This window comes from Magallana gigas, chromosome 9 (genome assembly GCF_963853765.1).
Source record: "Magallana gigas chromosome 9, xbMagGiga1.1, whole genome shotgun sequence".
Lineage (NCBI taxonomy): Eukaryota > Metazoa > Mollusca > Bivalvia > Ostreida > Ostreidae > Magallana > Magallana gigas.
Window position 1 is genome coordinate 17,519,528 of NC_088861.1, and position 232,735 is coordinate 17,752,262.

The 232,735-nt window shown below is 33.5% G+C and overlaps 9 protein-coding genes and 5 long non-coding RNA genes across 30 annotated transcripts; 11 read left to right on the forward strand and 3 right to left on the reverse strand.

Annotated features, from left to right (window-relative positions):
- Positions 1–663: 663 nt before the first annotated feature.
- Positions 664–4,154, reverse strand: LOC117691821 (uncharacterized). The gene is made up of 3 exons (XR_004603440.2): positions 3,979–4,154; positions 3,706–3,896; positions 664–1,081 (listed from the first exon to the last, which is right to left on the reverse strand). It is a non-coding gene; the product is annotated as an uncharacterized lncRNA (long non-coding RNA).
- A 2,929-nt stretch (positions 4,155–7,083) lies between these two features.
- Positions 7,084–53,567, reverse strand: LOC105318839 (RING finger protein 17). Of its 9 annotated transcripts, none has more exons than XM_066072105.1 (46): positions 53,418–53,567; positions 51,840–51,958; positions 51,186–51,289; positions 50,968–51,038; positions 50,747–50,835; positions 50,448–50,509; positions 43,671–43,818; positions 43,412–43,492; positions 42,293–42,393; positions 41,975–42,041; positions 41,752–41,800; positions 41,222–41,354; positions 40,753–40,824; positions 40,380–40,519; positions 39,492–39,629; positions 36,941–37,099; positions 35,068–35,215; positions 34,650–34,734; positions 34,086–34,305; positions 33,288–33,400; positions 32,578–32,595; positions 32,417–32,431; positions 31,163–31,268; positions 30,532–30,707; positions 26,733–26,792; positions 26,247–26,304; positions 25,976–26,093; positions 25,551–25,629; positions 25,251–25,440; positions 24,877–24,985; positions 24,444–24,594; positions 19,474–19,683; positions 18,521–18,663; positions 17,936–18,093; positions 17,627–17,641; positions 17,076–17,248; positions 16,794–16,897; positions 16,473–16,492; positions 16,161–16,246; positions 15,900–16,052; positions 12,978–13,064; positions 12,500–12,647; positions 12,117–12,252; positions 11,236–11,398; positions 10,052–10,167; positions 7,084–7,913 (listed from the first exon to the last, which is right to left on the reverse strand). In XM_066072105.1, exons 1-46 carry the CDS (start codon positions 53,500–53,502, stop codon positions 7,718–7,720), a joined length of 5,172 nt encoding a protein of 1,723 aa, XP_065928177.1. In that variant the 5' UTR covers positions 53,503–53,567; the 3' UTR covers positions 7,084–7,717. The 9 variants fall into 9 exon arrangements, with proteins under 9 accessions (XP_065928177.1, XP_065928180.1, XP_065928176.1 ...); XM_066072112.1 differs by lacking the exon at positions 16,473–16,492 and adding an exon at positions 9,082–9,104 and having other exon boundaries at positions 7,776–7,913; positions 16,161–16,247; positions 16,775–16,897; XM_066072108.1 differs by lacking the exon at positions 16,473–16,492 and having other exon boundaries at positions 16,161–16,247; positions 16,775–16,897; positions 39,492–39,611.
- LOC117691809 (uncharacterized) lies at positions 20,544–23,334 on the forward strand. The gene is made up of 2 exons (XM_034478590.2): positions 20,544–20,939; positions 21,604–23,334. The coding sequence occupies exons 1-2, from the start codon at positions 20,627–20,629 to the stop codon at positions 22,809–22,811; spliced, it is 1,521 nt and encodes a 506-aa protein (XP_034334481.2). The 5' UTR covers positions 20,544–20,626; the 3' UTR covers positions 22,812–23,334.
- Positions 53,568–53,745: 178 nt separating the features above from the next.
- Positions 53,746–60,881, forward strand: LOC105318837 (putative inhibitor of apoptosis). 3 transcript variants are annotated; one of them, XM_066072115.1, is made up of 7 exons: positions 53,746–53,902; positions 55,364–55,755; positions 56,444–56,592; positions 57,953–58,001; positions 58,677–58,769; positions 59,348–59,446; positions 59,639–60,881. In XM_066072115.1, exons 2-7 carry the CDS (start codon positions 55,374–55,376, stop codon positions 59,827–59,829), a joined length of 963 nt encoding a protein of 320 aa, XP_065928187.1. In that variant the 5' UTR covers positions 53,746–53,902; positions 55,364–55,373; the 3' UTR covers positions 59,830–60,881. The 3 variants fall into 3 exon arrangements, with proteins under 3 accessions (XP_065928187.1, XP_065928188.1, XP_065928186.1); XM_066072116.1 differs by having other exon boundaries at positions 53,746–53,859; XM_066072114.1 differs by having other exon boundaries at positions 53,747–53,824.
- Positions 60,875–66,761, reverse strand: LOC105318848 (uncharacterized). 2 transcript variants are annotated; one of them, XM_011416142.4, is made up of 5 exons: positions 66,461–66,761; positions 64,535–65,112; positions 63,926–64,295; positions 62,823–63,328; positions 60,875–62,651 (listed from the first exon to the last, which is right to left on the reverse strand). In XM_011416142.4, the coding sequence occupies exons 1-5, from the start codon at positions 66,741–66,743 to the stop codon at positions 61,806–61,808; spliced, it is 2,583 nt and encodes an 860-aa protein (XP_011414444.4). In that variant the 5' UTR covers positions 66,744–66,761; the 3' UTR covers positions 60,875–61,805. The 2 variants fall into 2 exon arrangements, with proteins under 2 accessions (XP_011414444.4, XP_019919099.3); XM_020063540.3 differs by lacking the exon at positions 66,461–66,761 and adding an exon at positions 65,860–66,127.
- Positions 66,762–68,070: 1,309 nt separating this feature from the next.
- On the forward strand, positions 68,071–74,413 carry LOC117691810 (protein TFG-like). Its single transcript, XM_034478592.2, has 8 exons — positions 68,071–68,182; positions 68,643–68,832; positions 69,285–69,368; positions 69,707–69,877; positions 70,389–70,550; positions 70,860–71,108; positions 71,394–71,806; positions 72,433–74,413. The coding sequence occupies exons 2-8, from the start codon at positions 68,661–68,663 to the stop codon at positions 72,601–72,603; spliced, it is 1,422 nt and encodes a 473-aa protein (XP_034334483.2). The 5' UTR covers positions 68,071–68,182; positions 68,643–68,660; the 3' UTR covers positions 72,604–74,413.
- A 2,221-nt stretch (positions 74,414–76,634) lies between these two features.
- On the forward strand, positions 76,635–119,152 carry LOC117691814 (cell adhesion molecule DSCAM-like). 5 transcript variants are annotated; one of them, XM_066072144.1, is made up of 12 exons: positions 76,635–76,732; positions 84,913–85,239; positions 90,569–90,877; positions 91,677–91,946; positions 93,252–93,569; positions 93,708–93,814; positions 94,122–94,146; positions 94,237–94,317; positions 117,954–118,034; positions 118,147–118,168; positions 118,525–118,586; positions 119,048–119,152. In XM_066072144.1, the coding sequence occupies exons 1-11, from the start codon at positions 76,684–76,686 to the stop codon at positions 118,577–118,579; spliced, it is 1,644 nt and encodes a 547-aa protein (XP_065928216.1). In that variant the 5' UTR covers positions 76,635–76,683; the 3' UTR covers positions 118,580–118,586; positions 119,048–119,152. The 5 variants fall into 5 exon arrangements, 3 of the variants coding, with proteins under 3 accessions (XP_065928216.1, XP_065928218.1, XP_065928217.1); XM_066072146.1 differs by lacking the exon at positions 117,954–118,034; XM_066072145.1 differs by lacking the exon at positions 118,147–118,168 and having other exon boundaries at positions 119,048–119,125.
- Positions 106,995–113,840, forward strand: LOC136271590 (uncharacterized). Its single transcript, XR_010709530.1, has 3 exons — positions 106,995–107,062; positions 112,547–112,876; positions 113,535–113,840. It is a non-coding gene; the product is annotated as an uncharacterized lncRNA (long non-coding RNA).
- On the forward strand, positions 115,780–117,043 carry LOC136271711 (uncharacterized). Its single transcript, XR_010709659.1, has 2 exons — positions 115,780–116,532; positions 116,713–117,043. It is a non-coding gene; the product is annotated as an uncharacterized lncRNA (long non-coding RNA).
- A 2,197-nt stretch (positions 119,153–121,349) lies between the features above and the next one.
- Positions 121,350–127,009, forward strand: LOC117691820 (uncharacterized). The gene is made up of 10 exons (XM_034478621.2): positions 121,350–121,684; positions 121,801–122,106; positions 123,071–123,391; positions 123,582–123,694; positions 124,072–124,096; positions 124,180–124,263; positions 124,362–124,442; positions 124,595–124,616; positions 124,862–124,927; positions 126,310–127,009. The coding sequence occupies exons 3-10, from the start codon at positions 123,319–123,321 to the stop codon at positions 126,311–126,313; spliced, it is 468 nt and encodes a 155-aa protein (XP_034334512.2). The 5' UTR covers positions 121,350–121,684; positions 121,801–122,106; positions 123,071–123,318; the 3' UTR covers positions 126,314–127,009.
- A 915-nt stretch (positions 127,010–127,924) lies between these two features.
- On the forward strand, positions 127,925–142,940 carry LOC105330086 (cell adhesion molecule Dscam2). Its single transcript, XM_066071566.1, has 9 exons — positions 127,925–128,312; positions 128,518–128,844; positions 132,749–133,048; positions 133,225–133,530; positions 133,654–133,923; positions 134,322–134,636; positions 134,735–134,844; positions 142,298–142,360; positions 142,884–142,940. Exons 1-9 carry the CDS (start codon positions 128,258–128,260, stop codon positions 142,938–142,940), a joined length of 1,803 nt encoding a protein of 600 aa, XP_065927638.1. The 5' UTR covers positions 127,925–128,257.
- On the forward strand, positions 137,615–140,264 carry LOC136271535 (uncharacterized). The gene is made up of 3 exons (XR_010709445.1): positions 137,615–137,851; positions 138,244–138,343; positions 138,743–140,264. It is a non-coding gene; the product is annotated as an uncharacterized lncRNA (long non-coding RNA).
- A 2,739-nt stretch (positions 142,941–145,679) lies between the features above and the next one.
- On the forward strand, positions 145,680–149,558 carry LOC117691823 (uncharacterized). Of its 2 annotated transcripts, none has more exons than XR_004603444.2 (3): positions 145,680–145,831; positions 148,771–148,971; positions 149,141–149,558. It is a non-coding gene; the product is annotated as an uncharacterized lncRNA (long non-coding RNA). The 2 variants fall into 2 exon arrangements; XR_010709308.1 differs by having other exon boundaries at positions 145,750–145,886.
- Positions 149,559–161,028: 11,470 nt separating this feature from the next.
- LOC136271483 (uncharacterized) lies at positions 161,029–226,204 on the forward strand. The gene is made up of 7 exons (XM_066071586.1): positions 161,029–161,110; positions 175,533–175,722; positions 175,994–176,104; positions 223,817–223,874; positions 224,026–224,186; positions 224,573–224,898; positions 226,121–226,204. The coding sequence occupies exons 1-7, from the start codon at positions 161,045–161,047 to the stop codon at positions 226,202–226,204; spliced, it is 996 nt and encodes a 331-aa protein (XP_065927658.1). The 5' UTR covers positions 161,029–161,044.
- The last annotated feature ends 6,531 nt before the right edge of the window (positions 226,205–232,735 follow it).

The following is a 232,735-nucleotide window of genomic DNA, read 5'->3' on the forward strand; positions in this document are numbered from 1 at the left end:
TGAAATGTCGCTAGGTTTGTAGTTTACTAGTAACCAACAAGCCAAGCCACTGCCTATATATATATATATATATATATATATATATATATATATATATATATATATATATATATATATATATATATATATATACACACACACACACACACACTTTTTCCATACACATCAAAACCTTGCCTCGTGCAGATATAAGGAGCTACAGTTGTCCGGCATTATATATTATTCCCATTTATCTCTTATGATTTTATCTAATAAATACATGTATATAGTTACTTATACTGCATACATATTTTCTTGAAAAATTAGAATTAAAAAAAATAACATTTGGATGTAGATTTTTAACATAACAATTAACTTAAGTGATAAAATTTGTAAGGGTTACCTACCTTACCATTCTAACATTAATTTACAATATCATAAGGAAATTCATGTCTAATTTAATGAAAATTGCAGGTGCACATATTCAGATGGTGTTCAATATTTGTACAATTTTTTTTTAGATAAATTCATTCTGCAGTTTCCAAGTTCAAGCTTGGACAAAAAAATTGTTTGCAGACAGACGGATATACAGACGGATGTGCCGAGTGATTCCAGTATATCATCCCTTGTAACTTCGTTTTCTGGGTGGTAATATAAAGGGGTATCAAAGAATAGTATAAGAGAAAGAGCAGGTATGATTTATTCTAAATTAACATGTCACATGTCAAGACAAATTTTAAACAAAGCGTGAACACAAGTTTACATATATAGCGACCCTCTAGCCATGTTTGGTCACGTGATGCCCATGATTGGTGTGTTCAGCTTCCGTCGTACCGGCTTCTTCCGTCGTCATGCCAACCGGTTTACATCTACCATAAATAGTAACAAAGGACGAGCCCTGGACTGTGGGCACGCACGTGAGGCCAGGCTCGCACGGGCAGTCCGCGTCGCTGGCTACCGTCGAACAGGATTCGTTGATGGCGCCCAGTTTCTTGCAGTAGTAGATGATGCGGAAGAATTCGTCGTAGGCGCAGCAATATCCCGTGGGGCAACTCGTGTCACGTGCGGCCATTGAACATTTGTTCTCCATGTAATATTGATCCTGTGAACAATGATTAAGGAATCAGGAGTCATTCTAATACATGAACACAGAATTAGCTAACCTTGCAACACAATATACTGTGGAAATCGGTCATTACTTGAATAACATCAGTACATTGAGTAAATTTTACGTATTATTTAAATTGAATACATAACATCTAATAAGTATTTTATCTCCTCTTTCTTATAAAATCCGATTGTGTTCATACAGGTACTGACAAAACCAAATATAACGAGTTTGTTGTTATACTTCACTCTTTCCATGTTAAATCATGTTTCATATCTACAAAGTATAATTTCCTCGATTTCTTACGGAAGGTTATAGTTAATTCATAACTCTATAGAAACAGCCAGACTGAAATCTACACGCCCAATTTATCGATTGGTCGAAATATACAGCGGCTGAAAGTGACAGGACTGAAATTGACACGCCCTGTTTATCGATTGGTCTGAACCTACAGCGACTTAAGTAAAAACACGGACTGCATGAAATAATCACGATGATGCCAGACTCAAAGTATCACAGGAGACAATTTGGCTGTTTCTTTTAGCTAACGTACTTGTGTACGTTATCAGTAATTTAGTGAATTTTACTAACTTTTCATAATCAATTTATTAATCAGTTAAAGAAAGATGTTAATATAAACAATAAAATGCTTTCTTTGATGATTCATGCAGGTTATGAAGGTAGCGATCGTTGCAGGAAAAATTTACAAAACCCGCTAACGCGCAATGTCGCTATCTTCATAACCTGCATGAATCATCAAAGAAAGCATTTTATTGTTTAAATCATTGTGAGGTATGATATGGACTAATGTTGAATTTGTAGATAAAAAGACTGAAGGATGAAGTGATCTTTATAAATACACATGTACTTATTGTCTTGAACAGAGAAAACATGAAGTTTGAAGATACTATGAAATTCATATGTACATGTGGTAATGTCAAAAACAGAGAAAATATTGGTCGTTTTTCATCCCACTAATGCATGTTCATGTAAGAAACAGATTACTAGTACTAATACTATATACAGATGATGAAGTTTTCAAATTCAATCATATTATAAAATCAGCTTGTACCATATAATATATATAGCTTTATCTCTCCACTGCTATAGCCGTGACAATAACGGCCCTCGTTTTTTATGTTCTTATCCAAAAGACCATGAACTTTGTCCAAATACTGTCGAACGCTTAGCTATGTACATGTACTTGTACGATAGTAGGAGAAAGAACGATTTTTGTCTTGTCTTTTTTGCCGTTTTAAATCAGATTTGTGTGGATGTGTTTTTAAAATTGCTATAGTGTTGTATTTCCTTTTTGGGAATTTATAAAGGGTGCAAATACTTCATTTTCTTACATTTCTGGTGGCAGGTTTGTTCATAAGATGTAAATTGGATAAATAGTATACTTTCAGTAAATAACATCAACAGTTTGTTCATTCCCCCCCCCCCTCCCATAGCACTATTTTAATTTGCGGATTCTTTACCCAATAAGTAGAGCACAGGTTCACACCAAATCCAATTTGGATTTGGATATGCGATTGCATATAGAATCACCCCACTCCCTAAAAATAATTATGTGTGAAATTATCCGCCTTAAAGAGACATTCTCTCTTTACATTACATACTGCAATCGTGGGCGTTTACATACTAGTATACAGACAATGCATCTAAGAATAGTAGTTGTCGTTCGTACATGTATGTAAAGTACATTTTATGAACGATGCATAAACATACGTGTACTTTAAATTGCTTATTGTTTTACTTGGACTACTTTCTTTTGTACATGTACATTGATAAAGTCTTAACTGAAAGCTTTTTTAGAGTTAAGAACCCTCACTGATGCGTAAAAATAGAATCCGATATTAAAAGAATGCCCTGTGTGTTAAACATAAGGAAAAAATACATGTGTAACGTTAGGTATCAGAGCCATACAGTATTATTGATTGATTATAATTAATATTAATAAATAATCAAATGCAAACCCTATGAATTTTACCGCAGGCTATAGTTATATTTATCTGGATATGTGAAAAACAAACTTTATTGTTTATTAAGAAAAATAATAAGCACCCGATCTATCATTTTGTTGCTCAGCAGTAACTTAATATACATAGAGAGTCTAGAATGTTCGGTACCTTAGTAAGTAAACAATGCCAAATTATAACTTATTGTTCTAAATCATATAGTCCAAGATTGGTATATTGAAATTACAAATACAACACCCCCCCCCCCCCAAAAAAAAAAAAACAAAAACAAAAAAACTACTATTAATTATCACCGCTTGATTTGGACAGACGATCTCAAGTCAAAGCCTCAACCCCTTCTCATCCGTCCCTTAAAAACTTGTATAATCTGAATTAAAGTAGGGCATGTAAGGCCACCCGAGGTCAAGCCTTTAGGTGAAGTGGTATTTTGATGATTTTTTTAATTATCAGATAATTAAAAAGTAAAGCTCATGCTATAGTTCGACATTTTATGAAATTAAACTCATATATATACATTCTGTACCAAGAGGAACGGATACACGATCTTTTCTAATGAAAAGACGGCCAAAATAAGAAAAAAAAATCCGAAATTTTTGAGAAAAAAGTCAAGGTATATTTGTTCATTAAAATTTTTACCTGTCTTTTTACTCTTGGCAAAGCCGCCACCAAAGTACATAGTCCGAGGATGGTCAAAAAATACATGCTGCGCTCTGTTGTCCTATAAATTGAGTAAGTACTGTGCAGTGCAGTGGGTTTTCTTATCTCAGTGGTGAATCCACGGTCTATGACATGGGACCCTCTGATGTCTTTAGGTCATATTCCAGTTTCTATTGACATAAAATGTGACATTGGCAAGAAAGTTAACGTCCCGAGGTATATGTATACAAGAAATAGGAGCTAGCTACGAACCCATTTTGGTGACAAAGTCCCAAATTAAAAGTCCGGCGTCTGAGGGGGTGAAAACCTTCAATACACAGAGACTAGTGTTCGTAATCGGAATGTCGGCCCTGAAATGCAACCAAAATATCCCCCCCGAACGAATTGACTCTATCACGTTCTATAAATGTTTTGATATATAAATGAGGTATCCTTTTATACGTGTGGTGTCCCCCTACCTACCGAGGGGTCTGTCACCTGGTGAATGGCTTATATAAGGTGTATGTCCGACCCTTCCCCCTCTGAGCTTTGGAGGATCGGTTGTTTACCCACCTCAGGAAAACAATATGTCCCCCCTAATATATAAAGATAACCTTAAGGATTCCCCAGACCAAATACCCAGCCCATAAAGACAGATACTCAAGAAAGATTTGTTTATCTGTAACACTTTTGGGGGAAAATAGATCACATTTTTAGATCTCTAAAACAAATTTGAAATCATACATAATACCCGTAGTTCAGTTTAATTTGAAATGATAGGGTCTTTGAAGATGAGCTAAATGATCGGGTATATGTACATATGTATATTTCATCAGTAACTAGTAATTAAGCCTTTACTTTTTCGTGATATAGGATATGGGGAAGTTTCAAGAAATTTATTCATTTCTACATGTTAGGTAAAAAAATAAGATCTCATAATTTTATTTGATACATGTACAGACTACTCTCAAATAATATATTTTAAAATCAATTTGTTCAGGATGATTTTTAAATTTCTATTTTTTATCACTAACTATGTAATGAATATAATAAATACCCTTTTCCCATATCACAGCCTGTTTCAGCCCTCGACCAGTATCATTCTTCGGGCTGATATTGGGGTCTCGGGCTGATACTGGCTGTGATATGGAAAAGGGTATGTATTATTCTCTATATACATATACAATACCCGAAAAAAATTAGGATTCTTTTTTTATTTTTGTTTTATCAATTAGGTTCTTAAAAGTATTATTAAAAACCACCACTTCGCTTTAGCGACAGCGGTAACCTACCATCTAAGAGAGGAAATGGGATATTAAGACAAACGTATAAAAGGAAAATTATATCATATTTAACTGTTTAAAAATCCATAAAATTCCTTATATATTATTCAAAGAAAGGTATAAAATGGTGGACGGGGTGTCGTACGTACCATATTTTTGTGCGTATATATATTAAGAGGCTACAAGCAAGTAGCTTCAGCTCCCCCCCCCCTTTTCTCGCTGATGTAAGAAATAGAAGCGCCGAGGTAAAAAATAGAAGTGAAAATATTAACAGTGAAATTGAAGTATGAAATTTCCTTTGCTACATGCCTTGGTTAATTACCAAGTCAAGAAATAAATGATAAATGTGTATAATTGAGTCACAAAAATTTCTCCTTCCAATTGGATCACCTACATGTTCTATATAGACGAGACAGCGTGGCCACAGAGAGCAGACGATTACCTTACAATATAATACATGCATCACGCGACGTCTTTATATCTTTATATGATATTGCCACACCACAATGATATGACTTTTATTCCCCTTTATCTTAACTTTTGAAACAAATAAGTCAATAGTATAATTATGTGACGTGTTTGATATCCTAAAACCCAGAAACGGATGAGGGAGAAAACATGGTTGGCGAAGGGGGGGGGGCACAGCCAGTAATTCCCCGGGGTGTTTTCCTTGAAAAAAAGGAAATTTTTGCCTTCGCTCTTTAAGTGTCGTTTTAATTTGTTTCCTTCAGCTTAAACGATTGGACGATACAGTTAGCTAGCGATTACCGAGATTTCAATTTTAAGACAGCTTCTAAAAAAATTACCCATGGATTAAAAAAACAATTATATTTCATATTTACCATATATTAAATAGATTATATATTTAACATTTAAATGTATAATTCCACCATAATTATTTTTTTAGAACGAACATTTTTCCCTACCAGAATATTCTATTAATGTATTTTGAACAAACATATACTCCCTCCCCCCCCCCCCCCCCCCCCCATCCCCTATTTTATTTTAAACAGAGAGAAAATTCTACTCAACACATAAAGATCATAAAAAATCGACTATTCCCACACCCTTCAAGAAGATTGGTGAGGTAAGGTTTTTTTTTGAAAATTATGTTTATCAAAATTTTGGGACCCACCCCCCCCCCCCTTTTTCAGAAGGATGCTACGTGCCTGCTCAAGGGCACTGATTAGGGACAAAAATCAAATGGTTGACGTCACACTTCCTATCAAAGTGCACTACATGTGGAGAGCCATGTCTATCCTCAAATTACGCAATGTGCACTGGTCTGCCAGTTCGTGGCATTGATAATTTGAAAGAAAAAACCCACCATGTTACCGGTTTCATGAATAGTTTCTAGTGCTTATGGTCAATGTTAATACATGTACTATAGGGATACTAACTCACTATTTAAGGTGGCATGGAACACTTCTATTACGTGACGTACTTCCTATCGAAATAAACAGTAAAATCAAGTACACTAATCTTATATTTCTATTTTTTCTTTCCTGTTAGTGATACCAGCGTAGCGGAGCCCAATGGGTTAGAGCGTTACCTACGAATCAGTTAGTCATCGGTTCGAATCCTGCTGGTTCTTGTATAAAATTTTACCTTTCCAAAAAAAAATTTTAAAACATATTTGTGGTCAAATTTGAAAATTCTAAACATTGACTGGTGTCCTATACCACCTGAATCATTTGCAAGTCCAAAACAATATTTGCGGCATGTTTTAAATAATCACCGTGGACTTTATTTACAAAGTCTTTATTTTCTATCTTTACTATAAACATTTACTCAAACCAATAATTATTCCATCTTCTGTTCCATTTCCCATTTCTCCTTATTGATCATATTCCTATACAAGTATTAAAATTCTGTAACTATGGTTTGAGGTATTATTGAATAAAATTGCAAAAAACAAACCCATACCTTTACAAACTCAATTCACCTTTGTAACATACAGTGAAATAATTTTAATACCCCCCCCCCCCCCCCAATATCAGTAAATGTACATTGAATTTGATAATGTTCCAGTAAACCTCGATGGATGACCTATAACAACTCTTTCTGATCTTGAATAAAGATATCATATAACACATTTTTTGTTGTTATTCTTTTTATTGTCAATTATTCAAAAAACGAAACAATCTTCAGTAAAAGGGAAATAAGATGGAATATCTTTCCACCACTATACAGTAAACCACCTTCGCTAGCCAAGAGATTTCTTGATCCACTCCTCTCCGAGAGCGGATCCTAAACCCTTGACTAGCGAAGATGACAGTACACACAATGAAGAGAGAAACTATTAACAACATACAAGTCCTAATTGGTCAACAACAGTCCTAGAAAAAAAAAAGGAAAAAATTATTTCACGTAATGATTGTACATATACATTTGCTATATGGTAACCCTGAATGAAATTAAAACAAAATTTTGTCGTATGATAAAAAGAGATAAAAGATCATTTATCTACAACAAAAGAGGAAAAAAAAAAGTTTTTCTTGAATATTTTGCACATATGGTTCAATACACATACAGTTACATGTAATAATAAACAGAGTCAACATCAAGCTTAATGAGATCCACATCCAATTGAAATTTCTAACTTTCCTTCCATTCAATAAACTATCTTCTTTTTCTTTAATCTCAAACATGTTTTTCGTTATACAAGGAAATTGGTCTTCCCTATCTTAATAACAAACTTCAACATGAAAATTTGATTTCTTGTTTTTCTACAACTCGGCTTCAGTTATGATGAGACCACATGAGACATTCTCGTTATCTGATTGGCTGGTTTCCTCCTCTTCCTCCTCAAAGTCCAGGTCCTCCATATCTCCCATATCTTCCATATCTCCCATCTCCTCTATCTCCTCGATGAGGACATCTTCGGACCCTAGGCGAGTCCTGGAGGGCTCTTCATCATTACATCTGTCAAGTAAAATGTTGTACATGTAATTAATTAAGTGACGTCTAAAATATTCTTTAAAAAAATTCTCATTTTCCTTTAAAAATAAATTCCCATTATTTTTGCAGTAGTTTTTCAATTTTTTTTTTTTAATAGTATACTCCTAAAAATCTAGATACATATAATTATAACGATAATCTACTTTGTGATTCAGTTGTAAAATAAATCCAATTTTTTGTTAATGACCCATTTATGCTATGCTTTATATACATTAAATGGAAAGTTAAGATACAGTGTTACACAGATGGGAGAATACCCGTTTACCAGTAAGTACATATTTACAGTCACATACATATACATGTGTACCAGTAATTTCTAGATATATTTAAATTTATACAGATTTTAAAAAATTAGTCATGATGGAATGGAGAGAACAAACAAGCAGTACATGTATAAATTAGGTAAATCGTGTTTGTGGTAATTTAAAAAAAACAAACCAAAAACACATGGTGTTATCAGAAATGCAAAAAGTCACATTACATATTAAGCAGACTCTGATGACAGTGTGTAGATATGAATGACAAGTGTAGTTGTTTGGATTTTCTTAAAGCACATAGTGTTATCAGTAATGAAATAGACCGCTTTCTATACCGGTACATCGCAGTAAACTAGATAATTATGATTGGCAAGGTGTTAACAAAAGGTCAAGCGGTAAGAAAGCCAGCAACAAACATAGACAAGGGATCATGTTTACATATCCATTTACTGCACCTGATGACCCAGACCATCACATGTACTCCTAAAAAGTCCCCCCACCCAAAAAATGTTTTGCTTTCAAAGCCACATCTAAGGCCAGCTAGTTCAGCAGAATCAAAAAATGTGAGACATTGTGGTGACTCTGTTGACATGCACTTTAAGACAGAGAACTTTGTACCCAGTCTTGAAATTCATTGAAAATATGTTCCAAACCCACTCTCCCTGATATCCTAGATACTGAACTGTGTTATAAGCAACAACCAAGTTAACATTGATTTGGAATATAATATCCCTGGTACCTGTAGAAAGAAGTCACAAGCAGACAGCAAGCAACATGGAAAAAAGAGTGAATAAAAAGAAAAAAAGTATCGCTGACAATAGAAGGAAAAAGCACAATCCACATAAATACATGTGTTACTGTCCACGTGCACTTACCTGTTCAACCAGGGTAGAAAGAACTTTAATCAAAACATACAATTCACTATTACATGTATTCATTTCAGACTCTCACCCTTTCCACCTTTTCTTTAGTTAATAATTAAAAATTACAATCGAAAAATTACACATCAAAAATTACACACCCAAAATGTTTATGTACATGTATTAAAAAGATTCTATAGAATCATTAACCAATTCACTGTGAATATTTTTACTCAGGTGACCTTATAAAACATACTGTTGTTTCATAAATATTCATGAGCATCAACCTGGGTTTTTTTTCAGTTTCAGGGCACGTGCATTTGTTTCTGTAACAAAAGTTCTTTCTATAACACAAAGTATATAACTTCAAATTCTGTGAGGAATCTCAGTCCCTTATGTGAATTGCAGTCATTTTTGCTTTCAGACGATTCACAATGATTTTTGCTTTCAGACGGATCGCAATGGGATAGTGGTTACCAACATACCGGTATCTATTTTACAATTATTTAATAATTTATCTATAAAATCATATACGGCAAGCTTGCCTTTATTTATTTCTATCTGCAAAAACAGCATCCAACCTGGCATTGCTCGCCATCTGGAAATTCAAGTTGTTGCACAGCATAAACATTGGTTTGCTTCTTTTCTGTTGAAAGCAAAAATGAACAGGGGTACTCCATGTAAGTTGGAGTTAGACACCTTGTGTTGTGGGTTAAACTTTACTGCAGATACAATTGCCTGTGTTTCAGGGACATGTTAATTACAGTGTATTATAAATGGTCCTGCCAAAAAAAATGACACATTTTTTCTCCAGATGGTGTACCCACGGAATCCCAGGTAATTGGTGATCAAAGAATATTGATGAAACCACAGTACGTACACAAACAACAGAAAGTTAAACATGCCACTTGTAGGCAAACTTCATGCTGTGGAATAATGCATGTATAAAGTGTATTTTAAAACATGTTATGGAGACTATACTTACAAATCTGATTCCTCGCTATACTGTAGCAGGCCTGAGTCTATCAACTCCTGATATAGCAGAGTCATGTTACTCCAGTCCTCCGCCCCGAACAGCTCGCCTTGTAGAGGGTCCAGCTTCTGGTAATATTCAACAAATTTTAATATTATCGAGTAGAGTGTAGATCTATTAAACCTTTAAGTTAGTAAATGTAGTTGTCTTTTAAGGAGGCTGACTTGCATTTTTTTTTTTTCGTTTTTTTTTACATGGATTCATCAAAAATTTAGAAAAAGAATACCAAGAATAGTACCGGAATATATTCATGTGTTGATTTTTAAGATGTTCAATTTTTAACTTTTCCTTTTATGTCAATTCTAAAAATCTAATCCTTTAATGCTTCATTTTAACATAACATCATAATAGCAATATGGCCATGCTCTACTACAACATTAAATAAATAAAATTTTCTAAAAATAAATGTACAATGAAAGCTAAAGTCAGCCATCTTAAATCAAGACTGTCAAAGATTTACTTTTGGATTTAACCTTTATTCATTTATGTAACAAAATAAACTGATATAAAAACAGGATTTTAAATTGATTGTATTCCAACAGTTTTGTTTGCAAAGAAGAGTTAAAGGTAAGTGGTGAAACAAAGAAAATTAAAATATTTTGTGAAGGTTTGACTTTATCACAAACAAACTCAATAATCACTTGAGCCATGCAAATTGAATCAGAAACATGATTTGATTTACAGAATAAAATCAATTGCAAGTGAAAAGCAAGTGAAGCTTTAACAAAGTTAAATCATGAACAAGAGGCCCAAGGGCCCCAATGGTCACCTGAGCAATTATGCACAAATTCAATTCAGCCTGACACCTCACTCATGATTCATAAATGTTTCCAATTCCTTGCTTGTTTTGTAAAGTATCCCAATGAAAATATAAAAAACACAAATATTTACTATTTTCACAATGTATGGTGAAATACTTGTCAGAGTCATATTTGTTTATTTGCCGATACAAATCTCTCAATTTTGGTTGAGGGCTCATTGTTCCCCCCCCCCCCCCCCCCTTAAATTCCCATATGAAGTTTAAGATAATAAAAGTTATCAAGCCAAAACCTACGATAGGTCACTACGTCATTTATATAACTTTGGAAACAAAATAGTTTGCAGCCATTCCTTTATCAATGTTGTGGAAGACTGACCTTCAGACAGCACTTTGAGACTTTGGCACCAGCACACTGCAGCATCCGCTCCTGTGCCTGGACGTTCCAGGAGGCCTGGGGGGTAGGGATCTGTATTCCTGAAAGCACCAGTCTCCTCGCCTGGGCGGGCAGCGACTGAAACTGTGGGGGCAGAGTCCTCACCCTGGAACAATTTGGTTGATTACTTAGTGACTGTGTGAACACAATAATATGAATTTTTTTATATCATCTCATTATGATTATACATGTACATATTATGCATATTGTAAAGAGGAATCCTTTAATGTCTTTAATTTTAGCTGGACAAAACCTGTCCTTACCTCTTTAGAAGTGCAATCTCTTATGGACAAAACCTGTCCTAACTTCTCTAGAAGTACAATCTCTAATGGGGCAAAAACTGTCCTAACCTCTCTAGTGGTACAATCTCTAATGGACACACCCTGCTCCTACCTCTCTAGTGGTACAATCTCTAATGGACAAAACCTGTCCTTACCTCTCTAGTGGTACAATCTCTAATGGGGCAAAAACTGTCCTAACCTCTCTAGTGGTACAATCTCTAATGGACACACCCTGCTCCTACCTCTCTAGTGGTACAATCGCTAATGGACAAAACCTGCCCCTACCTCTCTAGTGGTACAATCTCTCATGGACAAAACCTGCCCCTACCTCTCTAGAAGTACAATCTCTTATGGACAAAACCTGTCCTAACTTCTCTAGAAGTACAATCTCTAATGGACAAACCCTGCCCCTACCTCTCTAGTGGTACAATCTCTAATGGACAAAACCTGCCCCTACCTCTCTAATGGAACAATCTCTAATGGACACACCCTGTCCCTACCTCTCTAGTGGTACAATCTCTAATGGACAAAACCTGTCCCTACCTCTCTAGTGGTACAATCTCTGATGTTCCAAAGTCAACATATAGCACCAGGACCTGGTTTTGGTGATCTGGTGCTGTGATGACCAGGCCCCGGTACCAACACTGGTCAAAGCCGTACTGGGCACAGCACATCTTGCCTGCAACACAATTATTCAGTTGACAAACGAAAGATCAAGCAGCACTTGTTCATCAACTGTATCAAATAAGGCTTATCTGTTCCAGTAAATATAATATTTTTCACATGAACATGATTATCTAAGTCATGGTTTCATGAAGAAGTGATCCAAGATGAACCTAACCAAGCCCTTGGTAAGGCCAAGGATTCAAATTGACTGATCATATTTCTTTCGGGTCAAGGATTTTCTGAGACTTTTCCTAATTTACCTGGCTTGGGTCTCATCAGGGGTGGGGATACAGGCCCTGCCTCATTGAGCTCCACCCACATCTGTTCCAGTTTGGTCAGCTGATGGTTGATTTCATCTGTTCTCTCATCGGCCTCGTCCCCGCTGTATCGAGTGTGTTGATAGTATATCTACAAGTAAGGTCACAGACAGGTGAAAATAGATTCTTCTCTGGATTAGCAAATATATGTTGGGTGGGCGCATGGTTGGACGAGTGGATTTTAATACACCTTCAAAATATCTATTTCTCATTTATGTAAATAACAATTTTTCTAATCTTAATTAACATTTGAATATAAACAAAGAATTAATTGCCAAGTAAAACAGGTTCGATACTCAGAATCTTATATGTGTTCATAGTGCATTTTTGATAATAACAATTATTAAACTGTGATGTAAAATATTACATTAATCTCATTTGATAGTAACATAATGTACATGTACTTCCAAAATTCACTTACCACATTGGGTATTTCTACATGTGTGATGAGAACATCAAAGAATTCCCCAACAGTATACAAAGGCATACTTTTGTATGGGTTCTTGGTCTGAGGTAGGAAAAAAAATCATGAAATACAAAATAATAAGTTTAAACTGTACAAAAGAAAATTATTAATTCTATATGTGTCTATATTTGCTTTGTTTGACATTTAAAAGACAATTTTTTTTTAGAAGTTTCTATCGATTTATCATTTCTAAAAGGTTTGAATACTGTAGATTCCAAATTAAATGCGAGGAATTAATATCCGCGTAAAATCGCGAGGAGCACCCTTCGCGAATTTAAAATTTTGCCATTATTTTTTGAGAGTTGAGAACTATGAGAAATACAGTACCGATCAGACCCAACCTAACAGAAAGTAAACCCCAACTAAACCCTGGGTTTACTTCGGGTTTACTAGAGTGGACCCAGAGTAAACCTAGAGTAAACCCAGAGTGGACACAGAGAGTAAACCCGGTCAGAAGTATATCCCTGAAAACAGACACTAACTGTGTATTCGGAATATACAAGGGGCAGAAATTACAGGCAGTAGTATGGTAAGATAAAAGATGGGTCTGCTTCACACTTCAGTGTGTACTGTTGACCTCAAAAGCAATATCCAAGTAAACCCAAAGTAATACCTGAGTGGACCCCAATTTTCAAAAGTAAACCCAGAGTAAACCAAAAGTAAACCCAAAGTAAACCCAGAGTAAACCCAAAGTAAACCAAACAAGAGGCCCATGGGCCACAAATCGCTCACCTGAACAATAGTCCTTGTATCATTTTATTTCGAAAGGGTTTATTATGAAGTGAACTCTGAATAAATATTGTAAAACTCATATATATTTCAAGATTTTGCCATATATTAAACAATACATAAAAAGAAACAATTTTATCTTTGGCATGTTTTTATTCATAGTTATTTTACACATCAACTGAGACTGAATTTTAAGCTCTAAAATACCCATTTGCAGTAAAAAAAAAAAAAAATCCAATTTCACTGAAAAAATTGAATTATATTCGTTAAATAATTAAAAGATGATATTGGCATCTGTTTTGTATTTCAATCATTAAAAGCTTCTTTATTGATTCATCAAATAAAAATATTGCAGGTGTGATGAGGACATTAGGCATGTTAGATTTTGCATTCTCATCGATCATCTGTCTTATAGACTAAACTCAAAAAACATGGAAAGTCTAAATATAGTTGTTAAAGTCTATCAATGATTCCTACTTTTTTTCCATAACAATTTCTTATCTTTTGTTCCTTTATCTTTCCTAACTGTGTGTTTGTGAATCAAAACTTCGTAAAAACTAAGATCCACACCTTTTTGAAGTTGTTTGAATTTATGATCTTTGAACCCGATCACTTGGATCCCGATATGTGAGTAATTGATGTCGGGATTGAAATTCCAAAAAAACAAAAAACTAGTCGATAAACATACACATGTATTTCCATATAATTTAACTATGATAAACTTATCATGGAAATTTCTTTTTTCTTTTTTTTTTTAATACTTCTTTTAATAAAACATGATTTAAACAATTTAGAATCTGCACTATCTTAGAATGATTGCACAGTAATCTCACAAACTGTAGCATTGTAATTCTTAAAAAGAAGAGTTTAAAACACTTTCCCATTGTATAATTCTATCTTAAACTTTGAACATATTTTGGAGCCGTACGTAGTATTAGTCCGGGGATCACGGTTTTCACAATTTAGGATCTACACTATCTTAGGGTACTTGTATATTAATCTCACTATTTTTAGCACTGTAGTCCTTGAGAATACATTTTTAAAAACATTTTCCCCCATATATTTCTATGTTAAATTTGTCGTTTTTAATCAACTTTGAACCCCTCTTGGGACCCCAGTATTGACCCGGGGATCGCGATTTTAACAATTTAGAATCTTCACTATATATACAAGCTTTGGTGTAAATATTGGCATATCTGGTGTAGTGGTTCTTAAGAAGAAAATTTTTTAAGACACCCACCCAATTTTCGCAGTTTCGCAATTATCTCCCTTTTAAAAAGGGTTGTGACCTTTATTTTAACAATTTAGAATCCCCTTCTCATAAGGATGCTTTGTACCAAGTTTGGTTAAATTTGGCTCAGCGGTTCTAGAGAAGAAGTCAAAAATGTGAAAAGTTTACAGACGGACGGACAGACAGACGGACGGACGACGGACAACAGGTGATCAGAAAAGCTCACTTGAACCTTCGGTTCAGGTGAGCTAAAAAGTAAACCCGGGGTTTAGTTGGGGTTTACTCTGGTGTTAGGTTGGGTATGATCGGTACTGTAAGGATAAAAGTTCCGCGTTCGTGATTTTATATTCTCGCAATTTGATACAAAGTAGCAGGATTGCGGAATTAAGAACTCGAGTAATATAAGGAATTTACAGTATAATATCATTACTGAACTAATTTACAAAACGGTTCAAGAAAGACCCTTACCAAAGTCAAAACTTTGTATCTTTTCTAAATTTGAACATGCTCTCTCCATGTTATGGGTATCTTGAATCTTGTAATCTTGTAATAGGTTTACTTTTCAATAGAGCAGAAAGATAACTTAAATTTGTTGACGGTAATTGAAATGTAGTTGCATCATATACTCCATCTGTCCAAGTCTAGATGTACCGGAAGTTTTAGTTGTAGGAAGTTTCTATCTCCAACCACCAAGTCAGATTTTACACAATACTAAGTACCTTGAAATCAGTTTCCAACTCCCCACTATAAAGAGTAAGTTCTTACTCAGTACCTTTAGACAATTTTTATCTACACACTCTAAAGAGGCAGCATTGACTTGCTCCTATCTCTACAGACTCTGAAGAGTCAGTTTTTACTCCGTAACTTGTGAGCAGTTTCTATCTCCTGACTCTGAAGAGTTGGTTTTAACACAGTACCTTGAGAACTGCCTCTATCTCCTGACTCTGTAGCATTAGTTCCAGCAGACTATCCTCCTGTATAGCATACCCCTCACTCTCCAGGACGCTGGACAGATCCTGACGGTCAGGCAGCATGACCTTAATCTTTAAAGGTTCTCCATCTATTCTTTCCTGTGGCCAAGAAATGAATTTATCATCAATATTGACAAATGTTTATATCAGTGCATCATTTCAATAAAACATCATAATTTGAAGAGTTCAGTTACTAAGAACACTGACCAGAACTTCTATAACGCAGGCTTTTGTCACACAAGATTTATGCATGAAATCCAGAGCAGGTTTGGACCATTTCCCACTTTCTGTATTCTGAAGAAAAAAATATCCCAATGGATCAATTAAAATGACAATTACTTGTATAGTCAGTTAAAATAGTATGTATTAGACTTATAGACAATACAATGCATAAACATACTGTCAATGTGTTGTACAGACTTACAGGTATTGTATTATACAGATTTACTTGATATGTGTTGAACAAATTTACAGATACATGTAATATATTCCACAGATATAATATGTTGTACAGACTTATAGGCAATGTGTTGTATAGACTTACAGGTAATGTATTGTACAGATTAACAGGCAATGGGTTGTGCAGACTCAAAGGCAATGTGTTGTAGAGACTTGACGTAATGTGTTCTACAAACTTACATGCAGTGTTTGTACACACTTTTAGTCAGTGTTGTAGAAACTTACAGGCAATGTGTTGTTCAGGCTTACAGGCAATATTGACTTACAGGTAATGTCTTGTACAAACCAATAGACATTTTGTTGTACAGACTTAAAGGTAATATGTTGTACAAACTTACTGGTAATATGCTGTACACACTTACAGGCAATACGTTGTATAGTGCACACTCAAAGCACTGAGGAGGGAGATACATAAAGTCCTCTACATCCGCCCGGATCTTGTCATATGAAACATTCTCACAGTTCCCAAAATCCACAAATTTGACCTTTAATAAAAGAAAAGTAAATTAGTTACACAGATCATAATCTTTACTTCTGGTAGCTGCAACTACAAATAATGTAATGAATAATGTAATTCTTTAATGGTTTTCCATAAATAGTAACATTTTCTTATGATATTTCACCTACCGGTAATGCAAAAATGACCTTAAGCTTTGACCTTACCTTCACCCTGTGGGGTTCAAGGGAGATAATCTTGGCTCTATACCACTGCTGATCCAGGTGGAAGAAGGCGATGCAGGCCTGGTTCAGCTGCCACTTGGTCTCTTCAAACTTGTGAGGTTCACTCTCTCTGAACCGCTGCTGTATCAGTTCACTCAGCTCCTTGAACTCCTCATCTGCACATCGTATGAAACAGTATTTTTTCAGCAACACATACATGCTATCTTTTCTTATAAGTCAAAGGGATGGGAATTCATGAAAACTAGAAAATTGAACAAACTCGACAACAAGGTATAATTGGTAAAACAAACATACTCAGTTAATCTTTTTTGGGGGTCTTAGGGTAGAAAACATTTGAGTTGTAAAGTTAAAAAGGTGACCTTTTGACCCCAAAATTAAAAGGTTGCCTACTTGACTAGACCAACCCTTGTCATAAGTTTGGTCAAGTTTAGTAAATGCTCTAAAGATATAAACCTAAAATCATTCAACAAATGCAGATAAAACAATTTCTAACAAAGGCAGAACACACAACATGAAAGTTCAAACTTGCCTACCTTTGACATTTTGACCTAAAATTCAAAAGGGGGTCAATATTCAATGACGCTTAGCAAAACTCGCAATATATTTCCCCGGCTATATTCAATATTGGCATAGCAGTTACCCTGCTGTCTTGACTAATTTGACCTAAAAATCAAAAGTATTTTTTGGCAATTGTCAAGCAAGCAGCTGACTCAACATTGTAACTATATCATACATTCATTTACCAAACAACCATCCAAAATAAAACTGAAATGCTGTATATCTTAAAATTCTGATCAAGCCTTCATTATTTTCTTCATATGAAGCCATTACTATTTAATTACCTCCCCTAAGTTCCTGTACATAGATGACAGCATCAAAGTTGACGTAGACAGGGATGCCGATAAACGAGTTGTCCTCGGGTAGAGTGGGTGGGTCAAAGAACATGATGGGGTAAGTCTTCGGCTGTACTTTGACTGGGGTCTTCTTCCTAGAAAGTGCTCTGAAAAAGTCACAAATGTGTAACTATAATTACATTTACTTTTCCAAAAAATTGAACTTTGTATAATGAAAATTAAACAATAAGAATATCTGCAAATATTTTTTTTGTAATTTTCTTCCTTCCAAATTATTTTTTTTAGATATATCTGTGTTTGTAGTTAAGACGAAAGACTTACTATACTTTTGACTTATAACGTAAAGAAATCTATATCAAATACCACTTATATTTCTTATATTTAAACTCCCCAACAATAAATCTTAATCATCTGCACCGTACAATATACCAACAGCACTTTCAAGTTATGCCAACAAAAAACATCCCCTCCCTTTACCCCCCCCCCCCTTTCCAAAAAAAAACAAAAAAACGTGCCCTAGTCCAAAAGCTGGTATGGCTAGTCATGGTCCTTCATCATCTCTATCATACTTACCCCGGTGCTGGTATGACTAGTCCCCGGTCCTTCATCATATCTATCAGACTTGTGTAGGACCTCCGGGCCGGCTCCAGGGCACTCTCTGGGACATAGGTCTCCAGAATCAGATCAACTGGCAAAGAGGTCTTTATATTGTCACCCTGCACGGAAAGAAAGTTAAATCTATGTCTTATCCATTGGTCAGGAGAATATTTGTGGTCCAACACTGGAACTGTATAGGGACAAAGTTGAAATTATATATACATAACATTTCTGGATTTTAAAGGGTATGCTATGACCTTCACATTTGACATTGAAACTTGCGTTTAAGGTCGCTGCATACCCTGTACCCAAAACCTCTTTTTATGTGAAGTAGGAGCCAGATAGGGCTAAGGAGAGAGTAAATATGCTCAGATTTTTTTTGGTGAGGTCTGATAAGACCTTGACCCTTAAATGCCATTCAAGGTCACTTTTACCAAAGCACTTTAAAAACAGCTAAGACCAAGGGGAGATATACATTACTTGGACAAAGATTTTTCAGATAATTCAGCTTTGACCTTAATCTTAGTTGGGTTCAAGGTCAATACACATTTAACCTAAATACACTCTGCAGGTGAAGCATGAGCCAGATTGGACCAAGGGGAGAGAAGATATGCCCAGACAAGTAATCTCCAACAGACAGACCAAAGGATGGACAGAAGGACAGACCGATCACTATAAACCCTAACTTTCCAAGACCAAAGTTTAAAAACAATTTTAAATTACTTCTGAAATTCTCTCTTCCTCTCATGGCCCTAATACACATTAATGACACATTCTCTCTTCCTCCCCCAAGCCTAACATTGATTGGAATTAACATAACAATTCAGACTTTCTTCACTCCCTGGTCCCTTCCCCTTCTGTGCTGGGTCCTCACCTTTCAAACTTCTCCATCACTAGTACTTAATTTACAGCAAACAACCTACTCTCACCTTTTTTTTGATGTACAGCTTCTTGTTATGCGTTTCCTCCACCATGAATTCACAGGCGGTGCGGGACCACATACTCTGGTCACCCGCTGGAACCACCTCGGCCAGGTGACACAAGAAGGAGAATGCACCACTCTGGGATAAATGCTTTTTCAGGTTCCGTAACTCTGAGGTCTGAATGGTTTCTGAGTACCCAAAGTCCACCATAAATACCTGATATTATCATAATAAAAATACACATACCTGATATTATTATAATAAAAATACACTGTTTTTTTAAATGATAGTTGATTCATTAATATCAACAAAATGAATCATCAGAAATAATTTAAATTAATTTAAATTCGAAATAACCTTTGAATCATCTAATAAAATATAGGATGGTATGGGACGTACACCACCATATTAATTATGACATAATTCCTAGTATCAAAATAAACAATAAAATCAAGCAAATACTTTTCTTTCCAAAAATTGTTACCTAACAGCATAGCACAACAAGTCGAATCATTATCTACCAATCTATAAATCATAAGTTCAAATCTTACTGGGGATTTTATGTATGAATTCTTAACTTTTAGACATTTTTTGAAACATATATTTTGGTTTAATATTGTAAAATTTTTAAAGCTATAACAGGTATAATGATGTATTATCCACATTAATATTGACAGATAAATTATCCCATACCACCTTAATAAAGCCTGTCATGTAATTAAACTGACCTGGATGCTAATTAATCATAGTCTGATCAATAACCAAGTTAACATAATATATAAACAGCATAAAACATTCCTTCTGAAATCTATCTTCAATTTTGTTTACATACATTGCAACTGAAATATTAGCTTTGTTTATACAAAAAATAAATACAGATATTCTAGAACACTGATTTTCTTTAAAATCTAATGATTCATAATTGTATACTGCTACAAAAAACCCCCCAAATGATGAACCCTATTTACTGTATATAAATACAAATATTATTCACAGAACCACTTCAGATACAACTTTTGCACAGCACTGTATGACTCAGCCAGGTGAACTTTAGAACACACCCTGTATAAACTTTGTTTACATCCACAGACCGCATGCTTTGCTGCTAGCCATATCGTATTTCTCAGACACCACACTGGAAAAAACCCCAAAAACCAAAATGGCAGCTGCAGTGATGGAGGGGAACAATTCTGGAGAAGGGAGATGTAAAAAACATTGTGAGACCATCCAAGGCTTGTGTGACACATGTGATGAGCTGGTGTGTGTTAAATGTATGATGGGGCATCACAATGGCCACACTTTCACGGACCTGGAGGCCAGAGTTGGGGAGAAGATGGAGTTGTTACAGGGTCGAGTTCAGGAGATGAGGGGGAGGGTCCCAGTGTTACAACAAAGGGTGACTGAGCTCAGCATCCAGGACGACAAAAACCAGAGGGACACGGAGGCTGTCATAGCCAGCATCACACAGAAAGGTAGACTGATCTCTCTCTCTCTCTCTCTCAGGAAAAATACAGGATTGGTTTGTGGATTTTTTATTTATAAACACTGCCAATTAATCTTGATATCTCTCGATCTCTCCCTTCTCTTCTGAAGAAAATGGGAGTGGTTTTTTTTCTTCCAATGATAAACAAGCTAAAAATTTCATGAATCATGGTTCTTGATTCAATTTGAATGATTCACTTGTTGGAAAATTTTACATTTAACTTTGTAACATGTTTAATAAAAAAAAAATCTTTCTCTATATCTCCTACCTAGGTTTCATTCTTTTTATAATAATTTATTCTCATTGCATAGTAAAGGGAAAGGTAATTGTTCGAGAAAAACATATTAATACATAATCTAGCTAGCTTTCATGTTTCTCTCAATCTAAGTATAATTTTAAACATGTAAAAAAATATTGCAGTTTTTTAAAATCAAAAACATCTTAAACATAAAAATATTCATTTGACATGAAGAACCATTATCATAGGATATATAAATAACCCAAAAATGAAATCTAAAATCACTCTAAGCTTATATAATTCTTGCTTGTTTATTGTATACTAGAATTAAATTTAGAGGTTAAAATTTAATCAAAACTAATCGAACTGAATGACCAAAAATTCAGGTTAATTAAATTTTTTTTTAATGATACAGGTGAAAGCATCCGCAACAAACTGGAAAATATAATATCTAACCTTATTGCCAACGCGGAGAATCAACGAAAAGAAACAGGACGTCAACTGAGCGGAACGAAGGAAGTGACAGAAGACCTGATAGCAAGGGGGACATCATTCCTCGAGAATGTTGACTCTCGACTCAAGCTCGGCTCCAATCTCGAGATCATTCACTTAGAAAGGGAATGTTCCAAGCTGCTGATGAAAATGTCCGAGGATCATCTAATACACCACATACCATCGCCACGATTTGTTGGCGGGGAGGAAAGTGTGGAAAAATTACAAGCCATGGTAGGCGACTTCTACTCGGACCTTGCGAGCTCGCTCAAACTCATGAGTTACGTTCGAATAGACGCCACCCTTACGGGTTGTGAATCTGACATTTTCATCACCAAAATCTGCAGAGTCAGTGATACAGAAGCCTGGATCAAAGGTTTTAAAGAGGACGAGATCAAACTGTTCAACAAGCGGGGAAAACTCCTTAAGACATTGGCCATCAGGCCCACATGCCATGATTTCAGCACCACCAAGAGTGGTTCTTTGCTGACAGTTGATCCTAAGTTACGATGGGTCCAATGTCTCAGTTCCGATAATGAACCGACCACCCTAGTTGATTTTCAAGAGGGACAATTGCCCATCAGTATTTACGTGAACAAGACAACAGGAAACTTTCTAGTAGGTCTTGTGGACAGTCTGAAGCATTCTTCCTCATTCCTGAGCACGAGACTCATCAAAAAGTTCTCTTACGACGGCCAAGAACTTCAGACCATTCAATACCAGACCAAAAAGTCATTTTTCGGCAGACAGTCAACAAGCAACATATTCACCTACCCACATCGCATTGCCGAAAATGAACAAACTGGCGACATCGCGGTCATCAACTGGACGGGAGATTTCACAGGAGAGCTGGTGGTCCTTAACAAAGATGGGGAGGTGATCTTCAGACATTCAAACAGTGCGGAGGAGGACACTTTCAGCCCCTGGGACGTGGCTTTTGACGTCCTGGGTAATGTCGTGGTCAGCGACCGCTACAGCAGAAACATCCAGCTGTTCAAGGCCTCGGGGAGGGCCAAGTGTGTCCTCCACAAGTGTAGCTTCACCCCCCACGCTATCGAGGCTTTCTCTGACGGCAAGCTGTGGATTGGTCACTCTAACGGAAAGGTCAGCATCATTCAGTACATGGAGTGACCACCCACTTATCACGATGAACAAGAACCAGCATCTGGGATAAGGAATATGTCAAAGGATTTATTCCATCACCATGATTTTCTGTGATTTGTTACTGTGTTTTTTATTTGACATGAACACTTAGAGCATCATAATGGGATTGATAGCTGTATTATTTCTCAATGATGAGAAGCTTCAAAGTTATTATCCAGAGGTAAAGTGTTTCAAAGAGTGAACCAGGATAATGGATCATTTCTGTACTTTTCTGTGATGAAACAATTAGCATCATCAAGGAAATTGGCCAGATAATGGACGAGTCCTCATTTTTCAAAGAAAGGGACTTCCAAATAAATGTTCAGCATGAGAGAGAGTAGCAAATATACATGTGTCTGCTGTATAACCTTAAGCTTGAGACGAGGATGCGGTAGGCCTGGATATATAGATATTTCCTGATCAATACAAGAACAAGACTTCATATGTGGAGCTGCTGCTGTAAAAGGATGTAAACGAATTTCAAGTGTAAACTTTACATAGTGTAAACTTTACATCTACTGACTATTTTTGTTGTTGATATTGTTGAGTTTTAATTCTTTTCATTGGTTTTCTATTAGTAAGTTACTCCAATAAAAGTAGTTAAAGATTCTTGGAAACTTTTTTTTTTTTTTTATTATTATTATTATCAACAACAAATGTCTGAACATTCCAAAAATACATTGTAACACAGATTGATCTGTGCAGCAGAGCATGCACTAAAATTTGTGTAATATGGGTTATAAATTCTGGCAAGCACTTGCATGTACTTATCAGGCACATTGTAGATTGAACTAATTTTTAAAATTCGTAAAATTCAATAGCATTCCCACGAAATTGGAAAATGAAATTTAAAGTAAAGATTTAATACTGGATAGCTACAATGTACAGAAAAATAATACCATAAACCGACTTTTATTCATGACAAATTTATTTCGCCAATTACCTGAAATGAACTGGTTTGCAGCAACATATTTTCGCGACAAGACCTTATCAAAACAAGTGTTGTTATAAAAAAAATGACAACAACTGGTTCACAGCAAGAAATATTCGCGATGACGAGTCTATCAGAATTCTTGAAAAATTTCTTGCACGCAAATAATAGTTGGTTTACAGTAATTAATAGTACCCGGTAATCCTTAACATTTAATATTTTACAGCTTGATTGGATTTTTAATTGCTAAATGGGATTGTTTGATGTAAACACTTCCTCACTGTGTTCTTATCTAAAACTTATATTGTACAATGTGGTATGTTTCCTACACGAAAAGCTTCTAATATACAAAATGATTTGCTTTCTTAATATTACACAACTAATACACTCTGAAAGTGATAAGATGTGTTGCAATATCTGTTGTGTATATGCAAACTATTACATACTAGTATGTGTCTTAAACACATGCTTGCACTTTTAAAAAAGTTAAAACATTTTTTAGAATTTGTAATTCAAGTTAATGAGGTGTTTTGCTGCATCTTTAAAACTCTCACCTAGTATTTTATTTTTTCTTGAAAACATGCATTAAAAATTCCTTTTCAAAACTTACCAATAAATATTCAAACATTTATCCATACCTGCAAGCCTGAATGAAAACGTATCTGAAGAATATATCTGGGTAAACATACCTCTGCCAGGTTTTTGTGGATGATCCGCTGGATCTTTGCTCTATACCACTTTCCGTCCGCTGGCCTGCGTGCAGCACAGAATGTATCCGCCTCCAAGTTAATCCACTCATACTCGGAATCTGAGTACTCCTCATCCATTTCCGCCATCAGCCTGCAAGAATGTGAAAACACACATTTTTTAGAATCTTATTAAAGATAAACAATGGGGCTAAACCTTGCATGTAAATATATAATCTTTAAAGGAAGTACAAGTCTTCCTTTACTAATTATGTGAACTTATTGGAAGATAATGGCTTATATCAAAGCATAAATATTGTTCCCAGTTTGTGTATGCATTTGTGAATCTGTTTTTACTTGACAAGACAGGATTATGTTGAATGTTGGTAAACACAGTATTCGTGTACAACTAACACTATTGTCAATCAACGATTACCTGTCTAAGTTTTCATCCACTATGTACACATAGAAGCAGGAGGGGTCGGTGAACTGACCAATCTTAACCTCCACGTGTGGGTCTTCATCCCCTGTGGCCTGGGACTTCACTGAAACACAACCTCCTCCATAAAATCTAGAGCAAATATTGCATGACAAAAACTCAAATATGTAAGAGCATAAATTGGTTCTACCCAGAATATACAAGAATGAATTGAGAAGCTATAATGTTCATTCCTGAAATTATCATTAGTGTTAAGAAAACGTCCACTTTGGAAATTATGTAATCCATGAACTAATATCTAACACAACTACAAAAACTTGCTTTAAATATGTTTCCACAGTATGCATACGCAATGTAGATATTGCGACTACCTTTTTTCTTCTGTTTGGTGGCCTGTGGGGTCTTTCTCCTGGCCCCCGTGGAAGAATCAGACATGCCTCCCTCCTGTGCTGGAGAGCTCAGTTTCCGTGGAGATGTACCTGAGGTCAAGGACAACGCAGAAGAGGCCAGGGACTCTGTGGAAGCTGAGCAACTTTCTCTTCCCAACACCATAGAGGAGCTCTGTATGTAAATCATACAGTGATGTAATTCTTTTTCTGCTTTTTCATTTTTGCAAAGAACAACATCTTCGGAGTTAGACACAGTTATAATCTTCGTTTATGAAAACTAACCCTTGTGGATGTATCAGTCAAGCTTTCCTGTGACCCTGCAGCGAGGTATTGCAGCTGCTCTTCAGAAAGAGGCCGAGACCTGTAAAATACATGTCAAAACTGAAATCTTAAAAATCATAAATCTATAAATGATACACATGTTCAATCAGCACATTATCTGCAATAACATCATATATTGTCCTCATTTTCAAATACCAATTTACATCAAAATTCCTCAGGAACATGAAGTACCTGAATTATCAGTACACTGTATTTGCAATTACAACCCTACACTAATTGTACAATATGCATATTCTCCTGTCATCTGAAAAGGCCACAACAAATAAAAGTATGTCTGTGACATTATACATCTCCTGATCCCTTCGTAATTAGTGTTTCACAAAAAAATAAAAATTCTTTTTTTTGCAAACTATATATCAACATACCTGCTACCTGTACTGTTAGCATAGCCCTTGCTGACCAGTTCACTGTTGAGGCAAATCATTGGTCGGTCATCATCAAAATCATTCAACACAACAGAATACACCTTGTTCTCAGCCACCCCTGAAAGAAAAAAAAAAGATTTGTGGTCTATCTTTGCTATAAAATCCTTCTAAATGAGTTAACTGTTTCATTATTTTTATCAACCTTTACAAAATCTGCTAGTATTTTTGCAGAACTCTATTTGACAATCCTCAGTATATCAGTGTGCCTCACCTGTTACTTGTACCGAAAATTTACACAGATTCACTTTCTTTGTCCACCACTGTCTGGCCTGCAAGAAGTGATATCAGATTACAATCAAAGTACTGTACTGAAATGATTACTGATAGGTCCATGGTAGAGGTAAGTTTAGTTTTTGGTAAGACTGAATGGAAATTGAGTCAACAGGAATTTGATGAATTGATCGTTTAACAAATTTGAAATTATTTTGGCCAAAACAATAAATACCAAAACAAATTCTTCTGGTTGGAAACAAATTGTATTTTAATACATGTAATTATTATTTCTTGATCATATATAAAATGTGCACTGGTAAATCCACAAAAATTAAACCTTACAAAAAATTGACAATCCACGATAATCGGTACCATGAATTTAGATGAATGAAAGTATTTTCTTTTAAGTATTTAAGGTATAAAATATTTCTGAAATATTGATCATACTGTATATGCTAACAACTATAAAATATAGTAGTCTTACACTTTCACTCCAAGTTTTAGAGTCCTTTGGCTCCACATCAGCAAGCCGACACTTCACTGCCTGTTAAGGAAAGTTTAAACAGTTAACTCCAGCTTCCTCAGGCATATACTTTCTTTTTTTAACAAAAACAATGGAACAAGGAATGGCCAACACTCAAAACTTGGATGATTTTATATAAAAATCAAAACATTCCATAACTTCACATTGTAGGTCCATGAATACAAGTAGAGAACGATTCAATCTATCAAACCTTAAAGTAAATTTTCTCTAATGTATAAAAGCCTTACTACAGATCCAAGATGGACAACTCTTTGTACATGTGCATGTGTATTTCAAAAAAAGAACAGAAATATACTGTAGTAGCAGAAATCTTTGTTGCGATAAAAGTTGAGGGGATTCAATTTTCCAGTTTAAAAAGTAACATCATGAAGTATATATATCCAGTTATTAGTAAAACATAGGTAATCATAGATTACTAAGCTCACCGAGACGGAGCATCACCCTTATGATACATCACCTTCATAAGACCACCTTTATCATTTTATATGAAAATCATACTTTATGATCTTGGATATTCATGGATTCTGTTTTGACAAAATATCGTATATCATCTGATAAATTTTTTTATGATAATCATATGTTCATATGTTAATCAATACAATGATATAAAATTAAATATTGCATCATGTCATATTTCTAATATAATATATATCATATAATAAATAAAATACCGTAATAAACAATAATGAGATTTGATATTGTAACGTATGATATGACATTGTATTGTGTTATACCTTATTGAATTTGATCACATAATACAATATCCTAAAATATAATACAATATAGTATCATATTACAATATCATATAACATAATACATCATAACACTGAAACATGATATTATATTGTATAATATAGAATGATATTGTATTGAATGACACTGAAACATATTTGATACATTATATGATATTATATCATATAATACAATATAATTTGATTCCAACATTGTATCTTATCAAATGATACAATATTATGTGATATGGTAAAATATTATAAAATACATTATTATATTATACATATTGCATCATATGACACAATAAAATATATTACAATATCATATAATACAATTTCATGTGATATGATAATATATCATATAAACCAATATCATATCATACAATATTGTATGATACAATATTATATAATATTACAATATCATATAATACAATTTCATGTGATATAATTCTATATTACTGAAACCAATATCATATTATACAATATTGTATCATACAATATTATAGAATATACAATATTGTATCATAGGATACAATATAATATTTTGCAATATCTTATGTAATTGTATCATGTGATAAAATAATAAATTAAAAATACAATATAATATTATACAATATTGTATCATAATATACAATACTATACATAACAATATCATGATACATAATCATATCATAAAATATCAAAAAAAATGATACAATATCATATCGTATCGTATAACTTTTTATAATATAACATATGATATCATATTGTATCATATCAAACAATATTGTTTCATATCATACAAAACTTTATCATAGGAATCATGTTATATCATTTATCAACAAACACATCTATTTATCGAGCTGGTTTGAGTGAGGTAGGAGATTTCTTTAGCATCCTTGATAATGGAGATCAGGCTCTGCTTCTGAAGCAACCTCTGCATTTAATTTATAATAAAGTTAAATCAACTATGCAAGCTATCATCTATAAAACATGTGACCTGTTCCAAAAAACTAAACCTCATCCAGCATCCGAAACCTATGGCTCAGATTCAGCATTCAAGCTTGTCAGGTGCATCAGTATCATAAGACGCACCATCCATACAAGTTTGGTGAAGTTAGGACCAGTAGTAACTAAGATATCATCATCAGAGGGCACTAGCAATTAAAACCTTAACTTCCTCCCGCATCCGCAACCTATGGCTCAGATTCAGCATCCATGCCTGTCAGGTGCATCTGTATCATAAGACACACCATCCATTCAAGTTTGGTGAAGTTAGGACCAGTAATAACTAAGATTTATTTTTTAGCATCCTTGATAATGGAGATCAAGCTCTGCATCTGAAGCTACCTCTGCGATTCATTCATATTACAGTTAAATCAACTATGCAAGTTTGAAATAGTACTATCATCTATTAAACATGTGACCTGTTCCTAAAAACTTAACTTTATCCAGCATCCGAAACCAGACTATGCATTCAAGCCTGTCAGGTGCATCAGTATCATAAGACACACCATCCATGGAAGTCTGGTGAAGTAAGGACAAGTAATAACTAAGATATCATCATCAGAGGGCACCTGTTTCAAAAACTTTATCTAACCAGCTCTTAAAACCTTAACCTCCTCCAGCATCCGAAACCTATTGCTCAGATTCAGCATTCAAGCTTGTCAGGTGCATCAGTATCATAAGACGCACCATCCATACAAGTTTGGTGAAGTTAGGACCAGTAGTAACTAAGATATAATCATCAGAGGGCACCTGCAACAAAAACTTAACCAGCTCTAAAAACCTTAACCTCTTCCAGCATCCGAAACCTATTGCTCAGATTCAGCATTCAAGCTTGTCAGGTGCATCAGTATCATAAGACGCACCATCCATACAAGTTTGGTGAAGTTAGGACCAGTAGTAACTAAGATTAATCATCAGAGGGCACCTGCAACAAAAACTTTAACCAGCTCTAAAAACCTTAACCTCTTCCAGCATCCGAAACCTATTGCTCAGATTCAGCATTCAAGCTTGTCAGGTGCATCAGTATCATAAGACGCACCATCAATACAAGTTTGGTGAAGTTAGGACCAATAGTAACTAAGATATAATCATCAGAGGGCACCTGCAACAAAAACTTAACCAGCTCTAAAAACCTTAACCTCTTCCAGCATCCGAAACCTATTGCTCAGATTCAGCATTCAAGCTTGTCAGGTGCATCAGTATCATAAGACGCACCATCCATACAAGTTTGGTGAAGTTAGGACCAGTAGTAACTAAGATTAATCATCAGAGGGCACCTGCAACAAAAACTTTAACCAGCTCTAAAAACCTTAACCTCTTCCAGCATCCGAAACCTATTGCTCAGATTCAGCATTCAAGCTTGTCAGGTGCATCAGTATCATAAGACGCATCATCCATACAAGTTTGGTGAAGTTAGGACCAGTAGTAACTTAGATATTGCTATCAATGGGCACCCGCAACAAAAACTTTAACCTGCTCCAAAAACCTTAACCTCCTCCAGCATCCGAAACCTATAGCTCAGATTCAGACTGTCTGGTGCATCAGTATCATAAGGCACACCATCCATGCAAGTTTGGTGAAGTACAGACCAGCAGTAACTAAGATACTGCTATCAAAGGGCACCTGCAACAAAAACTTTAACCGGGTCCAACAACCTTAACCGCCTCCAGCATCTGAAATTTAGGACCCAGATTCAGCATCCAAGTCTTTCAAATCCATAAGTAGGTCCAGATGCATCATCCATGCAAGTTTGGTGAAGATAGGACAAGTAATAGCTTAGATACAGGACCTGCAACAAAAACTTTAACCAGGTCCGGACGCCGACGCCGACGCCACCGCCGACGCCGAGGGTATAGCATAAGCTCTCCTTGACTTCGTCTCGGTGAGCTAAAAAAAGTTTTAAGGATTTAATTTTGCTGATAAATATTTTTCAAGATGGATATGAAATTTAATTCCTCAACAAATATTTCTGCTTTTAACAGTATGCATTACAAACAAACACAGCCTCTCTCTGATCTGACCTGAGCTGGCAGGATAAGAAACTCGTCCAGCAGGACTCGGAGTTGACTGTAGTGGACTCGCTCTTTGTTCCCAAAGTCAACGTAGAACACGTCGACCAGTTTACGGCCGGGCAGGTTGGTGATGACCGCGCGGTAAAAGAGGTTATCCGCGGTGAACTGACAGCTACAAACCATGTCTGTCACACAAAAATAATAGGGAAATGTAGAAATCTTTATACAGAACTTGAATCATTAACTCAAAACTGAATAGATATAAATTTACAATTTTCCTTCAAGTTATGAAACAACATACACCTTTTCCAGCAAATTATAAATCCAAAGATAGGCTTTTTTATCAATACCTAACTCGTGTATAAACAAGATGCATTTGCCTTTGCCCAAAGCTTTCAATGAATTCATTCTTTGTGCGCTTCTTAATTTTGTAAAGTGAACACCTAATTTAAAACATACTGTATGTAAATATTTGATAATAAAACATAGCTTAATTTGGCTGAACATGATTAAAGCAGATCATTGCTACATGTAAAAAGATAACCAAGTGCACTATACACATTAAATCTCACATTGGTCCAAATACAACATGTATATGGCCTACCAAAACCATGAAAAAGAAACTTGTATCAAACCTGACCTTTTTTGGGGCAGTAGATGGTCCAGAGGTCCATGTTGTCCTCCCTGGCATACACCCTTTGCATTTTGTTCATCATTTCAGCAAAATAAGTGGACACATCTCCCAACTACATAAAGACAAAAACACTTTATGTTATTGTTATAAAGATGTAAAACAATTATTAATAATAATAAAAGTTTTCCTGCAATCAAAAAAGATAAAATCTATCCGATTAATCATTTAATTAACAACAAGACAGAATAAATCCATAAACACATTTTTTAAAGCTTTTTAATCTTTAAAAAAAAAGAAGATATATGGGTCTATACTTAATCATTTTACAATACTGTGGTTTCTTCTTTTTTTTTTTTTACGATGTTAACACCAATTTTTGAGGATTTTTTTGTTAATCCATAAATTTAAATCAGAGTTCAGCAAAGTTCAGCAAAAATATGATACTAATGGTTCGACCAGTGTAAAAACAGCTGTAAAAACCAGGATATTTTTTGCAGGTTCACATCTTGCAATTATCTATTATAAACATGTTAATTTTTTGCAGAAAAAAAGCTAAAATGAATTGTGTCATTCATAGTGTAAGGCAGAAACTGTTAAAAACGTTTGTGTGGTGATCACTTTGGTTAAACATAAGCCATTTCAACATTTGCTTAAAACTGTTAATTTTTATCAAATTTTAAAAAATTGAAACCTACAAATATGTATCAACAGTATAAAAACATTTTTTGAGACCAAAACAGTTAACCTTTAGTTTCTCAGGCACATCAACATCAGGTCAAAGGCTGAAGCATTGAGTTATTTTATTACTTGATATATTAAAAAGAAGGATTTACTCAGTACCAAAGCCAACTGTGCCTCACATGAAAAGAGCTTACGTGAATTTCACATAAAGCGTCATGTAAAATTCACATGAAATTCATGTGAAATTTGTGTGAAGTGAAATTTGTGTGAAATTGTTTACATGATTTTCACACAACTATAACATAAGAAATATTTCAATGAAATTCACATAAGGCACAATTGCCTGTGTATTAAAAAAGTTTAGGTAAATAAAAAAGTAAATTGTGGTATTGCAAGTCCTGCAGAAGATATAAAAGTAAAATACCTGCCTCATTCATTTTTGCCTAAGAAATAAAGATTCATTTTTTTGGCCTCACTTTGATGCAATTGATAAGTACATGGAACAGTAATGAATCATACCTGTTACGGTAAAAAAAAATGATCAAATGAAAATAAAATGCAAAACATAAAAATACATACTGATCCGTATTTTCTCTAAAACAAAATCCAAACAAAAGTGAGGTAAATGCAGATGCACTGATCAAACATAAATTGGGAGTTAGAGGATTCTTGAGAAAGATAAATAAGGCAAAATCAATATACATCCATGTGTAACTAAACATGCTAATCATTTTTCTCACCTTCCCAGGCGACATGCACTGAAAAATCACAAACAGCAAGGCGAAAATGACAAGAGAAATTCACACATCCACAAAAATTCTAAGCAAGATACATATTATATAAAATTCGTCCCGCAACAAGAGTTATTTGCAAGTTTTTTTTGTAGGAATTGTTACAAGGGGAAAACTGCTAGAAGAAAACTACAAAAGTTTAGGAGTACATGTATGTTGAAAAACTATTACATGTATTTCAATTTTAGGGATGAAAGAAAACAATAAACAGAAAACTTTACTACACGGTTTCACATGCACAACATGCATTCTGAACCATCAAAATATTCTTTATCATCAGAAACCCATTGTTTGCTTCACATTTGCTTCCCAGTTTCAAATTTATATATATTTTCTTGTTTTCAATTACATTTTTAACCACAATCGTCCAATGAGAAAAGAAAAACTTTTTTAAATTTTAAAGGCATGAAAATGAAGAAAGGATATGAATAACAGTTTCTATTCAAACATGCATGCCTTAGCATCAACGGTTTTGGTAAGATTACTATATAAGGAAAGGAAAGAAGGAAACAATTTAAATAGGGTGTGAAATATTCATGGAAACGAGAACATGTCAGTTAGTGGGTTTCCAACAATAAACAATCTCCGATGCAATGCCACATATATACACATAAGTATACACAGCTACAAATACATGACAAGTGTACACTGTAACTGACCTCTTGTATGTAGAAATTGTGGGGATCAGTGGCACTGGTCACAATCACGTTAAAAGTTTCCCCTTCGTAATGAGGCTCCGGTTTAATATATTGCCGCAATGGTGCTGGTTTACCTAAAAGAGTTTCAGCAAATGAAATCTAAAATAGCCAAATCCAAAACACAACAAAGAAGCTTCATTCTAAATAAGGAATAAGGAATCATTCTTTGAGTATTATGAGGTGATAATTTCGGTCGGGGCGTGATCAAATCCAATAAAGCCCGAAGGGCTTTATGATAGATTTGATCCCGCCCCGACTGAAATTATCATCTCATAATATTCAAAGAATGATTCCTTATTACTTATATTTATATAATTTTAAGCAATCGTACGATTAAGTATTTAAATATAATTAAGCAAACCCCGCTGGCGCCTCAATATGGCGTCATTTGTATTATGGGTTATTTAGTACAAAATCGATACGTAGTGTTATCACAGGCAAAGACACTGGAAAATGTAAATATTGTAACTTTACGAATCTTACACATTTTAAAGTTTCAAAACAAATCATTTTTGTTCATCACTGGCCCCTCCTTTTAAGCCTGCTAACCAAAATCATATTTTCAGGGCTCGCACAAGGTTGCGACACATTAATTTGGTCCAGTGTGAGTCCCGATTATGGTTATAAAATTTCAAAAACATTTTGTTTTACTAGTGCTCTCCTTTATATCAAATCTCTCAAGCATTTTGATTTTAAAATTAGCACAATTCAAAACACTCAGTCAGGTTGAAAAAAAGGACATCATCTGCATCAAATTACCAGTAATGTTGCCAGAGTCTGGGGTGATGAACTGGGCGAGTTCCAGGAACACGAGGGCGTCGCGGATTGAGATGGGGACCTCGTTTTTGGTTGCGTCCAGCACCGGCTTGCTGAGGTCCACCTGGAGGACGTTGTTCCTCTCGCTGACCACCGTCATGTAGAGTTTCTTGTTGTCCGTCATCTTACAGAACTGCTGGGTCGCCTCCTTGGACCAGCCTCCCTTAAAACCAAAATAAGTTTTGGTGGTCAAACTATTAAGTTGTGCATTCACATTAAGTTGAGAAGTACATGTAAGATAAGCATTGAATAAACCTCCATTTACATTTACAATAATATATCAACATGTCAAAACTTGATGTACAAGACGTACATGTACCATTGACCCCAATACACTTAAGTTTTAAGGGGAAAAGTCCTTAAAGATGACAATGGACCTTGACTTTGCAATATTGAAACTGTGTCAGGTCATGACACATCCTTATGTTAAGAGCAAATATTGTGCCAATTCTTCTGATTTTAGTCTAGAATACAATTTCATAATTTGTCACTGAGGTCAAAACTTACCGTGTCTGGGGGTATGATGTCAAACAAGCTACATTCCACCATAAACTCGGGATAGTTCTGAAACCTAGGCTGCATTTTCTTCACTCTGGTAAACAATAACATTTGCATTCATTATGCATCATAAGAGTTCTTATTCAATATTTAAAATTGGTGATTGACTGTCTACAAGTAAATTGTAATTTCTGTGTACTATTACATGCAGAGGTACATCTTAACCCTAGATAAAGCATTTTGATTTTTTCTCAGCAATATCATAACTTCAACCAATTGCAACACTGCAGAGTCATTCATATCTGTTAGAGCTTAGGTTTGAGTAACTGAATGTTAGAGAGTTCTGAACAATATGTGTCCCCCTGTATTAAACTGATAATTTTCTTCAATAAATAATAATGAATAAATCCCTCCTGAGTCTCATTACCTGTCCAACCCCACTATTTCTGAGTTTCCGTAGTCGATGTAGAGGACCTCCAGCTCCATCTTGTTGACGTTGCTCTTGCCGATGACCTGTTTGACCCGGGCACGATACCAGTCGTCATCACAGGTGTACTTCACAATCACCAAGTCCCCTACAACAGTAACATGGTCACAGTCAACACTAAGAAGGCCCTTCTACATAATGTTCATGGTTTAACCTTAATGAGTATTTTACATGAGCTTGAAGCTACACTGTAGATTCCTAATTAAACGTGAGGAACTAATTTCCATGTAAAATCGCTAAAAGCAGCCCTTGTAGATTTCAAAAATCTTGCTTTTATTTTCTCAGACAGTTTTGAAATTTATAAATAATATAAAAAAATTTGTGATCGCAATATTATATTCCTGCGATTTGATATAAAACAGTGTAATTATGGAATTAATTACTCGTATAAAATAAGGAATTACAGTACCCAGCAAGCTTGGGGCGAATTGCATAGAAAAGTAATGCATTACATTACCATTACTTTATAAATTTGGGCATTAAATTACCATTACCATTACTTGATTTTCTTGAAGTAATGCATTACATTACCATTACATGAGTAAAGTAATGCATTACCATTACCATTACTTTGTTTTAAAAAAGGAAAGCTTAATAAGACTTTTTGTAAATGTTTCAAATATAAAACACTCTTTAACATATCTACAGGTTCATGTTCAGTATCAGATTCAAATTCAATGACTTACACAATATTCATTCTTCATGTATGCATAACAAAAAACAAATTATGGAGTAACGTTGCGGTTATTAATAGGTAAATAGAGATCTTTCCCCAGATTACACAAATATTTATAATATTAGACACTTTGCGGCAAAAGATTGCTGTTGCACTTTATGATCATCAAAGTTTCAAAGGGTTCATCTTTTAACTGCATCCTGTTAGGTTTGAAAATTTTCCCAGCTATACTACCTAAATAAACGTTCTACAGGAGAAATGAAAGCTGGGACTGAAAGATTTTTTTTGGGCAATCTTTATCTTAGTATATATATTAAGTGCAATAATAGAAAATTACATGAATCTTGTATTTTTTATCAGTGCAAACTAATGTTCTTAATATACAACAGAGAGAGAGACAGAGAGAGAGAGAGAGAGAGAGAGAGAGAGAGAGAGAGATTATTGTCATATGGGTTATAATATTGGAAGTGATTTTTGATTTTCATCATGGATGGACAGTGCATTCATTTTGTTTTTAAATTAAAGGTGCATGTCTGTCCTCTATTTTACTGGGGCATAGCCAAGGGAAGGTGATTGGGGTGTATGGCTTCTTATAACAATAGATTTGTTTGATACTTAGATTATCCTGGGGGCATAGTGTGTGTTGTTGACACATTCTTTATTGAAGTGAAAACTAATTAGAGTAAATTAAATGATTTTAAACTCTTAATAACAACACTCTTAAAAATGTTATGGAATTGTGTTGTTATATCTAGAAATATTAAGAATTTAAAAATAATACATGTACAACTAATACATTTTTATCTCAAGAATTATTTCTTTATTATTTAAAATAATTTTAATCAAATACAATTTCAGCTACTCATTTATTTATCACATATTTTAAAGTGAACCTGCATAAATAAGCATAGTAATGCAAAGTAATGCCATGTAATGCCAGCATTACACTAGATTTTTGAAAGTAATAAATTAAATTACCATTACTTGTAATGCTAATTTTGTGGCATTACACATTACTAGCATTACTTTGAAAACATGTAATGCTTGCAATGCATTACCATTACCCCAAGCCTGGTACCCAGTTAGACCTGTATTAGAATTTCTTCAGCCAGATTTCACCGGCCCTTGGGGACATACCTGGTTTGACCTGGGTGGGGACTTCCATGGTCCCGGCGGCCTTGGCCCAGGTGTTCATTTGTCGGGAGAGCTTTTTGAGAGTTAATTGGTCCTCCCTCAGCTGGACCATAAACTTACAGGGGTTGATGATGTGCGTCACTGTCACAAATTCATTTTTACCTACAAATTTAAAACCATAAACAATTAAAAGTATCATTCACCTTTACATACATTCCATTTGAATATGAACAATTGCAGCATGAAGACATATCTTCAGAACACCTTGCTTATATACTGTAAACCAATTTTTATTCGCGGCGACTTTATTTCGCGATGAACTGCCGATAAACTGGTTCGCGACGACTAATGTTCGCGACCAAGCCTTATCCAAACCTGGGCTGCATTTTACAAAAGAACTTACGACAAAGTCATAAATATTTTCAGTCTCATGGAATGATATACAGGTAACTCTCGAAAACTCGAAGTCCATGGGACCAAGGAAAAAGTTCAAGGTTTCAAGAGTTCGAGTTTTCAAGAGTTTGGAATTTTCCAGGTTGACCGACGGGTTTTAAAATTAGTCTTAGTGGATGTTATGATTCAGCCATTTATTTAGTGCTAACCTTACGCACCTGCTTAAACAACGTTTTCTTTTCTCTAAAATATACAGAACTGGATGTTTTTAAAAATAAATACAAACCACTATTGAAAAAATTCAAAATAATCATTTATTCAATGCATCATATTATTAATAAGACCAGATTGCTCAGTACTATTGCACTGCGAGACAAACGACATGTCATAAATGTAATAAATGAGTATCACCCATTGTTACCACTGTACGGGTCTTTCACCTGTTAGAACGTGTTCAGCAATAATCATTTTAATGACAATGATGCTGATAAGCATAAATTTTGCAGTTTTATCATTCTAAAATTTGACCATGGCTCAATATGATCGTTTCGTCTCGATTAATTTCTCATTTTCATTGCGTCTCCAAATTATCGTTAAACGGTTGGTGTTGATAATAGATTAGGTATCGGTATGGGCAATCATCAAACAATTATCACCTAGCAGGACAAGTGTCGCCTGAATAAACAACCCGTGACACGGGTCCCACGTCTAACGCCTGGAGCCATTTAAATGACCAAGTAGGTGTTAATTAAGTATAGTGCTTGGAGATACACGGCGACTTTGAGGTATCGAGGGTAAGAAACTATAGATTATGAACAACCGGACTGCAGTTTGACTTTGAGGAATCAAGGGTTTCGAGAGATCAAGAGTTCGAGAAATCAAGAGTTAATTTGCTTAGTTATATAGGGAAAAAAATCGGGACCCTAGACTCACTTCGAGCGATCAAGAACTTTGAGCGATCGAAGTTCGAGCCATCGAGAGTTACCTGTATAAAGAACAAAACTTAGACAGAACTTTATTCATACAACTACCGTATATACCCGCCTATAAGTCGGATTTTTGGGAGTAGAAAATTGAGTGAAAAGTGGGGGTCCGACTTATAGGTGAGACATCATAAAAAAAATTTCACAAGAGAGAAGTAAGTTATATTTCTTTTTAAATAATAAACAGATAAATGCATTGAACCTGTGTTCATAAAAAGAAAATTCAAGCAGTCAGTTTTTCATACCTAAGGTGATAATAGATAATAGAGGGGTCATGTCACCTAAAACACCACAAGCCAACACCCCAGTTTAAGGGGCTAATTACCAACCTAATCAGTCAAGTAAGGAAATAAATCACTATCATCAAATTTTCAAAAGGACTCTATTTAAATACCTGGTAGTTTTGAAGCTATTACCAACTTGTAATTAGTGTTATAAAAAATAATGGCATTTAAAATCAAAAGTTATTAACATCATAGAACCATGATAGAAATAGTCTACAATCAACTATGGGGTGAAACAAGGACAATTTTTTTAAAAGAACTCAAAACATGTATGATAAAATGTGGTATTTTATTGAGAGTATCTGTACATCAATTGACGTCCTGAAAAAGTGACCCGACTTATAAGGGAGTCAACAGCAAAATCTTCATATTAAAAGTGGAAAAAGGCGACCGACTTATAGACGAACCGTACTTATAGACGAGTATATATGGTACTCTGATATCCATAATAATATTCTACAGCCATGAGAATAAAACATTGATTAGTTTGTGATTTAAAATCAGCATTCATTAATTTGGTCGTAAGTTCTTTTGTAAAACAATATAAATATAATTATAAAAACAATAGACAAAGGATTGGTTTGCGGCTAGAAATATTCGCGACGACAAGGCTCTCTCTAACCTTGCAAAAATTTCTCGCACGCGAATAAAATGTTGGTTTACAGTATTTTGTATCCCTGTAAGATTTTCATTTCATTTCATTTGTCTTCAAAAGAGAAAATACAATCATGTAAACTTTAAAACAACTTGTAATCAATTCCCTGCTTTAAAGGTTAAGCCAGATTGTGCCTCCCATCTCACAATTATTCCTACCTTAGATTTTATGTAAGATTTTACCTAGGCAACAGAATCAGTTGAGCCCTATAGAAAAAACTAAGGAAACATATTTTTTACCTCTAATTCTGCACCTGGGAGCTGTTGGCTGTTGACCGGGGTGTGGGTAGGATCCCGGGAGATCAGCTGATCTCCTCCGTCTTAACTCTACCCCACCAACAATGGAACAGTCCTGCTCATCTGTAAAGTACAACTCTGCTATAAATGAAAATATTAGGATATTATCAGTTATATGATATCTCATATATCATGATGATAATGCATATAATACAAAAAGAACAAAATGTCCCAGAGTCAGATAAGTTAATTTCCTTTTTTGTTGTTCAATTTAAGAATCTAATATCTAAAACTAAGTACTTTTATTATAAATCATTTCCTGAAGAATATACGATACACATGTTAGAGAGAAGGCTAAAATAGGCTCTGTCTGCTGCCTAATACCATTCAATATAATATATTGAATAAAATATTGTTTAAAATATACAAGCATGAACAAATCTTTTTAGTCCCCTACCGGTTTTCACCGGAGGGGACTATAGCTTTCCTCTGCGTCCGTCAGTCCATCCGTCTGTCTGTCCCACTTCAGTTTTCCACACTTTTTTTCTTTGTGCGTTTGAGGAATAATATGAAATTTGCTGAACAGCTTCAAAATGTCAAACTACAGATCAAGTTTACACTTTTGTAGCGTCTGGTTGACATATTTTCGAGAAAATTAATTTTTTATATTCCAATTTTTTAATGTTCGGGTTCGATATTCTGCATAACAGTGCATTGTTTTCACAATGTCCACAAACAAGTAGGGGACGTGTATTGCTTATGCAATACTCTCAGAATGCTTGTTTTTCAAAATATGCTTCACACTGAATGAATACACTACATGATTCAATGGGCACCTCTAACTATAGATGGTTTCTTTTTCAAGCAATATCCCATTCATTAATCCCGTACCTTCGATGATGACCTCCTCCGAGTCCTGAGATAGGGGGTTGGATATAACACTGACTGAGTCTAGGGGCGTGCGGCTCCCCACGCTGTCGTCGTCGTTCATGATCTCCGCTGGCATCTCCGACAACGTGTGCCAGGTTGCTCTGTAAATCAATCACAATACAAAACATATAAACCCCTTAGTACCCAGTTATAGAATATTTGACAAAGGTGCAGTCGCATGGTGACCTTTGACCTTGAAAATCTCCCTTAGAGGTCATTAAATTTCAATTGCACAGTAACAAAGAAATGTCCATGTATCATACCTGGATTTGCACAAAAGAAATTCAAAAAGTACAAAATGTTAATCAACTATTTAATTTACTTGTAAACTTACTTGACTTGACTTTTCCCCATTACTTTTCCATGGCTAAGAATGGAAGTGAGGAGGGAGTCGTCCTGAATGAAACTGAAATGACACAGAGGAATCATGTCAAACCAAGCAAAAACAGAAGAAAAAAATTTCTGGTTTTCAAAATCAATATTTCCACTTCAATTTACCACTAGAATAAATAATAAGGCCAAAACAAAATCATGGTTTGTTTGGAATTGCCTCCCCCTCATTGAAATATCCCTCGCAAATAAAATTTCATCAGCAAATAAATAAGAATTTTTTTTGAAGGAAATTTTTATTTCTTACCTATTTTTGATTAGTTAAACTTCAAGTTTGAAAAATTAAAAAAGCATAGACACTAGTACAGTACAGGAATAGAAATGTACAAGATCGAAATTACAAGAATCAACCATTTGCAACTTAGGAAGCATGTTATCTAGTCAAAGGTCAGCAAACTTGACTATAAGCCTACCTGATTTTCTCGGTTTCCTCTGTCTCTTTAGGCAGCAGTATACAGGGGATCTCTTTGGCCCTGTTTAACTGGTCCAGGATCTGTCTAGCATTCAATGTGACTTCATTGTTGTTGTTGAGAAGTCTCTGGGCACCTGTCAGTACACAATTCACAGTAACATACATCTATATGACTGTTCGATAGTTGGTGCGAATAGACATTGCCAACAGATAACAGAATTTATAGTAAAGTTGATACTCTGTTTTTTGCATTAACTTCGAAAACAGAGTCTTTGGCTCCTCCATGTACTGCAGTAAAATGGCTTTTCTAATGTTACACATTCTTTAGAGAGAGAATTAAACATTCAACTTCTTCATAAAAAATCAGTCTGAATCTCAATTAAGTATCAAATGGAATATTAATCACAAGCATTAGAAAATCTTTATACTAGGCAGGTCCATCACTTTTACATTACAAAAATCACTTTTTTTTTAGGACATGTACACATGTACATATCTTTGTACAAATAGTAAAATTTGAAAGTATGAAACCTCTTATAGCTAATTCCAACTTCATCCTGTCTTCATGCATTTGTTGTCTCTGTTGAAATAAAAAGAAAACCACATGAGAACAACCCTGCAGATAACAAATAAAACATGTTTTAAAATTTTTTTAAGCAAAATCAAATGCTAATATAAGAGACATGAATCTGCCATGAACAATAAATTTTCTAAGGCCAAAGTAACAGCTTGTTTCTTCTTTCATTTTATTTACCAGCGTTTCCAATGGTTCCACTCCAGCTTGGTAGGCAGCAAAAACTTCATCAATCAGCTGTTTCTCCCTGATAAAATATACAAGAAATCATTGGCAATATTATCCAATAAAATGTCACATTCGATATCCCAATTGTTTACTCCTTTTTTCTATGTAAGGAATATTAAAAGCAATTGATTTATAAGAGCTACCAAAAAATTAGAGAAGATTACTTTTTGCACAATATATACATCTAGAAGCCGTAGTCTTCCTTTTTAAAAATAAATTCAAGTGAAAGTTTTTCAATACTCTAAAGCTGTAATACTGATCCTTTCCTACCGAGCTTGCAGAAGTCCATGAAGTTCTTGGAAATGTTCCCTGATATCTGAAATAACGGACGCAGTCTCCACCCTGGTGTCCGGGAAGTAATCTGACATCGTCTGTTGTAATTGAAAAGAATGCACTCTTGCAGGATAAACTTCCTCGCACATATACATATGTCATAGGACAGTATGTTTTACAGACTCTCTTTTTAACAAGCATGTTACAAAAGAAAGGCACATAACAAAACTCAAAAAGGGTAGACTTCCCCAAGTTTTTAACACTTACTGTAGCTAAGAAATATTTGGGAAATTTGACATAATTTGGGACGACATCTTCAGACCAATTTTGTAAGAGAAGATGTCATATACATGTAGGTAGTGGAATGGGGGTTTAGGAGCCCTAATAATATTTGTCATCCAGTATACAAGATAATTACTTCAAAATATGCATATGGTACAAGGGACTTCATGTTATCAGTAAATAAGTTGCTTTTTTATGAATAACTTGATAACTGAATTTGGCTCAAAATTGAATACACTTTGTTACCTGGTTTTTTTAATTGAAAAAAAAAACCAAATGTAACTTTAGTTTTTATTCTTCAGATATTGTAATTTTTGCTTGAATACTGCAGTTAACCATTTTATTTTGTTACCGCACTTTCCCTTTCCTGGCTGACTTTCAGCCAATAGACAACACCAAATATGTTTACATATCCATTAATGAATTATTAAACCAATATAATCATATAGTACCAACAGTGTTGGATAGAAATGGCCGCAAATTTTGCAGGAGCCAAGGGAGACAATTTCAAAGGCACATGCTGTGCTACATTATCAAAGTAACTAACGTCAGGTACTGGAGTGTAAGCAGTAAGATTTACATTCAAAGAAAAAATTAAGTTCTCAAAATAAAAGGATTAGGAATAAAATTAAGATTAACCTTGGGGGGATGGTAAAGAGGAAGTTGCTAACCTAGATAACTCTTACTGATGCTGACCACCTTCAATTGGTTAGCCTGTACCTAGGTAAGTCATACCCCACAAGATAATGCTATTCAATCAATTAAATGAGATTGTCTCATAATCATTTAAATACCGGTAATCTAAAACTATTCCACTGTATATACTTTATATACCTTATCCACTTTTATCAACTTTATCACAACTTTGTTGGCAAGATGCAAAGCAGGCTCCATTTCAGAGAAAACTGATTTGTTCTGAAATAACAAACATGTATTTCTAAAAGGTCAAAGTTTTAAAAATTGAGTATACTTTACTTTCAAACATTTTCTACTCTTAAAGCCTGATAGCACTCATTTAAACAATCAAAATTTATCATCCCATTTGATACTTATAAATGTCCCTGTCTTGCAGTTTTCTGTATCCGATATTTACCTTTTCTTCCATGGAGGTGATGACGTGGCCCTTGTGGTCACCAACGATCACACACCTGGAGCAGATGGGGATCTTGTGGTCCTCGCAGTAGTACTCCAGCTCTCGCCCCTCGTGGAGGGGGCAGTCCTGAGTTAGCTCCCCCTTTAAACTGCAAACAACAGTACATCACATCAAGCAAAATAACTAAATTGGTCTTATAACAAGTCTGAAGAATCAGAAATTATTATGGTGTTCAAATTTTGTTGGTTTGTGATTGAATATGGTATAGTTGGCATTAACTTCTTTTATTTAAAATATAAACAAACTGAACATATGATAAGCCCAAATGATTCCCTGGACCATAATTGTTCGTGAGAAATGAAATACTACAAGATTGACTTCTTGTTAGCAAAAAAAGTTAACAAAAAATAGTTTAAATAACAAGGTTAAAGCTATTGCCATTTCTTGATACTATTCAAATCATAATGGCATGTTTATTTTTTTAGAATACCGTGGAATCATTTAAATTGATGGAGGCCAATTTTTGTGGATTGTGGGTTTTTGGCTTATTCCTGGGGATGTAATTTCGTGGATGCCTCGGTTTTGAGTTTCAGTAAAAAAGATATCTTTTTCTTAATTTGTTTTTGTTGAGGATGTACATGTAAATTCGTGGGGGAGGGCTATACCCAAGCCACCCCAATTTTCAATGATTTCACAGTAACATCTAAAACACTACAATGGACCTTGAAATCAAGTAACCTCAATCTGATCATAAATGCATATAGTACAAAGATAACACCCAGTAAGCTAGACAGGTGGCTGAAGAGACCTTGATTAGTCTGAGCAACAAAATTTAGAATTCATGTGTTTGTTTTTTTGGGGGATTACCCATGTCATCCCTCAAAATTCAAGGTACACAAGATTAAAGATTTACTTTTCATTTGACATCTTTTGTAATCCACCAAATCAGAAGGACTTCATATTTGGGTTTACAGTGAATCAAAACTACAGAGGACAAATTTACAGGAGCTTGTGAGTAAAACTATAGAGTGGGCATTTACGTATATGAATCTATCCTTAAGGTAGCCCACTACATCAACTTCATCAGGGCTTATACTTTTTAAGACACAATGTCACAAGCTGGCGATTTAAAAGTTTTGATAAATTGTCAATATCAAGCGATTTGGTTGAATATCATTATAGCTAAGTGTTTAAAGTGTCTGGCTTGTGAATCTCAGATCATGAGTTTGAATCCACCCGAGGCTTTTGTTCATACCGTATTTCACGGAATTTAGGTCGATACTTTTTTCCCCTGACATGTGGACCTCGCCCTATTCATCGCTTCGCCCAATTTATGTTTTTTTTTTTTTTTTTGGTTGGAATTTTGCAAAAATTTATGCAACCCTCCAATAAAATCATGAGTGTTTACAATAATACTGCTTGAATTTCTGTGTAAAAATCGTATGGATTTTAATCAATATACTGTAGTAATTTATCATTTAAACAAAATTAAATGTAAATAGATTTATTTCTTCTTACATTTCTTACTTAGATCACTGACTGAATCATTAAATGCTGTCATGCATTTTGATCATGTGCTTACGATAAACAGGAAATCGATTTCGCGTGGTAAAAGTAAAATGAGAACCGTACAAAGGGTAATTACGGGGGGAAATATCGTCGGGTAGAAATAAAAAAAAAAACAATTTGTTTTCATAATAGAATACATGAACAAGTTTTTTTCTGTATATTCAACATAAAACTTTCGATGAAATTTTAGCCAGGTGTCTCTGAAATCAGTCTGGGTAGCGCTGACTTTGTTCATACACAGTTGAACTCTCGGCACGTGCTACTCATGCCTTCAGGCTTCAATAAGATCAGAGGTTGACTCGTGTGTATATACACAGTAAAAAGTCACATAGAGACACAGGGTGGCATGTGCTACCGTAGTCATGCCTCCAGGCTAGGTAACTATCCCCCGGTTAACACCAGTTTGTACACATGGCAGGGAAGTAATAAAAAACGATCTTAAATTAAAACCGGCTGTACTGAATTATTTGGTTTGAAAATTTTGACGCAATTTCAGACATTTTCTTACGATGTTTTCAAGAAATACATTTTATTTCCCTTTTGTTTAAAACTGTGAAATAAGATTAAAGGCTACTATATGATAACGTTATTGGTTTAAACCATTTATTCATTAGAACTAGCGGTAATTTTTCGACCAATTCTTCGAAGTCGACCTATTTATACTTTTTTTTATATTATGGCTAAAAACGGCCTCCTTCGCCCAATAAACCGTATCGACCTAAATTCCGTGAAATACGGTATTTACTGAATTAAAGATTTGAAAATCATCATATTATATATTTTTACACCAAAATTGCATCTTTTTTTAACTATTTGACTTGCATACTTCTTATGTGGGTCATTCTCAAAAAAGGTGGATTTTTTCAAGTACCACTTGTTTAAAAACAAAGTACTTACAACCAGATTGAATTTATCATAGTTTGTATCGGGCATATCATGATGTTTGTTTGCTAAAATATGCCAACAGTACATCAAATGAAAATCTATAAAAATATGATATTTACAACCACATGAAAAGAAAACAGTCTTTGGTGTAACGCATAAGAAATATTCATAAATTTCATTAAATCTTATGGTTCATGCATTTGGTTTGGTGTTAAAGTTAAATTTTTTGAAGTTGTTCTTGAACTTAATCATAAAACAAGAATTTAATAATGTATTTTCCTTAATTTTTCATATTTTGTTTGTGAATGAGAAATATGCATCTATCTCATGACATTGTATTGCACACTGGAAACTTCTTCTCCAATTAATGTCTGATTTTTTTTTTTGGGAGACACTTGTAAGTGACATGAAAAATAATCTTAACTGAAAAAACCTCAATATTTCTTGAAAAATCTTTGAAAATAAAACAAAACAAGGGATGTTACACTAAGGACAATTATTGTTAGTCCAAGTGTTATACCAAGGACAACCTTTATTTAAACACAAAAATATCAGATTTCAAAATAGAGACAACTGAATGTTTTCATAGCTATAACTTATGAATGCATATATTTAACAGTAATCATTATCAATGTGCATAATAGTGCCCCTAAAGTCAAATTATTTACATAATTTAGTTCCAGTATGTTTCACCGAGGACACTTATGCTACACCATGGACTTTGCCTGTTATAAGAATCAAAGTTTTAATATTTCAATTTGTTTTGAAAGCTTGAATGTATTTTAAATGAATTCAAAATTACCAAATGCACTTTGCAGCAGATATATTATACATGTTACTGTTATTCTCTACAAGTTCAGGCTTAAAGTTAAAGTTTGTTATACAAAAGACACAACATGTTACACCATGTACACCATTTTATCTAGTTGATGAATAATTTTAGTATTTTATTATACTACATTGCATAATCTGTCATAAAATGTATTTATAAAATACTTGTTTTATTAATTTTTCTATCAGAAATACATGCATGGGTTTGTGTAACATTAAAAGTCCTTGGTAACACATTTTGTTTAAAGTCAAATAATATTTATTAGGGACAATTTGGCCTAAGCTGCAAGTCCAATATCAAATTCAATATTAATTATACTTGAATTGATAAATTTGATTTGATTTGACAATGCTGAATTTTTTTAAAATGAATATTTTGGGTCATATGTCCTTGGTGTTAATTGTATGTGTCTTTGGAGTAACAAAATATTGCATGATTGAGAAATAATCTAGATATACAGCAAACAGATGCATTAACATTATATATAAGCATAAACTAACAAATGTGATACATTGTGATATATTTATTGAATAATTTCATCATATCTTTCCCAAAAAAATAAATTATGTAAATTATAGTCTCTGGTATAACAGTGATAGTCTATGGTGTAACTTTTTGTTCTTGTTACACCAAGGACTGTTACACAAAGGACATATTTATGAATTAACTTGTCTCTGCTAAATAATTACTGCTCCCTCAGAGTAAAAGAGCATATTATCTGCTATAACAACACATAGCAATAGTTTGTCTGTTTTCCAGAGTGTCTAAATATTTCTTTTTCCTAAGTATTTCCTGTTAGCCCAAAGACAATATAAAAAGTTACACATTTATTTCTACTTACTTATCATTATAAAAATTGAGTAAATTTCATCTTCAGCTATTTTGTCTTCTATCATTGTTTATAGCTATACGATGGGAATAAGGAGGCATCAATTATCTTTCAAATTACTAAGAATAACAACTCTTACACACCAATATTTTGTTTCGTTACACCATGGACATAAAAACATAGAACAGACAAACTTGGTCTCGCTGAAAAATATTGTTCATATATTTTCTTAGTCTTTTTGTTTGAGAGAAGTATTTTACTTACCTTTTATCTCTTGACCCTATTATTTTAATAAAAAATGGTGTAACTACCTTACAAAACCTATTTAAAGTCGCAAACTCTGAGTGGGAACAGTCAAATAATGTGAAAAAATCAACTTATAAACTTTCTAAATTTTTAAGATTTTGTTAGAATTAACTGTTTATGTGCCAATATGTATGCTAATATATATCCAAAGGTAGCACAAAAGTGAAACTTGGCAAAAATCAAGGATTATACTTTCTAGTGCCCTTGAACAACCCAAAACCACCTTTTTTGAGAATGACTCATGTATCATTCTATCAAACATGATCAAGTAATTTTCTGTTGATTTGAGAAACTATTCAAGATGTAGTGATCGAGCAACCTTAAAAAAGCTTAGCATTCTTTGCAGAGCATTCTTTGTGAAGTGAGTAATCGTTTAATATTCAGTAATTAGAGTTTGTTGACACAGACTATATTTGTATAACTGTTAGAATACTGGTAAAATGAATTATTAATATCATATTCATGGAAACAAACTGTAATGTCACACAAGCCAGCCTCCAATGTACTTATATCTCCATAAAGGTCCTATACATCTTGACCTTAACTGTCTAACCTGCAGTGTATAGTTTCAAATCTCCCTGAAATTGGGTCATTTTCCAAAGAAGCTTATATCAACAGGATATTCCATCTCTGGCAGAGCAGAGCAATAAATATTTGGAACTCTGGTGTATTCTGGTCATTAACCCCTAATCCAAATCCCAATACCCAGCAACATTTTTCCAGAGCACAATCTCCCTGAGGAATAGGTGTGCTACACACACTTGAAGAAAAACCTAACCCTACCAGGCTGCAGAACCCTCTAAAGTTCATCCCAATTCCTATTGGGTTTAACTCTTTAACTGCCAGACACTCTCTATAAATAGCCTGCTGCTGATAAGATCTTAGGCTGCCTGTTAGCATCAAGCTCACTACCAGAGATAATTTCCTGCTGTGGCGGAATGAAGACAAAAATGACCAGTAGACTGATTTATTACCTATTATCTCATTACAAATGTAGAAAAAAAAGTAAGGGAGAAATGTATCTTTTTATAAGCTATCATTCATCAATACTTTGCTCTCTATATGGATTGTAATTTTCCAAGCATTTCTCCAAGACGCAATCCATAACAGGACATATATGACAAAGTTTGTCATGGCCTGGAGCTCTTCGTGGTGGATTTTGAGACACATCATTGCGGTGAAAATACTTACTAATGTGCTCAAATCTGGATCTAGTCATAATTTCAGGAATGGATGGATTTCCAAATGGTTACTAGTCCATGCTAGAGAATAATTCAAAATTTGTACCACGGAAATGTACATATAAATTCCGAAGAATGCCTTCATTTCCTCAACCAATACCTCTTTCCAATGACGGTCGGGTTTAGTTTCTATGACTCTTGCGGCATATGAATTGGTTTCTCTAACCAATAGTTCAAACAATTCTTCAGGAAAGAATCTAAGAAAGAAATCAAGTTCATTTTTCCGGGGTCCAAGCTCAAAAGTTGCCTCCTTAAATGGCTTGTTGTTTGGTTTCCTCAAGTTTGGACGCCATGCCAAATCTTCGTCATCGCTGTCCGACTCCGAGCTGGAATTTACCGGTGAAAGATCTGGGGTTGATACAGGAGAAACAGATATATCACTTCCAATTTCGGGATCAACATCAAAACTATCGTTAGTATTTTCAAAATATCCCCACGAAAACTCTGAACTATTCTTGCTGTCTTTGTCCGCGATCTTTACTACGTGTTGTTTTCTCAAAATATCGATCGCACTTCTAAGCTTGGGTTTGGGGGATTTCCAATGCTATATATGGGAAATAATGTTATAAATAGGTTGAGTTAACATTTCTCTCGGTCCCTCTCATTGGTTTTTCTGATCATAAGACTTCGTTTCTGACTAACCACGACTTATTTAACAAAGGTAAATCGTACATCTTTGAGAATACAAACATGGCCGCCATAAACACTTATCAGGGGCTTCGGTAATACAGGGCATTTAAATATAGCCGCATATATGCGAGTCTACGGGTGACAGCGGTTTTATTTAGTGCGCATATCGGCGGTTGTGGCGGTTAAAGAGTTAATTGTCCCATTTTCCTTACAAAGAGAACACCTATGCATCAAAATGTGCAATTAAAAGGTGAAGAGTTTTCCATACAGCACTCTAACAAAACCAGGGAAATTTAAACTTAACTTATAGTCTATCCAACTACACATTTTCCTACCCTCAAGAAATACACATAATCATGCATAATCAATTTAAAAAATAGAAGCCCAAATATTTTTGAAGGGTGTGCAATTACCATCACCTGACATTTGTATTTTTGAGATCAGGTAGGCAATGCTTAATTTTTCACCCAACAAGAAATCTTTACCTCTCTTCACTCTCCATAGGCAATGCTTGGTGTTGTCTTAAGGTGTTTGACTTGGAGTGAACCTACATGTACATCAAATAAACAAAAATTAAATTCCATGAAACAAATTCACAGTCTTTCGTTTCAACTGTTTTAGAAAATTTTTAAAATAGAACCTTTTGATTTTTTTCATTTCTAGTAACAAAAACTTTTTTTCAATTTTGGAAAAAAATTCAAATGTCTCCCCCCCCCCCCCCCCCCCACCAATTACCTCCATTATTTCAAAACATCTTCTTTCTTTTAAAAAAAAAATATATTACCTTATCAAAACATCCTTGGCACATAATTACATCACATTTGTCACACTTGCACACCGCTAACCTACGAAAACATTCTCTACACATTTTCTCTAAAAAATAAAAAAGAAGAACAAACACATTTTTTTCATTTTAAAATAGATACATGCGTTTCATTTATAACATATAAACAATTGAAATTTGTAAAAGTAATTCTCTTTTTCAGATTTAAATGTAAAGTATACCTTCTCTGTCGGCCTGGTTCCTAAATGCTGGATTCTGGACCATTCCTGCTGGGGAAAGTTTCTCCAACTCTCTATTCAAAAATAGATCATAAATTCTTACCGTAATATCATTTATAGATTTTTTTACCTGCTTAATAAATATGATGGTGTATAATGTTGACACATCATTAAGTCTGTGAAACAGAAATCTGTGATCATTTATACAATGTACAACTTACTGATTAAGTAGTGCCCTCTGCTGACACATCATCCAGCCCATGACATAGATATCTGGCCATAAATTCTTTACACTTGCCTCTCCCTGGGGTAACTGTGTTACTGCCTTTACAAAAGAGAAAAGAAATGTCATTTCCAATTGAAATTTTAACATAGGCAGAGAAGAAAAGAGTACTAAAATTGAACAATATGAGTCTGTCTGCTAAGGTGCATGCATTTCAATCCATCAAAAAGAACACTTGAGCAAATACCATCAACTATCTTCAACACTCGATCTCTTTTAAATTAGTACATGGAGAGTTAATTAAAGGTTCCTATCCGAGAGTGTTTTGGGGACATCATGTACATGCATGGTTTGATACTCAAGACTCTCAAACAATCCATATTTAAAGATATTTTCTGTAATATTTAATAAATCAATATTCGATTAGGCTTTAATCATCAAGAATAAATATACAACTCTAGTAGGAAGAAAATACATGTATGTATCTCATGATGATTTTTAACAGAGCAAGTACATATAAACCAAATAATTCAGTTCATGATTTTTAATTAATAGAGTCAGTAAATTTTGAATTAAACAAGACCAACTATAGAGAATCATGAGTCCCGAATTATTTGTACTTAATATTTTAAATAGCTCTATCAACACTTACTTGACATGTTGGACAAGCAATGCAGGTCTTTGTATCTCTAGCTAGCTTTGTTAAACATCCCTCACAGAAAGTATGGCCGCAATCTAGTATCAGAGGACTTTTGTGCTGTCGGTTATTTTCTATATAAAGTAAGAAAAAAATAATATACTTAAGTACATTTCCAATTAAAAAGACTTTGAAAAGCTCTGCTAGGCACTCAATCCCTCTCAGTCTGCTCCATGATGATTTTTTTTATCTAGAATGTACTTTGGAATCATTGGTTCATTAATTAAAAGTAAAACAGGTAGAACGAATCAGAACTAGACCTTGATTCAAGTTACTGATATTTAAACCGACCATTTTTGTCTTTATCTTGGGCATTCCCTTATAATTTAGTAATATTACGCATAAAAAATTATGATAATTTAAAGTAAGTCCAAATATAATTCTGAGCAGAACCTCTGCTAAAATCTGAATGAATGGTACATAGACTAGTAGAAGTTAAGTAAGTATGCAAGTAACATTAATTTAAATAAAATAACTGGCCAGAACATATTCCAATTTAAAAATATGACATTGTATTGTGAATGATATTAGACACAGTTCTTATAACCATTATAATCCAACATCCTCAAAATTGACTTCAAAACAATTACCAAAAAACCCCCACCAAACAACATATTTTAGTACATGCAGTAAAAAGAATACACATGAATAATTTCATTTGAATTTCTATAAATTAGCTATAGAGCAGCATGAAATATAGCTGCAGGTCTGTAGCTCCCGGTCTGAAAAAATTCGGATGGACGACCTGGGAGCTACAGTGCCTACCATAGTAAAAAACTGCAATTTACGGCGCACTAAAAACTGCGCTAGTTTTGGACTGATTAACCTTATTTTCACACAAATTCTGGCAAAACAATTAGTACCATCAAATTCTTCAGACAATTTACTACTGATATTGCTACTTTACTTGCCTCAGACTTCCTTTGAAACATGCTTACCGACCTCGGAAAATAAAGTATATTAATTCACGTCGAGATCGGGAGTCACCATTTTTACATGTAAACAAGCTGCACCACTTCACTTCACAGGGCTGGTGATCGTGTTAAGAAGAATATCAGAGGCAAGTGAAGTGACGATATCTGTAGTAAATTGTCCGAGGAATTTTTTGGAATCAAATATTTGTACAGAATATGTTCGGAAATGAGATTAATCAGTCCAAAACTAGCGCAATTTTTTGTGCACCATAAATTGCAGTTTTTTATTATGGGAGGCACTGTAGCTCCCAGGTCGTCCATCCGAATTTTTCAGACCGGGAGCTACAGACCTGCAGCTACATGAAATACAGAAAACCTAGAAATTGACATCCATGGATTATAGTTTTGCACTGTAACCCTTTCAAAAGATATTGGTGAAGTAACATTAGTGTTACAACACAATACTTAAGTATGATAGTATCACCTCAAAACACAGTCCATCAGCTCTTGTCATGACATACATTCTACATGTCCATGATCACACGCTGTTTTGGTGTCTGCTGTTTTGACTTTTGTTTTTAAACCAATGCAATAGCATCTATCATTCTAAATACCGTACCTTTCGCAATATAAAATCCATTGCACCTTGGACATGCCGGGTTTCTTTGCAGTGAGCTGACTTGTGTTATATTATTTGACAACATTTTTTTATATTATTTCCCACCACCTGTCTCCATCAACTTCCCGCGAGTTTTCGCGCATTGATGAGATAATGATTAACTCATACACTTTGTATTCGGATTAAAGTGAAACAAGTCATATATCCATTATATTGTTATCATGGCCATATATCTATTTGATAACTGAACATAATCTCTATTTTGCATTTAGCCTATTACCAAAATATGGCAATTTTATTTGAGAGAATTGAAGAATCGAATATATTCAAAATGGGTTGTCAACTAATTACGCGTTCCTGGCAACTTTCTGTTTGAAGAATATTATCAGTTTGATTGGAATGAATCGGTAAATACCCTTGGCTGTCCAGAAAACTTAGAAGAGTATGGGCATTTACAATTCAGCACAGTTATAATTTATATTTGTGTAAGTTTTGTTTTCGCACATGTAGTCATGCATTTGATTTATGTTTTCCTTGCTTGTTATTTTTGCAGACAATGCAATGGCATTTACATGTAATACATGGTTGACATTGGCGGATCCAGAGGGGGGGGGGGGTTCCGGGGGTCGGAACCCCCCCTTTCTCTGGGACATATAAATTTTTTTGAAAACTTGTAATGCCTATTTAAAGGCAATTGTCCCCATTTATAATATAAATACTGTAATTATTTCAAATAAATGCTTTTAAAATTGCTAATTTAAAGAATTTTTTACAACGCACCGTTATTTACATGTACATGTATTTCTTATATGAAAAATCCTAACGATTTTTTTTTTTATCGAAAAAGGTACTCCCCATCAGCATCCGGTGCTAACATCTGTGAGCAAACGTGGAAAATTTTTAAAAAATTAACTAAGCAGTGTCGCTAAAACACAGATTCATGATAACATTTACAATGTATTGCCTACTCTATTTCTTTAAAATATCGATTATAGTTAATTTTATGCAAGTTATGCTATTTTTCTGGAATGCGAGCTATATACCGTACCTTCATACCCACATGAATCACAAAAGAAAGCCCTTTTTTGTTTTGTTTCCAAGAATCGGAAATTATGTTACAAAATACCGTGTAAGGGGTTTATATATAAACCATTATGAAAAAGCACAATTTTTCAAAACTTTCCTGAATAAGATTGCATCTGTACTAGTGCCGGGTGATGTGGCGCACCCATTATACAGAGGTCACATCAAGTTCCCTGAATTAACAATTGAGTATTAAAAAGGGTTCTGTGTCCTAGCTTGTGCATTGACAACTGAAAAAAAAGTTCAATAAGTTTCAATTAATGTCCATTGTTCATAATAAAACTATGGTTTCTTTGAGTAAATTATCAATTCTATGACTTGTCATGTCAATGATTTATTAATATTGTCTTTGGAATTGTTGAGGAATATTACAAAGGAGTAAACTGTTGTTTCTGGATGAGTTGTCAGATACCCTGCATTACCATTATTATGGGCTTAAGTTACTTGTATATTGAACGGTCCTATATATTTATGATGGTACCAATCTAAATGTTGTATAATATGCATGTATTGAATACAAGTACTCCATCATTACATGTTGATTACCTCTTGCCTAAATGGATGCTTTCAAACATAATTACTATAGTATGTGCATCTTCGCTAGCCAAGGGTTTCTGATCCGGGTGAGAAGGTGTACAATTAAAATTTTGAAACGCTCTCCTTGCCTTGATTTACGCCACGCTGAGTTGCAATTTAAACACTCTTTCTAATTCATTCCTTGAAGTTGGTCTAGATCTGACATTAGAAATTTTGATAAAAGTCATATCGTATATCAAATACTGAAACTATTTTCATGATCATTTGATTTGAAGTTTTTATAATTTAATCAGTTTTTAAAAAAAAATATATATTATTGTATGCAGAGTTGCCGCAATGACAGGACAGATAACTGAAGAGGAATTCCTCAAACTTCGACATGACTCAGAACTCCGCCTTCAAACATTCTACGATCATTGGTCAGCCTCAAAAGACTACCTCAGCAAGGAAGAGTTTGTGCGACAGGGATTTTACTGTGTGGGGCAAGGAGATAGAGTCAGATGTACCTACTGCCGTGGCAACCTCAGTGATTGGGAGCCCAGCGATGACATTCTGTTAGAACACAAAAAGCACTTTTCCAAGTGTCCATTTATTGCATCTCCGTACAAGTATCCGGAATTTCGAGACTTTTCTAGTCGCCTGGAGTCATTCAGTGATTGGCCAACTCAGTTTTCACAGAAAAAGGAAGACCTTGCTCAGGCTGGAATGTTCTACCTGGGTAAATATAGGTTTTGTAATATCTACCGTTATAAGCAGTTTGAAAGGGAAATGCTGTATACAGGAAGATATTCGCCCATGTTTTATTTTTCGCACCTTTTGCCCTCATCAGCGGGCAAATTTAAGACAAGGCGAATTCCAGTGTCTCAAATTACCGCTCTTTAATCACAACTTTGTCTGGGCAAATTCAAGATAGGGCAGAACCGTTTGCAAAAATAACCCTGTGTATAGTAATCTTTGAAAATGATAGAAGTTAATCCTAGGACCATTTATTAAATGTCCTGTGAAATGGACCTTTCTGCAACAATATCCAATAATGTAGTTTCATGCATCAATATTCGTTGAATACCAATTTTCATGGATTTCGTTATTAAGTTTATCCATGAAATTAAATGTTCATTGAAGTGCAATTTCTACTAACAGTTTGTACTGATAGGGTCAATGGCCAAGAATTTATGTATCCTTGAAACTGTGAGTTTCACTTTATCCACGAAAATTGACATCCTTGAATATTAATGAAACCACAGTAAATGTATACAGTTCTTTGCAGATTTGTCATTTTATAAAATTAATTTCAAAGTTGAAATGACAAATATTGCAGAATGATCATGAATTTTGTTGCAGCTATGGACTATTCATTATAACATATTGATTATAATGCTCCTAATTCTGTACAATTATTTTTGAAGGCAAAGGAGATCAGACTAAATGTTTTTGGTGTGGTGGTATTCTTGCTGACTGGGAACCAGGTGATGAACCAGTTTCTGAACACAGGAAGTGGTTCAAGCATTGCCAGTGGTTGGAAGTCATCAAGTCCGAACCATTCTTTGTCAAAGCGGTTTGTATAGCGATTGTTTGCAACTATACGTGTACTGTGGTATTTAAAAGCACCTATATTTTGCTTTTACCCAATCAAATCAGATATGTTTTCACTAATTGAATTTAAAACAGGCTAAAATGCATGGTCTGATTGCACAAAATATCAAATTTTATGGATGCTCCATGCCTATATATTAAAATAAATGATAACTAATAAATTTCTCTGAAAATTTTGTGCCAGCTGTTTGTATACTAAATTGACGTCGACGTAACTATTTGACGTCATACTCGGAGATTGGAATTGAACAGTACATACTGTTTATATAACTCGAGGAGGCAAATTTTCGGTTTTATATCGTACAGGGTGTAAAAGGGTATATTTTCTATACATGTAAGTATATGATATAGGTATATTTACAATATGCCTTCGGCATTCACCAAAATGTATGTCAATCAGATTTAAAAAATGTTTTTCTTAGTAGGCAAATTAAAATATGAACGCAGTTAAAATTAGTGAATCCTTCTCTGAGCTATGAGACTTATTAATGTTAACTTCGTTATCAATGTTGCTTAGGCCTAACAAAAAAATAGGTTTGTTTCCGCTTTCCCGACCGACCCTAACTTAAACCCGCCGACCCAAATTTTTTTCTCGAGTTTTTCTTAAATTTCCGTTTTTATCCGTTTTTTGTTAAAATATTAAAAAATTTATTGTGTCCTCTAAATTTAAGTCGTAAAAACGCTTATAGAACTTATTTAGATGTCATCAGTGTTGTGTAGATGTTTGTTATTTACACTTAATGGCAGCACATGTCGTGCCAATTGAGCTCGAGAAATGTTCCCTCCAGCCAGGGAAAAAGTTCATCACATCATTTAAACAATGACAACAAATACTTGGGTTGTTTTTTTTTTTATCTTACTCAGTTTAATAGATAAATGGTTTTAATATGCACAATTGAACAGATGGAGTGGGGAAAAAAAAAAAGATTAAAGAAAAAAAAAAAAGCCGACCTACCGACCCTAATTTTTTTCAGCCTGAAAGCGGAAACAAACCTATTTTTTTGTTAGGCCTTATGAAGCAGATGAGAGTCATTTACTTTCCATGGATGGGACATTAGTCCTGGGCATGTTAACACCCAGCATAAACTGGCTCCAATGCAACGGCAGAAGTTTGGACTGATACAAAGCAGATATAGTGCCTTGTCTAAGTGCACAATGTTAAGCATAAAAAGAATTTTAAAAATTTTCAAAGTTTGAATTCGGGATGAATAAACCCAAGCAATGTCACAGCTCAAGATATATGGATTTTGCTTGTATATAATTCCATAACACATCTGATTTGTATTGTTGTGATACCCCACAAAATTTATTTTGAATTTCAGCTGGAAAGAGAGAAAGCAAGTAAAGAGAAGGCAAAAACTAACACATGTAGTAAGTGGTGCTTAATGTGGAAACCAGTGTCTATAATACTGTGGATTCCTTATTTTACGCAAGCACTTAATTCCGCAATTCAATGGTTTTCCATCAAATCGCGAAAACATAAAATCGCGAATGCCGAAATATATTCATAGTTTGTTTTTTTTTTTATTTTTAAAATTTGCAAGCAGGCTTCTTGCGATTTCACATGGATATTAATGCCTCGCTTTTAATTAGGAATTTACAGTAACCTAAATATGTGTGAAGTTGTATTATTTTGTAAATGTTTTTGGAGGTTGCATATTTTTTAAATGTTTTATGTTATTTAATTTGACTGATTGAAAAGTGGGCATTTTACTATAGAATGTGAGAAATTAATATCAATGTAAAATTGCATTAAGCGCATCTCTATGTTTAAAGGATTTTAAAATATCGCTCTTTTTTTTCATATGATGAAAATTCAACGTTTGTGATTTTATATTCTTGCGACTGGATGCAAAACGGTTGAATCGTGGATTTAAGTACTCACATGAAATAAGGAATCTTCCACTGTAAATAATTAACAATTTGAAAATTTCATTAGGGAGTTGATTTTGATGATTAATGTTATATTTCTGCTTTTATAGTTTAAAGAATGGAGAAAAAGGTCTTGTTTTAATCTAAATGAGTAATCTAAATGTTTTTTTGCAGAGGTACCTGTTCAAGAAACATATTCACCAGAAGAGCTGGCCAAACAAATTGGCTTCTCTCCTGAAGTCATTAACAAAGCAGCTAAGAAATGTGGTAAGTATTTGATCCATCATCCACTTTTACTTAAGAAATAAACACGTCAGCAATTTAGAAAGTTCACTGAGATATGAACTTCTTTGGTCAGGTGATCAAATCCTATGAAGCCCAAAAAGTTCCTCTGACGTTTAAACTTGATCATGTACCAACCAGTTTATAGTTCATATTCCTATGAACTTTTTAACATTGCATGCTGTTTATTATTTATATTTACGTTAAGTATTTGAGAATGGGAAGTCGTTCAGAATCATTAATAAAACTGTGTTTTTACGTTTACTATATTGCAACCACCAAGCGATAAGCATGTGTGGTTATCATTGTGTCGTCATGAAAAAGTTCACACAGAATTGAACATGTTCGCTATCCTATTGGCTCATATAAGGCAGCATATTTTGCAAATGTAAATATTCTCATATGAAACTTTGTTCCAGTGAAAATGAATTTTCTTTAAGAAATCTTTGATTTATTAAACTGGAAATATTTAAATATTTGCACCCCTATACATACAATTTATTTAGATATTTGACTTAGTAGAGATTTAATGGGTTTTTTTTTTTTGGTTTTTTTTTTTGCAGGTGCTGCTTTTGATGTAGAAACTCTAGTCAAAGCCATTCTAGATTTAGGAGAAATGAAAACAGAAGAGGTTGTTCAGGTTAAATCAGAAAAAGATTTAGGTAGGTTTTGAATTTGCTTATATAATGCATGAATTGCCATCACCAGCTGGAATTTGAAACAGGTCTCGATCATTAAATCATGTTACATTATTAGACTACATATGTAAGTGTGTCTGCTTGGTAATTGTCATGTGTCATGCAATTTAATTATTATATATTTTGACCAATAACTTTCTTTTTCTTCAATGATAGACATGAAATGCTTGAATAAGTCTGCAGAGTCTTTTGATCCCAGCTGCAAAATTTGTTTTGATGCCAACTTCAACACCGTTTTCCTGCCTTGCGGACATTTGCTGTGTTGTGAGGACTGTGCGAAAACAATTCGGACCTGCCCGATGTGTAGATCTACCGTCGATTCAGCCAAGAAGGTCTTCCTGCAGTGAATGAAGTTCAAGTGCACTGCTAACATCATACACGTAAATTCGTGACTGTATAATTATAAACAATGCATAGGGTTTACAAGAGAATTATTGTTTATACTCAGAAAGAGTCAGTTGACAGAAATTTTTAATTACCAATGAAGAAATTTCGGAAATTTTTATGTCTTGGTTGATTCCTGCAAACCTGTTATTATTTAATAAAACATATTTGCTGTGCTGATGTCAGCAGAATTTTATTCATGACTTTGTGCTCTGACAAAATTAAGCTCAACACAATAAAATGCAATTTGACATAAAAGAAAACATAATATAGTATATTACATAATTTATAAACAGAAATCAAAACTATCTACCTTTTATCAATCAATTGATAGACAGTGCACAAAGTAAATGACTTCCTATTAAGCACTTCCAAAGCTCAAGTTAAATATGTATTATCAGTACTAATACTTTATTGCAAGAACATAAACTCATTTGGCATGCAAAATGATATTTACAAAATTATACATATTGACTGCCTTTTTACTATGAAAATGCTAATTTAGAAATATTTTACAATTATTCTATACAATTGTAGCTAATAGTCTTAAATTAGAAATGCTTAAAATAGTTTACATGTGTTGACAAAGTTTTTTAATATTTATTTTTATCAAAATTATTTGAATATTACTTTCAGTTTGAATTGAAATTGTACTGAATAATCAAAACAATTATATCAAAAGAACTTTGTTTTTTTTTTGTCTCCATTTAAACTGACATTATAATAAACAATAATGACAAACTTTATGAATATTGTAGAAACTCCATAATTTCACATTGTACCGGTGATATTTTCATTTCCAATACACATATTTCAAAAGTTAGGGTAACCGATGTTATTTTGAAAAAATAAATATATACATATCTCCAATGAAAAATATTGCTTACCCGGTAGGCTAAAAATTTAATCATTATTAATCATATGGATACATTTATTTTTGTTTACTTGTTATCGATACTTTCATTTTTTGAAAAAAAATTTGAAAAATTCTATCTCTCTCTATTTTAATACATATATGTATTAAAATAATTGAAATATTCAGCTGTCAGCAAGAGATTAATTGCATGCAGCCTGTGTGTGTGTGATTTTTAATTGTTTTTTTTTTTGTTCGAGCTACCGATAATTTATTTATTGTAAAAGGCATTACATGTTTAACTATTGTATGATTCACATTTTATACACAATATTTATATTGTGATATTGTTGTTGATATTTATATGTATACTTTCCATGGTTGTGTATATATTTATTTACCTTGACTTGTGTGTTTTAAAAGTTGGTTTGTAAATAATAATCAGGTACTTAGTAACTAGGTTTGCCAGTTTTTATATGAATAAATCTATAACCAAGGAAAAGTTTTCATGAGGAAGTTTTACAACAATTTTTAAAAATTTAATTAAAAAATTTATTTAATTTAAAAATTTATCACAATGTGATGAGAGATATATAATTGTATGAGCAAATTATTGCATGGTTTCTTTGCTTCTGTTGAGAAAAAAATTCAGTGTGAATGATTTGTTCACTAAGGTTGTAAATTTTGTGAAATTATACTCCCTTAAAATATTCAGGTTTTACAGTACATATATAGTTGTGCTTTTGTATTTCTTTTATACAATTAGTTGATGTGTTCATTAAAAAAATTTAAGTAATTTTCATTCCATTTTGTTTTAAAATTTGTTTTAATGTGTTTACAGCTTGGCGATTTGTTTCATTGTTCCACATTTATATAATGTTTTCCACCATTCAGTTGTCAGTGAAAAACCATTTTCAACATTTTATGTGTTGAAGGTCAAGGTCAAAGACTAACTTCAGTGACCTTGACATTTTATAAGGTCAAAATACACTACCTGGAACACAATCATTCTGGGTGTTAAAACTACTGACGATTGTAAGCAATGTATTTCAGATGCGAATCTTTTCTCAGCTTTGATGTTTGATGCTACGTAGCTTGATCCTCCTGGTCATCAAAGAGATGAGTAAACACATCAATCTCTCGGGCTGAGGCAGCACTTTCAGACTCCTTCACAGAAGAGTTGGAATCGGACTGAACTCCCATGTCTGAAGAAGTTCCTGTACTGCCACACGGCAAGGCCACTAATTCCTGCCCCGAGGTACTATTTTGTCTCAAACAGAGGTCAGGGTCATTTGGTGAATTGTCTATCCATGTGTCAAGGTCATTTTCAGCAGACACTTCATCTGCCCTTGGTGCTGGAGGATGAATGTCAATTGCATGTTTGTTTGTTACTTCAGGTATTGGACACAGCACAGGGGAGATAACTGTAGGTCTTGGGGAGAGGCCAGAGGTTCCAGAGTGTTTAGGGCTTTTAATTGGTCCCTGAGGTGAGGGAGGGGAAAGATATTTGCTAGTTGAGGGGCTTTCTGTGCCTCTTGCTCTGTCACTGGAGCTCTTTCTCGAAAGTTCTATATTGATTTTTTCTGAGGCAGTAATATCTACTGGATCTTGCTTGACGGGGACAGTTTGACTCGGAGAAGTCAGGAACGGATTGGTGGTCCTTCCACTCGGTGATGTAACTGTCGCTACATTTTGATGGTGGTGCTGTTGTGGACTGTAGGCTTGCGTTCCTGGGGATCCAAAGTCAGAAATATTCCTCGAATGGAATGACTGTGCGTTCTGGAGATAGCTCTGGGAACTCATCATGGACGGCGGGTTGCTTACGGAATCTGATTGGTTCGGTGCTCGTGGCTCCCAGTGACTTATGGTGAGTCCTCCAGGAATAGACATAATGCTTATCATCTTCTGTGGCTGAATGTCCAAAGCTGTCGGCTGCAGACGTAAATATTGATTAATTAATTGTGCGAATTTTTGTTTAAGAAAGTGAGTATAAATATTTGATGAAATGTTTAACTGTATAGGCCTATATATGTACTTTATGTATTAACATATTTAGCTTACCTGTAATTATTTGATACCAACTTTGAAAAAGAAGTTACAAACCTGAACCATTTCGCTGCGAGATTTGGCGCTCCAGTTCTCATGCTGCGCCGTGTCAGCTCGTGGTTGCGGGTTGCAGTTAGCCAACATCTCGGATATGAGTCTGGCGTTCTCTTGCAGCATGGAGATGGCTTGGCCGAGATCCTGTGGGACATGCTTAATATCCTCCGGAGACATGGACGTTCCTTGGTCCCGTAGGTTTCCTTTGCTTGGTTCCTCTTGGTCGGGAAAACGGAGATCTATGTGGGCAATATCAACAAAGCCGTCATTCCCAACGGACATAGAGCGACGCTCGCGCCCACTTTTTGCCCTTTCTACCAAGTCGTCTGCGAAGTCGTATTTTTCCCGGTCCGGGCAGTCCAGATCACTGACCACTACCATGGCGTTCACGCTGCGTGACGTTCGCTGCGCCCACGGGATGAAGAACAGAATCAGGGCGCCGCTTATGACGGGGATTCCGGCACAGTGGAAGGCTACGTTATACGACCCCAGGGCGTCATACAAAGCACCTGTAAAAAAAAAATTCTTAATACTTCAGAATTTTAGGGACAAATCGTTCTCATTCAATTTTATTCTGAAAAATGTTATTACAAGGTAAGAGACCACACACATTTTCGTTTTGAAAATGTTTTGGAAATTTATCAATTACATTTAAGTAAAGTGTTATAAAGTTTTTGTATTGTATGGAAAATTCGCGAAAACGTTAGGAAATTGACTTAATTAATTTTTAATAACGCAATTTTAATTAAATTGAATATTTTCTTTTTTTTATTCAGTGCATTCACAAGTCTCCTTATAAAACACTTTCTTTGGAAAAACAGATTTTTTTTCCAAATGGATTTCAAAATCGCAAAAATATTTACCAATCACCGCAATTTTTAATACAAAATTAGGGAAATTTTATAAAGCGTAAACTGCCTCAAAACATTTTATATCGTATAAAACAAATAAATATTGAATTCATTCCTTAAATAAAAATTCGATTTAAAGCACAAACTTTTAAAAAAAGGATTTTCAACTGCGAAAACATTTTAAAATTACGCAATATCATAAAACTATAATTCTCTAAAATGAAACATTTTTACACCCTTCAAACATTGACTCACCAGCCACAGGGGGACCAAGTGTGAATGTAACAGAACTAGTCCCAATCAGAAAGCCCCAAGCCGTCACGGAGTTTTCTCCCGCCATCAGAGACACCGTCAATACCGGCAGGAGGACAACGTAACAACCGTCAACCAATCCTATGATCACAACGTACAGGATTATTCCGGTAAACGAGCGAATCATCGGCAACATCATCACGGCTGTTCCAGTTACCACCATCGATAACTGGTGCATGTGAAGGCGGTTTAGGACGCCCAGACCGACGATCTTGCCGAACATGATGCGGCCGATGGCAGTGGATATCCCCAGGACCATGATGAGCATCGATCCTTTCTCGGGCGGAATCCCAATGTCTTGTGCGTAGGAAACCTGGCCAAAATAAACAGATCACTGAGTGAAGGGACACTAGCATGTCATCACAGTATTCACTAATAAAAGACAAGCAAGAATCGTTCGTAAGCAATTGTCTTTTGCGACAAGACTCCAGAAGAACAGAACGACTGTATGAAAACTATAAAGAAGTCCAAATCTTTGTGCTAACAAACATGCTGACAATCAATGGAAACTTCAAGTGAATAAGATAAAAAGACCTTTGCAACTGAACTTACCAAATGGACATAGGGAATGTAATAGCCAAACATCACGCATGTAACCGCGCAGGTCCAAATGATAAACACCCTGTTCTTCCAGAGTTTCAGTTCCTTCATCAATTTTCCGGCGGGGGACTGTTTTATTGTCTCCAGTGGTGTTTCCGTGGCCGCCGAGGGCAAAGGTCGCACCAAGCAGCAACAGGCAGCGCTAAAAAGGCAAGTCCCTGCGAAGCAGCGGAACGTGTTCCTCCAACCGATGGCGTCAATAAGCGCCTGAGACAGAGGCGCCATAATCAAAGTACCAACACTGCTACCGGCCGTCATAAGGCCCACAGCAAGAGTCATGTACTTGTCGAAGTAGTTTGGCGCGATTGTCATAGTGGGGCTTATAGACATGCAGGCTCCTATTCCGTAGATGACGGAGAAGGAACCAAACATCTGACCCAGTTCCGTCACGAAGGAGGAGCCAAAGACGGCGACGGAGCACAGGATTCCCCCGGTTATCATCACCACACGGTGTCCGAAGCGGTTAACCAGGGCGCTGGCCACAGGTCCAAAGGTCATCGACAGTCCATAGGCCACGGACCCAATCCATGCTACAAAAAGATTCGAATTAGCAGTTTTAATTAAAAAGAAAAGTACATTGTAGTGCGGTACATGTATTCATTAAGTCAATTGAAGTTGGAGACAAGTCCTTCAATAATTAATTCTAAAATCTAAATTCTTTCATAAATATTTAAATAAATGGTTTCTCTTTAATTAATGACATCTTTTGCTTTTCAATGTCTTAAATATATAATTTTTTTTGCGAAACTATCTTAACATTCAGTATCAATTTTTCAGTAAAAAGTCATCGTTTGTTATAAAAAAAATTGCTTTCAGTTGGAAGCTTTGCTGTGCACATCGTTGGTACCCGCTGACTTTCTATCTTTTAAGCAGTGTAACAAATAGAAAACCCATGGGAACCGACGATGAGTTGTGCATTCATTCTTTTACAAGGTTTTTTTTTTGCAAAAGCATAATGCACATATCCCAACCACAATGAATAATAAACTATTTTCTCGGGGGAATCAGATTCAACGAATGCACAGTATTATATCTGTGCATGCAGAAACTTGTGAAAGAGTACAATGTAGTCGCAACCATTTTTAATGATAAAGGTATTCTATGAAGTTTTATGTTTATACGTTATCTTTGAAATCGCAATTGCAACCCACTTATTGCAAGATCGTCATTTCATTTCAAATCACCATGCACTTCAGCGCCGCAATCTATATGAATTGCACCACAATAGGATGGCGACTTTTTGTTCTATATAATCCCAAATTTCATGATATACTTACCGGCACGCTCCCTCGATGACTTCATGTCCCTAACGAACGCGACCAGAAAAAATCCCCACGAATGGAGGACTCCGTTAACGAACGCCCTACTCAACAACAACGAAAAACAAACGAGGAAGGCCCGCCAACTGTCTTTCGTAAATCCCTGCGCTTCATTCTCAGTATTATTTGATTCTTCGTCATCACATAGGAGAGCTTTCTCCTTTTTCGCCATTTTGAAAAAAATGTGGTTCGTTGCTTTATGTTTCAGCGCCAAACGATGACGTTTCCTCCGTGACAACGTAACAATTTTAACGTTATCAACGTCACGACGTACGCCAAACTTAAACCCATGAAATATCTGTAACCCTCAACTAAAAGCTACCATCGTATGATATATATACTTTTATAATTTTTAATATAATACCAGGGCTGCGTTTTACAAAAGAACTTACGACAAAATCGTAACTATTTATAGTCTCATGGAGTGCCCTTTGAGTAACAAAATTTATATTGTACCATTAATTTACCCTTATTTCAATGTCTAATTATTTTTTACAGACATTAAATTCAAATAATGATTAGTTTGTGATTAATAAGCACTCATTAATTTGATACAAACCAACATTGGCTTTGGTGGACGCAAATTCATGCGTCAGAACCACAAAGAAGATTCCAAACACGTAAAGGACGCCAAGGATTAGAATCTGCGTCACGATCACCGCGCCACACACAATCCAAGACCGTCTGCTGTCTTTGTCCGCTGTCGGCGTCAATAGCGTCGCCCGGGAGTGCAAAGGTGTGTCCCTGGGCCTTTCCCTTGTGTGGATGGACTGATCCATATGTCTATATTCCATTTTCATGTAAAATGTTTTCCATGGTCTTTTATTTCGAGAGAAGAACATCCGTAACGGCTACATGTAGCATACGTTTATTTATTTTTTTGACGTCATAGAGGCTTTCGCGCCAAAAAAATAATTTAACGTTTGTGCATGTCCGATGACCTTGGAGCAAAGTAAATAAATTGGTCAAGTAAAGCAAAGATAAGCTCAATATATATTTATTAACTATAAATAACGGTAATTTTAACATTGAATTGTGGCTGTTTTTATATATTACATGTAGTTTGCTGCATTTTTAAGGTGGCTCACTACACCTAAACATAAATTCTCAAATAAGCAAAAAAAACCCCTTGATTATGGTAAATAGCATACGATAAAGAAGAAGTATATAAGTCAAATAGGCAAAATAAATGTGCAATTTTGATTTTAAATAATCATATTTTCAAAATTTTGATTTGATCAGTAAATTATGTGAACAAAAGCTCCATAGCGAATTCGAACTCATTATCTGCGGTTCACATGCCCGATACATTAATCCTTGAGCTATGACGATGATCATGCATATAGAAAATAAGATGGGGACAGTCGCTATGCCAATCTACAGACGAATACATCACCATAATTAAGGCTATCCCTGTCATTAAATTCTTTGATTTGTTTATAAATGTAAGGAATATTCTTATTTGTATTTTGAATTACATGTACACGTCCTCACCCGGCGCTACGTATACGGTCTGTAATAATTATATTTGATTTTAAAAGTGAAACTGCAAAAAAAAAAAAAAAAAAAACCCCAAACAAAAAAAACCCAAAAAACCCCCGTCAAATCAGCTCCTTAATTATAGATCATGGCATTTTGAGAACTAAGAAATTGTTTGTAGTTGAAAATAACATATTCTTTGAAAATACATGTATACATAGATTCATTGCGTGCTCATTTCAATAGCTAATATAGATAACATATATATAATCTTCTTAAACTTTGTTTTCAAAATATAACGTATTTGTAGTAAAAGAAAAAAGGAAGAAGGTGAATATCAGGCCATAATTTACGTACGCCTAACCATGCTAACTGGAAAAAATTCAACAATTTCACCAATTTAGTTTGTTTTTTATTTATAGGCCCATTATAGCATTACGTCAAGAATTGAATTAAAGAATTTTGGCGAACGGACTCTGGGCGGAACGACTAATGCAAAATGCTGTTAGATAGGGCGAACTAAACCTTTGACCCCCCCCCCCCCCCCCAAAAAAAAAAAAAAAAGGAAAAAGGAGAGAACATGCACTTTACTTATATGAAACGACTTTAAATGTTTTTTTTTTATAATTTGGTATACGAGATAAATTTGCTATTTTTTCGTACAATCATTTTGATATACATGCACAGTTACCTGTACATGAGCGGCCTTCACAGTCAACAAAGTTAATAGAGGATGTAAGCGGCTATTCGCCACATCTGACAAATTGACTCAACGAAAACTTACGTAAATATATTGTGTGAGGTAAGTAAATGATGAAAAACAATAAATACCCCTGAATTACAACCATTTGTTACTGACTGACTCAACACCGGCTTCATTAAAAGGGTATTTTAAGAAGATGAAACGAAATATTGCATATCATTAAGTTGTTCGAATTTCCTCTAGAATTTTTGTTTGTGTTTGTTTGAGAATAACTAGAACTTTAGACAAATGTTATCGTTTTATTAGATAGCTCGGAAATATATTGTTGAACAAAAATTATTTCCTAATATTTCTGAATAATTAATTTATTATTGAATAAGTATTGTGTCCAAAACGGGTTTGTTCTGTTGTGTTAATGTCTGAAATGCCCATGTATGTTATGATTAATGAAGTACTTGTATTTAAAACCCTATACTCCTTATATTCCACAAGTGCGTTTTGTGCTAGTTAGTTCACTTATGTAGATTGCCTTAAAATGATACTGCTTCTTATCACACAGGATAATTATAGAAAGATAATGGATTTGAGTGGGAAATTGATTATCAAAGTCCAGCTGGGGGATGATATAAGAAGGATTCCTATACACAATGAAGACATTACTTATGATGAGCTGGTCCTGATGATGCAGAGAGTGTTCCGGGGAAAACTTAACAATGACGATGACATTCTTATCAAATACAAAGACGAAGGTATAACAATAGCTAACTTGATTGACATTACATGTATTATATGCATTTTGTAAAAAAAAATTGAAACATTCTGTATTTTTCTTGTGTATTGTAAAAGCAAATTAAATTCAATTTTCTTGAGTTTTTGGTGTGTATGCATTGAAAAATTCATACCTGCATAATTAATCTATAACTTTTTTATGGTGTTCTATAAACTATATATAGGTTAACCACAAAATTGGAACAAAACAAATGAAAGAAACTGTATACATTAAGGCTTAAATATACCTGATATGTATTGATAATTTTAACTGTGTAATTGTTCTGTTATGTTAATATTTGGATTAAGTGTAAGTTTTATGATGAAAATAACAGCATATTATTATAATGGCGTGAATATAAAGAAAGAAAGAAAACACATTGAATCTGGTTTTCTCTTTGAAAGTCTTGAAAGATTTACACAATCTTTGTAGATCAAGATCTGGTGACAATCTTTGATGATTCTGATCTGTCCTTTGCCATCCAGTGTAGCAGAATTCTCAAAATCACTTTATTTGGTAAGCAGAATAATTTTTGTTTATTCATTTTTCTTCAATTTTTTAAATTATTGTAAATAAATGTAAATGTCTATTAATTGATAAAGTACTTTATTATATCCATATATTCAATGGCAAAATTAAGCAAAGTTGGGCATTTTCACTTTATATATAAATTCCGTTTGATCTTAAATTTAAAGTTTTTATTTTAAAATGATTCAGAAAAGTTATGATGTACTCAAACCACTCAGCTTCAAAGATTGATCTTGAAAATACAAGTGTACATGTTGCTTTAACTTTGATATATATGCAGTAAGTAGAGTAAATAGAACTATCTAAAACCTGTTTGTATGTTTCAGTCAATGGTTCAATGAGTCACTCGGCGTCTGGAAACAGTCCACAGCTTACGACAGTTAGGAGGGAGCTCAGACAGATCCGAGATCGTGTCACTCAGCTGCTGGACCAGTTAGAGGTGGGGGAAAACGTTATCTCCAGCTCTGTCGACAGCAAAAGGGCACCTGCTAATAAAGGTCAGTAACTCCTGCTACTCTTTCATTTTTATTCCGTGAAGCTGTTGTATTTCTAGGAGGGTTATTTTTTTGTTATGTGATATTCTTTAGATAAAGGTCCTTTATTAAATAAAAAGTAGTTTTTGTTGTACTGTGCACAATATTATAAGATTTTATAGTTGAGATTGAATTAGAAATGATCTAAAATTTAGATTTCATTAGTTTCTCAGGCACTGTCCTGTATTGATATTTTAAAAAGGAGAGTAATTCAAATCTCTACTGAAGGTATCTCAAAGCTGTGTGTTAGTTTACATGAAAGTTAAGCAAGTAAAATGAGAATTGAATAATCCTGACTGTCTAATTTAATGTGATAGCTTTTCTGGAAACTTTAGAATGAATTCTTCTTGTGTTATTCCATATTAGCAGAAATAAAAATATTATTTTGGATATTGTCAAACTAATGGAAAACTAGAATGTCTGAGAGAGCTTTTCTGTTGATTTGAAGCATAGAACTGTTTGTTTTGTTGTGTAGATGAGCCAATGGTGGTGTCAGAAAGTAGTCGCCGGACGGAGCAGGCCTCCTCCAGCCAGCCGAGGGACCCGTCTCACAGCAAGGAGTTTGATCCTTACTCCAGTCAGAAGTCGGTAGAAGAAACAAGTGCCAGCAAAGTCATGTCTTCATTTGGAATGAGTGGTAATTCTCCAAGAAATATTTCATCACATACATTTCATTGCAAAACAATTTCATTTCAAGTAAATGTTGATGAGTCAAAAGTTATACGAATGATGTTTGATTATACAAATAATTATGAAATAAATTGTGCCATGACTATTCCGAAGAATTAATTAAAGTGAATTTTTTTTATGGATTCTATGAGCAGAAAAACTACTCTTACAATGGTGCCCAGTGAAAAGAAAGATAAAACTTTAATGTTTGTTGAAGATTCCATTCTATTTTTCATTAACTGTAAGAACATTAGCAGTTGAATATCTGTTACTGTAGGCCCTGAAAGATCAGGAACCCCAGACAGTATATCAAGTGTCGGCTCCTCAACCAATCACAAACCCAGCGTGCAGTCTTCTCCTGCCCCCGCCACCCCCGTCTCCCACCCCTCAGCTTTTGTGTCCCCACAGCCAGTTCAGGGTCAGCCCCAGCGACCCACCCCCCAGCAGCACCCCGGACAGCCAAACTTTGGTCAGCAGCCCATGGGCTACCAAGGGCAGCAGCCGAGTTACCCTCAACAGAACCCAGGTATACGGCTGTGCAATAGCTTGCCAACTCATACTGCTTTATTATTGTTATCTGCCTTTAAAGAAAAAAGGTCTAGTTTTGAGTGATAGTTATTTCAAACAAATCTTATCAAATTGAAAAAGAAAACTTGAAAATTAGAATTTTGTTTCTTTTTACTCTGTATTTTGTTTTATCATACTTGTAAAGCCAATCTTTGATTGGTAAAATAAAAATTAATTTGGTTTATTTTTTTTACTATTTTAAAGTTATGAAGATTAATATCCAGTATTTTTTAACTAACCTCAGGTTTCCCTGGAGGGCCCCAGCAACAAGCTCCCCAATCACAGGCTGGTCCCCAGCAGAGACCCTTCCAGAGCCCCGCCACCTCACAGCCAGAGAGACAACCCAGCCCCATGACCCATGGAATGACCCCTGGGCAGCCTGCTCAGGGCATGGCACCTGGTCAGGCAGGGCAAGGCATGCCTGGAATGCCTCAAGGCCAACAGCAAGGCATGCCTCAAGTTCCTCCTCAGTCAGCTCCACAAGGTGTTCCCCAAGGGCATCCTGGGTATCCCGCACAGCAGGGAGGTGGTAACTATGGTTACGGGCAGTATGGAGGTCAAGGCATGCCTCAGCAAAGTCAAGGCCAGCCTCAACCTGGGCAAGGTCAGATGCCTCCTGTGTCCTCCACACCTTGGAATCAACAGCAACAACAACCGGTAACTTTTTCAGTTTCATGAAATATAGAATACAGTTCGTGTTAATATTCTGTTACATGTAATTCTCTAAGAGAGATAACTCTGTAAGTCTAAATATGGTAAGAGCTCTTCTACAAAAGGAGGCTGAGTTGCAGTGTACTGTGTTATCTGATGTGCACATGGCATTGGAATAAAATGTGAAGTCAGTGTGTGTATCCTGAATTTTATTAAAAATTCGTTTGATTTTTTTAAAGACACTAGTTTGGGAGGATAAAAAAGTAGGTTTAATATATTTATTGAATACTTGTTAGTGGTAAAAGTAAGTAAAAGCTATCTATGTTTCACACATATCGATGATTTGTTTTTTGTTAAGTTTAATTTTTATGCCTCTGAAGATTGTAAATCAAATGCATTATTTATCCTCTCTGTTCTTTTTTCAATCTGGCATAATATGTCAAAAAACTTTGATATTTTTCTATAACCATCTAAACAAAGCTGGTAATCTTTTAATATTTGTAATGCATATGAAGTATTAATGCTCTTCCAAATTTACAAAAGTTTGACTAATTCTTGTATCATAGAATAAACATGGAAGAGTGAATCCATAAATAAATGGCAACTGACTAAAGAAAGAGTTTTTTCCACAGGGGATGTATCAAGGGGGATATGCAGGCCAGCCCCAGCCAGGAGCCACCCCACCAAGCAGTGCAGGACCCACCCCAGGGAATCAGTCCAACCCCTACGCCAGAGGGGGAGGGGGACCGGCTGCATTTGGAGGTTATCCCAAACCTGCCCAAGCCTACCCCGGTTATAAATGATTAGACTAATGCAAGATCTTATGCATTGGATCCTGTACATATATAATTATATAAATGTCTTTGCTTCAATATTTGTGACATTTCTTCTTACTTCTTCTTATTTATTATGTTTTTACTCCTCTAATCATTTGTCTAAGAACTATGGCTGACGGTTATTATTTTTTTTTTAATTTGTGGAGAACTGGAAGCTGACGTTTTTTTTTTTTTTAATTTGTGCAATACAGGCAATAGAAGTTATTTTTTGTGGATCGTCAGTTTCGAGAAAGTTGGATGTAAATGTGAACACATTTTCATGGTTGGAAAGTTGTGTTGTTAATTTGTTGATGAGTAAAGAATTGGACAGATGTTCACTTTGCCAACCCCCCAAAAATTAATTTAGGTTATTTTATTCTTATTCTTCACTTTCAAAACTAATTAATCTGCAAACATGCATATCGTAATATGTAATGACAGGCTTTACATTTACCGAGTAAATGTGTGAATGAGAGAAATGAATATTGTAGTGTGTTTTGTTTGAGAATGTTTTTTAGTTTTTATGTGTCAAAAGAGATCTGTTAAGAGTATGAACCATTATTAATGTCATGTAATTATGTATGGGTATATATACATATAATGATAAATTTATATGTACATGTATATGATAAGAGTATGTAACTATTTTATATATGTAACTATAACAATGTTACTTAAAAAAGACTGGTTGTGTGGTGTAAGTTTTAGAATACTAGTGCTTGCCCAAGATTTTATGAAAACTGAGTTCATAGCAGAGAAATCGATAGACTATACATTTTATTGTAATACAACCCACCATTGTTGGTTTGGCTGTAAGAATTCAGCCAGATGACAAATGAAAAAGTGGAGATATATCACTTGTTACAATCTAGAAATTTAAAACAGGACATTTTCTAGAAGAAAATAATGTGTATAATTATTTTAAAATTGAAAATTTTTGTGTTGAAAAATTGCCTTCATGATAAAGTTTGTGTTCAAATCACATGTTAATTTGAAGACAAAATGTTGAATTGAAAATGTGATTTTATTTATCTATTGTAATTGTAAAGAAAATGAATTAAATGAAAGATTTGTACCTGCATATATGCTTGTGTCATCTTGAAATATGTACTTATTTTTGTACATGTACTATCTTTAAATCATAGGCTTTTGAAATTAAAAGAAGAATATTTACATTTTTGTATCCTCTACTTGTGTTAATTTGATTCGTATAAGCTACATGCACCTAAGATGCATTTTTTCTCAAATAAATCTGAAAAAAAATATTGAATGTCAGCTTTAATACACACAAAACTTATCAATAAGAGATACTGAGGATTTTTTTTTTTCATGTCCAGAAATTTTGCAGAAGTCACTCAAAACTTATTAATTATGAAAAAATAATACAAGGTATAAATTGTGGTCATAAATGTATATTCAAGTAAGAATGAATAATTTTTCATACACAGTCAATTGTTCTTCAACTGATTTTCATTATAAGAGGTTTTGGGTTGAAATTCTACATCACCACCAAATTCTCCTTTAAAGGTTTCTGTCAAAATGTTGTGAGCTAGATTTTGAAGAACTTAAAATTAACTTCACTTGAAAATCAAGTGAGTCATGATTTTTTGTGTATTGGCGATATTTAGAAAAAGTCCATTATTTTAAGCGATTTTTAATCTTAATGTATATGAAATAGACTGTTAAATGTTAAGAATAAAAATTGCATAAAGTTCTAACACCCATCCTTTATTTTTTTGTATTAATTAATCGTGTTAATTGAAAGGATCGGATTGAAATAAAAGAAAATTGTTTTCAATGTTTGTCCATTATTTTTGTGGTGGTAGAGGTTTTGGTCACTATTTTTTAATTATACGTGTATTTTTAATTTATTTTTGGATACTGGTTTGCCAAAAATATTTAAGGTACCGCATTAAATCAAGACCTATAAGTTTTAAGACACTACGTTACAAGATGGCGATTGAAATGTTTTGTTAAATTGTTTGTACATGTATCAATTTGGTTGAATATCATCATATCTCAATTGGTTAAAGTATCGGGCTTGTGAAGTGCAGATCGTGAGTTCGAATCCGCCTAGGGCTTTTGTTTATATTAACTGAATTTAATTTTTGAAAATCATAATTTTTATCCAAAATTGCATATTTTGTCGCCTTGTTATCCTTCATAATCAAGTAGTTTTCTGCTGATTTGAGAATTCAAACTACTAGCATTTCAAGATGTATTGAGCCAATGATTTCAGATCTGAAGCTATTTTAGGTGTAGTAAGTCACCTTAAATAGATAAGTGGGCTATTTATTTTTTTAACTTTTTCGCTCTACAATGTATATGCTGTACGTGTTTCCGTATAATCATAGACTAGTCCTTGTGACTAAATGAACCAAAATAACTGTTGTTTTAAAGATCCTTTTTCTTGAGAAATTTTTTATTGCAAATACAAAAACACACATTCCCTATACGGACTTAATTGTATTGATTTCTCAAATACTCATATTATATTTCCTATCAAATCGTTTTTGATTTCAATACGTAATAGAATTTGTCCGCCTCTTTAGGATCAAAGGCTGTATGCTTACTATTAAACTTTCATTATATTGAAAATACATACATGTATGTACTGGTACTATTGATTTTGGATTTTAATTGACTGGCTTATTATAGTAGTTGTACATGATCATAGGTAGATATGTACCTGAAAAAAGAAGCAAGATAGGTACCCATGTACTTCAAATAGAGAAAAAAAGGTATGGAAACAGTTTCAAATTATTTTTTTTGGTCAATGATTCCTGAAGATTAATAAGCTGTCGTATCTTGATTGAATAAGTAATTCTCAGTTGTGAATAGGATAAAATGATCATTGCTGCATGTATTTGAAATGTTTATAATGATGTGGAATATAATTATCTGCAAAGTAATGTTTATATCATTTTATCTGTATTTATATATGTAATTATACATGACTATGTTTTCTTTGTTTTTACCATAAAAGATTAAAACAATAATGTGGTCTTACGTGTGGATTGTTTGTATTCCTTATATGTTCTTATTTATTTTAGATGTTTTAGACCAGTAATTTTTTCTTTTCAATAGGTAATAAGATGCAGTGTTTACAGAATATATTAATTAGGAAATCCCCTCGTTAGATCTACATTTGATAGCACTTTTTATAATGTAATGTACTTGGTCAAACACAATATTTACCTCTAGATATTTTTAATTACAAATTATACAATTCCACTTGGTATACAGTTCTTTAACTTGATGGTTTTTGGGCGGGGGTTGATAAATGAAACACTCGATTTAAAAAGTTGCACGTAAACAAGAGTTAAACAATTTTAGATGATAAAAATCATGAATTAAAGCGTTCATGATTCAGTCAAAATATGCATGTATGAAGCAGCTTGATAAAAAGTAGTTTGTAAATGTTTATTTACCTTGGATTTGAATGACACTGTCATTCCATAACACACGTCATTTTTAATTGTCGTCAAAATAACGCTGACGGCAACGTCGCCATCGTCTTAATCCACGCTCTGGAGTCCGCATAGCTCTCTCTCTCTCTCTCTCTCTCTCTCTCTCTCTCTCTCTCTCTCTCTCTCTCTCTCTCTCTAGCGGAGAGGATCGTGATTTGACCATGTTTTATGCAATGTCACGCACGTACATGTAACATCCTTTTTATTGTATTACTTCCCTTTATTTATTAATATTAAATAAAAATTTGGGTTGGACCAAACAAAAACTCTATGTTTGTTACTGAGTGTTTGTGATAACAATTCTTGACTTTCGACTAGATTTTTTACTGTGAAAGCACTAACACTACTACATGTAGCGCTCGGAAGAACTACCCAGGCGATAGATTTAATTAATCTTGGATATCATTAAGACAACTGAACATCATTATTTTTTTAATAGAAAATACAAAATACGTTAATGTCTATTTCAAACTTACATGGATTGTACTTCAACTTAATATCTTATGTACATGTACTCTTTCCAATTACATCCTTTTACAATTAAAAGACAACATTTTTTAATGTTAAATATATACCAGGAAGACATTACAGATACAAAATGTTGAAGTACAGCTGTGTATTGCTGTTCTCTTTATTCTTAATATGTGGTAAGCGCACATTGATCAATTTTATATTGGAAATGCAAGTATGCTACGTAATGTACGTTTTGTTTGTAATTTCGTCTGTCAGTTTAATTAATATTAATTGATTATGAAGCTAAAAACGTTAACCTAGTAGCTAAATTCAAGTATGCTTATATCTAACACATTTATTTTTAGCCTATTCAGGAAACAGTTGAACAATTGTCCCGAGCCCGATAAACCTTTGTCCGAGGCCGAAGACTGAGGTCAATAACTCCACTTCCGTTCAACTGTTTCCTTCGAAGGCGTAAAAATGTTTAATTTTCCAATCAACTTGTACTACTTTTTATTGAAAAAATTGCCACTAAAAGGGAAATAATTTCGTGACCGAGTAACAGACATTTGGTCATGTGATCGGGTGGTAGTGAGTCACGTGTTAACCTTGTTTTGTGTAGATCACGTGACTATAAATTTTAATTTATTAAAACTCATTTTTAACTATTAATCAGAATTTACAAGAAGAGTCTAGTCTTTTCTTCTCTCAGAACACGTTTTAACCATTATATAACTTGCCTTTAGAAATAAATAAAATATGAACTCGTAGATAAGTTTGTAAAACACAGCATTGATCATAGAAACTTTTTCTTCAGTGGGCTATTTTTAATCGCTTTTGATATGTAAAAAAAAACACCCGAAAAATTACACATACATGTACATGAAATGAATGTCATATCGTTATATTTACTTTTCACTGCTCTCTGAATATGCAGTAAGTAATGTTAAACTAGAGCAGAGCTCGTGGCAAAGCCACGAGTAGGTCTTCCGTTGTTGCTGCGAGTTAAAAATATATGTGATGTGGTGTCAAACGATTATAATTACTAAACTTTCAGTTCTGTTTTTGTTATAAAAACGTGTTGTGATTGAAAGCCTGCATATACAACGTGTATTGAAAAAGAAAATAAGAAAATGTTTTAGGAAAACTATTTGTCGCACACAGTTTATGTAATCGTAACAAACATAATTAAAAAATGAGATATTTATTGGCGAATTAAATTTTCAGAGGGTAGCAAGCATTGTTGTAAACAGTATGTACTCATGGGTCATGTCAGGAATTGTGGGGTTTTTTTAAAACCGAACCCGTTTACAAAACACGTAACCTTTTCTCTAAGATAACTTCTTTATCTAAATATTTCTAAATTTTTGAAAACAGTGTACAATTTAGAATTGTTGCGTGCTGACAAAATTTACAGACCCTGAAACTTACTACTACACCAAAAAAAGCGTGCGACTTACGTGCAAGAAACGTTTCGCGTTAACCGTTTAGGTTTCGTGTGAATCGTGAAGCGTTTCGTGTAAACCGTTTAGCGTTTCGGACAAAGCGTGCAGAGTTTCGGACAAAGCGTGTGAATCGCTTCGAGCAAAGCGTGCGAGAACCATGTGAAACGTTAATCAGATTTTATTCGGAACTCTCTGACAATTTGTTTCATAATGGCGCCCGTGTTTTACATTACATGTACCTTAAACTGTTTGTAATTGGCAAAACTCTTTTGTATGTATTTTCATGAAATAAAATCTAGAGGGAATTATATACTTATCTTTTTACAACGAATATTTGCCAGAATCGATTAATTTTTAGAAAAATTACTAGTGGAAGACGAAGTTGAGGTTTTAAAAAATCATAGCTAGGTAATTATAAAACAGAAATAAATATTCTATCAGTGCGTGAAGTTGTTTGCCATTTGCACGATTATTTACCGAATTGTTTACAAATTAAAAAATTGACCCAGATATGAGCTGCCGGAAGTTCAAAGCAGAAAAAACGAAAATGTGAAAACAATTAAGCCTTACTATGAAAATAAGTTTGTTATTGATCCCTATTTAGTGGATAATAAGTAAATATAATTCATTTAAAAAGATAATGCATCATATCAAATAATAATGGAGCTTTGAATGAAATTACGACTTCAAATAGAACCACGTGTAGTTTTCCTAGTTTCGGTTCATTGCGACAGAAGTATTATTTGGCTTCATATATTGATAGATATACGGGAAAAACAAAGGAAAATGGCATCTACTTATCATCAATTACTATCATAAAGTGTTTTTATGATAATTCAATATTATAAAGTAACGCAAATGAAAACTGTTCAAGTCCAGTTTTAATTTGACGGGAAAACGGTATGATAAAAATAACGATCATATTATTTGTTTAAAGGACATATTCCCATTATTGTTTTTCCTTCTTCATTTATTCTCTATTAAAATGTACCTCTAGTATATTTTTGAAATTAATTCGCCTCAAAATATTCGGTCAGAAGTGATAAACGGCGCTTAATTCGATACTGGGAAACGAATTCGAAACTAGGAAAATGGAGGGGGTGTTGAAATTACTTCCTTTATATTTTTGGAAGTTTGATACTACAGTTTAGAAGGACAAAGAAACGCGATTTAAACATAAAAAAATAATTATTTGGGATTCCGATAATAATAGTTGCATGCACGAAGAAACCGCATACTGATTCGTTACCGGTAAAATGACTGTACAATATTAAAATTCGCTATATACATAAAAAATATTAAATACAATTAGCAAAACATGATTTCTGTTGGAACAAGCCTTAATCAACTTTAACTTACACGAGCATGTTTTGATAAGCATGTATTTTTTTTTTTTACATCGATAACTCTTACTAAGACCATTCGGCTTTGTACAAGCGGCACACATAAACACATAACCTCGGACATCGGGTGAGACCTGCACCTGGCTGAACCTGTCAATCCAACTCAGTGTATTTGTTTTCATTGAATGGTCAAGCGTCTCTTTTTTTGTCAATAGCCAATGGAAAAATTAATGACTTCAAGGTAGTCGGAATCAGTATTTGATGAAGCACACAATTAAATGATAGAAAATTTATTAATTATTTGAACAAAATTAAATGTAAACATAGAAAGAAAACATACTGATCATTTCTATGTATTGCGGTAAGTAAGTTCTTTGGAATCCCGATTACAGATAATTTTACAAGTAATTATTATAATTATTTAAACCACTGTTAACGGAAAACAAGAGGTCTTAGAAGTAATTAATTCACAGGGATTTGCCTACAATGTACACAGTCATGCAATTAATTATTATGGGAATCTTTACGTATGGTACTTAATTCAAATAGATCATGACAATCTATACAATGTACGCCGTTATACATGTACATGTAAGGGTCGCACGTGGCGATTGAATTAACACAGACTGACCGAATAAACAAACGGGTGGGAAAGTGAAACAAAATGTTACACATAAGGCGAAGCCACCAAAAATGATTTTCGACAGATCTTGATATCGTTTCGCCAAAATAAAAAAATACAGCGCGAGCTCCGGTCAGCGGGGCGGGAGGAGGGAGGGGGGCAGCAATGAGTTCGCTTCCACAATAAAACGAACATGTAAAAAAACTACAGAAGTGATTAATATCTAACCGATAGCACTAATCTAAAGTTGTTTTAAACTCATGTGAATATTCTTTTAAATAATCATCGAATGCCTCAACTCAGGACATTCTTTTATCGTGCTAGCACCTACCGCAAACATGTAACATGGAACTTTGATTATAATTTGATTTGATTTTTAAACTACCTTGTACGCTATCGTATACATCAATGCTTAATCAACTGTACACGTAAAATAAATTTATCGTTTCAACAGTTGAAAACATAATAAAATATAGTTGTGTCCGTGCAAAATATGAAACATGAACGCGTGATAAGGTACATGTAGAAGATCACGAACCGACCGCGGATCACTTGTCCACTCGCGCCGGATCTCCTCAGCCATGTGCGATGGATGATCATCATTTAAATGTTTAATATTTAGGGTTTGTTGTTGTTGATTTAAAGCATTATTTGTACAGTTTATAAAATATTTTACATAAACAAACCAACCATTAATTTATGTGTGACGATGTTTCCGATTTGGAGTAATATCGTTCATTAATATTCATTTACACTCAAATTTAATTAAAAAAATACAAAATGGACAAACTTTGTCCTCGGCCGTGGGCGAACGATAGATTACGTAAAGGTACAACGCACAGACCCGCACAGCTCAGAACCCAGGAAGCTTTGAAAAGATTGCAGTATAATGACCTTACTCTATCAAATAGAAGTTATTTATTTTAAACTTAAAACCCACAATTGATCTATGTCTATTATTGCTTTAGATTGAAAATGACATTCCTTTATTAATTAACTGAACGATTTCTTAATTGACACCCAATCGTTTAATCCATAAAAAAATATGTATAATCAAAACGAAAACAATTCTTGAGTTTGCGAATAAATAAAGTCATATATGAGAGACGCAACTCTCGTGTATTAGATAACCGCTGATCGCTAGGTAGTCCAGCCGCGACAATGGTGACCGATTTTCTCGGCCGCGGGCGAGGGAGAGTTTACGTAATGGTACACACAGACAGCTCTGATTCAAGGTAGATTTTAAATGCATGGAGTTAATAACTAAAATGTAATGCATAGCTTTTTTTTAATTCCATATTTTGTGGTTTACTAGAAAAGGAAAACAATGATTTGTTTTCCAAATCCCGTTTTTTAAGGATTGTGCATTATAAGAACTTAACAACAATGACTTAAACTCCTAAAATAAAGCACGTATTCTAAAAAAAAAAATTCTTATGAATTAATGCCGTTTGTATAAACCAGCATACATTTTTTGCGGTAACTTTATGCCAGTTGTACGCGCAAAGACTTTCGATAACTTGTCAAATGAAAACAGGTACATGTTAACATGTAAAGCTTTTTGCACTCATACTACACAAATCTCATACAAAATAACATTGTAACGACCTTTATGAGATCCCAACAAACAACTTTTCCAGCGACAGCCATATCAAAATCCTAACCGTTTTTGAGTTATTAAGCAAAAACTTTTAGGGGCCATTGGCCCTTAATTGAAGGGGCCAGCCCTTTTTTATTGGTGTCAAATGAAAGCCCTTGATATTCTGTACAACTTTTATTCTACATGTCTTAACAAAATATTTTTTGTTTAAAAGATATAAAGGAAAACATGTCTAAATTTTTGCACTTTTTTTAATCCTGTTTTTTGACCCCCTACCTTTTCCTAAATAAAAAACGTAATCTAAAAACAAAAACTGATGTGCACCACTACAATGTCTCTGCTATTCAAATTCGTTGGATTCCCATTCCCTGCTATCATAGTCTCAGAGCCTTTGTCTGGAAACAAAAGGCCCTAAAAAATTTTAAAAGGGGAATAACTCTTTAACGGAAAGGAATTCTAAATTTTATGAATTGCTTAAGATAGTGTTTTGTAAAGTACATTAGCCCTGAAAATTTGAGCAAAAACCGTTCAGAAATGAGCAAGATATGAAGCCTCAAAGTTCGCGTCTAGGAAACAAAAAAAAAAAAGAAAAATAAGACTAGAGCAAAGCTCGTTGCAAAGCAACGAGTGGGTCTTCCGTTAATGTCCAGAGAAAAGCTAGAAGTACCTGTAAGAAGCAGAGTTCTTAAGCCAAGAACAAGAGTAACTAAAACAATAAGAAAAAAATCGAATTATTCTTGGTACGACTTAACAAAATCCGAATGATTTAAAGTATGACTGAACAAAAACCTTGCCGATTTCAAGAATGTCTTAATAAAATAAACCCGAATGTGTTCATGTACGACTTGACACGATTATTTTTGGTACGAATTAATTTTACATTTAACTTCACGCTATTTTTTAAACCAAGAACGCGGAATCATAATTTCCGGAAAAATCAAATTTTAAATCCCAATTTCTCTGTAGTGCATGGTCCGATTTTATAACGAATTTCAGCGTTAGATTAAGATAAAAAAAAGTTCTTTGTTTTTGCTAAATGAAGGATATCAAATTATCGCTTAGAAAAAAGTTATCATAAAAAGACTTACTAGCCCTTTTAGCCCCTAATTGGAGGGGTCAGCCCTTTTTTCTTTTTATCAAATAAAAGGTCTCACAAAAACATATTTTGTTCACATGTATTCACGAATTGTTTAACGTTTTCGAGATATCTGAACAGCTGTGTTTTAGGGGCCGACCCTTTAAATCCTTACCGGGCCACCAACAAAAAATGTTTAGTTGCCATATTGTTAAGAACATTATTTTTAACATTTTGTGTTCTACATTGCGTTTAAAGATATTTCTCCTTTTTCAGATATTATTTATGATCAAAGTTTTGAACTTCTGGCCCCTTGAAACCCCTAATTACGACTTAGCTATGGTACTGTAAAGATAAACAGCTGTACAGTGAACATTTTTCCTTCTATAATTAATAAAAAAAAATTTGTTCAGTAAAGAGTTATTGTTAGAAGATTTTAGAGCCCTTTTGGTCCCTAAGTTTAGGGGCCAGCCCCTTTTCCTTGATATCAAATTAAAGGTCTTGCAAATATAAATATATTTTGTTCACCAAGTGTTCACAAAGTGTTAACCGTTCTCGAGATATCTGTACAAATGTGTTTTAGGGGCCGACCCTTAAACTCCTTAATGGGGCCATCAAGAAAAAATTTAAGGTGGCATAATGTACAGTGAACATTTTTGCTTCTATAATTAATAACAAATTTTTGTTCAGTAAAGAGTAATTGTTAGAAGATTTTAGAGCCCTCTTGGTCCCTAATTTAGGGGCCAGCCCCTTTTCCTTGATATCAAATTGAAGGTCTTGCAAATATAAATATATTTTGTTCACCAAGTGTTCACAAAGTGTTAACCGTTCTCGAGATATCTGTACAAATGTGTTTTAGGGGCCGACCCTTAAACTCCTTAATGGGGCCATCAAGAAAAAATTTAAGGTGGCATAATGTACAGAACATTATTTTGAGCAATTTTTGTCCTACATTGCCTTTCAAAATGTTTCTCCTTTTTCCGATATAAATGATCAAAGTTTTGAACTTTTGGCCCCTTGAAACCCCTAATTACGTAATATATGACTTAGCTATGGTACTGTATAGATAAACAGTTGTACAATGAACATTTTTGCTTCTATGATTGATTACAAATTATTGTTCAGTAAAAGGTTATTGTAAGAAGACTTTAGAGCCCTCTTGGCCCCTAATTTGAGGGGCCAGCCCCATTTCCTTGATATCAAATTAAAGGTCTTGTAAAAATGAACGTCTTTTCTATCACATTGTTTAACAAAATATGTATAGATCAAAAGATATTTCAGAAAATGTTCAAAAATTTCGTGGAAAAATTTGGTGCTTATTTTCAGAATCATGCGAGCTTCAAGGCCTTGCACAATTTTCCTAAGTGAAGGCAATGGGGTACATCTGCATACATTTATCTACAATCCATGAAAATTTCAAGCTTCTATCTTGATTAGTTTCGGAGGAGATGCGTGGACAAAATGACCCTTAAAAATTTACAAAATCGTCAATTTCTGACACCGGAAGTGACGTCATAAGTTCAAATTTTAGTAACCCCGAGTATTTACAATACCAAACAAGTTCTGAAAATTTCGTGGAAATCGGTTAAATAGTTTTTGAGATATAAGCCACAAAAAAAGTCAGAGGAAGAATAATAATAATGAAAAAGAATCCGAAGAAAAACAATAGGGTCTTCCGTTGGAAACGGAAGACCCTAAAAAATCTTAACCCGCACAATAATAGAAAGGTCTTCCGTTGGAAACGGAAGACCTTAATAACATGTTAGTTAACAAAACCCCATTTAATTTATTACATGAAAGCTTCTAATAAAAAAAAAAAAATCAAAAAGAAATTAAGGGCATGTGATGAGGAAGTTAATCGATGACATATTCATATATATCGCAATCAGATAACGTCGGATTAATTGAGCATGGACTTATAAGAGTACTAGTTAATCCAAAATGAAAGATCATAAAGAGTTCAGTTACAGGGAAAACCAATCGTTGGAGGGAGCACTCTCCAAACATTTAAACCCGTTATGTACATGTATCTTTTCCTACAAATTTTACATGTATTAACAAAGAACAGATCGTGTGTTGTTCATCTGGATTTGTTGTTGATATTATTAAATTTTTTTATTATAAAAATGATATTAATTAAATGAATTAATCAATTAACTTAACTTATTAAAGTCAGGTAAAGTGTCCATTTTTTTCAAATGCAATAATTTGCATTCTAAACAATTATTTCCTAGTCACTTTAAAAAAATCGGTACCAGAGAAGAAATTCATGATTTTTATGGTTTGTAGGTTCCGAACTCATATTAAAGCCAGAGACACCTGCATTTGTTAAGAAAGGCCAAACTCTGGAGTTAACATGCCAGTCTAATGACCCTGGAGGACTGTATGTCTTCTACACGATTGACGTCGAAGGGAGAAGAATATCATTAGGTGTCGGCGGAGGGGGTTTCAAATCATGTTTGTCACATACAAATGAAACAAGTTTTCAATGTAATTTCGAAGAAATTTGGACACTCAAATTAACTTTGCTAAACCCCATACATAACCAGACAATTGAATGCAGCAGAGCGTACAACAGAACAATGTTGAGCATCAATACTACAATCTTTGTACAAGGTAATGCAAGGGCAATTGCAATTAACAGGAACTACTCTTCAAAGTATTTTTTTTAACATATAAAACATTGTAAAACATATTCCCTCCTTTTTCACAACAAGTCATTCGTTGCATATAAATAAGGAATAAGGAATCATTTTTTGAGTATTATGAGTTGATAATTTTGGTCGGGGCGTGATCAAATCCAATAAAGCCCAATGGGCTTTATGATAGATTCGATCACGCCCGATCGAAATTATCACCTCATAATATTCAAAGAATGATTCCTTATTACTTATATTCATATAATTTTTAGCCATCGTACGATTAAATATTTAAATATAAATATATAATGTAACTAAAACCATCATGTCCTCCCATTTGTGACCATCTTAGCTAAAATGTTCCCCAACGGGTTCTTTAATTTTCTTAATTTTGATGGTGGAACGATGGTTATTGATGCGCCTACGGAGGTATCCTGTTTCCCCTACGTATTGTTTCTGACAAAATTTACAATTGATGAGGTATATACAACTGTCAGTTAGACAAGAAGTATTTACAAAAAGTTTGTAAGTGCGGCCAGTATGGGGCTAGAAAAGTCGTCTGCATCAGAGCTGTGTTTTCACAACAGACATCTGGTGTCAGAACAAGTTTTAAAGCCACCATTAGGTAGAGGGTTCTTTAGTTTGGGTCTTACCACCATTTTCCTAAGGTTTCTAGGGCGTTTGAAAGTTACCATTGGTTTTTTTTAAAACCTCAACCATTTTATAATTGCTGTAAAGGATTGGCAGGTTCTTCTTTAGAACTGCATTTAGACGCCTAAGGACAGGGTGGTAGGTAGTAACAAATGGGACTTTGTTGTCTTCGTTTTTTAGATTTGTATTTCAAAAGGGATAATCGATCTCTTTAGGTAGCAAAGGACAGTTTCGGATTAATTACCCTCAATATTTTTGTAAAATTGAGAGTTGCTGTACTTGAAGGCTTAATATGAGTGTTGCTAAAATTCATGAAATGATGTTTAATGATTATCATTAGTTAGAGGGGTGTCTCTTGTTGAAATTGATATGCAATATATAGGCCCCTTATGTTAGGTATATGAGAATCAGAAGTAAAATGCGAAACCTGCGGCTATGACTGTTGTGCTGACTTTACACAGTGAAATTGCAAGTTACAGACGGGAGGTAAAATAACACGAAAAGTAGGTGGATGGGGCATTGTAAACTATGCACCGGTAAGTTTCTGACATGTAATAGTGCAACATGCACGCGGTACGGAAGGTCAACCCTCTGCAGGGAATTAGCTGGGAGAGGTCTAAAAAGCTGAAAAATCATGAAAAATTAGCAAAATATGAAAGGGTCAAAATCTCATAAAAACCAGTATGTACAGAATTTTACAGGTTTTGACTAGTGATTTTCTTCAGAAATTGGTGATTGGCCTTATAGAGAGTGAATTAAAGGTATTTGTGCTGAATGGGAACTGAGGAAATTCTAGTTACAGAGTTCCGAAGACATGCATTCTTTGGCTACAATGAATTGTATAAAAAAAACTGTCCCCTGCCACCTTAGCTTAATCATCAATTGCATTTTGTACAGAGTGCGAGTTATAGCCCCTGGCATATAAGTGGAATTTTAGGAGTTTACTTTGCTCAGAGTATAGTTCTTGAGGTAAACAAATACGTCCGACTCTGGTGGCTATGCCTTTTGGTATGCCTCTAAACGTATGAGGTGGGTGGCAGCTAGACGTCATTATAGAGAGGTGGGAATCTGTAGGTTTAGTATGAAGATTGACATCGAGTTTACCATCGACTAACATTAAAGTAGTGTCAAGAAACGTATTGTTGAATGAGTAAATTCCAGTCGTAAATTTGATAGAATGGTGAAAAAATTGACCAGGTAATTAAATCATCGAGGTTGTTTCTGTTGTCAACCCACTCCATTTCGATGTCGTCTATGAAGCGCAACCAATTAAGAGGTTTGAAAGGTGACTGTGTTAGTAGGTTGCGCTCTAGATCACCCATGAATATATTGGCATAAGATAATGCCATTTTTTGCCCATAGCAGTGCCACTAACTTGGTAATGTTCTCCATTGAACATAAAATTATTGAATTTTAGAACCTACTCTAGGAGCTTGGTAAGAGATTCAGTTGAAAGGATCTGAACCTCCCTAGCGTCCTTTACTTCCTTACAGGCTGCAATACCTTCGTTATGCGGGATGTTGGTGTAAAGGGATGTAACATCCATCGTCACGAGAATAGTATCATCTGGAAGATTTGAAGATGGTGTTTTGTTAAGATAATTTGTTGTGCCTTTAAGATATGATGGTAAATTTTCAACATGTGGACGGAGATAAAGGTCGATAAATTCTGAATTTTTTGCAGTAGAATGTCCAATGGCACTTACTATTGGACATCCTGGCATTCTAGGTTTGTGAATTTTTGGAATAACATAAAATTGGCCGGGCTTACAGTTGATAGGAAGAAGGGTAGTGTACACATTGTAAACAATTTCATTATTTTCATAGTATCTAAAGTTTTGGTTATAGTATCTGAGAAGTCATCTGTAGGATCAGTGTCAAGCTTTTAGTAAAAACGTTCATTTGATACTTGTCTGTATGCTTCTGCAAGATATTTGTCTTGATCCATCACAACTATTGTTGACCCTTTATCTGCTTTTTTTGATGACGATGTCTTCCCGGTTATTTAGGATTTGTAACGCTGATCTTTCTTCTTTATTTAGATTATCCAGGTTTCTGTGTTGTTTGGATAGGAGTTTCTTGATGTCTGACTCGACAGCTTCTATATACGATTCTTAGTCTCCACATTTGCCAGGGACTGCTTCCCAATTGCACTTATGTCTTGTAAAGAAGTTTGGGCCTTATCACCTACATCAGAACTGGAGTCTTTCCTAGAGAAATGTTCTTTCAGTCTAAGTCTACGGAAAAATGCCCCAGTTTCCTCTCTTACAGCTCTTTCGTTTACTTCCCGGGGTGTAGGGCAAAAGTTAAGGCCTTTAAAAAGTAGTAATATTTCAGATTCGGTAAGAGATACACTAGAAACGTTAAGTACAGGACAAACCTTAGCGTTAGAATTTTCCCCGTCTGTGGTTGGAAATGCTTTCCGTACAAAGCGGAACTTATATGAACCCTCTTCATATTCTTTCAGATTTTTAAATCTTCAATATAAGTCTATAGCTGTGCAGTTCGACAGCTGTTCTGAATAATTTAAAAAAGCATTGTCCTGTTCTTATATGCATACTGTATAAGTTCCGCTTTGTACGAGAAGCATTTCAACCACAGCCAGGGAAAACTCTAACGCTTAGGTTTGTTTTGTACTTAACGTTTCTAGTGTATCTCTTATATATATATATATATATATATATATATATATATATATATATATATATATATATATATATATATATATATATATATATATATATATATATACACAGTAGTTGGCCATAAGTATGTTCCGAAAATGGCCGCCGTAACATTTTTTTTCCTGTAAGGTACATTTTAAACGGAAATAAAGCATATTTTTCTTTGATGGCCAGATTTAGAAAATGTGCCCAATGATTCTCCGACTTTTTTTTCTTCTTTTGTCGAGTTTATTTTCGGAGTTATTCCCCTTTGGTAAACATTTATCGTCTGCACAACAACATGGCGTAGAACGACAGAAAACGTATGGGTAGACAGAAACAAGTCGTAATACAGATGTCAGATTTGGGATTTTTACATAAATAAAACTGGAAGGATGAACGGAATAAACAGCCGAAACTGTTATGTAAAGTTTAAAAATACAGAAGACCGGAATAATGGTAAAATCGTAACTCGAACTGGAAGTTGTAAGATTAGGTAACCACGAGATGACTGAATCCCTTTCAATGTCCCCAGAGACAACCAAAAACATGCTTTCAAAAATCAAACAGCTTGATTTACAGCAAGACCAAAGTATAATGTGATGAATAAAACTGTAAGTAGACTGCTTCTCATCAGTAATTGTTCGTCACTCCACAAATCGCCAATAGTTTATTCAAAAAAGATAACCAGACTTCTTGGCCCAATTACACAGAGCAGAAAAACAGTATCAATACATATTTTGGCTTACATACTGTTCAGACATTTATATCTTTGAAATTATGTGAAAAATGCTAATTATACGGTTTCAAATGTCAAAAAACGAAATCCGAATTTTCCATGACCTAGAATAAGTTGTAGTTGACATTTCGTGTATTCTCACTTTATATTGAATGCGAGCCTTTACATCGTTAAACGAGGACAATTGCAAGAATATTTCATATCCTAGGATATAATACAAGATAATGTATATGTTTGCATAGTCATTTTTTCTTTGTTGTTAGAAGTAGTAAGTCAAAAAACTTCAGGTAATATGAAGAGATCTACGTTAACGTCGGCCATTTTGGGAACATACTTATGGCCAACTACTGTGTATATATATATATATATATATATATATATATATATATATATATATATATATATATATATATATATATATATATATATATATATATATATATATATATATATATATATAAATGTGTGTGTGTGTGTCCATTCTTTACGGGTCAATCATTTATAAGAAAGGGTCACAAACCAAGACTAATTTCTCTTCTGTTCAGTTAAAATGTCACAATGCTTTATTGTTCACCCGATAAACTATTTAATAAGAGGATGTGCGAGCATCGTGTACATTTGAGGATAAGAATGTAAGCATTCAAACTTTTTCTCAACAAATGGTTATAGAGAGGACACCAATGAAACAATGAATCTTTTTTTTTTTTAGATTTTAAATCTTTAAAATAAGTCTGTAGCTGCACAGTTCCACATCTGTTCTGAGTCATTAAAAAAGCTTTGTCCTTTTCTTGAATGCATACTTTTCAGACAAAATGGCATGTGGGACTTCATATTTATTGCTTCTATTTGCATTTTTGGCCAGTTTCGGAAACAAACAAGCCATTTTATGAAATGTCTACATTCTTATCCTCGAATTTACAAGGTGGCTGCACACCCCCCTTAAACCCTTGATACCATACATAGGCGTCATGCATTTTTATCCACTCTTGTTCGACAAATAATTCTATAGTTTACTATAAACGTTGAGGCCGCTGAAAATATCCCTTAATACACTAAAAAAAATATACATGTATCCCTATTAATTTTTCTTGAAGTGATAATTTGATAAGAGTAATATTTTAATGGAATTGAAAGTACTATAACTAAGGATGAATTATCTTTCCAGTTTCAGAAGCAAATCATGAATATTTTCATTCTTTTTATAGAAAGTTTGTAAATGTATAAAAGAAGTAAAACAATTTTATATTCCTACAGTTCCTGTATCAACACTGACATTATCAACACCTCCGACAACGGTCAGGGCATCAAGATCCATCAACATAACTTGTTTAACAAATGACCCTGTTAGACCTGCAGCAAGCATCACTTGGTATAAAGGAACCTCTGAAATTTTCACTCAGATAACCACTTCGATACAGCAAGACGCTAACGATCTGTATAGAACTGTCTCAGTGCTACAGTATACGGGTATGCCAGAGGATAACGGTCAACAGGTGTACTGTAGGGCCAGCAACATCGAGGGAGAACATGTAGAATCCAACAGATACACTCTCAACGTGACCTGTAAGTAACGACCCTTTCTCTCTACGGTTTAATTGAAATAATATTTTTTTTTCAAAATTCTGTTTCCCCCTTAGGTGCCTCTAAACTGGTTTTGTTCCGTTCCGTTCCGCAAAGTACAATTAGCCTTCTCTACACAATACTGTATATAACCACATTCACAAAGATATGTCAACAATTTTCGCAAACAGAGAGTTTCACAACCTTACCATTAAGTACATTACACAAAATTTAGCGATTTTCAAGACGATATTAGCAAGCTACTACCAAACCCTAAATAAGTTAAAATTCGCATCTCACAAAAACCCGCTATACCGTATCTATTAATGTATTATTACCTGTCAATATAATGAAGTGAACGACACCTTTGAACCAAAGACGTAAGTACAACAAATGAAAAAGATCACCGGGATGTGAACTTGGTTAGTCACGTGATCATATCTTTTATTATATCCTCATATTCCGAAGGGCTTCGTATCAACCAAGCTCATAATGTTGTTACCATAACTATTTACATAACCGTAATTTTATTTTTATAATAATGCAACCTTAATCACTGGAAAGCCATTAAAAAGTTAACACATAATTGGACTTTTTTGGCTATTCTATAGGTTCATATAAGGAAGCATATTAGCAAATGTCAATATACAGAATTAAGCGTTTCGCTATTCTATAGGTTCATATAAGGAAACGTATATATATATATATATATATATATATGTATGAGAATAAGTTTAGCATGGTTAAACACGGCAAATAAAATCAATTCTGTATTCATTTGTTCACTTTTCTTATATATTAGATATTGCAGAGGTACAAATATTTCCGGTCAGTAGCTTGAACATAGTAGCTGGGACAAAACAGGTTTGGCTATATTGTCATGTTTCAAATGCAAACCCGGAAATAATATACTATAGGTGGACGAAGTCGAATTCACTCGTATTCACAGTAGTGTCTTCCGTACAAATGTATGTCATTGAATCAGCTCTTAAAGAGGACACGGGAAACTACACATGTACCGCTTATAACTCCGCTGGAAACTCTAGTGGAACAGTCGACATATATGTACAGTGTGAGACTAATGAACACTTCTCATATCTCTTTGTTATACACTAATAGGGCCAAATAAAAACTATTTTTTATCTCGTAATTGCGTGAAAAGATCCCGTTATTACGAGATAATTATCTCGTCATTAAGAGTTCATTATCTCGTTATCATGAGAAAATATTTATATAAAATGGTGCGTTTCTGAAAAAACCTCCAAGTCGACTAGTTCACCCTTTTAGTCTATTTTTTTCTTTCCAGAAACGTTAATTCAATTTTTAAATGACAACGATCATTATATATTAATTTTTAGATGAAATGATCGGGTTGGACGTTTTATCTTTTATGAATTAATGGAAAGAACGTCATGTAATTTTACTTTCAACTTATGTATTACAATTCTAATCCGAAGTTAATACCATGTAGTCTCAGTCGTAAAAAAACAATTCTATTAGTTACAGATGATTTCAATGACAATATACATGTACATGTAGTTTCAATCAGGGGTATACAGGATTAACCCCAAATTAAGTTTTATATATCCATACACAACCTATATGTATATTGAAAATAATTGATTTTGTATATTAACATTTTGGAGTCTGAAAATAAATTACATGTATCCATCATATTAACAAATATTTCAATTAAATTATTAATCAATCTGCTTTACTCCTTCTTCTGAAATTTCTTTAAAACTGCTTGGTCTGATTTTATATCAAATTTTGTGTACGCTTTTAAACGATGATTATGGTAAGTATGTGTATAATAATAGACATTGCAGTAGTTCGTACACTTTACATAAAAAAAGTAGAACAAAGATACGCGCCATTTTAGATAGATCTTATCTTGTAATAACGAGATCTTTTCTCGTAATAACGAGATAACCAACTCGTAATAACGAGATCTTTTCTCGAAATAACAAGATATTATGTCGTTATTACGAGATCTTTTCTAGTAAAAATGAGATAATTTACTCGTTATTACGAGACCTTTTCTCTTAACAATGAGATAATTTAGTCTTTATAACGAGATATTTCTTGTAATAACGAGATATTTTCTCGTTCGTACAAGAAATATCTAGTAATAACGAGATATTTAAATCGTTTTAACGAGATCATATATCGTAATTACGAGATAAAAATATTTTTGTATGTGGCCTTATTCGTCTTTCTTACTATTGGCAATGTTAATGTATTTTTACACAGCAATGTTGTTTTTAATTACTTGAAAAGACCTGAGAAATTGTATGAGAATTTGAAATGAATTGCTAAACAAACTTTAAACATTTATATGGGCTAACTTAAAAAAAAATTGTTTTCTTTTTGGTAGCAAGACCTATGAAACCAACAATTACACTTGTTGATTGTGACGTCACTAGTGCCACGATCTTATGGACTGTGACCACATCTCTTAGCTTTCGATACACCCCTCCATTTCAACAGGAAACTCTTCAACTCAGCGAACAGAACAAATTTTTAAATTGTAGCTATAAAAAAATGGAAACAAACGTGAGTTCTGTATATATCTATCGAGCGATTGATCTTAACCCTTCTACCGAATACAAATTCAGAGTTGTGGCCTCCAATGTGCATGGTTCTTCATTCTCAGACAATCGTACATGCCACACAGCAGAAAAACCTTTTATAAGTAAGTGTTTGATACAAAATAAAATTTGAACTTTTGCTATTCCTAAACATATAGGAATATACTAGATATAATTATAATATTGAGGTTTTCTTTGTATGATTTTATCAGAACATTTCTACTCATTTGATTTCATTTTAGGTCAATCAAAAGATTGTAACAATGGACTCATTATTGGCGGATCACTAGGTGGCGCTTTTATTTTAATCATCGTTAGTGGAGGATCTGCCATCTTCATATACATACAAGTAAAAATACATTGCTTGCAATCATTTAACTGGTATCTTAATTAATGATTGAAAGTGCATTGTAATTATGTTTTCCTTATTCTCAATGAACCTTTAATCATTGTATCCACATTTCTAAGAAGGATTATAAAATTGCTTGTAGTGTGACATATTTCTAAAAATAGTTTACAAGCTAAGCAGTGATATTTAGGAAAATGAGAATGCAGTATCAGGATTCACAGGGGATGTTATGTAACATTATGTGATTTTGAAGGCTCCGAGTTACATGTATGCATTGTTTTTAATACATAATATTAAACATTTTTAGATAAACCGAAAGAAACAACAAACAGGTAATTGCAGATAATAGAAGAGATAAATGGTTAGAGAGAGAGAGAGAGAAAGAGAGAGAGAGATTATTTCATATTTCCTTTACATTTTAGCTGAACAGAATGACCATTACGTACATCATATTTGTTCAACAAATGAACATCCTTATCAAGATATTTCCGATCAGAATAAAGGTATTATATTTTACCTTATTTCTTAAGGAAGGAGTCTTTTCTGGTTTTCGACTTGTCAAACGTAAATAAAAATAATTGTTCATTAAATCAAGATGAAAGGAAATTAAAATAGTATATTTTTCTTTCTCTTTTTTTACTATCATACAACCTGGCAGAGAAAAAGTAATCAATGTTTAGAATCTAAAAGGACTATATTTTTGGCGTAATATTGGCGTAGGAAAATATCACATGTTTTGCAATTCAGAATTGCTGCAGATTAATGAGTCTGTTTTAGCATTTTAAAAACAATAACATTTTTGTTGGATTTTTTTTACTACCTTGAACTAATGATAGGATACTTGGGTCTCAGAATATGTTTTTAAAATATGATTTGCCTATCAAATTACATTTTTATAAGCTTTTTAAAATGCCAATTCTATACATTAATTTTTGTGATCACTAAAATCAGTTTTCTCTCTTATTAAATGGTCAATATATAAGCTTTTCTGTGAATTCATATCTTTATAATAAGTCTTCATAATACATAAAAATCAGAAATATTTTATTATTGGAAGCATTTAAAAAAAATGTCTTCAAAATTTAAGAAAATTAGAGGAAATGCGGGCTAAGCAATATTATGGGCAGCGGAAAGGGCAAAAAATACAATTTTACAAAATCAACGATAAACTCAATTCAGCAATCTTAAATAATATTACCAATGACCATAAGTGCAAAACCAACAGTCTTCTTTGCAAAATAAATGTACATAAAATCAACCAAAGATATCTAACTACAAATCAAACACAAAAAGTAAAACCAACAGACATAAATGTAAAACGAACATACATCAACATGAAACAAGCGGACGCACAAATAAACGCCAGGTGGCGTTTTTTGGGAAGCAATATGCGTCATCGATTATTGGAATCCGGGATGGTTCGCACCTATTCTGTTTCGCCCTGTGATGTTTCGCACCTCGATGTTTCGCACCTGCCTCAGAGCGAAACATCTTACTGTATTAAGATACTTTTCTCGTATCATTTTTCCTCTGAAATTAATTATTACCTATACAAGAATTGAAATATGTTTTTAAAAACCCATTGAAACGGTGCTTGCTTTTATGCATGCACGGCCAAGACAGCGTGCTTGCTTTATTAGGATTTTTATTTATTAATTTTATGAAGTTATGTCGTTTTATATCGTTCAGAACAAGAGGTGTGAATTATGTTGTGATAACAATTATAGCCTGTCCTTACTTGAGAATTACCTGTATTTTATTATGAAAAATTCGGGAATGTTAATGTAATTACAAATGTAAAATATTATATAGTTAGCATAACTCTATTTTGAGGATCATTATTTAATTACATAAACTATCTGCTTGATCTTTACATTGCCCCCCCTCCCCTCCCTTGCATCCACTATTTAACTACGATTTTTACCAGTCTTATAAAATTAATATAAATTTAATCAAAAAATTAAAATTCTTATAGCAAAAGTCAAACTTAATCAAACCTAATCGTTTAGAATTCGATCTATTTCAATTTTTTTGTTTGTTGGTTTGTTTGTTTGTAAATTTTTAATTAACCGGATGACAGTAAATAGAAAATTGACAAAGATGTCAAGTTGTATAGTTTGCATTACTTCCACCCAGTAAAATTAAAGTGATACGAAATGCAACAAATGACTGACATTACGTGAAAATTTGGTTTGCTATAATTATCTATACAGATGTGCCTTAGCCTGACGGAAACGGAAAGTCTTAAAGTAAACATTTTGTATAAATTGTTATCATCAAAATATTCATTAATTAAAGCATACAATGTTTTCTATAACGAAGTTTGATTTATTTCTCTACATTCTTATGCATTGCCTGTACAAGTAGATTGAAGAAAATATAAGACATGACAGTATTCATGTCGATAAGCTTGAAGTATTCTGATACATGCACTTTATGAAATTTTAATTTACAATGAACATATGTCTTGTCGCATTTTGAAAATGTTTCCTTCAATTTTTTGTCTATCATCATGTTTATGGACAGGCACGAAGCATTCGAGGGGGGGGGGGGGGCTGCCCCCCTTTTTTTTGGCTTGTCAAGATTTTTTGGATGAGCCTGACCCCCCCCCCCCCCCCCCCCAAACTTTCAAAAACGATGCTACGTGCCTGATGGATAACAATGAAATGACGTTTTGTTTTGTTTTTTTTATAGAAGACTATAAGAAGACTATATGAATATTTCGAACAAATGTACGAGTATAAACAGGTCATTGAAATATCATTTTTAATTTTTAATAAATCATAATAAATATATCAACGTCTCAGGGCGAAACAGAATAGGCGCGAACCATCCCGGATTCCAATAATCGATGACGCATATTGCTTCCCAAAAAACGCCACCTGGCGTTTATTTGTGCGTCCGCTTGTTTCATGTTGATGTATGTTTGTTTTACATTTATGTCTGTTGGTTTTACTTTTTGTGTTTGATTCGTATTTAGATATCTTTGGTTGATTTTAATTACATTTATTTTGCAAGGAAGACTGTTGGTTTTGCAGTTATGGTCATTGATAATATTATTTTAGATTGCTGAATTGAGTTTATCATTGGTTTTGTAAAAATGTATTTTTTGCCCTTTCCGCTGCCCATACAATATCAATTTTAGTATAAATATTTATTCTAATTTAGTAGAATAAGCTGATAAACATTCTGATATTCTAGCATTTCATTGAAGAATAGAATCTTCAAAACTTAAACAAATGTCTACAAAATTACAAAGAGCTACACTTATTTTTATCATCCTTTTCGTTGAGGAAAAAGGTAGTGACCTTGACCTGACCTTTATGCGAAAACAAAAAGGTCAAATTTGATTAAACTGATAGAATCATTTAGTAATATGATCCGTTTGGCTGTGTCAAAGTTCATGAATTTCTTGTTAAAATAAGTATGTTTGATAACGAGAAGACTCCTTCCTTAACAATTGAAAATAAAAACAGCTTTTGAAATTGACTTAACGAATGAAATATTATAAATATATGTATAAGATGTGCAGCATTTTACGAAACAGGTGCAGTCAAAGTAATTGAAAGGTATGCATTTTTTTTGTTTGCTTGAGAGAGAAGTTGTATTTTCTTATACAGCCGATGAATCCCAAAGTTAAGATATGATTTCATTTTTTTACAAAAGAGCTAGGCTGGTTTCAAATTTAATATTAAACACGAGTTCTTCTAATTTATGTTTAACAACAGGTGGAAAATAATGAGTATAATTGCATAGAGATAGTTAAATGAATCCATACTTTTAAGAACAATTGTTCGAAATGTGCATTTTTATTTATACATGTATTCAATACTCAAATTTTGGGAAATATTATGCCTTAAAAAATTACTATTTTTCATATATACACAAGGTGGTTTTATTCGTAATCTGTTTTTCACAGAGCTGAGTATATGGAATTAGCGGACAAAATTTATACAAACGGTGACGGACAGTGACCTTAAAGTAAGTTATGTTTTTGCTACCTACATAAACTTCACTACCTCTTAAAAGCACTTATTTTACTTTTATTTTAATTTCTCATGAAAATTCTATTTTTGCTGTAAATTCTTTGTATCAATTTAGATAAATACAATAACAAACTCAGGGAGAAATTCTACACAAACTTAAATTTAAATTTTGTTTAATTTTTTAAAATATATGATTTATGCCTCTGATTTTACTGTATTTTCAAATTCATATTTACTAAGTTACTATGAACTAAACATTTTAATTTTGTAGTATATGTATATGAACTAAGATAAACATAATCAATATAATCGAGTTTTCATTTGTTAAATTTTTTATTCAATAAAAACAAATGCAAGGTCTCAAAAAATGCAAGCGAAATAACATTCACATGAATGCGTCAAGCTCATATTGATAATGACTCTTTTAACCCTTTCAGGGTTTTTTTTTTGTTCTTACAGATCAAAGCACTGATTTGTGTGACTGCAGATACTAAAGACGATTGCTATGTGGATTGTAATTTATAAATGCATGTATTTCACAATCTTGAATAAATCCTAAACAAGTATTGGCTGATTTGCATACCTATTCAACTTATTTTTTGCGAGAGGTAGCTATTCTTATTTTTTTTCAATCAAAAAATGGGTTATTTCCATATATTATTATTCATGAACGCAACAAACAAGATCAGTTAAACAACCGACAATAACTCAAATAACATATGTTTTAAATTTAAAAAAGGTTATTAAAACTTTATGTACCCTGACAAATGGGAAATCTAAAGAATAATCCCATTTAATCTATTAATGAAAAGATATTTTTCATCCATTATAAAGAAATAATGCACTGTAAAACAAAATTTTAAAATATGATTTTATATTGTATATAGAAAATGATTTGAATTTACGATTTCCCATTATAGGAAACACAAATTTACGATTTTAACATAATTATTAAATGTATAAATGCTCTGGATGCTTAACAAGACGCCACAATGCTGATTTTTATCTATCTGCTATACTATGCATTCTTGACTTGTCGTAAAGCAATTTAAGATATTGTTCTAAGAGATAACATCGTTAATTCAATATCTATGTTGAAAACTCAACTGTTTTCATTATATTGGGGTAGGCCAATTTTTAAGTTTGTTCATTGGATATATGGATGCCAAAAATGCACACGTTGTCAAATCACATACGATTCAAATCAAAACTTTATGAATCTTCTCCAGTTTCATTCAATAAGGTAGAGGACTTCAAAGAAAATGATTTCGTAATTCCTAGAGTTTACACTCTCATGTTTATAAGTTTTTATCTATTTCGTTTTGTAAAATAATCATCATAATATTAACCACGATTATTCTTTTAATACCAGTGAAAGTGTGTTGTTTAAAGATAATAAGGGTAATACAATGCACATCATCTTATATAACGCACATCATTTTATCAATATATAACGAAAAGGTAATTTTCTGAACTTTAAAGGGACATGATTCATTTGAACAATTAAATTTTTTTTTTAAATGTTTTTATGGTTTCAGTGTAATCTTTCTCTTATTGGAAATTGTGTAATAAGCGAAATAGAGAGCTCACGAATGTGAGCTTTGTTTACATAATGAATAATTGTAAGTTATGTATCTCGCTTATAACGCGACAACCAACACTCACATTTTGATTGACTGTTGGAAATACCTTAAAAAAGCTTTGTTTAAACTATATAAGCCGCATCTGATGCTATTTGAGAGAGGTTGGAAACCAGATCCAAATGGTGTCATTACAATGAGCCGTATGACATGTGGTAATAACGAACGGTGTTCAAAATCAAAGGTTCAAAGCAAGTATACAAAACAGGAGCAGAGTAAACACGCACCTCTAATAAAAATTAGAGGTAGGATCAGGTGCACGTGCCATGGAGTAGTGAGCATCTTCTACTGACCGGTCACACCCGCAATATGCTCTTTGCCGTAATCGGGAAAAACAGAAAAGATCTGTAGACAAATAGGTGATTTATTATAGTCTAAAAATAAGTATTACAAAGTCAGTCTGCATGCGACCCAGTGGAAGATTGTATTTGCTGACAATGTCGTTATATCGACCATAGAACATATGAAAAGATTACTTCAATAGAGACAGTTGATAATACTGTTTTATCAACTTGTTTGTCAATAGATTGCCTCGCCTTAGCAACTGTTCATAGATAGAATATGCCTTAGATGAAAATGTAGCCCTCTAGTTTTTTTTGGGAGAGGGCTAAAACTCCATTGGATCTCCGTAATGGTGCAAGTGCGGGAGTGATTCACTCCCGCAACGATTTCGACTCAAATCGTATATAAATGATAATAACATTTGCATTTCTTACCTGAACTAAAACATTGTAGTTGCGTATGGCATAAATTAATCTAAAAATATCAAGTGTAGTCCGTATATCGGTTATTTTTTGTGTATGTCAACAATGCAGGTTGAAGTTGTCCGCTATGATTACTGACCTTGATCGGTTTTATTTTGGGACAGCCAATGAGAATTCAGAAGCGGATCTTGAACTGAGTATAGGAATTCTCCTATTTTTAACATAATTAACGCGGTATATATGAATGTTCCATGATATGCCATTTCCTTGAATAATGTTTTAGAGATAGAACGAGGTGAGATTGCTTATTTACATTGACATTCACGTTATCAAGCCCATCAATACTTCAAGCGGAAATCCCACAAAATCACGCGAGAACTGTCATGGCTGCTGAAAAAGACGACTGGTAAACATGCTGTTATGTTTTATCTGGTTTTGATTTATGTACGGTTAGTTTGTTTAACCTGAATTAAAAAATCATTTCATCTAAAAGAATATAAAAACGATCTTTTCAGGCCGACGTCAGCCGCATGAAAAAAATTTATATTTTGCATCATTACGGAGATCCTATGGAACTGTAGCCTTCTCCAGTATACGTCAGATATATAAACATCAGAGAGAGCTACATTATTGCAGCTAAGTATGCCCTTGCGTATCGAATTAATTGAGAGACAATAATTCCATATGCAGTTGATGAAGGTATTATTCAACATATTAAGTAAGGAAAGTCTGTATAATATAGGGTTATGCATATTTTGCACGATAAATTTTTGTTAGGATTAATTAAAATTTTGCGCATTCAAATGAAAATGTATCTACAAAATCAGTTTGTTTACAAAACTAAATCTAATAAAAATACATTGATGACGATGCTAAATGCATGTACCTTATTTCTTTACAACTTTAGAAATTAATGTGAACATTATCAATGAACATAAAAGCACCGTATCCACAAACGGCCGAAGAATAAGTGAAATATAATTTATTAAAATCTGTTTTTTTTCTTTTCTTTTGTTTCCGAAAGCGTTAGTGAACTATCAACATGCCGACCGCGCTTTCTTGTTTAAATACTACTGAACAGCTCGCAACATTAAGTGATGATGATATTTGATCCGCACCGGCGAGTAATCGATAACAAATTATCTCCATTCCTTTTGTAATTTGCAGAGAGTTTATAAATTTTTAAGCTTTACGAAAAACCTTAAACATTTCTGTTTTTAAACAAAATCATTAAATTCGACATGTATAGCCTTAACAACAAAAATTTGAAAAGTAAAACTTGCATATATATATATATCCAGCTTAGAAAGATTAAAAATATTTCCGACAAAGGCAAACAAAGCGATAAATAAAACTTCCCTAAAAAGGACATTGAGGTAATTAATTTGTACTGAATAACGCAGTTGATTTTATTTCAATTTTTTTGTTTGTATTATATTGTCTTAAAACTAAGGATTTACCTGGTTATTGTTTCAAATATTCTTCTTCTTGAGTAGAAATGGAAGCAGATATATTGAGGTCTTTTGTGTTATTTTCTATATTTTTCTCGTGTGGTAAGTACCTATTTTCATTGATTGTATTTATTTATGGTTACATTCCTGTTTGTTTCCGACCGCTTCAGTGTTATGACTTTTGACACTTGTTTGCAGTGCCCCATTTCAACTTAAAAAAATACTCAGTTTGCATGGCACAGTTAATAGTATTAACATATTGTTAACATTGCTTTTATGATAACTATAAAGTTAGTAGCCAATATTTCTGAAGGAACATCAGAGAGTCCCTCCTAAGAAAGATGAGTGTCTAGTGTTGTGGTCTTGACTTAATACATGTACAGGTTATTAGAATAATTAGTAGAACCATTGTAGTGAAATCGTTTTATTAATGGTAAAATATACGTATAGAAAGAAAAGGAAAATGAAAATTTTGAAATATTATTTTTGATAAAAGATCTCAATCTCATACTGAGTCCACGACCACACGCTATCGTCAAAGAAGGCCGAGAGCTGGAACTTACATGTCAGTCCAACAGGTCAGGGGGTGTGTATTGGTTTTACACAGTCGACGACCACGGAAGGCAAATCGAACTTGGTACCGGTGGAGGTGACTTTAAATATTGTGTAAATCAAACACAATTAGTTACAATAGAATGTCGTTTTGAAGAACCTTGGACATTCAAATTAACATTGCTAGCACCAGTTCATAACCAAATTATCTTTTGTGCCCGAACGCTAAACCGAATGGTCTCAAATTCAAGTACTACAATTTTCATACAAGGTAAGCTACTATTGTTTTCAAACTTCAACATTCTCATTCAAACACATTCATCTTTAATATTCTTTATTTGTCTTAAACCTCAAACAAATACACATACTGATTTCTTCTTTTCCCTACAAATAGTACCTGTATCAACGGTGACTCTATCACAGTTACAATCGGCGGTCGTGGATGGTAAAAGAATAAACATAACTTGTCTGACAAATGACTGTCGCCCTCCGACAAAAAATTACCTGGTTTGAAGGAAAATCAGAAGTAACCAAACAGATAACCTTTACAAAAGAGAATAGGTCCACCTACCTGACGAGGACTATTTCAGTGCTACATTACACGGGTATTGGGGATGATTATGATGAAGAGGTGTATTGTAGAGCCAACACAATTGAGGGAGAACATGTAGAATCAAACAGATATGTTATAAACGTGACAAGTATGAATATCTCTCTCTCTCTCTCTCTCTCTCTCTCTCTCTCTGATGAATTGATTTACTAGTACTACGACAATGATGACAATAGAAAAGGTTGTAAGAATTTAGATGAGAAAAACGTAACGTCAGGTTCAAAAATGTATTCTTGATCTAGAGAGCAGATTAAATGAGTATTTCGAATGAACTTATATAGATTCTATCAAATGCCGAACATTCCTTTAAAAGGGATAATTATTTAATATCTGCTGCTCTACTTCTAAATGTGGAGCGTTTAATGTGTATTGAATTATAACTTGATGACACTTCACACACTTGGATCCGCCAAAGCGTGTCAACCACCTTACTCTCATTTTTGGGAGCTGATTTTAATCAACTCTCCTATGCAGTCACTCAGGCAAACTGAAAGTGAAACAGTGTTTGGACCTAAGCACAAATCATCACCGCTGACAAGACTAAGTTCTTGAAAATAATAGAAAAAAATTTGATGTAATTTATGCTGAAGCATTGTTTTTTAAGGAAACTTATCTATAAACACTTTGAAAATAGTCAAATTTTATATACTACGAAAAATTTAGATATTTTTGTAGTCTCATGTATTTCTACGCCAGAGTTAATATAGTCTCGTTCAACCAGACGCTCGGCTGTCTCCGTAAATCTGCGACAAGCAGAGAGGGGGCTCAATTGCTTGCCGGATATTAACGGAGACAGCTGAGCGTCTAGTTAAACGAGACTAGAGTTCGATATCAATAGTGCTTGGATCCATACAATTTTTAGAATTGTTTCGATTACTAATACATACTAGTAGTTGGAATATATCTTTAAATATTACACAACATGATTCATATGGGCGTTCACGAAATTCTTGTCGGAAAAGTCTAATACTTCATATTATAAAAAAGTGCGTAATTCAAATACAAACTAGAAACTAATTGCCATGCAAGGTAAATTGATTTTGAAATATATGATAATCGATAAAATCAACTCCCGTCAGTACTTCAGTACTTTGATTTTCTTTCGAGCTAGTTTATCGAAAATGAAAGTAGGTTTTTTAATTTATTTCTCAATAATTATTTATCGGGTAAAATTCAATTATAGTTTACAGACTTCATATCCCAAATGTTGAAATACCAAATGTATAATAAAGCAGTTACTCTGGTGCATGCGTTTCTTAGTTTATTGACGAAATGTTTTGATTTATAAGTATTGATTTACCACTCTATAATAAAGAAGTAAAAATACTCACAACAGTCATCCTGAAACTATAAACAAGCTTTGGTTTCGGTTGGTTATATGAAAACACAAAAAGGTGACATAGAAAATGTCGATCTGTTCATTAGATGACTTTATATGAAACTAGCTGAAAGTTTGTACTTTGAACGATGAACTATTACATGTATAATAGTAAATTTAAATTTGTCGACATACATGGAGATTGAATATGGAAATGAAAAAGTAATAGTTGAAACTATCATTTATTAAACAAAAAAATTAATCTAATTTAATCTAAGCGATATAAAGAATCATAGAATATCTGAAAAAAAATCATCCTTCATACGAAAAATTAAGTGAGCGGTTTATTTTAATTAAAATGTATAAACATCATTTTAGCAATACTAATAGTGAGGCCAGAAATACTTTTAGTCGAGTGTGGGGACGTTTCTGCAAAGATATTTTGGACAGAATCCTCCGATCACAGTTCCTTGAATTCATCTCTTCCACTTGAAACGTTTCTTCAAATAAGCACAGAAAATAATGCATTTGTGAACTGCACGTATGAAAGAATTAAAACTAATAGGAGGAATTTCTATTTTTATCAAGTAATCAATTTGAAACCTAATACAAAATACAGATTTAAATTCATGGTCTCTGATCGAATTAAAAGTGATTTCATGAACCTTCAGACATGTTTCACGGATGAATTTTGTGTTTACAAGCTGCTACACCCTCTAAGTACATCACAAAATCACAATATAATAAATTTGCAACAGCTAACTGACACTGAATCAGATAATACCATGGAGAGGTGTGCTTAAGCCTCATTTCATTATTTGAATCTAGAAAAATGCGATAATTTTCTCTACAAATTTGATCCACAGTGCAATATCTGTATTTATATGAACATTTGATTATTAATAAAGTTTTCCGACAGCAATCACAAGTGACAACACCATCAGGACTTGCAGCAATATGTGGATATTTTGGATTTACCAAAAGACCTGGAATTTTTACATTGTGTTTACAGTGATCAGTTTTACATTGAGTATCATACAATTCTCGTGCTAATGACTCTCTTTCTCTCCCATATAAAATTGCAGGACTTGAAACATCTAACTTTTCTGTTAAAATCTTTTTAACAATAGAGTTGTGGACATTGTTTCCTTTATATTTAACAACATCATGCACAATTGATGCAGTAAATCTGCCTACTCCATACTTAACTCAGTTCACATTTTCACTCTGACCCTCAGTTAAAGGGTCAATCTCCATACATCTGACTTATCTATACTTTCTTGCATAAATTTGACAAATGGCATACTACATTTACTTTGCCTATATGATAAAGCAAGTAATGGTACAGGTTGGGGTTCATTAACATTATTATTATTTGTACAATCTTTGTCTAACACTTCTATCATTTGTGTATCATAATTCTTAATAAGCTCAAAATTTCCATTTCAAAATCATCATCTGTAACATTTTCCTCATGAATAGGATGATAGATATGTGTGTAAGGATAGACCCTATTAATGTCAGATTTACTAATAGCATAAAGTTTTTTGGGCTTCGACTCTCTTCTCGGCTTGTCCCACAAACACTGGACATCTGTACATGTTGCTGTGTTCCTATCGGTATGCCGCTCACTCCACTCAACTAAGCTAAACAGGAGAGCTACGAAGTGTTAACAACCACCGTCATCGCTAAAACAGAGAGCGGGGTAACCTTAAAATTTAAGAATATATATGAGACCAGATTAATACCAGGCTGGTTTTTACCGAAGTGATTACCCATGGTCAGTTCAGTCTCATTGAATGATTCCCAGTGCATAACATATCTTAGTTAAAGTAATTAAATATTTATATATCATATAAATGTAATTTTGATTCATAGAATAATACAACTTCTCAGATTAAAAATTGGATCATTGATAAATCACAGCTTGAATATCTATATGAAACTACGGTTATACATGTAAGTCACTAGCAACCAAATTTTTACTCATATAAAACTTTAATAATAGCCCATCATATGTTAACATTGTAAGCCCTACATTTGAAATGAGTTAATACTCCTTGAGGGCCCTTAAGTGATTACTAAATGAATAAACATACATAATGTACCAGGAATATATATTGATAAACAATGCAAGTTTGAAGGAATAAAAACTACTAGTAATTTTTATAAAAGCTTATTGATCATAAAAATTAGAAAACTATGATAACAGAAACTAACGCTGTACATTCACATCCAGCTGATTTGATGGTGCCATTTCTGTCAGTCATACACCAGACGAGGTATGGCTTTTCACTTTGCGAAGTTTCTCTCAGACACTTAGCTCTAATGTACATATGGTCTTCGGGTAATGCGTGGCACTGAACGGCACTGATATGGTTGCATTTAAACAATCTATACCCCCTCTCTTGTTTGTAACACTTGGTGCGGTCTGCTGTCCACTGGGCATTAGACAATAACTGGACGAAAATATCTGCACAAACTATGTCTGGCATGCATGACAAATCATATGCTCAACTTTTCAAACTTACATCGCACACAAATAGAAAGTTTATCACTCGATCTTTAAGGGCAATCGTATAGCGTTTTTTGAACGAATCGATGGCGTCGTCTTTCTGCGATAAAACCGGTAATTTCATTTCCGATGCTTTAATAGCGAGCTGTCGAAGTTGTGACACATTATAGTCAGTAACAGTGATTCCTCTTGCCAACAGAAATGACCTAAGCTCGGGTTTGAGCATGTTTTTAACATCACTGACAACACTCGATTCTGCCATCTTCATTCGAAGCGTCCTTGGATATTTGTACCCACCGACGCACACTCAACGGTATTAAATGTACCTCCCTTACTAGAGAGCAAGTATCTCGGAACTTGCGTATTAAAAGACAACATTATTTAATGTTAAATATATACCAGGAAGACATTTCAGATACAGATATGTTGAAGTACAGCTGTGTATTGTTGTTGTCTTTATTCTTAAAATGTGGTAAGCGCACACTGATTAACTTTATATTTGAAATGCAAGTATTCTACGTAATGTACGATTTGTTTGTTATTTTGTCTGTCAGTTTAATTAATATTAATTGATTATGAAGTAAAAAAAAGCTAAATTCAAGTATGCTTATATCTTGCACAGTTATTCCTATTCAGGAAACAGTTGAAGAATTGTCCCGAGCCCGATAAACTTTTGTCCGCGGCCGTAGGCTGAGGTCACAATAACTCCACTTCCACTCAACTGTTTCCCTAGAAGGCGTAAAAATATTTCATTATCAAATTAACTATAGTCTGTCCCAAGTTATTGCTTCCATCAATTTTTGATGATTTTTAATAGAAATACACATACCTGTGAAAGAAATACAATTGAAATCGATGAAAGGGAATATATCCAAGATATCTTCATTGAACAATTATCCCTTTTCACTCATTAAATTTCAAAGGAACGAAAACAATTTTCTTATAGAGATTTGTATTTGGAAATGTTAACATCTTTTCTCCATTCGGAATTCACTCGGAATACATCGCGCAATTTTTTAACATTATCATCCGGGCTTTTTAATGGCTGATGCAATGCAAAATCTCCGTAGACTTTAAATTTTTGGATGTGTATTGAAACCTGAAGCGGTAGAGGGGGCGTTTCAAAACAGATAATCTGGACATTGTTCATATTAGTGGATGAACGTAGTTTGAGCACAAAGGTATTTACTATTATTGAAAGATTAAGCAAAAAGTGGTGGAAGCAAAAACTTGGGACATTGTATAGTACATGTACTACTTTTTATCCTTGGAAAAATTGTCACTTGAACTTGAAATAATTACGTGACCAGGGGCCTGTTTCTCAGAAAGGCATACGTTTATGCGTAAGCTTAGTCCGGACTAAATCAGGGACCAAACCTCAAAACCAGACTAAGTTGCGTTTCACAAAAGGCGGAAACTTAGTCGGGACTAAATTTGGGTTTAAACCTACGCGTGCTAATGGGTAGGCGTAAGTTCTTAGTCTGTGCACAAAAATAGCGAGTGTTTTGTTTCTAAGGCAAAATATGCAGAGAATTTTATTTTTTGGTTTGTTTTATGTGTTATTAAAGAAAACATTCACATTTATTTAAATATTTGTACATGTACGTATAACTTAAAAAAATACCTATTGTTCGATAACTATTTCTATTTCTAAATAAATTAAGACTAAATCAATTTGATAAACCTTATTAAACGTATGTAATATACATTACTACTCGTAATGAAATTTACCCAAAGTATGAAGAATGGGTGTACCCCGATAAATGATATAAAAACAATAATTTAAAAGATGCTTTATTTCTAAATTAAACATGTATTCCCCAACAAGCTAGATGTATATAAGTACGAATAGATTATTGATTTTTTAAATCAATACTCAGTAAGCATGAACTAGAATTTAATGTTTCTAATCAAATTTGAGCCTGTTAAAAGAAACTGATTTCAAAATCATGATTAGGAGCAACTCAAAACGTTTACATTTGTAATTTGTCTTTGTGTGTGGTTGTTTGTTCTTTACCTATACATGTATTACTGAAAACTTAACAACACATATGTATTCTCATTTTTATTTTTTTTACTCCTAGCATCTTTACAAAACCGTATGAAAGCTACATGTATTTTGGAATGTTTATAAACTCGCATTTAGATACAATCAATTTTTGTTTGTTAAAATATTGCTTAAAATATGTTTTAGAAGCGTGCAAAGTGTGTATCAATTTTAGATCTTTTGACAAGCGTTTGTCAAGGTTATCGAATATTATAAAATTTCACACGCACACCTTGAATTTTTGGAAATCAAATTCATTAATCTTATTAATTCTAGGATGAAGTGATCAAATTGCGTTCATATTTAACATCGATCGTTATTCTTTTAAAATAGGTATGGGGCACATGTACTATCAATGACCTTCGTGCATATTCATATGCATTGTTTATCTGTACTCATTTAATTGAATTGATCTTTAATTACTTGAATTCATGATAGTTTTGTTTCATAATATTTAAGATGTACGTATATCAAGGTATTTTTTTATTTCGAAGTTGGCGACTTGCAATACAAAAGCGTTGTTTTAGCAGTTTTACAACAGTGTGCATTATTTACAAATTTAACTAGCTTGTATTTGTCATTCTTATTATATATAAACAATTGTATACACCCCCACCCCAATAACCCAAAGCAGATAGGGAAAAAAGTAAAGCTCACATGCACTAAGTCTTGTTAAAACCGCAAAGATGCAAAATGTCTTATCCGGAAGACGATAGGGGATTTTTTAAGATGCTTTTTCCATTAAACTTGTAAAAACCTTTTATTTATAAAACTTTCTTTAAATACGAAGGGTGTTCTTAGAGAACTGATTTTATATCTTTATTTTAATCAAGATACTGTATACAGGGTTATTTTGGTCCCGTGTAATTTCCGTCCTTCTACACTTGCAAACAGTCTCACTCTGTCGTGACTTCGCCCAGTCACAGCTGTTACTTAAGTTACTAAATCTTAGATATTGAAAATCAACATAAATTTGCCCGCTGACAACGAGGGTGAAATGATTGAAAATTAAACAGGGCGAATTATTCCCTGTTTATGGTGTATATTACTTTCAACCCCCCCCCCCCCTACCCCCAGAAAAAAACCAAAACAAAACAATCGATCGATTAAACCAAAAACAGGAAAGGGAGTTGGGGAGACCCAGGCCTCAAATGTTGATAATTCCTGTCTTGTTTATTGTTGACTATTAATATCTTTCAAAACTATTATCATTTGAATCGCAGAAAATCAAGAATCGTTTCCATGTCATTGTCTACATTCTTTCAATATTGGAACAGAGGATGGACAAGGATCATATAATATTATTTATACAGTAGATATTTTCGATTTCAATTGGTTGCTGTTATACTCGTGGTCATATTATTTTCTATAAATAATATTGTGAATTGATAAAAACAGAACCAAGCCTTATCCCAGCATCTGAAAATGTCTAAAGATCTGCAGTGTCTATGAAGCATACTTCTCATTCTGCAGACGTATTGGGGCATATCCACTGTACCTTGTCCCTGTATTCTATAAATATTTGAAGTTTACACGAACAATGAAGTTAATTTCTATGTATTGTTTCGTTCAATTAATATGAAAGATTGTGTCTCAATATCATCTACAATGCATTTAATTGTCACATATATGGTTTCTGAAACCTCTTATATATGCCGCTTTCATATCAACTCTAAAATTTCGTTATGTTAAGAAGTGTATAGGCATTTGTTTAACTTTTATTAATATAAAATATCATGAACAGCTTGAACTATGCACATTCAGTGGTAAAGTATAACATGCGTACTTTCGGGTACTACATGTACTATGAATTGGAAAATTGATCCACCACATATAATCATAGCCTCAAAGCAAAACAAAATACAATATGCGCATGCTTAGTACTCAGCGGAGATGTCTAAGTTTGTCGACATTTAAACCCTAAATTACGCCTCCTTCAGAAACGCAACTTAGACCCGACTTAATATTGGCGTAACGTTGTTAGTCGGTAATTATAACAGTTTGACATTTGGTCATGTGGTCGGGTAGTAGTGAGTCACGTGTTGACCTTTTTTGTGTAGATCACGTGTATAAATCGTGATTTATTAAAACTCAATTTTCACTAAAAATCAAAATTTACAAAAGAATCTAGTCAATTCTTCTCTTAAAACAGCTGTTAACTATACATACGACCTTGCCTTTAGAAATAAATAAATAAAAACTCGTGGATATTTAAGTTTGTCAAACGCAGCATTGATCTTATAAACTATTTCTTCAGTGGACTATTTTTAATTACTTGAGATATGTAAAATAAAAAATAAACACCCAAAAGTTACTGTACATGAATTGATGTCATTTAGTCATATTTACTTGTCCATGCTATCTGAATAGGTAGTAAGTAATGTTAAATAACATGTTAGTTAACAAAAGCCCATTTTTTTTACATGAAAGACAAGACCCCAACAAAAATACTAGGATATACATGCATAGTTTATAATAAGCTCCAAATTAAAATCAAAGTACTGAAGAACTGGCGGGAGTTGATTTTGTCGATGTTTATTTATTTTTAAATCAATGATATGTTATTTTGCATGACAAGTACATGTATACGTAGTTTCTAATTTGAATTACGCATATTTTTATAATATTAATTTTTGAAATTTTTCGACTAGAATGTCGAGAAACCTCCATATGAATCATGTTAAATAATATTTAAAGATAAAATTAATTCAATCAAACTATGTATCAGTAATAGAAATATTTCTCGAAAATTGTATGGATCCAAGCAATTTTGAACTCTAGTCTCGTTCAACCAAACGCTCGGCTGACACCGTAAATCTCCGACAAGGGTTTATGGAGACAGCCGAGCGTCGAGTTGAACGAGACTATATTGAACTCTGGCGAAGGAATACATACGACTACAAAAATATTTAAATTGGTCGTACCATTTAAAATCTGACTATTTTAAGGTATTTGTAAATAAGTTTCCTTGAAAAACAATGCTTTAGCATACATTACATCGAATTCATCAATTATTTTCAAGAACTAAGTCTTGTCAGGAGCAATGATTTGTGCTGATGTCCAAACACTGTTTCACTTTCGGTTTGTCCGAGTGACTGCATAGGAGAGTTGATTAAAAATCAACTCCCAAAAAACAAACAAACAAAAAGAAATTGATCGCATGTGATGAGGAAGTTAATCGATAACATATTCCTACATATCGCAATCAGATAACGTCGGATTTATTGAGCCTGAACTTATAAAAGTAGCAGTGAACCCAGAATGAAATATCTTAAAGGGCTCAGTTACAGGACAATCCGATCTTTGGAGAGACCCCCCCCCCTCCAAAAAAAATCTTTCCCTGCAATTCACGTGTATTAACAAAGAACAGATCGTGTGTTGTTCATTTGGTTTTTGTCGTTGATATTATTGAAAAATTTTATTATCAAAATGATATCAATTAATCAATAAACTTGACTTTTTAAAATAAGATAAAGTGTCTATTTTTTCAAAAGCAATAAATTGCATTCTAAACAATCATTTTCTTAGTCACTTTAAGGTGGTACGGGACACTTCCATGTTATGACGTATTGATTATCGAAATAAACAATAAAACCAAGTGTAATTATATAAGTAGTTTCTCTCTTAATTTTGTCACCTAACAGCGTAGCGCAGTGGACGAGAGGGCTGACTACGAATGTGTAAGTCATGAGTTGAATTCCGCTGGGGGGTTTTACAATTTTTATCCCTTCAAATATTTCTAAAAGCTAATTTTTGGTTAAATATTGTAAAATTTGAAAATTAATGCTAAACCTGTAAAAGTATTTTAATTATAAATTTCTTTAGTCTACATTAATATCAGCAGATGTCCCATACCACCTTACCAAAATTAGTATTAGAGAAGAGATTCATGATTTTTGTGGTTTGTAGGTTCCAAACTCATATTAGAGCCAGAGATGCCTGCGTTTGTCAAGAAAGACCAGACTCTTGAGTTGACATGCCAGTTCAATGAACCAGTAGGACTTTATTCCTTCTACACGATTGACGTCGAAGGGAGAAGAATATCATTAGGTTTCGGCGGAGGGGGTTTCAAAATGTGCTTGACATATACAAATGAAACAATTTTGAAATGTAACTTCGAGGAAAGAATTTGGACAGTCAAGTTAACTTTGCTAAACCCCATACATAACCAGATAATTGGTTGCAGCACATCCATCAACGGAACAATATTGAGCGTCAATACTACAATCTTTGTACAAGGTACAATGTAATATCTAATTGCAACCAACAACCATTTTACATATGTTATGATTTGCTTCATTTTGTAAAACATATTCCCTCTTTATATAACAATCATTTGTTGCATTTAATAATCCCTGGTAAAAGTTATCTCAGATAATAACAGTTGTATCAAAAAAATTAAACGATCAAATTGACGATAAGTGTTTTAATTGCGGTATAGTTGCATGCAATCAATCAATCATACTTTATTTCCTCTGTTAAGAGATATGACAACATACAACTAGCATATGATTATATACAATTTATATATGCACACACATACACACACACACACCCACACCCACACACACACATTACATGTACACATACATGAAAATGAAAACAAGAGAAAAAGTTATTTACAGTGTCCCATAGGGGTAATAGTCTTGAAGTGGATCAGGTAGTAGCGGCAATAAAGGACAATTTTAGACCGTTTTTAAATTACACTGAAAATGGTTATATCCATATTTTCCTTGAAGTAATAATTTGATAAGAGTAATATTGTAATGAAACTGAGAAAACTATCACTAAGGATAAATTATCTTTCCAGTTTCAAGAGCAAACATGAATATTTTCATTCTATTTATAGAGAGTTTATAAATGCATTAAAGAAGTAAAACATTTTTTATTCCTACAGTTCCTGTATCAACACTGACATTATCAACACCTCCGACAACGGTAAGGACATCAAGATCCATCAACATAACTTGTAGAACAAATGACCTTGTTAGACCCGCAGCAAACATCACTTGGTATAAAGGAACCTCTGAAATCTTAATTCAGATAACCACTTTGATACAACCTGACGCTAACGATTTGTATAGGACTGTCTCAGTGCTCCAGTATACGGGTGTGCCAGAGGACAACGGTCAACAGGTGTACTGTAGGGCCAGCAACATCGAAGGAGAACATGTAGAATCTAATAGATACACTCTCAACGTGACGTGTAAATAACGACCCTTTCTCTCTTCGGTTTAATCGAAATAATATTTTTCTCTTCAAAATTCTGTCTTCCCGTTGGTTGCCTCTAAACTGGTTTCGTTCCGTTCTGTTCCGCAAAACACCAATAGCCCTCACTACACAATATTGTATTTAACCGTATTTCCGATTTTATTGATTGGTATGTCAACAATTTTCGCAGCCAAAGAGTTTCACAATCTTACAATCAAGTACATTACACAAAATGTAGCGATTTTGGAGACAATATCAGCAAACTATTAATTAAAATTCTCATCTCAACAAAACCAGCTATACCGTATCTGTTAATGTATTATTACCTGTCAAAACAATGAAGTGAACGGCACCTTTGAACCAAAGACGTATGAAGTAATTGAATAAAATTTAAATATTCAAAGACTAAACTGCAAATTAAAAAGTTCATTGGGATATTCATGAACTTTATTATTCATGTGATCATATCCTTTGAAGCCCGAAGGGCTTCTAAGAAGATCTGATCACGTACAAACCAAGCTCATATCCTAGTTAACTTCTTAACATTCCTGTTTATGACATATTTACGTTTGAAAATGGAAAATTGTTCAGAACTATTCACATAACCTTAATTTTATGTTTATAATAATGCAACATTTACACAATGAGTGCGTGTCGTAATCATTTGGACGTCATTAAAAAGTTCGGATATAATTTTTTTCTATCTTATAGGTTCATATAAGGAAGCATTTTTGCAAATGTTAGTACAGTGGGGCCTCAGATATCCGGACGCCAGATAACCGGACGCTTCAGTTTACGGACGATTTTATTTGGGAACAGATTTTTTATACGTTATTTTGTCCCATTTATCCGGAAGTCCGCGTTCCGGATCCGGACGGTCTGTTTTTACCACAAAACACTGATTTACCACTAATCTTGCTTCATTTAACCGGACGGTAAAATTTGATAATACCTTACTCAGTACAAAAGATTACCCCTGTCAATTAATTTTCACACATTTTTACGTGCTTGACTCTCATGAGTAGCTTGTATAAACGCACTGACCTCCCAAATCACTTTCAAAAATTGGAAAATTGCAAACAACCGTGTTTCACACACATATCACACTTGGACACAAAGAATTTAGCTAGATTCGGCTATCATTATTGTCCGGTTAATATTTCATGCCACAATAATAAAATAAAGCAGAGTTCTTTATATCTAAAAACGTTAATATAATCAGACAACTCTAGCATGTGTTGCTATATGGTATAAAAGGCAAAAAAACCTAGTATCAACACTGGGAGCCATTGTATACAAATACATTATCATTCATGAAAACAATAGACACATTTCAGATATCCGGAAGCTTCACCTATCCGGACGATTGGACATGGGAACGAAAGCGTCCGGATAACTGAGGCTCCACTGTATATAGAATTGAATGTTTCGCTATTCTATAGATTCATATAAGGAAACAAATTTGCAAATCTATAGTACTATATAAAAATAATAGACTCAATTTTTTTGTCTTTAATACCGATAAATCAGAAGAGTACTGTCTTTTGTTTTATATACTTTAAACATCACGGGTACTTGAAGATTACCAATTTGTTTTTATTTCCTCTCAATCAGGCTACGCTAACTAATAATTCACGAATGTTTCTCAAAATATTCCGGAAACCATCTAGATATTTTGAATTTTTCAATCTTGCGCTTGCGCATTACATTCACGCTACGTCACAGAAGGCTCTTTAGTTTACGTTTCCACAATATCACATTTGCATGGATAAACTCAGAAACGACAAAACGTGTAAATTTTCAATGGAAATTTGCTACATGTATATAATGTCATCAAAGAAAATACGGGAGATAACTCTAACACAGTGCATTTACTATAAAAAATCCCGAGAGATCCGAATATCAACATCATGTGTAACTTAATTTGAAGCGAGTAAGAAAGTGTTGAATCCTTCAATAATATGAATTAAATATTTAGATGAAAAGTATTTACAGCCTCAGAATGGTGTGTTATGAATAATTTGACTGTTATTTTAATGCAACTTCATTAATTTTCTCCCAAATCGATTCGGAGCAATTCTGCAATTTTCTGCTACATTACAGGTGTATGGGAGGCATTTTTACTGTGATGCAGGCCTGTCAGATTATTCTAACTAAGTAAAGTGTAATGAAATTAATAGCATTATCGTAGGCTTAAAGCTTGGAAACTTATGTAAATGTCAACAATACGGTGTGTCGATGATTCTATTTCGTAAATGTCCGATATCATATGCAATGTCAACCCGTGCACGCACGGGTCAAAGTCTAGTGTAAATGTAAATATATTTAAATGTGTTAGAATGAGTTCAGCATGGTTAAACAAAGCAAAGAAAAATCAATTCTGTATTCAATTGTTCACTTTTCTTATATATTAGATATTGCAGAGGTACACATACTTCCTATCAGTAGCCTGAACATAGTAGCTGGGACAAAACAGGTTTGGATATATTGTTATGCTCTAAACGCAAACCCGGGAAAAGTATCCTATAAGTGGACGAAGTCAAATTCACTCGTATCTACAGTAGTTTCTTCAGCACAAATGTATGTCATTGAATCAGCTGTGGTAAAGGACACGGGAAACTACACATGTACTGCTATCAACTCTGCTGGAAGCTCTAGTGGAACAGTCGACATCTATGTACAGTGTGAGACTAATGAACATTTCCCATATAACTGTAATACATGTATATAAAATTGGTGTTTTTATACATTGAAAATGAAAGACCTAAAATATATTTGTATGAGTATTTGAAATTAATCGCATAACAAACTAGAAACATTATTGTAGGCTAACTGAAAATTATTCTTGTTTTCTTTTATGGTAGCAAGACCTATGAAACCAAAAATTACACTAGTTGATTGTGACGTCTCTAGTGCCACGATTTTATGGACTGTATCTACATCTCTAAACTTTCGATACACCCCTCCATTTCAACAAGAAACTCTTCAACTCAGCAAACAGAACAACGCATTTTTAAATTGTAGTTATGAAAAAATCGAAACAAACGACAGTTATGCATATATCTATCAAGCAACTGATCTTCATCCTTCTACAGAATACAAATTCAGAATCGTGGCCTCCAATGTACATGGTTCTTCATTCTCAGACAGTCGTGCATGCTACACAGCCGAAAAGCCTTTCATAAGTACATGTAAGATAAGTGGTTAAAACAAACTTAATTTAAACCTTTGCCATTTTTAGCATATAAGAATATAGATAATTATATATTGACCTTTTTTTTAAATGACATCATTACAACCTTCTTCTACTCCTTTGCTTTCTTTTCAGGTAAATCAAAAGATTGTGACAAGGGATTCATTATTGGCGGGTCACTAGGTGGCGCTTTCTTTCAAATTATCCTTAGTGGAGGATCTGTCTGCTTCATATACCTCCAAGTAAAAATGCATTGCTTGCAGTCATTTAATTCTAGTAAATATAACTTAATTATTGATTGAAAGTAATTTAACTTTTTTATCCTTGATAAACTTTTAATTATTGTATCCACATTTCAAAGCAAGGATTATAAAATTGCTAGATATATATCTAAAAAATAGTTTACAAACTAAGCAGTAATATTTAGGAAATTCGACCATAAGGATTGTTATGTAACACTCTGTGATTTTGGTGGCTCCCAGCTATGCGTTGTTTTTAATACAAAATATTAAACATTTTTAGATAAACCGAAAGAAACAACAAACAGGTAAATGTAAATATTAGAAGAGATATTTGATTTGAGAGAGAGAGAGAGAGAGAGAGAGAGAGAGAGAGAGAGAGAGAGAGAGAGAGAGAGAGAGAGAGATTTTATTTCATATTTCCTTTACATTTTAGCTGAACAGAATGACCATAACGTGCATCAAATTTGTTCAACGAATGAGCATCCTTATCAAGATATCTCCGATCAGAATAAATGTATTATATTTTCCATTAATGATTTAGCAATTGAGAATAAAAATAGCTTTTTAAATTGAAAATTTGAATGGAATATAAATATTTGTCTAAGTTAAGTAGCATTTTACGAAAAGGGTGCAGTGAAAGAGAGTATTTCATTTTTCTATTAAATTTTAGCTGAGCAGAATGACCATTACGTGCATCATATTTGTTCAACGAATGAACATCATTATCAAGATATCTCCGATCAGAATAAAGGTATTATATTTTCCTTTAATTTTTAAACAATTGAAAATATAAACAGCATTTGAAATTGACTTTACGAATGAAGTATTATAAATATTTGTATAAGTAGCATTTTACGAAACAGGTGCAGTCAAAGTGATTGAAAGGTATGCAATGGTTTTTTTCTTTGCTTGAGAGAGAAGTTGTGTTTCGTTATACAGTCGATGACTCCCAAAGATAAGATATGATTTCATTTTTTACAAAAGAGCTAGGCTGGTTTCAAATTTAATGTTTAACACGAATTCTCTTAATTTATGTTTAACAACATGTGGAAAATTATGAGTAAAATTGCATTAATATGGTTAAATGCATCCATACTTTTAAGGGAAAGAGCAATCGTTCGAAATTATGAACGTTTTTATAATTATATATTCAATACTCAAATTTTGGGAGATATTATGCCTTAAAAATTACTATTTTTCATGTACACAAGGTGGTTTTATTCGTAATCTGTTTTTCACAGAGCTGAGTATATGGAATTAGCGGACAAAATTTATACAAACCATGACGGACAATGACCTTAAAGTAAGTTATGTTTTTGCTACCTACATAAACTTCAATATCTCTTAATAGCACTTATTTTACTTTTATTTTAATTTCTCATGAAAATTCTATTTTTGCTGTAAATTCTTTGTATCAATTTAGATAAATACAATAAAAAAACTCAGGGAGAAATTCTACACAAACTTAAATTTAAATTTTGTTTAATTTTTAATAAAATATGATTTATGCCTCTGTTTTTACTGTATTTTCAAATTCATATTTACTAAGTAACTATGAACTAAACGTTTTTATTTTGTAGTATATGTATATGAACTGAAATAAACATAATCAAAATAATCGAGTTCTCATTTGTTAATTTTTTTATTCAATAAAAACAAATGCAAGGTCTCAAAAAATTGCAAGCGAAATAACATTCACATGAATGCGTCAAGTTCATATTGATAATGACTCTTTTAACCGTTTCAGGGTTTTTTTTTTTACAGATCAAAGCACTGATTTGTGTGACTGCAGATACTAAAGATGATTGCTACGTGATTTGTAATTTATAAATGCATGTATTATCCAATATTAAATAAATCCTAAACCAGTATTGGCTGATTTGCATATTTATTCAACTTATTGTTTCCGAGCGGTAGCTATTCTTATTTTTTTGTCAATCGAAAAATTGGTTATTTCCATATATTATTATTCATGAACACAACAAAGGTCTGTTAAACAACCGACAATAACTCAAATAACATATTTTTTTTAAATTTAGAAAAAAGTTATTAAAACTTTATGTACCCTGACAAATAGAAAATCTAAAAAAATAACCCCATTTAATCTATTAATGAAAAGATATTTTTTCACCCATTACAAAAAAATAATGCACTGTAAAACAACATTTTAAAATATCATTTTATAATGTATATAGAAAATGATTTGAATTTACGATTTCACATTATAGGAAACACAAAAGTACGATTTTAACATAAGTATTAAATGTATAAATGATCTGGATGCTTAAAAAGACGCCATATGTTGCTGATTATCTATCTGCTATACTATGCATTCTTGACTTGTAGAAAGGCAATTTAAGGTATTGTTCTAAGAAATAACATCGTTGATTCAATATCTATGTTGAAAACTCAACTGTTTTCAAAGAAAATGATTTCGCAATTCCTAAAGATTACACTCTCATGTTTATCAGTTTTTATCTATTTCGTTTTGTAAAATAATCATCATAATTTTAACCACGATTACTCTTTTAATACCAGTGAAAGTGTGTTGTTTAAAGATAATAAGGGTAATACAATGCACATCATCTTATATCATGCACATCATTTAATCAATATATAACGAAAAGGTAATTTTCTGAACTTTAAAGGAACATGATCAATATATAACGAAAAGGTAATTTTCTGAACTTTAAAGGAACATGAGTTATTTGAACAATTAAATTTCTTTTAAATTTTAATGTTTTTATGGTTTCAGTGTCATCTTTCTCATACTGAATTTGAATATTGGAAATCGTGTAATAAGCGAAAAACAGACCTCACGAATCTGAGCTTTGTTTACATAATGAATAATTGTAAGTTATGTATCTCGCTTATAACGCGACAACCAACACTCACAATTTGATTGACTGTTGGAAATACCTTAAAAAAGCTTTGTTTAAACTATATAAGCCGCATCTGATGCTATTTGAGAGAGGTTGGAAACCAGATCCAAATGGCGTCATTACGATGAGCCGTATGACATGTGGTAATGACGAACGGTGTTCAAAATAAAAGGTCCAAAGTAAGTATACAAATCAGGAGCAGAGCAAACACGCACCTCTAATAAAAATTAGAGGTAGGATCAGGTGCACGTGCCATGGAGTAGTGAGCATCCTCTACTGACCGGTCACACCCGCAATATGCTCTTTGCCGTAATCAGGAAAAACAGAAAAGATCTGTAGACAAATAGGTGATTAATTATAGTCTAAATATAAGTATTACAAAGTCAGTCCGCATGCGACCCAGTGGAAGATTGTATTTGCTGACAAGGTCGTTGCATTGACCATATATAACTTACGAAAAGATAACTTCAATCGAGACAGTTGATAGTCCTGTTTTAGCCTGAGCATAAAAATTTGAAAAGTAAAACTTGCATATATCTAGCTTAGATAGATTAAAAATATTTCCGACAAGGCAAAAAATACGTTAAAATAAACTTCCCTGAAAAGGCCATTGCGGTGATTTATTTGTACATAATAACGCAGTAACTTTTTTTTCAATGTTAAGTTTGCATTACTGTGTCCTAAAACTAAACATTTACCTGATTATTGTTTCAAAAATACTTCTTCTTGAGTAGAAATGGAAGCTTATATATTGAGGTCTTTTGTGTTTTTCTCTATTCATTTCTTGTGTGGTAAGTACCTATTTTCCTTGATTGTATTTTTAATGGTTACATGCCTGTTTGTTTCTGACCACTTCAGTGTTATGACGTTTGACACTTGTTTGCAGTATCCCCTCTCAACTTAAAAAAACAACAACGCAGTTTGCATGGCACAGTTAATAGTATTCAAATATTGTAAACAATGTATTTATGGTAACTATAAAATTATCAGCCAATATTTCTGAAGAAACATTGGAGAGTTCTTCCTGGGAAAGATGAGTGTCTAGTGTTGTGGTCTTAACTTAATACATGTACAGGTTATTAGAATAATTAGTAGAACCATTGTAGCGAAATCGTTTTATGAATGGTAAAATATACGTATAGACAAAAAAGAGAGCAAAATGAACATTTTGAAATATTATTTTTGATAAAAGATCTCAATCTCATACTGAGTCCTCGACCATACGCTGTCGTCAAAAAAGGCCGAGAGCTTGAACTTACATGTCAGTCCAACAGGTCTGGTGGTGTGTATTGGTTTTCTACAGTCGACGGCCACGGAAGGCAAATCGAACTTGGTACCGGTGGAGGTGACTTTAAATATTGTGTAAATCAAACACAATTAGTTACAATCGAATGTAGTTTTGAAGAACCTTGGACATTCAAATTAACATTGCTAGCACCAGTTCATAACCAAATTATCTTTTGTGCTCGAACGCTAAACCGTGTGGTCTCAAATTCAAATACTACAATTTTAATACAAGGTAAGCTACCATGGATTTGAAACTTCAACATTCTCATTCAAACACCCTTATCTTTAATATTATTTCTTTGTATTAACCTTCAGACAAATTGATTTGTTCTTTTCCTCTGCAAACAGTACCTGTATCAACGGTGACTCTGTCACCATTACAATCGGCGGTCAAGGATGGTAAGGGAAAAAACATAACTTGTGTGACAAATGACTGTCGCCCTCCGGCAAACATTACCTGGTTTAAAGGAAACTCAGAAGTAACCAATCAGATAACCTCTACCATAGAGAATAGGTCCACCAACCTGACGAGGACTATTTCAGTGCTTCATTATACGGGTATTGGGGATGATTATGGTAAAGTGGTGTATTGTAGAGCCAACAACATTGAGGGAGAACATGTAGAATCAAACAGATATGTTATAAACGTGACAAGTATGGATCTCTCTCTCCTTCTCTTTCTCCTTCTCTCTCTCTCTCTCTCTTTCTCTCTCTCTGCTGAATTGATTTACTAGTACTACGACAATGATGACAATAGAAAAGGTTGTAAAAATTTAGATGAGAAAAACGTAACGTCAGGTTCAAAAAGGTATTCTTGATGTAGAGAGCAGATCAAATGAGTATTTCGAATGAACATATATAGATTCTATCAAATGCCGAACATTCCTTTAAAAGGAATAATTATTTAATATCTGATGCTCTACTTCTAAATGTGGAGCTCTTAATGTGCATTGAATTATAACTTGATGACACTTCACACACTTGATCCGCCAAAGCGTGTCTACCACCTTACTCTCATTTTTATCTTTCGAGCTAGTTTATCGAAAATGAAATTAGGTTTTTAATTTATTTCTAAAAATTCTTTATCAGGTTAAATTCAGTTATAGTTTACAGACTTCATATCCCAAATGTTGAAATACCAAATGTATAAGCAGTTACTCTGGTGCATGCGTTTCTTAGTTTATTGACGAAATGTCTTGATTTATAAGTTTTGATTTACCACTCTATAATAAAGAAGTAAACATACTTAAAATAGCAATCCTGAAGCTATAAACAAGCTTTGGATTCGGTTGGTTATATGAAAACACAAAAAGGTGACATAGAAAATGTCGGATCTGTTCATAAGTTGACTTTATATGAAACTAGCTGAAGATTTGAACTTTGAGCGATGCAATAGTACATGTATAATAGTAAATTTAAGTTTGTCTACATACATGGAGGTTGAATATGGAAATGAAAAAGAAATAGTTGAAACTATAAGTTATTTAACAAAAAAAATTTATCTAATTTAATCTAAGCGATAGAAAGAATCATAGAATATCTGGAAAAAGATCATCCTTCATACGAAAAATTAAGTAAGCGGTTTATTTTTAATTAAAATGAATACAAATCATTTTAGCAATACCAATAGTGAGGCCAGAAATACTTTTTGTCGAGTGTGGGGACGTTTCTGCAAAGATATTTTGGACAGAATCTTCCGATCACAGTTCCTTGAATTCATCTCTTCCACAAACGTTTCTTCAAATAAGCACAGAAAATAATATATTTCTGAACTGCACGTATGCAAGAATTGAAACTAACAAGAGCAATTTCTATATTTATGAAGTAATCAATTTAAAACCTAATACAAAATACAGATTTAAATTCATGGTCTCTGATGGATTTAAAAGTGATTCCATGAACATTCAGACATGTTTCACGGATGAAGAAAAAGTTAAAAGTGAGTATTTGTGATTATCAGATTTAAAATTACGTAAACATGTTAAAACTTTACACTACTAGAATGTTGCTTTTTTGCTAATATTTATCTTAAACACCACTAGATATATCGAATTCGTCGTCAATATACTTAAATGTTTCTATTTGTTTAACGCACGCCAAAAATGCAGAATTGCCTGATTTGATAATAGGTCATAAAGACGAGAACAGCATGGGACCAGCTCTTGGTGGAGCAGTAGGTGGCGCCCTGTTTTTGGTGTTATTTGTTAGTGTTGGAGTCGTTACTCTTTATAAACGCAAACAAGTAAGAACTAATATCAATAATCAAATCAATCAATCTGTACCTTATATTTAAGTTAATGTTGTCGGAAACCATAATGATCACACATAATCTGCTTTCTAGATTGGATAACATACTTACCGTACTAATATACTGTTATTGTGAACGGTCTCTAGTCTCGGTTTCAAATTTTCCTTCATAATTCTTAGTTTTCTGGCTAATAATTTTTAAAAATGTTTCATGTTTTGAATGTACTTATAAAGTAGAGTTTGCGTACGAAATAAAAAAAAAAGCTCGGTGGATCATGTTATAATCAAACCAATAAATAAGATTTCTATCACAGAATTTGCTTTGGTTCGATTTGAAAAAAAACCCTACACTTTTCATTTTTTTCATATTAGGAAAGTCGAATAAAGTCAACAGAAGGTAAGTTAAATACCATTAAAATTTGATCTAGAGAAAATGAAAGAAAGATGAAAAGAGTTTTATTTGGGATTTTTTTCTTCCAGTAACATCGAGAGCACACTACGTAGAACACCCTTGTCCCACAACTGATCAAGCTTATCAAGAAATCTCTTCCAATCAAAACACTGGTAAAGTTGTGTGTGTGTGTGTGTGTGTGTGTGTGTGTGTGTGTGTGAAAGAGAAGGTATAAAGAAAGACAATTTCTTGGAACCGCTTTTTATTGTAGAATTACAATATAAAGATTACGTAGATCATTTATGCCCGGCGACTGATCATCCTTATCAAGATGTTTCAAACCAAATCAAAGGTAATATAATTTGTGAGTATGTACAAAATAAATTATTCATTGTATGTAATCTAAAGTATGCTACAGTTCAAATTAATCCTCGGTAAATCCATTGTTTAAATGCTACAAATGAAAATTGATCTGACAGTTGAGTCCAGAACTTACTGTTTTAGATCCTGAAAATACGCTTGAAAGGTGTGTATGTTTCTTTATGTGAATAAAATGAAGATAATATAGGGTTTAATAAATATGAATAATCCAGATAGAAACTTCTAAAATTTAAAATGCTTTACTTAATAATCATATTGAGTGATTAATTGTGTTATCAAGGTAGTATTCTTAAAAAAGTTTCTAAAACTTTGATGATTTTTTAGAAAATTAAAAGTATTTACAATCTTTAACACATTTTTATTCTATTTAATATTTGATTTCAAATGTAGAATAGAATACATGGAAATACCAGACACAATCCTGACGAACGAAGAAAGTCATTATCATACTTTAAAGTAGGAAAAACTAGATCTCATTGTGTTATATTAAACAATTCAATTCAGCCAAAGGTTTAAGTAAGATTCTCTGATTACAATTTGTTCGTTGTCTGTTGTTCCGTTGTCGTCGTCGTAAAATTTCCAAATTTTCAACTTCTTCTCCAAAACCATGAGACATTTCAACCAATCTTGGCACAAAGCATTCTAGGGGAAAGGGCTTACAAATTTGTTGAAATGAAAGGCCATGTCTTCTTCAAGGGGGAGACAAATATAAGTAAGAAAGATTGAAGATAGGGTAGGATGTTAGAAGAATTAATTTGAAAAGGTATATGTATATTATTCTCATTATCAATTGAAACGAAATGATTTTAATCTGTTACCAAAGTTACAAGTGAAGATTTATTAAAGTAAATTTTTATTCTTCTTTTCTCAATTATGTGTGTTGAAGTCAAAAGAAGACATTTGACTTTTGTTATATCTTAAATTTATTTTCAAATTGTCAAATAAAAAATCCCATAGAGCACTTTGTTCTGTCAACACTTAACAAGCAACCGTTACTGTAAGTGAGAATTTGATGCTTCGCAGAATTATCAACATACGTCTGAACAATGCCTAATTGTTTGCAAGAAGTTTACAAAAAACTTTTCTCATTTGTCCTAAATGTTTTAAAGGAAAATAATGCATGCAAAACAAGACTACTATTTAAAACATGTTGATTATTTTTAACGATACAATGTTCAGGCAATATTAAAATTAGGGGGTTGTTTAAAGTTTAATATGAGAATGTACATAAAAAATTGGTTAACATTTGCTAAGAACTTGAATCCTACATTGTGTGTTAATTAACTATGCAAACATCCTGATAAAGTGAATATTCTAAATCCTTCCAATTGCGACATTTGGACCAATACTGAGACCCCCAAAAGATAGACAAAGTTTAACTTGGGGATACAGTTTTTGACTTGTTTAAACCATGACTTATAAACTGAAAAATGGGCCTTATGTGAGGGTAAAGCAATTAGTGTAGGAATGTATAGTTAAAAATCTAAAATTTTATTCTTATCAAAAACTACGTACAATCTTTACATTTTGCAATTTCATTATGTATTAAAGCTTCCTGATTCTTAAATTTTGACATAACAATTACTGTAACAACACTGACTGATTTATTGGTATGTGACTCTGCAAAGCTTCTTTGATTAGAATAAATAGCTGCTTTGATTTGAGTTATGGCAGTGTTACTCGAATGAGCCATGTGGCCCCTGGGTATCTTGTTCGTTTTTTTTAAAAAGTTTTCTTTTGACTTGAAGAAGAGTCTAGTTGTCCCAAAAATGAAATAGTTTTTATTATTAATTTTGTTGTCCATTTCTAGATCTATTCATACGTTTAAATCATTGTAGGTAATTATACTGTTACTTCAACAAGGAGTGGCCGAGACTACAGCTGAACAAAATGTAGTTTTATATGCCTGGCTTGAACATATTACCATGGACTTTAAATTATTTTTTCATTAATGAATGCATTCATTAACCTGTTCCTTTTTTGTTTAAAAAGTGTTGATAATTATTTCTGTGTCCGAAAATTTTTAACCTAATGTTTTCATTGTTTATTGCTCTTGGAGCTGATTAGGCAATGTTTAATATCAAATTAAAGACAAAATGAACTGTAAAAAAGAAAACCTAATGGAAAAGAAATCAAATTAAAATATACCCGAAAAATTAACAAGAAAAATTGAAAAATAGCAGATCTGATAATGGCCATTAAAGTACCCATAAACGCATCAAGACTGAAAAACGGTGCTAGATTATTCGTTAAATTGCTAGAGCAATGACGCGTGCTCAGATCCTCCAGGAAAGTTGTAAAAAGTGTCATTCTTTTTATCCTTGTTATTTCAAATTTAGTTCAATTTGCACAGAAGTTACGGATTTTCCTCGGCCTATAATCATATTTCTAATAATAAACTCGAAAAACATATTTTGAAAGGTATATTATTATGCAGAAATCTGTCCTAGAATTGTAAAATAATTGTAAATATGGAATATATAATAACTTTCCTTATTTTAAATTTTGTTGTTTATAATTTTTTATATGGCATATATACATGTGTTAAACGATTATGTAGAAATTAAATAAATATTAACAAAAATTAACAACATTTCTAAAATTCGTTTTCTTTTATTCACGTCCATCTTTGATTGCTTTATTTTTCTCTAAAACGTAATATCAAAATGTAGTGAGCTTTTTGACGTGGAATATGCAAGTTTTAAAATATCCAAGAAGGTAAGAAATTGTACGCATACACATACTTTTTATTAAATGAAACAAATAAAAGAATTTTTCCTTGAAAGTAAAAAGATTTATGAAAAAGGGTAATTTATCCCAAAGAGAGTTTTACAAATAAGCAGTAGAGGGCCATTTCAAATTAAATGCTTGCCAATTAACAGGCATCGTTAATATTAAATTCAAATTATAATAGATATCATTCGTATAAGCGTGATCTAACACAAACTCAAGCAATATCATTAAACACCACATAAGGGAAACCAGGTTTTAAACGTAATGAAGGATTGTAAATAAATAAATAAGGAAATGATTATGATTACGGAAACAGATATTTGGAAGAAAACTATAACGTACGGGGATTTTTCTTCTTAAATGCTCTCGATTTTCAATAAAACATTTAAAACATTACATGTTATTAAGCAAATATGATCGATCAGCATAAATTATACATATTACGATAAATACACATACACATAGACTGGAAAACGGCTTAATGGATAATGAAAAAAAAATATGATTGAAAAACTATTTATAAAATAAGACCTAAAAAACGTAGTCATCATATGAAATGTCCCCCTCCCCCTCCCCTCTCACCCACCCCAAAAAGACACCAAAAAACTCCAGGAGATTTATTTAGAGCTGTGGTTGCAAAACTACTTTTTCCAAATATCGAATCTATACTTGATCTTGATAAAAATGTCATTAAATAAATACCCAGTGGGTCAATGATGTTCATTTAAACACCTTTTGACATTGCAATCAGAATTTCACAGAGTTGATTTAAAACTTATTAAACAACTACATACAATGGAATCAAAGATTTATACTATTATTGTGGCACAAATATTTTAAAAAGATTTTTATCGAAAGGCAACATTTAGGTAACAGCTGTTTTAACTGTGTCGCTATCAAAATTATGACATAAAGATAAAACACCCACATAGGATATACAAAGCTATGTTTTAGACTATGCCTTGTACACATAAAATGTGAGAAATGAAATCCCGCTGACCTAATATCTTCTTACATATACATGCGGAAGAAAACTGTTAAACAAACAACAAAATGCGTCTAATCAGTTTTGATATTTTAAAATACATTCTGCTGATATGGAAATGTGGTAAGTGCTTTTTTCAGTCGATAAGGTAGACATTCATACAGAAAACGACTAAGCATTTAGATACCATCAATATCTAGATGTATATGTTGTTTTATATGGATTATTTTGAAGAAAGTCGAAATCATTTAGTGCGTCTTCTACAAATGATTTATGTAATTTTTTTTATCTACTTAAGCATGTGTATATCTATTTCCTTATGATTAAGGTTCGGAGTTAATTCTTAGCCCTGAGAATAAAGCAACAGTAGAAGAGGGTCGACCCTTAACATTAACGTGTCGGTCTAACGAAACAAGTGGGATATACAGATTCTTCTACATTGATGACCATGGAAATAAAATTAACTATGGAAATGGTGGGGGCTCGTTTCTTTCATGCACGAATTCAACCAGTCAAGCATTAATGGCATGTGAATTTGGCAGTCAATGGACATTTAGATTGACAATCACTCATCCAGTTCATAATCAAACCGTATACTGCAGAGGGGTACAATCCAGCCAAGAGTTGTTAACTAGTACTACGATATTTGTGAAAGGTACAGTTTTTGACTGAAAAGAAATTAATTATTAATCACTTAGCTGAGCAGTTTATTCAATTGATAATAGGCTGTTATATTTAAAACTCTCACGTATTTAAGGATTAGTTAATGTTACAGAAAATATAGAGTCGTAGCGATGTACCACACGTTTTTTTTATATGATACCTGAAATTTTATTTTCAGTCTGTTTACCTTGTTACATCCATTTTCTTTAAATGCTGTAGTCAAAATGCTTGATTCTGATGCAACGTCCTTCAGGAATCCAATGATGCGTACACTTATATTGTTGTGTGATAGAATTATTTCTTTATCTGAAACATTGAAGTGCAACGGCGTTTCCAAAATTTCAGCAACAGTACCGACCAGACCCAACCTAACACCAGAGTAAACCCCAAACTAAACCCCGGGTTTACTTTTTGGGTTTACTTGGGGTTTACTCTGGGTTTATTTTTTTTAAATTTGGGTCCACTCCGGGTTTACTTGGAAATTGCTTTTGAGGTCAACTGTATGCACCGAAGTTTAAAACAGATTCATCTTTTATATAACCACCCTACTGCCAGTAATTTCTGCCCCTTGTATATATATTCCGAATACACAGTTAGCGGCTGCTTTCATGGGTATACTTCCGTTCGGGCTCACTCTCTGTGTCCACTATAGGTTTACTCTGGGTTAACTCTGGATCCACTCTAGTAAACCCAAAGTAAACGCAGAAAGTAAACCCACTGTTTAGTTGGGGTTTACTTTCTGTTAGGTTGGGTCTGATTGCATGGTTCTTTAAAAGCAGTTGCAATGTACTCTTACGGTTACTTTTGATGACAGTTATTTTTTTTATTAAAAATAAAAACAAATTAACCTCTCCAATTTTTTCCATTACGTGTAGTTCAGGGTTAAGAAGAAATCAATAATTTTATCTTGATAAACACAATAAACTTAATAATTTTCAAATACTTAACATTTAGAGTGTCCTATCACTTGACTTAATTATCTCATCTCTTGGCCACCAAACGAACCATCGCTGGGTTTTTTTTTTATCCCATTTAAAGTATATTACAAAACTGGACTATGTAATCCATCTGCGTTATCTCTCTACTCAGTTGGAATGGGTGACAATCACTATTGGCAGGTAAACTAGTGTTTAATTAATTGGAAGGCATTTTGTTTTATCCCTTAAGTACCACAAAATATTTTTGTTTAGATTAAGTCCTACAGGTACGAGCCCTAAATGTTGAACGGAACATAACACACTTACTCTTGGTACATGTTCGGTATAATGTAAAGTGTTCTGACATAAAGACGATTGCTGAAATGAAAATAAATTACAAAATGAACACCTTTGACAATATTACGAGCGCAGCGAGAGACGGGCGAAGCCCGGCTCGCGAAGCGAGGATTAATGGTAACACGTTTATATACTAGCGGAAAAAAAAACTGTGCATTACAAAATTTAGAATAATTTTTCTATATCTATTGTTTGTATTTATAAAATTTAAATAATCAATAATGGTAATGTTTTTGACAATATCGGATGGTAACCGTACGGTTGCACGGACTTTTTCATTGTTAGTGAGCACCTGTTGTTTATTAAGAATCTGTACGCACGAGTTTTACGGGCCAATACTGTTTTGAATAAGAACTGTAAAGGAATTTTTAAAACTTTTTTTTGTTAAGGAGATCATTTTAAGTTTCAACAAAATTTACCCTTATGTCATGCCCCGACTCAACGAAAACCAACGTAATCGTGCTGTGGGGATGCTGCAAGCTGGAATGGCACAAAATACTGTAGCAATACACTTTGGAGTTGACCGGAACACCATCCAGTCATTATTGAGACGTTTTCAACAATCTGGCAACACTTAGGATCGACCGCGCTCTGGGCGACCTCGTGTGACGTCACCTGAACAGGACACCCACATTAGACTTGTGCATCTAAGAAATCGTCTCCAGACAGCAGGCTCCGACCATTTAGTCCCAGAACTGTACGTTATCGTCTGCGCGAGCAAAAACATCAGACCAAGACGTTCAGCGGTGCGCCCAGTACTGCTTCAACGTCATCGTATCGCCAGACTAGCGTGGTGCACACGACATCAGCGATTCAGAATACAGGACTGGGCCAATATTCTGTTCACTGATGAATCAAGATTTCATTAGGATAGCAGTGACGGCCGTTGTAGGGTGTATCGTCGCGTTGGGGAGCGTTACCAGGACGCTTGTGTTTTGCAACGTCAACAATTTGGTGGAGGTAGCGTTATGGTGTGGGTGGAATATCAGCACGTGGAAGGACCCATCTACAAATTGTCAATGGAAATCTCACCGGCGTACGCTATCGAGATGAAATTATTTAGCGTCATGTGATACCCTTCATACAGAGACCTCAAAATCACCTCACTCTGCAGCAAGAAAATGCAAGCCCACATGTTGCACGTGTAGTCAGGGACTTTTTTGTTCAACAGAATGTCAATGTCTTGCCTTGGCCAGCTGTTTCCCCCGATTTGTCGCCGATCGAGCACGTCTGGGATGAAATGGAAAGCCGTTTACCAAACCAGCGAATGCCATTGGCAGATTTAGGCCAGGCTTTAACCAATATCTGGAACAACATCCCTTAAGCATTTAGTGGCATCAATGAGGCGTCGCGGTCAAGCATGCGTGAACGCAAATGGTGGTCACACGCGTTATTAATTTTGTTAATTCAATTTCAAACAACAGTGACTTTCGAGTGTGCTGAAATTGACGTTATTCGACGTTGACATTAATATGTTATGAGATGTTGTTACGAATACATGTGTTAAAAGTATTACAAAAAATTTAAATTTGTCCATTGTAATTTTTAAATGTTTTTTCATATATCAAATAATGCACAGTTTCTTTTTTCCGCTAGTATATAAAAAAATTCAGTGAAAATGAAAGTTGAATCAGGGACTCTAATGCCCCCCCCCCCCCCCGCACCCAAAAAAATTCTTCCAGCCCTGTGCACCGCCATATTGGCAGCGATTTTGTTTTTAAAAAGTTAGTTCGGTCATTGATTGACTGGTACTTATCGATGTTTATTGCCCAGTGTTTCAATAGAAGGTAATTTGGATTAAAGAAAAATTACAGACCACCAAATAAGTTTCAATAGTGCTTCAATCAAGAGAGACGACAAGTTCTATGTTTGTTCTTTCAAATTATCTAATGGAAAATAAAAAACATTAAAAAAAAACTGAACTTTATTTATTTTACAACGATTGATAAGCAAGTTCTACAACTTATATTAATATCTCTCGTTGGCACGGATGTTAGCGCGAGGGGGTCATTGGTGTGGGAAGAAGCCGGAGTACCCGGAGAGAACCCACGTGTCCAAGCGGGCGACCGCCATACCCTATCACATACAACCACTGTCGATCACGGGTATCGAACTCGGGTCGCAGCGGTGACAAGCGAGTGCGTTGTCCACTACGCTACTTGGACACCTTGATGATGGTATGAAAACATTGACATCAAGGAACTGATCTTTTAGATACTGAATAAATTTTATTATCGGAGCATTTATATGAATTAAATTGATTAAAAATGAAAGAAGGAATGAAAAAAAGTGATGATAACGTAACTCTCTTCGGCTATTTCCGAAGACAAAACGTGTAAGTTCTACGTCAGAAACATGACGTCATAATGTAGACTGAGCACGCGACGTTTAGTTAAACTTTGGCTAATGATTTGAGTAGGCAACCAAGCGGATCCTACTGTGTGCGTTTAAAATAAAGTTTGTTCTACAAAAATCTAACTGCACTGTGTTAAATCTGCGCTAGGTCCAACAGTCACACCGTTTACATATTAATTCAGATTCAGTAAAATACACGTGTTTTTAGAATTCTGATTTCAAGAGTTTAGTAGGAAATAAAAACAAAAATACTTTACATTTTTTCAGGAGATGCAACACTATCGGTCATACCATCATCAAATGTAATTGTAAACCAAACAATAAGTTTACAATGCTTGTTTAGATCTGGACAACTGGGAGTTTACTTTGATTTGCCTGGACATATTGGCTGTATTGTAGAATTTGGTAAATGTGCAAGAGGTTGTGGTAATTTCTCATCGATTGAATGTCCTAATAACCAGACATACATTGTCAATGTCACCGTGTTGTCTTCATGGCACAGTGCAACTTTTTCTTGTGATTCGCCATTCGGAGGATTACGAAGCAAAATAACTTTGAATGTAACAGGTATGGTGTGTACATGTTTAATTGTTAGTTTACTAATAACTCTGCATGCAACTAATTCATATGATATTTTATATATATATATATATATATATATATATATATATATATATATATATATATATATATATATATATATATATATATATATATATATATAAAATTTGAAACATTTACAGTTCCTGTCACCTTTGGTATCATCAGTGCAAACCAAACGTCTCTGGATTCGGGAACAACAATGTACTTGACTTGTCAGACAAGTTACTGCCAACCACCTGCAACTGTCACATGGTACATTGCTAATAGGGAGATTTTGGATCATACAATTCTAACATATGATACGAATCAGTTTTTCCAATCAAGGACGACATTCAAGTTACAGTACACCGCTATGCCACGAGATAATGGTCAAAATATATATTGTTTTGCCAATAATATTAACGGAGAAAGTGTCGTTTCAGACAAAATAACACTTGACGTCAGGTGTAAGTATGTTAAACAAATACTCATCGATCTTGCATCAATGTCGATGTTTAAGCAATGTATAATATTACAAAAAATCAAACAGATATAAGATTAAAATGATATTTGTTGTTTGTTATATTCAGATATTTCAGATGTTCACATATTTCCGTCTGGAAATTTACAAGCGGTCGTTGGGACAGAAAAGTTTTGGATTCACTGCTACGCTGAAGATGCAAATCCGAAAGTTACAGAATACAAATGGTTTAAGGGAACTTCTTCTAACCTCACAGCTTTGTCATATTCCCAAACCCTGTTTTTTAAAACAGTTGAAATTCAGGACAGTGGTCAATATACCTGCAACGCTACAAATGCAGCTGGAACATCAACAGATACTATTCAAGTCATCGTACAATGTAAGTCACTACGTTCAATTTATTTAATTCTTGAAATCGAAATCTAGTCTTACTATAATTGCCCAGCTGTTGGTATAATCACTGATAATTTTTTAAAGCTTAATAGCGTCAGACGTTTCAAAATGACATATTTTTCCACTTTAATTAAGCATTAAATTAAGTTAGTCATTTACATCATTTTATTTTTAATATTGCTCGTCAACTTTTCACATTATCAACACTTTACCAAATTTACTTGAATATAAGTGATTTGCTCTTTAATACCAGTGATAACATTTGTACAACCAAGTGCTTTTTAATGAGCCTTTCATATATAAATTTACTTTAACGATAACTGGATCGATAACATAATAAGGATATACATTTGATATACATAACCATAATTATTGTTTTTTAAGATACTCCAATGGCAGCAAAGATTATAGAAGTGGTATGTCAGGACACTCGTGCTTTCATTTTATGGACGTCCTCTAACACATATTCAAACGATGATACTTACAAAGAAATCCTTCTGTACAAACGTTCGAATGACTTGCTATTTACAGAATTAGAAAAACCAAATCGGAATAGAACCAACAATAACATAAAACTTATTGAAGTGACCGACCTGAAGCCTGATACAGAATATTTCTTCAGTGTTTTGACCTTAAGTCGACATGGCTCAGCGTACTCTAACAACGAGACATGCAGTACTAATATAGAAACAGCCGAAAGTAAGTTTATATTTAATGAATTTTTATAGCATTCCAATATACATTTTTTCTATTTATGCGGAGATTATAATTGAAGTAAATATTTCAATATGTTTAAGACATTATAGGAGACTGTAATACTCGGATTGCAGTGGCAGTTGGTGGACTGATGTGTGCCGTTGTATTTCTTGGCGGTTTGATTATCACTGGAGCCATATATCACAGAAAGGTGTGTTTTAGACTTTGTTCCCCCCCCCCCGTAATTAGACGTCACAAAGCGTGTGTTAAGACGATCAAATTATGTACAAAATGAATCTATATCAAACTCATTTTCCAGAATTCAATTTCAATTGCGAGATTGACAATAAAAAGATACACCTTTTTTGCATTATTAAAATATTGTTTGAAGCAATCACTGGATGAAAAATCAAGTTTCAGCAAAACTGAAACTATATGGAAACCTTGCTGAAACTTGAAGTTGAAGTTTCATGTATAGTTTCCGCAATGCGGAAACCATTATATCGATTCAGCAAGTATCCGTTAGGTTTCAGTCAGCAGAAACTTTAGTCTAAGATTCCTGATGGTTTCCGCAATGCGGAAACTAAATTTGAATCGTGTGAATAGTTTTGTAAATTATTATGGAAATATCAATCAGTTTCAGGACATTTCCACTAGGTTTCAGTATGCTGAAACTTTAAGTTAAGATTCCTGATGGTTTCCGCAATGCGGAAACTAAATTTGAATCATGTGAAAAGTTGTGTAAATTTATATTATGGAAATATCAATCAGTTTCAGAACATTTCCGCTAGGTTTCAGTATGCTGAAACTTTATGTTAAGATTCCCAATGGTTTACGCATTGCTGAAACTATTACTAAAATTGATTTGAGTTTAATAGTGATATCATTTATTTTCAACAGGTTTAAGTTTAATTCTAGCCTAATGATAATGAATCCGTACATACTAAAATGTATAGTAAGGTTTCAGCGTGACTGAAACTATATGTATACATGTAACTATCTTCAAATGTGGCAAATAAGGCGATTAAGAACCTTACTAAGTAATTAATTGAATTTGAAAAGAAAAACTGATGTCTGATCTTGTTTAAAGCATATGATGAAATCATTAATCTTAGGTACTCGGGCACATGTATACATGTGTATACATTCTTTGTCCAGGTGACCTCCTCTGTGATTTTCCTGTATATTCTGTGTGGATTGCAGGGTTTTTTCTGTCAGGAGTGAACAAAAGACTGTTACATAACATATACACAGTACGAAGCGTGAGTTTATAACTGGAGCCCGGCGGGAATTTTTTTTCAATTTGTGTGTACCTGAGTTAGTAAAACTGATAAGTAAATTATAATTATTTAGTAAAATAAATTAATATACCTATTTTGCAAGACTCCTTCTTAAATCATTTAGTTATCATTTGAATGAACCTTGAGGTACAGTAACTAATTAAGCAAACAAATTAAGGTAAAGTCGTTGTAAATTTTTACAAATCGTACCAAATATTCGTACAACCTGAAGTTTAGAGCTAATTCGTTTCTTTTTTAATACCACGCCAACACATGTACACAGGAATTTTTTTTAAAAATTCTACAGTTGATAATAACAAGTAAAACCCACTTGGAGTTTGAGTCTAATATAATAATTGTTTAGTTATTTACATGCATTTCAGACTTTACTGCATGTATGACTGTATCATGATTCACTGGCGTCGGAAGCAAATTGAAAGTGGGGTCGGGGCTAGACTAATCCTCAGAAATATTGAGGAAAAACCCTAATTCCCAAAATCATGAAAATCCTAGTCCGTAGGGGGGTATACCTATACTATATACTTCCGAAAAAAAAATTCCCTACCCAAATTTTTTTTCCCAAAATCATGAAATTCCTAATCCGTGTCGGGGTGGGGGGGGGGGGGGGGGGGCTAGTATGCCTATTACTCCAACTTCTCAATCTTTCAAGGTAAATTTAGGAACAATTACATTTCCGGCGAGAAAAAGTGGGGGGGGGGGGGCTATATGCCTATTGGTGAAGTCTAACTTTGCACTAAGCCCCCCCCCCCCCCCTAGCCCCCCTCCCCCCCTCCCGGTTCGACGCCTATGTGATTCGTGCATTTCTATACTTTGTATTTACTTTCTGTACTGTAAACACAGATATTGTTACATGTTTATGAAACATGCACATGTTTCTGTTATAAGATATAATAAGCATTATTTATAATTTTACTGAAGTTATACGTTATATTACAAAATCAGTTTAAAATCCAGCACTAGCCATGTAGTGCACGTGATTTTAATCCCATTTTTAAAATTTGATTATACATTCGTATACATTTGATGTAGAAAGTATACCAAATAATTAAAATTATATTTTGTTTATATATCAGTACGACGTGTACGTCTTACTTCCCGGCTTGTTTAACGCGTTTGTATTTTAATTTCATAAGTATTCTTAACGTACTGTTCATCGCATGACCAATCAGTGCACATGTGTAACTGTAAAATAATTGCCATCAATTCATCGTAGTTGTAAATTCACCGTACGGGTGAACGCTGTTAACCGGACCCCGTTAATTGATCGGCATCTAATTATATTTGTGATTTCTGTGTGTTCATGCAGAACCTGCTCTGTGATGAACATAATTGTTTCACACCTCTATATTTTGAATAAGAATATGACCGTGCTTAGAATCGCGGTGAAAAATGGACAAGTCAAGACTAACTTGTCAGTAAACTATATATGGCTCTATATCATATTTAGTTTGGCAAAATCATCAGTACATGTAAATAAAAAAAATAGTTAAAGACAAAATCTGATACATATGTCTCATTAAAACTTGTTTAATTTCATTAGACATTTGTAAACAAACGGTCGGCCATTTTTTTTGGTTAATCACGTGTTACAAATACAATTGTAACAAACACAAGCCAATACTTTGTCGTATTTAACCAGGAAATACTGACTCGGACAGTTTAAAATAAATATACATGTAAAAAGTATACTATTCGGTAAAAAATGATAATTTTAATTAAACATTATTCATTTTAAACTATCCCAAGATGCACTTTTCCAAGATTTAGCGGGTTCTGATTGGTCAGTATTGGCGCACTTTATGATTCCGAGCGAAGGTTAAAATGGACAAGAAGGTGCTGATGTAAAATGGAGAATTGAGTAGCATTAATAGCCTCTACAACAAGGAGATAATGCAGAAAGGAAGAACTCATGTCAAGGTAACTTAATTCACAATATAGATACTCCCAATAACATTTTCAAGGCTCTAATTTATCTCTCATTTGTAAACGAGATCTCGCGCCATCAATTCAAGATGGCGTCATTTTTTCAAACTTGGTTCGGCGTTTTAATTTTTATTACCGTATCTCTTATAAATATACGTTTTGACCAAGTTAACCATTAACCAACTTTATATGCATGATAATCAAGATTATCCAGGGTAAACACATATATAATTATATAAACGTCTATAATATATGAATGCTTGGTTGGTAAACAAGACGAACAATGAATCTTTCGCACATTATACAATTTACAAACTCTAAATGTAACGAAAAAAATTTATTAATTAAATCCGGAAAATGAAATCTTTCACGTTTGTCTTTTTCAGCATTGACAGCATACAAAGTCAATGTTTCCGGTGATTAGTTGCAACCTCTGTTCGGTGATTCGGGTGAATGTTTTGACCAGCTGGACGATGTGAACGCAAGGTATTGTTTTGAAATTGATTATTTTCACCATTAACTTATACATGTGTTGGATGTTTATAATTTACTGTAGTAATTTTTGGGAAATCCAGGTCTAAGTTCTTGAAAAGGAGGTTGATTGGGGGGGGGGGTGAAACACACTTATTGTTGATAAGTTCTTCCATTGTTCAACAAACAATAATTGAATCAAAATGAAAATAACATAGCTTCAAACATAAAATGAAACATTTTAGACCAGATACTACTGTAGTTATTATATGACATAGTTAAACAGCAACTGGCAACTGCATAGTAGCTTCTGTATTCAGAATTTTATTCAGAATGCTTTTATTACATGTTAGGCTGAATGACTTATGTTTATTGTTTAAAAATCTAAATGAAACTTTATTATTCATGTTTAAGATAAATAGAACAGACATAAAGTACAGCCCAGTGAAAGGAACAAGTTCATTGCAAGAAGAAGAATTTTAATGCTACCACTATCCAGAACTACTAAGTCTGCTGTAGCCATGATGTGATCATATGAGTGCTTCACCGGTCTGGACAATGCTCGAAAGTCCCCCAAAAAGGCCTATTTCCATAAACTAAGACTCGGGTTACATCAACAACAGCCAAGGACACTCCTTATTGATTCGAATGGACACATCTCTACGACCCGACTAAACCTCTGCAGAACAAGACTTTTTAACTGTAAAGTATTCTCATTTCAAAAAACCTATAAACTATAAAAGTACTTTTTTAATATGATCAAATACCAGTATATTACAATGTCTGTCTGTAAGCTAGAATCTTAGAAAATCACATGGTTTTGACTTATTAAATGATTGATTAGACCTTGCAGATATTAACTTTCATTTTCTTAAATAATTTGTTATATTTGCAAATATTGCATAAAATATTAGACTCCATGTAACATATATCCTCACACCTCCAAGTTGATAAGTGTTAACTACTTTTTTTTCCATTTTCTTTGTTGAAACATTTATTGATAACTTAGTTTTTATTTGCAGCAAATATGAAAAATTAAGAAACCAATCTTAAATGTAAAAACACTGCATTAGGAGATGAATGCATGGGTCATAGAAATGATAAAATACACCAAACAATATTCAATTATGTCGTATATGAAAATATATAAAGACAACATATACCCCATGTATTACAATTTTTATATAACAAAATTACTTGAATGGAAAGTTGTTTCCATGCGGGTTTTATTTCAATCTGTGTTATGTAACTAATATATAATTGGAATTAGCTTTTATATCATAAGTAAAATGCTGGTATTGATGAGAATGGTAAGGTGAATGATCTGTGTGATACTTTGTATTTTATACATTCATGCTACAAAAAGCAAGTACATGTACATGTAGTAATACTTGTCATATATAAACAATGTATATTTTACTTCATGTCTTGGATTTAAAAATATTAATGTAGGTAAAGTAGTGAAATGTAGGAAGGTAAACCGTGTGTAAAGAAGAATATTCATCAGGAATGAAGTGTGTTGCAATCAGCATAATTAATTAAATGTGTACATCATATTTTTGCACATGATTTGACAGACTGCTCCATTGTTAGCTTTTTATTTGCCAACAAGCTTTTCATATCTCCCTCTGGGTCATCTATTAAATACTGACAGGCTTATGATATTAAAATCTGATCAGTTGGTACATCATGGGTGGAAATGAAAAGTTCACTTTGGACTTAATGGATTATCAAAAAAATGATATCAAATCCTGTTCTATTGTAAAACATTAGATTATATTACTAACAAAGAAAAGGTTTATCCCAACTTGTAAGTGGGTCACTTTGACCTCATTTTGGAATTTATTGACATATTCAAATCAAATCTGGGTCATACCTCTATAGTCAACTACTATCTTGTAGTGTATTTTTTTTTTTTAAAGATGGATACTTTAGACTTTTCAAAAATATTTTATGGTGTACATATTCATTGTAGTTCAAAACAAATTGAGACAAGTGTATCATGTTCATGTAACAGTGAAGTTTTCTTTGTTTATTCATGCACGTGAAGTTATTTTGTAAATTGCATTCATATTTTTAAAAAAGTAAGATCTTTGTTGCATTTTTAAAGGGAGATTTTATAGGCATTTAATCGAGATGAAAAAAAAATACAAATGTAAAGATTTCTATGGGAGTTTTTTTTCTTGTGCAATTTTATCATTTTTTAAATAAAAGTCCCTAATAAGGGAATTGCCATATGGATGTTTCTCCATTATTGTATCTTGGCTGTATTTTATTTATTATTGGACGCAATTTCAGATTTTTGAACAAAATAAATTTGGAACTGTTTGAAATTGTTTTGTTTTTACATAAAGTAGAAACCTTGCTCAGCTTTTGTGAAAGCAAAAATATAAAAAGTTTCAGTAAGTTTCAGTTGCGGAAACCCTTTGTAAACAATATGTTTCCCAATTGTATATGGAGGTTGAAACTATGCAGAAACTTCAAGTTTCAGTAAGTTTCCGTCGCGGAAACCATTTGTAAACAATATGTATCCCAAATGTATATGGAGATTGAAACTATGCAGAAACTTCAAGTTTCAGTAAGTTTCCGTTGCGGAAACCATTTGGATTCATGGACAGCCTAAGTTTCAGCACTGCGGAAACTTAATGAAACTTGAAGTTTCCATGCTGAAACCTGTCGGAAACTTAAAGTAACCTTAAGTTTCCGCAGAGTTTCCAAAGAGTTTCCGCAGCGCTGAAACCAGATATTTCATCCAGTGAATGAGATGCAAAATATAGCTAAAGGATAAGACTAAAATTAGATATGCATTAGATAGGTAAATATTTATATAGTAAAAAGATGCAATACATAAACAACAATTATAAAACAAAAGATATAGTTACATAAAACTGTCTTGTAACTGTCGTATTTTGCATGTTTCACAATCACTTTTGTAACCTAAATGTCTATTAAGCATAGTATTTAAGCTTCTGCTAAAAATTTATTACGGGCCGCCGGAAGGCGGTCCGTTATTTGATATACATTTAGATATTGTTACTGCGGGATAGTTCTTTTTAAATAAAATTAATATCATGTTTTTTATGAATTAAAAGTAAATTTGCATGTAGAAATATGTGTTATGCCATTTAAAAAATATCACACATTTTTTGTTTTACTTGTAAATGAAAAATAGGTCATACTGAGTGAATTGTCGTGTTTGGCGCGTTTTTTATCGAGACTATAATCTATTCGGAAAATTTCGGAGTTTCAAAACAATGCATCGGGATAGGTATGCGGGACATACTAAAAACCTGAAATACTAAAGACCTGAATGTCATTAAATTTTATATAAATGATATATTTGAATTTCTATGTGCCATGTCAAGTAATATGACTTTGTATGTCTTATTATATTTCCATGTAAAATGGGGTAGAAAATATCATGAGATGACATCCATATCAATTTGTTACGCAAAAATATGACAGAAATGAAAATTTGAATTGACTGGAAAATGTGAACTAATCCATTTCTATTTTGTCACGTGGTCCCTTGAAATCATATAAACTAATGCATTAAGTTTTCATTTAATAAGATGCAACACAAAAAAAAACCCAAAATGGTTTGCAATACATAATCTCCAAGAGAAAAATGATGAATTGAACTTCATTACTACATTAGAGTAATGTACAAATCAATGTGCTCTCCATTACTTCATCAGTTCATACTATGGCAATAATCATACAATTACCGTTAGATATGCTTACAGTAACGAACTCGATTCTTTTTGATAATAGTAAAATGTTAAACTTCAAAACAAGCTGCTGGAAGTATATCAAAATTTACCATTACAATTAGTTCAACCAACTCTTATTTTCTTCTTTGTGGTGTGTGTTTATGTAAACAACCAATGATTCATACAACAATTATATTTTTTGCGGCCCTTTTGACGCTTGCGTCAATATGATTTCTTGTTTCATTTTTGATTTAAGGCAAAACAAAGGCAACAGTCAGGTAATATGTTCTTATCTATTTACATTTACACACAGACAAAGGTTATGAAAATAGCGATCATTGCAAAAAAAATTATATAACCCACTAACGCGGGTTATGTATTCTTTCTGCAATGTCGCTACCTTCATATCTCGAATGAATCACCAAAGAAAGCAGTCTATTGTTTTAAATATGAGGCAACCACTTGGTTTGTTTAAACCAATGAAAGTATGGCATTTCAATCCGAGGGAAAACAATTGACGATGTGTCAGTTTTTGTTTCCTCAAGACTACAGTAATGCTCTTCTTATATATAAGGATATTGATTACAAGATATATCGGCTATAAGAAAGCTAAGTCCTTTCCAAATCAGCAACAACCTGAATATAAAAATTTATAATTATGTGTTAAACACCACGATGTTTTTATTCTATCTAGTTTGGTTAATTTTTACTGCATCTACGCTTAACTTATAGAAACTTCATTTCAAACGTATTTTGGCTTGCATTTCAGTTCTCAAAATTAACCCTTATTTTAGCCTATATTTTTGTTAATTTTATATTTAATATTACCTATTTGTTGTTAGACAAACCCCCTGCATGTCAATTTGTGTATTGGCAATATGAAAGTATCTGACAATTAGATATTAACAACCCTGCATATATGATATAATATAGATACAGTGCAATAATCTTGAAAACAATCGGGTACTTAGGTACTGTGCAAGCGCCATTAAATTGCATTTCTTTCACATAGCCATTGTGTTGGGATGTAAGGAGTCCGTGAATCACCGAGAACATTTCCAAACCACCACCTTTCATCATACGTAGGCCTCCTGGCCAGTTCTATACGATCAGTTAATATGCTATGTATGATCACTGTCTCGTAATATTTAGATATTTGAACATGAGGGTAGTAGTTTCTGCGAGAAATCGTCGTGGCAGTGTGCATATGACTTGTTTTTATACTAGGCACTTAAAACATTGGAACTTATGTATTTAGATTTCACAACCCTATATTCACAACCTTCTGAACATTATGAGCGAATTTTGCAACCCCCCCCCCCCCCCAACCCCAACCCCCCTCCCCCCCCCCCCCCCAAAAAAAACCCAAACAAACAACAACAACAACAATCGAAGAAGAATTAAGAGCTATATTGAAATCGAAACGGAGAATTACACTACTAGAGATAATTTTTTAATAACACTTTCAAAACATCAAGTTTTCAGTATTGCTTTAAAAGGATCCTTCATGTGATCTAATCGCCCTCCATGTGCCAATCAAATATTATTTCTCCCTTTTTTACGCTCTGAGCTGTCCGTCGAAAATATGACGTCGCTGTGAACTTTAAAATCATCACTTGATAAAATATTTAGCGACAGCTGATTGAATGAAAAAGTTAGTTATGTTTTAAAAAAATTAATTTGTTTTAGGTTACATTGAATTGTTAATATCAAAAAGTATCCCTCCTAAGTGTATTGTTATCACTTATTAACACATACTTAACTTGAACAGGGTGTAATTCGAAGAGGAAAACTGTAATGTATTGAGTGTATATACATATACTGATGTATGCACTGTGAAATCTAAATTTTAGGATACATGTAAATCAAAATTAGATAAGATTAAAAAAAAAGATTGCAAAAAACGTTAAATACAAATTCCTTATATGAATTTATCGTCAGGGTGATTATAGTATAGAAATTAATCAAAAATAATTCTAATCATTTGTAAATTTCCTGTGTTTTTGTACCTAATAAAGACTAATCAACTTGCACGGACTTTTAATTTTTTTGTAATTTCGCCGTTTGGTAAAAAATAATATTACAATTGCATTGTCTATTACTTTCAAGGAATGTGGGTGCTTATAATTTTACAATGTATTTAAATTTTAATAAATAATGGTAAAGGGAATGAATAACTTCATTAGAGTTTTAATGTGTGTGTTTCGTTTTTTGTAATTTGTAATTTAGCCAACGCATTATTCAATATAATAAACCCTTTACATGATAATTTATTCGTTTTTTCTAACAAACAAAGATTGATTAGGTGATGTTTTACGATTGCTTTTGGAAAAATAAGTGAAAATATAAAAAAGCAAACAAAATTGAAAATCATACAGACTACAATTAAAAAGCCTCACAAGCAACATAGGCATTCTCTTTGCACTTGTTGAAGTTTTATGGATATTTCCCGAGCAGTATCCGAAAACGGTGGTTTTTGTTTTATATTTGGATTACAAAAAGAAAAAAGAAAAAGGACAACCCCCCCCCCCCCTAAAAAAAAAATAAATAAAACAAAACAACAAAACCCTGTGATCATGAAATATATGAATTAATATTAATGAAGTAAAAGAAAATACACTTTAAACTAAAAATACATTGCAAAATACGTTTTCAGTGCTTAAACTACATATCAAACCTCTTAATGGTTAACGCTATTGGTCTAATGTTCGAATCGCATACTGAGTCAAGGGCTTCGATAAAAATCGGATTTTCTTTTGGAAAACCCCTTAGAAACCCATGAAAGTCTTGAATATGATCGATTTTTTTGCAGTTCTTTTGTAGAAAAATTTGATTGTATTGACAAATATGTGATTGAAAAAATCAAATTTTCAGATTTCATGAATTATGCATTAACATTAAACATCTACAATTTAAGCGGTTTTTTGAAGAAAGAAAATATTCTGTAGGATTTTTGTAACTATATGGTTATTTTTACTTTTAAACAACGTTAAACAACTACAATTTAAGCAATTTAAAAAAAAATATGTAGGATTTTGATAACTTATTGTTTTTTTTACTCTTAAACAATAAAATGCTTCCCTCCTCGGCCTTCCCTCGTTAATAGAGAGCATTCGCAAACCAACGTGTATACATTTGCAGTGAGTCATCAGTTTTCGTAATAGTGAATTTTTACACGTATTGATATACACGAATGAACATACAGGTAGATTGTAGAACTTGAAGCTCATATTTCCTTGTTGGCTATTCATATAAACAAATGTGTTTATTTTTCATATACATGCAAGTAGTGTGACCAGGAAACAAATTTTCGTTAAAATATTAATATTATAAATCTTTTAATACATTTATCTTTTCTTACAAAGCATGCGATAGCTCTCTTTTTATAATATATGAAAACTAAAAAATTACTAATACAAAACAATGATGATTAATTACATTCACACATGCACTCCTAAATTTTCGACTGTGACTAAATGTATTTAAATGATACGAAATATCTAAAATAACTTTTTAAACATTAACAAATCCAAGTTTACGTTACAACTGCTGAACAAGAAAAGTCATACAAACTAGTATGTGGGTTTTAAACTTGTAACCTATAATAGTACAAGTAAGTATACCTATAACTCTTCTAAATTTCTCTATTGTCGAAGAAAGATCTAGAAGCTACGAAAGGCTTTTTGGTGATAACAGACAGCAAGCTTTTTATCATAAAAATAGAGTTGGGAATTTACCGGGGTATTTCAGAAAGGGGTTTCCCATCATAAAGGAGACAAACATATAGGCGGTAAGTTCAACTTTGAATATTTATTGTCATTGCCAATCATCGTTTTGTTATAATCGTGAGTAAAAATATGATTTTTTTCTTATTAATTCATATTACTTAATCAATATGTCCTCTGGTATATTTTAATGTCAGTGAGATTGCTTGTAATACATGTAACTATGATGAGTCATATCTGCGTTGTTGAAACTTTGCCTAAAAACATCAATTTCATGACCAAAGAACCATATAAAATATATATATGTTATAGTATTTAGTACTTAGTTATTAGATAAATGTGTGATATGGTGTATATATTTACAAGACTTGCAAGAGTGAATATAACAATTTCAACGAGTTTTATAGAGCATATATAAAATCACAAAACTATAGATGTTATATTTATCTATACGATTTAAATTATATTAAGAAGTTTTTGAGACAGCCCCTAACTTGACAAGAATTGTTTTTTAGGCTAATCGATAATGCAAGTTAATATCGAGACCTTGCGCACTACACGCAATTTCGGAGATAAATATAGCAGTTTTAAAACTGAAACAGAAACTGAAATAAGTTTTGATCTCTAAATATTTGTTTTTTCCTTAAGCTTTTAAAATCACTTAAAATGAAATACTGAAAACTTACATAGTCAAGCCTGTTGACACATCGTTAGTTCGAACGAGGAACAGTTGTTAATGTCTTATTAAAAAACAAATACTAATGGTTGATTAAGAATGCTCACTGGTGGCGAAATATAAGTCTTGGGAGGCATGATTTCTTTATACAAAATCAACCAAAGCGTCCTGTTTTTATCGCATCGTCAAGATTACCTCCTTAAAAGCTAACATGATTTGCAGTTTTATTAACTTCACACCCTCTCCATTTTTAGTAATTTGAATCTTCGACAAAATCCATTTTCCATAATAAATCAATTTTGATAGTAGAATAGTAATGTGGAATATTCAGAAAGATTTTCTACAGCTAGCCAACTGAAACGTGGAAGCAAAGAGCTGTATTAAAACTAGTTCTGACCAGAAGTATTTGATAACGCATCACCCGTTGATAGAGCAAAATTTTATCACACGGGTAATAAAGACCACACGTATGAGGTGAAGTTAAATAAGTTTTTAATGACGCAAATAACGTACTGTTGAGGCGTATGCATGGTTTGCAGAATTATATGAAATGACAGTAACGTAAAGGGTCTATAATTTAATATTTTTCAAACAGTTACTGCAATGTACATAAAAATAACAAGAAATCGTTTGCATTTTTACCTGTCATGAGCTTTTCTTGTGTCCTTGTGTCTGTCAGTCCGTCTGTACTGTATAAACTTTTTGTTACATTTCCGAATTGATAATTCTAATTTGTTAAAAGGAAAAACCAAGCCCTCTTTTAAGGGGAAATACTTAGGAATTAAAATATTATTGGCATTTTTCAAAAATCTTCTGCTCAGAAACCATTTGGTCAAAACATTTGAAACTTGTGTTAAAGCATCCTCAGGTGGTGAAGATTTTAGTTTGTTCAAATCATGATCCCTTGGGGGTAGAGTTTGGTCACAATAGGAGGATCGAGTTCATAAAAAGGAATATAAAGAGATAAAAATTAACAAATTGTCCTCTCAAAAACCATTAAGCCTGAAAATTTCAGGTAGTGTTAATTCAACTTTGTTCAAATCAAGATCCTTAGATCCACAGGGCCACAATGGGGGTTGAATTTTTACATACAAATATATGGGTAAATTCATTTAAAATCTTCCAAAATATCATTTAACCAGAAAAGCTTGGTAGTTAACTTGTTAGGAAGCATCCTCAGGTGGTGTAGATTCCGGTTGATTCAAATCTTGGGTTAGTGTAGGGGCGCAATCTTTTTCGGGGGGGGGGGGGGCAGATTTACAGAGGAATATAGCGTGAAAAGTTTTGAAAATCTTCTCAAATTCTTGTGTGGAAGTATCATTAGGTAGTGTAGATTCCAGTTTGTTCAAATCATGATCCCAGGCGTAGGGTGGGCCACATGGTTGGGAAGGGTTACTTACATTTTACATAGCTATTAAAAGACAAAAAAATTAAAAACCATTTGGCTTAAAAAGTTGTGACTTTTATAATAGCAACTTTAAATATATGATTATAATATGATTTCCGGGGGGTAAGGTGGGGCCCACTTAAAATGTAAAATTTTACAACGGAAAAATTTGAATTATTTTCAGACACTCTAATGTTTGATATACAGGATTACTTATATGCAATCATGTTGTCATATTGTTGATTCCTAATTGTTTAGACTGTGGCCTCTGGACAAATCTAGTGCCCGACATGGGATAAAAAGTTTGATGTAGGTTTTTATGATCTTGAAAATTACAATGCTTATTTTGTTAGATGTTAATACCTGTTACATGAGGTATATCCAAAGAAAATATTGAAAATCAATCTACAGTAAAAGAAAATTTATTATACTTTATTGTTCAGAAATGTGTATATGATTCAATTAAGCTGGTATCATGGCTGTTGTTGCTCAAGTGAGCAATGTGGCCCATTGGTCTCTTGGTTGAATTTTGAGGGGATGATTAAGAAAATTGAGATAATTAAACTTATAATTAAGCCATCTACATGCATCTTTGTATTCGAGCACACCCTGACCATTACACGCACATTATAATTCTCGAAGTATGATTCTTTTCTCCTTCAATAGCTAGACTATAAAATTAAAAATATTGCAAAGCATGTAATAGATCATCTTCTTTCCTATCAAACTAATCACAAAATGACCGGAAAACATTTTAAAAATCACTTGATTTTCAATGGTTAAAGTATATGTAGATATAAAATTATATATAAGAGTATGTGTTAAAGAATATGTAAGTTTGAACATCAAGAAATGTAGGTAAAATGCTGTTTCAGTATATAAAAAACTGCATTGTTCTATGCAACAAAGATTTAAAGATAACATTTTTATACATTTTCTAGATTGGAAAAGCTTCTAAAACAGATATTGAAAGTGAAATTAATATTTTATCATAATAATGGCTAAAACCAAAAGGAAACAAAAACGGGGAACTACAAAGGTAAAGAAAAGAACAAGTAGTCAACTCAAGAGAAAAACTCCACAGAATACGAAAAGGATTCCCAAGGCAAGAAGACGTACGGGTGTAACATATGGAGCCGGTCGTAAGTTCTTTTTAGACTGCAATGCATTTGTTATCAAACAGAATACAAAAATCGAACGATAAAAAGAAGATCAGTTAAATATTAACAATGATGTTGAACGAGGTCATTTATAATTTTTTCCCATGTTTATCGTCGTTTATATCATTGTTATTTTGATTTGTCAATGCAGTTGCTCCAGCTAGAGAGAGGATGATGGGCCCGACAATACAAAGTATGAAAAAAAGGCCGAAACCAGCAAGTCCGCCCTTTGCTCCCCCACCACCACCAAGTATCACGTGATTCTACGGAGATAATAACCAACAATAACGATGAAGAGCAGAGGCTATAAACTTTCTAGTATCAATTGCTTGCTTTATATTCACTTTTATCTAAACATAGCAGCTATCATTTTTTAAATTTGGATGAAAGACAATATTGAACTCATTTAAACCTTTATTTAACAAATATGATGTTGTTTGGTATATAATCTTGACTTTAAATGACCGATTTGTATTTTGCAGCATTTTTTGGCATGCCTCTTTGTAAATCAAATGAGGTTTTTATAATTGTTCGTTCTTTGAATTAAAGTGTATTGATTTTTCTTGAAATCCACTATTGTGAGTGTTTCTTATCGGGATTATCGACATCTTCTAAGCGAACCCTGCATAAATAGTGATAGTTGCTTTAAACATTTAAATATCTAAAAAGTTAAACACTATTATCATTCATTTGTTATTGCAGTCTAAAAGTTTACGTAGTGCAGCTGAATGGTAACAACTCAAGCAAAAATATGATTTTTACTTAATTAATATCAGAATGTTACAACACTGAAAACCTTCAAAATTGGACTGCATTGGTAAAATAACAAATTTTCTAATGGCATCTAAAGACAACAATTAAGAAAAGATGCCTCATATACACTTCTTTTTTCAACTTATATCTATACATTACAAGTATCTATATGTAATACTATAAGAAGTGTAAATATTTAATATTTTCCGACACGCTTATAAAATAAAAACCGATACTCAACATAAAAACAAAATACTTGGCGTGGTTCAGAAACATTGCGTTAAGTTGTTTGAAGAGAAACAAAATTTAAATACGTTTTAACTGTTTATGGCCTTATTTATGATTAACGCGCGACAAAATTTGCTTGTTTACAACGATTTGAATTTTATAATAAAATGATATATATATATATATATATATATATATATATAATCAGCACTATTGTTGGAGATCCACCTCCGCCCCGACCGAGGCTTGAACTCACGACCTCTGGAACCCATTATCCTAGCAGTGAGCGGCCACCGCGCTACCCACTCGGCCATTTAGGCAAGACAAACAATCTTGCTTTCGAAGACGAACGGAACCTAGCGCACTGGCCACGCACTGCACAGTCGCTTGAGATACAGGTGGAATACAGTTAAACGACAATTTGAGAGGATCGGAACGATACACATTGCATAGATACACAAATATATAATTAGCACAAACATTGCAATAACTCTCAAATTGACATATACCTACCCATAGTGAATGATATAGATATATATTAGCACAGGGAAATTCACTTTTGTTGGAGCTCAACCTCCGCCCCGACTGAGGCTTGAACTCACGACCTCTGGAACCCATTCTCCTAGCAGTGAGCGGCCACCGCGCTTCCCACTCGGCCATCTAGGCAAGACAAACAATCATGCTTTCGATGACGAACGGAACTTAGTGCGCTGGCCGCACACTACACAGTCGCCTGAGATACAGGTGGAATACAGTTAAACGATAATCTAAGAGGATTGGAACGATACACATTGCATGGATACACAAATATATAATCAGCGCAAACAGCTCAAGTGACTAGATTCCGTTCGCCATCGAAAGCAAGATTTATATATATATATATATATATATATATATATATATATATATATATATATATATATATATACACACAGAGTCTCAAAAGTATATTTCAGGCACGTAAGGCAAGACAGGTTAAGATTACAAACCATTGCTTTTGTAACGTATAGGGTTCAAGTATTCGGCTGCTCTGCCTTAGCAAATAAGGAAATATGTAAATAAACTATACATTTTTCAATCAAATATTTTAATCAATAATATTTACATTATCCCACATTATACTGAACCGTGCGCACTTTGTACCAACCCTGACAGCTACCACAAGCCTATACAATAGCAGATGAAGACTCGAAAGCCATATTCAGGCACATAAGACTTATCCTTATACCAAGGTATTGTCCTCACCTATTATGAAGTGAACGTCTTACACTTCAGATTGCAACTTACTAACAACCTCCATTGTAGCCGCTTATATATATATATATATATATATATATATATATATATATATATATATATATATATATATATATATATATATATATATATATACACTCACAAGCCACGTGATCAACGAGGATCGAAAGGAAGTAATAAACCTGAAGTGCTTATTACTCAGCTCCAGTAAACAGAATGGGATAAATGATCTGGATTCCGACATTTGTTTCAATACAAACTCCTCCAGGAAATGCGTATCGCACTTAAATCACCAACCTGTTCTAATTATCATGCATTGCACATAATAATACTGATGACAATTACAAAAGACTAAATCCAGACGACTTCAGCAAAAAGTGTCATTGTTCTAAAGAGAAAACCATCATAATACAAATCAACCACTGATTTATGAAGAGCACAAGTGCCGCTGTTTTAAGATTACAAAAAATGTAATGATATCAAAATGTTTCAGTCAACAATTGGCAAAACGTTTTCTTTAAAACCGTTTCTCTTCCTCATGATTTTCAACGACTGTTTTCCCGTCTCTTTTATAAGTCTCCTGTACTCGATCCAGTTTTCGACCTTTGTGTCCTTCAGTCTGCGTACTCACATCTTCAAACTGCCTATAAATCTGGGTACTGGCATCGGCAATTAGACGCTGTGTCTGTGTATTGGCATCACGTGTTGGGGATAAATCCGTTTCAATGGATGAGCGTTTTTCTTGGAGTGGTCATCGCGTGTCGAAACGGGGAAAGAGCGCGTGGCGTCAGGAGATATTGAGAAACCTTTGGCTTCATTGTTGGCACACAAACAGGAATCGTCCTTGTCGGCTTTCTTTCGACAACTTCGTCAACCAGGGGCTGTCGTGATGTACTACTGCATGTAACTCCCTGGGTTCAGTTGCCCCCAAACATCGGTGCCGCTGTGATCCGTAACTCAGACAGTTTCATTATGTCGAAGTCGGCGATGTCTCCCCATGTCACTCGTGGCAGTCACAGTCGGCGCATTCACATTCAAATTTCTTCTGCCTTCGCTTTCTTTCGCATTCCACCACATGCTTTTCCCACTCGCCCACATTTGCAATCCTACCATTACACATTGGACACAGATGGCCTTCCATCCTAGTTGTTGATTTTGTAATAATTATTATCTACGAAAAGAAAACAAACATGTTAAAGAAGATGGGGGAATAAGATGGCGCAAATGCCCATTCGGATTAGTAATGAAATACAATTTTAAATTTATTTTTCCCCAATTAAATTTATTCAAATATATTATAATACAACTTTGCAAAGGCAAAATTTCTAACTGTAGTCAGTTTTTGATATATTTAACAATTAATAAGAAAAAAAAAATATTGTCGGAAATTTTGGTGGTATCGAACCCGTAACATAAAAACCCTAGATATATAAGGTTAGCTTATGCCAGGTACTCTTACCACTGAGCCATTTCAGACACAACAAACTGGGCTTTTTAAATATTATGTGTGACTAAGGTCACGAACTACTGGACTTGTATTATTTTTTCAAAACGTTCAGATGTTGGGATACAAAATGATATTTTTAATGTATAGTGGGTCATCTACCGCGATCGATCTCTCCTCGTTTTTGTTTATTGAAATCGGGTTGTTTTCCAATAGACCTTAGTAAGACTATGAGAAAAATATGGAGCACAGACCCACTCTATAAAAGAAAATGCCTTGAATTTCTAAAAAATGACAATATTTGCAGGGTTTGATACGTATACGCCTGTTTGAGTCAACATATTCCAAGTATTGAACATACCTATAGCTTAAAAATCAATGATTCGTTAAATATATATTGTTTTAAATGATTTTAAAAAAAATCATCAGATTTATTGATACTTTAATTTTTCAGTAGCCTGTATGATCGCGTGTGGGCATTTTACACGCCTTATCCACCCATCTTCACACGCCTTATCCACCCATCTTCTTACTCTAACTTCAAAAACTCAACACAGCAATTTCAAATTTCTACTGGTACTACCAAATATTAAAATCTCTAAGCGCTGTAATGGACTTCATAGTCCTGCAACCATTTAGGAAAGTTTTAATCGCGCCGCGGTTTACTGGTGTCGCATGCGCCACTTTCTTCTTATAAGTCGCAGGTCCCCCAGCACGAAGAATATTGCTTGAGACTGTTCCTCAATAATCATAACCAAATCTCCTGCCTCGAATGACGACCAAAACAACTAAATAGCATGATAATTCTTCTAACGAAGCATCTCACCTGGCATATGTTCTCTAACAACTACATGCGCGTTTTCTAAGCGCTCGCGCAAAACCCAGACCCATTGATTCGCTGGAATGTCTTTCATCTCTATGGGCATTACACGCATTAGATCTAGATGTATTGTTGCCTCTTTTCCAAGCATTAGCATATTTGGAAAAAAGTTGGTACTATCAAGAATTGTTAAGCGATATGCCATTAGGATATAGGGAAGATGCAAGTCTAGTCCCAATCCTTGATTTTCTTGAACATAAGTGCTTAACATTAATATCAGCGTTCGGTTAAAGCGCTCAACCATCCCCTCAGATTTAGGATGCTAGATAGTAGTCCTGGTGTTTGCTATCCCCAACAACCGACACATCTCCATAAATAGTTTGCTTTCATACTGGTGGCTCTGATCTGAATGGATTACGCCAAATCTTACTATCACTTTCTCCATGAGTGTGCGGGCGATAGTTTTCGCCTCCACATTCGGTAGAGCAAACACCACTGTCCATTTCGTGAAATAATCTGCCTCTACGACAACATGGCGATCTATTTCGGGTAATTCGCACAAAAGATATCTGAGGCCAATCTTTCCATTGGCACACCAGATGCTACAATCTGCATTGGAGTCCGACGCTTAGGGAATAAATTCTGTCGTCTACTACAAGCATCACAGCCTGATAGGTACTGATGGACGTCCTATCCTGGTCAATAATACATCTGTCTAATTCTGGACAATATCTTTGTAAGACCTAGATGACCTGATGTCTTTTTGTCATGGTACATCTTTAATACATTCCTCCTCTCTAAGTCTGGTATTATGACTTAAAATAGCTCTCGGTTAGAGGGAAGCAAAATTCATCGCCTTACTAGGAATCCATTTCGAATGCTCCATTTAGTTCCATAATGACGTCACTTCATACAGTACCGATCAGACCCAACCTAACAGAAAGTAAACCGAAACTAAACCATGGGTTTACTTTTTGGGTTTACTCTTGGTTTACTAGAGTGGACCCAGAGTAAACCCAAAGTAAACCAGAGTGGACACAGAGAATATACCCAAATCAGAAGTATACCCCTGAAAGCAGACGCTACATGTGTATTCGGAATATAGAGGGGCAGGATTTACAGGCTGTTAGGTGGTAAGATAAAATACAGGTCTGCTTCACACTTCAGTGTGTACAGTTAACCCCAAAAGCAATTCCCAAGTAAACCCCAAGTGGACCCAAATTTTCAAAAAGTAAACCCAGAGTAAACCCAAAGTAAACCCAGAATGTAACCCGGGTATTAGTTGGGGTTTACTCTGGTGTTATGTTGGATCTGATCGGTACTGTAACAATATTGTGTCACATCAGAAAATACTGGTCTTTTGCCATTTTCACTGGCGCACTAGCTGAATATCTTTGTTACCTCCTTGCAATTTCAGGAGATATCCGTTTTCTTCCTAAGATTCCTCTTTATGGAGTTTTGGAAACGCTTGCAAAGTTTTCACTAATGGAAGAGGTGAATCTTCCCAGTTAGAGACATCTCCGCATTGATTGCAGGGTATCCTACTAAGCGCGTCCACATTTCCATGTTTCTTACCTGGGCGATGCTCAATCGCCATGTCATACGTGATGATGACCTCGGGCCATATTGTCAACTGGCCATCTGGGCTCTTGAATTCAAGCAACCACCTAAGCGACCCATGGTCTGTTCTAAGGAGGAACCGCGTTTGCCGTACATATTATGGCCGCAGTGTTTAATGAAGTGTACTTTAGCAAATAACTCTTTTCGAGTCACACAATATCGTTTTACGGCTTTTGTCAGTGTGCGACTTGCATAAGCTATCACACGCTCCTTTCCATATATTTCTTGAAAAAGCACTGCGCCCATAGACCACTTGACCACTTGCTTGCGTCTCTGTCACGTATAAATGGTTAAGATATGTCTGGCAGTGTTAATATTGGTGCAGAAATAGCCTGTTTCGAAGACTTCCGAAAGCATCATATACCTTTTCAAGGTAACAAAGCATATGGTCGAATGATTTGCCAATAATGATAATATCATTGAGATGTACAATACATTTGTCCCTTTGTAGACCTGCAAGGACCGTCTCATTTCGAATGTCGCAGGCGCACAGGTAAGACCAAAAGGTATTACCTTGAACTGGAATAAACCTTTGCGAGTTACAAATGCTGTTTTACTCTTATCATTATCTTCCATTGCAATCTGCCAGTAGCTGTTTATGAGGTCAAGCGTAGAAAAAAAGTATACCCTGACATATGATCAATGCTTCTTCAGTTTTTGGAAGGGGGTAAGCGTCATTAACTGTGACTTCTTTGAGTTGTCTATAATCCATGCAGAAGCGCATCGAACCATCTTTCATGCGCACGAGAACCATAGGTGAAGCCCAGGGGCTATTAGAGGGTACCTCTTTCTCCAAATTTCGTTCTCATGTTTATCAACTTCTTGCATAAGATGCAAAGGAATTCTTTGTGCCCCTTTTTTAATTAGTTTCTCTATATGCACAGTGTTGATTTTTTGTTTAACCACTGAGGTTCGACCTAAATTAAAGTTCGAAGAAGCAAACAAAAGCCGATACCTCTGTAGGAATTTCTCGGCTTGCATAGCTTAAGCATAAGATAGATTTTTCTTACATCGATCAAGCAATTCTCGCAAATCAGGTAGTAGTTTTGAACTACTTACTACCACTGTTTCTTGCCGATTCTCTTTATCAACAGCCGTCATGTTTGCAAGCAAAGTTCCCGTGTATATTTGCTGAGCAACGTCTGTAACATTCATTAGAAATACAGGCACCGTTTCACTGCCCTTAATCAATGTCCTATTTACGAAAGCACATCCCTCCTCAAGAAATCTCTCTTCCGGCTTGACATATAATCTGAGGCTCCAAATGTAATCTGTCCTGGAATTTTAGCTTCTATAATCATTTCACCCCTAAGAGGGATACAAATAGTGGTGGCCGAAACGACACGAAAACAACGCAAGTTCCCCTACAAGAAATGAGATGTCGTATTGTAATAGATTTGAGATCAATAATACTCCTGCTCTTCTTAAAAAAGTATAGACCAAGGATTCCATCGACCGTAATATTTGTAACTATCGCTGGGATAAATGATTCAGACTTTCCATTTTAAAATATGATATTCTGCTTCCATAAAGAGAAAGTTGGTTTCCACTTGCGTTAAACACTTTCTGTCCATTCTCCTGTAGTGCTGAGCGTTTTTCGTCTGTTATTATATCATGCATCCTTTTTTAGATCAACGTTAATGATACAACATAACAATCAACATTTTTGACCGTACTCTATTTATCTCAGCTTCAACAAAAATACCAGATTCAAAGCAACCCCTGTGCTTACTACAAATCCGCCGGGCAATACCATATTTCTTCGCTGATGCATCGCTGTTTTTATTTGCTTCTTTATTTTTAAGTTTCGGACAATTCCTACGAATTTGTCCTTTTTCCTTGCAATAATAACAAGTTGTCCTATTATCTGTGTTTTCAGGCCTATTCTGTTTAATGTGCAAGCACATATCCAAATTTACTAGTGCATCAATGAATGCGTCCTTACCTAGCGTCTCCCTTAATTCCGATGGTGCCATAGGATAAGCAAGGCACGTCAATCTACGGATGGCCAGTCCTAGCTTGGACATGGTCTCAGACGATTTTGTTTTCTCTCCTTTAAATGCGCCCGGTAACGTTCTGTCTGATTGGATGGCGCAAATCGTTTTTCAAGAGCTTATATCAAGTCATCATGCTCCAGGTTTCTTTGGGAATATTCCCCATTACGCCCTGAGCTGTTCTTCTACTATTGTGCTCAAATACCTCTCGTAGTCGATTTTAATTTATCAGATTTCTAGTTCCAGCTCCTAGGCTATGCATTTGTATAAAATCTTCCACTGGGTTGCATGCTGACTGACGTTTTTCAAACTAATATTTGGACCATAATAAATCACATATTGTCTACGGACTTTTTCGTGTTTTTTTTCCGATTACGACAAAGATCTAAAACACATGGCAGGTGTGACCGGTCAGCAGAGGATGCTCACTCCTCCTAGGAGTGTTGGCTCAAGGTTTATATTTTGACCATCACTCACAAACCAAATCATCAACGTATCGTTTTTCCCTATTATGAAATTTTCCCGATTTTGACATTTACCTCAATAATGACATGTCCAATTCTGACAAGGAGAACATGGCGGGTCCGACCGGTCAGCAGAGGATGCTCACTCCTCCTAGGCACCTGATCCTGCCTCTATCATTTTAGAGGTGGTCCTTGCTTTGCTTTGAATTTGTATTTCGTTTTATGGATTTTTGAGATGGCTCACTGTTATTTGTAATTTTTCTATCATTTAGCACATTCGCTTATGAAGCAGAAGCATTCACCATCGACGGCGCTGGTGCTCTCCGCTGTGCGCTCACCATAACTGGATGCTCATCACTCCTTAAGCTATACACGTTAATATACAGCGCATCTGCAAGTTTCGTTTTACTTCTGCCATTCTGTGTTGCGCTCTCCGCACCGTAACATGTTTATTGGATTCTCCTTCAACAAGGTTTCCATTTTGCTCATGTTCTTGTAGTACCACTGTATCATCAGTTGCATGATTCTGGTCCCAATCGCACCAACCAAAGTCGCTATGCCCAAATCGCGTGCTTGCGCTAGTCTATCTAATGGTGTAGGATATCTCTCTATCTCCATGAGCAATCGCTGGTAATTGCTATCCAAATCAAAATACCGAAGAACTGATTGGAGTTGATTTTATCGATGGTTATTTATTTTAAAATCAATGATATGTTATTTTGCATGACAAGTACAGGTAGTTTCTAATGTGTATTCGAATTACGCACATTTTTATAACATGAACTTTTGGACTTTTTTGACACAAGAATGTTGATAAAACCCCATATGAATCATGTTATGTAATATTTAAAGATAGAATAAAAATCAATCAAACTATGTATCAGTGATAGAAATATTTCTGGAAAATTTATGGATCCAAGCAATATTGAACTCTCGTCTCGAGCTCGTTCAACCAAACGCTCGGCTATCGCCGTTAATCTCCGACAAGCAAGAGAGACTCTGCTTGTCAGAGATTAACGGAGATAGCCGAGCGTCGAGTTGAACGAGACTATATTGAACTCTGGCGTAAGAATACATACAACTACAAAAAAATATCTTAATTGTTCGTACCATTAAAAATCTGACTATTTTCAAGGATTTATAAATATGTTTCTTTGAAAAACAATGCTTTAGCATATATTATTTCAGATTTATCAATTATTCTCAAGAACTAATTCTTGTCAGCGGCGATGATTTGACCTTTGGTCCAAACACTGTTTCACTTTCGGTTTGTCAGAGTAACTGCATAGGAGGGTTGATTAAAATCAACTCCTAAAAATGAAATTTCTCCATCTTTTATATCTTCTATTGTAAATACTGATTTAAAATGATTAGTATAGGTTATATCTCTTGTCCAATAACGACGCTGCCACCAATATTATGTAACGTTTCTGGGTTCAGGTATTTGGCTGCTCTGCCTGAGCAATTTAAGAAATATGTAAATAAACTATTAAGTTCCCAAACAGATATTTTAATCAATAATATTTACAATATTCCAATCTGTTACGGAGCGCACGTGTTTGCTATCAACCGTGACAACTATCACAAGCTAATACAATATCAAATCAAGTCTCGAAAGCCTTATTCAGGCACATAAGACTTATATTTATACCAAGGGTTTGTCCTCACCTATTGCGAAGTGAACGTCTTCAACTTCAGACTGCAATTAACTAACAATCTCCGTTGTAGCCGCTTAATTACATACTATCAAAACCCACATGATGAACGAGGATCCAAAGGGGGTGATAAACCGGAAGCGATAATTACTCAACTACCGTAAACAGAATGGGATAAATGATCTCGATTCCGACATTTGTTTCAATACGATCAGTTTATGGGATATGTATGATCATTGCACGCCATGTGTCGTAATATTTAGCTATTTGATTCATTTATTAATCAGTGTTGTATCGTCGTCGCCTTTTTAAGCGCAAAGCGCATGCGCTTATTAGGGATGCACCAAATCTCATGATCTTTTTATAAGCGCCATCTAGTGATCATGCTGAGCGACGCTCGAATTCTTAAAATAGCAAGATAATGTTATCCTAAGTTTCTATCAAGTAAAAATTCTCAAATTCGAGAAATGTATATATGCAGACTCCGGAACCCAGGGCCAGTCAGTTTAATAACTTCGAATTTCTTAAACGAGGACTGTCTAATTCATTCCCAGAATTCCAATGTAGAAAAGCGCAATCGAATTTTCATCCCAACTTAGTTGTAGGTTGGCTGACTAATCATTTAATATACATTACAAACTCCTCTCTTCAGATTGATTGAAATGGTATGGTCAGGATCTCATACATATGATGCATTTTCATGAACCTGTTTTTTATTTTACTTTCTGTATAGTAATGACTTTACAATATTAATAATGGTTTGAAAAAAGTAGCATTGAGGCTGGCTTAGCGCTTTTCAGTACTTTGAGTACTATGATTTTTTAACACGAGGATTGTCATTTCTGCCAGAAATTGGTACTTGTCTATGATTTATATTTAGCAACCCCATATTCACAGCCTTCTGAACATCATGAGTGAGTTTTCGACAAAAACAACAACTGTTAAAAACCTTTGTTTTAAGAGCTTTGTTGAAATTCGTTTGGAAAATTAGAGATCAATTTTTCATAAAACTTGTTGGTTTTAAAACATCAAGTTTCAGTGCTATATTGTACTTTAAAATGATACAGGAAGACTATGATACTGTGGTGTCTCGTAAATTTGATACGGCAGGTATCTTGATTTAAGTAACAGTTACATCACATTTTAAGTAAATTTTACGCGATTAATAAGGGGGAAGAGGAGGCAATGCGACCGAGCTACTTCTTAATCGCCTCAATCTTACTGAACATAATCTAACTTACTTAGAAAAAAAACTCACTTTATCATAAACTCCCGTGTATCTGTAAAAACCAGTAATTTGTGTTGTTTCTCTTCTATTATATATATTTCTCTGAGTTTGTGTTTATCTCATTTATCTGCAGCAGTCAGGTATATCACATGTAGCCATCTAATAACTTAAAAGTAAAAATTTATTGGACAGCTACATGTACATTTTGTAACTTATTGGACGGTGCAGGACAATAAGAGATTTTCTGGACTCGATTTAGTAAAAGATGATGTCACAAAAATGTTTTTTTAAATGATATTTTACCTTAGCTACAACATCATTACTTTCAAAGATATTTTTGATGCGAATATTTTTTCCTATAAGTATTCTCCATAGATTACCGTATTATGAAAAATATTTTAAAGGTTTCTTAACACATCTGAAAAATTAGCCAGTCATAGAGATCTAAAAACAAGAGTTTAACTTTTTTGCACTTATACATTGATGTTTGATCCAACAGTGTAGACTAGATGTTATTTCGTTGCACGAGTTACCTATCATTTTGTACATACACTGTATTTGGATTTCCCACTTTCGGTTTCTTAATTTTAAAATGGCTGATCATATACAGTGGGCTGCTTTGCTCTTTAGCACTTTTGTTTTGTTTGGTTGTGATTGCGTAAGTATAACCATTACAACGATTACTTATTGCACCTACTTTATATACGCTTAAAATCTTTTCTATCTCATGTGAACAACATGGATCTAAGTTTATTATTCTCTGTCAAAACATTTACGTTATCTAGTTTATAAAATTAATTATAATAGAGAAAATGATATGGAGGCGACACTATTATTCCATGTAGAACATGGATGCTACCGTGCACAAGAGGTACAAATTATTAGCAAAGAATTTAAATTACATGTATATGGGTGACCAATTCAAAATAATCGACTACCGCATATCAATCACAGGGGCATCGTATCCGCTCTACACTCTATGACATATATATATAAATAATATACAAGGGAAGAATCGAAAGTAGGACACGATTTGTAAACAATGTCAAAATGAACTTACTTGACCAAAGTCACGCAAATCCTCCCACACAATGTTGCAAATGTAGTCAAAAACACGTTAACATTGAAAAATTCCTAATAAACTCAGTAAAAAGCGTTTTTATCCCATTAAAACCGCTGACTCAATCTGTTCGCCCAAGAAAAGATAACTCTGTACTTTCGCCATCCGAAAACTCTCGGGACTCTCTATGTTCAGTAATTATATACTGTAAAATTCCGCAAAACATCAATAACAAAACAAAGAAATAAATTTTATACATCTGCAGATCTGAACTTGCATCAGGGGTAGGGGTGTATTTTGAATGATGGGCAATATTATTTTAAAATAGATAAGTAGAATTCAGTTTAAAATGTCAAAATATATGTATATTTTTTTTATATAATGTAGATCTGCTGTCACAATGTATATAGTTATTGTGTATGTATGTGTGGTCTTAAAGATAATAATAGGAAATTTGAGAACAATTAATTGATAGACCTGCTACTGCAATTACTCTATAATGACCACTAGAGCAAGAATATTTGATTTAGAAGAAAAAGACTCGTATAGTTTAAATTTAGTTAAACAATATATTTAGTAATTTTAGACTGAACAATGAATGATGATGAAAAAGTGTTGAAACAGTATTTAATTTTAAATATTTTTTATTCTCTAAAATATTAATGAAAAACTACGTTGGTGTTGACATATAATTTTTTAAAACTATTTTTTTATTCAATAATTAAAATACTATAATTCATTGTCTTTGCAACCCATTTCTTCAAAATTAATTGTCGTTGCCTAAGAATCTCAGCATTGTTTTAATTGTCAATATCAAATTACTAGTATATTTACATTTCTACAAAAGATTAAATGATAGGAAATATATTTGTTTTTAAACAGTTGCGTTTTAATTACACTAATTAAAGTACATGCCGAATATATCGGAACGAATGTTATTATGCTTACGGTAGTTACATAAGACGAACATTTCCCCACACATTTTACAGTTTACCGATATTTCTACTATCATTACTGAACATGCATGTATATAGAGAGAAAGTACAGAGTTATCTTTTCTTGGGCGAAGAGATTGAGTTTCTGCAGCAGACAGCGGTTTTAATGAGATAAAAACGCTTTTTACCGAGTTTATTCGGAATTTTTCAATGTGAACGTGTTTTTTGACAACATTTGCAACATTGTGTGGGAGGATTTGCGTGACTTTTGTCAAGTAAGTTGTTTTTTGACATTGTTTTACAAATCGTGTCCTACTATATATATATATATATATATATAATTGATTGCGCCCATGAGAAAAGGGTCCTTATGACGTTTTGTATAAAACAGAGAAATAACGTCATAAAGAAATGACGTTACATAGAAAAAAAAATCTCGTCTGAAAGTACAAATCAGCAGAGCGGTAATTTCGTTACTTAATTCGTTTATTAACATGTGTCTTAATGCTGAAACGTGTTTAATAGCAGTGCCCCATACTGCAGTATCTTTTATAATAAATAAAATGAAGATATTGATATTTTTTAAATATTTTACTCATTTATATAAGTCACGATCGAATGTAGATTCCGTGCTTTTTTGATACGAGCAAAAAAACATCTCTTGATCATCCGCATAAAAATTTGTACTGCATACTGCAGTATCGGAAAGAATAACACGATTAAAAAGTTTACATTCCGTAGATTAACTTGCGGTACTGAATCTGATTTTTGAATGTTTTGAATATAATATAATTTTAGAGTTACCGGTTAATGAGAAATCATTATAATCACGACCACGTTTTTTCTACCGATTATAACTTGTTGATCCGCCCGTCGGCATCTGTTTATTCGCGCGACCGACTTTAACTTCATGTAGGTCTACCATTTTCATCTAAACAGGCTCTGAATCTCTGAAAATACGGGTCCACAAAGAAGTTTAAGAATCTGGGTGAAACCCATAGCCTTTTCATTACAAGATAATATTTTAATCACTGTTTATACAGGCATTTCGGAAAACAAGAAAGATAATCCACTTCTGTAGAAAATACCATGAGGCTCCGCACGGGGAAACTGATATTAAATAAGATGTTCAATTTATTTCATATGTTCAATATTAATGAGTGTTCTTAAAATCTGAATTAAATAGACTAGTGAATGAATTATTATCAAAAATAGGTGTTTAGTCTATAGGTTGATACTACGTAAATTGTAGATCCAGCCGTTTATCAATTGATATAACTTGTTGTTTCAAATTGTAAGCTTTTTAGTAAGCCAATTTTGTTGATTTTTTAAAATAGATAATAATAGGTTTTCTTTTCAACTCCGTCTATTATTCAGACTTTCTAGAGATTTTATAGATTATATATACACTCCGAAAATTGTTATAACTGAATGTTATAAAAAAAAGAAAAAGGTTTACATGTAACTATAAAATGTGCTGCATACAGATTTAGGCGCAAAGGCGCAAGTGAGCTTTACAATAGTTATTTATTAGTTGTGAATATAGATTTATACAATATAACCAACACCTTATTTTTTGACCCCGCTCTTTTTCTCCTGTGGTCGGCCAGTTATATATTTAGGCACAATAGCGGTATTATTTAATAGGTGCTTATAAAGTGCGTATTATTCAGAATAAAAATTAAAATTTTTTTTTCAACTCTTCATTTGTATGAGTGCAACAAAATTGTAAAGAACAGATAGACATTGACCACGAACATTTAATCGGCAACTTTCTCTGAGTCATCAAAATGTGTTAAAAAAGCGTACATGTTTATTGTAGTATATAATAATAAAATATTTAAAAAAATTAAGGCCAAATTTACCCCTGAAGTTACGTTTACAGAACCTTTTTGTGCAGCGATTCAGTGATCTAATATTTCAAATACTTATGTTGGCTAGCGATGTACATGTACTGGTTTAGATTATTTAAAGCTACTGTATTGATTACAAGTCCGTGCAAAAAAAATAAACAAAAATTAATAATTGATTAGATTTTTTTTTCAAATTCAAATTAGTTGTCCAAAAGTTTTGGGAGCCTGATTTCTTTCAATATATATATATTTTTTTTTTGGAGGGGGAGAGGTATTGACCCATTTCTTCTGAAAATTTTCCTAAATGACAAACGGTATATGCATGTAAATTGTGCGTACAAGATCTATTGTAAATAGCTTTTAGAATATAACCTGCCCAGTTTGTTTTATAATACACGTAGATGCATTTCGGCAGATAAGATACTAGTAATTTTAGAGGACGCTTAAAATCATGAAAGAAGTTTTTAATTAAAAAAGGTTAGTGTGCTATTCATTTAAAAACTACGGGACATTTGAGCTACATGTATAAGCGCAAAATTATTCATGTGTCTATCCCATGTTAACAAATGAGCTAACTCATTGTATTAACGTGTGTTTAATCACATTAATCACATGTCGACAAATAACCAATATAACAAATGAGCCAACTCATTGTAGTAGCATGTGTACACTTTGAGTCATTACATTCTAATTAAATTTAGACGTAAACTATAGTTTTCATTAAACCTAAGACTATTTAACTTGTGCCCGATTCTTTGACAAAATCACATTATAATTTATTGCTTCAGGAACTTGATAATCTAAATAATGAACAATGTTGTCTTGACAAAAATAGTGGGTGCTTCAAAAACATAAAGAAAATGCTACGGTAGAAAATTACAAGCTTTAGTGCTTGTATTGAGATTTCAGTAAAAGAAATGTCGAGTGGAGAGGGTAAATAAATCAAGGTTCACGATTCGATACCTTTGTACAATATCATTTCCATATCACTCCTATTAAAATGGAACCAACTTTTTTTTTCAATTCCACTACGCTTTTATTTGTCATACATGCTGTAAACTGTTGTCAGTTAACTTTATGAAAATATCGGTGCTCGCGATTTCCATGATTTTATGTTCTTGCAATTTCACATAAAACAGAAACAATGCGGAATAAGTGCTCGCGTAAAATATGAAAATCTGTAATATCAGCAACATTACATATTGATTTACACATAAAAAGGAAACAGAATTAACTACGATGAAGAGTTTTAATTGTGGCAATAAACGTGAGATGAAATAAACATACGTTCGATCCTGGACAAATTTAATTAAACTCAAACAAGAGCATATCTCATTTCATACTTTGACTAGATAAATATTATTTTCTTTTTTAACTTTAATTTTAATTTTAACTCAAACACATTTACGAATTTATTGAAATGTACAGTCATGTATTTGTATCGCACATTATCATGCTTACTTTCAAGATGTAGTCCCCATTTAGTTTTGCAGATGCCTATGCTTATTGTCAAACTCTCGAAATCCATGCCAAGCTTGCGAAAATGATTTTTATCATTATATTGATATAAACTAATTTAGAATTCGGTGAACTCGGTGTATCTTTTATTGATGCACGTAGGAGCAAAATGACCGGCGCGAATTGTCTCTAAGACCGAAACGTCCCGCAATCTTACCAAGCTTGCTGCGTATTTTCATAAACCAATTACAGCAAATACACTACCGCTTTGCTTAAAATGCGACTCTTCGTTTAAACGACTTGATTGAATTCACGTGTGAATAGAGACACTTTTAGGTATAGTAATGTAGTAAGGAACAAGAGTAAATATAAAAGAAAGTTATTTAAATTATTACGGATAACAAAAATATTAAAGCAACATAGAATTTAGCAAGCCATGAAAAAATAAAAACGAACGAATCAAAATAAAAAAAATTATAACCATTGATATGAAAACGCTAAAGTGTCAATCATGTGTAAATGTACAAAAAAATAAAAGAGCAAAATAAAAAAGGGGAAAGATCTACTTTTGGCAACGTTTTTTTTTCATATAGCATGTGCTTAAGAGTCCAATGTGCATATACATTGTATTAACACCATGCAAATGAAAAATGCCATGTTCATTGTACTTAGTTATTGATAATGAATAACTTTAGAAAAATTATTTGAATTGTACGTGTAGTTTATATAAGTAGTTCGTAACAAGACTAAGATATGATTTTTTCAGAAAAAATGAATGTGCTTTAAAAAAACTTCACAGTTTTAGTGACAATTACATTTTCAATGTGCAAGAATTGTGTAAAAAATATGCATTGATATAAATGCATTATTATTACTTAAAGTTATTAACAAGGAATCAAAAAATAATTTAGTAATGATATCTTGAAAAGGAAATAAATGATTAACAAATAAAATTTTGGAGCTATATACCTAACATAAAAATGACGTTGATGAAATCATAACGTAACGTCGCAAAGTGAACAACGTCATAGGTAAAAAAAAAAACCGTAACTAAGCCAAATAAAGATATTTATAGTTACTGAATCTTCATGAAACTTCATAACTTTAATATTCTGACAAATATAGATATAAATCCATAAAAATATGAAATCGTGAAAAAAAATGCCATAAGCACCCTTTTCTCATGGGCGCAAACATATATATATATATATATATATATATAATTATATATATATATATATATATATATATATATATATATATATATATATATATATATAATCAAAAAAGAAAAAGAAAATGAACAGTTCCAAAGTTTCTTTTCACTAGCGCTTTCTGGATTTACATCCTTCTTCAGGTGAACGTACATAAGTTATGAAATTGTTTTCCTTAGAAACGTTTACTATGACGTCATGATGTAACGAGAGTCTTTTCAGGGAAGGAATAGATCCATGACGTCATAATACAATATAAAACGTTAAAGTTCGGGAAAACTGAATTAGACAAAATTTGATCATAACGACATCAATAAATTTACAAATACAAAGACTGGTTAGAATAAAGATGATTATATATACATATATTTAATGTTTGTTGAGTTTTGGGGAAAATAATTTAATAAAATAGTTCTCTTTCACAAGTCTCATGGCGGTTGAATCGGTTTTAAGTTTATAAAATGGGAATACTTCATAATCTCCCTTAGCACATCTGTCAAAATGTTCACTGCATGGGGTGTTTCTGGTACTGGGATCATTAATCTGCTGGCGATGGACGCGCATGCGGGCGGTAAGCTGTGTTCCGGTTTGGCCGATGTAATGTTCGCCACAGTGGTTACATGTAATACAGTAAAGCAGATTTTTGGATTTGCACGACATATTTTCATTAACATAAAAAGTCTTGCCACATTTAAAAGAAATCGAATCTCCAGTCTTTAGATAAGGACACGTGCCGCACCTTGAATCTCCGCATTTGGAAACAACATATTTTTCTGGTGTTGAATGAAATTTAGCTCTTGTTAATATTTTCTTCAGATTTGGTGGTTGTCTTTGGCTGTGGAGTAGGTCAGATTGTTTAATTAGTTGTTGAAGTTCTTGATCCCGCTCAATGATAGAAAAATTCTTTTTTGCTTCTTGAAATATATTAAAATGTTTGGGATTGTAGGTTGTAACAAAAGGAATTAAAAATGGATCTTTTTCCTTTTTTCTGGTTGTTCTGAGTATATTCTGTGGTATTTTTTGTCGTGCAAATCCAAAAATCTGCTTTACTGTATTACATGTAACCACTGTGGCGAACATTACATCGGCCAAACCGGAACACAGCTTACCGCCCGCATGCGCGTCCATCGCCAGCAGATTAATGATCCCAGTACCAGAAACACCCCATGCAGTGAACATTTTGACAGATGTGCTAAGGGAGATTATGAAGTATTCCCATTTTATAAACTTAAAACCGATTCAACCGCCATGAGACTTGTGAAAGAGAACTATTTTATTAAATTATTTTCCCCAAAACTCAACAAACATTAAATATATGTATATATAATCATCTTTATTCTAACCAGTCTTTGTATTTGTAAATTTATTGATGTCGTTATGATCAAATTTTGTCTAATTCAGTTTTCCCGAACTTTAACGTTTTATATTGTATTATGACGTCATGGATCTATTCCTTCCCTGAAAAGACTCTCGTTACATCATGACGTCATAGTAAACGTTTCTAAGGAAAACAATTTCATAACTTATGTACGTTCACCTGAAGAAGGATGTAAATCCAGAAAGCGCTAGTGAAAAGAAACTTTGGAACTGTTCATTTTCTTTTTCTTTTTTGATTATTTATACTGTGTGATATCACCTTTCACTCATTTTGGATTATATATATATATATATATATATATATATATATATATATATATATATATATATATATATATACATATATATATATATGTGTGTGTCATAGAGTGTAGAGCGGATACGATGCCCCAGTGATCAATGTATTTAAATCCCGATTGCATTTACAAACCATATCTACCTCGTCGGAGTTTTTTTTTAATAGATTCATCGCTACGTATTAGTTTATTAAGGCAGTAGGCGTACGAGTTTTAAAATTTTATGTTTTAGAGCCACGCAAAGCCTGTAATCGACTGTCATTCAATCTAATTAAAGTTGAATATCATTCATAAATAGACACAGTCACAAAGGTACTTACAACTTTCGATTTCGTTACTCCCGATATCACACCTGAAATTCGAGGCCGACGTGTAGATTTTCTTTCATGATTAAGCTTTTGCGCATTTATGTCTTGTTTTTTTGTGCATTTCTTTTTTTTGTAATCCTGGCTTCGAAAAAGTGCGTAGATATTGATGATATCGCGACCAGGTAACACAACGATATAAGATATGCGTCTACACATGTGATACCTTTACATGTAAAGCCTTACGAGGAAAGCGTGCGAGAACCGTGTAAAATGTTTCATCAGGTTAATGAGAATTCATAAGGAACATTTAATGTTAAAAAACAGTAAACACTATAGTAATCTTTTAATCAAACTTGTATTCTTTTTCAACAAACAAAAGAATTAGATAGTTTCGAAACGGAGATTGTCTATTAAGAATGTCTACAGTATAACGTTCCCGTATCTGTACAATATTTAAATACGCAATCCGTCAACATGTTTTAAAAGGTTAACAAATTATGACTTCCATAGGCAATCATCTATAAGTGACACTGTGATGTTGTAAAACGGCCTTAACGTATGCAGGTTTTAACACCATGATTGTGTACAATGTTCACAAAACCTCGGACATCGGCTTATTGACTGAACCTGTGTATCAAATTTTTAAGTATTTGATTTCATTGGATGGTCACGCGTCTCTGTTATGTCAACCAATTATTGATTGTAAAGCTGTAAAGTACAATTTTGAATGATGGGAAATTCAGCAACAATAAAATAATAGAGAGAAAATATCCTGCTCATATTCTATGAAATGCGAGAGAAGAAAAAAATGATGATTTAACATGTAATTTTTTACTCTTATTAACCCTCTTAACGGAAAATTTAAAGATGTTTAATCACATTGATTACAAATAGTTTGTCCATGCCATTAAGCTGGGAAAAATATACAGATGTTGGGTCTGAAATCTAAATCATTTATTTTGTTCTTTCCAAAACAGTGTTTTGAATTTAAAAAAAAAATCATAATACAGTGATACACTGCGGAAACTTCAAACTGTATTGAAAATATATTTTACGCGGTAAGCATGATCAAAGAAAAAAAATATAATAATTTGATTTCATAGCATGCTGAAAATTTTGAATTTTATTCTCGGTGGGTGTAAATACAAACTTAACAACGTATTTAAACCACTAGTAAATTCAAAATTTACATGACATCTCCGTATTCTACCGATATCATAACGGAAAATCCCGAGGCTTCAGTCTCAACTGTACATCCGATACCTTAAACAATACCTCAAGGCCGTAGTGCACCCCTTTTGCTGTATAGGCAACAGGTTCAAGACTATAATTAACATTTCGTAGAAGAAATTAGGGAGAATAGTTCCAGAGAAAAACAATAGAATAACCTAGAAGACAAACATAAACTAAAAAATTTAAGAATGATTAAAAAAAAAGACGCTTTCTTATGGGATGCGGATTTAATGGTAGCATTATATAACATTGAACAAAAAATCTTTTTTTCTGCAATTCTAGCTATGAAATACCATTGAATGCATTTTACTTTAAATGTTTACTGAATAAATAATGAAATATCCATAAAAAGATAATAAAAATACTAAATCAACCATAATGTAATATGTTGATCAGAATGTTACTCAAAAGGAACAACTGATTCTCCTTATACCCGTATGTGAAGATAACCACGGTAACTACAACTACTTGAACGTCTGAGATCAGCCCGCGTGCAAGTCTGTGCATCCAAAACTAATTTCTCTGTGTTCGTCCAAGTAAGAATTAATGTCAATAACCACTTTATGCACAGTCATATCTTTCCTATTTTTGATGTTCGATCCCGTCGGACTCTTTTGATTTTTTTTAAAATTGTCTTAATGGTTGAACGCTGGTTGCTGTTGCCACTCAAAGGTCACTCCAACGTAAAGTTTTGAGCAAACCTTACAGCTGATGAAAAAAATGCCATTGTCTGTGCGACAAGATGTGTTACTTTATATTTGGTAGACCCTATGCGACCCATAATGTAACTAGCTTTGTCTGTTAGTGCTGTCCTTGCACACTCTTTTGTTAGTATAAAGAAGGAAAGATTCTGGGACGGGGTACTATTCTTTTTTTTTTCTTTGTATTGCAAATCCTTGTCTTTTGTGCTTATCTCATAAATGCTAATTAATAAATTTAACACAGTGTTTGCTTTCCAGTACCAAACACACAGATGGAATTTCAATATAAAAAGTGAACTCTTCTAACTTTATTGGTCCTGGGGTCTGGTCCTCTTAACTCTGACATTAAACATAGCTTTATTTAAAAAATTGATTGTCGTTTCAAATGTAAGAAATTTGCATCATTTGCCTCCTCATTTGCCTCCATTGCGCTACGGCTATCTTCAATCGGCGTGACGTCTTAAACGACAGTAAAAGTAATGGATATCGAAAAAAAAGTCTGTTTCAATTTTATTAAATGTTTAAAGCAGTAACAAAGTCAAACTATGTAAAATTAATATTAAAATGTTATACAAGTAACTTCATCCTAATTTACCCTTATTTAGAAATATCGCTTCACCAGCTTTACCCTAGTTCGGCAAGCGTTATCTCTCTAAATACGAGCAATTTAAGACAGACGTACGAACTAACACCGCCCAACATATATTGCGCAATAGATTTTAGAATCAACAAAGGAAAAGGTGAAAACCTGTGCGAAAAAATCTGAAAAGTGCCTCCCTTTCGCCATCTTGGACTAGGGTAAAGTGCGTTACCCTAGTCCGTTTAGGTTTTTATTTGCGCATTTGCCTCACAGAAAAACGTTCTACAGTGATCAAGGATTTTTCTGAAATATATGTACCTGTACTTCATTTTGTTTTGTTTCGTCTTTTATTGTATATTCCTTCAGGGGCGTAGCTTGAAATAATATGCTAGTGAGGCAAATTTATTGCGACAGGGGTTCTGGGGGCCGCCTGAGGCCCTGGTGGGAGGTTCAGGGGGGAGAAGCCCCTCCCCCCCCCTACGAAAAATGAATTTGGGAGTTTTAGAATGTGAAATAACCCATTGTCCGGAACGAAGTTTTGTTATTTTACATTTCAGACAAGTATCTATTCACAGTATCGTCGTATACAATTTTTTGAATGATAAGAAATTGAAAAATTGCATGAGAACATGGTTGTCGTGTACTCAAATTTTGAATTCTTTATAATTCAAAAATGTATATACGACAGTATTTAATAAAATAAAACTTCTAACATATTTTAGATTAATGAACATTTCTATTTTTATCGTTGTTTTACTTCAAAATTTTAATGGGCCGATTCGTCGTTTTTTGGAGTTTGCAAATTTTGTGAGAATATTGTCAACTAAGACCATTTGCTGCCTGTGAACAAAAAGTAAGGGAAGGCCAACCAGACGGTTCTCGGTTATTGTTGACCTTCCCCAATGTTACAAGTGTCTCATTGCGGAGAAAAATCTCTCGCAAGGGACTGAACCAACTGGCATGGTGAGTAAAATGCGGAATGACAGGCAAATAGGGATAAAAATCAGAGTCTGCCAACATAATAGCATTGCTATAGAATAAAATGTCTACTATGTGGGAGGGAAAATCCCATTGATGGTCAAAACAATTCTAGTGAGGCAGTTGCCTCATTGCCACAATGGAAGCTACGCCCTTGTCCTTACAAGTTCAGTGGCTATCAGTAATTTTGTTCAAAACGCGTTTGTACAAAAATTTCTCAATGTATTAAGTTCGGGTGAATGAATTACTTGAACGCGGCCTTATATAGGAGGTTTGAAGCGATAAGCATAACAATTTATAGAAATCGTCAAAAAATATGGCGGTAGTCGGGGATAAAAGAGAAATAGTGCGTATCTACGAATTCATGTCAGCTTTAAAAAGTCTGCGGTTTATATATAGGGGTTGTAGGGATAGCGACGATGAGAAAAAAATGGCGGAAATGTCTTTTATACTAGTACTGTTTACCTTTAAATTAGACTTGGAAAACCAGCTCCAATACGATCTAGCAACATCCAGTACGGTGTCAACTTTCAATAACGAATAAACATAGAATTTTAGCCAATCAGATTCAGACTTTAATTTGCAAGTCTTAAAATATGTTGATAGTTAACATTTTTATGCTCGGTCGTCTATTATTATTTTCCTCAAACCCTTCCAATCTGCTATTTTCTTGAATCATGCTCACAACTGTAACACAGACTTAAAATCTATACATACAATGCTATGACTATATTTACTGCACGTGGAACCTCGGAGATTTAGGTTTTATCGGTGACACGAATGTCCGAAATACCACCGAAAATTTCGAAAGCACTGATTTTATACTTAATGAACTCATTCATGAACTATAACAATATCCCGATCTTCTTGTTCGTTTATAAATGGAGTAACATAAACGTCCGTCAGCAAATTATGAAAACAAATTTATGTAAGCCAATAAGAGAAATAAAACGTCTTTTCCAAAAGTTAATTTGGTACATGTCCAGATTGTATGGAGGATCGTATCTAGTGCCTTTCTCTAAAAAGTGCCGTCGAGTATCCTTTAACATACATTACACTAATTCACATACAAAACAAACAAAAAATATTCAAGTAAATATTCCTATTATTATAAATAATAAATTGTGCTATTAAGTTCGATAATAAATTGTAATGAGTTCTTAGAAATACACAAAATGATTTATAATATAATATTGATTTCTACAGTCTTTAATTTAACGTCATAGTCTTATCAAAAGAAAATAAAGTTAAGATAAATTTTAGCAACGTTCAATTCTTGTTCCTGTATCGCCCCTCCGCTCCCCCTTAATACATTGTAGATAAACATCCTGGTTTTATTTACACTGTTCTTTATTCGATTAACAGGTTGTTTACTACTTCGGAAAAGTCTCGGAAAAGTCTTACACTTTCACATCCCGATCAAATTAAAGGTCAATGTACTTAATATTAAGTACATCGTAAAAGGTCAATATATTTAATCATAAATATATTGTAAAAACGCTTAATATAAGACTAAAGTAATTGTCTCAAACCCTATAGGTTTACATTAACTCACAATTGCACACATTGTCACATTATGTTTTTGTTGATAATCGTAAGGGTTACGTTTACCCAGGGGCGAAAAAAAATCCACTAATAGGAACGAAAAACTACGTATTGTTCATTGTAGCCCCACTATTGTGTTGCTATTTTTCACTGTCAAAAAACTAGGTCAATGACTTACTTTTTCTGCTACTGACCTCTAAATGTTTTTTGAAAAAATTGTCCAAATTGTCCACCATTTTCAAGGTTTTCTTTATTTTTTAATTATTAAAAATTATAAAACAGTTTGTAGGTTACGAAATGATAAAATACGAAAAGCTTTACTAATCTTATATTTGAATGAATCGTTTTAAGCTCATATTTTAAGTTTAATTTAGTCCGAATTTCCTTTATCAATTTTCAAAATTGTACCTTTTTTTAATCGAGTTTTACAAAATTGACTAATAGGAGCTCCAAACCATTGATTGCATAAAACTGTTTTTATTGTCTGAATTATTTTGTCATTAACATGATATAAGGTCAATGATCAAAATTTCGAGATATTTTATCTCGAATCGATCTTATATATTTTAAAGATTTTTCCAATCGCGTGCCAGCCATGGATATAAATTTAAAGACGAGTAAATACAACCATAAAATATGTAAAATGATATGAAATCCCCCCCCCCAACTTTTGCAATTACACTGCAAGAGAAAGTTTTTAAGAGAAAATAAGAAAATGAAAAATTTAGTCCGAATTTCCTCTGTTTCAGTTTTAATCTACCTTTGTTGGAGAATATCTTCCTCAAATAAACAAATCATGGATATCAATATCGATATTTGTTAATAACGTTGTTATTTTGTGTGTTTAAAACAACTTCAGACTTCAGATATTGAACTTTGTAAATTTTTTTAAATCTCAAACCCTGAGTAAACGTAATCCTTAACTCACAATTTTAATCCTACCTGTACGTGTTTCAAATAAATCTTAATTTGTTGAATATTCACTGTATTAATTAACACACCAGAAATATAATCGTAAAAACTCTTATTTATTCGTGGTAATATCATGTATCAATCGTACAATTTTGTACTCATTCGTAAGAGTATCGTATAAAGATCGCCCCCCCCCCCCCATCTTACCTGCTCATAAGAGTATGTCAAAGCTTTCGTAACTTCATCGCCAAAATTCGTACATGAATCGCCGCAACTCGTCCTGTCATCATACAAACATACGAGGGTCAATCAAAAAATACGAAGACTTTTGTCATAGCTATGTAACTTAACGTCATATCATTACTAATTTTAGTAGACATAATTATGCAATAGTTTCAAAAAGTTAATTCATTCCTTCATTTCTAAGAATTAATTAGAATCAAATCCTGCAAAAATGAGGTCACGGGGCACGGTCAAAATTTGTGATATGTCAATAATAAACCATATAATGTTGAAAGTAATATCTCTATAAATTGGGCCTAAACCAAATAATATTGAAACCTCAAATAAAGTTTTGTGTTGGTTTTCTATGTTCCTAATAATGACGGGATATATTGTTTATATTTTTAGAAACTATTAAACGGCTACAAGTTTCCAGTGTATACAACAGAGTCCTGTCCAAGAAATCAGACAGAGTGGAGCGAGAGATCATCTGCCATTAACTGTACCGAGAGCAATGGCTACCTGTGTCTTCCAAGCGAAGACCTCGCAGAACTCTTAGAGTTTTGTTACTTTGACCCTTTAATACTGATTGAGAAAGGTAGACATTTCTTAAAATATGGAACTATTAAAAATGTACATTTTTGATATTGAACCAACTTGTTTGTCAATCGATATGTTTATTAAAGAAAATCTAATGTTGATACAATACTAATTAATATGAAGATTACTAGTGAAAGGTAGTTCTAAACAATAATCAATACATATACAGAGCCAATGTGTGTAAAAATTCAAATCAATTTTAAAGAGTAAGCCTGGAACCAATTATTTTAATTCTCTATGCGTGAAACCGATAGTAAATATATTTCCAGGTTTGTGTATGTATTTAAGAAAACGCGATTCCATCGCTGATGCATATAGCTGTCGTAATTTTGTTGAAGGATGTCCAAATTCTACGTACCGAATTTATGAGGTCTACAAATGTAAGTACTAACCGAAAACGTTTTGTTTTGTCAACGAAAATAGTAAATTTTATTTATTTAAAGTTCCTCAACACACCAAAATTTTATTTGATGGATGATAAAGAAACTTTCTTAATATAAGATTTCAGAAAACAGAGACCAATATCAGCTTTTAATTAGTGTGGATTGGAAAAAATTGTTTTAAGGGCAAACAAGATATTTTAGACCTAAGACCTTCGTCTCAATTTATGTGTAATATAACTATACATACATGCCAAAAACTGTCTAGTCAAGTTTTTAATTTTTTTTAAGTTAAGAAAAATATATCTGAAAATCAAAATCGTTATTCTTTTAATCTTTGGATAAAATCTAAAGAATAAATCTAAAGAATAACAATAGTTACATACAGTACTTATCAAACTATGAAATTTTACAAAGGAATTGAAACGAAAATGCAAATTCTAGAAAAGATGCAACTGATCAAATTTGAGCCGATCCCGATTGAAATTTTAATTAATCCCGGTCAGATTTATTTTAAAACTGAAATAATTGATATGCATTATAAGATCATTAATGGACAAACCATTTTACAGCTGAACAACCTGAAATTTTTGCAAAATTGTGATACACTCCAACTCTATATGATTTTGTTTGGGATAAGTTTAATTACAATCGTTATCGGTTTGAATGTTTCAAATTTTTACTTTAATTTTACGATTTCGTTTCAATTTCTTGTTAAAATATGATTTTATTGCAGTTGTTTAATGCGAGTGACTGTTTATTAGTAGTTTTTATCCATAGGTTTAAAAATATCTACTTCTTGATTTCATAATATTTTTCGTCAAAATTAAAAAGTTTATTTGGCCGTCTTTGTATTTATAGAAAAATGTATTGCGCATTTATTGATACCAAATTTTTAGCTTTAAAATTAAATTTTAAAAAGCTAAAACGATGTTTCCGGTTTCTATTAAAAATTCAACCAAATTAATGTAAAATAATATGATGCCGATATCGGTGTCATTTTGGTATAAACATTTTTCAAAAATGGTTCTTTATAAATCCATCAAATAATGCATTGGTGTGTCGAGCCACCTTAAATGTTGTTTTATGGTGTTACGATATTTGGACAATTTGTTCTTTCTCCAGAACTATAAAAAACTACTACTAAATACGGGTATTCAAGATTAATTATTAATTTCAGGATACTTTGGACTCTTTACCGTGAGTCAAACCACTAGGGGGTAGCATGTCAAGGTGTCAATTCTCTTTCGGTTAATAAATATAAATAAATATCAATAATCAAGTTTGTAAAGGAGAATTTAAACGATGTAAAGGATTACGTTTACCAAGGAAGCAAAAATACTTCTTATAGGAACGAAAAACTATCCATGGTATTGTAGTGCTACATGTATATAATTAATAGATGTAGGTCAATTGTCTTCTTTTTATGCAATTAAGTAGCCTCTGAATGTGTATCGATCTTCGTACAACCTAATTTGAAATAATCGCAAATAATAAAAAAAAGTATAAACAATACCCGCCTCCGTAACCACAAAGTTTCTTATTGGTTGATTCAGCTAACCGCTGATTGGCTGCTGGTGCAGACTAACTTATGCACGGACAAAACAATAATTTATCAAAGAAATACTTCCGGTCACGTGAGCATGTAGGTGGTTGTAGAAAATTAGGGCAGAGAAGTTTCCCCCATTAGAATCCCAATGGGAGCGTAGACCAAGCGAATCTCTCAGTACAAATGCTTGCGGTAACCATTTCTTTCCGAAGGATTATACACGTGACAAAAATGGCAGAATTCTGTTGAAAAACAGTGCGGGATTACGTCAAGTACCGTTAAATATACACCAGGGGCCCGTTTCACAAAACAATCTTATGACTAAGATCTGTCTAAGACCAAACTTTGTCATAAGTTTTTCATCATTGCTGTTTCACAAAACTGTTATATCTTATGATTATCATAATCGATTCGTCTTAATCTTTAGACAACCACATACAAGTCATAAGTCCAAACTTAACATGGCGGCGGTCTTTGTTTTGATTCAAAAAAGAAGATAATTAAGAAGAGAACGGGTGTTTAGAGATAGAAATACTCCCTTGGACTATATGGACGACGTAGATATAATAGACAGGTTTCGACTACCGCGTTTTCTGATACTAGATTTATGTGGGGAGCTCAGGGTCCATTTGGAAAATCCCACCAGTAAGTCCCATGCCATACCCCCATCCATGCATGTAATAGTGACACTCAGATTTTATGCCAGTGGGAACTTACAGACTGTTAACGGGGATGTCCATGGAATAAGCAAAGCTAGTGTGTCAAGAATTGTAAATACTGTAACATCAGCACTTGTTACTTTAAGCCCAAATTATGTAAGATTTCCACGATATGACAGAAGCATAAATGACACCATACTAGGCTTTTCCCATATATCCAATTTTCCTTATGTCATTAGACGGAACTCACATTCCAATAAAGCTCCAAAAGATGACGAACATCTCTTTGTCAACCAAAAAAAAATCACTCTAAAAACGTTATGGCAGTTTGTGATGCTGGTTTGAAATTCACCAACTTTGTTGCTAGGTGGCGTGGTTCATCACACGATCATTTTGTGTGGACAAATTCTACGCTTTGTGATTTATTTCAGAGTGGTGGAATAAATAGAGGGTGCTTACTTGGAGACAGTGCATACCCCTTCAAAAATGTTGTTGTCTTAAACCCAAGTAACCCCCATTAAGAAGCGTATAATGAGGCCCATGCCAGAACAAGAAATCCAATTAAAAGAAATTTCAGAGTCCTAAAGATGGATTTTCGTTGCATCGACCATTCCGGGGGAACACTTCTCTTTCATCCGTCAAGAGCACGCGGAATCATTACAGCTTGTGCGGTTTTACACCACAACTGTATTGATAACCACGTACCAGCACCACGCCAACAGAACCCCCGGGGAAATCGAGTAATTCCGCCAGACAATTATTTGTATCAAGGCCAAAATAACGATTGGATGGAGGTTAGACGAAGACTGATCCATACTCGATTTTAGGGCCTTATTTCGGAAAAAGAATTTGATTAATTTCAGTGAAGTTTTACCTAAACTATGAAGCCATTATTTCGTACGAATCCTTATTCCGCTTTAAAATTGAACATGAAACAAATAAGTGTGTTCACTTATTGAGCTAATTGTGTAGAAATGTGTATTCATGTATATTTATATACCGTGTATCCGGTAATTGTCACGATGATCTAATTTTCGCTTTTTTCGCGACCTTTTTTAAGACGCAAAATATTTAATACGCATTAATTATATTCGGTATCATTTTCTATAAGACACTATGAAATCGCAAAAATGACTGACGGAAATTAAAAATGTAACATATTTTACCCATTTTCGCAAATTTTATGACTCGCAAAAAAATCCAAGATGTACGGTATTCTTATTAATGAATGCTTAATGAACAAGATGTAAAATTAATTAAACACATATTTTCAATTTATCACTCATTTTCAGTCAAAGGCATATTAAGGGAAGCATTATTTATTATTCCGAGTTGACACAGAGGAAGCGAGTGCTGCTCACGCTGTATCTAAAGCTGTTGCTCAGCAACCGCAAGACGCCGGTCCTCAATCTTGAAACGCTTCTCCTCGGTGTCAAGTCTTCTTTCCAGTATCTCAAGTCTTCTTTTCTCAATACTCAGCCTCTCCTCTTCTGCTGTCACAAGTCTCGTGATGAAGTCGTCCCTTTGCTGCAATACTCTACTAACGTTTCTTTCTGTGCCCTCTCTGCTTAAACACGAGTTCTCAACGGAAGGCTGGCATAATGTAATGAAATAGATAAATTTTTCTATATAAGGTGCAAAACAATATGAATATTCATTTAATTTGTTTAAGTATTTAGAATATAATATTAGTCATGTAGTAGATATTCCATTTAAAAGATGTGTGCTTAGTGCACATGCAATGTTATTTATTGAGGCATGTGTCATGTTGCTTGGAGATGCTAATGATGCATCAGTGGTCGTAGAAGAGTCTAGGACATCAGTGCCACCTTCAACTCCGGATATGGAAGTTTCTCCGATAGTTCCCCCTATTTTCTTGTCTATGGGTCGTTGTGTAGCTTCTGATGGCAAGCACCCCCTCCCGTCTTTCTCTGCTCTCTCCTATTCAAGGCTAGCTTTTTCATACTTTCACTGCTCAAGCAAATGCACTTCTTTTTAGTCCCCTACCGGTTTCACCGGAGGGGACTATAGCTTTCCTCTGCGTCCGTCCGTCAGTCCGTCCGTCTGTCTGTCCGTCCGTCAGTCCGTCTGTCTGTCCCACTTTAGTTTTCCACACTTTTTTTCTTTATGCATTTGAGGAATAATATGAAACTTGCTAAACAGCTTCAAAATGTCAAACTACAGATCAAGTTTACACTTTTGTAGCGTCTGATTGACATATTTTCGAGAAAATTCATTTTTTATATTCCAATGTTCGGGTTCGTTATCGGGTTCGGTGTGTAACTGAATAAACGAGGTCAGTATGTAGTCATTAATAATATCGTGCGTTACTTGTACCATTCCTTTTCCTGTACCATTCCTTTTATCATTTCTAACAAACAAATGAATTCTATAAAATAGTGTCAAGCATTGTGTTGTCGGCAGGGTTTTTTTTGTATTATTATTACAATCGGGTTCGTTGTTGGGTTGGGCTGTTTAACTGTTTGGTTTGATTCGGGGTACAGAAGACGGTAAGAAATGATATTGTGCATAACAGTGCATTGTTTTCACAAATTTTTACCAGCGAATACAGAATAGACTTGGCGAAATTACAGGAGATGAAATAAAGAGTATTATTTTACCTATTTCCTATTTAATTTCTATATCAACTATATAGTTTTAATTTCCTCTGTTCTTTTATCTCTGATTAAAGCATGACATCTCGTTTACAATAGCTCTGAAAAAGTTGTGTGCTTGGAAGCTTTCATAGAATAATACAAACCGGTAGGGGACGTGTATTGCTTATGCAATACTCTCAGAATGCTTGTTCATTTTTGTCTTCCGTCCTGACGTACTCTGTTGTTTTTACTGCATTCACTTTCAATGCCACTTCTTTCCATGCATCTCGCTTTAAAGCATCATAGACAATGGCATTTTGTTTTGAAAAAAAAAAGTCTCTTTTACTTTCAACTTCATCTGTTAAAATAGATATTTCTGCAGCCGAAAATTGGACACCATTTTGCCATCCTCGAGCTCACTGAATTTCTTTTTTCTTACCGCACGGACTTTCGATTTCCTACCCGCTTACTGGTCACAACTGAGTGCATTCAAACACCATGCTTTGTTTTTTATCTAGTATAGACTCAAATGCAAGAGTGGATCACATTACGTGTAATGATATGATTTCAATATATTTTATATCTCTTATCCTCTGTTAAAATTTGATATTTTTCTAAATGTAAAAATTTATATTGAAAAATAACAATACACATTATTTAATTCACGAAATAGAAAATTAAGCGTCTTTTTACGATTTCGTCTGCTTGAGATCAACGATCAACATTCACGGCGAAGCTGGCTGTTCATGAGACTTCCAATTCCAGGAATGATAATAACGAACATATACATGTAGGCGTATACACTTTCACGGTAACACTGCTGTTCAAATTTGGTAACGATGAGTTTTAAATTAAAACACTTGCATGATCGGTCATCAGAATAAACATCGTAAAACAAAGCTATGGGTAGTGCACCAAGTGAACTCTTTCGGCGCATTCCAAGCGGCAGATATACCATTAAGTACATTACTGGTTATCTAGTTACCACAACGTTTACTAAAGTTGCTTATACATACTATTCTCTCTTGACATATCAACTATACTCTGTCCCGAGTTTTTGCTTCTACCACTTTTTGCTTGATATTTCAATAATAGTAAATACCTTTGTGCTCAAACTACGTTCATCCACTAATATGAAAAATGTCCAGATTTTCTGTTTTGAAACGCCCCCTCTATCGCTTCAGGTTTCAATACACATCCAAAAATTGAAAGTCTACGGAGATTTCCATGGCATCAGCCGTTAATAAGCCCGGATGATAATGTTAAAAAATTGCGCGATGTTTTCCGAGTGTATTCCGAATGGAGAAAAGATGTAAACATTTCCCATTACAAATCTCCGTAAGAAAATTAATATTGTTTTCATGAGTGAAAAGGGATAATTGTTCAATGAAGATATCTTGGATATAATCCCTTTCATCGATTTCAATTGTATTTCTTTCACAGGTATGTGTATTTTTATTAAAAATCATCAAAAAGTAATGGAAGCAATTACTTGGGACAGACTATAGTTTTGTCCACGATCGCCTCTCCTTGTGTGGTTATGTCCAGTTGCATATTCCAGTGATATCACATGAAAACCAGTTTTAACAAATCTTTCTGCACAGTGAATAATATCACAATCTATCGCGAATATCACAAGCTATCGCGTGTATTTTCCTTTCATTTTCAATTCAGCCGGTTCAGATTTTAACTCACTATTTGTGTTTAATCCATTAAATTTAGATCAATAGCTCTGCATCAGCTGAAGGCTAATCCATTTTGAATATTGTTGCTGTTGTTGTTAATCATACGCGCCGCTTCATTTACATTATTTACATTTTTGATCAATGTCACTTCCCATTTTATTATTTGAAAATGTTTTATTAAATGATAAGAAATGAAGATGAGAATTTTTCTATTGATCGATTGATTGATGAAGTTTTCCGGTCAATTCTTTCTTTGATACGTCGATCAATAGAAAAATTCTTATCTTCATTTCCTAAACACCGTTTTTGTCATTTCCAATGCACAGGTATGTTGCCCGTATTTATAACCTCTGAACATGCTGAAGATAAGATAGTTGCGAGTCATAAATCTCTACAGTGTTAATTCATGCAGTGAAAATGTCTTTCAAATGAGAGTACTATAATGTTTTTGCCAATTAGGAAAATTTACACAATCGTTAACTTAGAAGACAGCGAATTCCACTATTTTGTGGAAATTCTGGCAATTACCGATCAAATAAAAAATCTGTTAGGGTCAGAGTGTAAAATGTAGGGTCAGTCGGGCGAGAGGAATCAGGATTATATATAAAAATTGTTTGCCTTACCTTTGCTGTCATCCCGATTTCGATGTTCGTTTGATACTGGTAAATCAAAATGATCATTGATTCATTCCATCTTCTTCTAATGGGAAAAGCCTACCAATTATTTTTCCATAGAACTCCATACAAACGTTATGGCCTCTCAGTACTTAACTATAATAGTTTCAGTCAAATCTTTGGTATCCTATGAAACTTTAATTCAAGACCTTTCAGGAAATGACGGTGGCGTTTATAGGTCAAATTTGCAGTTGTTTACAACTTACAACGATCGGCAGTAAATGCCACTCTACATAAATAATCAACCCCAACCCTACAATTTTCCTAGTGTTGCTATATTCTTTAAAATATTACCCCATTCCATCATTTATTTTAAAAACTAATATTTTTACTACAAAATGAGAATTTTCACATACCTGAATTCAGCCAATCGCGTAACGCCTACCCATTCATTACTTATTACAACGTTCTATAACTTTTTCTCTGATGTAAACATCCGAGGGTTTGGTACTCTCATTCCTATAATTAGAGTTCACACATTTCTTCCTTTAAGTCTAGAGAGTTCTCATCAAGGAGGGGTAATCATTAAGTGAAATGCGAGGAATATGTGTATAGTGTTTCGGGTTTTACAGAAAACTAGTAAATTGTTTAACTTCTTTTATTCACTATATCGGTAGCACACATTTTTGTCTAAAATACGGCATAAAGAATAAATGTCAATCCTGTTGCGCCTCAGAAAAAATAGCGTCTGAAAAGTCTATTTTGCTCATTTTTATATATTTTAATGAAATATTTTCTATGAATAAGGAGAGAACTTTGTGTTTTTTAAAGATAAATAAAATAAACTGATTGTTTTCCTTAATCATATCACTCTAAAGATTGTTTAGATATTGTATACTCATAGATATTCGTGAAAAAGTTGAAAATACAACATTTACTGAATTTCACGGTAACACGGTGTGTTGCCATAGAAACACACGTGCAGGTTTTGTAAATTTTCACTTTTTTATAATTTATTGTCACTGAACACAAAAGTGTGAAAGTTTCGTTCTAATTCGTGATTATTTCACTTTCCACTTTTTAAAAGAAAATTCTCAATGGTTACTGACAGCCTCTCTTAAGATTTACAACACTTAAGACAGTTATGTAAAACGTAAGTGATAGATCATATGATTGTCATAAGTCAGATCTTATAACAATCTTAATATCTGACTCATGACAAATCTTATAATACTTTAATTTTGTAAAACCCAGCCCAGGACTCAGCGGAGAGGTAAGCAGTGCTCTACAGTTGCTGACAATGATTCAAGAAAGCCTACAAGATATACAGCACAGACTTACCGGTCTAGAACTCCGCTCAGAATTACAAAGCGTGATAGAATGTCTGATTTATGGGGAACGGACGGCCTTGAACAAAAGATTGAATATACTGCTCAACAAGCAGTGTAGAATATTGAAGCTATTCATAAAGAAAACAAAAATGTCCGTCGTGAGGTTGATTTATTAAAAGCAATGGTCATTAAGCTTGATAGAAAAGTTAGCGAGCAAAATAGAGAAAATTATTGTCCTAAAAAGCCGCTCCATGAGGGACAATATATTAATTCACAGGTTCAATGAAACACTTCTATTTTTGAACTCTCAGCACAAAAGAGTTCTTAATTTCAAAGGGAGATAATTCATTTTCCAAAAAATGATTATATTAGCATTATTTTGGCAGAGTTATTAACTAATTACAAGGTACCAACTAAATGTTATCTCAACACTTAAAGTAATAAATATAGGTTGTAATTTTTAATGCACAGAAGGGCTATATGTTGCATCACCCGTACTTCCCCTGCGAGATGATCATGAACAATTCATGATTTTCCCTTGAATGATTCATGAATTATATTCATGAAATGTTCATGAACAGTTCATGAGGATCTCATGAACTTATTATTGGACATTTTAAAGTCATGAATTTTTGTTCATGAAAAAATGTTGATGAATATTCATGAATATAGTTTTTCATGAATAATTCATGAACAGTTATATTCATGAAGCTTCATCATTTGATGAATGTCCAATAATAAGTTCATCGGATCTTCATGAACTGTTCATGAATAAGTTTAATGAATCTTCATGAACTGTTCATGAATATCATTATGAATTTTATTCATGAATAATTCATAAATTAAATTCATGAACTATTCATGAAAATCCTTACCTTCTACATTTTGTATATAAATAGGTAAAATCTCCTAAAAAATCAAATATAAAATAATTTATTATAATAAATTGAAGAATAATGAGACAATATCTTAAGTATCACATAATTCTTATGTACTGACTATTACTTTAAATAATCAGCAAGTTTAATAAAGTTGTTTTAAAAAACAACAGGTAATGATATCAATACTAACTCATTAGCTTTAAAGGAATGTTACAATATTAGAATTGACATACCAATATGCAATGATTTGAAATATGAGCGACATTAGAATATGATTACTAGATGATAACTATCAATATGTTCTTTATGAAATCTTCCTTTGTTGCATCTTCCTTGCCTCTGCTCATGTTGATTTCACTTGTATTCCATATATTGCAATGTGCATTTACTGCATGGTAGGTAAAATGCTCCATCCTTTAAATGATTATTTTCTACAAACCCAGAGTGTCTTGGTGACAATACTTCTTGGTGGCAATTCTTCAGGCTTCACATATAGCCCCTTCGGTGGCATAAGAGTTGTATCTCTGTACTGTACAAAAATAATATGGCAAATAGCAGTATAATTATGACATGTGGTTAAAACATTTGGAACATCAACTAATCATTCAATCATCTCATTTAATTCTTATTTCAAATATTTTTATCAAATGATAATGCTGAAATTGCACTAGAGCTTAAGAATGAGAGTGCCTACCCTAGAAAAAGTGATATCGCAGAAAAATAAAACAACTCAAGATGAAACAAGATGAAAAATTCAGGAGATAATTTAAATAGGCATTATGCCTGCTGTTCAATCCATTTCAAAGTATCTATATACTCGAATAAAATACTTCTTTAATTTATTACGATGAAACTATAACTGTTTTCAAATTTGTAAATGATACTGGCCATTCTATTAGAAATGTTCAATTACTTGCAATAGCATTTATTTATTACTTACTGAAATTTATGTTCAATGATCACTATCTTTAGGGCTGTCCAATATTCTGGTTTCACTGCATAATTCTAGAGTTAAAAAAAATTGTATTAACTCAAATGACATCAGCATATAACTTTACCTTGTAATTGCACCGATTTAGGTATATCAAATGTGTAATTTATTATCAATTATGTAGTTAAAACCTTAGAAGTAAGTCAAAAAAGAATTTCACTACAAATTAAAAACCGCCATTTTGAAATGTTTGAAAAAATGAACAAAACTTAATCTTATGTTTTGACTGAAATTGACTCCCTCATAAAAGTTATTTCAATATACGTGTATACATACTATATTACCTTTAATACCATTACTTTGAACTACATCTGCTGCATTATCTTCTTGCATGTTCCATGCTTAATTAATCCATCGCTCATGTTGAAGATCCGTCTGCTTTCATTCAAAACGCGTAATCACTGGGCGGAAGTGACGTAAAAGAATCAAAACAACTCGCTGACTGTGTATTCTGAGACTCTTTCATTTAGTTAAATAATTTTTTTAACATATGTTAATAATAATCAAAAAATATCTTTAAATGAAATTACTTATAAAATGCTTAAGTTTTCATTATTATATTTTCAGAGATTGAAGAAACGTACGATTTAATATCGTTCGGTTTACACTAGTTGTGTCTGTTAAACTTCAACCCCCTTCGTTTTTGAACCCTCAAGGTTTTGGAACTTAAAAAATAATTTACACTCAATTAAATATTCTTTCATACTTTATTTCTATAATTTGCATTAATGTTTTAAAGTAATATTTTCATTATTGCTTATCATTAAGTTAATTGACAAATTGAAGTTCAGTGTGTTTTTGTAACGGAGGCGAATTGACGTGACACCTCATAAACAATGGCGGACTCCTCGAAACTCGGAGTGTAGTAACGGTAGTTGTCTGAGTTTAAACAGCTAATCATAAATGAATTGTTGGAAGTTCTCAACGGAATATTTACATAACGGATTTGTTACTACTTAGAATGAATCGCTTTCAAATGTGTGCAACAGTAATGCCTTTTACAAAGAAACCGCAAAGGTTCTATACTCGACGGGGTCCAAATTTCAACCGAATGTGCTCGGAACATTTTCTCTGTCGTTCTCCCAGGAACAGACGCACTTCGTCTTGTGTGTATTTATGCTTCTATGATAGACTGACAACCTACCACGTCTTTAATAAACTTGATATACAATGTACTTCAAACAAGTTGGAATTCAACGTATACTAAATCTTTTTTCCAAAGAAATATGCAAAGTTTTAAATTATTTCACTTTTTCAGTTTAGTTTACAAGATTTTTAACAACATAAAACAGCCATAATGTATTATCTGCAAAGACTGATTATTCACTAATAAATTATGTCATTTTTTAAAAAAATATAAATTGAACAATGAAGAAATTAAGCGTCAAATTTCGGATCTAGTAATGAGGATTTGATCATGATGTCTGAGACCTTCGCTGTTGTCAATGAATTTACATGTTTCTTAGAATTGAATAAATAAAGTAACTATAATATATCACATCTTTCCTTTTCAAAATTAAAGATGCCACATTTATATAGGTGTTTGCATGAATATTCATGAATGTTCATGAAGACTGTGTTTTAATATTAATACTTTAAGATGTATAATTTAAAAAAAAAAGAAAAAAAGATAGTGTTCTGAATACTAGAGTAAACTATGCTATTTATAAAAGTATTTGAAATTAATTATATATTTCGTAAATTAGAACTTCATGAAAATTCATGAATGTTCAATACCTAGAACTATTGAATACCAGATATTTCCTGTATTCTTGTATATTCATAATTTGTTCATGAATTACATTTTAAGAATATATTCATGAATAAAATTCATGAACCACCTTTATGAACCAGTTATGAACCAGTCATGAATACATCATGAAACTTCATGAACGGTTCATTAAAGTTCTTAAAATCATGAATTTCATCTCGCAGGGGTTATACCCATAAAAGATAAGACAATCGCAAATTATTAATCAGATCAGAACAGTGGTTACCTGAGGCTGTAGAAACGTCTTTTGAATTAAATCATCTAAAATTATCATTTTAATGTCTCTTGGGTTAATTTACACGATCGTAAACCCAGAATACAAAGCGACTTCAACTTCTCTTTCGGAGGAAATACCGGCGAAGTTACCAATCATAAAGCGAGTATTTTTCACCTATGTTGATGATCATGGCTAACAAAATGATTGTACAAAAAACCCCAAAAGATGTGGGTCTTCTAAAAACCATTTGGGTAAAATAAGGTTTCTTTAAAAAAAAAATCTTAATTCAATGTGGTAAAAAAAAACAATTCAGTCGGCAGGATTTAATTGGGTCATTCGCGTTAGAGGAAATTAGGTATTTTAAACCAGGTTTTCCAACGGAAAAATCCGGTTATTAAAATGGTGGAAATGGCGGGCGGGCGTCTGCCAAAAGGATACCCTCATTGTACGGATAACTCCTCCTACAGTTTTCAAAATAGGAAGTTGTTCTTTTGACGATCAATTGTACATATATCAGAGGTGTGTATATTGCTAGGATTTTGATTTCCGATAATTTATAAAAAAAAAATACCAGCTTTTGAACTTAGTCATTTTTTCGCAAAATGTTGCATATAGGGTACTCCATTTCATTGGATACGGGTTGACATGGATTATGGATACAGTTCACACAAAAGAAAACCCGGTTTGCTGTCACATTGACAGCTTTTCACTATTTTTTATTTGGACCTAGACCCTTATATTTATCTTCCTGAACATTTTCTTCTCCCACAACACAGCCGATAATTTACCTCAATGAACCCCGATTCAACAAGAGCAGGTAAACTACTATAATATTCAGCACTATTCTCACCAAACCACCCTACATGTCTCATGATCTGCCAAACGTTTTGTACAGTTGCCGACAACGCTAACGCCATTGCACAGCCAGCCCTAAACTATATGGCGCCTCCCTGTTATCTTTATCCAGAACCCTCAGGTACATCCTTCATCTCTCTTGTACAACTGAATAATATAACTGCTAATTATCCTGCTCTATTACTTGCAAAAAACTGTAACTTATACCAAGACTGGCCCCTAAGCAAAACATATTTTTATCTTGTAGAAATTCCTTTACCCCCCTATTTCTACTGAATAAATAAAGCAATAGTCCTATCGTTAAATATGAAAAATGGCTTTTCCGCGGAACTGACTTTAAAAACTCCTTAACAGAAGCAGCAGCTGCTGGGTTTCCCACTCCTGTAAAAGCATCCCAAGACCTTCCGAACCCAAGAAACTGTGCCTGAAACTTTCCCAACTAGGCAATCGTAATTTAACAAGTAAGCAAAAAGGCACACTCCAGCCTATGAACCTGACTATTTCTATGTTGGTCCTTACATACTAAAAACCTCTTAATTTCTACCGGAGTGCAGCAAGTTAAGCTCATTAGGTCCTGACTTGGCTGTATCTATGCATAAACTTTATCACTTCCTTCATCAAAGCTTCTTCACTTTTAGCCTTGATTGGCTTGCCTTTTTCTAGCATCCAATCTAATATCTGAACATTAAAACTCAATGCAGATTCCCGAAAAACAATGCAAATCTTTTAATCTCTGTCAGTTGCAAAAAAGTCTGTAAGCAATCGATGTTCTCTTCAACTCTCTGTAATCTAAAACGAACCCCTTCCATTTATTACACCTTTCTTACCTTTCCACCTCTATAAAACAGATGACTGCATAAAACTTTTCAATAACGGTAATCAAATTGGTACTGGGTGTAAATATGGAATGATACAAATATCATATCGCACATTTCGTTTCTTCAAATATGAGGTCACTGGGAAAATCATTCCGATAGGTGGAAAGGTGCAAACATATTCACTCCTGCGGAAAAGGGCATAGGATATAGAATAAAATGCTTAAGAATCTGACTATTTGTTGCTTTTATACGTTAGCATCTGATGCCATCAAATCAACAGTATGTAGGCCATTCAACTCTTAAACATTTGCCCACATAACATTACTTAACATTGAATATGTACATGTATAAAAAAAATAGAGCGGAAGGGGGCATCTGGTACATTCTCTACCGAAGGAACATATAGCATTTGAATCTAACAATTTTTATCAATGTCAAGTGAAATATTCTTTTTGTAGTATGATTTAAGCCACTATCCTAAACTCCTTGATCCTGCCATATATTTAACACAGCCATACTGTCTGTAAGAGCACGGACCCGCGAATTCATGAGCCTTCCACCTAAATCTAACGGCACCCTGAAAACTGCTTCTGCCTCCTCAGATGATTCGCTATATCATTACCCTGCTCCCAGAAGTCAGTAATCTCAATCACCTCTCCTTCATATTTTACTTGACCTTCATACTTGTACAATGACGCATCAGAGAACACAACAACCTGCGTATGCATTTCAGTCCTCCATCGAGCACAACTTTGCAAAGGAGAGTTTTTACATGTGTGCACACAACCAGACGGCAAAGGAAAGGGCTCAAATAGGCAGAATGCCTGCAACCCAATCCTTATTATTCAATATTTTTACATAATAAAATATTGTTTAAATAAACAACCTTCCGATGAGTCTAGAAAACACCATCACTCGACCTATGACTTCAAAGAACCAGAAAGGGAAACAACCTTTACCTCCCGACAAAACAATGTTGCCCCTTGAACAGCTAGTCCCATGGATATACATTTGCCCGCGAACTCCTGCATGGTATTTACATCAACTATCTCAGACTTTTAAATACTTTCTCTTAAGACAGTTAACTTCTCTCTTATCATCTGGCAATATGTATGCCTGTCTCGCAGAATCTACTTGGAAACCAAGAACCTGACACATGTTGAAGTAATCATTGAACACTTTTCCAATTATAAAGTATAGCCCAACCTTGTTAATACCTGCCACCAAACATACACAACCCTGAAACCATCACGTTCTGCTTCTGCATCAATTTTCTAACCCCTGAAACTCCTAACCGGTCATCAATGTACTGCACTGTCACCACTGTTACCACCATAACCATTATTTGATATATGTAAGGAGATGACCTAAACCCAACAGGTAAAACTGTGAATACCATTACATAACGCCCAAACTGAACACCAAAATATCTCTGCGACTCTATGGACAATCGTACATACATGGTCATATCCCTAATTCTCATCAGTTATTAAATTTGTACCATACATGCCCTCTCATTGACTAATATATGAGTATCCTTCAGTGTCTCCTGATAAAATAGGCTGTCCTCTACCGATACATCATGACTTAACCTAGGTTTTGATAACTTAACAGTAAGGGGTATGACAATATATAGCCAATAACATTCACCCACCTTACCAACTACTGATTTAATCTTAGCATATAAAGTGTCGCATATAAATGTACCATACTTCTTACATGTAGGGGATTTTTAAAATAAAAACTTAGGGGGTTTCATGGGGTGTTGCTAAAACGCAGAACGGAAAATCTTATCTTTTGTTATTTACTTCATAGATTTGTTAATCATGCTGAAAACGATATTTTAATTTTTTTTTGAAAGATAAGCAATATTAGGTTATTTATTCAAGAATGATTATTTCACTCGATATTCATATATATACCTCGGGGTTCAAGCGATTCTCTTTCAGAAGCATTCACAATTCTCATTATTATAACCCCCGCAAACGAAATTTGGGGGGTATAAAGGAATCACCTTGTCGGTCGGTCCGTCTGTCTGTGCAATCGTGTCCGGTCCAAATCTTTCTTATGGAGAAACATGGGAAGTTATTACTTCACTCAACGGTTGCTTATGACCAAAGAGTGTGTCATGACCTTGACCCAAGGTCACTGGAAGAAAAATACAATATTCGTGTCCGGTCCATATCTTTCTTATGGAGAATTATTGGAATTTTTTACTTCACACAAAGATTGCTTATGACCTAAGGGTGTGTCATGACCTTGACCCAAGGGAATTTTGGTAATGTCACTGGCAGAAAAAATACAAAATTCGTGTCCTGTCAATATCTTTCTCATGGAGAATTATTTGAAGTTCTTACTTCACACAAATATTGCTTATGACCTTGACCTAAGGCAGGTATGGGGTCAATTACAATGGAAAGTATTTAATTAAATTACAATTACTTGCTTAAATTCTTCAATTAAATTACCATTACCATTACAAGAGGTTTCAAATTTAATTAATTAAATTACAATTACTTTGCAGATGTAATTAATTAAATTACAAATTACAGTTTGAAATTCATAAAAATTTAATAAAGCTATGATTTATCTGCAACACATAAACATTTAAGGAGGTATGTCTATAATGTGAATAAAATTTCGTCATAATCAAAATACTTTCACTGTTTGAGAACTTGCTAACTACTTTGATAAGGAGCAATTTTTGGAGAGAAAAAACATAAATTTCATTGGTTTATTGTTTATTTCAAAACGCAAGTACCGGTAGTCACAATATGGAGGTGCCCCATACCATCTTAATATTCAATAAACATTTGAAAGTCATAGCCCCTAACCTACACCTATCATGTCAACTAAATTAAGTATTTCCTGCATGCAAAACTATTAAATGAAAACTTTCTCCTTTGCATTTTTATACACTTTTTTTTCTTTATAAATACAGTGCCAAAGTATAGGTTAATCTCAGGTAGAGGACAGACTATAATTGTTATCAAAACACAATTCACACCTGTTGTTCTCTACCTAATTATTAAATGTTTGCATTAAGGGAACACACCCTGTGGACATGTAAGGCATCAAAAACTAAAACCCATTTGAAGCCATGCATTTAGCTCTGTGTATTTTAGGCTATCAATTACAAAGCATGACTTAATAGTTTATTTAATTTCGATAACACTGATTTTTTTTGTAAATTAAACAGTGATGTTTTAATCTAACTCAATGATAATTGTCACATTAATTTTTCTAATAAGAAGGGAAATAAGTATTTTTTAAGAAAAAAGAGATCAAGCAAAATCATCAAATTCATGTACTTAATTAAATTATGGAAACTTATGATTAAATATTGAATAACTGAAAAAATTCATTCTAAAAAATATTTAGTATGATATATATAATAATAGTTCAATGCTTTTTAGCTACTCTTCCTATCTTGACCTTGTGCCATTGATAGTGTGGGGAAAAATGGGTAGTGGACAACTTCATATTTATATGTACATCAGTGTGTAATTGAAAGTAATTGAAAAGTAATTGGAATTACATGCCTTTTTTTAAAGTAATTAATTAAATTATCATTACATGTAATTGAAAATTTAGCCAATTACACATTACTTTCAATTACATCAAAATTTGTAATTAATTACACTCAATTACCATTACAAATTACCATTACCCCATCCCTGACCTAAGGTCATTTGGGCAAGGGCAAGGTCGTTGGTTAAAACAGTGCAAAATTCGTGTCTGGTCATTATCTTTCTTATGGAGAAGCGTTGAATGTTCTAACTTCACACAAATATTGCTTAGGACCAATGGGTGTGTTATGACCTTGACACTAGGTCATTTGGGCAAGGTCAAGGTCACTGGCAGAAAAAGTGCAAAATTCGTGTTCGGTCATTATCTTTCTAATGTAGAAGTTCACACAAATATTGCTTATGACCAACAGTTTTAAAACAAGAGATGTTTGTAAAACACTTATGCCCCCCTCCTTTGGAAACATCCACAAAGAAAATAAACATAAACTGCAAATAACTGTAATTTTTCTAAGTCCAAGGGGTACATGTATAACTGTCGAAAATTGCTCTATCATACCCAAAATCAAACTAGACCTAGATATTATTTAGATAAATCTGTATACCAGATTTCATTTCAATATGTTCATCCTCTGGTAAGAAAATGAGCGGAAATTGCAAATAACTGGAATTTTTCTACGTCCAAGGGCCATAACTCTGTCAAAATTTGCTCGATCGTACCCAATATCGAACTTGATCTAGATATTATCATGATAAACCTGTATACCAAATTTCATTTCAATATGTACCTTCTCTGCGAAGAAAATGAACGGAAACTGCAAATATCTGGAATTTTTTTTACTTTCAAGAGCCATAACTCTGTCAAAAATTGCTCGATCATACCCAATATCGAACTCGACCTAGATATTATCATGATAAACCTGTATACCAAATTTCATTTCAATATGTTCATCTTCTGCGAAGAAAATGAACGGAAACTGTTGGTGGACCGACCGACAGACAGCAGCAAAGCAATATGCCAGCCCTTCTTCGAGGGGGGGGGGGGGGGCATATAAATAGAGCAGTTGTGTTTTTATAGAAAATGGATGGTGAAATAGATTCATCCAATTTTTTCTATAATTGGAAAAATACATGCATTATGATGTTTATCTTAACGGGGGGTATCAATTGTGAGCTGGCTCACAGTACCTCTAGTTCTTGATTAAAAACGTCCTCTTCTAGCTTATGAGCTGATTTCAATACACGGCTGGAAATAATGAAGTCTACGGTGTTTTGAATTTCAACGGACCCGGGTGATTACGTTATAAAATTGTGCAAGGTCTTCCGAGTAACTTACAAATGGAAAAAAAATGTGTCAACATTTTCCATTATAAATCTCCGAAAGAAATCTGTTTTCGATCCTGTGAATTTTTCCGATTAAAAAAATGATGTGTCAATGAAGTTTTGTTGGATATTTCCCGTTTGATCTATTTTAATTGCATCTTTTACAGATATGTGTATTTTTTTAAAATCGTCCAAATGTGCTGCATGAATATTTTGGGATCGACAGACTATAGTCCCAATTTATAATCGGAAAATCAAACCAGGCAACGTCTAGAGCTCTCTATTCGGATCATATGTATATAGCTGTAGGAATAAACAACTGCCAAGAAATGCAAACGTAAACAAAATTGCATTGCTAAAAATAATAGTTTCACTAAGTACCGGGTATTTTAATGTTTAATGTATTTTAAATGTATCGTCTGTATGATTTAAGATCGTATAGAGCACCGAAAAATTCAATGTTGATGTAAGTATAAATATAAAAATACTCATTAAACTCGTTCACTAAATGCATACGTTACGCTGATGTGCCAGCAATACCATATATGGAAAATAAGTAAAAAGTTTTAGCTATTTTGCTCGTTCAATCATGTTAATGTTTCACTTTTCGTATAAGGAAAGTGGGCGCTTAAGATGTATATTCGGCAGGAATCTGGGCGCACAAGGAGAGTGAAAATTTCATCAATTAATTTTGAATATTTTTCGAATTATAGCCGTTATTTGGTTTCTGTTGGATGTGGAATGAGTGGGAAAATATTTGTAATGCAAAAGGTTTTATCATAATATGGGTCTAAATATAGCAACACGATGCAATTCATGCAAAATCCTACTTATTACAACTGTTTTTAAATGAATTTGTTGTCTCTGAGTCTTCTCTCCACAAATTTGAAACTTGTAAAGATAACACATTTCAACATTAAAAAAGTCGCAATTTAAAAAAAAGGAGAGACGACCCAGAGATGACTAATTATGTACTTTTTAGCATTATTTTTTGAAGGATAAAAAACAAAGTCCATTTATATGACAGTGTTTTTCCAAACAATACTTTATAAAGCATATTGACAAGTCTCCCATGGCTCAGTGGTTTCGTACTGGATTGGTGAATACAAACATGCAGTGTTTTGGGTTCAAATCCATTTGGTGGTCTTTAAAAAAAACCCAAACTTTTTGTTTAAAATGTTTGTTAATATAACATAATGTTGAATTATAATATACCGGTATATTTTAATTTGTCGTTATTGATTTCTAGATCTGCTGTATGAACACTATTTCCTTTTCTTATTACTAGTTTTTTAGGATATACACAATATAACTTCATTAAAATATGTTTGCAATAATTTTTCCAATATAACTATTTATCGGTTTACCTCTCATTGCCATTTTAGAAAGCTTGTGAGTTTTTTAATAACCGGAATAGCCATGTACTTCGACTCTCAACATAATATATTTTTGACATAGCCTTTCGAGGTTATAGACATTTAAATACCAATTGATTCGTGTCGAGGATTCCTGCAAACTTACAATTTTGTGCGCTCACTTTCTTGGATTTTTTTCGTTTCGTACTCAATTAAAGCCAAATGAATACAATGCTATATTTGATAGACATTCATTAGAATATCAATAAGGCAGCAACATGTTGATAATCATTCATTAGATATGAATAAATGATACAAAGTTAATCGTTCTTGGCCAGTCTATACCCTTTTAAATCGATAAACGTGATATGATATTTTCTGTTTTCCTTTCCGTTCCGCGTCTTAGCAACACCCGGTTTCATGGAATCATATTTTAACCCCTGTAGTTCCCCTTTAAATGAACAAAGGATTTTTAAACTTCACTCCCTCGAACAACCATCCCCTCACACACGATACAATCTCAGCATCCATATAACACCGTACAAATATAAGTCAATATTTTCCCACGCTAATTTCTCTCTATTAAGCTGACAAGCAACAAAAGCATTTGGATCACGTAATGGTAAATGATCCAAATCAAATCAGTCACCATTTAATACCGATTCAGCATCCACACAGGTTGCTAGTAAAGGAGTTTATCTATGACGGTTTGGTTTGGTACGTGCGACTACATTTACTTGGCCATAATCAAGCTTTCTTACAAATTCTGGAACTTAAATAGAATCATGAAAGCTTATCCTTAAAGTTTTATAGTTCTACTGAAAATTAAAAAATAGCCCTGATCATTCCAAATCTAAAAGGTGACAAGGCGATGTGGAACTCATTCACTAACAACCCACGTTGAAAAAAGCCTCTAACACATCAGATTCCCTGGTTGTGAGATCAGGAATTCACAAATAAACGAATTAAAACAAAATGCCAACATTTATTACATTTTTACGAATATAGAAGTAGCTTTTCGTTTAAAGTAAATCCACCCTCCTGTGGCGTCATACATTTTACATTAACAATGAATTCATTAAAATTCTTGCAAGTAGATTTGTAATTTCTAAGTTATTATAGGTGTTCATCAAAGCGTTTTTCATCCTTATATTCGACATAATTCAATAATGACAAAGGGAAATAACTCTTTTCTATTTTCTCTAAGTAATATATCTAAATGCTATAATTTTTCTAATGTAAACAATTTTTTCTTTTTTTTTTAATTAATTTTAGTTTTCTGGCATAGTAAGCAATAAAATTTAAATATATAAATAAGTATCCATCCACTTTATTTAATTCTTAAATAAGAAAAAGTGTGATTTTCAGATGATAATTTCAGCTTTTTGTTTTTCTTACCTTACATCTTAAAAAGTATGGATACATATATATTTTATTTATTTTTTTATGAAATTCAAGTCCAATAAGTTAAAAAAGTTAAGTTTTTTATAACTATGAACCCATAATTTTATAGATACGGAGTTACCTTAAAGATCAATGTTGAGTCCATAACATGACAAACAGATTACATCCTGATTCTGTTGCCTTAAATTCATATGAAACTATGAAATATTCTTTTGTATCATACATGTATTAAATAAAGCAATATTGTATCAAATAAAATGATACCAAATCACATGATGCAATATCTTAAAATACAATATCATATTAAAAGTTACATGGTGTGTAGTTGACCTAATATGTTTTATATATGGTCAGCAATACAATACGGAATTAATTGACCACGAAGAAATCAAATTAAATCAACTGTAAACCAAGTAACGATTATATGTGGATACTAAAAAACTCTAAAGAATTATTAGAAACTCTGAGGTCAAAAAATCTTACCAAAATCAAAAGCATCAAAACGTACGATTTTCCAACGCTTTATACAACCATTCCCCATGGCAAATTAAAATCTAGGCTTTTTGATATCATTGACAGTTGTTTCTTCAATAACAAGAGTCTACTAGACTCAACGGTCACCTGAGTAGCATATAACCCATACACAAACTTGTCGAGGAGTCTCATATATGCATTTAATTAATTAGGTTTCATTCTGGAGTAGAGAAATTATAAATTTGTAATGACGACCACCTCCTTGTCTGAAATTTTTCAAAAAGAGCTATGAAACCTATAATTTTAGCGAAAAACTTAAACCTCCCTATACATCCATTTTGGCCCTGCCCTAGAGTCAAAACCCATACTCCTGGAGACATGAAATTTAAAATTTTAGTACAGGACTTCCTTATAAACATAATTATGAAGTCAGTTTGTCATACAGATGTGTTAGAATAGAGAAACAGATCTTTTAACATTATGCATTAACACTATATTGCCATATTGGCCCCCATGTCCTGAACCCCTGACCCAGGGGCCATGAATTTCACAATTTATGTAGAGGAGTGGACATCATAACCATGTATTCAGATTTTTGCCCACAAGTAAAGAAGATTTTTAAGACAATACATTTTTACTTTATAACCATATTAGCCCTACCTTAGAACCTGAACTTTTGACATAGGGGCCATGAATTTCTCAATTTTGGTATAAGGCTTCTTAAACATCATAATCATGCATTTAATTTTTAACAAATATATATGGGAGTAGAGAAAATATTTTCTAAGATTTTATACTTTTTTACAATCTGGCCATATTGGCCCCACCCTAGAGTCAGAACCCCAGACCCAGGGGCTATGAATTTCATAATTTTGATAGAGGGCGTCATGGACATCACAATCATGCATTTAGTTTTTAACAAATGTCTATGGGAGTAGAGAAAAATATTTTATAAGATTTAATACATTTTTACTATATGGCCATATTGGCCCCACCCTAGAGCCTGAAACCCTAACACAGGGGACATGAGTTTCACTATTTTGGTAGAGAGCTTCATTGGCATCAGAATCATGCATTTAGTTTAAACAAGTATATATGGGAATAGAGAAGAAGATTTTCTAAGATTTAATACATTATTACTATAAGGCCATATTGGCCCCATCCTAGAGCCAGAACCCTTGACCCAGGGGCCATGAATTAAACAATTTTGGTAGAGGGCTTCAAGTACATCATATTACCATACCACCAGTTTTTTCCTCACATGTGTTGGAGTAGAAATAAGATTTTTTGAAAATTTGGTTGTTTTTTTTTGCATATTTGGCCCCACTTGTGGTGCCCCGGGTGTAGTATAGCCACGATTCTCACAATTTAGATTCCTCTTACCATAGGAATGTCTCACACCAAAAATGGTAACAATTAGCCTTGTAGTTTTTAAGAAGTTAAAAATGTAAAATTGTTAACGCACGACGACGGATGAAACCGAATAGCAATAGGTCACCTGAGAATGGAAGTCGTAAGAATGCTTACCTTTCATTGGAAATCTAAACGAAATTTTGTTAAAAACCATTCTGATTGCGCACACAAGTACTCTGAAGTTGTCATGAAAAAGATGCTTGAGTTTCTGATAGACAACATCTATGTAGTTTTTGGAAATTAAGTCTTTCAACAATCAGTTGGAATTCCCATGGGTACCAATTGTGCCCCATTGTTAGTAGACCTTTTTTTGTATTCTTATGAAGCAGAATTTATTTAAAAACTTCTACGTGATTACGGTGAAAAAAATTAATCACTCGATGCGGCCTTCAACTCAACACTCAGGTATATCGACGACGTACATGTATTATAAATTAACAATTGTTATTCCCATACCTACGTCAAATCGATATATCCCAGTGGACTTGAAATAAAAGTTAACACAGGTCTGCGTCATTTGTTTCATATTTGGATATTTTACTGGAAATGGACATTGATGGTAACCCAACAACAAAACTTCATGATAAACGCGATGACTTCAGTTTTTCTATAGTCATCTTTCCTTACTTATGTAGCAATATATCTTCATCACCTGGATATGGTGTTCTTGTCTCAGTTAATTCGATACGCAAGGGCAGTCTCTTCGTATGAACAGTTTCTAAGGCGAGGCAAGCTACCGACAAACGAGTTGATAAAACAGGACTGTCAACAGTTTCGTTTGAAGTCATTTTTTCGTAAGTTCTATGGTCGATACAACATCCTTGTCAGCAAATACAATCTGCCACTGGGTCGCATGCTGACTGACGTTTCTCAAACTAATTGTTAGACGATAATCAATCACCTTATTGTATACGGACTCTTCCGGTGTTTTTCCCGATTACGACAAAGAGCACACGGCGGGTGTGACCGGTCAGCAGAGGATGCTCACTCCTCCTGGGCACCTGTTCCTTCCTCTATCTTTTGGAGGTCAGTGTTGCTCTGCTTTGAATTTTTAATTCGTTTTATGGATTTTTAGGATGGTTGAGGTTTTGTTATTGTCATTTTTTTTTCATATAACCGACTGCGTTTGTGTTAAAATTGTAAAAATTTACAAAATCATCTATATCTGAAACCGGAAGTGACGTCATCATGCAAAAATTTAATAATATTTAGCGACGATGATGTTCTATCACTCCTAAAAATTTCGTGCAAATCGGTTGGGTAGTTTTTGAGAAATAACGCTCCAAAAAAGTCAGAAAAAGAAAAAAAGAACTAGAGCAAAGCTCGTTGCAAAGCAACGAGTGGGTCTTCCGGTAATGTCGAAAGTAAAGCTGGAACTTCCTGTAAGAAGCAGGGTTCTTAAACCAACAAACGTAAGAAACTAAGACAAAAAATTCGAATTATTCTTGGTACGAGTTAACAAAATCCGAATTATACCAAGTACAAATTAACAAACCTTATCGATTTCAAGAAAGACTTAGCAAATACAAATCCGAATCTGTTAAAGTAGGATTTAACAATTATGGAATAATTTTAGGTACGAGTTAATTTAACTCTGAACATAAAACTATTTTCTTCACCAAGAATGTGGAATCAAAATTTCCGGAAAAATCAAATATTAAACCCCTATATCTTTGTATTGCATCGTCCGATTTTAGAACGGATTTCAGTTTTGAATTATGAATAATTAGCTCTTATTTTCTGCTTTATGATTAATAACTAATTATCGCTTAAAAATAAGTTATTATGAAAAGACTTTGTAGCCCTTTTGGCCCTTTATTTGAGGGGCTGGCCCCTTTTTCTTGATATCAAATGAAAGGTCTTGAAAATATAAACATATTTTGTTACACAAGTATTCACGAATTGTTAACCGTTCTAGAGATATCCGAACAACTGTGTTTTAGGGGCCGACCCTTAAACTCCTTACCAGTGCCACCAAAAAAATATTTTTAGATCCCATATCGTTAAGAACATTATTTTGAGCAACTTTTCTTCTACAAGGCTTTTCAAAATATTTCTCCTTTTCTAGATATTAATGACCAAATTTTAAGACATCTGGCCCCTTGAAACCCCTAATTACGTATCATATGTCTTAAGTATGGTACTGTATAGATAAACAACTGTACAATGAACATTTTTGCTTCTATAATTAATAACAAATTATTAATCAGTAAAGCGTTATGGTAAGAAGACTTTACAACCCTCTTGGCCCCTCATTTGAGGGGCCAGCCCCTTTTTCTTGATATCAAATGGAAATTGAAACAACTCTTGCATTACATGTTTTAACAAAATATTTATACATCAAAAGGTATAACGGAAAATGTGCAAAAATTTCGTGAACAAATTTGATGCTAATTTTCAGGTTCAGGCGAGCTTTAAGGCCTTGAGCAATTTTCATAATTGAAAGCATTGGGGTACATCTACAGACATTCATCTACAATCCCTGAAAATTTCAAGCTTCTATCTTGATTAGTTTCGGAGATGCGTGGACAAAATGACCGTTAAAAATTTATAAAGTCGTCAATATCTGAAACCGGAAGTGACGTCAACCAAAAATTTAACTAAAAACATTTATCCCCTCCGATGTCCTATAAGTTCGGAAAATTTCGTGCAAATCGGGCGAATAAGTTTCGAGAAATAAAGCTTTAAAGAAGGCAGAGAAAGAATGTTAAGAATAATAATAATAATAGAAAGAAACAGTAGAAAAACTAGAGCAAAGCTCGTTGCAAAGCAACGAGTGGGTCTTCCGTTGATGTTGAAAGTAAAGTTAAAAGTTCCTGTAAGAAGAAGAGTTTTAAACTTATAACAGGAGACACGAAAACAAAAAGATTACAAAAATCGAATAATTCTTGGTACGACTTAACATAATCCGAATGGTTTTAAGTACGAGTTAACAAAAACCTTCATGATTTCATGAACAACTTAACCAAAAAAAATCCGAATATGTTAAAGTACGACTTAGCAATTAATTTTTAGGTACGAGTTGATTTAACCAAGAATTTAACACTATTTTCTTAACCAAGAATTTGAGGGGCCAGCCCCTTTTATTAAGTAACAAAAGGTCTTGCAAATATAAACATATTTTGTTCAACAAGTGTTCAGGAATTGTTAACCTCTCTCGAGATATCTGAACAACTGTGTATTAGGGGCCGACCCTTAAACTCCTTACCGGGGCTACCAACAACAAAGTTTTAGTTTTCGTATTGTTGAGAACATTATTTTGAACAACTTTTGTTCTACAATGCTATTCAAAATATTTCTCCTTTTTCTGATATTAATGATCACATTTTTAAAATTCTGGCCCCTTGAAACCCCTAATTACGTAACATATGACTTAGCTATGGTACTGTATAGATAAACAGCTGTACAGTGAACATTTTTGCTTCTATAATTAATAACAAAATATTGTTCAGTAAAGAGTTATTGTAAGAAGACTTTAGAGCCCTCTTGGTTCCTAATTTGATGGGCCAGCACCTTTTTCTTGTATCAAATTTAAGGTCTTGCAAATATAAACATATTTTGTTCAACAAGTGTTCACGAATTGTTAACTGTTCTCGAGACATCTGTATAAATGTGTTTTAGGGGCCGACCCTTTAACTCCTTACTGGGGCCACCAACAACAAAATTTTAGTTGTCATATTGCTGAGAACATTATTAAGGTCTTCCGTTTCCAACCCCCAAAAAGTTTCTGCTTAATAACTCAAAAACGGTTAGGATTTTGATATGGATGTCGCTGGAAAAGTTGTTTGTTGGGATCTCATAAAGGTCGTAACAATAATATTTTGTTAGTGATTTGTGTAGTATGAGTGTAAAAAGCTTTACATGTTGACATGTACCTGTTTTCATTTGACAAGTTAACGAAAGTCTTTGTGCGTACAACTGGCATAAAGTTGCCGCAGAAAGTATGCTGGTTTATACAGGAGGCATTAATTTATAAGATTTTTTTTGTTGCATTTTTTGGAGTACATGCTTTTTTTTAGGAGTTTAAGTCATTGTTGTTAAGTTCTTATAGTGCACAATCATTAAAAACTGCAATTGGAAAACAAAACATTCTTTTTCTTTTCTATTTAACCACAAAATATGGAATTAAAAAACTCTATGCGTTACATTTTATTTATTAACTCCATGCATTTAAAATCTACCCTGAATCAGAGCTGTGTGTGTGTGTACCATTACGTAAGCTCTCCCTCGCCCGCGGCCGAGAAAATCGGTCACCATGCTCGCGGCTGTAGCGGTCAGCGGTTATCTAATACACGAGAGCTGTGTCTCTCATATACATGTATGAGTTTATTTAGCCGCGAACTCGATAATTGGTTTCGTTTTGATTACACATAATTTTTTTATGGATTAAACGATTGGGTGTCAATTAAGAAATCGTTCAGTTAATTAATAAAAGCAATGTCATTCTCAATCTAAAGCAATAATAGACACAGATCAATTGTGGGTTTTAAGTTTAAAATAAATAACTTCTTTTTGATAGAGTATGGTCATTATACTGCAAACTTTTCAAATCTTCCTGGGTTCTGAACTGTGCCTGTCTGTGCGTTGTACATGTACCTTTACGTAATATATCCTTCGCCAACGGCCGATGAGATCAGCCACGGCTGCACTACCTAGCGGTAATTAAGCGGGTATTTAATACACAAGATTCTCACACTGCGACGCACACTTACATGCATATGAACGTGTTTGAGTTAATATAGCCGTAAAAACAGGAACTGTTTTAATTTAATCCTATAAAAGTTTGTCCATCTTGTATTTATTCAATTGAACATTTGAGTGATATTATTGAGCGATATTACTCCAAATCGTAAACATCGTAGATGTAAGACATAAATTAATGGTTAGTTTGTTTATGTAAAATATTTTAGAAACTGCGCAAATAATGTTTTAAATCAACCCCCCCCCCCACACACACACACAAATAGTTAACCTTTAAATGATGATCATCCCTCGCACATGGCTGAGGAGAACCAGTAATCCGGGGTCGGTTCGTGTTCTTCTACATGTACCTTATCGCGCGTTCATGTTTCATATTTTGCACGGACACAACTATATTTTATTATGTTTTCAACTATTATATTCGTTTAAGATGAAAAGATTAATTCATTAAACTTGTACAGTTGATTAAGCATTGATTTAAAGATAGCATACAAGGTAGTTTAAAAATCAAATTATAATCAAAGTTCCATATGTAACATGTTTGCAGTAGGTGCTAGCACGATAACAAATGTCCTGAATTGAGGCATTCGATGATTTAAAAAAAAAATTCACATGAATTGTAAACAACCTTAGATTAAATTCTATCGGTCACATATTAATCACTTCTGTAGTTTTTCTACATGGTTGTTCGTTTCTTTGTAGAAGCGAACTCATTGCTGCCCCCTCCCGCCCCGCTGACAGGAGCTCGCGCTGGACTTTTTTAATTGTCAAAACGATATCAAGATCTATCGAAAATCACTTTTGGTGGCTTCTTCTCATGTGTAACATTTTGTTTCACTTTCCCACCCGTTTGTTTATTCGGTCAGTCTGTGTAAATTCAATCGCCATATGCGACCGAGAATCTTGTGTCGCTTCAGCGCACACAGCTCGGAACATATATAGCCCCAGGTCATCAATTGTTATATAATTGAGTAACTGTTGGAATGGTGCTTTTACATGAAATAATAAATAATAAAATCATCCAGAAAAAAAGTTACTGTAACTCAATAGTCAATACCAAAAATAAAATCCGTATGATTGCTAACTGAAATCGGTTTTTCAGTATTCGGCGGGATTTGATTTTTCTGCTAACATTAGTATTTTTATTGGTTTCAGAGATTACGATGTAAAAACACAAACAGTAAACACACCTGATATTATTTACATTGATAATGTTGAAAAATATTTAAAATTAAATTAGTCACATTCGTAAGATAAAAATGTTCTACGAACAACCGATTATTTTTTTCATATGTCGTATCATTCGCGCGTAAATAAGTATGTTCTGTACATATATATACATGAACCCAGAAAAAATTCAAAGATTACACAAAAAAGAAAGTTGTAATTAGTATTCCGGAATTTTTTTTCTGAAAGTAATTTCATTGTATTAAAAAGATCAAGAAATAAAAATGATTTAAATTTTTGACTCAATATTCGTATATATTACCGGCGCTTCGTACATGTGTAACGGCGTACAGTGTATAGATTATTATAATCTGTTTGAATTAAGTACCATGCGTAAAGATTCCCATAATAATTACTAGTAATTGCAGGGACGTATATACGTCCCTGGTAATTGCATGACTGTGTACATTGTAGGCAAATCCCTGTGTGTTAATTACTTCTAAGACTCTTTGTTTTCCATTAACTCTACACTGTAAATTCAGTTATGAGAATAAAGTTCATTGTCATTGTCATTAACAGTGGTTTAAATAATTTTCAGATAATTAATAAAATTTTTGTCATTTGAATTGTATGCTTCATCAAATACTGATTCCGATTACCTTGAAGTCATTAATTTTCCATTGGCTATTGACAAAAAAAAAGACGCTTGACCATCCAATGAAAACAAATACACAGAGGTTGATTGACAGGTTCAGCCAGGTGCAGGAGACACCCGATGTCCGAGGTTATGTGTGCTGCTTGTACAAAGTCGAATGGTCTCAGTAAGAGTTATCGATGTAAATAAATAAAAAAATATATATGCTTATCAAAACATGATCGTTTAAGTTACAGCGAAGTACATTGAAGCGTTTAATAGGGGTTTACTCCAGAAAAGTTTCTACCTAATGTTTTCACTGACCTTTGTCCAATCAGATCGTAGCTGGGCGGAGTTAAGACATTGCCGCTCGTGACTTGAATGAGAGAAAGAAAAGAGAGAGAGAAAGAGAGAGAGAGAGAGTTGAGTAAATTATAAGTAGTGCCGATAAAGTTATAATCATTAGTTATAAACTTGCAAACAAATTAATTAAGGTCTGTATATAAAAATTACATGTATATCCTATATTGTATAACTTTAAAGCTTTTTAAAGAACGATTGTGAAAAATTTTTCTTTGGCCGCGCGCCGTCGACAACATGCACATGGATAAGAATGACGTAGCTTATATTCAACTAAATTTCCTAGCATGGAGTCCGAGAATACGGACATTAAATATTCTAAAATGCGAACGAATAATCACTTATATTTACATTCTACTGTGTTTTCCCATTAAATTCCGTGATGTTTAAATGCCTCTAAATGCAACACCTATTTACTGCGTATGAATTAACGAGTAATTTACATAAGTAGTTCTCAAACAGAGATTTCTATGTTATCAGTTAAAAAATGTATTTCATGAATGTTGTCAAAACACCATGTTTTATAATTATTCAACAAAAAAGTTGACTTTATTGTTAAAAGCAACATTTCAAGAGTTATTTATCATGGATTATATTTTCATGCTCGTCGATCTCATCTCAACAGTCTATGTGAAAACCAGTTTAAACCAGTTTTACAAAACAGCTGTTCTTGCTGTTACTTATTCACTCCCTCCGTGATCTGCACTTTATATCGATTTATTTAAGTAAACAATTGATTTCTTCAGTAAGGGAATGTAAATATAAGCATTGAATGATTTATTTTTGACGTCGTCGTGTCAATAACTTCCGTCAGGTGAGCAGACAAATTATCATAACGCGCTAACGCGCGTTATTCAATTTGTCTGCTCACCTGACGGCAGTTATTGACACGACGACGTCAAAAATAAATCATTCAATGCTATAATGAACATGATGAATTTAGATGTAGTGTAAAGGAAAGGCAACGAAGGCGGATGCTTAGTGGAAAAGTAAAACGTCTAAGGTAAAGAATGTTTCACACTGAGTAACCATGAAGAAAGTTTTTATACAAAGTAAATTTACAACCTATGTTTAATTCCAGGAAGATTCGGCAAACTTTGATTTAATTATTAACGGTAACACTTGTAATAAAAACAGTTTCTTAAATATTCGTACAGTCTTCGATGTTTGACATTACCTTCTCCTATTACTGATCTACATATAGACATCGTTGTTCCCTGGTTAAAGAATTTTAAAACACTTCAAAGTTTCATAAATTTATAAGATATACTATGTCCCGAGTTTTCTCTTCCACCACTTTTTGCTTGATATTTCAATAATAGTAAATACCTTTGTGCTCAAACTACGTTCATCCACTTATATGAAAAATGTCCAGATTATATGTGTTGAAACGCCCCCTCTACCGCTTCAGGTTTCAATACACATCCCAATATTGAAAGTCTACGGGGATTTTGCATTGCATCAGCCATTAATAAGCCCGGATGATAACGTTTAAAAATTGCGCGAGGTATCCCGAGTACTTCCGAATGGAGAAAAGATGTAAACATTTCCCATTAAAAATCTCCGTAAGAAATTTTTTTTCGTTCCTGTGAAATTTTATGAGTGAAAATTGTTCAATGAAGATATCTTGGATATATTCCCTTTCATCAATTGAAAGTGAATTGAAGTGTCAGTGAGTTCCGAATGAAATCTGATGAATGTTTCACGCGGTTCTCGCACGCTTTGCCAGAAACGATTTACACGCTTTGCCCGAAACGCTAAACGGTTTACACGAAACCCTTCACAATCACACGAAACGCTAAACGGTTTACACGAAACGTAAGTCGCACGTTTTTTGGTGTAGTAGTACGTTGCAGGGTCTGTAAATTTTGTCATCACGCAACAATTCTAAACTTGCACATAGTTTTCAAAATTTTAGAAATATTTTTAAATAAAGCAGTTATCTTAGAGAAAAGGTTACGTGTTTTGTAGGCGGGTTCGGTTTTTAAATCAAAGTACTGATGTACTGACGAAAGTTGATTTTATCGAATATTATTTATTTTAAAATCAACGATATGCTAGTTTGCTTGGCAAGTAGTTTATAATCTGCATTTGAATTATGCACATTTTTATAATATGAATTCTCTTACTTTTCCGACTAGAATTTCGAGAAAACCTCTAATGAATCATGTTGTGTAATATTTTAAAATAGAATTGATTTCATCAAACTATGTTTTGGTATTCCAAATATTTCAAAAATTGTATGGATCCAACCAATAATGAACTCTAGTCTCGTTCAACCAGATGCTTGGCTGTGTCCATTAATCTCCGACAAGTAAGAAATACCAGGTCACGTGATAGCTTGATGATGCGACCTCTAAATATAGACTGACTCTCTACTTGCCGGAGATGTAAGGAGACAGCCGATGGTTGAACGAGACTTTATATTGAACTCTGGCGTAGGAATACACACGACCAAAAAAACTTCAAATTGTTCGTACCATTTAAAATCTGACTATTTCCAAGGTATTTATAAAAAAGTTTCCTTAAAAAAAATGCTTCATTATTTTCAAGAACTAAGTCTTGTCAGCGGCGATGATTTGTGCTTAGGTGCAAACACAGTTTCAGTTTCGGTATGCTAGAGTAACTGCATAGGAGAGTTGATTAAAATCAACTCCCAAAAACACAATTCCTCACATGAATCATGAGTACATGTAACAATGCTTGCTACCCTCTGAAAATTTAACTCGCCATTTAACATCTCATTTTTTAAAGAATGTTTGAAACGAATACATAAACTGTGTTCGACAGATAGTTTTCCTAAAACATTTTCTTTCTTTCTTTTTCAAAACACGTTTTATATACAGGCTTTCAATCACAACACATTTTTATAACAAAAGCAGAACTGAAAGTTTAGTCATTATAAATTATTGACACCATATCACATACATTTTCAACTCGCAGCAACAACGGAAGACCTACTCGTGGCTTTGCCACGAGCTCTGCTCTAGTTTTGAACAACTTTTGTTCTATAGTGCTATTCAAAATATTTCTCCTTCTCCTGATATTAATGATCAATTTTTCGAACTTCTGGCCCCTTAAAACCCCTAATTACGTAACATATGATTTAGATATGGTACTGTATAGATAAACAGTTGTACAATAAACATTTTTGCTTCTATAATTAATAACAAAATATTTTTCAGTAAAGAGTTATTATAAAAAGACTTTAGAGCCATCTTGGCCCCTAATATGAGGGACCAGCCCCTTTTTCTTGATATCAAATTAAAAGGTCTTGCAAATATAAAAATATTTTGTTCAACAAGTGTTCACGAATTGTTAACTGTTCTCGAGACATCTGTATAAATGTGTTTTAGGGGCCGATCCTTTAACTCCTTACTGGGGTCACTAACAACAAAATTGTAGTTATCATATTATATAGGACATTATTTTGAACAACTTTTGTTCTACATTGCCTTTCAAAATATTTCTCTTTTTTCCAATATTAATGATCAAAGTTTTGAACTTCTGGCCCCTAAAAACCCCTAATTACGTAACATATGACTTAAGTATGGTACTGTATAGATAAACAGTTGTACAATGAACATTTTTGCTTCTATAATTAATAACAAATTATTGTTACGTAAAGAGTTATTGTAAGAAAACATTAGAGCCCTCTTGGTCCCTAATATGAGAGGCCAGCCCCTTTTTCTTGATATCACATGAAAGGTCTTGCAAATAAAACCATCTTTTGCATTACATGTCTGAACAAAATATTTATACATCAAAAGATATTACAGAAAATGTGCGAAAATTTCATGGACAAAATTGGTGCTAATTTTCAGGTTCAGGCGATCTTCAAAGCCTTGCATAATTTCCATTAGTGAAGGCAATGGGGTACATCTACATACATTCATCTACAATCCGTGAAAATTTCAAGCTTCTATCTTGATTAGTTTCGGAGGAGATGCGTGGACAAAATGACCCTTAAAAATTTACAAAATCGTCAATTTCTGAAACCGGAAGTGAAGTCATAGGTTCAAAGTTTGATAACCTCGAGTATTTATGATACCAAAAAAGTTCTAAAAATTTCGTGAAAATCGGTTGAATAGTTTTTGAGATATAAGCCACCAAAAAAAGTCAGAGGAAGAATAATAATAATGAACTAGAGCAAAGCTCGTTGCAAAGCAACGAGTGGGTCTTCCGGTGGTGTCGAGAGTAAAGATAGTAGTTCCTGTAAGAAGCAGAGTTCTAAAACCAACTACAAAGAAAATAAAAAAAATATTTTTTAAAAATCGAATAATTTTTAGTACGACTTAACAATGCCTGAATGATTTCAAGAACGAATTAACTAAAACCTTTACAATATCTAGAACGACTTAATAAAAACAGTCCCGAATGTCTTCAAGTAAGCACTAACAATTTTCGAATTATCATAGGTACGAGTTAATTCAACTTTTTACATAATACTTTTTTCTTAACCAAGAATGTGGAATCAATTTCCGGAAAACTCAATCTTTAAATCCCAATATCTTTGTAATGCATCGTCCGATTTTAAAACGGATTTTAGTTTTAAATTACGCTTAATAAAAGCTCCTTTGTTGCTTTATGATTTATATCAAATTATTGGTCAGAAAAGAGTTATAATTAAAAACTTAATAGCCCTTCTGGACCCTAATTTGAGGGGTCAGCCCCTTTTTCTTGATATCAAATAAAAGGTCTCGCTAATATAAACATATTTTGTTCTACAATTGTTCACGAATGGTTAACCGTTATCTAGATATCTAAACAACTGTATTTTAGGGGCCGACTCTTTAACTCTTTACCGGGGCCACGAACAACAAAATTTATGGTATCATATAGTTTAGACCATTATTTTGAACAATTTTTGTTCTACATTGCTTTTAAAAATATTTCTCCTTTTTCAGATATTAATGATCAAAGTTTTGAATTCTGGCCCCTTTAAACCCCTAATTACGTAATATATGACTTAGGTATGATACTGTATAGATAAACAGCTGTTAAATGAACATTTTTGCTTCTATATTAATAACAAATTATTGTTCAGTAAAGAGTTCTTGTAAGAAGATTTAAGACCCCTCTTTACTCCTTATTGGAGGGGCCAGCCCCTTTTTCTTGATATTAAATGAAAGGTCTTGCAAATGTAAACATATTTTGTTCAACAAATGTTCACGAAATGTTAACCTTTCTTAGGATATCTTTACAAATGTGTTTTAGGGGCCGGCCCTTTATCTCCTTTTTGGGGCCATGAACAAAAAAATTTAAGGTGGCATAATGTACAGAACATTATTTTAAGCAACTTTTGTTCTACAATGCTTTATAAAATATTTCTTCTTTTTCATATATTAATGATCGAAATTTTGAATTTCTGGCCCCTTGAAACCCATAATTACGTAACAAATGACTTAAGTATGGTACTGTATAGATAAACAGCCCTACAATGAACATTTTTGCTTCTATAATTAATAAAAAATTATTATTCAGTAAAGTTATGGTAAGAAGACTTTACAGCCCTCTTGGCCCCTAATTTAAGGGGCCAGCCCCTTTTTCTTGATATTAAACGAAAGCCCGTGTAATTTGAAACAACTTTTGCATTACATGTTTTAACAAAATATTTATACATCAAAAGATATCACAGAAAATGTGCAAAAATTTCGTGAAAAAATTTGGTGCCAATTTTCAGGTTCGGGCGAGCCTTGAGGCCTTTAGCAATTTTCGTCATTGGAAGCATGGGGGTACATCTACATATATTAATCTTCAATCCCTGAAAATTTCAAACTTCTGTCTTGATTAGTTTCGGAGGAGATGCGTGGACAAAATGACCCTTAAAAATTAACAAAATCGTCAATATGTGAAACCGGAAGTGACGTCATCATTTTAAAATTTTATAATATGTAGCGTCGATCATGCTTTTTCTGTCCTGAAAATTTTGTGTGTATCGGTTGGATAGTTTTTGAGAAATAGCGCTCCAAAAAAGTCAGAAAAAGAAAAAAAGAATAACTAGAGCAAAGCTCGTTGCAAAGCAACGAGTGGGTCTTCCGTTAATGTCGGAAGTAAAGCTGGAACTTCCTGTAAGAAGCAGAGCTCTTATACCAATAAGAAGAGTAACTAAGATAAAAAGATGAAACAAATCGAATTATTCCTGGTACGACTTAACAAAACCCGAATGATTTTAAGTACGATTTAACAAAAACCTTTTTGATATCAAGAACGACTTTAAAAAAATCCGAATGTGTTTGAGTACGACTTAACAATTATTTTTGGTACGAGTTAATTTTTCTATAAACATTACGCTATATTTTAAACCAAGGACGCGGAATTAAAATTTCCGGAAAAATCAATTTTTAAACCCCGATATCTCTGTAATGCATCGTCTGATTTTAAAACGGATTTCAGTTTTAAATTAAGCTTAATAAAAGCTGCTTTGTTGCTTTATAATAAATATCAAATTTTGGTCAGAAAAGAGTTATCATAAAAAGACTTTAGAGCCATCTTGTACCCCCTAATTTGTGGAGCCAGCCCCTTTTTCTTGATATCAAATAAAAGGTCTCGCTAATATAAACATATTTTGTTCTACAAGTGTTCATGAATTGTAAACCGTTCTCGAGATATATGTACAAATGTGTTTTAGGGGCCGACCCTTTAACCCCTTACTGGGGCCACTAACAACAACATTTTTGGTTTAATATTGTTCAGAACATTATTTTGAACAACTTTTGTTCTACACTGCTTTTTAAAATATTTCTCCTTTTTCAGATATTAATGATCATTGTTTTGAGTTCTGGCCCCTTGAAACCCCATATGACTTAGGTATGGTACTGTATAGTTGAACAGCTGTACAATGAACATTTTTGCTTCTATAATTATTAACAAAATATTGTTCAGTAAAGAGTTATTGTAAAAAGACATTAGAGCCCTTTTGGCCCCTAATTTGAGAGGCCAGCCCCTTTTTCTTGATATCAAATTAAAGGTCTTGCAAATTTAAACATATTTTGTTCAACAAGTGTTCATCAAATGTTAACCGTTCTTGAGATATCTGTACGAATGTGTTTTAGGGGCCGACCCTTTAACTCCTAAATGGGGTCATAAACAAAAACATTTAAGGTAGCATATTGACAAGAACACCATTTTAAGCAACTTTTGTTCTACATTGCTTTTGAAAATATTTCTCCTTTTTCAGATATTAATGATCAAAGTTTTGAACTTCTGGCCCCTTGAAACCCATAATTACGTAACATATGACTTAAGTATGATACTGTATAGATAAACAGCTGTACAATGAACATTTTTGCTTCTATGATTAATAACAAATTATTGTTCAGTAAAGAGTTATTAAAAGAAGACTTTAGAGCCCCCTTGGCCCCTAATTTGAGGGGTCAACCCCTTTTTCTTGATATCAAAGGAAAGCTCGTGAAAATTGACACAACTTTTGCATTACATGTTTAAACAAATTATGTGCACATCGAAAGGTATTACAGAAAATGTGCAAAATTTTCGTGGAAAATTTTGGTGCTAATTTTCAGGTTCAGGCGAGCTTCGAGGCCTTGAGCAATTTTCATAATTGGAAGCATGGGGGTACATCTACAGACATTCATCTACAACCCCTGAAAATTTTAAGCTTCTATCTTGATTAGTTTCGGAGGAGATGCGTGGACAAAATAACCCTTAAAAATTTACAAAATCGTCTATATCTGAAACCGGAAGTGACGTCATCATAAAAAAATTTAATAATAGGTAGCGACGATGATGTTCTATCATACCTAAAAAATTCGTGGAAATTGGTTGGGTAGTTTTTGAGAAATAACGCTCCAAAAAAGTCAGAAAAAAAAAAGAATAATAAGAACTAGAGCAAAGCTCGTTGCAAAGCAACGAGTGGGTCTTCCGTTAATGTCGGAAGTAAAGCTGGTAGTTCATGTAAGAAGCAGAGCTCTTAAACCAATAACAAGAGTAACTAAAATAAAAAGATGAAAAAAATCGAATTATTCCTGGTACGACTTTACAAAACCCGAATGATTTTAAGTACGATTTAACAAAAACCTTTTTGATTTCAAGAACGACTTAACAAAAAAATCCGAATGTGTTTAAGTACGACTTAACAATTTTTTTTAGTACGAGTTAATTTTACTATAACATTATGCTATTTTTTAAACCAAGGACGCGGAAACAAAATTTCCGGAAAAATCAATGTTTAAACCCCGATATCTCTGTAATGCATCGTCTGATTTTAAAACGCATTTCAGTTTTAAATTAAGCTTAATAAAAGCTGCTTTGTTGCTTTATAATAAATATCAAATTATTGGTTAGAAAAAGTTATCATAAAAAGACTTAGTAGCCCTTGTACCCCCTAATTTGTGGGGCCAGCCCCTTTTTCTTGATATCAAATAAAATGTCTCGTTAATAAAAACATATTTTGTTCTACAAGTGTTCATGAATTGTAAACCGTTCTCGAGATATATGTACAAATGTGTTTTAGGGGCCGACCCTTTAACCCCTTACCGGGGCCACTAACAACAAAATTGTTGGTTTAATATTGTTCAGAACATTATTTTGAACAACTTTTGTTCTACATTGCTTTTTAAAATATTTCTCCTTTTTCAGATATTAATGATCAGAGTTTTGAGTTCTGGCCCCTTGAAACCCCTAATTACGTAACATATGACTTAAGTATGATACTGTATAGATAAACAGCTGTACAATGAACATTTTTGCTTCTATGATTAATAACAAATTATTGTTCAGTAAAGAGTTATTAAAAGAAGACTTTAGAGCCCCCTTGGCCCCTAATTTGAGGGGTCAACCCCTTTTTCTTGATATCAAAGGAAAGCTCGTGAAAATTGACACAACTTTTGCATTACATGTTTAAACAAATTATGTGCACATCGAAAGGTATTACAGAAAATGTGCAAAATTTTCGTGGAAAATTTTGGTGCTAATTTTCAGGTTCAGGCGAGCTTCGAGGCCTTGAGCAATTTTCATAATTGGAAGCATGGGGGTACATCTACAGACATTCATCTACAACCCCTGAAAATTTTAAGCTTCTATCTTGATTAGTTTCGGAGGAGATGCGTGGACAAAATAACCCTTAAAAATTTACAAAATCGTCTATATCTGAAACCGGAAGTGACGTCATCATAAAAAAATTTAATAATAGGTAGCGACGATGATGTTCTATCATACCTAAAAAATTCGTGGAAATTGGTTGGGTAGTTTTTGAGAAATAACGCTCCAAAAAAGTCAGAAAAAAAAAAGAATAATAAGAACTAGAGCAAAGCTCGTTGCAAAGCAACGAGTGGGTCTTCCGTTAATGTCGGAAGTAAAGCTGGTAGTTCATGTAAGAAGCAGAGCTCTTAAACCAATAACAAGAGTAACTAAAATAAAAAGATGAAAAAAATCGAATTATTCCTGGTACGACTTTACAAAACCCGAATGATTTTAAGTACGATTTAACAAAAACCTTTTTGATTTCAAGAACGACTTAACAAAAAAATCCGAATGTGTTTAAGTACGACTTAACAATTTTTTTTAGTACGAGTTAATTTTACTATAACATTATGCTATTTTTTAAACCAAGGACGCGGAAACAAAATTTCCGGAAAAATCAATGTTTAAACCCCGATATCTCTGTAATGCATCGTCTGATTTTAAAACGCATTTCAGTTTTAAATTAAGCTTAATAAAAGCTGCTTTGTTGCTTTATAATAAATATCAAATTATTGGTTAGAAAAAGTTATCATAAAAAGACTTAGTAGCCCTTGTACCCCCTAATTTGTGGGGCCAGCCCCTTTTTCTTGATATCAAATAAAATGTCTCGTTAATAAAAACATATTTTGTTCTACAAGTGTTCATGAATTGTAAACCGTTCTCGAGATATATGTACAAATGTGTTTTAGGGGCCGACCCTTTAACCCCTTACCGGGGCCACTAACAACAAAATTGTTGGTTTAATATTGTTCAGAACATTATTTTGAACAACTTTTGTTCTACATTGCTTTTTAAAATATTTCTCCTTTTTCAGATATTAATGATCAGAGTTTTGAGTTCTGGCCCCTTGAAACCCCTAATTACGTAACATATGACTTAAGTATAGTACTGTATAGTTGAACAGCTGTACAATGAACATTTTTGCTTCTATAATTAATAACAAAATATTGTTCAGTAAAGAGTTATTGTAAAAAGACATTAGAGCCCTTTTGGCCCCTAATTTGAGAGGCCAGCCCCTTTTTCTTGATATCAAATTTAAGGTCTTGCAAATTTAAATATATTTTGTTCAACAAGTGTTCATGAAATGTTAACCGTTCTTGAGATATCTGTACAAATGTGTTTTAGGGGCCGACCCTTTAACTCCTAAATGGGGTCATAAACAAAAACATTTAAGATAGCATATTGACAAGAACACCATTTTAAGCAACTTTTGTTCTACATTGCCTTTAAAAATATTTCTCCTTTTTCAGATATTAATGATCAAAGTTTTGAACTTCTGGCCCCTTGAAACCCCTAATTACGTAACATATAACCTAAGTATGATACTGTATAGATAAACAGCTGTACAATGAACATTTTTGCTTATATAATTAATAACAAATTATTGTTCAGTAAACAGTTATTGTAAGAAGACTATAGAGCCCCCTTGGCCCCTAATTTGAGGGGCCAGCCCCTTTTTCTTGATATCAAAGGAAAGCTCGTGAAAATTGAAACAACTTTTGCATTATATGTTTTAACAAATTATGTGCACATCGAAAGGTACTACAGAAAATGTGCAAAAATTTCGTGAAAAAATTTGGTGCTAGTTTTCAGGCTCAGGCGAGCTTCAAGGCCTTGAGCAATTTTTATAATTGGAAGCATGGGGGTACATCTATAGACATTCATCTACAACCCCTGAAAATTTTAAGCTTCTATCTTGATTAGTTTCGGAGGAGATGCGTGGACAAAATGACCCTTAAAAATTTACAAAATCGTCTATATCTGAAACCGGAAGTGACGTCATCATGCACAAATTTAATAATATGTAGCGACGATAATGTTCTATCACTCCTAAAAATTTCGTGCAAATCGGTTGGGTAGTTTTTGAGAAATAACGCCCCCAAAAAGTCAGAAAAAGAAAAAAAAGAATAATAAGAATAAAGAAAAAGAAACCGTAGAATAACAAGAGGGTCTTCCGTTGGAAACGGAAGACCCTAATAAAGAAAAAGAAACCGTAGAATAACAAGAGGGTCTTCCGTTGGAAACGGAAGACCCTAAAAAGAAACCGTAGAATAACAAGAGGGTCTTCCGTTGGAAACGGAAGACCCTAATAATAAGAACTAGACACGATCTCGTTGCGAGCAACGAGGAGGTCTTCCGTCTGATTTTAAAATTTGGGATATATGTTCGATCTTGATTTTGCTGTGAACATCTAAACATGTTTAAGAATAGAAAAACAGGGTGTACATTCTAAGGGCAAGAAACTATTTTGTTTCAGGTGTAAGAGCTTTGTTCAACAAGTGTTTGCAAATTCGCAGATATCTGAGAAAAACGTTTAAGGGGCCGGTCCATTTTCTCCTTATTGGGGCCACTGTGCCAAAGTTTGAAGGTTGCAAGATTAAGGTTGTAAGATAAATATATTTGCTTCTATAATACATTACAAAATATACCTCGGTAAAGAGATAGAGAACAACACTTTAGAGCTCTTTTAGGTCCCTAATATTAGGGGCCAGCCCCTTTTTCGTGGTATCAAATGAAAGGTCATTTAATTTCAAAGAAATTTTGTTGAACAGTTGTTAGGAAATTCGTTACTGTTTTCGAGATATCTGAGAAAAAAAGTTTTAGGGGACGGTCCGTTATCTCCTTATTCAGGCTACTGAACCAAATTTTGAAGGTTGGATTATGTTAGGTAAATCATTTTGAGCATGTTTTTTTCTATACTGCATTTCAAAATATTATTCCTTTTGGAGGTATAGGTGATCAAAGTTTTGAATTTTGCACCCCAAAAAATCCCTAATTCCGTAACACATGAGAAAATCGTTATGTTGTTGGACTTTATAACTGCAAGATAATCATATTTGCTTCTATAATCCATTTCAAAATTTCCCTAGGCGATTAGCTATAGCTATAAGATTTTAGAGCCCTCTAGGTCTCTAATATATGGGGCCAGCACCATTTTCTTGGTATCAAATGAAAGGTTATTTAATCTTAAAGACATTTTAATTAGTTGTTTAGAAATTTGCTACCGTTTTTGAGATATCTGAGAAAAACATTTTAGGGGCCGGGCCCTTTTCTCCATATATGGGTCGCTGAACCACAATTTGAAGGTTGCATGTTGTTAAGTACATCAATGGAAGACCTTAATAAAAAGGGGAAACAATAAGGTCTTCCGTTGGAAACGGAAGACCTTAATAATAAGAAAAGTGAATTAGAAACAATAGAATAATAGAAGGGTTTTTCGCTGAAGACGGAAGACCCTAAAAATTAAAGCCTGTATCTGTCTAAATCTTAATGGAAGAGTATTTTCAACTTGTACTACAATCCAACAACCCCTAGTTTATGCTGAAAATCCCCAAAAAGAGAGAAGAAATTGGCTCCGGCGAGAATAGAACACACAGACTTTGCCGGTGTCAAAACATGGCTGACGCGAAATAATTCCCGAATTTCTTTTTGAATTTGTGGCGTTCGGGACAGGAGCTAAATGTTTGTATGAGATGAAAAACAACGTGTGAGATGTCTGACTACACAGGTTTGGTAACAGCGCGAGGTCATTTGAAATATTGATACGCGTTGGTGTCTGGAGGGGGGTGAAAAGACCCGATCTTGATTTTCGTCGTAAATAAATCGAAAGTAGAATTTTGAGGTGTGGATCTCGGATTCGGTTAACGACATTTAGGGGAAGTAAAGTCCTAAAACAATGACTGATGCATTTTGCACATGTATTTCAGTGCTGTGATTTTTTTCCCGTGTCGTTTACTATTGTGTTTGACTGTTGTATTTCAACAAGATTGATAAAATCTTTATAAATGTTGAAATAACGAAATCAGTAACACGTAAATTTACTTGGTAAAAATTTGATGAGAGTAATTTCCACAGTTCTAACATCCATAAGTAGTTCACACGTTATCGTAGCTACAGACTAAACGGAAAACAAGAAATATGCATGCAACAGAAATATTACGCGGCTGCTTACATCCCTAGATCTGTGTAAATTTTAAGTCCCCGTACTGGCTATACCCGCCGCTTGGTCTCAGAAATTTCTTTTTAATTGTTCAATCCGCTGCATATTTGGCAGACAATAAGAATGGAGTCCGAGGTACATTCACACAAAATGTCATTAGGATTGAGTGAAGGGCTCGGGAGTTAGAATTTTTTTCTACAGTACATGTCAAGCACGACAATTGAAACTCAAATGCCAAAAAGTTCATAACTCTGTTAATAATGAACGAATTGGTCTGGTAATTAGTACAGTAATCTAGAATGGTACTAAGTTGAAATTAAAGGTCCGAGATAAAAGATCAAGTAAAATCGGGCCAGTAAAACTAACTGAATTTATGAAGGGGGGGGGGGGCGGTCGGTGACTTCTATATTAAACGGAAAATACTAAATTCCCAATAATACTAGAGTTTGATATACATGCATGACCTTTATTTTGCTATTTACCAGCTAAACGTGATTTGAAAATAGAATGAAAAATCCTTTGATTTTAAACAGACTCTTTTCTTTAATTTCTATATCATCTTTTTCTTTTACAAATAAATCATAAATGTATTGGACTTCTCGCCCTTGTTTTTGTTTCTGATATATGTATAAGAGCTTTGATTGAAACATTTAGATCCCTCTTATCATCTAATTTGAGGGGCTAGCCCCTTTTTCTTGATATCAATGAAAGGTCCCTTAATATTAAACACATTTTGTTGAACAAGTGTTTAGAAATTTGTTACTGTTTTTGAGATATTTGGGAAAGATTGTTTTAGGGGCCGACCCTTTATCCCCTTATAAGGACCATTAAACGAAACTTTGGTGGTTTAATATTATTACGATTATTATTCTGAGTATCTTCTCTTCAAGAATGCATTTCAAAATATTTCTCCTTTTTAAGAAATAAATGATCAAAATATTGGATTTCTAGCCCCTTTAAAATCCAAATTATGTTACATATCAGAAAATTTTTAACAGATATAGGTAGATAACTGGAAGATAAACATTTTTGCTTCTATAATGCATTACAAAATATTTTTCATTTAAGAGATATAGATAAAGACTTTAGACCCCTCTTGGCCCCTAATATGAGGGGTCAGCCCCTTTTGCTTGATGTCAGTTAAAAGATCTTTTATAGATAAATTTTTGATGCTCTACATGTGTTAGCAAAATATTGGTTAGAAGAAAGATATTCGTGATCAAATCTCAAATTTCGTAAAAATTGTCCAACAAATTTAACATCAACATTTTCAGTTCCGGGCGAGCTTCAAGAATGATCACTTCTGATCAAATCTAAAACAAGCAAGCAAATCTACCATAACCACTCTATCTTGCATATAAATTTCAAGTCCCTAACTATAACAGTTTTTGAGGAGATGTGTGGACAATATCATGTTCCAAAATACATGAAAAAGGGAGATAATTCAGAAGCGGAAGTGAATTTTCAGACAGGAAGTAAGATACAAAGATATATTCACCTAAGACATCATCCCTGTAAAAATCATTAAAATCGATTGAGAAATGGCTGAGAAATTAAGGGTGACTACCAAGAAAAAAAATAATAATATAGAAGAATGAGAACGCGTAGAAAAACAGTAAGGTCTTCCGCTGAAGACGGAAGACCTTAATAAAGAAAAAGAAACCGTAGAATAACAAGAGGGTCTTCCGTTGGAAACGGAAGACCCTAAAAAGGTCTTCCGTTTGAAACTGAAGACCTTAATAATAATAAGAAGAAGAAAAGTGAAAAAGAAACAATAGAATGATAGAAGGGTATTCCGCTGAAGACGGAAGACCCTAATAATCTTAACCAGCACAAAAATAGTAAGGTCTTTCGTTAGAACGGAAGACCTTAATAATGTGATGCAATATTACATTGTATAGTTGTGTATTTAAGAAATAAAGCACGAGTTTTCGTGAATTTTGCAGAATAACCTCCGTTGTTTTGAAATATAAAAGCTGAGGCTTTTATATTTCAAACAACATTTCGAGACCGAGGAAGTTATCCTGCAACATTCACGATAACAAGAACTTTATTTCTATTCTACTAACAGCTCAGTATTTCTACAGATCGTTTCTCCTATAGAGAGACGATCTAGGTCATTTTTACGGCTGTTCCGTGTAACCCCAACGGTTTTGTAGTAATCTTTACTTGTGTATCGATCAAAGGAATCACATGCAGACGACAGAATAATTTTTCTTTGGATTTTTAATACTCTTTACTTATTTATGAAATATCTTTGAATCATATTCCTTATATTATAAAGGCAATTGAATACGATTTTTACTACTACACGTTATATATTTTATGTAAAAGCAGGCAGTGAAAATGTGCTAGGGAGGTCCTAGGAACTGCCGCATTGATTTCTTAAAAATAAACATTTGAGGCAATACACATCGTTTTGACTGGAACTAACACGTGAAATTGACATGGTTTTAAAACTTTTTACGGTTTGAAGTTGTACTTTCATGATCAGTGCGAGACAAATAGGAATTTTTGATTTGATAATTTACTGATGACGTTTATTGTATATTGGAGAATAATGTCCGCGGGATCTCTTTAATCTCGGCAATAACTTTAGTAGAATGATAAATATTGTATTATACAATACAGAATGAAAGTTATATATAATATGATAAAAATCGTATCATATGATATAATACGATATCGGTCATACATTGTACCACACTACAACATACAATATTTTGATAAAGATCATAAACTATGATTTTCATATAATATGATATAGGTGGTCTCTTAAATGCGATGCATCATCTTGGTGACCTCTGTAATCTTTAAATACCTATGTTTTGATCACTTAGAACTGCTCAGCTGCAGATTTAAAGTGAAGATTAATGAACCTCAAAATATATGACAGAGGGTCATTGGTGTTCATTCTACAACAATTTGATGAGAAAACGGTTGAACCTTGCACATTTAAATTGTAGTCAAGATATCCTTAGTTTATAGGAAATATCAATTATTAATGTAATGCGCGCAACACTTTCATCTGAAGGAAAGATAAATATAGATAAGTGAACAGTTAGGTTGGGGTCTTTACATATGTTCTGCATCTCTCTAAAAATAAATCCTCTAGAAATACCAATATCTACATATACAACAAGGCTTGCACCATTGTCACGACAGCCGTCGTGTGTGCTCAGTCAAGCACAGCATGATTGTTTACTATTTACAGTTTTTTCTATGATACATTGTAATAGATGAACAAAATAAAACAAAATACAGAAATATTGTCACTGTTGTAAAGTTATCATTGGATGGCACATGGGGTCGGAATTGTCCCTTTTACTATCATACTCCTGAAAACTGGCTTTTTAGTATGTCTTCGACAATTTCAATGGCATTGTGTTCAATCCATTCTGGTTTTACAATTGGGAAGGATAGGGATATTTAAAAAAGAAATCAACCTTTTGACAGCATGAAAATACACTCGGCCTTATCAAGCATTTCACCGTTATGGCATTAACAGCCCACTATACAAGACACAAAAGAGCATAAACTGAACATAGCATTAAAGATAAAAACGTGATTTAAGTACAATAACCATGTATACTACACGGTGTAACAAGATACAAGATTGCGTGCGTATTTTCCCCATTATACAGCACAAAAACATGGACTACAGTAAGTCTAAAAACAGATGAACACACTTTAGTAAACACCTCATGTCTATAAATTGCAACATAAAATAGAAAATATATACAGACACATCATACATTTTCTATTCGTAAGGCAATTGCTCACTGTACTAAAAATACATCTAAAATTCATATGTAACATAAATTCAATTACCCATAGTAGGAGAAAAGTCTGTAAAATCGTGGTGCAGTGTATCAAGCTCTGCAATGTGGCAGTTTAAATAATAGGAAAAGACAATATAAACAAAGTGACCAATAAACTGGAGTTTTTATCTAGGTTGCCTGCAGGTACAAGAAGCTTTTTGGCAGCAAAACTCCTTAAGAATCCATGCAGGAATTCATCTTCACATTCAACTGTAGAGAAAGTTATTGTAATAACTATTTGATATACATTGAATACTGAAAAACTGAAAACAGATTCAATAGCACTTGTACTAAAAATATTCCCCTTTTTAATACCCTTGCACTAACATTTTAAAATGCATATCATAATTTAAATAGCAATATTTGAAATACACGAATTGCAAGTATTATAATGCATTATCTATGTAATAACATTTTCTCACAGATAAGAGTTGTGTGTCCATCGGCAACAGGTGTTTTCTTGCTGAACCAACATGTATCAGGTAAACAAATTTTCGGTAAAAGTAAAATACTTTTAAAAAGTCTTAAAATTTATTACATTGAAAGTATCTCTTCATGCAAGATGTGATTTCTAACGTGCAATGTTTCATATTTTAAGCTTTTTGAAAAAAATGGGATTTAATTTTCAATTAGAACTATCACAACGAACTATGTATCAACCATTCCTGGCAAGACAGCTTCTATAGAAGATACTTATTTAAGGAAAAGCTGGGTCTGGATTTTGACTCTTCTTGGTGTAGGTGCGCTGATATGCATACCTGTCATCATGTTCTGTTATAGAATTAAGAGTAAAGGTAATTTTCTTTCTAATTCCATTTTCAAAAATACATTTTAGAGTTCATATTCTGGTACATGTACATTATCTATTGATTCGTGAAGATTTGTATCAATACATCCTTGATCAATACCGATTATAATATGTTTTCTATCAAACATATCAAGCTATTTCAAGACAGCTTAAATGATACAACTGTTTTGAATACTCAAGAAGAATTATTCCCTGTAGTGATGCAACTTTTAGAATATTTTGATTGAACTCCTTTGGATATAACAACTTTATTAACAAAAGTACATGTAACAACGATACTTACTTACATACCGAGAACCATGCATTTTTCATGATTCAGCCAGACACACACCCTTTACCATGAATTTTGGTCGTTTCAATACTTTATTTTAGATAAAGAAACAAACAGAATAAATGGTTACTGCAAGTCAGATGATGAAAAAATTGCTGGGAGAAACAACTGGAAAAATAAAAGAGAAAAGTCCCTGAAAATAGCTTCCGAAAAAAAGGAAAACAACGTTTTAAAACGTTTACTTAACAACGCCGATGATGATAAATCGGATAAGGAAAACATAGCAAGTCCAAAATACGTTGCTTGGCAAAGCAGACATGACAGTAAAGTACAATGCTTATTAGATAACTCTGCGGATGTAAATTGTTGTAGTTCACAAAGCTTTAATCCCCTTCCTGTAGCTTCTCAAACTGGACATGAAAGCACTGTACGACCTTTAATTGAAAACGGTGCAGATGTTAACTTATTTCAGAAAAACGTATCAAGTCCTCTTTTTATTGCTTGTGAAAGTGGAGATGATAGCATGGTAGAGTTTTTTATCAAAAACAATGCGGATGTTAACTTATGTGACTCAGACGGATTCAGCCCCCTTGCTATCGCTTTTACCAATGGATATAAAAGCATTGTACAATTTTTAATTGAAAACGGCGCAGATGTTAACTTATTTCGGAAAAACGTATCAAGTCCTCTTTTTATTGCTTGTGAAAGTGGAGATGATAGCATGGTAGAGTTTTTTATCAAAAACAATGCGGATGTTAACTTATGTAACTCAGACGGATTCAGCCCCCTTGCTATCGCTTTTACCACAGAATATAAAAGCATTGTACAATTTTTAATTGAAAACGGCGCAGATGTTAACTTATTTCAGAAAAACGTATCAAGTCCTCTTCATATTGCTTGTCAAAGTGGAGATGATAGCATGGTAGAGTTTTTTATCAAAAACAATGCGGATGTTAACTTATGTGACTCAGACGGATTCAGCCCCCTTGCTATCGCTTTTACCAATGGATATAAAAGCATTGTACAATTTTTAATTGAAAACGGCGCAGATGTTAACTTATTTCAGAAAAACGTATCAAGTCCTCTTCATATTGCTTGTCAAAGTGGAAATGATAGCATGGTATAGTATTTTATCAAAAACAATGCGGATGTTAACTTATGTAACTCAGCCGGATTCAGCCCCCTTGCTATCGCTTTTACCAATGGATATAAAAGCATTGTACATTTTTTAATTGAAAACGGCGCAGATGTTAACTTATTTCGGAAAAACGTATCAAGTCTTTTTCATTTGGCTTGTCAAAGTGGAAATGATAGCATGGTATAGTTTTTTTTTATCAAAAACAATGCGGATGTTAACTTATGTAACTCAGCCGGATTCAGCCCCCTTGCTATCGCTTTTACCAAAGGATATAAAAGCATTGTACAATTTTTAATTGAAAACGGCGCAGATGTTAACTTATTTCGGGAAAACGTATCAAGTCCTCTTTTTATTGCTTGTCAAAAGGGAAATGATAGCATGGTAGAGTTTTTTTTTATCAAAAACAATGCGGATGTTAACTTATGTGACTCAGACGGATTTAATGTTTTTCTGTCGCATTAAATTATTTTAATACAACTCTTTCTTTGTATACGTATTAATGCTCTTTTAGAGCCCTACTCAGTATTCTGAAGAAGAAGAAGAAGAAGAAGAAGAAGATACGTTAACATATTATTGCTTGTCAAAGTGGAAATGATAGCATGGTAGAGTTTTTTATCAAAAACAATGCGGATGTTAACTTATGTGACTCAGACGGATTCAGCCCCCTTGCTATCGCTTTTACCAATGGATATAAAAGCATTGTATAATTTTTAATTGAAAACGGCGCAGATGTTAACTTATTTCGGAAAAACGTATCAAGTCCTCTTTTTTTTGCTTGTGAAAGTGGAGATGATAGCATGGTAGAGTTTTTTATCAAAAACAATGCGGATGTTAACTTATGTAACTCAGACGGATTCAGCCCCCTTGCTATCGCTTTTACCACAGAATATAAAAGCATTGTACAATTTTTAATTGAAAACGGCGCAGATGTTAACTTATTTCAGAAAAACGTATCAAGTCCTCTTCATATTGCTTGTCAAAGTGGAGATGATAGCATGGTAGAGTTTTTTATCAAAAACAATGCGGATGTTAACTTATGTGACTCAGACGGATTCAGCCCCCTTGCTATCGCTTTTACCAATGGATATAAAAGCATTGTACAATTTTTAATTGAAAACGGCGCAGATGTTAACTTATTTCAGAAAAACGTATCAAGTCCTCTTCATATTGCTTGTCAAAGTGGAAATGATAGCATGGTATAGTATTTTATCAAAAACAATGCGGATGTTAACTTATGTAACTCAGACGGATTCAGCCCCCTTGCTATCGCTTTTACCAATGGATATAAAAGCATTGTACATTTTTTAATTGAAAACGGCGCAGATGTTAACTTATTTCGGAAAAACGTATCAAGTCTTTTTCATTTGGCTTGTCAAAGTGGAAATGATAGCATGGTATAGTTTTTTTTTATCAAAAACAATGCGGATGTTAACTTATGTAACTCAGCCGGATTCAGCCCCCTTGCTATCGCTTTTACCAAAGGATATAAAAGCATTGTACAATTTTTAATTGAAAACGGCGCAGATGTTAACTTATTTCGGGAAAACGTATCAAGTCCTCTTTTTATTGCTTGTCAAAAGGGAAATGATAGCATGGTAGAGTTTTTTTTTATCAAAAACAATACGGATGTTAACTTATGTGACTCAGACGGATTCAATGTTTTTCTGTCGCATTAAATTATTTTAATACAACTCTTTCTTTGTATACGTATTAATGCTCTTTTAGAGCCCTACTCAGTATTCTGAAGAAGAAGAAGAAGAAGAAGATACGTTAACATATTATTGCTTGTCAAAGTGGAAATGATAGCATGGTAGAGTTTTTTATTAAAAACAATGCGGATGTTAACTTATGTGACTCAGACGGATTCAGACCCCTTGCTATCGCTTTTACCAAAGGATATAAAAGCATTGTACAATTTTTAATTGAAAACGGCGCAGATGTTAACTTATTTCAGAAAAACGTATCAAGTCCTCTTTTTATTGCTTGTGAAAGTGGAGATGATAGCATGGTAGAGTTTTTTATCAAAAACAATGCGGATGTTAACTTATGTGACTCAGACGGATTCAGCACCCTTGCTATCGCTTTTACCAATGGATATAAAAGCATTGTACAATTTTTAATTGAAAACGGCGCAGATGTTAACTTATTTCAGAAAAACGTATCAAGTCCTCTTCATATTGCTTGTCAAAGTGGAAATGATAGCATGGTATAGTTTTTTATCAAAAACAATGCGGATGTTAACTTATGTAACTCAGCCGGATTCAGCCCCCTTGCTATCGCTTTTACCAATGGATATAAAAGCATTGTACATTTTTTAATTGAAAACGGCGCAGATGTTAACTTATTTCGGAAAAACGTATCAAGTCCTCTTTTTATTGCTTGTGAAAGTGGAGATGATAGCATGGTAGAGTTTTTTATCAAAAACAATGCGGATGTTAACTTATGTGACTCAGACGGATTCAGCCCCCTTGCTATCGCTTTTACCAATGGATATAAAAGCATTGTACAATTTTTAATTGAAAACGGCGCAGATGTTCACTTATTTCAGAAAAACGTATCAAGTCCTCTTTTTATTGCTTGTGAAAGTGGAGATGATAGCATGGTAGAGTTTTTTATCAAAAACAATGCGGATGTTAACTTATGTAACTCAGACGGATTCAGCCCCCTTGCTATCGCTTTTACCAATGGATATAAAAGCATTGTACAATTTTTAATTGAAAACGGCGCAGATGTTCACTTATTTCAGAAAAACGTATCAAGTCCTCTTTTTATTGCTTGTGAAAGTGGAGATGATAGCATGGTATAGTTTTTTATCAAAAACAATGCGGATGTTAACTTATGTGACTCAGACGGATTCAGCCCCCTTGCTATCGCTTTTACCAATGGATATAAAAGCATTGTACAATTTTTAATTGAAAACGGCGCAGATGTTAACTTATTTCAGAAAAACGTATCAAGTCCTCTTTTTATTGCTTGTGAAAGTGGAGATGATAGCATGGTAGAGTTTTTTATCAAAAACAATGCGGATGTTAACTTATGTGACTCAGACGGATTCAGCCCCCTTGCTATCGCTTTTACCAATGGATATAAAAGCATTGTACAATTTTTAATTGAAAACGGCGCAGATGTTCACTTATTTCAGAAAAACGTATCAAGTCCTCTTTTTATTGCTTGTGAAAGTGGAGATGATAGCATGGTAGAGTTTTTTATCAAAAACAATGCGGATGTTAACTTATGTGACTCAGACGGATTCAGCCCCCTTGCTATCGCTTTTACCAATGGATATAAAAGCATTGTACATTTTTTAATTGAAAACGGCGCAGATGTTAACTTATTTCGGAAAAACGTATCAAGTCCTCTTTTTATTGCTTGTGAAAGTGGAGATGATAGCATGGTAGAGTTTTTTTATCAAAAACAATGCGGATGTTAACTTATGTGACTCAGACGGATTCAGCCCCCTTGCTATCGCTTTTACCAATGGATATATAAGCATTGTACAATTTTTAATTGAAAACGGCGCAGATGTTCACTTATTTCAGAAAAACGTATCAAGTCCTCTTTTTATTGCTTGTGAAAGTGGAGATGATAGCATGGTAGAGTTTTTTTTATCAAAAACAATGCGGATGTTAACTTATGTGACTCAGACGGATTCAGCCCCCTTGCTATCGCTTTTACCAATGGATATAAAAGCATTGTACAATTTTTAATTGAAAACGGCGCAGATGTTAACTTATTTCAGAAAAACGTATCAAGTCCTCTTCATATTGCTTGTCAAAGTGGAAATGATAGCATGGTATAGTATTTTATCAAAAACAATGCGGATGTTAACTTATGTAACTCAGCCGGATTCAGCCCCCTTGCTATCGCTTTTACCAATGGATGTAAAAGCATTATACGTTTTTTAATTGAAAACGGCGCGGATGGTTAACTTATTTCGGAAAAACGTATCAAGTCTTTTTCATTTGGCTTGTCAAAGTGGAAATGATAGCATGGTATAGTTTTTTTTTTATCAAAAACAATGCGGATGTTAACTTATGTGACTCAGACGGATTCAATGTTTTTCTGTCGCATTAAATTATTTTAATACAACTCTTTCTTTGTATACGTATTAATGCTCTTTTAGAGCCCTACTCAGTATTCTGAAGAAGAAGAAGAAGATACGTTAACATATTATTGCTTGTCAAAGTGGAAATGATAGCATGGTAGAGTTTTTTTATTAAAAACAATGCGGATGTTAACTTATGTGACTCAGACGGATTCAGACCCCTTGCTATCGCTTTTACCAAAGGATATAAAAGCATTGTACAATTTTTAATTGAAAACGGCGCAGATGTTAACTTATTTCAGAAAAACGTATCAAGTCCTCTTTTTATTGCTTGTGAAAGTGGAGATGATAGCATGGTAGAGTTTTTTATAAAAAACAATGCGGATGTTAACTTATGTGACTCAGACGGATTCAGCCCCCTTGCTATCGCTTTTACCAATGGATATAAAAGCATTGTACAATTTTTAATTGAAAACGGCGCAGATGTTAACTTATTTCAGAAAAACGTATCAAGTCCTCTTCATATTGCTTGTCAAAGTGGAAATGATAGCATGGTATAGTTTTTTTATCAAAAACAATGCGGATGTTAACTTATGTAACTCAGCCGGATTCAGCCCCTTGCTATCGCTTTTACCAATGGATATAAAAGCATTGTACATTTTTTAATTGAAAACGGCGCAGATGTTAACTTATTTCGGAAAAAGGTATCAAGTCCTCTTTTTATTGCTTGTGAAAGTGGAGATGATAGCATGGTAGAGTTTTTTTTATCAAAAGCAATGCGGATGTTAACTTATGTGACTCAGACGGATTCAGCCCCCTTGCTATCGCTTTTACCAATGGATATAAAAGCATTGTACAATTTTTAATTGAAAACGGCGCAGATGTTAACTTATTTCAGAAAAACGTATCAAGTCCTCTTCATATTGCTTGTCAAAGTGGAAATGATAGCATGGTATAGTTTTTTTATCAAAAACAATGCGGATGTTAACTTATGTAACTCAGCCGGATTCAGCCCCTTGCTATTGCTTTTACCAATGGATATAAAAGCATTGTACATTTTTTAATTGAAAACGGCGCAGATGTTAACTTATTTCGGAAAAAGGTATCAAGTCCTCTTTTTATTGCTTGTGAAAGTGGAGATGATAGCATGGTAGAGTTTTTTTTATCAAAAGCAATGCGGATGTTAACTTATGTAACTCAGCCGGATTCAGCCCCCTTGCTATCGCTTTTACCAATGGATGTAAAAGCATTATACGTTTTTTAATTGAAAACGGCGCGGATGGTTAACTTATTTCGGAAAAACGTATCAAGTCTTTTTCATTTGGCTTGTCAAAGTGGAAATGATAGCATGGTATAGTTTTTTTTTTATCAAAAACAATGCGGATGTTAACTTATGTGACTCAGACGGATTCAATGTTTTTCTGTCGCATTAAATTATTTTAATACAACTCTTTCTTTGTATACGTATTAATGCTCTTTTAGAGCCCTACTCAGTATTCTGAAGAAGAAGAAGAAGATACGTTAACATATTATTGCTTGTCAAAGTGGAAATGATAGCATGGTAGAGTTTTTTTATTAAAAACAATGCGGATGTTAACTTATGTGACTCAGACGGATTCAGACCCCTTGCTATCGCTTTTACCAAAGGATATAAAAGCATTGTACAATTTTTAATTGAAAACGGCGCAGATGTTAACTTATTTCAGAAAAACGTATCAAGTCCTCTTTTTATTGCTTGTGAAAGTGGAGATGATAGCATGGTAGAGTTTTTTATAAAAAACAATGCGGATGTTAACTTATGTGACTCAGACGGATTCAGCCCCCTTGCTATCGCTTTTACCAATGGATATAAAAGCATTGTACAATTTTTAATTGAAAACGGCGCAGATGTTAACTTATTTCAGAAAAACGTATCAAGTCCTCTTCATATTGCTTGTCAAAGTGGAAATGATAGCATGGTATAGTTTTTTTATCAAAAACAATGCGGATGTTAACTTATGTAACTCAGCCGGATTCAGCCCCTTGCTATCGCTTTTACCAATGGATATAAAAGCATTGTACATTTTTTAATTGAAAACGGCGCAGATGTTAACTTATTTCGGAAAAAGGTATCAAGTCCTCTTTTTATTGCTTGTGAAAGTGGAGATGATAGCATGGTAGAGTTTTTTTTATCAAAAGCAATGCGGATGTTAACTTATGTGACTCAGACGGATTCAGCCCCCTTGCTATCGCTTTTACCAATGGATATAAAAGCATTGTACAATTTTTAATTGAAAACGGCGCAGATGTTAACTTATTTCAGAAAAACGTATCAAGTCCTCTTCATATTGCTTGTCAAAGTGGAAATGATAGCATGGTATAGTTTTTTTATCAAAAACAATGCGGATGTTAACTTATGTAACTCAGCCGGATTCAGCCCCTTGCTATTGCTTTTACCAATGGATATAAAAGCATTGTACATTTTTTAATTGAAAACGGCGCAGATGTTAACTTATTTCGGAAAAAGGTATCAAGTCCTCTTTTTATTGCTTGTGAAAGTGGAGATGATAGCATGGTAGAGTTTTTTTTATCAAAAGCAATGCGGATGTTAACTTATGTGACTCAGACGGATTCAGCCCCCTTGCTATCGCTTTTACCAATGGATATAAAAGCATTGTACAATTTTTAATTGAAAACGGCGCAGATGTTAACTTATTTCAGAAAAACGTATCAAGTCCTCTTTTTATTGCTTGTTAAAGTGGAGATGATAGCATGGTCTAGTTTTTTATCAAAAACAATGCGGATGTTAACTTATGTGACTCAGACGGATTCAGCCCCCTTGCTATCGCTTTTACCAATGGATATAAAAGCATTGTACATTTTTTAATTGAAAACGGCGCAGATGTTAACTTATTTCGGAAAAACGTATCAAGTCCTCTTTTTATTGCTTGTGAAAGTGGAGATGATAGCATGGTAGAGTTTTTTATCAAAAGCAATGCGGATGTTAACTTATGTGACTCAGACGGATTCAGCCCCCTTGCTATCGCTTTTACCAATGGATATAAAAGCATTGTACAATTTTTAATTGAAAACGGCGCAGAT

Excerpts from the sequence above, each read along its gene's own strand:
- LOC117691809 (XM_034478590.2), top strand. The coding sequence starts at position 20,627 with ATGGCAGCTGCAGTGATGGAGGGGAACAATTCTGGAGAAGGGAGATGT. Across the intron at positions 20,940-21,603 it reads AGCCAGCATCACACAGAAAG|GTGAAAGCATCCGCAACAAA; the intron begins GTAGACTGATCT and ends TTAATGATACAG.
- LOC105318839 (XM_066072105.1), bottom strand. The coding sequence starts at position 53,502 with ATGTTGTCAAATAATATAACACAAGTCAGCTCACTGCAAAGAAACCCG. Across the intron at positions 50,510-50,746 it reads GCCAAGGATGTTTTGATAAG|GTTCACTCCAAGTCAAACAC; the intron begins GTAATATATTTT and ends ATGTACATGTAG. Across the intron at positions 12,253-12,499 it reads CCTGATGAGACCCAAGCCAG|GCAAGATGTGCTGTGCCCAG; the intron begins GTAAATTAGGAA and ends ATTGTGTTGCAG.
- LOC105318837 (XM_066072114.1), top strand. Across the intron at positions 55,756-56,443 it reads GGCTGGAATGTTCTACCTGG|GCAAAGGAGATCAGACTAAA; the intron begins GTAAATATAGGT and ends TTATTTTTGAAG. Across the intron at positions 58,002-58,676 it reads GGCAAAAACTAACACATGTA|AGGTACCTGTTCAAGAAACA; the intron begins GTAAGTGGTGCT and ends GTTTTTTTGCAG.
- LOC105318848 (XM_011416142.4), bottom strand. The coding sequence starts at position 66,743 with ATGTTCTTCTCTCGAAATAAAAGACCATGGAAAACATTTTACATGAAA. Across the intron at positions 65,113-66,460 it reads GTCCACCAAAGCCAATGTTG|CATGGATTGGGTCCGTGGCC; the intron begins GTTTGTATCAAA and ends ATCTTTTTGTAG. Across the intron at positions 62,652-62,822 it reads CTCGCAGCGAAATGGTTCAG|CCGACAGCTTTGGACATTCA; the intron begins GTTTGTAACTTC and ends TTACGTCTGCAG.
- LOC117691810 (XM_034478592.2), top strand. The coding sequence starts at position 68,661 with ATGGATTTGAGTGGGAAATTGATTATCAAAGTCCAGCTGGGGGATGAT. Across the intron at positions 69,878-70,388 it reads AAGGGCACCTGCTAATAAAG|ATGAGCCAATGGTGGTGTCA; the intron begins GTCAGTAACTCC and ends TTTGTTGTGTAG. Across the intron at positions 71,109-71,393 it reads TTACCCTCAACAGAACCCAG|GTTTCCCTGGAGGGCCCCAG; the intron begins GTATACGGCTGT and ends AACTAACCTCAG.
- LOC117691814 (XM_066072144.1), top strand. The coding sequence starts at position 76,684 with ATGTTGAAGTACAGCTGTGTATTGCTGTTCTCTTTATTCTTAATATGT. Across the intron at positions 91,947-93,251 it reads AGTCGACATATATGTACAGT|CAAGACCTATGAAACCAACA; the intron begins GTGAGACTAATG and ends TCTTTTTGGTAG. Across the intron at positions 93,570-93,707 it reads AGCAGAAAAACCTTTTATAA|GTCAATCAAAAGATTGTAAC; the intron begins GTAAGTGTTTGA and ends ATTTCATTTTAG.
- LOC117691820 (XM_034478621.2), top strand. The coding sequence starts at position 123,319 with ATGGTCTCTGATGGATTTAAAAGTGATTCCATGAACATTCAGACATGT. Across the intron at positions 124,097-124,179 it reads TCGAATAAAGTCAACAGAAG|TAACATCGAGAGCACACTAC; the intron begins GTAAGTTAAATA and ends TTTTTCTTCCAG. Across the intron at positions 124,264-124,361 it reads CTCTTCCAATCAAAACACTG|AATTACAATATAAAGATTAC; the intron begins GTAAAGTTGTGT and ends TTTTTATTGTAG.
- LOC105330086 (XM_066071566.1), top strand. The coding sequence starts at position 128,258 with ATGCGTCTAATCAGTTTTGATATTTTAAAATACATTCTGCTGATATGG. Across the intron at positions 133,049-133,224 it reads AATAACTTTGAATGTAACAG|TTCCTGTCACCTTTGGTATC; the intron begins GTATGGTGTGTA and ends AAACATTTACAG. Across the intron at positions 133,531-133,653 it reads AATAACACTTGACGTCAGGT|ATATTTCAGATGTTCACATA; the intron begins GTAAGTATGTTA and ends TGTTATATTCAG.
- LOC136271483 (XM_066071586.1), top strand. The coding sequence starts at position 161,045 with ATGGCTGATCATATACAGTGGGCTGCTTTGCTCTTTAGCACTTTTGTT. Across the intron at positions 175,723-175,993 it reads TTTAATACTGATTGAGAAAG|GTTTGTGTATGTATTTAAGA; the intron begins GTAGACATTTCT and ends ATATATTTCCAG. Across the intron at positions 224,187-224,572 it reads TTATAGAATTAAGAGTAAAG|ATAAAGAAACAAACAGAATA; the intron begins GTAATTTTCTTT and ends ACTTTATTTTAG.